Source organism: Gymnogyps californianus, chromosome 12 (assembly GCF_018139145.2).
Source record: "Gymnogyps californianus isolate 813 chromosome 12, ASM1813914v2, whole genome shotgun sequence".
Taxonomy (NCBI): domain Eukaryota; kingdom Metazoa; phylum Chordata; class Aves; order Accipitriformes; family Cathartidae; genus Gymnogyps; species Gymnogyps californianus.
Genome location: NC_059482.1, coordinates 2,273,487 through 2,497,108, shown reverse-complemented (window position 1 = coordinate 2,497,108; position 223,622 = coordinate 2,273,487). Strand labels below are relative to the sequence as shown.

At 40.1% G+C, this 223,622-nt stretch overlaps 1 protein-coding gene and 1 long non-coding RNA gene across 3 annotated transcripts; both read left to right on the top strand.

The window, feature by feature from the left end:
• Positions 1-1,578: 1,578 nt before the first annotated feature.
• Positions 1,579-155,568, top strand: BANP (BTG3 associated nuclear protein). 2 transcript variants are annotated; one of them, XM_050904135.1, is made up of 13 exons: positions 1,579-1,623; positions 16,409-16,553; positions 17,317-17,411; positions 18,736-18,935; positions 37,043-37,165; positions 37,935-38,110; positions 51,530-51,769; positions 69,807-69,974; positions 79,921-80,051; positions 84,046-84,108; positions 86,462-86,506; positions 150,175-150,318; positions 154,768-155,568. In XM_050904135.1, exons 2-13 carry the CDS (start codon positions 16,484-16,486, stop codon positions 154,837-154,839), a joined length of 1,527 nt encoding a protein of 508 aa, XP_050760092.1. In that variant the 5' UTR covers positions 1,579-1,623; positions 16,409-16,483; the 3' UTR covers positions 154,840-155,568. The 2 variants fall into 2 exon arrangements, with proteins under 2 accessions (XP_050760092.1, XP_050760093.1); XM_050904136.1 differs by lacking the exons at positions 1,579-1,623; positions 16,409-16,553; positions 17,317-17,411; positions 18,736-18,935 and adding an exon at positions 34,114-34,158.
• Positions 155,569-202,090: 46,522 nt separating this feature from the next.
• LOC127021333 (uncharacterized) lies at positions 202,091-213,487 on the top strand. The gene is made up of 3 exons (XR_007767192.1): positions 202,091-202,272; positions 210,439-210,505; positions 210,626-213,487. It is a non-coding gene; the product is annotated as an uncharacterized LOC127021333 (long non-coding RNA).
• The last annotated feature ends 10,135 nt before the right edge of the window (positions 213,488-223,622 follow it).

Below are 223,622 nucleotides of genomic sequence, written 5' to 3'. Positions count from 1 at the left end.
CACGAAACCCCGCGAGTCCTGTTCTCTGAGTCCGTAACTTCCAGACAGATGAGCTGGAGGAATTGCTGGTCCCCTGGGGTCTGAAACACTTTAGAAACTGGAGCTTTTGTGACATGCACCGTTTAATTTCATACAGCTACAGAAGTCCTGCAGCGGACACCTTGAGTTTGAACATGACAAAGCCACAGTGCCTGAGAACAGCATTTCAAACACTACGCCAACAGCCACGGCAACAGCTCCATTTAGCCATCGGTCTGTAGATGTCAGGGTAGCCAATTACAGCTGAACCAGAGTGGATTCAATTGCATGTCGTGACACTGCAGAACTGAATTAAGCATCTCATTTAAGACGTATTTTTGTGCAGAAGTCTGAAAGTCCGCTGGCTGTGCTGAAGCTGAAAAATGAAGTATGATGATGGTCTTGTTTGGGCAACACTGTGATATATAAGGATATAGTAAAATAACCTAATATTTGTTTTCTTTCAGAGCTACTTCCATACTTCCTCCGTGCTTCCTTTTTGTGCTTCTGCCTATTTTTGTCATTCCCAAAAGGTTAACAGAAGGTTTTCCACCTTCGCCCAGTCATTCTGTTCTCACACCAAATGCAGGAACGAAGCAACAGAAGAATCAGTCTGATGAGCTAATTTAGCAAATTCCCACTTGCTGCCTGTTCTTCAGCTGTGTTCTCAGCATGGTGACATTTTTCTCCTTAATACGACAGCTCACATTCAGATCATCCTATTTCAGCAATGCAAGCGCTCAGGAGCCATTTGAGCAGGGAGAAATTTAATGGAAGGACCAGAGAAGGGAGTAGGAAAAGGGAACGCGTCAGTGCGTGAATGGCTCAGTGCAGGCAGCTCTCGAGGTGCAGATATATGTTTAATCTGCTTGCTGACAACTCCGCTGACCAAATCCTGTGGCTACGTCGCCTGGCAGGTCTGGAAACGCTTAAAAAAAAAAAAAAAAGCGACGTGACACTGGAGTTTGCAGTAGCCCCGAGACGCTGTCGGAGGAGGAATCGCAGAGCTGTGGTCGCAGGCTGCGGGACACCACCGCACAAACCATATGGCGGCCTTATCCGAAATGCTGGCAGGTCCGTCACCGTCCTGAGGCGCACGGCAAGACCCTGTTGTGGCATCCCGGTCCGAGCAAGAGGGTTCTGTGGAGCCTTCGGGGTTGTGGCAGGGGTGGGTGTGCGCCTCAGGGCGAACAGGGGAGAGAGGGGGGACATGGCGTGGATGCGTGTGGGTGCAGTGCGTGTGTGTGGGGATGGCGTTGTGAGTGTGGGGGTGCCGCCTCTGGTGCGTGTGGTGCGGACTACAATTCCCGGCATGCACTGCCCCGGGCGCGTGTACTACAGGTCCCGGCCTGCTCAGCGGGGGCGGCAACGAAGAGCCGACGCGCTGCCCTCTGGGAATTGTAGTCTCCCCCGGCGGCGCGGCGGTGAAGGGCGGCCGCGAGGCCGCGCCCTCCGTGCGCCTGCGCGGGCGCTCGGGGCGGGCGGGGGCCGAGCGGGCGCAGCGCGGCGGCGCCTGCGCGCTGAGGAGAGGGAGATCTCTCGCGAGGAAGGACGCCATTATCGCAGCCGCTCGACAAACACCACGAGAATTCGGCACCGCACACGGTAACCGCGGCGCCCCGCGGCCGGACGGCTGGGGCTGAGCTCCCGGGGGGCCCGATGCCGGGCGTATAGCCCCGGCCCTCACAGCCCTCCCGCTCCTCACAGCGCCGTCCGAGCACCCGGGCCGCGAGGCGGCGGCTCCGGGGAGGGGCCGAGGCGGGGGGGGGGGCCGCGGGCCCCCGCCCCCTCACCCGGACGGAGCGGGGGGGGGGGGGCGACCGGGGGACTCGCCTCCTCCCGCCGCGGGACGCCGGAGCTAGGCCCTCCGCGGGGGGGGGGGGGGCTGCTCTTCATCGCCTCCCTCCCCGCCTGCCTTCTCCGCGTTCGGGCCTGGGGAGGGGTGTCACCCCTTGCCGGGGCTCCTCAGTGCTGGCCCCTTCTCTTGCTCCCGCTGCGGGGGGCCGCTGGTCACCCCTGCGGGGCGTGCGGCGTTTGAGGTGGAGGGTCTGGTCTGTCCCTCTCCCGGCAGCGTCCCCGAAGACAGTGCCCTCTTTCCCCCCGCCCCCCACCTCCCCGAGGCTTGTGTTTTCCCGTTTTGAAGGACGGGGCAGGTTTGAGCCTTCTCTCTCTCGGGTCGCGCACACGCTGCACTGCAGGCACGATTTTGGGAAGGGGTATCGCTGAGCGCACTCGCTCCCTCCCTCCCTGTCGTAGGAGAGTGTAAATAACTGGTGACACTGCTACTGCCTCTTCCTTTTCCCTCTGCTGCTTGCAGGTAGCGGTAATGGAAAGGGGCTGCTGCTTCTCACTAGTGGGGGGGGGAAAGCAGCCTCCCGAGGTGCTGTTTTGCGTGTGTGGTCATGTAGTCAGAGTAAGGGTTTTTTGCACCCATACTGGGGTTGGTATTTTCTAGTATCTTCATATTAGTGATCTGTTTGACAACACACTCGGTCTTCCCTTTTTCCTTATTTGCAATTCAAGTGTTGCTTTTTTTTGTTGTTTTTAAAGTCCTTCTACAGTGGGAAGTTGTGTACTTAACCAAATATAGTAATTTTATCCTGCTATGGGACATATAGTTTATGTATCAGTTTATTTTTAGAGCTCTCAAGGGAAGATTTTTTTTTTTTTTTAAAGTAAACGAGTTTGGAGGGGTATTAGCAACTGAGTGATTGCTTCAGTGGAAGCAGCTTTCAAATAGTTTTAAAATGATAGTTTGGAATGTTTTTTGCTACTTTTTTTGCCTTCTTTGTGAGGTTACCTTAGGTGTAGTACCCTGTTGATGTCAGGCTTTCAACAAGCAAACATAAAATTTGTAGAATTTTGAGTACTCAAGCAAGATCTTAAAGCAGCAAACAAAAAACCAAACAAAAAATGCCTTTGTCTTAATCATTTCATAGCAGTGCCTCTTGAAATAATGGATTTTCTCTGTTAGAAAGTATTAATATATGTTTAAAATGGATGTCTATAGAAATTGACCAGAATAACAAAAATTTGATTCTGAAACTGTATGAGCCTTATTCTGTACATTAAATGACATCTTGGCAGTAGTTCAGTTTTCAGTAATACATGAAAAGATGTTACGAAGAAAGACTAGTTAATTTATTGAAGAGAATAAAAAGATTGAGTTTGGATTTGGGAAACATTCCGTCTCCTTCAGAGGATGAAAATATTTTGTAACTTTTGTTTTGTAATTTATTATCTGTTTTACAACAACAGTAACTGGCTTTAATATCTTAATTATCCAGCCGTGTTTAAGTTGTGTGGTTACAGGACAAGATTTAAATTTTAAGGTTCTTCTAAAGGAGGAATTGATTAATTACATTCAGAGTAATTGAATAATAACATTAAGAGTATGGTAGCAATATAGTGAGCGCTAATTATCAATGTTCACAGTTGAAAGGGTTCCATCAGCACATGTTCTGCTAAACATGTTTGAAAAAGGCTTGTTTCCTGCCCGTGCTGTTTTTAACGCAGTACAACATACTTGTTCTATACTGGTTTGGACTGATGATGTGAAGAAAGATGAGCTTGTAGTCGTAGCTCCATGTAACCAGAAGTGCTACTTACGGGTTTACCTTGATTTTGCAAGGAGTAGTGCTGTGCTGTGGGATTCAGACCCACATTAATTACAGTAATATGCCTGCATTTGCAACGACTTGAGGTTGTCTCTGGTCTTTATCTTGAGCTTTTCCCTAAACTTGTAAAGCATCGTTTGTGCAGGAAGAATACATGCCTTTATTTTATCAGAACTTGAATGTCTTCATGTCTTTCACTGAAGAATGCCTTGAATTGAAATTGCTATGATGCTCCTTAGAAAGTAAGGACTCTCAGTACATTCATTTTGAAAGGAAGAGGTGGGTATTTCTCTTTGTGCACAGAAGCTCTTGTCCCAGAGATCTGCAGAAACTGTTTCTGTCAATTGAGCAGAAGAGCAAGAGCTACTTGTAGGAGGAGACAATGCAAAGCTAATGATTAGAATTAGAAAAACAAAATGTCTATGTATACTAAACTTTGCCAATAAAATTTTTTTCACAGATTTGATTTCCTTTAGTTTGAAACTTAATATTCAGTTGTTAACTACTGAAGTAATTTTACTTGTTTTCTGTTTTTTACGTACTCATTAAAAGGCTAAATCATAATCTTTTTTTCCAAGTAAAAATAAAAAGAATAAAATGTCTTTAAAGTCATGTCAAACACTTGTTTCCTTGCAGTTTGAGGTTTTTAAAGCTACTGTTAAGCGCTTAGCTTTGCCTACCACTTGTTAGACTTCATGTTAAGACGTTAAGCAAAAGTGCACGAAAGGATTAACTTCATAAAATCCTTTGCATTTGGGACTTTAAATAAAATAATTTGTAATGTTGTCTGTTGAACAAAATTATTTTATCTTGCTTCCTGTTTGTAAAACCCCGACTTAGACCACTTAAGGGAAAAATACATTAAGTTCAAATTTTCTTCTGAAAATTGGAGCACCTGTATTTTATGATGAAAAAAGAATGCATCTCTCCTATCCAGGGAGTGAGTTCATAGCAACTGTAGAGTTAAACACCCCTTCCTTCCTTGCTCCTTAGACACAAATGTGTCTGTTACATGTACCAACTTACCTCTCTTTAACATCCTATGAATATATAGTCGTGCAAGTTTAAAGCTGGAGTTACTTTTTTTGTTTTTCCTAGAGGAGGGAGGGGGAATGGCAAAACAGGATCAGACTGTACTAATGAAAGTATTTCAGAATGTGAAGAACTACTTGCTCTACGTTTTTCTACTGACATGGTGCTCTTCAGTTTATTTTCATAAGTATTTCTGCTAAGAATTTAAAAATACTAGTAGTATCCCTGTGTTTTAAAACAGTGCTAAGGTCTGTTTCACCAGCTTGAATGTTTCCTTTTTCTAGATAGCTACAGAAGGTAAATCTATTAGAAGACTTTTCAGTAAGCAGATTACTTGTGTATTTTATGTTGGCCGTCATGCTTTTTGATAGTAGAAGCCTGTGCCAACATTGGGGGTCTGTCCTTGTCCCCCCTGGAATTGCTAGATCAGAAAGTTTTTCCAGCGTATAGAAGATTAGCAGTGCACATACTAGGAAAAATATAAAATAAGAAAATATATATTATTCCCTTTTGTTGTCAGAGATTCTGCTTTAGGTAAGCTGAACACACAAGAAGAAAGCATTTTGCACAAATTTCCCTTCAGCTTGAGTCAGGTGCTTGTCATAGTGCATAGTGGTCCTGGGGTGTCTGCTGTGTTTAGATTGAACAACTTTCCAAGGCAAAGCCTCTAAGGGGTATAGCAAAGCCTCTTTCCTGCGAAGAGGCAATTAAACTGGAAGGTTACAGTATTAGAAAGTCTTAATTCTTTCTGCCAATGAAAAACGTGCACTAAGCCAGGATGTCTTACAACGCACACCGAAGGAGGTCAGGTTCAGATATATGTCTTATTCCCACACCCTGCCTCCGCATTTATTTTTTGTTTCTGTAGAAGAGCTAGTTTTAACGTGGTGAAGGAATATGATGGTCAGAGGAAAACAGATTCTGGCATAGTGTCCGTGCTCCGCTACACAGACCTGACAAATGATGTATTGTGGGAGAGCGCCCCAGGACATCCACACAGTATCTTGGAGCTGGGGAGAGTAGCAGATTTGGATGTAGAAAGTTGAGCCAGATGGAAGTGGCTTCTCAGCAGCGCTGTTTTGTTGCAAACCAGCATGGGGCAAGATGTTTTCCTCGGCAGTCTCTTCTGGTTGGGATTACGCTGATGGGGATTTTCATCACGCAGTTCTAGTCCTAGCGTAGCGTGTTGTTGGTAATGGGATGTAGTCATGACGTCGGAGCTGTGCTTGTGTTTCTCGGGGTGTGCATGGCTCAGGAGTACAGCTCCAAGATGCAGGGCTTAGTTACTGTTGCTTTCATTTTTATCCAGACAGTGACAGGTCATTTCTGCAGTGTGTCTGCTTCCAGAAACACATACAAGCAGTTTTCTGCACTAACTAAAGTTTCTAAATGATCTTTTACTTGGCTTTAAGTAGCGAACTTTCTGATTCTTTATGATTGAAAAATATGGATGTTGTTAAAACTCGGAGAGATCTGTGTCAGAGCCAGTTTTTAATTTGATCAAAGATGTACATACTTATATCTGCCTACTGCTGTGATTTCAGTTTGAAACATACTCTGAATTTAGTGGTAACTTTAACTCTTTAGAGCAAATAATAGTCTCCAACCTAAATCTGATGTTTATGAAAGTGAATAATTAGATATTTTTTATTAATTAAAAAGTCCAGTTCTATCTACCATAACTTGAAGAATTCATTTTTTTCACTTCTAATGCTTTTTTCTCAGAAAGCATGAGATTGCATTGTGTTATGTGTTTTCCCACATTTTGGATAATTTCTAATAAAACAAAGACAAAACTCATTTAACACCCACCTCCCCACCCCCCAGTTATCATACACTTATTAGCAACATACTTAAAAGTAATAATTTTCTGTTTACACTAAGTTGCAGTGTTTGGTCTGTGAAGTGAAGTAATATTTGCTTTGGCAGAGTTATTAATACAAGACGTGGTTTAGGAATTCAGTAGTTCAATCCTTCGGACAGAAGTCTTATCCAGGTTGGTTTTTTTCTATCGTTGCTAGCTTATTCTTCACTCAGCCTTTCTTCTAGGTCTCTTTATAAAGCTGGATTAAATGCTGTTGGAAGGTTTGAAGAATCATGGGCTCTTCTGGTAACGTAACTGTTGGCACGTGGTCATTGATGCCAAAATTGGTGATAAGCCTTCCTGTGGAGCCAGCGAGTCTCACGGCATGATGGTGTGCCTTTTCCCACCAAGGCAGAGCCCAGCCCCACCGAAGCTTCGTGATTGTGAGGGCTTCTGAAAGAGGGAATCTTCATGGAAAATTTAATCTACTCTAAAATTTGTTCTTTGGTAAACATTTCTTATTAAATAATTGCATTGAGCTCATGGCCTTGCCATTTCAGTGGTCGTTTAAAGTACCGTCTGTGATACTATTCATTAAGCTGTTTTCTTGAATGCAGAGAGTTATTATTTTTTTTTATGAGGGGAAAAAAATTAGTTTGTGATACTGAAATGATTGGACAACATAATGAAAAACTGGGCTTTCCGAGGTATGAGTTGAAAACTATGCTAATTTCCTTAAAATCTCTTTATTTCCCATCTTTTGATCTTGACTGTATACTTTCAGTCTTCCAAAAGGGAAAACAACCTAAAATAATATAGATTGCATAGATTTTCGCAAATATCAAATGGTTGCACAGTAAAATAGAATTAAAGCATTAAGCAGGAAGGAAACTTATGGGATAGCTACTTAATATTGAAATAGTTAATGAAGCTATGTTAGAGATGTGTGCAAATGCTTTTATCAGGTATAAATTATTATGTAGGTGGTCAGTATTCAGCAGCTGTCATTTATTCAGCAAGTTTTAGCGAGTGTTTTAATATTAAAACTTTTTTTCACCTCCTTCTCTCTCCCAGTAGCATCTGACAGTTTTTTAGAACTGTTATTTTTAGTTGCAACCCTTTTGTTATGCTATTTATTTCCCACTTTCCAAAGGGGATTCAAATATTGACTAAATAGCTGGTATCTAGATCTGTTACTCTTCTCATACATGTATTCCTTAAAAAATCCTTTTGAGTTGAACCAGTAGTTGTACAGAAAGTATCTCAAAGACTTTCTGACCAGCACGCAGTATTGTTAGCTAGAAGGCAGCTACAAATGTGTCATGTGCAGTCTTAAAGAAATTTCCAGCTTTTTGGCGTCCACTTCATATGGGAAATTTGAAATAATTTTGAGAAATTTTAACTCTATGCCATTGAGATTTCAAAATGTTTTAATATCAGTACACCCCCCCCCCCCCCCCATTTAAATAATGAAACTGAAATTTGATAGAAATTGTATTCTCCAAAGTCTTCTGTCACGTGCAAGTTTAGGGTCAAAGATCTGGTGATAAACCTTGTTTCAGTCGACACATCCTTGCTGGGGGAAAATGTGCTCCTTGATGCTTCATGGAGTGACTTTGTTTCATGAGCATAGTGCAGATCCCTCTGCTGCGAAGGAGGCTCATCTGAAAAAGACTACGTTCCGATGCCTGCAAAAGATGTTTGTGCTGCTTGTGCCCTTCCTCCAAGAGTTGGATTCCTGGGACTGGAAGAAGACTCCACAGCTTTTCTCAGTCAGCTTCTCAGCTACCTCTGCAGATCTTTTGAATAGCAGTGGTGAAGCTCGTTTGCCGTGTTACTTTGTCCTGCCGCTTGTGAAAATTACAGCGTGGTGCAAGAACTTTGGGTGATACCTGCTCTGAGTTAGTACTAAGTTGATTTCGTAGCTGATCATAGTTCAGCTACCGGTGTTTTCTGGAGTATTGGCTTTCCAATGAAAGTTCCCTTCTTCCTTCCCCCACCTCAGCTCTTAATCACTTCTTCGTAAAGGCCCTGTGAGATGTTTAAAAATCACTGTTGTTTCCTCCCTGAGTTTCCCCTGCAGGAGGAATGATACCAACTCTTTTAAAATAACACCTTTTATTCAGGAGCCAGGCAGATACTGCACCTTGGTTTTTTGGGGAGGAAGGGTTTTTTTTCTTTTTTTCTTTCCCAGATGGGAAAATTGAATCCTGAATAGTGTGTGCGGTGATCCCTTGGTGGACCAGTAGCACACATCGTACTAGACCTGTTGTTGCTGAAGTCTGTAGACTACCGTGGTTTCTTTCACATTAGAAGCAGCATAACATTTTAATGTCCTTTGAGTTTTGTGATGGAGAATAGGAAACAAAGCACTCAGAATTCAAATATTTAAGTACAATGTTTCAACTGCTATATAATCCACTTACATTGCAGTATTAAACTTCGGGCAAAGTTTTGCTCTTTCTCATATACTTAATGTTCTGATGAGAGCTTTCTGCTTGTGGACAACATGACAATGAATTGGGGTGCAGCTGTATTTTTGTTCCATTCGTTTTTCTTGTTTGTTCATGTCTCAACTAGAAATAGTGTTAGCATAGTTTTCGGTTTTGATTTTACCTGTTTAGCAGGAATGTCACTTTGCTAGGAACGTAGGAAGGTACTCCTGAATAGGAAATTTACAGGACCAAACTTTTTCTGAGGATAGTTTCTGGTGTAGAAAGGCCCAAGGGTACAACCATCTCTGTGTAAAGACATAGGTACAGTGAGTTAGGTGTGATGTTTTAAAGTATGCTTTGAATCTGACATTGTGGAGCTGCCTTCATTAATTGGAGTACCCTCTGCAAGCATTCAAGTCATGCTGATAATCTCGCCAAAGATACATCCTTTCCCGACATCTGCAGGATGTTTTGGAGTTTATTGAGGCACAAAAGAAAAATACTTTTATCAGTTTATAGTTTTGTAAAGATCTGAGATCTGCTGCAAATAATTCTGATTGTTAGGCAGTGGTCTGAAATTCCTAAAGTCGATATGAAGTATCACAGAAAAATAGAGTAAGAGGTTTTTAAAAAAAAAAAAATAGTAGTAACTTCTAACTTCAAATGAAGGTACAGTTACCCAAAGTTGAAAGGATAGCTGGACTACCTATCTCAAAGAAATTCTAATCATGGGTAGAAGTTCTTTGAGGCTGGGAGACACTTTTATATAAATAATATGAAACTAATTCTGGAAGTTGGTTCTTTGAATTTAAGTACTTGCAGGTTTTTTTGGAGCTGTTATCAATAAAGATTCTCCATCTGGTGGATGAAAACAATAAAACAACATGACTACATCTGGTTCTGCATACTGCATTTGCTGTCTGGGCAGTTCTTTTTTCGTATCTGCTGGTTTTCAGCCATACATACAAATTGTGCCTACCATTAATGACCTGTGTCCTGAAGAATTATACCATGATGCAGAAAACTGACCTCTGCCTTAAGGCACTGAATCTGCAAACACTTAACGTATATCCAGTCCATATGGGTAGTCTCATTAAGTTCAATGGCTTTATATGTCTGTAAAATTAAATTCAGACTTTTTTGCATATCTAAGCACCTGAAAGTGTAGTTGTAATAGGTGTTAACATATCCTTCGTAGCTCACTTGGGAATAATTATATCAAAGATGTGGCAGTGCGGGTGTTGGCACATGACAGCAGCAAGAGCGTTTATACAAGGTCCAGAGAATTTGTGCTTGAGTTGCTGGTGTATGTGGCCACGCACTCAACGGTGTCGTTCCTTGCACCAGAATGTGTTCAGCTGGTGTGAGTACACTGGAAAGCAGGACAGTGGTATTTCTGTTTTAGTTTGTTGTACGTTGTGTTAGAATTGTGGCCAATTAGAAGAGTTAGAAAAAGACATCCAAGCAAAACAGTGGCTTGTATCGGGTGGAATGAAAAAAAAGGGGGGGGGGGGAAATACTTCCAGAAGCAAAACAATAATAATAATAATAATGATAGTAATGTGAGCTTTCCTAGCAATATTTGAGAATTTCTGCCTCCCTGCAAGATTTTGTACTCCAAAGAAATTTCAAGTTCCCTGTATTCTTGGAGCAGCTGTTTCCTTTTTTCTGTTGCTGTCTGTATTTTAAGGACTTGTACTGGAGTCCATCAGCATAGCATCTCTGTGAGTGATATTTATTTTATATATCTATCTCCAGAATGTTATGGCTGGTGTCCGTGCTTTCAGAGATAAGGAACGTTTCTGTCACGTTTTGGGAGGATAGACTTTTTTTTCTGATCTTTGGCTGAACCAAAGATGCCTGTATCTTATTACACTAATTTTTTAAATTGTTAAACTGAAATGCTTGTGTAGTTTTACTATGAAAGTTACTTAAAACACAATGTTTTTACTTGCCTTTTAAGGTGGATTGAGAATAAGGATGAAAGCTAAACAGACGCTAAGAAAGATTAGAGTATTCTCCTTTGTAGTTTTTAGTAGTAATAAAGAAGTGTAAATTCTGATCTCTCCCCCCTCCCCCCCCATCCTCCCCCTGAAAATGATTTTCAACTTCATATTCTGATAGACTGCAGCTTCAGAGAGTTGGAGCATGAGGGAGGCTGGTAGCTCTTGCATTTGCAGTGCATTTAACCCTGCATGCTATTAAATTGTTGCTTTTTATTATGTTATTCCTCATCTGTTACAATGCATTAACATTTGCACTGATGTGGCGTGTTGGGGAATTCTTAATTAGTGTAGGAAGGCTCTGTGCCAGCTGCCAACTAAAGTGACTTTAGCTTAGGGGAAAAAGCCAGACTTTGGGATTATAACAATGTTGCAAGTCACAGAGCAAGACTAAGAGAGCATTGTCAGGTTCTGAACCTTGTGATACCTATGAATAACTTCATGTATCAAATTATGAGAACATTTCCCAGTTCTTTCCATGGGACTACTCAGAGATTGTTTCTGTGAAGACATGACAGACTTGTCAGTGCAGGAGATCTGTTGCCAGGTTAGCCGGGGTTATAACCTGAGCATGCTGGTTATTCTTCATTAAGACTACCATGTGAAAAATTTTGTTTTGTACTTGGAGTGCCTTTTTGCTGGTTTTGCATAATTTGCTTCCAGGGTGGATTTAACTGAGCTGCACAAAGGCATTCTTGGTGTGGATTATTCTTTGCCCAGAGACTTAAAGCTCAGTGGTCCTTCTGGGCTGTTTCCTGAAGGGGCAAGAACTCAGGAAAGTTGAACTGGCTTAACTAAAGCAGTGGAGTTAATGAGTATTATGTCTTTTATGGATCTTCACTTTCAGAGGGTGGATGATCTTTATACTATAATCCCTTTACAGCCTAAGGTCATTTTACTTCTGCACAAAGTTATCCTCACAGAGGGTTAATGCACTTGAATGCATGTATCAAATACGTTCTTATCATTAGGCTTGCCTTTGTAGTCTAGCTGGTTTGCTGTTTTGGAAAACTTTTGTAAGTGTCAGCAAATCACAGCTCTTTGCAAGATAAAGACCTCCCATTCATGGTAGATATTAGGCTCAGAAAAATGGGCTGATTGGCTAATAGTGGTTGTATAAAGAAGACTATATAGTTGTAACAGAAATGACATATTTGAAAATTGGCCTTAATTGATTTAAAGGAAAAGTGAAATGAAGAAGAGGAAAAACATTTGGGGCTTTTGGGTTGGGCAAAGTAAAGTGGCATCCTTCGGCTTTTTTCACACAATCAGAAGTAAATTTTTGTCATAGTGCAAGTTGAAGTATGAGAGAAGTTTTTTCCTTTATCAATAGCACGGAGAAATATTAGCCAGGGCAGTGATTAGCTGCTTAAATAAGAGAAGTTCAATTAAACACTCTAAGTAGGCTAGAGCTTTGGAAAATGTTTTTTTAAAATATAGTGTTTACCCTCGCTAATTAGTATGAGAGAAGATTTATGTTTTGTGCATGTTTTTATATGTTAACAAGGTGTTGGATGTTTTTGATTATCCACTTTGGAATGATGCCCTGTGACTTTGTAAAGCCATCAGATATTTCAGTAAATAGGTTTGTTTACAAGAGACTGCTCAGAAGAATTATTCTGAATTAATGTTTTAAAATAGATTAATTAAATTGCATTAAACTTGTGTGTGGAAAAGCTAATCTGGAATTCAGGTGAATTTAATTTAGTTGCTTACAAATATTAATTTACTTAATTAAACAAAGGCTACTTTAATTCTGTATTAAGTGTATCAATTCTGAGGAAGAGTATTGGCAGAGATATTTAGTGCACTTTATCTAATCTGCTTTAAATTTATACCTTTAGTTGTCTTTGATTAGTTTTTCTGAGTGTTCCAGTACTAGAGCCACCTCCTAGCAAGTGGTTGTAGGAATGTTCTAGGCTTTTTGCTCCCCTTTTTGGCTTTGTTTCTGAATATGAAAAGCCAAGAACAGGGAGGGGTGTTTGTCTTTACTTTCAACTCATAATACATACATAGGGAAATAAATATTTTTAAGTTTTGATGGGTGATGAAATAGACTGTATTTATTATTAGAAGATTTAATTCTTTTACTCCATATTGATGCTTGTTCTGTCTCGGAATCTTAGAACTGTTTTCTCAAATTTTGAAAAAATATTTTTACTTTGGGAGGAAAGAAGGAACTAATGCAGTATGTTTGCTATGTGTGATTATTTCCGTTGTTCACTGTGATTAAAATGTGAGACAATTTTTAGTTTGTGCTGCTTTATACAACAGGAATGGGTTTCCAGTGGGTTTATTAGGCAAGGGTTACCAAAGTAGTGTCTGGCCTGGGGTGGGGAAAGGGTGGGCAGTGAAAGAGCTGGTCTGGGAACTAGCTACATAATGCAAGAGGTGTGAAGGGTTAGAAACATTTGAGGTAACTGAGATTTGAAGGCACCCAGGGCTGAAGTAGGGATGGAGGTGGGAGGAAATCCCTCTGATACACACTGTAACCTGTTATCCAATGCAAAAACTGAAAAAGAGTTGAAGCAGTCCCTTCCAACCCCCAGAAAAGCCTTCTGCGAGAAGTGATGAGTGCAGTGTAGATGCACCTAAATAGCTTAGCTGGAGTCAGTTTTAGTTTGGCTGGCCAAGGCCTTCTGTTGTGTATGTGTTAATGAGATATTTTCCATTGTCTGGTATAAGCTGTCTTCCCATCCCCCTCCCCCAGCTAATGGCAAATTGACTATAAAATACTGCTCTGTTGATCCAACTTCCACGTGCTAGTTGGGGGAGAAAAAGTGGGCACGTTTCATGTCCCTGTGGTAGTTTATCCTCGGCTTCCTGGCTTTCTGTTGATAGTTCTTTCTTATAGCTTAATATTTGTTCCAGGTAATATTTCAGCATTGGCTTCGTAATGCCAATGTACATATACTTAATTTAGAATTAATGGGGACTAGGGTTTCAGCCAGAAGAAGGAAAGGAGAAAAAAAAAAAAAAGAAGCCTGGGAACATAGAGCAAATTTCAAGAAAAGAAGTGTTTTACTTGAGGAAATGCTGGTAAATACTTCACTGAGTAGAATATGTGGAAACTATATTGGCAAAGTTATTCTGAATTTGTTGACTGAGGCTTTTTAAAGCTGATAAACTAATCTAACTCTAATCCTGTAAAATTTTATCGGGCTTTTACCCTTGGTTCTGAAAGCAAGGTTAGACCACTGCTAAAATTTTCTATTATAAATTGAAATTCTGAATTTGGAAGAGGGGCATTTTATTCAAGTTGTGATAGCTTCTGTGGTTGCAGTATGCAATGTAGCTTACTTGGGCATTGCTTTCCTAATCCACACATCTAGCATTAATAACAAATTTATCTGTTTTCCCCTTATGTTTTGATACAGGAGCTCACTGCGTCTAGTGACAGCAGAAGTATATTTTGTTCTGCCTGTTGAGAAGGCAAAAATGTGTTCCGTCAGGATGTTGGCTAATTGCCTGTGAGCTGTGTCTGACTTACTGAAATTGTAATAAAATTTGTTTAAATGGAAATAAATGCTAATGTTATGAAGACACATTGCTGTGTATGTGTAGTAACTATTCTGCCCATCATAGTTTGGTTGTTATGCCCTTGTTTCAAGGCTCTGTGACAGAATATTTTGGTACTTCTTTTCTGATGTGGGGTTGAATACTTTCAGACTATGACCCATGAGAGGTGGAGAACAGATGTCAGAAGTGTGAAATTATTTTTTGTTTGTGTTGAAGAAAGGTTTAATTTATTTCAGTGATTTTTTTATAATGAGTTTTGGAAGGCTAAACATGCATCACGTGAAGTATTAAAGCAGATTTAAACAAAAGCATTGCAACGGAATGTTTTATAAAATATTGATGTATTTGTAGCTACAACTGGTTTAAATGCAACACGTGACGTATCAGTGAAATCCTGAATCGTGTAAATAGACAAAGTTTTAAAAGTTGGGTTTTGTTCTAGTTTGTCCTTTTTTAGTGTTTGGAGTGGCGGATGTCTTCCTTCAAGTTGAGGGCAGGGTTCTTAATATTACTAGCAGTATGTAACATTATGAAACAGTAACTGTAGCACAGCTGTTTTATTATGTTAAGCCTGGCTGGTTACCAGGATTTCTCAGAAATGGCAAATATAATTTGCCAAAATGGCATCCATATGCACTAATGTATTGCCAGTTTTTTTGGGCGTGCTGCCACAGTCTGTGCTGTCCCAACAGTTTTTCACCATGATCAGAATTTCAAATGACTCAGTATTGGCAGTGCTGGTATTTTGAGTAAACAATTCTGATATGTGGGGAGTCCTCCTTTTGAGATGGGCTTTCACAGCGCGCAGCGGTTGCTCAGGCCAGTCTCAAAATTCTTCTGTAGGTTGTGTTACTCTCTTTAAAAATTTGTACTCCACCTGTCTGGCTTAATGGCTTTCTTGTGCTCAAGTGGAAGAGGGAAAGAGGAAAATCTTTATGCATAGTTGGATTTGATTCAGTGTCAGTGTTAAGGGATGAATTACCATTTCCATTGGTAAACCTCAAATTATCTCTCTAGTGTTTTTTGCTTCAGGTTAAAAAGGAAAAAATCGACTGATCTCTTGGTATTCACTGTCCATCCCTTTGTAAACTGTGGGAAAGCACAGATATGAATGGTTCCAGTGATTTTAATTCAGTTTTGCAGGCTGAAGGTTTCTCTTAAAACACTAATAAATAACCTTGACAGAGAATTCCAGGGGAGCAGGGCTGAGAAATATTTTGGCTCTAAAATCAGGGCCATATTCTGAAAATAGCTTCATCAGAATTGAACTGTAGAAAAACCAGGCAAGTTCAATAGCCAAGAAAAAAGTCAAGTTTTGCTTCAAGTCTAGTTGTAATTAGCTGCAAGGAAGCTCCTTGTTCTCACTGAATGTTTATGAAGATTTTAGAGGCCTGTTAAGATTCATACATGTAAGGATCTTCTGTGCATATAGATCTGTATGGAATGCAGTAATTGCAAATCTAAAGCGGCTTGGGAGCTTTATATGCTTTTGCGACATCTAGACTAAATACTAAAGTCTGATCACTACAAGAGCTAAGTAATAATTTGTAAATTAAACCCCTGCAATTTAGGAATGGTCTTGTATGCTCTTAAAACTTCTAAAACAAAAAAATCAATTTAAAAGAAAACATTTTATTTTGTATTTTATACTGATGAGCTGCCAGATCTCTGAAGTGAAATGTTCTCTTTATCCATTAGGAAAATGCAGAAAGGTGGATCGGCAAGGAAAGCTTGAGCTCTTGTCTCAGTGCCAGTATAGAAAGATTCACTCATAGAGGTGCCACAGGTAGTTCAGTCCTTTGCTCTTTGACGAGGCTACCGAATAAAGTAGCTGTTGATACCACTGGATGATCACTTTGTAGGTTGGTCACTTCTGTTAGGAACTGCATCTCCTTTTATAGAGGAAGAATGAAAAAATAATGGCAGTATTGATATATCAAGCATATCTGTATTAACACTCTTCTTGCTGCTGTTTTTCAGGATTGCATGACTTGTAAAATTACTTACCTGGGGACCTGCAGTGGTGTTTGACTGGATATTGCTGCCTGGTTCTGAATGATGTCAGAACAGGATTTGGCAGATGTTGTTCAGATTGCTGTTGAAGACTTGACTCCAGATAACCCAGGTACAGTAGAGATGGTAGTAATGGCAAGAGCAAGATCATTTATAGTATTGCCCATTAAGAATGGGCAACCTTATACAGGTCTTCCTTTGCTCAGTTTGGTAAAGGAACTCGAACCTGGTCTGCTCTCAGGTGATGCTCTGACATTGAGGCTGGTCAGGGCTCTACCTCTTGATTTTACCAGCCAGGCTCTCCAGTTCTAAGTTCGGTTCTTTTTTGTTACTGTTTTCTTCAAAATGTTTTACCTTTGGATGAAAGGATATTAGAACCTATAGGTCTGCATATGTAAGTATTTATTTTGGAAAGTTTGCGGGATCTTGTTCATCTATATTGGGGAAAAATAACCCGCTACTACACTGAGCAGTGGGTGTAATTCGATTTTTGTACGGCACTTCATTAGTACTTTTTATGGTTTTGTATAAACATGGGGGCTCAGAAGCCTGTAGAATCGGTCAAAGCAGAACAGCTAATGTGGCAACTCTGCTACCTCGTGGTAGGTTCCTAATAAAAAAATCCAAGGGAATGCTTGAGTGTTACGTCCTCAGTGCAATTGAAACAAAGTCCTACATTTGGATAAATGTTTTCTGAGAAGCAGTAAAATGTTGTCATATATTTAAGAGAAAACCCAAGTAAGTGTAAAAGAATACATACGGTATGTTAATTAAATGCCTTTTACATTTTTTTGTTTTATCCATTTAATGTATTTTTAATTTGAGCCTTGTCCTCTTGCGTTATAAACTCTGGCAATGCTTATTTTTCTTTGCAGTTGTGTTGGAGAATCATGAAGTGACAGATGATGATGTAGAGCCTGCTCTGAAACGTCAGCGTATAGAAATTAACTGCCAGGATCCCTCTATTAAGGTTATGATAATGCCTTTTTCAGTTTTTATTCGTGATACCAATTAAGTTAGCTTTCTTAGGGAAATATATTAAAAGAAAAGACTGTAAAATAAACTGTTTATACATAATACTGGAATTATTCATAGCTTTCTTGTAAATGTTTGTTCATTTTTGTGCATAAATTTTAAAATCTGGATGATTGGCTAATTTTCCAGTGTAAAATCAGTAGCAAGAATTTTATATGCAATATAAAATGTCATCAGAATTGATTCCAGTGACTCAAACATCGCTATTGCTACATTTTTTGATAAAGTGAATAAAGTTGACCTAAAAGATAAACTTAAGCATGTATTTGTATTACAATTTGTAGATACTTTCAGCATGTTTTAAATTATTATTTTAAGCTAACAACATTCTCCTAATAGTTAAACCATATTTGGTTCAGGCTCAGTAGCTCAGGCTTTTCTGTACTTGCAGAACTTCCCCTGCTGTTCTCACTACTGTGCTTCAGGTGGTTTGGTTTTTTTTTGTCTTGGAGCATAAGTATATGAGCAGTATTTTACTGCCACACACATTAAATAGTGTGTAATTCTGTATTTTTGAAATGGCCATAGAAACTGAAGCTCTGTATTGAAAGAGCACCGGGGGAGCAGCACTGTAAACCAGCTGGATTAGGTGTGTAAATTGTAGTGGAGGGCCACAAGATGGCATAGTTGCTGTTTGCAAAAGAAAGTGTGCGTAACATTACCCTTTAATGGCCTGTTTTTCCCAAGAGAAACCAAGTAGAATATGCTTTCTTTTGAATAAAATTGCTTAGGAAAACAGATTTTATTTATTTGCTTTTCTTGATTTGCTGTTCAGGAGAAAACTTAAGTGAGCGGCATTAATTGTCTCTGAGGTTATTTGTGTTGATATAGTTTCCACTGTAATCGTCTGAATTTATCTGTTTGGGCAGGAATAATCTTATTTAACTTTATCCAGGAGGATGCGTTCATAGATTTATAATCCTTTTTTTTCTTACATGTATCGAATGAAAGGCTTTGGCATGTCATTTTAAATGATTTTGTGGTGTATGAAATCATACTAACAAAGTGCTTAGGTGAAAATGTGTTTGGCTCAGATGCTTTTGGCTTCTAAATAAAGATCTGGAAGAATCTGAGAATGCTAAAATGCTCCTGGATGTCATCAGTTTTGTACGTGGCTGAATTTTGTCACTAGGCACACTGCTAGTTCCTTTAGAATTGTTTTCCAGTCACATTTCTCTGGAGCTTCCTTGTGTGTATGTTGCTGAAGATAAATGCCTAAGTCTTTAAGATCAGTTTCTTTTGCATTCTCCCCTTTCTAGTCATTCCTGTATTCCATTAATCAGACAATATGCCTGCGGTTGGATAGCATTGAGGCAAAGTTGCTGGCGCTAGAGGCTACCTGTAAATCATTGGAAGAGAAGTTGGATCTTGTCATGAACAAACAGCATAGCCCCATCCAAGTCCCCATGGTGGCAGGTTCTCCTCTTGGCGCTACACAGACGTGCAATAAAGTACGATGGTAAGAAAAGAACAGATTACTCATCAATGTGCTTTTTAAAATAACGTAAATCCATTTCTTTGGCATCAAGCTCTGCAGCTTTCTGTATAGCTGTCGAGCTTGGTATGCTGTTTATGAATGTAGAATTAATTTATCTCGAAGGTAATTTTTGTACCAGTTCCGTGATGTTACTTAGAATGAGACACTGGTCCACGGACAGTTTGCAACTGTTTCCACATTTCATTTTGACTTAAACCAGACTGATTCATCCATCCTCTGGAAAAGTCTCATCAGCTGTTTTAGACAGGTTTTTTAGACTTGCTTTACTTTTATTTATGTGGCTGTTTTGAATTAATGAGTTCATCATCATTCTAATTGCTTCTCATTTTACTTTTATTCACCAGAAATACAATGGAGTTTGGTTTATGTGCTTGTTTTCTAAGGACTCTTGCTAGAATAATATCTGTGCTTATTTTGGAGTTAGAAGTTGGAGATGGAAAATCTGTTAAATAATCTAATCCACTTTGATGACAGAGCAGGTTTGACCTGCTGTACCTTTATGTATGAGTTGCCTAATACGGTTTTAAATATCTAAATCTTGATGTGCCTGTCATTTTACCGTGGAGATGATTCCAGGCAGAGAAATATGCTTATCAAAAGACTCTTTTGTCGAACAACTTTTTCCTCCTCATTCATATTTTTATAGCTAGAAAAAACTCAATACTTCTCTAAATAATTACTTTTTATTCTCCATTACAAAGGTGTATAGGCAACTTTCACATGTCATACCATTCTAGTCAAGATATACTAACTTAATTCATCTTTTGTCAGTCTGTTTTTCCATCTTCTGATCTTTTTTTCATCACTCTCTCTGAACTTTCTCAATGTCTGAAAATTATTTTGAATACATTTTTGGTATGTTATACTCAGTGCAGTGTTTCAGGTGCACTACTCTAGAGCTCTATAGAAAAAAGTAGTTCCTTGCTTTGTGTTGTGGGACTCATCCGTGTGAGGTAAGGAGGAAAAAAAAAAACAACCTACCACAAACATTACCCTTTTTCTACTAGGCCACTACTTGCTCTCTGCTGTATTTTTTTTTAATTTTTTTTTTTACTTTCAGTATTGCTATTTTTATAATAGGTATTTTAAGTTAAAAAATTTATCTCGAGGTTGTAAGCGCATTTTGTTTTGATATCTTTCAGTTCAAGCATTTATGAAACAGGATGGAGTATAACCTTACTACCGTGAGGGTTCAGAGTGGGAGATTTTTACGTAAGAGGGATACAGTCTGCTCACGTAGCTGTACCTGTTGCATAATGCAGACTGTTACCTCACAATTGTTCACTGAGGGTGATTACTTCTGATGAATGTAGTCTAATCTTTTTAAAAGATACCTTATTTGTATTTAAAAATCTAAAATGATACAGAGCCCAATGTGTTTCTTGATCTCTGTTTTAAAAGTTCAAACATCCTTTTTATTTTCAGTGTTAATTTGAGTACTCTCTGCTCCTTTTGCTGTAACAGTCACCTGTCCAGTTAGGAACAGTTGATGTCCTCAGACTTTTCCAAAACAACTTTCCTTTTTAAATGTCCAAATACAATGTTTGGGCCCCAGTTCAGGATTCCTTTATTGGTCTTTGTTCTTGTGCTGGTGATGAACATCCTGACCATTGGACATCCTCCTTTTCCCTTTTTCCATTTAATTTTTTCTTTAAAATAGGCGCTGTGTCTACATTTACCTATGCTTTTGAAGGCTTCCCAGTCATACATTGAAAAGGTGAATTATGGCTAAGTTCTATATCAAAAGAAATAAAGTACATGAAATAACTATTTGGATCATAGAGCAAGTAACTAGAATATTACACCAGTGTTTTCGCTAAATACTCTTTATCAATAAGTATTTCTCAAGGAGCCTTCTTTAAATCTGGTTTGGTTTTTTTTTTTTGTCATTATATTAGAGATCTTCAAGTTCTTGTGCATAAGCTGAACTTCTTACTGTGGTTTGTGCACAAAAGACTTCAAAAACATTTTCAGAAATACACGGCCCCTTTGGGAAACTATTAATTCATGTTCAGTGAATGCTTTCCTCTGTAAATTGTACTATTTTGAGTTTTGTCAGACCTGAGGTGCTGTGGTTGGGTTTTTTTGGTTTTTTTTTTTGTTTTTTTTTTTTTTTTTAAATCTTTGTAACCATTGGAAATCTGTCCTGTGTGTTAATGGTGAGCTTGGTGTTTAATCTTTTGTTTTGGGTGTGCAAATTTATGATGACGGCTTCTCAGGCAGTCTGAACATAATTTAGATAGGCGTTCTGAAGACTGTAAGATTCTCTGCCCCAAATATTAGTTAGTGTTGGTATGAAGTTGCACATTATCAGATGCATCTTGCCAATAAAGCACTGAGGGCGTTTTGTTCTTTTAGCAGTCTGTGGCCTATATGACTCAAAAGAAAATACTTAGGGGTGTATGTGTTTAACTTGGCATTAGTAACACTTCAATTTCACAGTGATAGAATGTTTCACTGAATTCCCTGTCTCATTCATAAAAACCTTTATCAGTTGTTGATTATTTCCAGTTAAAGCCTGCATGGACTGTTCTGTTGTATCGACTCTCTGTATCGTTCCCTCTTCCCCTTACATTGCAGATGGCAGTGGAGAGCTGCCAATAAGAGTTAGTGTTTTGGATCGTGATTTTCAGATTCTGTGTCTGAGTAAGTTTCTTCAACCTCCTCCTCCTCCTGCTGCTGCTACAATAATACTGCATTTGCCACTCTAACAGAAACATTGTAGTTAGCAAAAGCATGTCAACCAGATGGTGCTACACGGCCAGTAAAGCAGACTCTCATTCTTTTTTTGATAAATACCTTAGGGTTTGCGATCTTTTCTCTTCCACTCTATAGTGAATTTTGTTTACAGTTTTTCTGGTAATTTAGTTACTTGCATTACTTTGGTGCAGATTTAACATAATCAAAATTTGTTTTACAGCAGTGCACACAGTAAAGTGTATGAACTGTATGTTATAAAGTCACACAGTTTGATTGCTTTGTGCTATTAAAATTAATTTTGTAAGACTTGTCAGTTTGAAATATGCTTAGGTCATCATGTGATGAAAACAAGGACAACTTGGACAGAGGAGCTTTCTTCTGTGTCATCTTGCGGTGGAATTGTGCAGTTACAGCGTACCAGGTGAATTCACAGCTACGCACTATGGCCTGCATTGACTCTGATGTGGAACTTTATGCTGTGAGCAGCACCGTACACTGGCTGCTTATAAAATGGAGTGATAAAGTATAATCTGTCCATATAGCTGCATTAGGGAGGCAGGAGTCTCACTTTGTAACGGTTGTCAGATTTAGGTTCGATGATAAGTTGTTCCTTCTAGTAAACTTAACACGTTGATTTATTGAGATAACTCATACCTTTTTTGTGCCAAACTGTTGTTTCCAAGTTTTAAAAATTCTTATTAGGGAAATGAAGCAGAAGTTTTCAAGGAGACTTACAATAAATCAAGAACCACCCCATGTTGTTAGCTCCCAGGACGGAAATGCAGTGCATTTTAGAGTCTAATTGTGCTTTCTGTCTCTTTATTAAACACACGAGGAATGATATGTGTGGAAATCTTCCAACATCCTTTTCTGGATATGTGATTTTTGAAGGCTTGCTGATGTTTCTTGCAAAGCTATGAAATGTTGAATTCAGAAATTACAGTACTGTCTACTGCTCTCGATATTTTGTGTAAGTACATCTTCATGACAGCTGGATTGTGTTCTCAGTTCTTTTGTTCATATTATTTACTCTGATCTGCTGTTATGGTACTTCATTATATACTAGCTAATTGCAGTGCAGATAAGGAAGAAAATAAAGGGTATGTGGTGCTGTGTAATGAAGAATTTGTATGAACAGTTGAGATACAGAGGAACAATAGGCTAACTTAGATCTCCAAGTGCGAAGTTTAAGCTACAGTAAAAACTAACAGGAGAAAACTTCTTTTGAAAGGAAGTCACTCTGAATTTGTGAGCTGTAAACTGTTTGGGGGGAAACAGCAATAGGCCATAAACAATGTGGAAAGACTTGTAGCTGTTGTATTTCAATAAATCATCACATGAAAAGCAGAACTAAACAAGCGTAGTTTCGTATAGGTTTTTGTCCTATGTCCTCTACCTTTTCAGTGGATGAGCTTCATGTTTCCTGTATGACGCTCCCTGCTGTGGGATTTTGAAATCTTCCGTGCTATTCCCATGATAGTAGCATATGCGACTGCTGGAGCTGGCTGCTGTGTGGTAATGGATGAGACCTTTCTGACTTTCTATTAGTGGGGTGTAGCATTTGGGCTTGTCCTTACCCCAGCCTCAGATTTTAACAGGTGTTTTAATATCTCTGAGACCTCTTTCTTTTTGTCAGACTTGATCGTAAGAGTGCAAAGTATTAGTTGGGATTGGAGAAACAGCATGATGTTAAATCTCATTTTCTTTGGGGGGGGGGGGAAATAAAGAAGTTTTAGAAAGTATTTTCTCAATGTTTAGTGGCTGCTGCTTAAAAATACGTAGTTGTCAGGATTACCTACGAAGACATAGTGTTAATAGAGTTTTTTAAATTTCTTTCTTGGAAGAAAGGCTGTCAGAAGGTTTCAGAACTAGTAGAATGGATGGCAAAAATCCTTAGATTGCACAGAGTTATGTTGAACTATATGGAGCTTGAAAAGAGCTGAGAACAGTAGCAAAATAATGTAATAAATTAGTAATGGGAGTACACGTATTGTCCCGGTGTTCGGAGCTTTGTCCGGCTTTGTGCAGCGTTAGTACAGCCCTGCTTTTCCATCCAGGAAGTGATTGTCTCTCTTCCTCTGTCTGCAACGTTTCCTGGCAGTATGGCTATTAAAAACCTCTAATTTCTCTTCTTTATGAGGTACCATACTGGTCAAAAATTCCAGTAGCTGCTGAAAGTTTCTTGGATAGGAGAATTGGTGCAATGCCTGATGGCCTGTCGGTATGGCAGCCTCAAATGATAAGTTTGAAATTTAGCATGTGCCCAGGTCTTGAGATTTATAAATTGATGAACACACAGTGTGACAGCATGACTAAAATCTTTTATCCATGTTTTGATGAAAATATTTCATCTGAAAGATTTCAGTCCAGAAACAGTGTTATTTTTGTCAACGTCTTTCCATTTATCATTTTTCTGAGTGGGCAAGCTCAAGTATAAATGGTTAAGGTTGATTGCTTCAGATAACATAGGAATTTGTTTTGGTTTCACAGAACCCTCCATCATTTGTTTTTATGGATATTTTCTGCAAATACTACATTGTACAATTGTGCTCTGTTATTTCGGAAATTTTTGTTGGGTAAATAGACGTAACTGAGAGCCGTTTTTAAAATGTATTAATTTTGGAGAGGATTTAAATTTAAAATTGGTATTTTCTTCATACTTAATAATAGAAGTGTTTCTGATGAAACATGGAAATTCATAGGTAAATGGAGTTTTTCTTTTGTTCAGATATTTTCCTTGAGCCTTTGTTATGGTAAAGTTGAAATACAGACCATGTACATCTGGTTCTTTACTGTATGCATTTGTGGCTAACCGTTTAAGGATACTGATCGCTAAGTGTAGAGATAGAATTGCATATATTTTTGTCTTTAATGGGAACTGGAGAGTTAAATGGAAGTGCAGAGTTCAATGCACTCAGTTACTGTGCAAAGACCTAATACGGTATCCTTGAACAAGATGTGTTAGTGGGTTGGACTGTAACTTATTAAAGTGGAGGTGCTTCAGATAGTCTTGTCTGCAGTTAATTGTGGTGTTGGTAGGTTCAATCAGCTAGTTTTAGAAAACAGCATTTGTCTTTTTTTGTCTTAAGATACAAACCAAGGTTTTTTTACATGCAAAAGAGAAGGCTTGATGCAGTTGTGTACCAGATGGGATGCATGAACTTGCTTTATTTTTGTAGGTGTAGATCATTAATATGTTTGTTTTACCATTAAGTTTAATCAACAGGGTGTAATAAGTTTTGAAGAACAGGATTTGTCCATCCACTTGTTAGTGGTGTGCCAGTTGGCAAGCCTTTTGGCTCCAGATTTCCCAAGTTCCAGATCTGTGTTTCTGGGGTGTGATTGTTTCTTTGTTTACAAGTGGTTTTGCAGGCAAATAATGCAAAATTGAAAACTGAGCTCGTTTTAAGTGAAATTGTAAATCAGGGGGATGTGGGGTGGAAAGAATTGCAGGACAAATGTTCTTCTAGATTTAGCAAAACTATTGTTGTTCCTGCATAAAGCCTTTAGGAAAAAAACCCAAACAAACCTAAAGAAATATAATCAAGGTATTGGTATAAAAACCAAAATAGCTAGAATTCTATTTTTTAAATATATATTTTTTTTCCTGTGAGTTACGAACCCCTTGACCAACTTAATTTCATGTTATTGGGTATTGAACAGCTTTTTCATTTTTGTTGCATTTTTATCATAAGGATTTTTATAGATTATAATAAACTATCCTACTATGCTAATCCAGGCTTTTAAAAAGAATAGTAATTCTTCAGTTCTTATCGCTAAATAGTGGCTGTTGAGTCTCTGGTGTTATATATATTTTTTTATATATATGTATATAACACTATATATTATAGATATAGTTAACCTCTTTCCCACATTAGCTGCAGTTGATACTATAACTCATTAGGTGATGTAAACCACTATCCAAGTTTAATTTATGGCTATTTTTTCTTTTTTTTTTTTTTTAATTCAGTCATAAATAAATTAACATTGTAAACCTTCAGGATTGTTACTGTCTTTAACGTAAGCTAAGAGCTAACTGTCCCTTCCTGGAAATACACCCTCTTCAGGTCTGAAGACCCTCAATTTGCAGGAAGTTTGGTTTTGTTTTTTTTTTTCTTTAAGTAGCCAGTTTGAAACAAAGCATGTATTGAGGAATATAGTATCCTGAAAGATGTATGGTATATGGCTTATTTCAGGTTGCAGGTACATTACTCTGCCTGCTGTGAGCCTGATCTCATGCACTGAACTCTAGGCCTGAAAAAACATTTCCCTGGAAGCAGATTCAATCCTCAGGACAACTCAGCAGGCAGCTCAGTGAAAGATGTAAAATTAAGCAATGTTTTGGGGGGGTGAGAGGGAGCGGAGTGTTACAGATAATGTCTTGAAAATACAGTCAGCGATTTGGGGTGTTAATCAGAATGTATTATAAAGGTTTTATTTGGAGAAGCTTTGGAGTTCATCAGGTTTTCAGAAATTCTTGTCACTTTCTATAAGCAAGCCAGGTTTATTTATCCTTCGGTATATCTTGTGTTAGAGCCTCTTTCTGGGGCCTCATCCAGCAGTGTCTTTAGGGCAAACCTTTAAGTCTAGGAGTGGCTGACAAAAACACAGATGAACTTTTGTCATTGTTTTGGACTGGATCCTGTGGTATCAATAAACTAACAACCTTTCCCCGTCACTTTCTGTCATCAGTCAATGGTACTGTGTGCAAACATTTATTTTAAATTACTAGTTCAAGTGTCGTATCTGTAGCTTCAGCCAAGAAGAGTTCTGTTTAAAATTAATGGGTTTGTTTCATGAAGAATTGAGGATGATTGTGCTGCCCTCGTGTGAATAGCTCTTTCATGCAAGTCTGGTCTGTTTATGTCTGGGCATGGAAGGGCTTGAAGGAAAATGGCACAATTGTCTGTGATCTATTTTCACCGTGTTCATTTCAGACACACTCACAATTAGGGAACAAAGTCAATATTAACAAAATGTAAAGATCATAATTAAAACTTCATGACTTTAGAGGATTTTACCCCTTTTTATGAATTTAAAAATTTTCTTTAGAATCTCAAGTTTGTTAAAGAGCCCATAAATATAAGCAAAGTTTTGATAAAAGATTTCTGGTAAAGTGGAAGTTTGACTAAGGGAGTCAGAATTTTGATCAGATGTCAGCCCCTCTTTCTTTATCCAGGGCTGCATAGTGTTAGTTTCTTTGGCTGCGGTATGAAAAAAAAACTTGACATCTTTGATTCCCTGAAAAACACAACAATGCTTTCCAAAGTCTCCTAATTTGTCACAAGAACTTGTCAGCCTCAACATCTTGAGATTGATTCTGGTCCTGCATAGCAGTAAGAATACCGATTTACATATTTTTTTTACCTGCATTGAAACATGCATTTCATGTAGAAGTACCTGCTACGAATTAAGTGGACTTCTGCAATTCATTATATTTTGGATCAATACAACTTTATATTGAAAATAGTTTAAGAACTCTCATGACTGTGATTTTGTATCGTTATTTGCTGTATCCTGTAAGATCTGCAGCAGCAGTGCTGCGAACAATGGTAATTCTTGCTTTGGACATTTGTGCTGGAGACTTAGCTATTTTGAAATTAAGCTTGCCCTGTTGGTTGTCTGTCTGGACTTTTTGTTACAGACCATCAGCAAGTGAAGATTTTTTGTTACAAATCATCAGTTTGTGAAGATTTTACATTTTCTCCCTTCACTATTGGGAGTTAAAATTCACACAGGACTAAGGAGAAATGGCATCTTGGATTTAAGAAGCTTGTACAGCAGTGTTCTCATTGGAATTTCACATTCCATTATTGTTGCACGAAGATATTGAGGAGCCAAGTGTTTAGTAATTTGTTGTTGGGATTTGATAAATTCAGAAACAATGTATAACTTCCAGATAGCATTTAGGTTGAGAGTGCAAGGTCAGTTATGGAATTAAAATAACAATTTAATACGAACATTTCATCTGTGTTTTGGAGAGTTCAATAATTCATGCATGTATGGGATGGAACTTAATCTATAAAACTTTTCAAACTGACCAAAATTTGAACTGTGTTGATTCATTCTCCCAAGTCCAATTTTTCTTAAGTTAATGGTTTCTGATGAAATATCGTTTATAATAGTCCAATGATTCAAATGAGAGCCTGGCAAGTAGCAGCTGATAACTTATGTCTGAGAAATGGATGCAAAATGTGTGGCTTGGATCTTTTTAATTGTGGTGGTAGTGTTTAAAATGTGCCTGTAAGGCTTAAAACACTAGAAATAATCTTTTAGAAAGATACAATTTTGAATTCTTAAATATAATGCTAGCTAAGATTTTCAGCAATGTACACTGAAAATAAAGTCTTAAGTAATAAACTTCCTTCAGGTTTTAGACAAAGGTTTCAGTCTTGTAGATGTGTTACAAGGCTTAATATTTTACTATTTGCCAAGTAATCATATAGTAAGTTCTCCTGATTGTTACTCTTAGTCCGTGACAAATGTGGAATCCTTCAAATTAGGAGGTTTAAAGCATCGGAAGTAATTTGTGCTTGCTCTGAACCACATGTGGGTAAACAGTTTATTTATTCCCACTTAGCTAATACACAGGAACTTTGTTCTGCGTCTGAGACCTTAGTGCATCCTTTTATTTTCATTTTATAAAGAAAAACCTTATGTGAAAGTTATGGCACCAAAAACAGAAATGCAGTTGTGTGAAGTCCCTCGTGGTGCAATATATTGCTATTCACAATAGCAAGCTAAGAAACGAGAGAACTGAATGCGCGCAGAATTTGCCCCTTGTGCCAAGACATTTTGGAAATCAGCATCCTTTAATTGTAAGGGTATCTGAGAATAAAAGAGAGGCGTACATGAGGATCAAAAAGGCTTTGAGTTTTATATACAGATTAGGGAGACATTTACTAGTGTAATTAGTGTCTAAGAACATTTAAAACCAATTATAGTAGTATTAAAATGTGGGTTAACCTACCCTCTTGCCAAATCCCATAAGGTCCTATTAGATGAAATCTGGGGAAAGCAGAACATGTACTTTAATTCTATGGTTCCCTGAGCATAGCCAGCTATTGCGTTCAAGAAATAAATGTAAAGGGTGCATGACTTGAAATTTGGTTCAGGACAAATGCCTTCATATGGCTCATGCTTTTCCTTTTGCCTAAATAAACAATTGAAAAGAATTATTGTGTTTAACGGAAGTGGACAGTTTTTACCTCATGAATGTTGTAAAATGGATGAAAATTATTATTAGGATTATATTTTAGTGAAACTCTAAAAATCTTAATATATTTGAAGCAGTGCACCAGATTGTGGAAGCATATGTTACATACTATATATTTTAAGAAGTAATTTATCAAGCATATAATAAACAGAAGGGGGCAGAAAAGCCTTATATATTCACATGGATTCCAGCTTTGAGAATTTAAATATTTTTAATGTTACAGTCTCTGGAGATGCTTGGGAGTTTGAAAATCCAGCAGTAAGAGCACTCCCTGGAAACTTTTCCTGTAAGTTGGGGTACTTAATTCTGCGAGTACAACAGAACGAATGAATGAAGAGGAGGGCAGCTAATCAATTTGTGATTAAAGGGGCAAGTCTTCATCTTCCTTTGGAAATGACAGAAATTTAAGTTGTGTTTCAAAATAATTTGCATACCAGTTTACACCAGATTAAAGTACCAGTAATACTATTCTTAAAAGCTGCAAAAACAACTAGTCTTGCTACTTATGGAAAATAATACATAGTAGTATAGTTTTAAAAGAAATAACCTCCAGTGTTTTTGGAGAGTCCTAATTTTACTTTAAGCAAGGTAGAAAAGAGCTATAGATGGATTCAGAGCTTCAAAAGGATGAAACAGCCTAACATCTAGCAAGGTCTCGGCAAGGTTGGTAAGATGGCAAAGAGCCAGTCTTCCATCTGCTTTATTTGGCAGCAGATGCTATTTAACTGATACATTTCCAAACGTAAAAAACACACTGTTTGGAATCTGAATGTCTTTCCAAACAGAATTTTTCCTTTTTGTGGAACTGTACATTTTTGCATATCTTTAGCTCAATCTCTTCGTTCCGTATTGAAGGGTGGAGTATGAGACAGGAAATCTGCTCCTAATAACTTTTAAATTATATTCTTTGTAAAAAGCAAAGAGTGGTGTTTCTTCAACATCCCTTCAGGGTATATGGAAATTAAAGATTCAGCACCAGCTCTCAGAGTAGCAGCATCCTTGGCCTTCGTATAAAAATGTGTGTATGGTGGCAAGTATACATAACTGGTTGGATAATTATGAAAAGCAAGAAAAAACAGAGATACACAATGGAAATTATTTACGAACCAGCTCTATAAGAGCTGTGTGTTTGAGTTCTGTTTGCAGAAACCTAATGTATTTATTTGCAGTTTGTTATCTGGTGACCATCGAGGCTTCAGTTACTGTAACTAGTGTCTAGAAAGCCAGTTTGTAACACTGCTTCCTTCACCCCCAAACTTCTCGTGCCACATAAGTCAGACTTATGCTGATATTAGATATTAGAATTTGTAAGAAAATTTGGAAAATAAATCTAGTAGCAGCTAGTTGTATAATAAAGGATTCAAAGTCTTTACTTTTGTTTCATACAGTGTTTTCTAAACATATAGCAATTTCTATTTTAGTACTAAGGCTGCAGTAGATCATTTCATTCATAGTAACTGTGTTCAAGATCAGTCAAGCCTACATATTTTGTTACGGAAAATGACTGTACTTCCCTTATAGATCAGCCTTCCTCATGTCATGTTTAATACAATCTCCAGTAGGCTGCAGTACTACTACTTATCTAGTTCAGGAAGTTAAGGCTCAAAGAAAGGTAACAACAGTAAATTTCTTTCTGTACTGTCTGAAGAAAAGATATCTTTGCTGTTGTATTTTTATGAGTACATTTGTCTTTAAAGAGGCTTGTCTTAACCTGTTAATTATAAGTCATGACCTGTCCTTTTCTTGTCCATGCTCAAAGGTAGAAGACTAATAATTCATGCCATTTCTGTTATAGTATTTTTCAGTCCTATTTATGTCGCTTGCACATGGCCTGGATGTACTGGTTTTTGCTGCTTTTGTGTATCTGCTTAGGCCAAAAGGTTCTTTGGGGACTGTGTTTCACTGTGCATTTAACTTTTACGGAGTTTCAGTTGCGTTCAAAATAAGACAAATTGTTGTTTTTTAAAAGAAACAAACCAACCAGGGTATGTTGTTGCTTGTGTACCCATACAGGTGTTGTAAAATCCCTGGAGTAACAAGCCTGACTTTTTAAGTGGTAGGTTCTTTGGGTCACTTGTAGCGTTCCCTGGCTGTTGGTTAGTTGGTGAACTAGTTGGAAATGGGTGTTGTCATTTATGAATGCTTACACTTGATTGTGCAGGTGTGTTTAGCTTCTCAGGGTAGAATAATCCACAACAGATTTTAACAGCTTTTAAAATGGGTTGATAAAATTGGTCTTAAAGCTAGTAATTCAAGTCTTGCTGATTGTCAGCCAACTCAGAGGCTCTCTGTAGGTAAGGCTGAGTACAATAAACTCCATATAGATGTATTTTGTAACTTGGAAAATGTCTGGCTCTTACTTATTTGAGCTGAAAATTTGATGTTAAATGTTCTTAAACTGTTAACAGTATGTTTTAATAAATGCTGCATTTGCTTTATCTTTGTTATAAATTGATTACAGCTTTCTCAGTTTTCAGATCCATGAATCTCTCTCCAGTGGTGGCTGGTGTACTTTGGCTTGTCTTTTTACAGGACCTAATCATTACTGCTGTCTTTGTAATGTCTGCTCTTATGTGATGTTCCAGATGCAAAGAATCCAAAGATAATTTTTGATGACTGAACTCTTACTGAAAATGATGGATAACACTGCTGCTTTTCTGGCAATTGGCTGTGACTAGGCGAATGCACGGTTTAGGGACGTGAAAACTTTAACTGTTCAGGTGCCCATACAGCGCTCTGCCCTATAGTAGGTGTCCCACTGGTCTTCATCTTGGTGAACGGTTTGGTTGTTGGCAAGTTTGCTCTCTCCTGGGAGATGAGGAGCTGCGGTCATTTTTTGGGCATAAATCCAATGTAATTTTGTGTATGCTTTGCTGCTTTGTGGTTTTGTTCATGTATACCATAGTGTAAATTCGTAAGTCAGTTTTCCCATTCCTATTTGGATAGGGAATCTTAACTGTATGTGCAGAAGGCAAAGGAAGCAGGTGGTCATCAAGAGGAAGGAGCATTTTAACATTATCTTCCTAAATAGCGATGAAAAGATCCAAAGAGTGGCTGTTCTTACAGATGAACACAAGTGTTAGTGAAAGATAAAAAAGAAAAAAAAGTAAGGAAAACACCACACTTCTAAAATGGTATTTTTCTATATAATTTGAAAAAACATTTAGATTTTTTTCATGGTAGGGCTAATTATAATATTCCTCCAGAGCCCCCACACATGCATGAGCTGTACATTTAAGTCTTCATGTTCGTCCCCAGCAGTACACTGGAAAATACTAGAGTTGAAGGTCTCTTTCCCAGACTTGCTTTCCTTAAGGCTGTGTTTGGCTGAAGACCTTTAGTACAAGCAGTCTGCCAGCAGTAACTCCAACTCCTACCTTCCTGGTCTCCTCTCTTTCTGCATCTCCTTCTAATATGCGCACTAGAGGAAGATGAGAATGATATCCTCAGGAGCCCTGCCTTCCAGATAAGCAGCACACACTGTGTGGGCGTTGCAGTGACCACAAAGTATTATATAGGCAGGAAACAGCAGTTCACGGGAGTGTGGCTAGCTGAACGTCTCTAAGCTGAGCTCTGTACCTCTCTAAGCTGAGCTCTGTCTCCGAGCCCTTATTTACCTATTTGCAGATGTTCACATATGCAAAGGAGCCTCAGAAATGGTCTAAACAGGGGACTCTTCTTTCTTTTCTTTAACTGGTTGAGCACTGCTATAAATATTCCATTAACTGGTCTATATTAGTGTGTCTAGGAAAACAAGAAGAATAACTTCTTGTCTGAAAATTTCAGTCCAAGTTTTTCCACAAGTAATTTTCGTCCATTTGGAGAAACACTTTTGATCTTGTACCTTGTGGAAGATAGAAATATCAGTTAGTTCCTTTTGCTTTATTTTTCTCTCTTTCTAAATGAAACCTGCTCTGGGAAGAGGAGGAGATGATGGTCCTGGTATTGCCAAAAGTTCTTTTATGTCATTGACTGCATTCTGTGTGATGGACAGGTTATTGGCAGTGAAAAACCAACAGTTAAGACTAATGATCATATCTGTGACTCACATGTTTTCCATAGTGAAAATTACCTTTGGCAGCAGTTTTCTTATGCAAAATATAGAACGTCCTTTTCTATTTAAAATAAACGGCAGAGGCTAAATATGCACGCTTGAAAATCATTATCTGGTATGTTTATTTTTTTAGAAATATTTTCACCTGTAATTTAACAGATTATTTGGTAAACTGCATTTAAAAAACCTACCCAAAATATAATAATATCTGTAGGTTGCATGCATTTTAAATTTTTTACTAAGTTGTGTCCAAGAATAGGCAAATTGCAGAACCAGTCTCTCCAAGTTCTAATGCTTATGGGGAAAGGAATATGTGAACACAAATGGAAAGTACTGAAGCCTATGCAACAACACTGGGTTTCTGAAGCACTCCCCCTGACCCCTCTTAATATTTTCTTTCCATCTTCTCCATGAGTATAGTACTGGCAGCACTCATAGAAAGAATTGCTTCATTTGCGATCTGAGTGAAGATCAGAAGCTTTCTTCCTTCTTCTTCATGCTTTTTGTTTTCTGTTTTTTAGTACATAAGTAATGATTAAAGTTGATTCATCTTCAGTATGAGATGTACAGACTGAAAAAAGTAATTAGAATAATCCAGTATGAGGACGCACTAGGTTGTAATAAGTTTTAACGAGTTCCTCAATGGATTTTGTCAGGTTGACCCAATATTTTGACTTTACATAGAATTCCTTGTTTAATTTTGTGTATATTGAGCAGATTTCGTATTGTTGCCTCTTTAAAATAAATAAATCTGCAGAGAATAGAACATCTTACAGTAAAGTTAATGGGAAGCACATTCCTGTATCTGCAGGGAATCTTGTGGATATCCGTTTCTCCTGTGTACAAGTTGGAGTCTAAGACAATCCCATTAAACTCTCCTTTTTCAAGCATAATGGTGCCTTTTTGTATTGGTTCCAATTGTTATTTTCTTTTTCTTCCAGATAAGTAACTGCTCAAGTTTCACAGCGTCAGCTCTCAAAAATTTCTGCCTCGTGATGCCTCGTTGTCAGAATTTGTCAGCAAATTCTGTAGCCATCCTTGTTCCATGTAGAACATGGACCAGAGTTGTAGTTGCTTGGTTAACATTTATGACGTTTTGAATGGAAAAGTTACCTCATCCTCCTCACGCAGACTGTTTTTGAAAGCATCATTCTTCAGGAGTTAAGCATTAAACATAAGAAATTCCTTCTCCTTTAAGACTGACAAAGAATTGAGTGAGTTTTACTGGAGTCTTTGTGTTAGTAGATACAGAACACAGAAGTAATCTTTTATCTAACACTAATGATTCCTGGTAATAGACAAGAAACTTCATTCAGTTATTTTCAAACTGGATGTAGAGTTCCTACTCAGGCAGGTTAATCACAGAGAAAGGTTAATTACTGGTTGCAGATTTGTTGTGCTGTGCTGAACATTTCCAAAGGCTTATTTTAGCTGTTCTCTACCACTATGCTTTCTGTGTGCCTGTTTTTTCTCCACACTGCTTTATGGATTCTTTGAGTCCTTACAACTTGATAAAATTCATTTCCAAATGTAAAACAATTGATGGACAATTTGGTGGTAGTTGTGGCTTGTTACAGAGGTTTTCCTTGTGTATGTGGTGTCTGGTTTTGCCTTTGTGCTGTATAGCCAGGAAAATACATGTCAGTAAAATGGTATGTTTAGTTAGTGGCTCCTCCCAAAACAACTGTGAAGGTGGATTTATCCTGTCAATAATCCACTCTACTAACTGGGAGAAGTTAATTCTTAGAGAGGAGCCAGTGTTTTCATGAGTGTTTGTTTCAGGATAAATTTGAAAAAAATGTTTATGCTTTGAAGTAAGCAAGCTTGAACGTACATTGATGCATTGAAGAGGGGATAAATCTGTGCTGATGGGTTGTATAAAAGTATTTCCTTATCCTAAATTTGCTTAGATTAGCTGTATGCCATCCAGCTCGCTCTCTAGATTGTCTTCCTTAAAAATGAGTATTCCTAAAAAAAAAAAGGGGGCAACCCCCCGAACCTCTTCCTTATTTTATGCCAATTTTTAGTGCTAAGACTCTTTTTCAAATATAAACTTAATATGAGTAAAATCCTAAGGACTTTATAAATGTGATTTTATTGCATTTATCTTTACAGCTGAAATTAATTATTCAGTGTGTTCACTAAAAATAAGCTTTGGTAAGTGACATTTTAAACAGGCATTCAGAAGTGATTGCAAGAAAGATGGTGATAAAGAACAGTGTCTAAAAGGAAGTGTAGAATTCTTGAACATTTTAAACTGGTCTGTAAAAACTGCAAATGTAGCTATTTGGACAATTTGGGAAATGTAACGAGAACACGTATTGCTGCTGAACTGGGGGGACTGCCAGCATTGCCACGTATAGGTATTTTATCAAGTATTTGGTGTGGTTTTTTTAAATGTTCAATGCTGGCATTGAGAAAATAGACAGAAGTTGCCTTTTTTTTTTTTTTAATAAAAAATGTGTGTTTTTTTCCCCCTTGGTAATGGAGAAAATTTTGAAAAGGTGACTATGAAAGCATCATAAACCCCTATACTCTAGATAGCAACTAAAAAAAATGACAGAAACCCCCCATTTATTGCTTAATACAATTTGAACTTCACATACACATGAAAAACTATAGTACAGTCTGTACTTGTCTGTGATTAGACAAACATCTTCCAGAGCTTCTAAAGGTTTGCAATCCAACAGATCATTGGCAGTCCATGAGCAATCCCATTTGTTGCTAGCAACGGATGCAATTACTGTAAGAGGGAGGCAGGGCATTAGGCCCTGGGGCTTTTTGTATCCAAAAAACCCTGTGGTCAATCATTTTATCTGTGCCAAAGTTGAGATCCATTTATTGTTAGATCTTATGACAGTTTCTTATCTTTTCTTTAGGTCTTAACGATGGATATTGTAGTGCTTAAAGTCTTATGTAGACACATGAATATTCAAGCAAGCAGGCGCTCTATTACAGCTGAAATAAACAGAGAGTTGCTGTCATCAGATTTGTGTAATTTGTGTTTCAACAATTAGCCAAGGAATACAGTTAGGAAAAATAAATAACCATCAGTTACATTTGAGATGTTGGACCAGTAAAAATAATAGCAGACTATTTACTGTGGGAAGCAAAGAGAAAGAAGAAAGCCTTATCTGTCACTGAAACACAAATTTTCTTCTAAGTTGTCTCCTTAAGTTTACCGTGAGCACAGTTGAAACAGTCTTAAATATCAAAACCATGCCTTAGAATATTGAGTAATGGTGTGGGAGTAATGTTAATAATCTCTGAAACCAAATTAAATGATAAGCTGCATGCTGGAGACAATTATTTACTTCTTATTTACTTTTGTATTATCGTGTAGACTTAGTGCGTTTTTCTATGCAACACTTCTAGTTATTTCCTTCTACATTGTCATCGTAAGTGATAGAGAAGGCTTTCTGGTTTCTCACACTAAATGCTTTTCTGTTGTTTTAGATTTTTTTTTTTTAATGTGAAATGCACACAAGAAATAGTTTAGTCTTGTCATTATTTAAAGTTACAGTCTGTCCCTATTCTGCTCTGATGTCCCTAGCACCACTCTCGTCTCCCTGCCCTCCACAAGCCCCCAGCCCTGGAAGACAAGACATGCTTTTTAACTAAGCTCATCATCCAATTTTGCAATAAATACTTTTACATTTTTTTTCCTAGGAATTATCCTACTAAAAATGGTGCATTACCATGTAAGTTGGCTGTAGTATCTCTGACAATGCTCACTCAGACTTTTTAAAACAAGGATTTCGTGGCTCTTTGGAGCTGTGATTTACAGACTTCCTCCTACGTATCTTGAGTTGATGAATTCTTTATCGCTTTGCCAGGGGTCGTGGACTTTTATATAATTCCACTGAAGCCATCTGTCCTCTGAAAAAATTTGAGTACTTGAAATGGTACAGATGTCAAATTTGATGGATTACCAGCTTTAGCATTTGATACATAACCGCAATGCTGGGAGAAAGAGCAAGGCTTAGAGGCAGTCTCTGTTTTTAAGTAGACTATTTAAACCATAAGACTGTGTTAATGTATTATTTATAAGGTTTGCTCCTTTACATTCCATCTTCCTCTCTGATTTTTGTCTTATAGTGTTGTCCCTCAGACCACAGTAATACTGAACAATGACCGGCAGAATTCAATTGTAGCCAAGATGGTTGGGCAGGAAGAGCCATTGAGCAGAGCAGCGGATTCTCTGGAAAATATCCTTAGCAAGTTAGTAGCAATTACGGGAATCCTCCCCCTTCGTTCTCTCCTTTGGCAGATCAATATCAGTCTCTGCAGCAATTTGAAGTGCAAAATGAGGAATGTTCTAGGTAATATGGGGGAGGGAGGGGAACATTGAACCGGTACTTGAATATTTTTTTATCAGGCTGACCGTTCTGCCTAGGGAAACCCTGTATCAGCAGTAAAGGTACAGAGCAATGCTTCACTCTTGATGGGGAGATGGAGGATCTGGGATTAGTTCAATGTTAGTTGACATCTGACGGTTGAGAGAAAGAGTGCCCATAGCTACATATTTTTTACATGGATGCACAATCACTTGGGAACATGCCAAGATCCTGTATTTAACCAACTGAAGAAGGAATATGCAGCAGCCCAGGAAGGCTTGTTAGAATTTGTACTATCTAAAGCAACTTTTAAATTAAGTGGAACTGGAGATTCTGGGTAGAAAAAGTTCTTAAATAATATGTTTTTATAAATTATTTAAATATTTTTTTGTTTTGCACACTGGGCCTAGACTTTTCCATTGATGCAAATTTAGAAAGTGTGCATCTAAAATTTTTTATTTCTTCTGCTATTTTCCCTCCATTTTATTTTCCTGGATAGGTCTGAGTTATAAACAGGACTGGGCTTGTTTAAAGGAGTATGATTTTATAATATGGTTAATTTTGTCAAGTAGTGTTTTTAATTCCCTTATAATGATGCTATTCCTGATCAAGGATTGTGTTTTCCCAAAGTTACATACTTTTCTTTTCCATAGTGCTGTTCCTGGACGTAGGCAGAACACCATAGTGGTGAAAGTTCCAGGGCATGATGACAGTCACAATGAAGACGGAGAGAGTGGCTCTGAGGCCAGTGACTCAGTTTCCAACAGTGGACAATTAGGAAGCCAAAGTATTGGGAACAATGTCACGCTTATTACGCTGAACTCTGAAGGTATGCTGATCTAACTATAAGGCTACTTAAGCAAAGTAAATGCGGTGGTGGAATGAACTAAGATTCAACTGGAAGCTTCAGAGATCGTATCATGGGTCCAACCTTGAATTGTTAGGCAGTACAGCAAGCATCAGATAGGAGTGAACGAATCTGAAGGAATTGGTTGGTTGGTTGGTTCTGGTTTGTTTTTTTGCGGGGTTTTTTGTTTTTTTTTTTCATTTGTACTAGTTTTGCAGGCAGAACAGCTAATTAAAATTACTTGTAAAATTTAAAAAGTATGCCCCACTATAGCAGTGTAGCTTTATATTTTAAACCCTTTAAATTAACACATGCAACCTGCAGGATGTCCTGTCACCAAGTTGAAATATTGTTTCAGGAAAATAAATGCCTTCTCTGGGAAATAAAATCTACTAGTCCATCTCCTCCTGTAACTTATTATGACAGTTCACTTGTGTAATTCTTATGAATGTAAAGTAGTTATTTTAGCAACCGTAAACAATTTTTAGAAGGAAATTCATATTAAAAGCAGAGTGTCAACAGGATAGTGTGTAGTGTCAGATTTTTCTGAAAATTCTTTAGATCTTGGACACAGAAATCCAATGTAGTGAAATCTAAGAATTTTAGATTAGCCTTATAAAGATACTCTATGTGGTTGGAAATATTGAAATGAATGTTAGTTGCTATATTTTAATCACAAACAAGATGATATAAGGGACACTGAGTTTTAGGTGTAAACAACTTATGAGAAATTATGTTTTATGATTAGTTTGAAAGTATCGGTGATTTTTTTTTTAATACAGATGTAATTTGAATCCTAGACTTTAATAATTTTCCTAATTACTTTTAAAAACATGTTTATTGAATATTTATTTAAGTGTTATTCTGGATGTGGTAGTTCATATTTACATTCATGTACCAGAGAAGAATAAGTTACTTCAGGAAATTATTGCAGCAGAATGCACTTAGGAGATGACCTTTGTACTTAAGAGGTAAATGTGTTGTCTTTTTGATCTCTAACATTGAAACAGAAGGACTCTAAGTTAGGAGTGGTTCAGTTTCTTCTGCATGATCTCCAGCCATTGGTAAAAGCATGTTGGGTATGAACAGCTTAGGATACAATTAGTGGTAAGGACTAATTCAAGATAGCCTGAAACCGAGTATTTAAGAGTGCATTCAAAGATTTCAGAACTGACTAACAATTCAACAAGATGCTTTAAAACTTTGATACTTGGAAAACTTCAGAAGTCAGTCTACTGAACGTCTCATGCACCAAAGATTGTTTCTGAAAATGTTGTTCTAAGGCATCTGAACCTAGGATTCTTCGACTTTTATGGATACTCATACAACATACGCATATTATAAAGAGCCTTTAGGTTCTGTCCTGTTTGTATGTTGTGAGACAGAATTGCTTCCGAAGGGTATTTCATTTTGGGTCAATGGGGAATTAAAGCAGACTGAGACTGTCTGAGGAGTTCCTCTCAAAAAAATGATAGGATTGCAGATAGTGCTGATATTTCGATGTGAAAATACATATAAAACGTATCTTCGTGGAGGCTGTTAATATTTCATACAGCTCTGTGTCAGCTACGCCAGGAACAAAGTTTCTAACATTAGGAGGGTATTTGTTGTAAAATGCCCTTTTTGACTTGGTTTGGCACAGATTTGCACAGACAAATGTGACGTTGGCCTTTTATGCCATTGTAGTATATGTAAATTTTGAAGAAACAGCTAATCCATTAATGTCTTCAGATCTGATTTTCTTCAGACCTTTAGAACACTCATCCATTAAAAATCGCTCTGAGATTGATGAATGCTTTGAGAATCAGATTAGTAATCCCCCGCACCTACCTCTTCTTGCCCTCGCAAAGATGAGAGGACCACTTGCACAGCAGGAATGCTAAGCAAACTAGCCTGCAGGATGTCACAGAAATTAAATTATTAATAAAGGAAGTGATGAAGAATAATAGGTCTGTTGTGCAGACTCGTTTTCTTCAGCAGTAAAAGGCAAAAGTTACAGCACCCATCAGCTTTCTTTCGTCGTCTGTGAAAGAATTCTGAGTGACTTCGAGTTGCTCAGAGGAATCTCGATTGATTGTACAATACGAGAGGGTGAGAATGGCATACTTCAGCCCTTGTGGACTGAGACTAAACAACAAGTTTTCAGTATGACTCCCATCTGTCATCTTGTGTCCGGAAAGCAAAACTAAACCGTGTTTATAGTTGGGCTTTAGCTGACTTTGGAGATGGCATTGACATGTGGATATTTTCAGAATTTAGTAACAGATTTATATAAAGGCATTGTTTGCTCTCTACTGGCTGTTTTCAAAGAGCGTTTAATCATGTATGGTAGTTTAAAAAACATTAGTGTTATTGCCTTTCTGTTCCTGAAAAATAATTATACAGAAGCATGGAGCCCAGTTCCCGGTTCCAATAACGGTCTAGAATAAGGAGGTTTTTTGCTGACTGAGCACTGTGACTTTATTCAGTCTTCAGTTGTATATTACTCTTTTTGCTTGTGCAGTACGGCATGTTCTCTCTTTTGTTTGAGCAACAGTTACTTGATTCTTTCTTTTGCTTTTCAGAAAACTGAAAATGCTCATCCATTTTACAGATGCAGTTAACGGTCTGCAAAGTGTTGATTTTAAGATGTAGTATTTATGAACTGAAAGCACCTAGAGATACCGAATCTCTAATTTTTGTGAAATTTTGCGAACTTTTTCCAAATTTCACTTTGGAATAATTAGTGTCCTTTCACGTGGGGATGATAGTAGAGATATCAACACCTGATGTATTCATTGGACTGCAGTCCTAAAAGTGGTGTTCATGAAGTAATCTTGCCCAATTGCAGATAAAACCCAGCAAGAATAGAATCATTCAGTATTGAATTACCAGTGTAAAATTAAATTAAAATAGGCTAGAAGGCTTACTAGTAAGTGACTTACTGTTTTTATTAATGTCATATTTTTGGCATAGAAAATATCAAGTGTATCCTTATTCAGCCAACTAAGAAATAGTGTTTTTTCATTTAACTTGTAATTTTACCCCATAGATATTAATAACTGTCAAAAGTGATTAGTCTGTTGTTTTGAATGCATATGTTAGAGTGTGTCTTTTCTGCTCTAACTTTGTTGCAGCCCAAGTGGATCTTCTGGGGAAATTAGAGAAGAGCAGTTGGTATGGATGTATAAAGAGTAGTGTAAGTTTATAACCACGTGCTTTAGATGTAAAATTACTTTTCTACAAATGGGAGGATAATTTAATACTAAGATCAAAGCTCAGAACTCTGTTTTACCAAACTTCTCTTTTAAGAAGATATCTTCCTCCAGAAACACTGTTTGAAAGAATTGAATGCCCCTGATCCTCTCAGAGTTTAAATGGGGAAGGGACATCAACTTAAAACTGATTAACTTTGAATCTTCGGTTTCTGGAGATCTGGATTGGAGCCTTCATTTAAATCCTAAGTAAAAAAAAAAACAAACGTTTTTTTTACTATACCGAAACACGGTACTGAATGGAGAAGCCCAGGTGTGACCCACTACTGAACTCACATTTGAGTAGAAGTGAAAAAGCAGAAAGGTCTTAAAACACCAAACGTACAACCTACCAAATAAAACTGTGTCCAAGCTGCTCTATTCTGGTAGTTTAAACTGCTCAAGCGATGCTAAAATGTTAATTGTAAGCGCTGTCTCTAAGGTCTAGTTGACTTAATCATTGCCCATCTCTTTTTTTCTGATTTAGAAAAAAAAACCCTCCTTGAATTTTTAACACAATATGTTAATGATGTTTAAAAAAGTCCTCACTTTAACCAGGAGTCATTGTTTCAAACCAGAGATCTTTTTGTTGTATAATTATCTTAGTTGTAATCTTAGCCAAGAAGTTCTGATTTGGAAGAGCTTTTGGAGAGCTCCTCTGACCGTTGTGAAACTGTCCTTACCCACAGTGCACTTAACTAAATAAATCTCAAGTCTGGTTAACCTTTCTTTTCTCTTTCTCTCTCTGTCTTTTGAAACATCAGAGCTATACAGGTAACTCACATATTGTGGTAGAAATGCAGCTAAGCAGTTTACATCAGGAGGTATACCTTTGTGTTTTCATGTAGACGTCTTCTTTCTGAAGTGTGGCTTTTAGAACTTTGAAGTACCCAGCTGTTCCCATGTTTTTAGAAGTCTTCTGTGTAGTAGTTATTCTCTGAATACATGAATAGGTCTGTTTTAGCAGAAGTGTTTTCCGGAGGAAAGAAACCTCCAAACATGAGTTATAGCATGATCTGACAAACTTATAAACGAACCATTTTACTGTGCAAGTATCTAAGAATTTGGATAGAAGCTGGTTTTCTGAAAGGTTTTGGTAGATGAAAACGATGTAAATATAGTGAAAATTAATGTTTTTGCTGTGTTCTCCTGAGGCACAGTATGCTTTTTCTTTAATCTGGAGGAAACCTGTGTCTAAAAATATAGGAAACTTTAATTGTTCGTTGTCCTCTTCACCCCCACCCCCCCACCACCCTCCCCAGCATGGATTACACATCTTTCTCGTTTAATGGAATAAGAAACAAGCACTTATCACTAAGAAGTTTAAAGTAAATGTCAACAATTGATAGATGTGTTTTTCTCTTCTAAAAGTCTAGTTAATTTTGACATGAACGTGTTCGTACTGTAAGTTTTGGAGTACAGCATATTCTCAGTTTAAACAAAGTCGTGCTTTTTTAATCTTGGATTTTCTAATTAAGCTTAAAAACAATGAGCAATTGATTAATGAAGAACATTTTAAAAACATCATCATTTGGACCTGGTGTCTATGTACATGTTGTAATGAACTGTTGTAGATCTTCGGGAGCTGTTACAAAAAACTTGTTTGTCCATTTGTGTTTGTGAAGCTTTAGTTGCTATGTGTGTTAAATGGTTTATAATGCAGTGACTTTTATCTGTTCAGCAGTGATGGGAATGGGGTTGATATTTCTCTCAGGTGTATTGAAGCTCTGCAGAATTGCGCGACTTAAATGTCATGGGCACCCTCCAGCTTTGTACAGTTCACTGTATTATGCGAAGCAAAGATACCACAGGAAGAGATTTCATTAATTTCACTGATACGGTTTTGGAGTGGGAAAGCCATTAAGTTTTGTATACTAAACACGCTGAAATGTTGGGTGTTTTTTTTTTTTAATAGTTACGTGGGAGTTTGTGTGCTAAGTGATGTGATGGCACTATTCTATTTTCCTCTGCAGTTTTCAGATATTGTACTTCTTACGCTTTCAGGGTGATAATAGAAGGAAAAGTTTAGACTAGGTTATTTTGAGGAGACTGTTTTTCTGTGCTTTCCAGAATTCTTGTACATTTATAAAGGTCTGTAGACTCTGAATTGGATTTCACCAACCTAAAATGCTACAGCTGGTATTTAGTGTCCTTCACGCACAGAACTTATTTTGTGAATCGATTCTTTAGGCCTTCATATCTGTGAAGATATCATTACTAGTTGATTACGTGGTAAGTAAGGCCTCGTGTATAGTCTCTGTTCATGAAAACTTTCATCCTAACATTGTTGTGTTCTTTTGGATTTTGCCTTCTGCTGCAAAAAGTAATACTATGAAGAACATTAGATCCACGCTAGTTTTAAATTACAGAAGTTTTAAACCTATGATATTAAATACCTATATTGTTTTCTGACTTTAATGAATTCTCTAGTACTGGTATGTGGCTTTAATCCTGTCAAGGGTTGGTTTTCAATTGACTAAGCTATAACCTGGCAACTGTATGCACTTTCATGCTCACCACAAATCTGTTAAAAAAATATTCTGACATTCTCGAATATATTTGTCTAAACTTTTTAACTGAAGAGTTTTAGCATTAGACGAAGAAAAGCAAGTTGCAGTAACTATGAACAAATAAGTTTTGTGAAGAATGACAAGTAGATTTTCAAATGATCAACACTTAAAAGGAGCCTTTTATGTTCTTAATAGATAACATCTGAGATAAAAATAACTCTTGTCTAGGTTCCAGTTACCTGCCATCTTATTTACTGTAAGGACTCCTCTCTGGCCTTATATTCAGAAAGCTGTTACAAATACGATTTTCCAAACTCATCATTTTAACCCCATCATCTTCTCCTTGCATCCCTTTCCCTGCGCCATGGCACCCTCATTATGAAGGAAGACCTTGTTCTTTGCCGTATCCCAGTCACTGTAGAGTTGCTCTGACTTCGTCAGCCATAGATGACAGCTTTCCTTGCTTGTAATGTCTTCACAGATACTTCTATGCTTTCTTCTACTTCCTTGGGAGGAGATCCTCATAACTGTATATACATCACTGTCCATACATCACTGTCCATAATACTCGCTCATAAAATTGTCTTTTCTCAGGGTGTTTACATAAAACTTAGTTGAGATGCCTTTCTTTTAAGATACTTTAAGATACTCTTTCTTTTGGTGATGCCTACCATCTCAATGTGTGTTGTCACCTGCCTGCCTCTCTGTAATCTACCTATTGTCTCCTGCCTTATTCTTGGGTTGTAAAATTGCTGGGTAAGGATGTTGTATTTGTTCTGCACTTACATAGTACCTTCCGCAACACTTGATTCTGATTTAAGAGCGTTACATTCTTGGATTTATAGGAAACAGTCAAAAAGTGTGGCTGTTGCTTACTTGTGATTTCTTATTTGTTGGGTAAACTGCTTGGAATTAATGTATAAAACATCACACTTAGTTCATAAAGAACTTTCTGATAAGTCTTGAGCTTGCATTAAATCGCAGTTTCAGAATTTTACATTAAGTACTATTTTACCACGAAATGTGCAAGCAGCAGAAAGCAAAGAATAGATAATATCCAAATATATTTACTAATTTTTTTGATAAATTAGTTTTGCTGTGATCATGCAGTTTTGTGTTTCCTCTGAAGGTGTTGAATTTTATTTTCAGAAACTTTATAGAAACTTGCTCTTCAGAATTTCACAGTAGAATATTGGTAAAAACAGAATTTACTTTTTTATGCAGCTTATGTACAGGAAAAATACTTAAGCAGCTGCTTCAATTTAGCTCAACAAAGCTCAAATGTTGAATACTTACTGTTCAACTAAAGAATAAGCTATCTAAAGGCACTGTGATTGTACTTGCACATTTCTCTAGGACATATGAAAGCATTATTTTGCTAAATACTAGATATTGCTTTCAAGATACAAGGGGCTTCAAGATGTAAAGAATATTATAATAATACTGTTCTTACACATATTCAGTGTATATAGTCACATTTAAAACATTTAATCTGTGATTTACTGTATGAACAAGAGGAGCATCTGTTCCTAAAACATCAATGCACATTGTTATCCCTTTAAATCTTTCACAATAGAGTTACTGTCCTATCTTTAATATGGAAGGAAAAAAAAAAGCAGGACCTCTCATCTTTGTGGTATAAGAATGTCCCATTCAGCATTACTATGCTGTTTTAAAAGCAGATATTTTTAAAAATGTCTATGCTAAAGCCAAGACTTTGAAATTACTAAGAAAGAAGCACACTGTCCTTAGTATCTCCTAAGTATGTGAAATGCTCTTGAACAGAGCTCCATGAAAGCTATTTTTAAGTGATATAAATAAAATGGCAAGATCCATTGATTTAGAATTTGATGCAGTAACTTTACTCTTGATAACTGATGTAGGATGTTTGGCACCATAAATGATAGTTTTGTATCATATCTGCTTTCTCTGCATTCCTTTTACTGCATTTTAAGACTATCAAAAATATAGAATTAGAAATGTAAACATGCATATTTTTTGAGAAGATAAGGGAAAACTGGTCTACATAGAGTGTTAATTAAAGGATGAATAATATTTTTTCCAAAGAAAATAGTTTAGTCACATGTTGTCTCTTAAACTTTGCATCTGAAAGTCATTTTACAATAGTAGTATTAAATAGTGCTCAGAATTTGCTTTCCAAATGTGAATCGAAGCAGCTATTTGTAAGTGGCCCAGACTTATCTGTCCACAGGATTTTCCAGTTCTCTGTAAGATCAAATCTTGCATGTTATATGATCATTTGCAGCACTTTGCTGTTCCTGCCAAGCTCCTTATGACAGATACAGACAGCAAGAATGAACTTTTAAATAGCAAACTTTTTGTACCTTAAAACAATATTATATGTAGCTGATGTGAAGCCACTGATGAGACTTCAAGAGCTTCAGTGACTTGTTGAAGCCAGAGAAAACTATAGAAATTGAATAGCTTTGATTTTGTTTTGATTATTGGGAGCAAACAAATGAACAATGGTTTCTTTCAGGTATCTGTCACGGTGATGTTTGGAATTAAGTCTGGTCCACTGTGTAAAGTGAAATAGAACAGAGGCAATAAACAAGAAAGTGGGCAAAATCTAAATTAGAAATCTGATTTTTCTGACATGAAACATGTTTTCTAAGGGTTTAAAAAGCCCTATAGGTCCACAGATTTTAATTTTCTCAACTTTATCTGGATTTTTTTAGCTGATTGTTTTAAATTACAGATGATCGCATAGTCCTCATTTTCTGCTTCTGTTGAATAAATTCTCTGGCTTTCCATGAGTCATAAAGTAAGCAAATCTCTTCTTTCTCTCATGGATTTAACCATATACTAAAACTTTTTTGCTGTTTGTTGTCTGTCAGACAACTGAAGAAACCATGAACACGGGAGAGTGCAGGATATATTTTCAGAATATCTCGCATAGCGTACCGGTCCTCTAACCATAGGGGCTTAGAAGTTAACTGGAACTGTGTCTCTGTTAGCCAAATCCTTTGTGCCATACAGAAGATTATACCTGGAGCATGAGATTCTTCTGGCTATCTTTTTTTATATTTACATGGAAATTAAACCTTTTTTTCCCCACGGAATAGTCAGGCAAAAAACTCCAGTTCTGTGTCCAGGGTTTCTGATGTTCGTGGACGTGTGTGCGTTGTACGCTTCCTTTTGCCAGAACTCCCAGCGTCTTAACTGCTTTTTGTGGTGGGAGCAGGTTTTGGTGAACGTAGCGTTAAAGCTAGTTCTTTCACCTTTCTTTTAGCACAAGCTTTAAATCATATTGCTAGATTTGTAGGTTAACATATAGCCTGATTGTCACTCTGTTCCTTATATTTAATTGTTGTTAGTTAATAAAGTCAGTGCTCTGTAGTCTCTGTTGGTTAATCGCTACCCCTGTGAACTCTTGCAGGGGCAAAGGACTCGGGCTAATTGACAGAAGTTTATTTAAAAAGATGATGTTGAATCTTCTACACATCAGCCAAAATATTATTTAATTTCTCTAGAAATGGGGGTTTATTTTTGTAGGTTAGGATTTTTTTTTTTGAAGGTTAATTCACCTTTCTGCCTTTGTACTGCAGCTACCAGTCGTTTTTCTCTGCTGCAAATGCCAGATTTGCACCCAGCCTTGTTAGGAAAATAAACACAACTACTCCGAATAATGGAACATGTTAATTCAAGTGTTTATGTGGGCAGGTGTTTCCTTTTGGTTTTCCTTTTTTTTTTTTTAAAGGAGTGACTGACAGCACCTAGCGAGAGAGCAGAGCCTAGCTTTGCTTCTAGTCTTACTGCTAATGCTCACATGTCAAACCAGGGGAGTGTATCCCCATGGAAAGATGTGAGTAACAGTTAAATGTCTGTCATCTCCCCGGGCGGGAAGACACATACACACATGGAGACTGAGTCTGAAAGCCACAGCAACTCTTGTCTGCTTTTTGTTCTCTTGACATCGGTTTTCTTGATACTAACCTTAAAGCTCGCTCGTCCTGTTTCCATAGAAATGCCTGTTTGCGTAGCAGCCCTCAGCTGCCTCTCGTCTTCTCGCATGTCCGTGCTGAAACAGAGGAACGGTCAGCTGTGTTGTGAGATAAAAGAAATGGACTTAATACAGTAAAAAAGATTTGAAAACAGCGTTGAAAAGCAAACTAGTTCTGGATTCAGTAGAATGGAGATAAAAGCAAATTTTCTGATCTTAAAAAAACATTAAAGAGGAGCTAGAAATTAGTCTGTCATTGAAATGAGCTTCTGAGTACAGAGAGGAAATCAGTTAAAAATGTCAGGACTTTTAACACTGGAAGTAAAAATGATCAAGAGCCACTTCTCTGATGGTAGAATATTTGGTGTAAAGAACGCAAGGAAGTACCTTTCCACATAGCACTCAAAATGCATTCAAAATGCAGCAAGGCCATTAGGAACATTAACGAAAGAAAAGTACTTCAGGGCAAAACAAGAAAGGTGCGTGATTAACTGAGTTACAGATGAGTGTGTGCATTTATGCTTCATTATTTTTAAGAAAAGTGTGTTCTTTGACTGTATTCTTCCCAACCCTTCACACATTATTTGTGTTTTGGTAGTCTTTAAGGAATACAAGAAGCTGTGTATGGTTGTACAGTGCTTAGTGGAGTCCTGACCTGGTATCTGGTTATTACAATGTATGTACTAAATAACCTGACTCGTCTAGATTCTATCTAGATATTACGTATAATGCCTGATAATACACGTAAAGAACCATTTCAGTAAGCATAAAAGGATGTTTGAGTGCTAGGAGCTTCAAATGATGCAGCTTTAATCAATAGTATTTATGTACTTAATTGTTCAGAGAGAACTTCCATCAAAGTCAGAGTCTTTTTTTCCTCTTTCCTTATTCAGTCTGTCTTCTCCCATACCACACCACTTGTCCAGAGCAGTTCTGCCTCCCTCATAACTGGCACTGTACTTCCTCTTTTCACCAGTTTTTTTTGTGTGCCAATCTCATCGTATTTGCTCTGTGCAAAGTGCCAGATGTGTTGGCAGGCCGGTAGGAATTATTTTTATGTATGATAGGGAATAGTTTAGCTTTTGTGCCCTCAAATAGCTGCAGTGAGACAGTAGAGTCATGGTTAACTGTAGTCATGCAAGTTCCATTTAATGCAAAATGATTATAAAGCAAATTCCCTTTCTGTTGAAGCTTTTAAAGCAGGAGGAAAATGCAAGAGATAATTTAATGTGGGGCTTGTGTTCATAGGTCAGAATAACAAGATAGTGTCTTTTTTCCAGGCTGTTAGCAATAAAAGAACAGTTGCATGTCGTAAAAACAGTATGTTCTGGACTCTGTGCCAGTGAAAAAAAAAAAAAAGGGAGATTATGGAGATTATTTTGCAAAGTGAAAAAAAAATCTTTGGTTCATGTAGGTTGATAGCATTTGTTAAACAAGACTGCAGGTGAAAGGTGTTCCATAAGTAGTAAAAACTCTTATATCTAATAGTAATACTGTGAACTGGTAAGGAAGTAAGATTTTGATAGGATGTAGAATCGTTTACTCAGGCTTCCTAGAATTTCTTTGAAAAACTTACACGTTTATCCAGAGATGTTTTTGTTTTGCCAGCTTTGCCCAAATTTTTATAAAACAGTCAATTTATCTTCAGGAACAGACTGTTTTCCCTGATAACATTAACCAGACTTGTGGTGAGGCCAGACCCAGTGGCATTCAAAACAAGTCATAATTAATCTGAACTACCTTATTTTTCAAATGGCATCTGGTACTGTGAGCAGAAAACAGCTAGTGTACCCTATTATGTAGTTCAGGATAAAAAGTAACGTTCAAATAAAATATATATTAAAAAAATTGCGAGCGTATAAAAATATATTCAGAACAGAGCATTAAGTTCTGATTTCAACAGAAAAAAGTTTGAGGGACTAGCTGCTACGTATATCAGCAATAAATATTTTTCCTTACAAATTATTATAGTTGATAATCTGATGTTTATAATGATATATCAGTATTGCATAATCTAATGCTTGCTTCATACTGTCATTATTCATTGCAATAAACTTGCATCTGACATCTGGTATGACTCAACCCAAAGGTCATGTTGGAAAAGTGTTTTTTAGTGTTTGACTTGCTTTTATGTTATATTTTATTGCATTTTTTTGGCTTGTAGTCTAGTAAAATGCAGGCTGCTTAATCTATGCCAGTACTTGGAAATAAAGATGCTGCTGGCTCAGGGGTCCTGTTCAATGTGAAAAGGATACGCTCATCTGTCTGAACTCTGTCACCCGGTTTTGTGACTAGAAGGGTTATGGAAACCAGGAGTTTGTGACTTTGTCTATACCATGCAACTTTACTTTAAAGGCATTTAATGAAAGATAAATCATGTAATTGAATGACTTGTTCACATTTTTACCATTTTGAAGGTGTGTGAAACAACAATGAAATACTATAAAGCTCTAGTATAGAAGGGCTGAGTGACTCCTAAGTCAGGAAGGTTTGTTTTACTCCGCAAAGTTGAGCAAACACAGAAATCAAATCAAAGTGGTCTGTGTCAGTGAACATTGAAATAGTACTGGAATGCTGTTCTATCCAGTTCCTATTAGCATTGTCAAGATTTGTACTGGAAATTTTGTTTTTATCTGGAATGTGAGTCTCATCGTAGTGTTGCATCCTCCACTTCAGTAGGGATTGGTCATCCTTATGAGCTCTGTTCTAGTCTCTGCTTAGTCTTGAATCCACTAACTTTTGGCATTGTCTGCAAAGATTAATTTCCAGTGACGGCTTAGTATTCCTCTTAAAATGAATAGTTCTTTTTCCCGCCAAACTGAGGGACTGGGACAAAAATCAAAAAACTTCTTTATATATAAAATATGTGTGTATATACACACAAGAGCAGTTAGGTATAGTTCTGGCCGTGGGTAACATTAAAATATATTCTGCGGCTAATGCCTTTACAGTTGAATAGAAGGGAAGATGCACTTGGCAGATGACTAGCAATTGATTCATTATCTTTATGCTGGGCCTGCTTCTTGGTAAACTGTATGTTTAGGAAGTAATGTAGACTATTGGCCAGTAAATTTGAAGTAAGACCAAAATTTTGATTGGGATCTCTGGCTACATTTTGAATGATTGTCATTGCTTGAAATATGCTTTTTAAGTGATGAGTTAAGTTACTGCTCACTATTGATTATAATTTCTTAAATTTAGAATCTTGCTTAGACTCATTTTAATATAATACTTTTGGGGAAAAATGTGGTTCAAAGCTGTTACCTTCTTGAAGTTAGCTGTACTTTAACAGTATTATGGGGTTGCAGTAATCCTCATTTTTAGAGGATAACTAATTTGAATGAGAACACTGTGAATATAGGGTGCTCTTTCAGCTGTTGGCCTCTAGTATGAGACACTTCAAAAAGATACCTGAGAGCGAGTTAGGCATCTGGACTATTTGCACCAGTTCCTCGTGTAGGCCAGAACATTAATGGCAATAACTTTTGGTCACCGTTGGTGTGGATTTGAGAATAACTTTTTATCTGTAGCAAATCTTGTGAGCCTGTTAATCATGCTATATTTTAAAGAAGTTTATGGAGACTATGAATAAAACTGGAAGAGCTCATGATAACTTAAGAAAAGTTGACTGTAACTCGAACCTGACTGTTTCATTCTGTGCCACAATTAGAATTTCCACAATCTCTGTTTTTAGAGGATTACCCAAATGGGACATGGCTCGGAGATGAAAATAACCCTGAGATGCGGGTCCGTTGCCCCATCACCCCTGCTGACATGCTGCACATCAGCACGAACTGCCGCACAGCCGAGAAGATGGCACTGACGTTGCTTGATTATCTCTTCCATCGGGAAATTCAGGCCATCTCCAACCTTTCGGGTCAGGGGAAGCATGGGAAGAAGCAACTTGATCCTCTCATGATTTACGGAATTCGCTGTGAGTATAATACTGTAACTTTTGAATTTATACTGTGTAGATAAGGCAGAAACTGTCTGCTACTTGCAGTTAAACTATGTTTTGTAAGAATTGGGTATGTATTGTTGTTGCCAGACAGATGTTTTGTTAACTTTTGTTTATGAAGGAATCCTAATGGGCTGGTTTAATTTAGCCTGATGTGGGTGTTCACCAGAAATTCCTCAATCTTGAAATCTGAATTCAGATTTCTTTGCAACTACCAGCTGTGAGCGCACCAGGTGTAGCAAATATCAGGGAAATATTACTTTCTCAGGTAATGGAACAAATAATAAACCGAATTACACATATTTAAATATTGTTCAAGTGTTCAAAACAGTATGGTCTTGAATATTAGTTTTTTACTTCCCGTTTATGTGTATTATTTCAAAAGACTTGCTGACGTTGAGATGGAGGAAATTTGCAATCTGTACTAAAGGAGAGATTAAGTATCATAAAGTCTGTGGATTCGTAACAGGAATGCATATGATGCTAATGTACTTCTGTCTGCTCCAGTGTGCATGAGTCTTTTGGTTATTAAAGCTATTATGCAGTATAATGAACAGATATTACTTACATTGAAGATGCAATTTTTGGCAATTTAAAAGGAACCAAATGTATTTTGCATATAGAATATAGTAGGCATAGCCACTACTTTTAAGTGAAAAGAAGAATCTGGACATATGCACCTTGTTCATATAGAGCAAGGATATACAGAATATAGTAGGCATAGCCAGTAGTTTTGAGTGAAGAAGAATCTGGACGTATGCATCTTGCTCTGATATGGTGACTTCTAGTAGGGAATTACTCAGTGAATACATTGAGGACAGCCAAGTCTGTTCCATGTGCTATGGTGTAAATATTTTCCAGCAAAGGAGGTAGGCGAAGGCCTCTCAAACAGCCAAGCATCTGACACAAGTGTACAGCTCTTGTATGATACCTTTGCTATGCATGCAAAGAAGAAACAAATTTAAATGTTAGTGCAGAATTAAGAGAGAGTCTAAAAATGACCAACTTTACTAATTGATCTAGATTTTAATATACCAGTAGTTCTCACTGTTAAAAGATTCTTTATGGTCACGTCTTATGTAGGTCACCAATGGATTAGTAGAGTGGGAATAATTTGTTGTACTAGAGTGTTTTGTGTGCAATTGCCAATTTGAAATGCCCGTTAAGGCTTAAGAACCTAGCGCGAGAGAGCTTATTTTGAATGGTGTTTGAAGAATTTGATGTTTTGTTTTTATGCTTCTGTTAGGGCAATGTGTTCGATAGTTACATGGAAGAAAATGTGAAGAATATTTGATGATGAGACTGCTGTGCTTTCTTTACACTGAACTGAGCTGGGGAAATACAGTCCTATTGACCTGCTTTTGTTTCTAGTAATTTGCTGGCTATCTCAGGGCAATTGATAGGCAAAACTAACCCATTCAGTTTGCTGGATCACGCGAATTTTTGTCTCGTTACATACCTGAAGCAGAAGGCTTCAGGCTTCTACTGCAAATATATTAAATACGTATTTTTAAGGGAGATTATGATTCAAAGTGATTTTGATCTCCAAAACCTTCTTATCTATTGATCTCATCAAGGTAAATTACCTTGTTCCATTGTGTTTTTAAAACTTAGATTTTTGTTGACAATAGTTTTTAGACACATGAAGAAATGAATCTAGCTCCGATGTTAAAGCAAGTCACTAGCAGCCCTTTTCCCCATTGCTTAAATCTGTGAGCACAAATCAGACGAGTGAGTATATAACTATTTGTGTAAGAAGAACAGGGTTTTGAAAATGTGAGCATGGGGAAGGAATGTGCTCATGTGGCTGAATGCTCAAGCTAGAGATTATGTCATTTATATGAGGCATTCTGACCATGAAGAAATTGGATTATAGAAGTGATCCCTGCAGTTGGAAAAGGTCTGCAATGGCAGAAATGTAACAGCAGTGGATCATAAGCAGCAGCATTCTGAATGATGGGCACAGAAACCACTGTCTGTGTCTCTGATGTCATAAGCATGGTTCAGAAGGTTTGGGATCCAGGTATCTGAAACATATCTTTATTTCTTCTTCATATCGACTAGTGTGTTGCTTTCTTTTGGGAACCAGTCCATAACAAACTGGGGATTGTGTATGCCTTCTGGAAAAAATACAGCCGTGTGAATCTGACCAGAGTTTACTTTTTTGGGTACCTAAATGTTAATGGTTATTGAGATTTGCTATTAGCTATGACAAAGAATCCTGTGGCAACAAATGAAGAAAATGCATGTAAACTTGATGAAGCAGCAAATTTAATAGTAACAACATTGGTCCAGAAATGATGATTTCATGTAATAGCCTAATATGTCATCACTGCGAATAATTACGTTGAAATGAAATTTGATTTCAGTAGCCTGTTTATGAATTTGCTGTGATGTGAGTGAGCATATGGATGACTCACAACTTTCGAGGATGAGATTCTGGCCGTGTTCAGTTCAGTGGCAGAACTCCTGTTGAGTTCAGCTGCGCTACGATTTCATCCCTAATATTTGTCAGAGAGGTACTGGGAAGCGCCCTGCCATGCCACATCCACTTTGCTTTACCAGTCCACAGACCATCTGTTTTTTATTGGTGAAGTGTTGTTCCATAAAATCTACCAAAAACCGAGTGCAGCGCTAGCATGGGAACTGAATTAGGTTGTTGTCCTAACAATGTGGTTTGCTTCTGCTCTGAGCAGTAATACTTTGATGCATTATTTTAAACTTAAATGAAAAATCTAATGTCATCAGCCTCGCGTTTGCCAATTATAGCTGGGAAAGCTCAAGCCAATATAAAGGATTTTATTTTTCCCTTTGTTTCAAGTTTTTTAAAGTTTGTCAGTGGAAAGATATTCCTTCCTTTCTTTTTCTAGAAGAAGAAAACACCAACCAAATCTGTATTTAATAGAGAGAATTTTTTTGTATAATATGCAGAAACTATAGAAAATGAAGAGATGTGTATTTTTATTAAAAATTCTTGATATACTGCATAAGGTTTACCGCAAGAGAGATGAAAGTTTATCTTTGGAAGTATATATTTTCACTTGTGGTATAAATTTGCTTGTGGGGTGGCAGTGGTATTGAAGAGAGTTTTTGGGCAAGAAACCAAAGTGACTTAAACACACTGTGTGTCATTAAGTAGCTCATTACTTCAGCCCTACTAAAAATGTAGACATTTTCTGGTGAAATATGATATAAGAACATCCGCAGTTGTAATTTTCTTTGTGTAACAGAAAATACAGGTTTAGCTCTTTTGAGATTTTAGAGCAATCTCCACAAATGAGTTTGAAAAAACAGATTGCTAAATTCAGAATTTTGCATTTATAAGAAACTTTATGACACAAGGGATGATTTTACATGTTGTCTTGGAAAAAAATTGAGAGGGGATTTCTGAAGTTCATAAAAGAAAATCTATGAATAGTTCTTATTCTTTAAAATAATCTAAGTAATTAAATGAAAACAAAATAACATTAGTTATTTCCTGTGTGTGTAACTTCGTTAGTGTGCTATTTCTGTGAAAGCATCTTGCATCTGCACATGTGTTTTTGCAGACTCTCATCAATCATTTTTTAACATATTTGTCAGTTTTGGCTAATTATGACAAGAGGATAGAAGATGAGTACCTCCAAATTAAATGCAGAACGAGTGGCTGGGTGGAGGAGGGAGATACAAATTCCCTAATAGCGTTAAGGGGAACCTGTGCCCTTAGTTCAGTTGTATTATTGGACACCAGAAATCCTCTTTTGGCTCCATACCATCGTCCGTTGCTCAGGGAACTATTTAGCATATTGAAATAACTTTCACATTAGGGACATGATTGTTGTTCAAAAAAACCCCCAAAACAAGAACAAAAAAACCCCACCAAAACGCCGCAGTACCTGCAGAGGAGAGGGCACCGTGGTGAAAGATGTATGAGTACTGTTATAGCCAGCTTAGTATGATTCTGTTGAATTTTCCCATCTGCTTCCAAGACTACTTTATAGAGTGAGTTTTTGCCGATTTCCATTCATGAGTTAACATTTATTTCATCCAGAATGCATCCCTGCCATTTAAATAACATAGGAAAAAAGTGTTATCTGAAAATACCTTATAATAAAGCCTGATTTTTAATTATGTGGGAAGTGATGTATATTCTGTCTCAAGTGGCACATAACTTTACTTTTTAAGATGCGATTAAAAATGTAGAATAGAAAGGAAGTGGTAATCAATGCTTGGTGTTTCTATTGTGTCATAATACTGCTTCCAGTAAAGATGGGACTACTTTCCTACTGTACTGGTTGAAAGAGATGTTAATAGACTTTGATAGAAGAGTGAAACATAGCTATGTCCTCTTCAGAGGGCTGCTCAAATAGCACTAAGCACTATACTGCTTTACAAAATTCATTGACACAATACTGCTTGAGAAGCAGACCACCCGCATTTGTTTAATAGGAAACACATTTGACTCCTGCTTGATTGTGTAATGTAAGTCAGTTAGATCAGTGTATGTATATATGTGTGTGTATATATATATTCATGCACATAACCCAAACATAATGCAGGTTGGGCCAGTTTAAGCAACTTGTAACTTGTGTCATGTAAAATCTGCGGGTTGCAGTAAGTCACTACTGTTTCAGCTTCTCATTTGCTTTTAATGAAGATTTTGATGTAGTAGCAATGCAGGATAAACAACAAATATACCACGCTTCTGTTCTTTCTTAAGCATTATCATGCTTTTAAATACTGGAGGAAGGGTACTAAGTTGCTTCTCATAGACAAACTGTTGGCTCTAATGTTTCTCACCAGTGGATCTGTTTTATGAGGTACTGCAGACTGTTGCTATTATATAGAATGTTTTATATAAATAAACATTACAGTTACTGAAGATGTACACTATAAATACAGAACGTATGTAGTATTTTCTGTTTTTTCATTTTTCCACTTTAAAAAAAGCCTTTTTTATTGCTGTATTTTTATAAACTATACCCATTTTTCCTTTTATATCCTTTTTTCCTTCCTAATCTTTGTATACTTTTTTTGCACACTCTGTCTTCCTTTCATTTCCTGTTTATAATTCTGGGCTTCATGTGTCTCATTTCTGGATATCGTACTAGTCACTAACTGTCAGAGTGTATGGTATGTATACAATGGTTTAGAAGTGTTATACCTAGATGCAACAGAGATTGCTACAAGTCTTGGTTATCACCAGTTGTAGACATGCATCTAGACCTTGGATTCCATCAGGAGACTGTTGGAGAACTTCAAGAAAAATTCAAAATTTTTCAGATTGGCATTTTGTCCTATCTAATATTTCATCAGCACTAGAAATGGATGAATTTCTGTAACTTGGATTGTTGCGACTACATTGCTAATTGTCGTTTCAATCCATCCCCCTTGACAGACGAGCTAATTCAAGAATCGGTCATGCTCTCGAGGTTTGGGGGAAGAGGAATGGGTTAGTGGCAGTGCTCAAGCTAGTAATTTGTTGAGGATCTCTGATGTTTTCTGTTTAACCTGTGCTTCTGTTTCTTCATTATATAGGACATTAATCTTCTAAGCTATAGTAGTCTGAAAAGAAGTTGTGTGGTTTGTATCCACATGGATGAGCTAATCTTGTGGTCCCTGGAAATACTTTTTGCCAACATTTTCTTCTCCTAGTAATAAATACCATGGACTGTAGCTCTTTGGAAACAAAAATTCGCTTCAGCCTGTTCCTTTGAGGACTGGGGTGTTATCAGATGCTGTAGTGCATTTCTCCTCAACTGCCAGATCATGGCTTAGAGGTAGGACAAACTTCGTTTTACAGTTCGAAGGGTTGAGTATAAGCAGACAACAATTTGCCCGGTTCTGCAACATCATGCCTGTGGCAGATGGGGGAGTCGATGCAGATTCTCCTGAGCTGTGTGCTGTTCAAAACCTCTGCTCTGAATGTTAACAAATGGACAACCTCCATCTGACAATTTCAGAAAAGCTGCATTGTGGTTCATTCTGAAGTCCATGCGAGTGGCGACTGTTGTTAGGGGCAGAACTTGGGAAGAGAGGAGGGAGAGTTTGCAGAGGTGTTGAACTATCTCATACTCGAGAGTGAGAAGCGAAGTCTGAGATTTCAGCACATCTTTAAATGGAAAGAAGTGAAAGAAAGGGTTTCTGTTGTGCTTTTCTCATATCCAGAAAGCATTAATTTTTTTTGTACAGCACCCTCGGGAAAGGCCTTGTGATGCAGCAGTGCTGCTTTTTTCAAACATGTTGTCTTCCTCAGAGCTGCAAAAGTCTGGCTTCAGTTCCAAATAGCTGCTTCTTTGCGAATCAATTAAATGCTGCCACATGGAGGGAAGTGATAACCTCTTTTGAGGCTAGGCAAGAAGATAATATGAGAACCCATTGAGTTTATCTCAGTACCACAGTTCTCATAAATGGCATCAATGCTGGCACTTGCCTACTGACTTTATGTAAGCACTCTAATTTAATGCTGGCTGTTGTTTTCTTCTTTCCTGGGCACTTGTGATTATTTCAATTACTTTCCTGGCCAGTTACTGTTTAATAAACTGAAATAAAGGCAGCAATTTTGGGAAATAAAATTAATTGTTGGCAGTGTGTTTTCTCTTTCCTTCTCACACTTCTCTTGTTGTTCTTAATTTTCCGTTCTTGAACGTAGGCAGCTGCTTAGCCTGTCAGTTGCAACTGTGGTTGCATGTAACTTGATTGTGCATGATGTGCTGTCAAGCATTTGTGAGTTCGTAGGCTCTACAGAAAGAAGAAAACTAATGCATTAGGTCGCTTGGACGATCTCTTTCCAGCTGACCCACCGTTGTTCCATCCTGTCAATACTTTTTGGCTTTGGCCAGACTTATTTAAAGTATGTGCTGAAGTGCGCTGGTCCTCGCTTCTTGAGAGGCAGCTAAAAACATTCAGATAAGTCTGTGAGCATAAAAGCAGTTTTCTCAGTGACTTTAAATGTTGCTTCAGGAGTGTGTAATGAAAAAAGGGGCAAGTTGAGTAATTTGTAAGAAAGATGTGCTCATTGGGAAAGTTACTGCTACAAATAGGATAACTTAGTTGAATGAGTGCTGTTTTTTTTCTAATGAAATCAAGGGAGTCTTGCGTGGATTTCAGAAGTCATTACATATTCATGTATTAACAAGCCCCAAACCCTGAAGTCAGCAAGAAGTATTGGACCATTTGTAATCAACGTGTTGAGTGTGATGTCCAAGGATCATCTTTATCAATACTGAAGATCCGTCCGAGCTATGAAGTTACAAGTGAAATAGAGGACTCTCTGTATCACGGTTGTACTAATCACTGTTTTCTTTGGGCTGATTCCTCCATACATGGAACTTCTCCAGTGTTATGACTGTCTGCGGGATAGTTACTCCAGTGTGCAGTGGTGGTGTCCCTTTAGGGCCTAGTTCAGAAGGATGCGGAGCATGCTTTACTCTCGCCATCTGTAGAGGAGGCTGGTGGTTACCAAGTATCACTCAGGCTCAGTCCCTGCATAAATAAAATATCCTAAGGAACTTCAATGGACTCCAGACAAGAAATACTTTCTTTACTATCGAAGGCCTATAAATGACAAAATTGGTCTTTTATGGTGTGGTTTCAGAAGACATGAAGAGTCTAAGAAAGTATTTGATCCCTGACATTTTGAGAGGAAAAGCAGCTCAGCCACCAAACACAGATTGATCAGTGCAAAAATAATGTACGTTCATCTGGAAAACGCATTGCTGCATGCAAGGAGAGCTGTGATTTCACAAAATGTCGTAAATGGAATTCCAGAAAGTTGCATAGCTTTTCCTTTCCTGGCTTTGAACTTTCTTTTCTCCATTTCACAAGGGTTAAAAGTGAAGTGAGGAGATGCCTCAAGCTGCCTGCAAGTAAAATGTAAATAAATTCCCGCAGCGTTCAGGCTTCTGTCGTGCCAGTCCTTTCCAAACCCACAAGCTCCTTCGGAAGGGGAGAAATTTTCGTTGTTGATTCATAAGTGAGTTTTTCTTGGCGGCACGTGTGGTGGCGTTTGCCATCCAGATGGGCTCCCGAGGCACTGCGGTGAGGGCTTATGTAACGGGATGTCTCGGGAAGGGGGTGGTTAAAGCAACAACCCTCCTTTTTCCATCGGTTCTGCTGCCGGTTCTCTCAGATCGCATTGTGCTGTTGTGTAAAAGACAAGCAGCTGTTTAATCAACCTCTCTGTAAAATTGTGGCTATCAAAAATGACCTGTTGTGTGCTTATTGGCAGTGGCTCCTTAAAATCGGAGGCATTTATTTCAGTCAAGCGTCATTGCCTCAGTTTAGGTGACTCCATTTGTTTTGAGTGTCAGACTTTGATTTCAAACAGTAAGTTGATCCTTTGGCAATAAACGCATCATATACCTAGGTATGTTCCATTCCAAAACAGAATGATGTCTGATAAACCTTGTGGGATTGTTTCTCCCAGTGAGTAAAAGAAATAGCAAGATCTTTGCTCGCTGACTGCGATCATAAATGGATGCTCTGACGTTTTGAATGTGCAAAACTGAAAGGTAAATTTAACTGAAGACTTAAAAGCATGATATCCTGTAAGTGTATTTTTATTATGCAAAAAGAAGGTAATAGTTATCATGAGCGCATTAGGTATTTTATTTGGAAGGAGATTGTTAGTGGCTGGGTAAGTCAAACAAGCGTTGGAGTCTTTAGGTCCTAATCTTCATGAACAGCCATTTCAGCTGAAAGTGCTTGTGCAGTCTATATGGAATGCTGCCACTGCAATTTTTAGCTGTACAGCTATAGCTATATGAAGTATGCAATTTTGCTTTCATACTGAGACCCAAATGTCGCATGAATATATATATTTTGGGAGGAAATGAACCATAGATCTTCTTTTTCCAAGGTAATCTTGTTGTATTTGCTGTGTTTTTAGATTTTTGCAAGATGTTTTTTAGAGCAATCAATGTATTTTCTTTTAAAAATGGGGGAAAAATAGAAGCAAATGTATGTCATTTGGTCCAGTATCATTGTAGTGGAGTATGATGTGAACTGTAGCAAGTCTGTAGTAGATGACATGAAGACTTTTCTATTTTCAGATTATAAAACCTCTGACTTGGTCTAGAATTATTTTCTTGTGGGGTTGATTGATTCATTTAATGAGTTAGACACCTCATGTTTTTGATAATTATACTCTGGTTATTAAACAGTTACATTTATGCAGCTGTTGATATTCTGTCACCATCAGAGAAATGTGATCAGAAGATCCCTATGGGAATGCCTTACAGCCACTACTGTAACACGCCACGTGGAACTCACTTCAGTCAAAGTGTGCAATCAGGAGCATCAAAAATACTCTATTTCTGTAGTGATTAATTCGCTCACTTCCATTTCACAGCATATCTCTGGTTCTGCAGTTCTGCTCATGTTTTGTAGCACTTGGCACGTGCTGCAAGGGAGTCGGAGATTGAGCAAACGTACACATGCAGGGATAAAAATGCTGTCATTTCTTGCCAGAATGGTAAATTTGACGCTCCACTGGATGGCATTATTTGCATGCTTATGGTTGTCTCTTGACGAGTCAAAATAAAACAGGTTTTGCTCTTGGTAAAGTAGATAAAAATAGACTGGCTGGTTTTCCAGAAAGGTGATAAGGTGTGTCTGAATGTAGGAGCTCTTCTGCTTTAGAAGAGGGTACATTGGTGGAATTTGGAGATTCTAGATGCTAATTAGTTTTATTTTTGTTTTCGAAACTTCTGGTAGGGTCCTGTAGACCTGCATGGGTCCTTTTAATTTGTGGAACAAGGGCATTTAAAATAATTTTTAATTTCATGTTTGCTTTGGTTCTGTGATTTGTTAAAAATGAAATATTCAGGCAAATATTCTAAATAAATATTAATGAAACATTTAGAGAAATTAACTTTTAATAAAATAAAATCAGATGTTAAATATTCTGATAATTGGAAGCTAGTTATTATTTCTTTTGAGGAACAGTACATTACCAGAATGAAATCTGAGCCAGATCTGCATATAAGCATCAAGAAGGTACTTACTTTTCTGGTGTAACTTTTGGTTTCAGTATGCTTTATATCTTTTAAAATACAAGATGTTCTGTCTGTGTTTTACAGAGAGCAAGAACAGAGAAAGAGAAACCTCATGCCTTTTGGGTTGTACTGCTCTCTCATAGCTTTTTTAAAAAAACCAAAAACCCAACAAACAAACAAAAAACTATCTGGATGTTGGAGACCACATATTTTACCCGAAGCAGAAAGAATTCTAGCAATCACTTGTAAAAGGTGAATGGTCTCTTGCAGTAGGCCTTTGATGCGATATGCTTGAGACAAATGCGAAAAATACACGTGGTTACAGCCATCTGTCTGCATCCACCAAATCGTTGGATCTGCAGCTTCAGATTGACAGAGAAAGTTGTAACGATTGAAGCAGTGAATAATTCACTTTCACTTTAATCTGTTATTTGAGACACAAGCCTATATGTGCAAACACTTTTTGTGCTGTTTGGTAGATATTTAAAACAAGTTCATTTCTGAAATGTTTCTTCAATATGATGGAGTAATTTGACATTATTGATGAAAACTTTTTTTGCCTGTTCTTCCAAATGGTTGTGTTCTATTTGCATAGAATTGTAATCAGCAGATTGTCTAAACAGTGTAATGAGCGTTTCATAAATGGCTGCTGATTGTAGTTTCACACTTCTTCTGGCTTTCTTTGATGCTGGTATGTCAAAATGCACCCTTTTGATCCCAGAAAGAATTCCTACCAGACAGATACTTAATTTGAATTTGGCTTTGTTTTAGGAGCTGAGATGAGAAAACATTGTTTTAAATTGTTGGTTTTCTTGAAATAGCTAAAACATGCTGCTTTCATATATATATTAGAAAGGAGATTTTCATTCTAAAAGGGAAGCAATGAGTGATAGGATGTTACCTCAACCCATCCCGTTCTTGAACTTGGGGAATTTATAGTAGTCATAGTTTGGGACAGATGGTGTCTTGGTAATTGTAAGACCTGTGTTACTGGGATTTTGGGGAGTGGGAATGGGACACTGATAGGCTGATGTCAGTTCAGTCTGCAGAAATTTATGTCCACAGTCTCACTTCTATTCCAGTTATCTTGTAAAAGGTGTGAAAATACTATGTTTAGAGTTTGGTTCCTTAATGTGCTGATGTGTGTATTTATATAACACCCACATCATGGTGGCATCTGGAAGCCAGGAGGATTATGTAATATGAGCAATATGCTCCTGGAAAAAAACATTTTTTGGTGTCCCTAAAGTTAGTCCTTCTTCCCTAAATTGTCTAATCACATGCTCACACTGAAGACCACTGACTTCATTGACGTTTTTCACATCTGGAGTGTTTCCGCGAACATGCCTGGCTTTTTCAGTTGTGTTCTTAGTGGCATTTATGAATTTCCTTACTCTTTTGTCATGACGGGTTTAATTTTCTTACTGTAGGTAAACGATTTCTAGGTATTTGTTGTAAAGCAGTTGTAAAATTAGCAATTATGTGTTTTGCCATAAAGTTACCTAAGCTAAGACTCCTTGTGATCTCTAGTATAGAGTTGAGTTCCTGCTGTCCAAGTAGAAAGGGATTTGATTAACATGGAATTTTGAGGCTTATATATTATTATAACTTCATTGAAAAGTATAATAAAATGATCTGTTTCCTGTGGAATCTAATTTGCAGAAATCCTCTTTAACCATATCTTCTGTACCTAGGACAACAGGGCATTTCTTTTCTTTAAAAGCTGACAATTGAAAATTCCCTGAAAAAGTTCAGCTTTTGGGAACATTTTATTGTGTTTGATTTTTATATTCCACTCTCTTAAAATATTCTGGTTACTGACACAGGTTTAGCAAATCCTTCTTAAGGTGTGTGTAGTAGAATAGGATTCCAGTTGTATTTGAGGCTGTTTGTAAGTACCTCCTGAATATAGTTTGTGCTGTAACATGTGCACAGTCTAGTCTCTAGTAGTCTATAAATTTAGAGCCGTTTGAAAGGTATGACTGTAATAGTTAAACAAAGGAACTGTAGAAATAAAATGGAAAACAGAGTAATTGCTTGGTAGCTAAATTTTCCTTCCCTCCTCCCTCTCTCCAAGTTTTTAACAGCTCCCCCCATCTCTTTTTGGATGTTGTTTAGCCTGCGGATGAGAACAATGTTATGGAAAGTGATTATCTGGTGACGTGATTGACGTTCACAAGCATGTGACGTTGGAGAAGCTGCCAAGGTTCTGCCATCCCACCGACTGTAACGGGGCGAGTTTTCCTTGAATGAGGACGATGTTGCCCTCTCCTCCTGCATCCCTTTGCCCAACCCTAAACAATTCTGAATTTTGGAGGGGGGGAAACTGCCTCCCAGCTGTGGAGATCGTATCCCCCCCCAGCTGTCAAATGAGTAAACAATTACTCTTTTTAAAATTGTTTCAATATGGTCAATGCATGACCATAATTACGTTTGAAGAATTGAAGCCTGAAGCGCAAGAAGTAACTTCAGAGGTGCTTAATTTTTTCCTCCGCTGTTCCAATATTTAGTACAGCAGATTTTGTTGTCATATGCTATTCGTTTAATAAAAAGAACTCCAAATGTATGACCCTTATGTGAAAAAATGCGTTTTGTTAGCCAAACCCCCAAATAATCACCCCTCTTCATGATTCTGTGCAAGCAGAATCTGAAGCCCTTGTTTTTCATAATATCCATCGTATTCTTGTCAATTAAAAAAAGATTCTGTTCATCAGTTTAATCGTTTGAATTTTGAATATGACATCCTGTTGTTTTTTCTCTAGACTTTAAAAATTATGTTGAATTTGAAAATGGACGGAACAGTTAACCAAATCTGTTTGGATTACACATTTAATGTGAATATGTCTTTATTTTATACATGTAGCTGTTAGATTCTCTGGTGGTAACACTTTCCCTAATCTTTCAAAATGTAACAATAACAGAGGGAAAGTCTGTGCCATCTCAGTATAAAGGGCAGCAAAGGGAACTCTGCCAAGTCCATGAAAATAATTATTTACCTTTTAATTTTGTAAAGAAATCTGGTATTCATAGAGAATGGGAAGCAGCACAACCTAGCAATATCCAAATGCAAGCTATTGACATGAAGTTTGTTTTTTAGGAGGCTGATTTTGTATGTGGTATCAAGATGGAATATTTCATGTCTGGTTTTGATATTACAAATATCTTCTCTTTCTCCTCAGTTTGTTCTTAATTAGATTTCTTTAATGTTTTATGTGGATTGTTTTGTCTGCTGACTGACTTTTGACCTTTAAGAAAGAAAGGATTACTTTCTCAGGAACCTTGTTTTTGTGGGGTTTTCTTTTTTTTCTAATTAGCCCTGTTTTTAAAAAAACCAACCCTTTCTCCCCCTATTTTGTACACTAGATGCCCCAAAAGTTTGGGAGTATATAGTCATTTCAGACATCATTGCTGACCATGTTTGTGTTTGTACCAGATCACCTTCACTGCATTTCCAAGCTTTTTTTTTTTTCTTTGAACCACAGATTTATTTTGCAGTGCAGAAGAAGTATTCTAGAAGTTGTTCTGTCAGTCGTCTTTTTAGTTTTATAGGAACTTCAGCAAAGATGTGCTGTGTTTCTAATCTAGGATACGGAAGGCAAAACTTAGTGTGATGCACCTGTTGGCTTTTAAAGCTGACTTCTTTGATTTTCCTGATGCACACATGCCTTCCTCCTAAGCTTTTGCTTGATAAGATTTGAACATTGGTTCTTGCTTGCAAACCAAAGTGATTTCCTCTTTGCGCATTTCAGAATAGCCCGTGTCTCTGTGAATTCTTTGTGCAGACCTTTTTGTCTCCCAAGCTGCTGCTAGGATGTATCTGGTCTATAGAAATCACTCAGACTTGTGCAATTTATTAAATAACTGAACTATTTTAAGTCTCTGGTGTGTTTTCATAGAAAGCTTTGTTTAGGAAGTGAGGTTCCCAAGGAAAGCAAACTTTGGACCCTTAGTATTTAAAAACAAGTACATCCTTTGTTTCGAATATTACCGGCAACCATCCATTGTCCTAAATAAAAAGATTGCTAAAAACACAGTCAGCCATCCTTAGATGATCTAAATCCTTTACTTCACTCTTCTTGTATAAGTGCATCTGTCTTCCAAAATACTGTTGTCTTTTTGCCAAAGTGCTGATTTATATTGCTGAATGTATTTTTTATGTGTTTTTAGCAGGGTTGTTATGTGGCTCATAGATACTGTGCTGCTTACCAGTTACAATGCTTCATGCTGCTTTTGACTCGCAAATGTTCCGAAAAAGTCAAATCCCTTCTCACTGAAGTATTTCTGTCTTTTCTAATATGGACTTCCCCAAGTTAAATGCCTCATTTGCAGTATCTTGCTTTAGTGCTGCCTTTCTAATGTTTTTTTGGTATTTGACATACTCAGAATGAGACAGCTGAAAGCTCTCCTGCATGTAATCATTTGTGGATAGAGAACAGAAAGTCCGCATGCTTCAGTTTTCTAATATTGTTTGCACATGTTTTCGGGACATATCTCTCTACTACAGGTAAATCATATTTCTAACGTTATGGTGAACTTTTTGTCTACTTAAAAAATACTCCACTGTCATTAGCATTAAATTTTTCTTCAGTCATCAGTGGACTGTTACGAAATGTGGTTGCTAAAGACCTGTTCGTAGAATAACATTTTAAATTGTGATACCAACTGGATAGATTTATACATCTGAAATTCATTTAACCTTTATATCAACTATCTTTGTACGTAAGGGCTAATTTTTCATGCCTAATTTGCACATGCAGTTACTGTGACTAAGTATGAAGTTATCGTAAAAATCTGTGCAAACAGCAGGCGTTTCGTCTATACCAGTTTTACACCTTCAACTACTGTAACAGCTAAGTAGGAATTTCATTAATAAGGGAAAAGAAATAAGCACGCCTGGCTTTGAAAATCTGTGCCTGATGTCCGAGGTCTCTCTAGCCTAACATCTTCTTCTCTGACTCTGCCCTGTTTAGCTTGTTATCTATTTTCCATGCTTTCCTCTGTAGTCATGTTCTCTTCATGAAGGTAGTAGTCTCTCTATCCAGTATTTCATGGCCATTCCTTATCACATTGATTAAATGATAGCTTTTGTGATCAGTAAGTAGAAGAAGGTCTTTTCCTGTCTTCCCTCAGTAGAGCAATTTCTGGGACGTTTTGTGTCACAACTCTGGCACTCATCATCTTTCTCGAGCTCTTGTCCTACACGGCTTGGGTCTTCTGATATGAACAGCTCACTGCACCTGAGGCTATCTTGTCCCAAATAATTTATGTTGCTTTTGATTTCTCTTTGAATTAAGTGACATCCTGGAATATCCCATGGATTACACTGTAGTAGTTAAAATTCCTAGCTAGACTGCTTTTCTATGAGAGTTTTCTCTGACCTACAGTTGATTCAGTCACTTCTCTAAACAGAGCAGCATACAACGTGAAGGTCATTAAAATGTATTTATGAATGAAATACGGTCATTTTTCAAAGTAACCACAGAGCATATGACTACGTTTTATGTAGGACTACACAAGTACTTTTGTACGCACTGACAGCTCAAGTTGTGTAAAGAGTTAAAGCACAACTATTTTTATTGGACATTACTGCAAACATTTATAAACCCATTTCTCTGTGTAGTGCATGTTAGTAATAGATTACACTGAGAAGTGTGGTCTCAATATTTACAATACAGAATGTGCTTTCCTTTTGCTGACACCTATGGAAAGGAAACTGTTGCACAGCAGCAGATGATAATTTCAGTTGATTTTCTTCCTTTCCTACTCCCACCCCCTTTTTGGAGACACAATGTAGGGGTTGTAAAGCAATCTGTAAGTAATGTGCTTGCTGTCACTTGCCAGTGAGAAATCTTGGGGCCTTTAAAGGGCTTTTGAATTAGCTTTTTGATGCCAATGTTTTCCTCCTGTATGTTCTCTAGTCTGTTTCAAATTGCTTTTTGAACAGATCTATAAAAAAATTATTTAGAGCATCGGAAAATAAATGTGTTTAAAAAATGATGATGACTTAAGAGATATAGTACTCCACTTGACTACGTTAGATCAGTAACCTGCAAATTTCAGTTTCTGAGGACTCTGGGCTCATTTGTGATACAAAGGAAAGTACAAAGCTCTTAGTTTGTGCAAACCTGGAATTTCGCAGCTATAGGCTTCAAATCATTTGTCTTACAGGAGCAGACCATATACTGTTTGTAGGAATATACAACAGCTTAAGCAAGTACTACTTGAGTACTGCGTTCAGCTCTGGGGCCCCCAACATAAGGAGGATTTGGACCTGTTGGAGTGAGTCCAGAGGAGGGCCATGAAGATGATCAGGGGGTCGGAGCACCTCTCCTATGAGGACAGGCTGAGAGAGTTGGGGTTGTTCGGCCTGGAGAAGAGAAGGCTCCGGGGAGACCTTATAGCAGCCTTCCAGTAGCTAAAGGGGGCCTACAGGGAAGCTGGAGAGGGACTTTTTACAAGGGCGTGTAGTGATGGGACCAAGGGATAAAGGCTTTAAACTGAAAGAGGGTAGATTTAGATGAGATGTAAGGAAGAAGGTCTTTACTGTGAGGGCAGTGAGGCACTGGAACAGGTTGCTCAGAGAAGTTGTGGATGCCCCCTCCCTGGCAGCGTTCAAGGCCAGGCTGGATGGGGCTTTGAGCACCCTGGTCTAGTGGAAGGTGTCCCTGCCCATGGCAGGGGGGTTGGAACTAGATGATCTTCAAGGTCCCTTCGAACTCAAATGATTCTGTGATTCACAGGATCAGGATCCTGTTTGAGAGTAAGATTGAAAACCCAGTAGGTTGAAAGGGTTATTTTACTGTGCAAGGTATGGAAAGCAACTGATACCAAAAGGAAAACAAGAATCTTAAAGAGATCCTTGAAGCATAGTCATGTTGAGTAAAAGCATATATTACAGCTTTGGGTTGTTTTTTAACTGCAGTATTGCACATCTAAATCTGGAAAGTTTAGAAGTACTGAAGTTTGAGAGAATGTTAAATGTTCAGATCTGGTTTAATTGATGAGTTTTGAACCTTTGGGTTTACTTTTTCAAGTGTTTTTTCTGCAGCCATGAGGATTGTAAAGTTCTCTTAACATGCAGTCAAATGCTCTCAATTGTTGATGCTTTAAGCAAAATATGAACCACTCTGAAGCTTACAATGAAATGGTAAAAGTGTGTAGCAATGTGAGGAGGACCTTGAAACAGCTGACAATGCACAACATGTCTCCTTGCCATTTGTCCAGATGTTGAAACAAGTATTTCTTGTCATGCCTGAAATAGTCTTTTTGCGCCCTCTGTTTCTTGTATAACTAGGCTTCCCCTTCACGTGCAGAGGTTGCACATGATAATGAACCTGGTTTGAGTTGGCAGCAGGACTCAATCTGTATAAGCTTTGTTTCAAAATACTCAGTTCAACTCACGAGTCAATGTTGTGTTTATATAACAGTTTGGCAACTTTGCGCCAAATGCTGGAAAGTGCATAATGTGACTCTTTAAATGACTTAATACTAGTAGTAACATTTTCAGAAGATTCTAATTTTTCTATTGCATTTTCATTGGATTCTGATGAATTTTGAACTGAGCTTTAAAGGAGGTGTTTTTATAGGGAGCTTTATATGGCTTCCTACTTATCAGACTTACACATATTGTGGGGCACTATCAGTGAGAAATAAAGCTTTATCCGGTTTTGGCTTTGGAGTGCTGGATCCTTCTGTTGGTTAGTGTTGCACAGCTTGAATGTAAAAGTGCAGTTTCCATGGATAGAAGTGTAGATTAGAAAATTTCATAAGCTGCTGACATTTTTAAATACGTAACTGTGCATATGTATGATTACTTAATTTTGTGAATAGTTGTTGAAATCACATCACTGTATAGCTTTGGCGTTTTTCATAATGTGATTGTATTCCTTTAGGCAGTGTCCAGCATGAGGGAAGTTCTAAAATTTTCAGAGTTGCTTTGTTCACCTTGTGTGTGTGACTGTGTGTCATCTATACATTTTCCTGAAAGTACGGATTTATACTGATTTTCACCCCTTTATGTTTCTCTCTAATTACAGGTCACCTATTTTACAAATTTGGAATCACAGAATCTGACTGGTATCGAATCAAGCAAAGCATAGACTCCAAATGCCGAACAGCTTGGAGGCGGAAACAGCGAGGGCAGAGTCTTGCTGTGAAAAGCTTTTCAAGGCGAACACCTTCGTCATCGTCTTACAGTGGTTCAGGTAAAAAAACAAACAAACCTCCCAAAACCCACAAAACCCAAACCAACCCCAACAGAAATGGAAACTTACGGTAATAATGCCATTTGTTTTTCAATATACCTGAAAATTATTTTGATCATAAGTTATATTTACAATAGGTGCATGTAGTACCCACAAATGTGAATATTTTTGTGGAACAAAGATAAATGGAGAAACCCACATTTCTCACAATTGAATTTTTGGAGTGGATTTTATATTATTGCGTATTTTTTTTGAAGTACCGTTTATCATTGGCAAAGAGGCCTCTCTATTACAGTGTATTTATGTCTACAGTGCTCCTCAAGGAGTGTATCCGTGTACTAAGTGAAGCCAACCATTTGTAGTTAACTCATCATGGGCCTTCAGTGCAAGCCAACCACCTCCTGGTACATTTGGAGTCCTTCGCAGCCTCATGGGGCTTGTACCAAAGTAGATCACCTGGTAGGATGAGCTTCTAATCCTGTTTCATCTATAAATTGCAGTCACGCTCCTGGTTGCAGTGCATTAATGATCCTAGAAAGGAAGTGAGATATGTGTGTTTGTTCACAAAGAGAAGAGGGAGAAGGGAGTCTGTCTCTAAAACAGTAGAAAAATACAGATTTGCCAGAAATGAAAGTGTAGTATATTCTAGTGTATGAGAGAGATTGGCTTTGTTGGTTTGTATGTTTTCTGAATGCCTGGCTTCACTGAGATGCTTGAGAACATCCATCCACACGTGTTAACTGAAAAAATTCAGCACATGCAGCTTCATGCTATCATATGGGTTTTTTTACCATGTTCAATTTTTTTTGAGTAGAAGGTCAAAATGTTTCTGCAACTGATGTTCATAAGAGGAGTCAAGTGAATAAATCTTTCTCAGTGTGTTCACACCATTTAGTAGGACGTGCTAAATTTTGTTCCTGAAGTATTTTCCTCTGAAGAAATGAAATATGTTGTAGGCGATTCTATATTTCCATATAGGTATGTAGGCATGAATAATAATAACAAATGAAAAATACTGACCTAAGAAGTGTTCTCATAGGACATTTCTGGCTCATGCTTTCAATATAAAGCAGTGTTATGGGACATTTGTACATCATATATTAAAAACAGTGTTTTGGAAGTGAGCCCAAAGAAAAGGAAGTAAGTTTATTTGCCTGCATAAAATTTTTGGTTGCATGTTAACACTAACCACTGTATCTCATGCAAAGAATGCCAAAATCTGCTTTCAATGGAAAATTTTATGTGCTGGAACTGGGAATCATATCCAAAATTTTCAAATTAAAACAACTAATCAACCTAATGATAACCATAAGCCATATATGTTGATGGGATTTTTATTTTCAGTCTCTTAGCAATCAGTATTTTAGAATAGAAATGTAGTAGTAAGTGGATATTATGGGCCTGTGCTCATTAGACCGTACTCCTTGACTATTGTTGAGATTTATTATTAAAAAATATTAATCTTTAATCTCCTGGTTTGGAGACTTGAGGAGACCAATGTAGAGATGTAAAACAAAGTCTCAGGCTCAGTGAATTCTTGTCTTCAGAAGGCCATAAGATAGTAAGTGTTGGTGGGGTTTTTTTGTTGTTGTTAAGCTGAAAACTCATTTTTTCCCCCCAATTCCACTAACCTGATTTGTGAGTAAATTATTCCACGGGTACAAAGACATCTGAATTAACTCCTGGGATTTCAGCAGCGTGCTATCTGAGCAGGTGGGAGTAGCGTGGTACAGACACTCAGTTCTGCAAGAGCCACCTTGGTATTTTGGGTTGTGCACCCAGGCTAGCTCGTTTAGCCGGAGTTGAGCTGGCTGCCTTTGGTACATCCATCTCCAGGATTTCCCCAGGAGTTTTTATGCCACTTGGGTCTCCCACTGTACAGGCTATCTCATCTCCCAAGTCCTCTAGATAGCAAAGAGGTGGCTGCATGCCCTTATAAAGATGTCTTTGGTCCGGAAGATGCTGAAGGTCAGCTGAGGCATCTTGGCATGTCATTGGCAGGACTGTATAGACTGTGCAGCCAAAAGTAGAGTACCGGCAATAACATTAACAGCTGCCTTTGGTAACGGTATGTGAAAATGTTCCCATGGATTCAGAGTCTTTTGTTAATTTTCTTTAAAATATTGCTCTTACTCGGAATGTCATTGGCATCATTTTCTGGGAGGCTGTAAAGATGTTAGATGAATTCACCACTACCTTCGCACCCACTGTGAAAAAGCTCTTAGAAAAACAGACCACTTTTTAGAATTAGGTGGTCCTTTGAAAAACTAATTTGCATTTCAAAATCAAGTGGGAGTAGTATTTCACCTGAAGAAAGAAGAGGAGATATGAGGAAAAAACAGGAGAGCGAGTTGAGAGGCTGAATGAATATATTGGGAAAAGAGAAAAGATGCAAGGGAAAAATGTAGATTCCCACATTTTTAAAAAGGTAACTTTCGGATGACAGGGCTGTAATCCCGCCGTTCTGTTCAGGTAACTTCATGAACCGCTCAGACTCTGCCTTTGTGGTTTGACATCCCTGGAACCCCTGAATGGAATTACAGCATCATAATTCACAGGCATCTGTTCCTTATTATACACACTGTATAGTGGATATAGCAGAATTCCTGCTGCCAGCTAGCAGGAAAGAGAAGTAATATTTCACAGGTCTGAAGTAAAGGAGGTCTGTATCTCACAGTTATGACAACACAGCTGTCAAATACGGCTTTTTAAAGTGTTACATATGAACCTAGACAGTTTTTATGGTAGCATTTGTTTCAGGGGGCAATTTAAGGTGAGCCTTGAACGGTCTGAAATTCAGCTACTTGAGAAACTGTCTTTCCCACTGTTGTTAGTTATAGCTATTAAGATCAGCTTCTAGGTGCTTCGTGTCAGGTCTCCACCCAGCTGTGGTTGCTGCTGCCTGCAGAAGACGACCTGTGTTTGGTTTCACCGAGTAATATGTTGCTCCATGTCAGTTCACATATAACAGGCATTGGAGTTGTTTATCTATTGGGCGGAATATAGTAGCTGCTTCTCACAAAAGATATGATGAAAAAAAAGGCTCTTAAAAGATTGTGAATGGCTACTGTGTCGTGCTCACACTGTGAAGCATGCGGGGATGTGCAGCATAGTTTCTTGTATAATGTCCTCTGAGCTGTTCTGAGAAGCTCTGGCTTTGGCTCCGCTCACTCGGCATAAGACTGTATGACTTCTATTGAAAGAAGCTATAATTATCTAGTTTGATCAGGAAATTTAGTAGGGCATGGTTCTGTCAGTAGTCAGGTTAGGTCACTGAGCACCGTAAGGCAAGTGTGCCAGGTTCTCTGATAGTTCAGGTACAATAGTGGTGTCGCACACATTCGGTAAGAAGGCACTTTCATTTCACATCTTGTAAACAAGCAATTCTGATTATGCCATGTGGGAGAAAAATTTACACACACACTCACTCCTTTTACCAGGTTAAATGTGATAAACCTAAGCTGTTTGTGGAAGTACTTAAACCCACTCATGCTTGGCTAAATGATGATAGTTTCCTAGGGAAGTTTTAGGGCTTACCCTAGAAGATATTCCCATAGTCTTCAGAAAGCACTTTTTTTTAAGACACACTGTTGCCATCAACAGATGCCTTGACTAGATGCATAGTATCAGTGTCTGCCGTGCAGCTGAGCTGTTCTGAAAACATCGTTAAGAGGTTTAAATATGATTTCAGTGTCCTGAGTGTGAATGAATGAACACCACGTTCCCTGTATGAACTTTTCCAGAGTTTGGTAAGGTTTTTCCACTTCTGAACTTGTGATAGTAGTATTTCATATTAAAATTGTGACCAAGAGGTGCAACAAAAAAAAAAAAGGCTCAAATCCAAAACTGTTGTGTTGGATTGGCTTGAAGTAATATTTTTCATCAGCTGTCTCCAGGGGCTGGTAATAGCAAGATAGCTTTCTGTTATGTCGTTGTATAATCATACGTGTTTCAATCAGCAGAAATTTATTGGCACTTTCTTCAAGTGTTGCAAAGGAGCACCATTCTCTTATGTGTTACAGAATATTTTCTCAAATGCTGGTATGCTAAAAGTCTAGAATAACTTAGTATTTTCTGTTTGGCAGTGAAAATTGTTGAATATCTCTACATATGATTAAAAATAATATTTTTGTTAGCCCTGAAATAGTCTCAAATCAGCATGGTCACTGCCTTGCTGGACATCCTCCCCTATGAATTAAGGGACTTGATTTTCCAGAGCTGCTTTTTAGCAGCAATTAATTTGCCTCATTTAAAAAAAAAATATATAGCGGCCTGAAACTCACCTGCCTGTGACCTGACTTGGATTTCTCTGGCTCTGAGGAATCTTCAGGGTGGTTGAACACAGTAACAGGTTGCCCAGAGAAACTGCAGAGACACCATCCCTGGAGACAGTCAAAATCCACCTGGACGCAGTCTGAAGCAACCGCTTCTGGTTGCCCATGCTTTGAGGAAGGGCGTTGGATTAGATGATCTCCAGAGGTCACTTCCAACCTCATCTATTCTGTGATTTTGTGATTTCTATGAGTTATTGCACACATAATAAATAATACTGAATTATTTACATCTAAAGAGGATTGCTATTCTTGAGCTTCATTCTTATGTACTTGTTGGACATGTCAAAACTTTTAGGCTTTCTCTGCTTGTTGTGCATAAAAGTTTATGTAGCACGTGGCTTTGAGTTGAGTCTTGCAGTTAAAAATGATAACAGATTTCCTCTCTGCTCTGTTTATCATGTGGAAAAATTAGCTATGCAAATGACATAGAAAAGCAGGAGGCTGAGCTCATAGTCCTTACATAGCCTTAAAAGTTTTTGGCATTGCAATTCTGTGACAGTGTTCAAGTGTTAAGAGCTGAAGAGGAACTGATCTGCAGACAAAAACATGTCTAAGGCAGCTGGTAGGAAAATATGAATGAATATCTCTTCTCTGTCCTTCACCCCCAAAGATATTAATTGAGATTGTTCTACGTTTAATTGACTATGCAGCTTTACAGTAGCCACAAGATTTATGGGTTGCATGAAGTTGTTGTGGCAGACTGTTATATGTAAGCAGAAGTTGGTTTTCCGTATTTTATCTGGCTCTTCTGTTTGAATTTGTTGCCTTTTGTTGGAATTGAGGAATTAATTACAGTGGTTTGCTCTGCTCTTCTCAGAGCCAACACTTTCGTCCTTAATGTGTGTTTTTCTCTTGGTTTTTTTTCTGACAAGAGTTGTACACATGGCTGCCATGATAATTTAGCTAGATATTCTTTTTAAAAATGTTAGCAGTCTATGGAGGGGAAGGCAGTAGGAGATGAGGTTTTTGGAAGGAGGATTAATTGAAGAGTGCCTTCTCCCTTTCTTTTAATTTCTCTTAAGATTGTTAAAGCTGTTATCACAGTTTTCCATGTTGGAATTTTTAATTAGTTCTATGACTTTGGGATTTATACGTAGATTTAGGCTGAAGTGCTCAGCCTAAGCTGAGATAGCACATATAAAAATGGATGTGCAGTCAAATCTTCAAAGCTGTCCTGCAAAATTGGAGGCATTTAGCACTGGATGAGTCAGGTTGAGATAATGGTTTACAGTATACAGTTTTATTTCTGTTAATTGTTCAGTAATGGTGGTTTTCCTGCTTTTTGTTTTTGAGGACTGCTTTGCTACATCTGGCCATTAAGCTTTCCTTGCTAGGACTACACATCAAGGAAGCAAGAAAATACGTCCTAGTTTGTAAGCAGAAGTATGAGACTGGGAGGCCTATACACTAGGAAAACAATTTTGAATAACAACGTATAAGGAGACTAAGCATGAGTCCCCTCTGCTACAGAATCTGTACCTCCTACATTTCCCTCCAAAATGAGAAGCCAGATGCTCAACTGATAAATATGAAGTAGAATAAGAAAGAATTAGAAAACGCCAAAGGTTTTTGCCTTTGAACTGAGGAACTTTAAAACTGATCTTAGTTGAGAATTAAACACACATATTCTTGAAACAGTTAAAAATTATATTTGTCTGACAAATCTAATCTTGCTCAGCCATGTGTGAGGAAGATTAGCTTTGAGAAATGCGACAGAAGTAACTGCTTCAGTGGGGGAGACTTTGCCAACTCTTGAACATTCATCTGAAAAGACAGACTCAGGCTAAATTTTCTTTGACTCATAACCACATGCAGTAAACAAATGGAAAATGTAAAAGGTCCAATTTCAACTTGGGAGGAAGGAGTATTTCAGCAGTCGGGGTTTTTTCCCCCTGTATCACAAGTTAATCACCTGGGGAATGGTCAATGCAGCATCTTCCATTCTGTGGGTGGCTCCAAAGCTATTCCATCTAGCGGAGGGTGCTTTGGGAATGCCATGGATAACGTGCTCAGTAGTAGCACTACCTAAGCTGCTCGGTTCATGTCAAAGTACCACTTTGTAACTAGTGCAATGGAAAATTTCGAAGCAAGAGTTCAGCTGTATAGCTTCTCGGTGCCAGGGATTCTCTAACACATCAAAGTTGTAAATGTGAGGCTAGATAGTTTACATGATAGTGATTTATAACTGTTGACATATCCTCTATTCAAGCTGTGTGCTATTCATGTTTGTGTTTGTTTTTAATGGGGAACGTTTAAAAATGGATAAATATTACTTTTGTCTGGTCAGAGATTTAGAGGGGAAAAACAATACTTATAAAGGATGTTTTGTTTTTAGACACTGTTGAATCCTCTCTCTTCTTTCTTCCTAAGAAGAAAAAAAACCCACCAAAAGCCAACAAAAAAAGAAAGAATACCCAACTGTGGTTGTTGCATTGAAGCCAAACTGAAATCTATTTATAAGTGACCATGCGAGATGTACAGTATGATTGCATTCTGTCTCCTGTTTCCACCTCTGAAACGTGTAATAATTTCTGGCACATGTGAAGCAAAAGATGGTTTACAAATAAAGGCTTTTGGACTTTACAGTCAAAAACATATTTCAATATGTGCCTATAATATATATGTAAATATGTATTTTTATCTGCTGCAACTCTTATATTTTTGATACTCTTCTATTGCATAAGTTCACCAGAAGATAAATACTCATTATAAATGCATTTTCATGTTTTCTCAGAAGTACAGCATTGCAGTTTGTGTAAGGGTAAGTGTAAGCTACAGGAAAAGTACTGCTAGAAGGTTATTAAATCTGTGAAACACACGTCTTACCTCGCTTGTGTCCCAAGTCCAGTTTTGCTGTTTGTGTATGCGTATTTACATTTGCACTATATATGTTTGAGCGTATGAAGTTATGTATGTATGCATATGTGTGTATACACACACATCTAAATGAAGGATTATGTATTTGGACACTGTGGTTTGAATAGAAGTTGAGTTGTAACTCAATTCAGCTGTTGAATTACATAGTGGGGAACTGGGAAGCATGATGGAAAGACAAAATCACAACGGAATGGACTAGTGGTAGCCTACAAGAAGCAAGATGAATAACGGTGGCCTTTCTTAGCCATTTAGCATCCTGACAAAATGCTATTTGTAAAATAAAAAATACAGAAAATTAATTGCATAAAATATTATTAGAACTGAAGTAATGGAAATGAGAGAAAAAGTGAAAGACAGAGAAGCTTAGGTAAATGATCTTTCTAGAATATCTGTTACTTTCAGTGACCATCACAAAGCCACTGGCAATGGAAAGCATGATCTAGTATCAGAATTTGAACAAATCACGTTTTTATTTGGTTGACGGTGAAGTTTCTCATACTAGGTACAGGACTTCTCTGCCACTTGTGATTTGTTAATCCCATATGGAATTCTGTGCAGCAAACGTCCATTGTACAACAGTGCAGAAAATACTGGAATTGCACAGTAAGCAACAGGGCTATATTTAAGAAATTATAAACGTTCTGTAGTTACCTACTAGTCAAATGTAAGATATTAAAGATGTCTGTCCGATAGACAGCAAAAACATGTTATGTTTTGCTCGGTTACTGCATAAGTGTTCTGATTGTAGTTATGTATTTGCAGATTGTTAACATAATTAGAGCTGTCTAGTTGAATTGTTAAGCAACTGAACTTTTCAACAAATAAGTAAATACTAGCTTGGTGGTTTTGAGTTAGTTTCCAGTTCCCATGTTTAGACTTAAAACTCAAAATTATCTTACACAAACATTTGCAGACAGGATGAAAAAACCCCAAATGGATGATTTTGTTAAAGAACATTTCCATTAAAATATTTGTATGAGTGGATAAAGCTCATTCTTGCAAAACTAACATTCTCTTTTCAGTACAAATCTTAGAGTATTAAGTAGAGGTATTAAAATTTTACGAAACGTGGCTTCCTGCTGTGTTGATTCAAAATAACCAACCATCATTTTAAAAATCAAAATATATCAGCCATCAGTCATCTCTGAGCAGGATGAGGCCTATCTAGTGCTTATTTAAGCAATACATAAAATCTTGTAAGGAAATGATCTAAAATGGAAGCCGAGTGACACTGTTTCCTAAATATTTTCATTATAGTTTCTGGTACTTGGGCAGCTTGAAAGCCCTATAGTATTGAATGTTACTACATGCTAGATGTAGATGTGTCTTATGTTGCCTTGTAGCATAAAAGTCATTGTCAGAGCAATAAATAATTTAGAAAAATTGTAAAACACTTAATGCTTCAGAGATTTCATTCAATGTATTTTTGTGGCGTAGCAAAAGAAAAAAGTTAAAATTGTTTACAGGGATACTGTATGTAAAAAGTATTTCTTCAAATACATTATTCTAAAAGCCCTTTATGACAGTCCCGTTCTCCAAGATGTCTCAAATAAAAAAAAGGAAGAGAACTAGGACTGATGCTGATTCTTAGTATGGTACTAGTGTGATATTAGTATGATATTGGGACATTTTAAGGTTTTTCCTAGCAGTGCATACTTGAACTTGTGACATGTGCTGCAGAAGTGTCATTGATCGATAGCCGCAGGTTTTTTTTCCTGATTCCTAGAAGGATATATGGTACCTAGCGATACATTTACCTGCTAGTGGTGTCTTGATCTGTAGGAAGACCCCTACATAGGATTAGTCTCTGGTCCATTATATTCCACTTCACCCTTTCAGTACAGAATTACTGACATTATTAGTGTCTCAGTATCACTGAAACCAAATGCATAACAGAAGTCATGTTTCAAAAAAAAAAAAAAAAAGTATGTGAGTGCTTTTATGCTTAAAAAAAAAATTAGTTCTTTTTACTTGCCTTTTGCCTCTTACATTTATAAGAATCCTTTCCCTGCAGCTGGAAAACCTAGAAATGAATCTATGATATGTCTACTTCTAATGCAAGTTGTTATCCTCTTGAAATCATGCGATGGTTTTCCCGGTGGCTGTCACTGTTACCCGAAGATAACCCCCAGGTGTCTTCCTTTTTGTAGGGGCATTTTCAGAAGGCCTTACTTTGCAGTGTGAGGTAGTGTTTAAATTCATCTAAGTCAAGAAATCAGCCTGCCATTTTGAGGTTAAATAATTCCAGGCTCATGTGTGTCATTATGAATTAGAGATGATGGATCTTGAAAAACAATTGAGAGAGATCCTTTATTTATATGATAACTTCAATTTACAGGATGGGTTTTCAAATGTATCCTTGTGGTGGTGGTGGTGGCTGGCAGTAATAGTTCTTAGCTACCCAGGTGCACAAAAGAAAGTGTTGAACTGCTTAGGAAATGTATGTGGTTTTGCTGTGATATGACTTTTACAGTTGCAGAATCTTTAATCTAGATTCAGAAGATGCTTTTTAAACGTATGCTTTCTCAGAGACAAAATAGCCTTTGGAACTCCTTTGGAATTTGTAGCAAATCTACGGGTGAGAACATGCATAAGAATATTAATGTATAAATAATCTGCATCTACTTACTGACTGCATTTGTTTTCCACAGTTTTTAAGTATGCATTGTTGCATGGCCACTGGCGGGCATGAGATATACACATATAATAAAGCTGGATTTTTGTCTCTTTTTCAGAGGGTTCGCAGAGTTCAGTTTCAGCTTCTAATGAGATCCAACAGAACCAGCCACAGGCACTACACTATGCACTAGCCAATGCTCAGCAGGTTCAGATCCACCAAATAGGAGAAGATGGACAAGTCCAAGTAGTATGTACTCAACTTTTTCTAAATTATTCCATTTAAACAATCTAGATTCTTGCAAACTTTGCTTCAGTTGAAATTTAATTTTTTATTTTAAAAAAAGTGACCTATCATCACTTCTTAAGCGTGATTTTCAGAAAATAAACACTGAAGGCTTATGAAAAAATTGTTAGAGTTATTTGGCAAAAATCTTCATGCAGGATTTGCTCACACAATTGTTGCAAATAAATGCGCATTCATTACTGTATATAGAATTGACTCGTCTCTACCTGGCTGTTTGCTTGCACTTGCCTTATTAATAATAGCAGACCTACTAAGCGTATGATTTATACTTCAGAGGTAAGTTCTAGCTATGACTTTCAAAACAAGAATGCATTTATTTATTTATTTTCATTTAAAAAAACCCCTGCATTCTCAGGCATTTTTGAACATCTGTTAGCTGAATCCTTTACATATGTATTCATTTAGATACATGTATATAAGTAAAAGTTATAAATATTGACATTTTTTAAGCCTGAGACTCCTACTATAACTCAGGCCATGATTATTTTTCTATATGGTTTTAGTGTACTCTGAAAAAACTCACCTTGACTTTAGTTCCCGTGTGCCACAGTTTGACTACAAGGATTGTTTTAAATTAAGATTTTTAAAAGAAGTAGAAGGAAATAATGAAATAATGGGTTGTGTGGCATTTCTGATGTGCAGCATTCAAAAATAGTGAATTATATCTGCACACTCATTCTTTTGTGGTAGAAACCTGAGAATTTAATGTGTGAAATCTGTCTGCCATTAGTTTTCAAAAACTTCAGGCTTTGCAGTTTACAGCGTTTATGCGCGGTCATATAACACAGAAACTTTGTCACTGATGGTGTTAGTGTTTTGAAGGTACCCAGGTCTGAGTGTGGGCCAGCACTCAACTGTGCCAGGCAGTGCCCAAGCACAGAACAGAAAGAAACATGCACAGACACATAACGTACCTGTTCTGCATGATGATCACGTGAGCCCACTTTCCTTAGAAACCAGGCTAAAGAAACAGGCGGAAATGGGCAAATAAACAAGAATTCTTGAGAGATATTAGTCAACAATATAAGCCGTAGTACCCAGTGGTCTGACTGTTGCAAAGGTTTTAGTCAACGCCATTACAAAGAAGAGTCTGAAGTAGGATAATGAAGCATCTTGGTAGATATTTATACTGTTCTCTCCCCAGGTAAGAGAGGCAGTGCAGGAGAGAAGGAGCAAATGTGCCCAATTGCATAATTTACACATAAAGAATGAAAACTCTCTATCAACACAGGGTATACTCAAGTCTGGTCGTGTAGAGCTGCAAATAGTCAGTGTGGAAGTGGTGAAGTTGCTCAGAAATATGATGAAGAAAAAAGGGCTATGAAGGACTTTGGAATATAATATCTATATAGCTTTATATAGATAATATCTATATATAATATAGATAGATGATAATATCTCTATATATGTATATAGCTTTTGGAATGTTATCAAAAAAGACATGCCTGTAAGACCTGCTGAAGGTTTACTGGAGTAGCAGTAGAAGAATCAGAGAAGAAAAGTGTCATGGAAATTGGGGGGAAACGTCAAGATGTGCAGCACAGTGTTGAAGGCAACTGACAGAGCTGTAAGCATTGCTTAAAAGGAGGACTTAAATATTAGCCAGAGTATTTTTTAAGGAGTGCATGGAAGTGGAAGGGGTTTGAGATGAAAGTGATTGAGAGGAACTCCAGACAGTAACTGTAAGAGTTGTGGAGAGGAAATTGCAGTAGAGAGCACATTTTTCCAAAGTGAAAAAGGTTGCTTATAAAGTAAGAGAAAAGAAAGAGCTGGAGTGTGGGTGTAAGGGATGCTAGGAACCATTAGCTGTGAGATCCAGATAGGGTTGGAAAGTCCAGGCCACCCGTTTCGTTTTCCCAAAGGCCTTGCCCTTTCCTGTTATGTACCTGGATACCATATGACTTAAATGGAAGTCGAGGAGCTAATCCTGGAGAGTGATTGCTTAGTGGAACTAGATCCTAAATGCTTTGAATTACTACTCTCAAACTTGGAAGAGGACTAAAGAGAAGTTCAATAAATTAACTTGCAAACTTTTTTTCCCTCCTGTCAGTTGAGAGCATCCTCAGTGAAATAATGCTTTTTCTGCAGGAACTGGGTGCAAAGGTTCCATTTCCACTTCACTTTTGCCATAACTTTACAGTATTATTGTGTGAATTTCTTTGTCTCTTGGTTTCCCTATATATTTTAAAGAGCATATCTTCTTAACTGCTGCATGGAACTTTTTATGAGATTTAATTGATGACTGAAAAGTATTTTTCAAGTCTTGAAAGACAAAGTAGAAGGGAAAATTATATGAAATCCATGGATATAATAGGCAAAACGGTTATGTTTGTAGATGTAGGTGATGAAACTTTGCCTCATTAAAAGATCTGGACCTGTCAACTATCCTTTAAATTGATTGTGGAATCTGGGAAAAATCCACTACGACCCACAACCACTATCTAAATGTTGTCATAATTTGTCAAACATGTAGAGGGATCCTAGGTTGAAACAGATGAAAACGGTATTGCTTTCTCAGTTCTTGGGAATGATACATATAGATCAGGCTAAGAGGCATTAGTAAGATGATAGTTATCTATACTATATATGTTTAAAAGAAATCAGCATTGAATTGAATTTGTGAACAAACTAAAAGGACTGTCCTTGAAGGCCAGCTATGTATCTGCAAAAGATGAGTGAGCAGTTCTTTTTTGGAATGCTGCACGATAGAAAGGTGAAGAAAGTCACCTTCTCTCCCCTCCCTTTAGTCAGAAAGGATTGCTTATATTTGAAAACACTATAAATGGATCTTTTAAATGTTCAGTGCTTTTTCCTGGGAGCCCTGAGAGCTTGATGTTAAGGAGGGAAAGTGATTCTAATCTCAACATGGACTGGGCTGTGCTCTAATTTTATATACAGTCCCTATTGTCAGAGTGATACTTTCAGTATGTTTTTTCTCCCTATAAATAGACAGTTTCCTTCCAAAGGAAATGAAACTGTTTGAAATAGAGGGATCTGTGTTTCTTTGAAAATCACATGCAATTGTTCTTGTGTTATAAAATAAGAAGAGCCTTTGACAGAATTCCAAATGATTATCTTTAATCTCTGTCTCATGCAGGCATATTAAAATGAACACAAAGCCTTATAAACCTTGAAGTAGGTTATTTAGAATCCAATCTTCCTTCAGGTAAATCACAGTAGCAAAGACTTCGCTGGGCTAGTCAGGATGCACAAGGAATTCCATCCACTCTCTTATCCATGTTTTGATCAAATGGTAGGCTTGATACCCTTCTGAAGTGGTAGGTATGGTCAGCAATACAAAGTGTTAACATTATTAAAACTGTTAGGGCAGATTCTCCATTAGCATAAACCAGTGTAACTGCATTCAAATTAATGACTTCATGCCAATTTAGAGCAGCTTGACAGATAGTCTTTAGCATGGTACTGTACTTCACCATAACTATGTGAATGTACAAAGATACATGGATACTTACAGATACCTTTTAAAACCTCACTCTTAGTGAGTAGTTAGTCTTGGCATATCTGTTTTAAGAACTGAGTTTCCAAGGTCTTTAAATGGGATTAATGTTTCAGGCACAATTTTAATCTACCCAAGTAAGTTAGTCCCATGCTTTGTGTATCAGTCAAAAATGCAGATACTTTGTCTATAGAGAAATGCACTGCATAAATGTTATTTCTTATTATGCCTGTTTTCTTTCCTCTTATGTGAAAATGAACCATTCTTTCTTCAAAGTCACTCTGCTTATGCTTTGCATAAAAAGATGGGGAAATATGGATGCACTTAATTTTTTTTAAAGCTATCTTTAATGGTTTTCATTGAATAAGCGTTTTGCTTCCATACATTAAGCTGTATTGAATCCAAGGTAATAGCTTCTTCCTCTAGTTATGATTTTCTTCTGATGCTCCTTGGTGTTTTCTTTTGTTGCGGATCCCACAGGGCCATCTCCACATAGCCCAGGTTCCTCAAGGCGAGCAAGTCCAAATCACGCAGGACAGTGAGGTGAGCCAAAAGTTTGGGTGCCTGTGGAGCAGATGTTGGCCAGAACTTAGGGCCCCAATTCTAAAACCGTACCTCTGAGATCTGCTACAATACACTACAAAGACCGGAGGGGGTAGAAGGGAGAGCATGTGGTGGAGCCAGGAAGAAATGTGCTTTATGGCATTAAATGCAAGATGCTGTTTCTGTCTCTGGGTTTTTTCTGGGTTTCTGGTTGGTTGGTTGGGGGTTTTTTTGGTTTTGTTTTTTTTTTTTCCCTTGACCAGCCACAACAGCTCTGTGTGTCTGTCACACTAATGATTGTTGTATATGGCTGATGGTCTTCGCTGGAAATTTAGTACTTACAGAGTATTATAGGAAACCAGCTTAGGTGCTTGCACTGCCATTGAGAAATGAAATTATTTTAGTTAGGTTTATGAACTAAATGTGTTCACAATACTCAGTGTCTTTAATTGTGGGAACTGTTGAACAGGAGTTGGAGAAACCTTCAGATGCCATCTAGGAAAGATATAGGACAAGGCGTAATGGCTTTAAACAGAAAGAGTAGATTTAGATTAGATACAAGGAACAAGTTCTTTACTGTGAGGGCAGTGAGGCACTGGAACAGGTTGCCCAGAGAAGTTGTGGATGCCCCCTCCCTGGCAGCGTTCAAGGCCAGGCTGGATGGGGCTTTGAGCACCCTGGTCTAGTGGAAGGTGTCCCTGCCCACGGCAGGGGGGTTGGAACTAGATGATCCTTAAGGTCCCTTCCAACCCAAACCATTCTATGATTCTATGATATATTGCAGAATGAAGTGAACTTACCTTCATTAGTGATCAAGTAATCTGGCACTGCAGTATTTGCCCTTCGTAATTTTTTCCATAAAAATAGTACGGTAGAATGGAAATGGATAAATCCAGTACTCAACCCTCCAATTTTGACTTTTTTCCCCCCACTCAGGCAAAACAACACCTGAGTCAGAGTGCTGTTGTTGGTTATTTAAGAATGTATAGAGACTCCTAACTGCGAAGACTGCTGTTAGATTTCTTGTGCACTTAGTTTGTTTACATGAAGAAGCAATAGCAAAATAAGGTTAAACATGAATGCAGACTACAATTTTAATCTGTATGATTTCCCTGTAGAGTTTTTTTACTTAAGGTTAAGCATATCTGCTTGTGGGTTAGTTTAATCCATTTGCAAAGTACCCTAAATCACATCTCATAAAACCACTTTTGGTGCAGAGGAATACTGTTAACACAGGGAGCTATTGTAGAATAAATATTATCGTAAATATTATATAAATATTATAGTTAAAGGCAGCCTCCTTTGAAGAACTTGTCAGACCTAGAGAGAAATAAGAAAGGATCAAAATGTTCTGGGTCTAAAGGAATGCATAGTGTGCTAAAATAAAACGGAAGCAGTTCTTGGGTAAAGAGCCACTGAAAAAATTGTGATTCAGCAGATACTAGTTGTAATTGATCCTGAGGTTCAAGCACACCCCGGTGTCCATTGGCTTCATCTGAAGTTCCCATGTGTGAGACTTGAAGGACTACATTTGTCCGTGACAGATGAAAACATCTGGTTTTAAATTTATTACAATGTACGCAACTTCAAATACGAGGAAGTGCTGCCAGTGAGCGAAAATGCAGAAAACATGCAAATCAAAGAATTGGTATTTTTTCCTCAAAGAAATATGCTATTTCACTGCAAGTCTCTGTGTTTGGGAAGCTGTTTTTTCTTAATCTAAGTGTACTTTTGAAAAGACATCTCTGAGCATATGAATAAACTGCTTTCCTTTTTAGACTTTGTAGCTACAGTTTCCTGTAAAATACTTTACATTATTGAGAATTTTTTGTAATAGATGTAATCCCTGTAATAGAATTATGTTGGTCTTTGGTATCGAATTTTGATTAAAAAAAAAAAAACCTGTTAGCACAGGCAGTAACTTTATAACAACAAATAGTAAATAGCACTCCATACATGTAAAAGTGTTATACTACTAATTCTAGTTTAGTAAGGGTTTGACTTAAATTTGCAGTTTTATGTAAATAAGGAAAAACAAAAATCTTGCCTCAAAAGCCATACAAGCAAACTTTGCATAAACATACTGTACATTATGCAGTAACTTTCAAAAAGCAAAACATGCTGGTGCTGAAAAACCTCCTTGCTTTTTAGTCTGTTTGTCCTTGTGGTTAAAGTGCTGACCATTGAATTGTAGCTGGATTGCCAAAATAACCCTCAGCAGAATTTCCTAAATTAATACATTTCCTTAATATTGAAGTCGTTTAATAATGAGATGAGAAACAGGCCTTTTTCGGGACAGAGCAACTTGTTAAATGCCAAAGTTCTGTTTATTGTCAATGCTCTTATTTTACAGGGAAACCTGCAGATACATCAAGTTCACGTGGGTCAAGATGGGCAGGTAGGAACAGAACTGAGTTTTAAGCGGCACTTTACTTTGGTCTTTAAAATTAATGTTGCAGTTGGAGTGATCTCACATTATTAGTGGCTGTTTTAAAGAGCAAAATCTGTTCTGGTCTTTCTGTTTAAATAAACAACTTGCAAAATGATAAAACATAAGCTAAGTATTTTGTCTGTGGACTCAAAGTATTTGACCAAGCTTATTTCATTACTCCAGCAAGATACTTTATCCCTGTGTTTTATACCTGCTTGTCTTTGGCCTCCTCACTCTTACGTTCACTAACTGGATTGATTATATTGTGTACGGTATGTTCTTTTCTCTGTTATCAACTGTCACTATGGCCAGATGTGGACTGCAGTCCGTGCGAACCTGAGAGCATTTATTGCTGAGGTTTAAGTAGCTATTTTTTTCATTATGTGGCTGTCTTGGGAGAAACAGATCTTTCATATCTGCTTTTGTTCTTTTTGATAACATGGCTTTATTAGGTGCTTATGCATACGTGAGGTAAGAAAAAGAAGCTTTTACTTTGAGTGATGAGTCAATAAGTGATTAAATTAGCAGAATTTCCATGTCAGGTGTCAGCAAAATTGCTAACATTTGATCTCAGCCACACTTTACTAAATGTTGAGCTATATTAAAATATCCACAGCACAAAAATATTCCTGTAAGAATCTTTCTAGCCAGACCACTTGAATAAATGTTATGAATTTTTTTGTTCCTGTTGAATATTAGTAAGTAGTGAGACACATGGCTAGAACTTGAATACTGCCCTGAATTGAAAAGGCTCATGTCATGAAGGTTCTTGAACTCAAAGGCCTTGAGAAGCTACCAGTGCTCTGAACTTTTGACCACATACAGTATTTGTGTGGGGAAGCAATCTAACTTGTATTGAAAAAATAAAAATAAAAAAACCACTTTAAGTGTTCTTTACTGAGACTTTAATCAGAAGTACTTTTGCAGAAGTGAGACTAGGAAAGGTGATTTTTTGGAGACATGTCAGAACCTTTGTTTTAGTACTTACTGTTCTTTTTTCCTTCTTTGTGAAATACTGCTGTCCAAATTACATCTTCTTAAAAGACTAATATTGGGTGGTGGTATGTCTCTCAGACAGTGGCATGTAGATAAAGTTACTTTTTTTTAATTATAGCCTAGTACCATTATTTTTCCCCTTGAAAAATCTATTCATAAGTATTCCACAAATTGCATCTCTCTTTCTTAAATAGAACCAAAGAATGTAGTTTAAAATGTTGTTGCAAGTTCATGCTGTTTTTAAGGGAAATGCTTGAATGACCGTATTTTCCTGAAACCTCCTATGTTAGGCAGGGAAGGGTGAGTCCTTTCATACAACAGTAGCATTCAGCCGTGTCTCATGCTAAAATAGTCATGGAGTAAAAAAGTGTAAACTCTAGAGTAGTAAAAAACTTCGAAACTCCAAATGCCCAGAAGTGGAGTCTGGCTGATCATCTGAGCAGTTGCGTTAGTACATGCAGAATAAGGCTACACTGGAAGAAAGGTGTTCTAAAAGTATGTGTTTGTAAATGTGTGTATACATGTGTCTGTGCATATATATGGATATGTGATGTATGTTTGTTGAAGTGTGTGAGAGCACACACAAGGTAGGGAAGAAAAGCATGACTTGATTTTTTTTTTTTTTTGTGGTTGAAATCAACATCAGCTTATCTATATAAAGGCATCTGTACTATTACATAGTATATCATATTTGGGATAATCTTGGTTTTCCCCCAGGTGGTTGTGGCTGTACATGTGTATGTAGGAAATCAGTTTAGCATCCAATTTTGGGGTTTTTTTTAACTAACTGTACTCTGGGCCCTGCTTTTAAACTTTCCTTGAAAACAAATGGTGAAGTGCTGGGTTTTTTGTTTTTCTTCATGCACTCAGCTGCATTTTGTTGCAAAAGAGTAACTGCTGTGTCTTGAGCATCAACAGCCAGGCATTGTCACACCTCAGCTGGCATCTGTGCAAATTCACCGGAACCCTCAAGCTCCTCCAAAAGTATTTGCTGCTTAGCTGTTTTCCAGTGGACTAAAAAATAGAGGCAAGCAAATATTTAGGGGATTTTTTATCTCCATTCTGCGTTAGATAGTGAAACCTTCATCAGCAGTTCAAGCCATGTGGGCCTGTTTTGCACTGAAGTGGATGAGTAGCACTCACATGATTCCTTGCAACAGCTCCGTGTGTGTGTTATGTGAGGGGGTAGAGGGGGTCTGTGGCTCAACTGGCTTCTGCTCATCAGCTGATCTGTGTTAAGTGACCATTTTTTGAGCTATTAGCTCATAAAAATTGCAAAGTAAAATGAGTTAAACTAAACTCTGTCTGTGGTTTAAGAATGGAAGTTGAAACTAATACATTTTCCTTGGCACTTGTAGTGGGATAAGAGCACAAAAACCTGTCATATGATACGGTTCAGCGGTAATGTAAGTCATAACAATCCAGTAGCTTGCAATCATCTGTACATGACCTGTGATCAAAGAGACTTCTGTAGTTTTCCCACCTGTCCATTACTTTTCAGGAGAGTGGCTTTTTCTTCCGTGTTTTGAACTCTAATGCACGGTGCCAAGGGACACTGAAGAATATTGATAATAAGGAAAGTGAATAATGTGGCAGTTCTGTTATTGAATATTTTTAGCTGACTAATATATACTTACTAATGGTACTAGATCTTAGCTTGGCTACTAAATATTCCCTTTGAAAATTCATCTCATGCTGCTGTTTTCCACATGTTATTGTACACTTAACAGATGTTAGGTATTCTCTCTATTATCAGGTGAGGTTTAGTACTGCAACCTGATGCAGGCTTTCACTCTGAATCACAAGTAAAAGGTTTACAAGAAGCTGGAACTGCAAAGCATAAAGTTGTTAGCTTCATGTGAACTAAAGCATAAAACGGCATAAATCTACTGTGAAATTTTATCAGTAAAATTTCCAAGGTGATAGATACGTTTTAAGCTTCGTAACGCTAGTAATAAATACTAGCTTCTCTGCAGAATGCTGCCAGTTGTTGATTTTAACTTTTTTTCCCCCTCTTGAATTGTCTGTCCTGGTAGTTGCACTGAATTTAGATTTTGTTTTTCTGGCATCATTGTTCGTGGAACTAATGAAACCATGCCAAAAAGAACGCTGTCTACCTACACATGTGTTCTATTAGCTGAAAGTTTCATATTTCAGTGCACGTTTAATAAAAATACCAAACTGCAAAAATAATTAGACTTCATATTAACTAACACTTGAAGCCTTGGACCAGTGGGAATTTTTTTGGACTTCTCATTTTATACTTATAAATTACCAGAAGTTTTCTAATTTGTCTCTCTCTTTCCTCTGATTACCTGCCCTCCGTTCTCCCTAACTCCATCCTTTTCTTCCTTTGAGCTTCAGTGTTCTGCATCCCAGGAGGTGTTCAATGTGTGTCCTGCACAAGCTGACGTAGTGCCACAGTGTTCAGAAATATACATGGGGTATAAAGAGGTAGAACAGGACAATTTCAGTAGTTTGACATTCCTTGATTCTGCATTTTAGACATTCCATTTTGTACATCCTCACAGCCAGTGTTTCTCCAATTTAGAAATTAATTAAAATGACAGCAGGCAAATGGTCTTCAACTAATAGCCTTAGTTCTTAAATTAAAAAGTTAATGTACTTTAAAATCTAAAATACAATCATACATATTCCTGGAGAGCTGACAATTTGTTCTGCTCAATGAATGAAAAATGAATAACAGTAGCAGCATTTAGTTCGCTTAGTATCAGTATCTGTAGGTAAGTTAGAAGAAGCAGGAGAATCCAGAACAAACAGCCTGTATGATAGGTTTAGCAGAAAAAAGCTAGCCAGCAAGTTGCTTTTGTAGTATTGTAGTAATCAGTCTTCTTACTGTGTGCATATGAAACAAACATGCAGAATTGATTCTGCTACATTACATTTTTCAAAAAGAAACTTGACATCTTACACAGTTGTAGACACAGTCTCTTCCAGATAAGTTTGTAATCAAAGTGGTGCGCTGGGACCCATCCATAACCGTTGAGTTACATATACGTAGAGAGAGAGGAGATCGCATTAATAACACATTTTTCTGCTGCTTAGTGAGGTATTTGTATGGAGCAGTGATTGCATTATCTTTTTCTGAACTTTTACTCTGACCTTGCTGCTATGAGCTTTACGGCAGCTCTGAGGTCTAGGAGAGTTCAGATACAGGGCTGTGGAGGTAGCTCACCAAGTAAGCTTTAGAAAAGCATCCTCCTGTGTGTAAGAGAGTATACAAATCTGTGATCAGAAAAGATATTCTTGGAAAATTGCTGTAGTGATGGAGAAAATACAGCAGACTTCAGTGCTGCGAAGGAGCAGCTAGCTGCTGTTGGGCCTGAAAGGTTAGACGTGTATGAGAAATAGATCAGTGAGAGTTTGTCTTTAATGTCCTCAGGAGGAGTATGAATCTGATGTCTCGTTCAGATCTGTTTTCAATACACATAGTACACCCTGCAATACAGCTCAGAAGGAGATATGACCTCATCACCTATGTTTGAAACATCTGTCCTATTTCTGTACTCTGCTGTAATCTGAAGTGAAGGGCAAGCTGTTAAATCTTAGAGGAATGGAAAAGGGGGCGAAATGCTTCCAAATGTTCGGGGGAAAAAAACCCTAGTAATTCCATGTAATGTCCAGTGAATCTTACTTGTGACTGGATCAAACTAAAATGAGAATAGGTTGGTTTGTGGAGGAAATTATTTACAAACTTATGGGACAATCTTAAACCAACTCTTTTAACATCTAGGTTTTGTACCTCTGTGTACCTCCCTGATCATTATTGAGATATTCACACCTTGCTTTTCAGTGAGGGCACCACATTTTTTTAAGGTCCAATTTAATCTGTAACTCGAGCATGATTTTCAGTTATACAAACAAAAATGTGTTGACATATTAACTCGGCTTCTGCTCACTTTTATGCATTTTGCAGATGTAATTTTATTGGGAAAGAAACTGCTTAATATATTTTCTGAATATGCATTTTAATTGCCTTTACTAAGCCTTTGGAATAGATACTGCAGTTTCTATCAATGTTAACAACTTCAGTAATAATGTATTATCCAAAACAGAGGAAAGAACCATCTTCCACCGTTCTTAATTTTCATATAATGCATCTAATTAAAAAGTTCTAGATTTAACAATAGTAAAATTCTTTATTCAGGTTCCTCAATCAAGAATTAGTACAACGTAGAAGTTTTTTTGCTGTCCTTAGTTTTTAAGCAGTAGAGGGCAGTAGTATTAAGATGATTGTCAGTTACTTTCTCGACGAAAGCTTGAAGAAATGAGGAGGAAATTTGAAGTGCAAGAAATGTGCTGCTCCGACATCAACCTTGTAAACTGTCGTACCGTGGGGACAGAGACGCATTCACAGCGTGAGTCTTTCTGCATGCATTGCTGACATAGGGTCTGTGTGTGCACGCGTGTGTGCTTGTGTGCAAACGAGAGAAAGGAAGACGACCTTAACTTCTGCCCCAGCTGCTGTAGTAGATTGAAAAGGCTTTTTCTTGTTTCAGCATATCTGCTTTGAATAATATGCACGGAAAAACAAACTGGATTGTTAGAAGAAAAACAACAAAATTAAAAACTCAATATAGCTCAGCTGGAACTTAAAAACTGCTCATATGGTTTTGGAAAAAAATAAATTATTATTTCTATCTGATACTTCTTCAATAATAGGTTGTACTAAAGTCTTGCAGGTCTGCTTTATTTTTAGGAGCAAAAATGAAGAGAATAGTTTTGAAACAAAATGTGCTTTATGCAAATTTCACGTAGAAGCACAGTGTATTTATGGATAAAGTAAGATTACTTAAAATACTTAAGTGTGAGCATTTTAATTACAAGATTTTTCTTCTTTTTTGCTTGAAGATAGTCCTTTGTGCACATACACTCTTTAATTTGACATTCCGTAGAAGAGGTGTTCTCCAATTTGTTCCTCAAAGTAGATCATCAAAAACACTCACCATACTTTTTAGTTCTGAAAGCTTAGTTTGTTAGAGAAAGTAGTATTTTAGCAAAATTGGGAAATTGAATTTTAAAGCAGTTAAGTGTATTAAAACTCACAAATATGTATGGATAAAAAAAAAAGCTTGGGAATAAACCCTGCTACTTAGGCGATCAGTAACATGTAAAACATCTCTAGAAAAATTAATATTATAAGAAAAACAGGAACATATTTGTGTTATTAAGTATGGGTAACTAAAAAAGTAGCTGTAATAAACTAAGTTAGATGTAGTTTAACTGTGGAATTTAAAATGCGTTTGTAGAAGGTTTGCACCTACTTCGTAATTGTAAAGCAGGGTAAGACGCTGTCCAGTAGGATAGCAACTGATCTCCAGCGGTCCTTGTTGTCATCATGCTGTTTAAGATTCCTGAAACAAATCTGTGCAAGTTGTTTACTTCAGGTTATTATATTTGACGATAGAATGATGGAATTCTTCTACCCCAATATGGGGAGACAGCATGCGGGGAAAATGCAGTCCTTCAGTGGCAGTCAACAAAACGTAACAAAATAGGAGAAAAACCACAGAAGGGAACTGCTGCTTAAGAGATATTGATGGGAAAATACATCCTCTGTAGTTACAGAATGCAAAACTAGTTCTGATATTTAATTGAAAATGCCATATGTTTTTTAATACATAATTCATCCACTTTCAGGGAAAATGATGAGTGATTTAGAAGCTCGTTAAAAGTCAGCAGGCCTTGCTCTATAAATGAGTTAACATTTTTGAAAAACACCTACGTTGCAAATTCAGAGATTCTGTATTGTTTCATTAAGACTTAAATTCTAACGCAGTTGTGGTGACAGGACCATTTGTTTCCATGTCTGTGCCACTGAGTTGGGCGATCCTTCTGCCTTTCAGCTGTCTTGGAGAGCCTGAAAGTGAATGCATTGTTTTATAACAACGAGAATAGGTGCTGGTTCTTTGTGTCTCATTGTACTTCTGTCCCTGTTAAGTATATAAAATTTCAGAAATGAGTGATTAGATGACTAAGTTCACTAATCAGTACAGAAAGCTGTAGCAGATATTGAAAGCCACCATGATTGGAAACTAGCTTCAATTTTTATTCTGACGGTTTTAAATTTCAAAATGTGTAAAATATTTTGTTTTCTGTAAAGAATGGCAAACGTGCATATTTTGCTAGCACATTTTTTAATCTTTTGTTACTTAACAAGTGATTAATAGGTTTTTTTAAATTCTTTTGAGATTTAAGGTAAAGAAAAAAGGCAGGAGTCTTTTAAATTTTTTTTGTTTGTTTGTTTTGGTGGGAGTTTCACTGCATTAACCTGACCACATCCAGTAATTTTCATCATTTTTTGTACTGCTTAAAGGCATATTGTAACTCTTTTCTTAAAATAAGATTTGTTTAAAAGGGGGTGGGAGCGACAACCCTGTCAAATTTTGAGCAGCGTACAAAAAAGGATACCTAGTTGCTGCTATTTATACAAGTCTTCTCCTTCACCTTGTTGAGATTTAAGTTGTTTTTCTTTCCATTGTGCTGTCTCCATCTTCTTACTCATTTATGGTGCGTGCTGCTGGGAAGGCAGTAAAAAAATCTTTTGTACCAGAGAGTCAGCGGTATCAGATCCCTGCAGACGTTATTGGGTCATAAGTTTCATTTACAAACGGGCTGCGTTTAGTTTTCTTTGTGCACTATTTTGTGCCAGAAGATACTGCTTTATTTTATAGAGAAAACCAGCTATGTCCATGTCTGATACATCACCAAGAACAGTATCCTGAACTGGGTCAAGAGGAAAAACTCTTTTTCCAGCAGCACGGCCCATTCTCAAATGTAGTAATTGTTACACCTGACTGCCATCAGTACTTCAACATTTTCCACTCTAAGACATGTTTATTACTGCATTTTCTATTCCAAGATGTAGGAGGTATACATTGGCACTCCCTTGAAGTAGTTTAGTCCTCTTGAAATTGGACTTTATTTCATTCATCATGATGGATAAATGTTTCCCCACTTTCAGAGTGCTTAGCAGGGACTCCTAGGGCCTCTGCCTCTTTTCCATATGTTATTTAGCTTTACATGAAATCGATGGAATAACAGACAAGACAAAATGAGTCCTTGCCCTGGTGTATGCAGAAAATGTACAACTCTGCTTTTTAGGGGTTTTTGTTTGGTTGTATCGAGTAGTAGTGGCACCATTTCCCAGCCTTTTCAATACTTAACTAAAATTAGCTATCTAAATGCCATGCTGCTAAGAAAAAATAATAGCTTAGATGAAATTACTTTCTTTATGATATCTCCAGCTATTGAAAAAAATCTTTCATTGGCCTGTTGCTGATCCTGAATGCTGGGTTAACTTGGTTTCTTTTAATCAATCTTGAGTAGGGACTGATTAAAAGACTCTTTTCAAAATTAGCAAATATTTTTGCATTTTCTTCTCTCAACTTTAAAGCAGCCTTTATATGATGATGATCTAAAAGGCAACATCTTTGTGTAAGTGTGGGCTGGCGCAAGCAGTGACTATTATACATTTGTGCCCTTAATGCACAAATGAACTGATCTGACGTGTGGTGAAGTTTTCATCTAAATGTAATAGAGAGTGGAAAGAGCACTTTATGGTGCTTTTCAGATAAAGGTATCCAAATAGATTTTACATGTGGGAAAGGAAGGAAACAAGGAAGAAAGAAACAGGCTAAACCAAGTTTATCAGGAGTGGAAGAAAGGAATTGCTACTTTGGAGATGAAGCAAATATTAAGTTGTTTTAGTGTACTTAAGGTTTGGCATGTAGATATTTATATGTTGTCTATCAAAGGTATATGATATATGTTATCTATCAAAGGTCATTAATTGTTAATCTGCAGTTCAGCACCTGGTTTAAAATGTGAGTGTAGCAAATCATGGGCATGTCTGCCATCTGCTCTGTCTCCACTAACGTTCGCTAACGCTCATCAGGTGCATAGTACTGGTCTGAGACTTACAAAGCCATTTTTGTTACCATTTGGTAAAAGGACAAGCATCTTCAGTCCATAGCGCTTCTTGAAAAATGCTCAACTTTCTTTTGCATTCCTCATCAGCCACTTTGTGATTGATTGTTATTTGCTGACATTTGCTCTGCTTTTTTATGTGAAGTCCTTGATCTTGTCTTGTGGGCAGCTGTAATTGTGATGCCTTTAATTTTATTGTGATAATACTTTGTCTCATCCAGGATCTTAGTATAGTACCTAAGAGATAACATGTAAGAAAGTTTGCAGTTGCCTTTCAAGTCAACTTGTTTAAGAAGTTTTTCCTCATCTACTAATTATCATTAGTTACCATACATCAACAGCCACACAGTGTTTTGTCTTTTTTTTTTCTTTTTTTTTGTTGTCTTTTCTAATTTGGGACCCTGCCTACCTTTATATGCTGGGGAAAAAAAAATCTCTGCTGAAGGCAAAGTAAACAAAGTCTCTGGCAGCAAAATCTCATATTTATGGCATTTTTTTGGTCACTTCAGCTTTTGGCAAAGTGAGACAATGAAGAAATAGCTTCCCATTAATAACAGAGGGTTCAAATTTGACCCTGCTTTCATGCTTCATTTCAGTGACGCAGGTAAAGATTTGTTTTGGGAGCAAACAGTAGATTCCAGCAGATACTTGGCTGTAAGCACATAATATAATGTCTGTGTTTTAAACATAGAGTTTTTCCCTAGTGCTTCTCAAGATTTAGACGTTATGTCACGCAACTATTTTTGTCTTCTGTTCAGAAGTCCCAGTTCCCGATACAGTGTCTCTCCTAATGACCTGTGGAGCCTTGCACTGTTACCTTTCTCACATCACAGACTTGGTTGTTTTTCTTTGGCTTGCGGATCAAAAGTAGTAAAATGTACAGAGATATGTTAAAATCAGCCATTACTTTAATACTGATATGTATTAGGATTTTTTTTTTTCCCAAATTACTTGGTTCCATTTGTAAAAATTTTCTGACTGGTGGAAAGAATTAATAAAGGTGGTTTGCTAATCTCTTCTAGGTACTTTCTTTGATACAATCCCTGAGCGACAGAGTCCACAGAGTGATCTGTGGTGGTTGTAAAGCAAGACTGTTTAATGAAGGTTTTGGAAAAGGATAATATTTTCTGTCATCTTTTTTTATTTTTCTCCTAAGAGGGTGGGTTGTTCCATTAAAATTCCATTCAAGCAGACAGGAGCATTTATAATGCTCCAAAGAATATGTTCTCTATTTTGGAGTATATTATGTTCTTTATTCACCCAAATCTTGTTTTAATATTGCTGTAAACTTAATAAGAAGAGATGAGATATGAAGTGATAATCTTTTAAATATAAGGAAAAATAATTTTCTCCACCTTCATAGAAGGCATAGGTCTAAGCTGTCTCTTATTAGAGATTTTGGTAATAAAAATCTCTGCTTGTAGAATAGCAGTCATCACAAAGCTATCTTGCTGTGCTAATCTGGAGAAATCATTTCTTTTTTGTTTTGTTTATTTTTTTTAGTGCTCTTCATTTATGATTTTTCTCATCATGTGATATGAGCCCTGTCTTTATGCTGCAGATTTGCCCTTATCCCATCACTGTTCCACTTTGTATGCTCTAATAGTTCCGCGCTCAGTTAGTTTAAATATTAGGGATGCCTCTAGCATCGTGTGTGTGTGTGCGCGTTCAGAAATCACTGTCCCACATTCCAAATTCCAACCCAAGAAGAATTTTGGGAATGGTTGGTACAATTGGACTGTCAATGCCCATGATGGGTTGATACTGGATACATTATAATGCTAATATCCTTGGCTGGATACCAACTACTTGCTTGCTGCTGGCAGACCCTGATGATTGCTTAGCTGTTCAACGTGGAGAGATCTCGTTTCATCCTGATGAAAAACAAAATAAGTGTGTGCATGTGTATGTGTTGTCAGGTTACTAAATGGCAAGTATAGAGTTCAGGCCATTAACGTAATTAATCTTTCGACTACGTTAAGCGCAATGGTAAATCTCGATGACTTAAATCTGTTTCCAGATTTCTGTGTTGTCTGCCTAGGTTAGATGATCAATAGGATTTTGTGGTATTTCACAAATGGTGATCATGACTTCGGAAGTCTTTTGTGACCAATTTAAATATGTGGAGATGGGAAATGGCTCCCCTTTTTTGTCTCCTCTCCGTTAAAACAATTGCTTTTTGCCAAGTTTGGTCACAAAAGCTATCCCTTTTAAAAATTAAACCACAGTGGCTCGATTGCAAATGAAGAATGAGCTTATCTTTTTAGAAGAAAACTTGTGTGATTTACACAGAGTTTTCAGAGTTTTAACAAGATAATGTTAAACATAGTGAGATTTGACCAGTTGATTGACTTTTATGTCTGTTGTTCATGTATTTAATCCTTTCCATAGTTCAAATATGTTTTCAGTCCAATTTTCCAGAATCCTTAAACTATTTCAAACTAGCTGAGCGAATATCTGGTACATTGAAGGAGGATGATCAAAGAGCCTAATTTTGTGGTTTGTATGCTCATTGGAACAAACCATATAGGATGGCATTTAGTTCAGTGTATTTTTTAATAGTTAATGTGTGTTTCTATTTCAAGTGCATACATTAAAAAAACTACAAGATGACCACTTTGTTGCTTGTTTTAGACTTTGAAATACCACGTCAACAGCACAGTTTTCGTTTCTGATCTCAGATGCTCTTTTAATTAGCTGCGATATATTTACTTTGTTCAAAGTACATCTATGTATTATGGTGAGTAACATTTGGAAAGTACGTTTGGAAAATCATCCACTGTAGCTTGCCTTAGCCATTTCTTTAGTGTTCTGTGAACAAAATTCTTCTTTGTGGAATAAGAACTTTAAATTATAAACTTGCTTCATTTTATTTGATCCAGTCTGCTGGGATTAATTGTTGTATACTGGCTCCATCAATTATTCAGCTAGAGCTATCAGTTCCTGACTGGTCTGGAAGCAAAAAGCAGTACTGCTTTACACGCAGATACTCTTTTTCTTTGATAGAAACTCTGGGCTCCAACCAGGGTTGAGCTATGAATGAATCTGTTTTATAAATGGCTTCATTTTTTTACAACTATTTTTATTCCTGAAATATGTCATTCCATGCTTCTGGAACGTTGCTAAGTACTTGTGTTAAACAGCAGAAGTGTTACAGAGTTCACCAGGAGGAAGTGTTAGAATTAAGTTATTTATCATGTTAGTGTGATTTTCTAGTTAACTGTTTTGTTATAGGTGGCTTGTGATGACACTGAAAATGAGGTATCTCAGTCCTACAGTAATGACACAGAAGTAGTACCGTCTTCAAATCCAGCCCATCTTACGCTTAGTTTGTGTATGGTTTCCAAGACTCACTCTGTTTTGCTTCTAAGTTGGTACTACAGTGTTGACTCCAAAACTAAGTCAGTTCCTGGGTTTCGCTGGTGAAGATGCTGAGGGTTGCAGAAGTTGCTGTAATGCATCAAATTCAGTCAGAGGCAAAATGTCAGTGGTGCCAGTAAGTAAGTAGAGGTAGCAGCTAGCAATGAAAAAATACTGATCAGTACTTCTAAATTCCAGAACTGTGTTGTGAGATTTTTGGTTATTGAGTTTTTCTTTTAGCAGAAGGCAGGTATTACAGCATTTTGCATAAATAACAGTAGGAAGACAATAGTGTGCAGTTCAAGGATAGGACATCTGCTGTGCTCTAAGTATGAACAAAGGAGATGTCCGTGTAGAGAGGAGAAAGCTGTAAGAAAGACCAAACCAGAGACCATGCTGTGAGAAATGAATGACATCGTTTCAACAATGGCACAGGGACTTTTGTTGTTGACTTTAGTGGGATCATGTTTTCCTTCAAGGTAGGTTTGTTTTATAATAGGTCAATACATAAAAAAGGCCTTGTCAGATGGTAGAAAGGGGTTGTAAGCATATAGAGATGAGAAGGTGTCCCAGTGTTGCATACAGAGGTATGCCAAAAGTCAATAGTGAAGATAAAATTTTTGCCTATGATATTCACTCTGTGTATGTCTCGCCCAGCCATGTGCTAACGGGTTGCATTTTGGTGTGATCCCAGATTGTAAGTCTCCTAACGGAATGACTGTTCTGTCTGTGTATCTGTGCACTACCAGAGAACAGGATGCTGATCTTCAAAGGCGTATGGTAAAATACCAAATGATTTTAGGTTTTGATGTGTATTTTTCGTTGTCGATGGTTATATGTCAGAGAGACACTATCTGAAACTTGAAGAAAGGAGTGATCAATGAATCATCTGTTCTCAATTAAACGAAATATGACTTAGACTTGCATAATGGGAATGGAACTGTTCAAAACATTTGTCATTCGCCTAATTCTTTTCCAAGTGATGCTAACAGTTTTACCATTATGTGGAGTTCATTTAGTCCAACACTGAATTCTTAACAACAACAAAAAATCACTCATGAGTTTCATGATTGTATTGCATGACCATTCATGTCAGTATACATTTAAAAGCCCCAAACACGGGGAACAGATGCTCCTTCTTCCATGGAGATTTTCCAAGTTAAGATGATTCTCATTTGGGTCCGTGTACATTATCTGGAGTAGATAAGTAGTAGTTGAGGAAGTCCAGGATTCTGAATGATTGACCTAGAAATGGGTAGATGAAACTGTTCAGGGGGCACTTTCTTCTGTTCTTTTAGAAAATAGCATTATATAAGAACATTTACTAGGTACACCAGTTGTAAATGTCTTCATTAGAAATGCTCTTTTCCTTTGGAAAATTTAATTTATATCACTTGCTTTGAAGAATACAAGTCTTGGCATACCAATATCTGGGACTTTCTGGAGTTATTCTATTGAAGATACACAGATGTTTTAGTTTTCCATGTGTTGAATAGTGTCTTTTTCATTATTATAGGAAGATAGTGGAATATATTTGGAGACGGCTGTCAAACTTGATTTTTCAAAAAATCTGTCACAGACCTTTAAAAGAGCAGAATTTTGTCTCACTGATGAGGGTGTAGATCGAGACTGACTTGGATAATGAAAAAGGAATGACACCCTTACAAAGTCAGAACATCTGAAGTCGGAATTGGGCCCTCTTTTTCTGTGAACGTATCTTTTTTTAATAGTAACACAACACATTTAGCAGCTTGCAACACTGCTAGAAGCCACAGTTAAATGTCACTAAATTTTAACTGTCCTTCTCACCGTACAGTAATTCCGTATCGCTTGATTTTCTGGAAAGCTCTGATGAAAACTTGCAACAAAGCTAATGGAGTCAGAGGAATAAAAGAATTCCTAGAATGTTGCAAAATAGCTGACCGAATGGACAATATTACTGCTCTTGATGTCGTTGCCAGCAGCAGCAGCACTAGTGCATTAACATCGGTCTCTCGTTTCCTGTAGCACTTTTCAATGTGCAGTCACGCTATAGCGAACCGTTAGCGAAGTCGGTGCTTTGTTAGCTTTGGTCAAGGCTTGATGACTTCTGTGGTGTGTTGGAAGCCAGCGTCTTCCAGAGTGAAGTACCGACATTCCGTGTTTTTAACAGAGTTTTAATCTTATTTCCTGTTCCGTTACATCGGACTAAGCCAGATTGTTTCATAAGTATTTATTGTTCGTTTCATAATTTTTTCCCTGCCTGAAGTATTAAGTAGAAAAGCTTTTCCTTTCAGCCTCTAAAATCTATATAAATAGTAAAATTATGACAGTGGAATCCTACTTCTCGGACTTTGTCAATACTGACTGAGAGAGATTTTGACCTTCCTCATTGTCTCTCTCCTTAAGTAATTGACATTTCCAGACAAATCTGTATTTTTTTTTTTTTCTCATCAGAATTTCCTGTAATGAAAAACTCACATCCTTTTAACTGTGGACTAGTGCATAATTGTAAAAAAGGGAAGCATAGTTCATAAAGAAAATCGATGCTATTTAAATTATCCCCTGAAAGTGAATAGTATCTCTTTAAATCTGTTTTGCTTAGACCAAGAAAACACAACTGACAAGTTGGTGGTTTTCCCCAGCTCCAATTCTGTAATGGCACATGGCATCCAGCAGCTCTTATTCCAAGCATTTGCAAACACTACTGATCAAGAAAAGAACTTAAAAGTCACAGACTTCAGCCATTGAGGTTAATTGGTTTGTTTTTTATTAGTCAGATCTTGATGTCAGTACAAGAACTGACATTTATTTTGAATTTTTTCTGAATTCATACAAATGCCATATTAATTCCAAATGTTGAATTTGTTGAGAATTGCATTTTCCATTTCAAGTAAAACGTTTTATTAAAATGATAAATTGATTTGTCATCTGTTTGCATTTTTACTGTAATTATTATTAAAGCAGAAATTGGTGCAAAATGTTTGAATGAAATAAAAATCCTTGCTTTTTTCAACCCAACTGAGTGCAAAAATCAAAAGCTAAAAAATCCCCAGACTTCCTCTTTCCTGATTTGGAAGGTTCTTTCTGTATTTGCTTCAGTGAGAAAAACTGCAATACAATAAGCAGTAAAAGTCGGGAAATACGGGAGTAAAACCACACACACACAAAATAGTGCATTTTGCGTTATTCAAACCAAAATATGTCAAAATGAAATGTTTTTGTGAGGGGCAAAATAAAAGTAAAAATTGTTTTCAGTGTTAAAAAATAATAAAAAATCCAGTCTGCTTTAGAGTCATCTTTTTAAAGAGTATGAACTTGCACAGTAATAATAATGATAGCTGCCTCCTGTGAGGCTACGATGTATTTAGTTTTACGGTCCATTAAGTTTTATGGTTCGTAGGACACTATCTGCTTTGCTGTTGATAGCATCTTACTGGAAGGAATGATTCGTGCCAGGCTGTGTAAGCAGCAAGAGCTCGTGTTTAAAAAGAGTTGTCTGTGTTAAATTTTACTAATGTATGTGGTCCTTATTCCTGTGAAATTAAGAATAGGTGCATATGCAGGTTTTCTCAGGCGTGTAGCCCACATAGCTTCTGTTGCAGGTGCTGTGGAAGTTGAATTAAAAAACCCCAGAAGATAGCAGCAGTGACTTCTGAGTTGTGACCGTGCTCAGCACGATGCCGTGGCATTGAGTTTGTGACGTATTCTTAGAGAAAATTACTTTAAAATTACGCCTTTCCCTTCATATCTGTAATTGTTATGGACAGTGCAAAGATTTAAGTCTGTAGCTAAAAGGAGAATTGTTTTGAGAATAGCTACTTTATAAAAGGAAAAAATTTGGAGGAACGGTTCCCATATGCGCCTCTCTCAGCGAAGCCTGTTATTGAAATACTGTTGGGGAATGATGGTGTCACAGCCAGCGTAGTAGTTACAAAATACAAACAAACTTCACATTATTTTCTCTGACCAATAGATGCTGTGAGGAATTAACAGTTTAAAGGCATAATTTGATAGCTGTGGGCTTTCTCAGAAAGGCTGTATATGCTGTAAAGGAAATCTACTGTTGAACAAAAATATTTTGTTTCAGTGAACAAAGTTTTACAATCTAGTAATAAAAAAAGAGCTATAGGGCAAGGTTAACAACAGCGTGGGATTCTGGAGCATCCCGAGACGTTTGCGTTCCTCAGCAACATAGGTGATTCTGGCTGGGATATTTTTGCAAATGCATAAACCATGCTTCCTAAGCATTGTTGTGAAACCTTCACCTGAAGCGTGAATGCATCATAGGTGAGACCAGCCCTTATTACTGATCAAAGAAAATTGTGCTTCCTCCATTAGAAAATATATAGGAAATATGTAGCACTTAAATATGTATATGGGTATAAGAGAATTTGGTTATATGAATTGCACCTATGTCATCTGGATAGCAAGGATGTTTGTTGTCACGTAGGAGTTTGCAGCATTGATGGGTTTGTTTTGATGCTAAACATGGCCGGCACTTCAGTTACTGAGACTTTTCAGTGTTAATTATTTCCTTCATCTTTGTATATGTTGGTGGACACTAGGCAACATTTCTTCTAAAATCTCTGTTTTAAATTGTGGAAGAGATGTAACGTCTTTTAAGCTATAATGTTCCATTGTAGCCTCAAAAGTACGAGAGTTGAACAGAGAACTCAATGAAATGGAGGACCTAGATGCCTTTTTAAATGAGGTTGGATTAGATGCATCCCCTTAAAAAAGCACAGGCCTCATTTTTATATTTTGGAATCAGTGTTGATAGGTAACAGGGAACCTTTGTTTTTGAGAGTATGGGCTTGACAGAAGCCAGCTCTTTGGCTTGCACACTTTTTGCACAGACTGCTCTGGTACTAGAATATTGTATTCTATGTGAGCTGTAAATTTAAAGTTGCTTTAGAATTCTTTTGATTCTGGATTTTTTTTCCTGTGGAAAAACAGGCATGGATCTTCTGTTGTCAGGATTATATAGCACTATCTCAAGAATTAGCTTAAATAAAAACTTCATTTTTGTGCTGTTCTTTGAAGCGTTTTTGAGCTGCTCTTTTAGGTCAAAAAGTAGACTTTCTCTACTCTGCTACATTTTATTTACGATAGTCATCCATATGTCTAATCAGGGGCTTGTTTCTCCCTCAGGATAGTCTTTGGCATCTTTTTCTTTAGTTGCTCCAGGAAAAGTTTGGCTCCTTAAGAATCTTCTTATTTTGGCTGTGCTTTGGTTTCCCCTGGTCTCTGTTCTCATAGCCCCATCAAAGGCTGCCTTCCTGGCTCCTGGCTGTCCTGACATTCCTTCTTGGTTGTGCTTTTTGCTGAAACTTCATGAATATACTGTGCTAGTGCCTTTTGAAGTACGCTCGTGCCACTTGTGTGTGACTGGTTTCAAAGACCTAACAGCCTTTCTCAAATTCAGAGTGATTTGGGCAACTCGGTCCCTTGGGTTCCGTAGTGACTGCCAGGTAAAACTTCAGCAGCTTGATCGCTGTCAGGCTTCCAGCTCTTTTATCCCAGTGCGGGTAGGAGCACAAAGGTTCTGGCGCAACACCAGAAATATGATCTCAAATTATGACTTCATGTAAAAAATCACAACATTTGAGTGTGAGTGGTAATTGAGATCAGAAAATACAAGGGAGTGCCACTTTTTTTTTTTCCTTATTTTCTGCATGGTGGTTGATAGTCCTGTGTTAGTGTCATTTCAATTGAGTTGCTTGAGACTGCTTTCCTCACCAGTATCATATTTTTCATTATAAATCAGTCCTGTCAATGTTATGTTGTATAGTCAATCCTTCCTCCACAGCCTTTCTTGGTAGCAACGTGAGAGCTCTAAAATACTTATTGCAGGAAAAAACTTAATTGTGCCAGTTCCTCACGCTCTCACTAGCAAGGTGCAGTGTTAGGGACAGCTCCTTTAAAAGCTGAGGTTTTGAGACAAAATACACATAGAGGGTTGTGAAGGTTATGTTATTTTGCATGGCCAACTTGGAACAGGATATATAATTAAAAAAACCCAACACAAATGCGCACATACAGTCTTTCAAAAATCTCATGCGATGGCTGAATTCCATGTGGTACGAGGCATAAAAAGAAAATAGAAGATATCCTCAGTGGGAGAACAGAGGATGTAAAACATCCATCGGAGTTGAAATTTGCTAGGTGTACGGGAAAGTTTAAACAAGAATGGACTGGGCACAACAAAAAGGAGTACGGTCAGACAGTAATAGCTGGTTTTGACACACTTGAGACACTTAACGATTTTCTTTTAACTCTGAAAGAGAAAGGTAACTGTGAAATTGAATCAAAGAAATTGGTACAGTGCTGCATTCCAGTAAGATTTGAAATACAGGGGAGAAGAGATGCATTTTTACCTTCTAAGACAGAAGGTCCTAAAAGTGGTTGAAATCATAGAAAACCCTGTGACTAATCAAAGTTTCAAGAACCATTTTTTCAATTTTGAAGGATTTTTTTATTGTTTCTGTGATAAGAGATTAGATTGTGATAGCAATCTGATGGAAGAGCCTCAGAAGAAAAAATGCTTTTTAAAGCAGTAGAATTTGTCCATCAAAGCAAGCCACTTGGTTTGTGGTAAAAACTATGGATACAGCTCTGCTGTTGTGGACATGAGGAAGAATACAAAATGCTACAGGAGAAGACACCTGCAGCCACAAACCACATGGATCATAGAGCTGGAGTCCAGCAGAAATATATGTTAAATATTTTATTTTCTTTAATCCAGCAGCTCTGCCTCCTCATGAGGGCCGGAGGGTCATAACAACAGCCCATAAAAAGCATAATTATATTTTTATTTGCGTTTTAATCTTTTTGAAAGAGACAGTTTTCTCGGATTATCATTTGAGTTCAGTTCAACACCAGAGATGCTCTGTTGAAAATTACAGCATGGTTTTGATAGCGTAGAGCAGCGATGGCCAATGGACAGCCCAGGGGGACGATTTGGCCTGCCAGAAGTATTTATTGACTGGAGGCATGGTCATTGCAGCAGTCTCGTCTGTATTCATATGCTAGAAAAATATCTTTTGAGTCTCAGCAGCACTGTCACTATATTTGGATATGTACTCAGCTGGGAGGACAGGCGGTAAATAATATGCTGGAGTTAGTCTGATTTATGGTCAGCAGAGCTTGTGTGCTGGAAAGGGCCCCATGGAGCAGGCAGAAGATGGCGTGTGGCTTGAAGCTAAGATGTTCAGGTTGTGGGTCAGTTTGTGCACTGGGGGAGGATTGGGAGCAGAGGAGGAGAGGGTAACGTCTGGAGGTGGGGTGAGCCTGGGGGCAGAAGGAAGAGGGAGGGCAGGGAGGAGGCACGAAGGAGCGCTGCTCTTTTGTGGTTTCTCAGCGTGCAGCTTGTGTTGGGTTGGACAGATCCAGGGCTAGTACGTGCGGGAGGAGAGGAGCTGCATTTGGGTGTCTGGAGTAGTGGATTTCAGAAGAGGTAGTATAGCTGAGTTGAAAGTTTAAAAAAGAGAGGAGAAAGAAATCTCAATGTAGAGTGTCAAATCCATGTAATATCAGTAACACATCCGGAGGAGCACCAGAGAGTGTGCAGCGAGGTCACACTAAAAGTGTAGCTATTACTACTGTGCTGTCCTAGATAGACTAGGAAGAGATGCAGAAGAGATTCCTATGTGAGAAATTGTCTGAATCAGCAGCCTAAGAATGCTGATGGGTGAAGATAACTTATGGACTTGATTGTAAATCCACGAATTCTTCACCCCGCTCCCCTCTCCCGCCCCCTCCCCACCACAACAACCAAAATGTAGGAAGCCCCAGGACTGCAACGGTACCGAAATGACTTAAGCTTTCTGACTTTGTACACTTCTTTTACCTCTGTGTAATCAGAACCAAAGCTCAGGAACTGGTATGTGTAGTTGCTAAAAAAATAATTATGCACCGGTACAGTCAAAAAGAGGAGGAGGTTTTGGCTTTAATACAGCTATGTGAAAAGTTTACATGTTTTGTCTTCGAGAGGCCAGCTGACCATCAGCCACTAACTGGTATTGCCAAATAGAGCAAATGGGTGACATCCCACTAGAATATAAAGATTGCTCTTTTGACTGCAGATAGACGATTAGCCAATGAAATACAAAACTATTAGACATTTTGTGTTTGCAGACATTGTTTCTAGAGCTTTTGCCAAAAGCACAGTGGAACAAAGACCAGAGTTAAATTTAGTACATGTCAACCTGATCAAAACCAACTATACACAAACAAAGCCTGTCCAGATTCAGACACAATGTGGCCTGCAGTTGCCAGAGCTACCACAGAGGATGGGATCTTGCAGAAAATACTTAAAACTGTTACAGCAGGAGGCTTGAGGCAGCATATCTCCAGTGTCAGTGTGTGAATTCAGTAGGCCTGGTAATGACTAGAGGAGATTTTATTAAAGGTAGCAAACTAGGGTTTTCATTGTTTTGTTCAAAACAAGTGTTTAAAAAGATACACTGTGACTGCTCAATCTTTTTTGTTTTAATCCAAAAGTTTACAGTAGCCTCAGATCCATTAAAACCCTTGCAAACCAATCTGTGCTGGATACTGTTAAATTGCAGAATAGCAGCAATGAAGCGTTGAGTACTGTTACCTTTGGACATTTTGTCCAACGGAAGAAAGAAAACAAGAATGCCTGCCCTGCATAGAAAGTGATATCTGAAAGACTTGGACTGAAAGATCTCATGAGACTAACATATTAATAATGTTTTTGGTTTTGTCGTACGAAAATGACACTCTGTGGGTCTGCAGTGGGGAAGAACGGTTACAAGGAGCAGGGATGTCTCATGAGCTTGTCCTGTGGTTGTGTGTGAGAGTCGACCCAGATGGGCACAATATACAGTAGCGGAAGATAGATGCACAAATTCCAGGAGGAAAGAAGGTGATTTTGTCAGAAAACATTTCAAACAGGCAAGGGCTACAGGATGAGACCATGAATGCCAAGGCAAGGAACCACTGAGCAAGCCCCATTACCTTAGCAGTACCAGTACTTTGAGGGAGCCCAGAAGGTTCGAGCAGTGGCACATACAGCATTTTCCTAACTGAACAATAAATAACTTAACCACAAGCTTAACTGTAAATATTTCATGTTATGTTAATGTTGGTCTTTAAATCTTTTAATGTGTTTCTAAGTTCTGACTTGGAAGGGGGACGTGATGTTAGGGACTTTTAACAGCGGAGCTTCCCTGGCCTGGAGTCTGGGCAAGGTGTTGTGAAACACTTTCTCCCTGGACGCAGCCAGTTGGAAAGAAAGGCACAGTGAAGCCATGCTCCAGCAAGTGTTTCAGCACTGAGTGAGCACAAAACCACCACACGAGGCCAGATCGTTCCAGCTCCTTAAATTTTCCTCTTGAGCTGATCTTTTAATTTAGGAGGAATAAACTCTTCCAGCTGTGCGGAACAACCTGTGTTATCTTGTCACCTTTCCCTTTGAGTGCTGCCTGTCTGTATCTCATCAGCAGGAGACAATGATTATTGAGTCCTTGCAGCTTTCATTTCTTCCTTCTGAAGAGATAAATCTGTTGATAAATGTTTTCACTTGTTTTGTGTCAATTAATACTACGAGATTGTTCTTAGAGTAACTTCAGACAGCCTTTATCTTTTGTATCTTTAGGGTAGTGTTTGTGTATCAGTGTTTACAGGGAATTGTCTTCACAACAGTCTGTGTATTATCTCTAAAGCAGATTTTATTCATTAAGCCTTTTTCAACCACAGAACTGATCAGAATATGAAGTATTTCACAACAGAGTAAACAAAGGCAAGTTTGCGGTCACAAGTATCCGACACGTTCTCCCAGAGAGGCTGGGAAGCATTGGTTTCACGTTCTTGTCATTGCTGTGGCTTTTAATTCCCATTGCTTGCAGGCTTATTGGAGCAGGCAGGGTGAGGATGGAAGATACCATAAATTTCTCAGCATTTAAACTTGGGGAGTGTGAATCATTTCTTTCTTGGAATAACTTTAATAGAAAACTAGAATCCAACCTGATGAGAAAAACGTGCAAAACCTTTTCTTCCTTTTTTTCCTGTTTAAATGTTTTTTTCCAGACTTTTTTTATCAGGAATGCATAAGCAGTTTGAGAAACCTAAGCAACTTTCAGTTGTAACACTTACAGAATTAGAGCACTGTAAAGTATTTTGTTAGGAGGGGTTTTTTTTAAGGAGCAGTAGAGTTCCAGCCAATTAGAAGAGAAAATTATTTGTGTCTGGGATAGTTTGCATTAGATTTTAAACAATTTCTGCAGCTTATGGAAGGTTAGAAATTGGTTGGATTTCCTTCTGAAGAGATGTAACATAATTTCTAATATATTTTACAGCAACATCAAATGTCAAGAGCATAAGAGAGCTTGTATCTTACAGAGGCAATGCCAAAAGTGTAGCGATGTGTTCAGTAATTCCCTGGTTTTACAAGAAGCAGTGGATTATATTCACTTGAATCTTACTCAGTTACTATGTCATTCTTTGGACGTTTTATCTTGATGATTTCAAAATACTGAACAAGTGAAAAACACAACCAGCTCAGTGAAGATCAGTTTAGTGACTCCCATTCCTAAAAGAAATATTGACATACTTTGTTGTTTTAGGACTTGAATTTATGGTTCTTGGGGATGTAGTCCATTCCTTAATGTCATATAATCTATTGAGTACTGAACAGAAAGCCAAAGCTACTACTTCTCAAATCCTGTGCCTGCCATTGCTAAGTGTAACTTTAGAAAAAGTACCTTCACTATTGGTGTGAAGGAGTACAGCCACTAATAGAGGTTACAAAAAATGTGAGGCTATTCCTGCATTATGAAGCTTCTTAATATGTAGTATTTTATTGTCATAAGACCTGAGCCAGCCCAAAAAGTTTACATACAAAATGTGAAATCGTACAACGTGCGGTCTGTCCCAGCACAGAGTGAGGGTTCACATTAACCTGTGCTCTGTGCATAGCTGGCGACTGAAAGTGTCCCTTCCTGTTCCCCCTCCGTTGTGGGTCAAAAGGAGATAACAAAGAGGTACCACCGATCTGGCTTAATGATTCTGAAATTGTAGTCTTATAAATGATTACTGTGTTCTTAATAGAACTTGAATTCATTTTGCCAGGTGGGATTCATTCTAACGAGTTGAAGGAATTGGGGGCAAACCCGTTCATTTCTAAAAACTTGAAATGATAACATTTCTAACTCAGTGTAAACGACAATGATGCTGCTCTGCCTCAAATCTCTGGGCTTCCTTGGTACTTCTAACTTTGGCGAATTGACAGATCGACAGTTAATAGTCAGGAAATTATTCATCTGAATGCCACTTCTTTTTGAGTGCGTTTTTTAGCATCTCTCTGATTGTCCAGCACCACTTTTTAACTCCACAGGATTATCCCGTGGTTTTGATGCAGTAGTGAAAAGGTAGCTCGAGATTATCCAGTGCCAGCTTAGTCTGCACCAAGGAGGCGCAACTGTGATTATGGTCACTCATGCTGTTATTGTGGGCATGACCCGTGGTACGTAGCTCTCACATTTACTGTAATTTTGTTTGGCATCTCAAGTTGCCCAATGCCGAAACCACTGTTACAATGCAACTTGGCAGAAGCAAACCTTAAATGTGTCTTCCCTGCACTATTCCATTTTTGGGGCACCGTGGGCTGAGTAGAAAAGGTTGGAAAATGTTTTATGTAGGAATTAATGAAGACCAAAGAAAATGGGAGCAAAAATTCTGTTTGGTTTACAGATTTACAATGCGTTTCCACACGATCTTTTACTCCTCAGTGACAGACACTTGAGACAAAATCTCATCTTCGCTGATGAGACTTGGATAAATGTCAGTTGGAAAACTTTTGTATTTATCCATTGAGGAAGTAGCTTTTAAAAACTTCCGTGAAGGAATTTATTTTTAGATAAGTATTTTCTTTAAAGTAAATTAATATGTTTACAGGGCCAAGCTCTAGTTGTTATAATGTCTTTGACTTCTGTAGGTGCTCTGCTTGTTATTTAAGCTCCTGTTAGATCTTTAGCAATTAGGCTGTACTGATAAAGCTATGTGTTCTTATCTTGTCTCTTCTCTTAGCTTAGAGGAAATAATTTGTGCATTATATCAGGGATAAGAGCCAGAAAGTGTGAAATCTGATCCCGGTTCTGCCACTTGGTGACCCATAGGAAATTGGTTCACTACATCGTTTCAGTTTTCTTGTCTGTGTGATAGGTAAATGCTAGTCTCATCTGTCTTCCAAGGTATTCTGCAGCTCTTTAAGTATTTAAAAACAATGCCAAACCTTTTAATAAGCTCCTCTATGTGTCATTTTTATTGAAGTAGAATAAAAATTAGGTTATCTCGAGCTTACAATAACTGTGAATTTCAGATTAACTGTGAAATCTTTCTGCTTGAAATCAGTGTATCCCACTTGCTTGCAAAGATTTTCGATTCCATTATTCGTTACAGGGGCCTTAAAATTATACTCCAGTGACAAAGCCTCTATTTATTTTTAGACAATTGGCATCCACTTCTGGCTGACCTAGAATGTTTCTTTGATGACAATGTCTGTGATCCAGCTGGGTTTGCTGAATGGTTGAATAAACAAAGACAGATAGTAAAATGTGGGAAAGAAAAGGCTATTTTTATTATATTAGAGAATCTGTCCAGCCAACTCCAGGCCTGATTCAAAATGTCATATCTGTAACAGTACACTTCAGTTAAGTGCCCTTGTGGTCTCCATAATATCTCTGGAATTTTATCATTATTGGATTTCAAGGTTATGAGAAGGCTAAGATCAGAAAGTTCAGAATGGAGGTGATTCACAAAAAAAGGCAACCAATTTGTTATCCGGCCTCTTCCTTCCTGAAGTATGTAGGTTAAATACATGGAAGTAAGAGGATGAGTCTAAGCTTGTTGTTTCCTCCCTTACCATTTTTTCATTGTTGTTTCGTTTGCTGACCATCTATGTTTTGTTGCAACAGCTTCAAAGCCAACTGAACTTTTGGATGATAATGCTGCCTGTAGGCAACGAACTCCAGGTAGCAGAATAAACAGAAGTCTCTTGTTTTGACTAAAACCAAAAGGGTATTTCACTACACAGCATCATGATCTGAATTTCTCTCTCTTGTTCAAAAAGAAGAGCCTAAAACAGTTATTGGTTACCATGCAGGAAGGTGTCAGAGGGCAAAATTTGGCCGTGATTCAAATTTCACTGTGAATTTAGGGGAAGTTTATCTGTTATGTGAGAGTTAAGACCGAGTGGCAGATAACTTTCTTGCATATATTTAAATTTAGTTTCTACATTACAAATAATCGATAGTAGTGAAAAGAACATCCTGATATTCTAGTTCCGACATCTCAATTGTCAGTTATAGCCTTTGCACTAAATGCAGCTCACAGCAACTTCAGATTCTCACTTGGAGCTGCCGGCAGAGGAGGAGACCCAGCAAGCCCCATCATTCTGCGGGGTGTAGTAGCAGCTTGGGCCAATAAAAACCATTACTTCCACTGTAAAAAGCAATGGCACAGCTCAAGAGTTCCAGCATGAATATTGTCAAAATATTTTAACAGGAAAAATAGTTGGTTTCACAATTTTTTTTTTTGTGGTTGTTGCATGTCTGAACAAGAAGCCATTTTTAGTATGTGTAAAATAACCAGATGTGCTCTAGCTTTTAACTACGGCTGCTGTCCTATCAGTAGAGAGGTTATTTTTACCGCATGAAACAATTAAAGTACCCGACAAACACTCTGCAGGAGCATTCTACAATCATAATCATCATGTTTGTCTTGGATTAGGAGCTTTAAAGGATTTATTTAGAAGCCTTTCTGTTTATCTGTTTCCAGAATGTAAAAAATGGCTTTTCACATATAATATGCTAAGCTTGATGGCTTCGGTGTAATTTTCCATGGTTCATACTTTCTGCAGTAATAAACAAAATTTAATAAGAATAAAATATAAATATTTATAAGACTATTTTTGTCTTTTATTAGGTTCTTATGATTTAGAATTTAATATCCCAGCCAAAGCTTCAGTCAGAGCTCTTCTCTTTAACATCAAAATGACTGCTCAGAATTTTACAGTTGAAGACTGATCTAGTTGACTGCAAAAAACCTCACCTGTATCAATGCCAAGGAAAGCATCCGGTGAGATAGACCAAACAAAGTCAGCAAACCTTAGACATCCAGATTGGGGTTAGGAAGTTCATATGACACAGGCGCATTCCAGCTCCCATCCTTGTGCCCCTGTCTCTCGATTAGTCACTCCTACGGACTTGGTTGCATGCCAGGTGTACCAGATACGGTTTTTGAAAGATATTAAAAGGGGGAAAAAAAAAAAAAGAAAAACAAATTCTTTGGGTTCTAGAAGAGTTGCTTTTTATACGTGAGTAACTTTCTATGCTTAAATTCGTATCACAAATAATTCTAGACGATTTCCTTTAACAAATATTTTCTGAATGCTTTTCTTGTAAAATTTGGACTTAATTTATATGGAAAAGAATGTGGTTGATGGTGCTAGAAAAGAAATAAACACAGTCTTCTTTTAGTTTCTGAAAAATTTTTAGTCCCTCTTATTTTGTGCCCAGACTTGAAACTGAAATATCATTAATTTGGCTTATGCTGATGTTTAACAGTTTTGCTTTTCATTTCCTTTGTAAAACATGTTGTTCTCGATGTCATGAAAATCCATCCATATGTACGTTCCTCTGTGGTCATTCATATACCTCATACTCCCAAACCGGGAGTTGTATTTTGTATCAGTTCTGTCATTTCATGTGCCTCACACTGAGGGCTTAAAGGGCAATGTCTGCTTCTTTTCACCCCTCATAGGAAGGTATAGCATACTGAGATTTTTCTGCAGTTTGCATCACTTTTTGATCTAAGTACTTCTATATATCAGGGCAATGAAATTAGGTTTTTCAATTGTCACTGACCACCTCTAAGATTCTTTTAAAGCCGGGAAAAAAAATTTCTTATGCCCACAACGGCTTCCCTGTTGTCTTATGGATTCAGCTTACCGCTTTGAACATGAAAAAGCCAAGCAATAGACAAAAGGCTGTGAGTACCTTTATTCATCTGGCGAGAGCCTTGTATCCCAGGAAGGCCTGTATCTGCAGATAGTTCACTTGACAAACCTGCAGCAACAAGATGGCAGCCTAGAAAATCTCTTTCTCGAACAAGTTGATGATGCTAACTTCAAACCCAGATACTAGGAAGAAAATTAACTCTGTCCTAGCTGAAACCGGGACACAAGGACATCCTGAGAAACCCAAGAACTCTTAGGTGGCTTTCGTTCATGCAGTTCTTCAGCGTTAAACAAGGAAACACTGTTCAGTGAGATAAAGGACTAAGCATGCTCAAGGGGTAGCTTTGCTTTTCCTTCTACCCACATAGTCCTCTTTCTCTTATTAAATATTGGCAGGGTTGCAGTAAGATAGCAGCAAAACGTTGAGTCAGGAAACTGATGTGTCGAAGACTGCCAAACCCATCTGCTTTCTCCCATGCTTTTATCCATCCCTTGCCAGTTCAAGAGCACCAGTGGTATTCTACTCTAATGGGTCATCCTTGACCATATAGTGATGGTAGGGCAGAGTAAAGCAACAAAGAATTTGCAACAGGCTTACAGAAGCTACGGGTTTATACTGTACGAACCTGGTTGGCCATGGTTGCTGAAAGCCCTGAAATCTCAACATCTTTGGAAAAGTTTCCCAATCAATCCTGCTGTCAGCATCTACCGATGGTTGTAATGTGTTTGCTGTTACTTGCCTGTTCATCGGTGAATGTCTTCTGATAGTGTTTAGAACACTGCATGGGTCCTTGGGTTTCTTCTCAGTTGTTTTTTTTTCAAGGCAAAAACAGTTTCACCCCAAGGAGACACTTGGATACAAGCCACACTTTTTCCGTGTGTTCTGCCACTTGGGATTGTGTTGGCCTTGGATCTTAGTAACAGTTGTAACAACGAAGCTGGATTGTAAAACATGAGAGCAATTCAGTGACAGCGTCTGTTCCAAGACTGCTAGCAGCCCTCAGCAGCTTGTGCTTGGTGACTGTCCCAGTACAAGCCTAAGATTCAGAATATGCAGCTGTACAGATAAAGAAATATTCAGATATTTTTACCTTCTCTCTTCTTTTCCCCAACGAGTTGGAGGAAGCAGGAGCTGCTCTGCACATCCCAGAGCTGTCAGAGTTCCAAGATATTCTGCAGGAGCAAAGTACGGATAGTTCACATTTGTCCTCTTGACTTTAATTGAAGGACTCAGTCCTTGCAGCTCTTCTCTTGAACAAGTTGATTACACCAACTTCAAACCCAGAAGACTGGATTAATTAGGTAATAAGCATATGATTTTTGTGCCAGTGGTTTAAGGTCAATAATGGCCAAGCCCTTTGTTAAGATGTGTAGCAGACTTGCAAGCAGCTCATTTTCTTTATAGGCAAATTATTCCCTGATGATGGGGAGGAGCTGTTTTGCTGCTGTTGTTAGGTCGGTTTGCACATTGGCCTATGTGTGTTCACTGTGGCGGTCACATCGCGGTCAGTCTGGCTGCTTGCGTCAAGCTTTTCCAGCAAAAAAGAAGCGCTGTGAACCTCCTGGCTGAGGTGTCCAGCTCTGGAGCTGCCCCGCTGTGGTTTGTGACCTAGGCGGCCTTTAGGTGACTTGTTGGCAAGGCTGTTTGTGAAGGTCTGGTGAAGTCGTTTAGTGACTTTCTAAAGTAATCTCTTAATTAACAATGGGCTTTTCTGTCAGCTCAAAGCATCTGCATTGCTGAAAAGCTCATCCAACTCAACACGTGTAAGGCTGTATTCAGTAAATTAGAGCTAGAATTGATTTTTTTTTTTTAAAATTCCAAGAACTGAAGTCCAAATGTCACTAATGTTGACAGCGCTTGCACCATTACTGCTGAGAAAGAACTAACTTGCAATAATTAGGCTAATTTGGGATACATTGCCGGTGTGCATATTCCGTAGCCTGTGCTCTTCACAAGCTGGCCTGCTTGGAGATTTGGGGGACGATGAAGCTCTGCCCCGATCAGCGCGCTCTGCCTCTCCCCAGCGGCGTGGTGCACGCGGGGCGGTAAACCCTGCACGTAGCTCGCAGGGTGCATGTGCGGTGTTAGTCAGATGTGCATAAGGTGCAATACATTGAAGATCCCCTATTGCAGGGAAGAGTCTTGTGTTTCAGAAGTATCCTGGCAAAAGGTATCACTGGCGTTTAGTACATAATTAAATACAAAATCTAAGAAAAAGTTTATTTTTGCATGTTAGCTATCTATCATGTTGGGAAAAAAATATCCTACAGCCGAAGTGGAAAAAGCGAACACTTGGTAGTACCTTTATTAAAGCTGATTTTTGCAAAGCTTTAACACGTTCCTGCCAAAGAATAGAACAGGTTGGATGCTTCTATTTTTGTTAAGAAATGGTAGAATAACAAATGGTTTTCTGATCCCTTAAGTAATTTATTCCCTGGGCAACATTCTTCATTGTTAACAGACGTCTCTTTATTTTGAACAACGATCCAAAAACTGGCCAGAAGGTAATGGATTAAAGGAAATATTGCAAAATACCCTACTGAATATATGCTTTCTGTTAGTATTTTACAATTTATTAATATCCTGTATAAAAATTTTTAAACCCATATGGGTGGAGGTAGGATTTTAGCGTATTGGTAAAATACAAGGGCTTACATAAAAATATTCTCTAATTTACTACCACTGTTTTTACTGCTATGTCTAGGCTGAAGGATTTTAAAAAAGTAATTTTATTTTCTTGACGTCAAACAGATGTGTAAAAAAAAAAATTGTTTATTATTTTCTGTAGATTTTACTGATAAAGGGGGAATTTTTTTTTCATGGACTGCCCCGGTGATTTTATCTGATCTTGATGTTTGTAGAATATGCAGGTTATGGGGTTTTGAAAAAGTCTTATTTGGATGTTTGTGTAAAAATCCATAGTATATAGAAAGAAAGAGATAAGGGTATTTTTTATTAAACTTAAAGATGAAAGTTTTCTAAACTTTTTCTATTTTAGAGAGTGATTAGAAAACAACATTTTCTCCTATACCTGTTTGGCAAGGAGCCCCGTTAACTTAATAAGAACTTTGCATGCTGAAAGTTTGAGTATATAATGTCTTTGTTTTCTTTGAGCTGCATTTCCAGCTGTGTCTGCTTTATTTCAGTTGACAATGTTTAACTCTGTTCAGCAAAGTAGTAAGAAATATGTAGTTGGAGTGAACATCCTGAAAATTTTAGCTAGCAGATAGTGAATTGCCGTAAAGAGGGTGCTCACGTTTCAGGAGGAATGTTAAAGATGAGGCATTTTAGAGGGAGGAATTCTTCCTGACACTTAGTTTAGATTCTGCATCACAGCCTGAGATAGTGAAGAGCATGAAATTGGTAAGACCTTACATACTTTTCTAATATCTAATAATTGTATTTTAGTCTCTTAGTTTCCCTAATTGTTTTTTGTTGAGGGTGCAGTAAATTCATCTGGCAGGCTGTGGAGTCTGTGTTAGCAGTTTTTAATAAAGTTTCAGTATTGACCAAAATTAATAAATATTGTTGTTAGTCACTTCAGCTGTCATCATACATCTGTTTGCTAAAGATATGCGATGCTCTGTAGTATCAGTTTCAGTAGTTTTGTCACATATAAATATAACTTTAAGTTACAGCACTTAGATGTGGTTTTCAATTCTATGATTAAGTCTTTCATTTAAAAAAAAAAAATCTTCCTGTTGCTCAAACTCAGTTTGGAATTTTTCTTAATTTGCAACAGCAATGAAGAAAATAAGTTGACTGTTTTGGAAGTCTTTTCTATTCATTTCAAATATGGCTTCATTTAAAGAATATTCCACTCTTTTTATCCAAACAACTTTTTTCCCCTTAGCACTCTTGTCCTCTTTATCCTCAGCTCACCCTGCTGTGCTTAGCTGTTACAGCAGCGGTTTCTAATGCTGTTTGCGTAGCGAGAGGACTTCAGCAACATGTCAGCGTAGTAGCATGAGCTAAAGAGCACGAGACGTGCTCAAGTACCCATCGTGCGTCTCGGCGTGGTTGAAGTTAATCTTTGATAACTGGAACTGATGTTATTGGATACATAAAATGTGTGCCACACGAGCTGAAATAACTGTCAGTTTGCATTTGGAAACTACTTAAAATGCTGCAAAAAAGCAAAGCTGAGGAGCGTCTCATGATGCTGAACTAAACCAGTACAGTGTAAGGAGGTATTTTTATTCAGTGCCACAGTGCAGCAAAAGCAGCCCTATTGTGCCTGTTTGTCTTAGTAATCTTTACATTTTCCAACCCCTCTTCCACATGAAAGAACTTCTAGGTTTCCAATATATTTTACTGCTTTTCTCTGGGCCACTTTCTCTATTTTCTTTCTGGTTTGTTTCTAAGATTGAGAAGCTGAAATTGAACGCGTACTTAAAGGCATAGCGCTAAATACTATTTTACAAAATGACATAACATTTTTAATTTCCTTGTTTCCTGTGCCTTTCACAGCTGTTTAGCTTGACATTACAACCTCTGTTTAACTGCGTTTCTTTTTCGTGAATGTACGTCGTTACTTTGTAAGCCTGTGTGGCATTAACTTGCACTTGTTGGGGATGAATTTCACCTGCTGCTGTGCTGCTTTTACGTCTTGCTAAATTGGTTGGGATTCTCTTGCAGAAGTTTCTGCTATATGTTATCCTGTTGTCCTCAGAGTGGTTCAGTATCTCCCAGGACGTGCATGTTGCTCTGACATCCGCTTTTCTGAATGTTAAGGTTAAAAAAAAAATTCTGACAATTTAAAAATCCCGTAGGGTTTCTCCCAATATTAGGAAATTGATACAGAGTTCTTGGCTAAAGATTTACCCTTTCACAGGTAAGCTGACTAGCTACCATTCTCAACAGAAGTTGTATTTATACTGTTACTAAGGTATATTTAAGAAGAAAAGCGCTCTGTAAGCAGTATATTGTGAGTAAAAGTATTGTAAACTACTTTAACATATTCTTTTTTTCACTAGTAAATATGACTACAGCTGAAATGAGGACTGTTTTCCCCCTTTTAAGTTGTTTACAGATACGGTCTGTTACTGCTAAGTTGTATGTAAGTTCTAGATTTCTGGCATTTCTCTTTTTTTGGTGGGGAAAGTCATTCAAAACACTCATGAGGAATTAAATTCATTTTGTAAAAATCACTTGAGGGGAATTAGATACATCTGCTTAGATAGTTCAGCCTTTCTAAATTGTATTAAACACTCAACATCCAGCTGCCTCAGGCAGGACGCGGAAGGTAAAGCTGTGTGTTTTTAAGCAGACACCCAAGGTCTCTGTAGATTTGGGTAGTAACGTTTTGTGCCGCAACTTAATTTACCAATAGCACATAGCAGCTTTGTGCTCAGATCTTCACTTTATGCTAAATATGTTATTGCAGACCTCAGGCAGACAATAATGAGCCTGTGAGCATAGCCTGTGGATAGCCAAACTTGCATTTACAACCTGGGGGTAGATTTTGACCGAAAGAGAGCTCAGACTGTAAACCTCCCTCCTCCTATATTCACATACACAAGAAAAGAAAAAGAAGTCATTGTTTTAAATGAGGAGATGCTTGTTCTGCATGTTGTTGTGTATTTTCGTAGCACTAGCTGTGAGGTTTTGGAGGAAGGAAGAGAATTGTTTTTGTAAGTGTCATTTATCTCTCTGCAGATAGAAATAGGTTATCAACACGTTTTCATTTATGTGTGGATAGTAATGCGTGCAATTATGTACAGATGATGTACAAGCTAATAACTGAAGACACAGAATTCAAAGTAAGGAGACCTAAGTTCTGCTTGTGTCTGTCATTATTCGTGTACTCTTACTAAAACAGGAATAAAAAATATAGACACTATTTGCCTAATCCAGTTTTATGTAAACATAGAGTTGAAGCAAAATTCAGTTTCTTCAGCCACAGCTGAACCCAAAGGGTTTGTCGATACAGAACTAGGACTGAATCCCTTCAAAATAGTTTGTATTGCTAGTTCAAAATAATGAGCCTGCTGAAGAAATAATATATGTATCACTAGCCTTTTCAGGTGCAGGACTGTTTTCACCTGGTGGGTCTGCAGAGCCCTAGCATGCTGTTGCTTCTCCCTCCCTTTGTCCCCGTGAGCCCTTGCTTCTGCACTGTGACGCTGTACATACTGCAAATGCTAGTAGGGTTGGTTTTTTTTTTTTTCCCCTAACACAAGAATTTGATGGGCGATTACCGTGGGCTCTAACTAGACTGCTCTGAGGGAGGGATTCTTGTCTCGAACGCGGGCAGTACTCCCCGGGCTTTCCCCTAGCAATCCCGCTTCTAAATCTTGCTGCCTGTGCATTTCTGAGCACCTGGCCTGTGTGCACGAGTTTGCCTCTGTGCTGTATGTGCATGGTCTTGGATGGATTTACAGGTGGGAGAAGAGAATACCAAGAGGGTTCAGACCATATCTTTAACCCATCCTTGTTTCCGTAAGAACACCACTTGGGTCATTTCTCTACTTGCTAAACCCCTCAAGCTGTGCTTGAGCTCTGACAAGAGGGTAGGATTTGGGGAGTTAAAGGTTCCCTTTGGCTGAAGCCCCATCCTGTGAGTCTTTCCCTTTTAAAATTTTGCATTTTCAACACAAGACAATTTCAACTGAAATGAAGTTACTTACCAATTAAATCACTCTTTGCCTGAAACATACGTGCAGAAATGCAGTGAATACTGATCCAAAAATGCAGTGGTTTCGTGTCCAAATTTTAAGGCCTAATTAACTAATGTCTGCAGGGGTTTTAAGATTCTTTGATTGCAGCTGGATTTAGAAGGGCAAAATAACAGTAGCAGGGTGCTAAAGAACTGCTAAAGAATTTTTTTGGCATTGTGTGTCTGCTCTACTGAATTGACAGTTCAAAACTTGGCATTAAATGAAAAGATGAGCTTTGGACTATATCCAGAGTCACCAAAGTCACTGGGTTCAGACTTTGAAGAAGCTTGAATCCAAGTTATCTCCTCAAAGGTACTTGTTAAAAAGGGCTACATGGGAGCTAAGGGGACTTCAATTTATCTGTGGCAGAATTTTTTTTAATTTTCTGTTTTCAAAATTGTTGAGTATTTTTTTTCTACGTATAGACTTGTATACTGTCATCTCTGTTTTCAGTTTGTGTCTTTTTATGGAAAAAATCACATATGTAAAGCTTTTTCCTGTGAAAACACTTGCCAAGCAAATCTTTATTAGAGTTATCCAAACGAAAGGCCATTTTTACAGAGAGACTTCTCCATATATATTTTCAGACAACTCACAAACAGCCAGCCAACAATAGCAGTGGCATCTTTCAACTTTAACCTTGTGTTCTTTAAAACTTGTTTAACTAAAAAAGAAATTCTGAGAACTTCCATCTTTTCCATGAAGTGATTCTTTTGAAAACTCGGATAACAAAGGACTAGGAGAAATGTGAATGTTCAACTTTTTTATTTTGTATGCATGAAAAAAATCCTATAGCAAAAACATTTTGTGTAGCAACTTCCAGAAGTATTTGACTATCAGTAATAGTTTGCCATACAAAGCAGAATAATAGCAGGTCAATATACAGGGTAATTTGTTATTTCTCTGTAATGACAGTGTTCCTTTCAGGCAAAAATGTTCTTGTCTTGCATACTAAAACAGAAACAGAAATCTTGGAGAGCCTAGGTAGCACAGGGAATTAATCCCTTATGGGAAACCCATCCCTACCAGAATTAGTGGAAAACAAAATTTAAGCCATAATGAGTCAAGAAAATGGATTTGGTGTTTACTAGTTCCAAGAAACACCCTAGTAAAGTCTCAAAAACAACTGTACATCAATCGCGAGTCTGGCAAAGGTGAAGCACGGCCAAAAGAGGCCCAGGACAGCAAGAGCAGGACAAATATCCTCTTTCAGAACGATCTCAGCAGGCGATTATGCTTTGTCTGTCCTGCCTTTTTCCGAGTACTGGACGTGGAATTTTTCTCATCGCTTTTGCACTCATAATCCTTCGCTATTTAAAATTATGTTAATATCTCTCCCATAAAAACTATTAGTGGCTACATTGAAAGTTTCGTTTAAAAGGAGAAAGTTAACTCCAATTTTGAGATTGTGCATGGAAAGGCAAATGACCTTGTCACAGCTACAGTGCAAGTGCTCACGAGAGAGAAAGATAAACAAGAGAGCCTTGGCTCTCAGTCCAGTGCTTCGAGGGGTTTGGCTTTACCTTTGTGTAAATTGAATGAAAAGCACTGAGACACGGCTATCAAAGTAAGCACAGATATCGGCAATATATAACTTGCTCCTGTTTTTTTACCCATATGATGCTAGTTGCTGTGTATTTGTGTAGACTGATGCATTAAAATTGTAGCAGGTTTTGTTCCAATGTCTGTGTTAACAGAGTGTATTGAAATGAAGCCGTAATGTATTTGAATGAAGCTTTTTCATGGAGTTATTTCTTGCTGCCACTAGCTACAAGTATTTGAAACTAGAAACAGAGCCCAGCAATCTCCTAGAAAATAATTCTTTGTCAGGGACAGGCATCAATTTCCTCAGAAAAAAGGAAACCTTAAACATTTAATGACTCAATGAAATTTTCAGCAATTTCTCAGACTGTTGAAAATGTGTAGATGTGCTTGATGGATATGTTAGGATATTCACTGCAGGAGGCTTCTAGGTAAGTGAGGTGTTTTAGATTTTGCTTTGGCAGCATTTCAAAAGGGATTGTACGTAGATACATGGAAAATGCGAGTAGCGTTCACAAAATGCGCATATAGGTTACGCTCATACACGAGATGTAGGTGCTCTTGGCTTTCTTTGCTTTTAACACATGAAAAGCTGTATTGTGCTTTAGATGGTAGTAATTAAGTAGTAGATTTGCGATCCGTGTGCTAATATTGTATTACTGTATATTGTCATGCAAGTAAGAATTTGTGCACTCCTGCCATATAATGATTTATAGAGCAGCGGGCTGTTTATTTGTGGCTTAGTAACGATGCAGGACGTGGCCAAACTCTGCAGTAATTAAAGGGTATCATCAAGATTGTAAGTTATCATTTGAATGTTAATCTTTCCAGAATGCCTGAGGACTTTCCCTTCTCTCTTGTATTGAACCTCGCATGTTGGAGGTGTGAAAGATGGAGGGAGAAAGCAGTATGTCCCCTGCAGGTTCTGGGCGTCATACACCTGCAGTAGGATCTCAGGAGCATTTTCAATCTATTTCTTATAAAGCAGAGGGTGCTGGTTCTCACTCCAGACCTGGACTTGTTTTTGGCATCGGTTCCCACATTCCAGGAACATTTGCCTCCCAGAGCAAGGGGAATACCCAAAGAGATTTGTTTGGATGGAGGTAATATTCAGTCCTAATAGAGTTAGAGCTGGAACTGGCTGGCCTCCAAAATATCAAAGCATAACACAGTCCAGGCATTATTACAAAAGGCTGGTGATGGGAGGGAGTCCTTTTCTATGGCAATCTCGGAGGGGGACAGAGTGAAAGTAGAGGATTATAGTCAATGGACATGGGTTACTATATCCAGTAAATAAAGCTTTCTAATAAAAAGGGAAATACATTTGCATTAGAGAGAAAAATGTCTGTTGTGGGCATTGATTATAGTAATCTTTAAGATGATGTTCTAGAAGGTCAGATTTATTACAAAAATAAAGTGCATTTCCTGGGTAATTTTTACGAACGTTGGTACTCCTTTGCTGACTTGGAAGACTAAACAATAACGGGGCAAGTGTGAGATTCCTTGCATTCAATGAAGACTGCTTGGATGGATGTTACATCCAGGAGTGCCTGTAACAAACATTTAATAAACATTGCCAGCAGTGAGCACAAAGCCATAGCAGGTGATTGTTGTGTGCACCAATCTGCATTAAAAATGTGAACAGTTTTATATTTATATTATGGTTTAAAAGCATAATCCAAAAATTGTAGATTCGTGTATGAGAATACCTTTGATAATTTACTGAACTCATCCTTTAGAGAGAACCTGTATTCTTTTGGGCTTCTCTGTACAAGAGTACTTCAAAAAGCTTATCTAAATTAACTGAAGATATACATTCAGTGGATTATTTTAAACCATAATAAACCCCTGTGTGAACACTATTTTACAGAACTTAAGTGGATTTAAGTCATATATCTTAATTCACTTTTAAGTCTAATTAGATTGAATTTAATGAAAGTGACTTGAATTATGAATGAGAGTGCTGAGGGATTTAATGTAGTTTCGCTTATCCACTTAAAACTTTTTTTTCTATGTCCTGTTATAGATAGGCACTCTTAAATGTTTATTTTTACATGTAACAGGACAGTCTACTCTGAGTGGTAAGAATAGGCTTTTTTGAGCCATGACGGTACGATTCCGACTGATCAGAAGTACCACGCAATTTTTTTAGTCTGCTTAGTCAATATAAGAGCAACAAAATATTCAATATATACTCACTATTTGCAGGACGTGTCACACTGCGGTTGAAAAAGGAAAGATCCAAGATTTTGTGTGTGCGTGCGTGTGCTTGTATATGTATTTTATCTTAACTCATCTGTGGCTATAGCTTTCCTAATAATGTTATCTAAAGACGGGGAATCGGGAGGCAGAGTGGAGGTATTAAAGGAGAAGTATATAGTTACGCACTTGCAATAAAAGCTATTCTGACCTTGGGCAGGATACGACCTTCTGTGTTTACCTTAATTCTAGAGGTTACGTCATGCTACCGCAACTTTTGGGGAGGGTATCTTGGGTTTCCCCAGCTTATCTCAAGTGTCCCAGCTCATGTGTCTGCTACTTATATTCTCAGCTGAATTGTTTTTTCTGAGTGAATATCAGTTATTTATACTCTTCATGCTTTTGTTTCGTGCTATTCCCTTTCAAGCTATTGGGAATTTTGCCATTGATTTGACAGGACCTGGATCAGACCTTGAAGTTTTCAGCTCCAGCTCCAGAAGAATCATTATTTTAGTTTCTTGGTATTTTCTGCTTTGTAGGCTCAGGAGTCGTTAAGAGTTGAATCCAGCATTTGGTTATTGCTTGTCATTGTGTGATATGTCAGCTCAGGCTTGCATTTTACTAAGATACATATTACTATGTTGTGTTTCACTGAAACTTTTGTACTGCACTTGGAGCAACAGAAATCTCATTTAGATGAGATTAGAAGTGGATTACCTTTTTCTGTATTCCGCTGCAGTTGACAAAATCCTGCAGTCACACTCCTGGCTGTGTTCTTTCTGCCTTATCAGTTCAAAGTTTAAGCATTCCCAAATATTCTGTGAAAATCCTTTTACAGTCCCTTGTACGTCCTCTCAGGATTCAGAGTCCAGGAATGAAATATGTGTGAAGTGCCCCCTGGGTTTTGGGAGGAGGTAGAAATTGGTTCAAATTGGCAACATATACACGTCTGACAACATGAGGACTTAAATTTTTTTATTTTTTTAATTTTTTTTTAGAGAGAAATTAAGAGCATATTGAACCACTTTCCCTAATTGGCCAAGCTAGTGAAATATGTATGTGTGTGTGTATATATATATGCCATATAAAAAACCTGAGTATTGGAAATATTTTCACTCTATGACAAATGTAACCATTTGTTACTAATTTTTGATAGGTTAGAGCTATGCTAAACAGTGCTCCTGAGGCTGGGAGAGTCAAGGGGCAGGGGAGAGGAGTGGGTTTTCTTGTCACGAAAAGATCGTCTCTAACTGGATTTTTGCCCTTCTATTTGCTATTCTTGCAAGTCACCTATGAAAAGGAAAATAATATCCATGAGATAAATCAAGCAGAAGATAAAACTCTTTTCTTACAAGTTAGGTTTTTTTTGTTTACGCATAATGCTGTAGTACACATAAGAACGGGGTGTTGGCTAGAATAAATGCTTTATAAACCTTGGTACATTTGCTCTCAGAGAGATGTTGTGGAAAAAAGTTCTGAAGACTAACTGTGGGAAAATGATAGAAAAGGTTAAAAAAAAAATAAAGATGATGAGAAGAGGAATTCGTACAGACCAGGTGTTGTGAACAGAGCAGTGAGGATAAGTTAAGTTTTAGACCAGAAGATACGCTAAATTAAGCAAAGATTCCACAAAAAAACCTTGATCTTTTGACTTCAAAAACATGGATTCTTTCTGTGGACTTAATTACATTAAGGTAAAAGTTACATGCTTTTTTAGACACTTTCTGGAAGTAATATTTCAAAAATACCACTGCATGCATACACTGATGTACCACATCATATTCAACAAATATAACGAATATAAGAAAGAGCATCTGAAACAGTAGAACTTCTGGTTTATGTATATATGCATGTGTGTCAGCTTTTTGTTGTTCAGTCTGCACTGATTTTGTGTTGGTTTGTTTTTTTCATTACAGTTGTGAATTAAATGCTGTCCAAATAATCATAATTAGCACATTAGAATTTGCCTGCCTTCAGCTGAATAGAGCATTTACTTTCCATGGTACTCGCAAAATTTTCCTATTTACTAGGATAACAAGTAATGTTTGAGATACAGTGTAAGGAATATAATATTGCCAATTTTAAAGCACAACTATTTTTGCTTGATGATGCATGATTTAAAATCCATAAATTCGCAATTAGACAGTAATTGCAGTGTATCCCATTAATGATATTTTGTGTTACTCCACCTTTTGTATTTTAGCAGACCTCAGGAAGAATCTCGAGGGATTGATCACAGATATTCTGCATTTTTACAAGGTCCTAGTGTTGTTGTAATTTCCGAAGTGCATCCATTAATGAGGACGTTGTCTTTGAATTAAAGTTCCTTCCACATGCGGTTCTTTGACTGTCTCTTTAATGGCAATCATAGTTACTGTACAAAAAGATAGCCAAATGTGTGTGCACCTACTATTTAGTAGTAAAGTTTTGACTACAGAAGTACCAGTTATCTGCATGGTTAATAGCAAACAAAAATCCCAGATGGTGGTTGTATGAATATTTCCAACAATGGAAAAGCATATAGCCACAGATAGATTTCAACTGAAGCTCAGATTCATAGGATCCTGTAAAAATTGAGAGAAGCAAAGGGCTGAGGAAATTCGGGACGTAAAAACTCATCCCATATAAAATTTCATATTCTAATTGGTTCCCTACTTCCAGAGGGGGATAGCGATTTATTTCCCATTTTAAATCTGCTTTTAAGTGCAGCTCTGACAGTGGAGTCGCTGCCAGATATCTGTAGCTGCTAGAAGCAGCTCATACCCTTGTTTTTCATCTTTCAAGCCTTTATGTCTGTCAGTTCTCCAAGTGTCCCTGTAAGGGAGTAGTAACAACCTCATTGTACAGGTGAAGAGGTGGAAGCAGTGACTTGCCCAAGATCACTTAAGTTGGTAGGGAACTAAAAGAAGAAATTACGGATTCTGGATTTCTTATTTTTGAGCATTTTCTCTGATTCATAATAGATTTTATCCTGCTTTTGCCCAGGAAGAAGCCAAAGATGCTTTCTCGCTTTTGAAGGAAAATGGCTTGATTCCTTTCTGCTTTGTTTGAGATCACATCTCAGCCCTTCTTCCTTGCTGAGGAGCTTATGACTAATAACGGAAAACTCTTCCGATTTTTCTTCTGTGAATTAGCAGAATGTGGTTTGCCATGCACAGAATTACATAGGAAAACTCTTTTGAAGTCCACAGTCGCCTGACCCTGTCAGATTTGAACCGGTTATGAAAAAACCATTGGATTTTCACATTCGCCTGTGTTTTCAGAGCTCTCCGATACGTGGTGCAGGTTGCAGTGCAGTTCTCCGAGTTAACAACCGTGTTCAAATGCTTTGTGATTCTTAGTGGGCAGAGGACCCTGATGTATTTGTGCGAAGTTTTTCCCCAAAATCTTTGGGATGGATTTGATTTCCTTGTTACATTTCAGATAAATGAATTCTCCTTTGTTACGTTGCAAATGCGATCGTTTCTGGAAACTTTTAATTTAGTTGACAAAGTGAAGGACTTGTTTATTCTAAATTCTGCGCGCACACACACATATCTAAGAAACAAAAATAAGAAACAAGGATTGAAAGGTTAGGAAGTGCCAATTTCATACTTCTCTCTGTTAATACAGAGTTGCCCTGGCAGGCTGCATACCAGCTGCGGGCTGTAGGATCAGCGTGGCTGAGGAGCAGGACTGCAGACCGTTCATCCCACGGAGCCCCTGTCTCATTCATTTAATAGAATAACCATCCACGAGGGCAGGATTTCACTTTGCAGGAGTGATGGTAAATTTGGCACCCTCCGACTTCTGTGTGTTTGATTTACAATCCAAATAATCTGCTGGTTATGTCATTGTGTACCATTTATTATACGGGTTTTTGATATTGGTTTTTGATGTGCATATTCCTTAAAAAAAAGATTCTAGCTAAGGTCCATATGCCTGTACAGCAAATTCGAGTCTCCTTGAGAAAAACTTGTTCGTAATCGACTGAAGTCCAAAGACTTTAGAAGTACTTCATAGATTCTTTGCATCCCTTCTGAAGTATTAACCAAATTTTAGCAGAAATAGCCTGTGGTCAGCTATTGGTGTCTTTTAATGAGTTTGGTTTTAATCTTACTATCTGAACTAGAAATACTTGTTTCTTGTTAGGTAGCTGCAGAATGTTTCATTCATCTAGCAGTTGCCTACAGCTGCATATAAAAGAAGTAAAAGAACTTAGAGGCATTTGTTTTCAGCTAAAATAAATACTTGCTTTCAAAATGTTTTTATTAAAAAATATCCATGACAGCTTTGGAATATCGTCATCCTTGTTTTTTATTCACTCTTCCACATCATTAATTTACAAGCTAATGAAAAGGCTATGATCACAGTAAATCGACATGGAGCAATAAATTACTAAGTCTGTAAAAATACTTGGCAGTATTTAGTTAGACACTAGGTGAGATAACATTGTATTCCGTTTTGAAAAAAGAGTGTAAGAACAGGGGACCCTCCTGGAGTTTAAACTTCAGGTCCCCAAAGGTCTGTGTTAAGCTAGTCTCTGCCCAGCTTAAATAAACTCAGATTGCTAGATCTGGGTGACACAGAGCTTGTTGCTGCTTGACAGTAAAGTGCACCTCAGTGCTTTGCAAGTGGAAGACACAGCTTAGTGAAGTGTTAGATTTCCTGCTAAAGCAAGGAATATTTTTTTTTTTCTTCAGTTGTAAAGATAAATACTGGCAAAACCCGTTACTGTAGCTGGGGATGTAGTGTAAAACAGAAGCGTTTAATACATAATTTTAATTTTGAAGATTTTCCCTGTTTATAGAGGCAAAAGTGACTTGTTCTCTCTTCACTTTTGCCTTTAAGCAATACTGGGAATGGGGTTCAGTGGTCTGTCCTTCAGAATATCTGGTCAAGGCTTTTGTACTGACCTCTCATTTTATTTGCTTAGCATTTTTCATTATTGTTGTGGCTGTAATGCTTTCCCAGGTTACCACAAAATTCTTTACTTTGACGGAAGCACTGTATAGAAGAAAAGATGGTAACACCATTTAGGTATCTCTTTAAATTTAAAATGCAATGTGTTTTACATAGAAAAACTCAGGTGGATTATATAATAAATCTTTCATAGCCTTTGAACATTCCTTCAGTTCAGCCTGTCCCATAGGAGTCCTTCCACAAGTCCTTTCTCTGCATCGTGTTTCCAAAAACACGCGGCTCATCTTGAGCCAGTTTCCACAATCTTGGACACTTTGCTGAGAACATTCTGTATCTGGGCAGTTCCTATTTACCTGGGATACCAGTGACTTAAGTCATCAAGTTGCTCGACAATTATTTGCTCATTAGCCAGATATTTCAAAATCCTTAAGTTTTTCAAAGAAATTTTTGGTCGTAGTACCGCCCCGCAAATCAAAAAAGTAACAACATAGAAGTTAAATAAACCCCCCTAAATATTCTTCATTTGAAATTCTTGACTTTTTATAAAAATAGACAATAATGCTGTTAAAGAAATTGAAAGCAGAACTTTCAAAGTCAGGAAAATTTGTCTAATCCCCCAAAATTGTTAATCTGATACTTTTAGCAGTGTTAGTCATAGGTGACCAATAGAAACTATACCCTATTAAAGAAATTTTGGGACCGTTCACTTCTGTAACCATTGAGTGAGTAAAAACTTGGAAATGTGTAGGAGATTAGCAGCTTATTACTCATTTTTGTTTGTGCTTTTGAGGTCTACAGTAGATTTTATCTAATTAAATTTTGAAGCAAAATCATCCTCCCTTTTATTTTCTTTTTAAATATACTCAATCATCATGATATTAAAACAGGTTTAGCTTTCCAAGTTGCCTGACATTTTTAGTAAATCAACTTTATGAAGGTTTTATTGCTTTTTTTTTTTTTTTTTTTTAAGAAACAGCGCACACTTTTCTTTTTCTTGGTCTTCTCTGTCCCGGTCTGTGTGGCAGGTGTGCTAAGTATTTGAAAAACTTGTGCGTTATCCCAGGGATGAAGGTAGTTTACAACTTTAGGTGCTTGTCTAAAAGTGAACTGCTGACGAGAGATGGGGTGTGTGTGTCACGAGTGGAAGGGGGACGACAGAGGACCTGGAGCACTGCATCCACGCTACATTTCTGGGCCTGGCTAGACTAGCTCGGTGGCCAAAATCTGCTAGTACTTCAGTATGAAGCAGCTGCACCCAGAGAAAAATCGAGGCCAGAAACATTTAGAATATTGGATAAGCGTGAGAAATTTTTGGTCTGTAAAGCTCAGAGCTGTCTCTTTATTAGCACATAATTTAACGTGATTTGTATCCTTAATATCACACAGACTGAATCCTCTCTCACCCTTTGGTTTGTTAGGTCGGGTTCATTACTTTATTTTCTTTGGATGGAAACCTTCCCCAGTTATCAACCAGTGAACAAACATATTTAGACATAAGACTGAGTATTGTTTGTCCTTTCCTTTCAATCTGAAATCTAATTTCCAGCCACAGTAAAAACAATAAAACTGATGTTTGCTTTTCCCCTTTTTTTTCTCCAGTGATAAATATGATGTATTTTGAATTTTATCTGTATATCTAAAATATTCCTTTGGAAGCTTTTGAAAGATAGTGTTGCTTTTACTGCACAACTGGCTCCTGCTCAAGTGGTTTAAGCTGTATGCATGAATAGAAACTTTTGTTGCTAATAGTAAGTACATCCGTTGCTGAAGTACTTTGTAATTTACGTTTAGAACTAAGTGTAATTTCTCAGATTTTAACTATTTCAAATTGTTTCTCAATACAGAACTTTTTCCCCTCTAAGTTTTTTAATGAATCTGGCACAACAAAAACTAATTGCAGTTCTACCTACTGCTAAATTATCTTAGAATCTAATATTTCATCAACACAATGTCTACAGATTTTCTCAGCTATTTCTCAAGATATAAATCCTCTCCACTGTGCCCTATGTTTATCTTAACATACAGCAATACATTTTTACCCTGTGTTTTGTGTAACTACCATAACAGCAGTGCTTGGCAGCGGGGTGTTTTGTTTTGTTTTGTTTTGTTTTGTTTTTTCCTTGAGTGCTATCAATATTCCACCATAATTTTTATCCTGAAGGTAGTCTGTTGAGAGTCAAATAGATGGGGGTGCTTTCAACTTTCGATTTTCTCTCTTAATCCGTTTCGTGGATTTCTGTTTCTCCTTGCATCCTTACTCTCAGATTCTTTAGATAGATATTTAACATGTGTATGAGCACTAAGATACACTTTTCATGCATGATATGCATAAACGTTTTCAGATTCATTCTTGTGCCATTATTACAATTTTGTCTACATTGAGTATTTTCACGTGCACCTTTATCCCCTTCAGTACAGAGCCGTTTTGTTGTTTGCATGGCCAAGTACTTAGAAACTTTCCTTGTTAGTAACACGTTAGGGAATTTCAGACAGATTTTTCCAATATCGACTGATTTTTTTAGATTTAATCTTTGCCTTCGTGAAGATCAGCACCTATTACTTGCCTGAAGAAGTCATGTTTATCAGTAGTAATGTTAATAAGCTCTCCAATATATAGTTTTGCTCATTATTGAAAAATGCAAAGGGGTGTACAGCCTCAGGTGTGGATTTGTTCCTTCGTGTACAACACAGCATCGTGTACTGCACAAGCAGAGTGACAGTGCTGCTCTGTTTCTGTAGGTAGCGGCTATGTTCTGGTCTCTTGCTCATTAGAGACCCTGAAAAGTCCAAAGGGAACTGTATAACGTAACCATTTCCCTGTGCCCTAATGCATTAGAAATTCATTTATGAATGTCAGCAACTGCAGCTATGTTTTATGGAATGAGATCTGTAATGGTTTAAAGACATGCATCAATCTATATGGAGCTGGCTCGTACTCTCAAAGGGGCTCTTTGTAAATAAAGCTGTAATAGGTTTAGGAGTGGCCTGTGTGGGTCTCTGAAAAGACCGCAGTAAATGTCACCAGTAGTTTGGTTCAAAATGACAGTACATTTTTACAGTGGTAGAAACTAGCACTGTAACAAATTTTGAACCAAGTGAAGAAATATCAAAGGTTGTCAAAGGTTCAAATTACAATATTTCAATTGTAAATGTTACTTATGACTAACCTTATCTCACCAAAAAAAGTTGAGTTTTTTTCCTTGAGTTGCCTCTTGACATTTTGGATCATGTTAATACAATACTCAGCAAAAAATCTGGTGTGAACCCAGCAATCCAGCAGGTCATTAGCCAGAACAATGCTGGTATTTGCCACTGCTGTTCAGAAGTCGCACAGGATTTCAGAAGGGAAGAACAGTTGAAAAATCGGCAAATCAGATGCAGCTTGAAGGGGCAAACCAGGAGTGCGTTTGTTTTGAAGTGACAAACACTACAGCTGGATTCACCGTTCAGTTCAGGTCTGCTCCCCAGTAGCGTGGCGAAGCAAAGCGTTGGATTGCTGAGCCCTAATAATAAAAATACAGGGATTGCAGGCAGAAGAGGATCGTCCCTGGACAATGCAAAAGTTTGCTTCTCTAAAACTAGTGGCGAGACGGACTTGAGCCTGATCTGCACACGGCAAATGTGCAGGCACAAGCTGCTGCCGTTCGCCGTACATAGATCTCACACTCAAGGAGGGTGGGACAAGATTTCATGGTCTTTTTCATCTCATTATTTCCATCTGTCTATCTGGACACTCAGGCAATTAAATTAACCCCCGATCAGTCACATATAGGATGTTGTTATTCTTATGAAAACGGCTAGAAATTTTCATTTCCATGTATTTTGAAGATTAAATTTTTCACAAAACATAGACTCTCAAGCCTATTAGAAAAGCTTACCTGTTCACTGCTTGCCTGCTAGATTCTGTCTACCATCATTGAAACTTTAAAATCTAATAAATAACTATTATTGCTTTTTTTTATAACACTGGCTAATCATGCTCTGTGATGTACAGTAGTTTATTATTTATCTCAAATGCTAGGATGGATAATTACTGAAGATTTTTTAATCTGACTGTGGTTAAAAGGGAAAGAAATTTTTAAATTAATCTTTTCCAGTGCCATTTCGTTACTTGTTTCCTCTGTGGCTTATTTACTATACAATGGGTTTCTTTGTGCTTTGTGTGATCCAATTTCTAAGTCATATATGTGGGAAAAAGCGTGCACATCGGTAGGTAAATAAAAGCAAAGTATCAGAGGGAATACTTGGTAAGCTATAAATCTGCACCCTTGGGGAGTCTTTTTTATCTCTTTCTTCTTTCCTGTGCTTTTATCTTCTTGCTATGGCAAATGCTTAAGTACCGCTTATTACCACCTTCTCCTTAAATCCCATTTCCCCTCTTCTCCCCAAAAAGCATCCTTAAGTATGAAACTTGGATTTCATGGAGGTCGTGAAATAACTTTTGCAGTGTGCAGTTTGGAGTCCTTGCACTTTGACTGTTGTGATTACAGCAAGATACAACCAAAGATTTTTCTGGAGGAATATGTTGGTACCAGGAGGAGAATAGGTTTCTAAGAACACCTTGGGGTTCGGAAAGAAACGATAAATGTAAGAGGAAATATTTCCAGAATTCCCTTATTAACGGTGAATTCAGGGCCCAAGTCTGCCAGTGTTACTCAGCTGGAGTAATTTAGTAAGTGTAAGTAGTCTCGCTGTGGTACACTGCAGCAAGGTCATTCAGGGTGCCTGTCTTAATGATCTTGTTTTGCTTAAGTCTAACATGTTGAATTTTTCAGAAAAAAAAGTAGCATGTTCTGTATTATGAAAAAAATGCTTTTTATGAGCACATGCTATATGGAATCTTTATATTAATAGCATCTTGGCATTTTACATTCCCAAGGCAGTCTCAGAAACCATGCGAGGGCTGCAAATCTGTTTTATAAGTGCTGTAATTTGTATCAGGACCAGATTTGATCAAGTCCAAATGTTTGGGGTTTTTTTCTAAAACGCTGAATCCATTTTAAGCCTTTATGCATCTCTATAAGAACGGCCAGCCATATAGAGTTAGACTCAGCCTGTAGGATGTCAAGTTATTGTGTGAACAAAAATGTAAGTCAAAATAATTCATGCATTAATGGGCTGGAAGAAGGAATAACTTTTACTGACACTTCTTTAAACTCCTTTAGTAACATTTTAGGAATTGCTTTCAAACTGAGCTCACTGTGGTCCTTGCTTCATGCTTACCTCTTAGCAGCCTTCAGGATAACATTATCAGGTCGTCACTTTTATTGCTGCACGACTTTTGATTTATGTTTTGGCCATCAAAGTTGCCAAAAGATGATGATTTACATACAAGAATATTCTGTAGATTCAGCTTTCTTTGTTCAGCAATTTCCTCTATGCACTCCAATAGCCTTAGTTTCCTAAGAATTAAAAATTTTGTTACCAGACATTCGTACTTCCCACGGACTAGAAAGAGGAAAGTTTCGGGTTGGTCAGGGAAAAGATTGTCAGCAGCCCGGGGAACATTCCTGCAACACACTAGTGTTAGACGCTTTGATAATTCCTTTCTGATGTTGTGAGGAAACCACATTTTAAATGTCTTTGCTTTAAAAACTTGTGTTTTGATTGTAAAAGTAAGTAATTTCAACCTTCTAAAAGCAAGATTTTATGCCGCTCTGGTGAGCTTTAGTTCTACTTTCCAATTGTGTGGCCACACACATGCACGGTGCCTGGTTCGGGGTGTGATTTTTTTTTTTTTTCTTTTTTTCTTCCCCCTCCTCTTCCCCCTTCATTGAGACAAACTTTTCAGTATGTGGGTAGAACGTTAGTCAAGTTGAACTTAATGCATACAAGTATTACTGAACAAAAATATGTGCTTCTAGCATTTATTTTAGGTTATATGCTAGTTTTACATTATCCCAGCTGGGTATTAAACTGAGTTACAGAACTGGCAGTATTTTGGGGAAAACCAGATGTGTACTCTAAGAAAACAATAGTTTTGGGTCCAGAGCTTTCATTGAAGTCTGCTTCAAATTCATGCTCCATATTCCTCTCCCTTTTCTCACAAAAAAAATTGAGAGTTGTTCAAAAATGCATTTTAAAAAATCCAAATGATGATCGGAAAGTTTAACATGTATGCAAATGCTATCTGGATATGGCTTCAGAAAGTAAAGACCTTTGGCTGGCCTGGAGGCTCAGCTGGTAGCAGAATGTATTGCCGTATGGGAGACCCTGATTTAAGTTCAACCACAGGCCATTAATGTCTGGAAGCTCCACATAGGTGAAACTTTCAGCTCTACAGCAAACTAGTAGAGGATTTGGAGACTGTGTTACTGATGGATGGTTCCTGTAATTACATCCCAAAGTAATCGTCTGCCATGGATTTCACTGAAGTGGAAAATGAACACAAATGGTAAACGACTGGGCGAATAAATGACAGCGCACACAGATAAGTGCACAAAACCTTGGAGAACCACTGAGACTGGTGCTCTTGAAGGGTAAAATTGCCCTGACAGTAGACATATGGTTGAGGTTTAATTCACAGGGGAGAACAGGCACTTAACTACTGTGCCAATTGTTGTCCACCCCCAAAGCAAACAGATTTTAATGATTTATAGCAGAACAGGGTGTATGTGTTACCTAATGTGTTTAGAATGACCTGATACAGTTTTCTAAGCAATGCAGGAAGTGAAGCGGATAAACAATCACTTCTTACTCTTCTTTGTTCAGAATTTAAACAGCAGAGTCTTGGTTATCTTCTGTAATATTAGTTTCTCTGAAAATGCTTTCCCATGCAGAGCTTCATGCCGTAGGCTAATACATGCAAGCAAAAAAAAAATTTTTTTGAAAATCATTACCAGAAAAATGATTTTACTTGTGTTCTCAATGTGGAATGTAACTGGCAACTCACATTTTTAAGAATTTGTATAATTCGTAAATGTCAGGTTACTGACCCAACTTGAGAAAAATAAATAAAGGAGGAAATTAATTCAGTAACCAGGAATTCATTTGCAAAATTGGGGAAGTATCATCTGCAGTACTACGTAACATGTAGTACACGACTTAGTCAAACAAACTGACACTCTGTTAGGATTCATTTTCATTTTATGACTTTAAATTAGAAAAAGCATGTTTGCATCATTGCAAAGGCTGGTGTGAAAGAAGCACCAATTCCCAAGCTCTTCTCCAGGGTATTAGAAACATTTGTCCACTTAGTGCGTTGACTAAAGGGAAAGCACATGTGAAGTTACATTACTGAGCAGGCTTCTGGTGGAGAAGCTAAGTAGAAACGATACAGCTTCACGTGGAGAGAAGTATATATAACTGATGTCTTATCTGTGAACTTTGATGGAAATCAGCGGATGGTGATTTGTGTTAGTCTAACGTTATTAAATTTGTCAAATAGATGATAGGTTTAAAAATGACAGTGGATATATGTAAGAACATCCACTTTAACGAAAGAAATCAATTATTTTTCCCAATTCCTTTTGTTTGAGAACTATTGTCTGAAAATGTTTTTGACATGAAACATAAGATTTTCTGAGGTGGAACATGATACATAGCTTATAATATACATTACATCTGCTTTTAGTTTCAGTCATCATTGGAACACACTGAGCAGTTTACAGCAGCACTAACTTTTTCAGTGCAAATAATTTAAGTGAAGTAGATAAAGCTTCTATTATTTTGGATTCTTTTTACATGAACTTTACTAGTAGATAAAAGCCAAGATTAGAGATATAGTTGGGTATTTTAATTCTCTTCCTACTGATATCCTGTAACCTTTTGTACGGCTATTTTGAGAAGTCCAGGTGTTCTTGTCATGTGTTTTTCATTCTAAAAACCAGCCATTTCATATATTTATTTCTAGCCTAAATTCTGGAGTACATGTTCCCCTTACAAATGTGTATACCCTACTATAATATGAATAGAACCCCTTATGTTTGTGTATCTTACAGCTATCTGTCATTCCTGTTTATCTTGAGATTTGGGTGGAAAAGCAAAACTAAAGCAGACAGACACTTTCAAGTTCTGGATTCCTTTCCCGTCTATGCAAATCAGAGAGCATCTTCCCTTAGGTCGTGGGTTTGTTAAAGGGCAGAAACCCTGAGTGTTTGAATCTGCTCTTCAACTTCTGTCAAGTTTACACTTTTTCTTGTCCTTCCTGGGATTTTTTCTTGAATTATGTCTACAATGTTATTTTTTGTGCAAGTTTCTGTAAGAAACTTATTAGTGTAATTCAGGTAATTCTCAGGAGTAGTGCTTTCTTATTTAAGTGTTCTTTAATTGACAAGTACTGGCTTATAACTTTCTCCAACTTCTGATTTATAGTTCAGGCCCAGTTACAGTTAACTCCTCACTGTGGTTGTTCCTACCATTCTTCTTCTGCTTTTCTTTTGAAGCCATTATGTACTTCTGATACTGATTGATATAAATTGAGCCGATGACATCATTTCATAATTGAAGTGCAGGAGGTAGTATATTCATTTTCTTTTCCTTAGGACTTTTCCTCAACATTGCAATACTAGAACTTTTCTGTTCTTCTGTGTATAAAAGGCTCATGCCGTCGTCGCCTGTGCTTTTTTTTTTCCCATCCATATTTCTCCAACTTAATAGGATCCTGCAGTGTACGGTAAGAGCAGTGTTTTGTTGCCCTAGCAACAAGAGCCAAACTTTCAGATGTTATTTTGCTAGTATTTAAAAAAAAATCACTGCCAGTTATGATGTAAACATTTGCAGTTCCCCCCAAATGTCTTTTCTTTCTGGAATCAAAGTAAAATCACCGTTCTGAGGGGAAACTGATAAATTGTTTTAGACTTTTTTAAGCAAAATAACAGATGTGTGTGATTCTGGTAGATCCTCAGTGATCTGGTCTTACTGTTTTTAAGTGGCATATTTACTGCTAGCCTCATCGGAGGAGATGTACCCTCTCATCAGCACTCAGAGTCCAAATTCTAGTTTTAAGTTATTTATGAAAGGATTGAATGCTATTTCTGCTGAAATTGCCTGAAGACTTTAGCAGAATTTCATAGTAAATGCTGAAAGTACTTCAGCATTTATCTCGACCTTTTGTTTTAAGCATAACTAATCCCATCAGGAATTTGAGACGGGAGAATGGGACCAGGAGGGTGACATTTAAAGCCGTGTTTACATTTATCAGACTAGCAGGGACTTGTCACATAAAAATGTAAAGGAAGACAGTCCTTTAGGACTGAGTTATCCTCTCCCTCTTGGCTAGGTTATGTCACAACAAAAAATTTCCCACCGGCCAGATGCTGTGTGAGTCACCATTTATTATTCACTTGAATAACCTTTATCAGTGCTGGTCAGTCGGAGGGAGTCTGGGTCACTCGTGTATGACTTGTTTCTTGAGCTTTTGCACTCGGCAGCTACAGCTTAGTAAGATTTCTTTGACACTGTAGTATTTTTTCTCTGAACTGCCCAGCCATTTCTTAATAGCACTCAGTTGTATGTTGAATAAAACCCAAAAATAACATTCTGTTGGAAAAAAAACCGTTTAAGCCAAAGGCTTCTTTAGTATTGCTCAAAATAGTGAATTATCGTGGAGAGATTTAATTGTCCACTCTTGAAAAATCTTTCTTTGGGAAGTAGTTCCATCAATTTTACCGTACTTACTGCTAACAGTAAGACATTTCATCATAAAATGTTGCAATTGCATAGATCTGAATAATATTTACTGTTCTTAGATTGAATTAAAAGATTTTGCAAGCTGTAACAGAACGTCGAAGGCTGAGCTGAGCTGAAATGCTTAATTATATATTTCTGTCTTTTTTTCTTTCTTGCCAGAAGGTGATTGGGATATATGAAATAATTTTTGGTGGGTTGATTACTTGGCAGTCACATCTCCGTAGGCGTGCATGTAGCTCGTATGATGTAAAACATGGGTTCACCAGAAAAGAGATACAGAAAAGAGAATGATTAACCAGAGCCTTGCCTTCGGAGAAGGTGGGCACGAAATACCAAACCTACCGAATTTAGGGAACTCTGGCAGGTGCAGGTACATCAAACTACCTTTTGTGTAACAGCTGAAATTAAACTGTAGGTTACGGTTTGGGAAGTGCAACATCTGAAAAGAGCTGTCAGTTAACCACCGAGTTCTTTTGAGAAGTTTCCCTTGGTGGGTGATTTATTAAGAGTATCTTCATACAAAAGCTGAGTCAGATGTACGATACAGATTTCCTTACAAGCCTCATACTTCCAAATAACCTCTTTAATTTGATACAGTGAATTTAGATGAGGTAACTCTTCTTTCCATAACCAAGTAATTTTTACTGAAATTACAGCTGCAGTTGAACTGCCAATTAGTTATAATGAAGTTCTGCACGTGTGCTAGTTTAAAGTGTATTTTCGATGGAAGTCTGTGTTTTGTTTTGATGTATTTTACATCATTTCATAGGGCCTGAGCCCATCTCTACTTGGAGTCAAAGGAAGGACCCCACTTGGCTTCCGTGGGATGTGACCCCAAAGCATCTTGAGACAATACCTCTTCCTTTGCTTTGTTACCCGTTGATGCTGGTAGACACATTACTGTCTGTCTACTTGTGATATTGAGCTAAGATAAAATACTGCTGATGTAAATGTGGACTACTTACATATAGGATTTCATGTAGTCTCGTTAGTAATTAACTTCGCATCCCTTTCAGCCAGCGTAATAGTTTTAATTACACTGATTACCCTTTTGTGTTCAATACCAACCACTTCTCAAAGGAGCTGTTAGTCTGTTGAGGGACCCCCAGCTTGCCATGTGAGAGTACGTGTGTTGACCCAGGGAAAGTGTGAGATACTTTTAACAACTGCACCTTTGTCTTTAGGTGTTCATGTAAATTTAGGCAGGATGCATTTAACGTGGGAGAGAGATCGTGAGCCTCATGGGTTTTTCATACGTTATGTGTTTTCAAGTACTGTATGCGGGGGAAAAAATGGGTCAGATTGCTTATTTTAGTTGGACTGTGCTTAGGAAAGGGTCAGGGAGACAGTGATGGTGAGAGCAGGTGCTTTTTTAAAAAAAGACAACATGAGCTGTATTAATTTGGTCTTTTTCTGCGCCTTATGTTTCTCCAGCTTATTTACTAAGTTAGATGTGAACACTTTCCAAAGACCCCAGAATATTTATTTGTAAATTTATTTATTTTTACTAAAAAAAACCCCAAAACCAAAAACAGCTTGTACAGTGAATGTTAATAACGATCATGCACCTCTGTCACGCTTTCCCTTTTAAAACGTCATGCAGTTCTGTGCATCTCATTTTTCTCTGCTCAGGGCCTATTACAGCATTTCACTGATGGCTGCTACTCTCCGTAAAACCATAGTGCTGGAAAGTATTGATGGCTTTACTGAATAGAGTTAGTCTTCAGAGGCAGAGGCTTGCTCCTGGGGCTTGCTGAGCCTTGCTCTCCCTGGGAATCACTGAAACGGAGATCTTAGGAAGCAAGGTGGTGTGTTGTGAAAGGGCTTTTGAAGATGCAGATGGTTTCAATACACTAAGCCACAATTTGCCATCACTTATCTGGCTCAATCCAACCGCAGTAGCCAGAAAGATGGACGTTTTTGTGAAGTTTGTTTAAGTAACCACAATAGCTGCAGTTTGTGTTCATACATTTCTCCAGGTTTTGTACAGGCGCATTAGGGGAATCTCAAAGTAGACATTACTGAGTAGATCTGTGCTGCGCTATATACTCGAAGTAAAAGCAGATGAGATGGTTTATTATTCGTTATGCAAGGGAATAATACTGCTGATAAAAACGTACTCTGGAATTATTCTTTTCATTTTTCCACACTTGGTAGAGCTGAAATCAGTTTCACTTTTCATGCCTTTTAGTTTGGGGAATTTAAAGGAGGTGCTCTCAGTTATATGACTCTGTAGGGGTGTTAGTTAATGAAGTTTTGACAGATTTAAGGTCACATTTTGCATGGTTCAATTCAGCACACTTAGAAATACACAGCAGGGAGAGTTCCTCTCTCTGTGAACTGCTATACATTAGACTTTTATATATGCTGAATTTATTTTTGTATTGGCACATTTTATGTAGGAAATAAATAGCAAATTTAGGTACAGGTTGTTGTTGGAGTAAAGAATGACTCTAAGTAAAGCTTTATCAACTAGATCATTAACTTCAGAACGATAACCTAATCTTTAAGAGCAGTGGATCCTTTTTATATTGTTTCCAGTTACCTTAGATCAAACATACTTTTATTTTAAAAGAAACATATTGGGACGTTAATGGGAATATAGTACCTTAACGTTACCAAAGCTCTTGCAGTGTAATTTTCTGCAAAACCCTTATCATACAACACTGCAATATTTGAGGACAGGTGAGTGGAGCAATTCGATTTTGGGTGGTGGAAACTGCCAACAGGATACATGATTTGGGGACTCCGACTTTGGTAGTCGCTTCATTACCACTGGGTCTCTCAGAACCCCCCCCCCCTTTTTTTTTTCCCCCCTTCTCTTTTCTTCTCTGTGTAGCCCAGTCCATACCTGGTATCTTGCTCAAGTGGAAAGGGGACATCATAGCCGAATCTTTTCTTTGGCATCAGTTGTCTGGGCACAGACGTTATGAGGAGTGCATTTTTAATTCAATAAAGATGCCCAGTTTAGAGGAAGTGTTTAGAAGGTAATTAGTAAAGAATTAAAACATGTTAGCGTAGTTAATGTGAATCAGCATTATTTTATTAAAAATGGGCTTGTTTATGTGAGCTTGATTGACAGTATACTTATTTGCTTTATATTTCCAACATGCTGTTCCAATCACTTGAAAATGTAGCCCTATAGCAAATGATTGAAGCCAGTGTTAAATTTATTCAAAAGAATTTAGCTGATATATTGCAAAAAGTAATTTTAAGCCTTCCAATTTGTCTTTTCTGGTGTTTTCCCACAAATATCTTTGACTAATGCTATTCAGTATTTTAATCAACGATATGAAAGAAAATGAATAATTAGTGATATGTAAATGGCAGTGTAATTAAATGCTAAGTAATGAAAGTAACAGGTCATTTTTACACTCTGACCTAGATTACTAGATATGATTGACTCAACCTGCCTTTTAATAAAGCTAGATGCAAAGTAATGTATTTTTCTAAGAACAAATATTCCAGAACTATTTTTTTATACTGGTGAATGTTTGGTGGCCTGCCTGATAGGATAAAATATTGTCTTTCACTTCCCAAACCTTTTCCTGCAGGGAGTAATGAGAAGACACAGAAGATGGGGGAGTATGTTAGATGCTCCATGCTATTCTGTCACTTGAAGTATTTAAAATAAAGATGGGGTGGCCTCTAAAAGAGATGTTATACTTCAAAAAGCAGCTATGGTTTTCATGGAAATTGCTTTGTGTAAGGGTCTTTAATTTATGCCATCTAAGACAAAATAGACGGTGATCAACCCTTTGTAACAGTAAAACAGAAAAACCTGTGAATTTCTGGAAACTCTCTGGTGGCTGGATATGAAACACATTATTGGAGTACACATTACAGCCTAGAGGCTTTTTTCTCTTGTGGTGGTGCTGGTAATAATGAAATGATAATCAGAACAAGTTCAGCTTGAAAAATAGGAAATTAATATATGTAATTATTTTGGAAAAAATGTGAGTGGTATATATATTTTGGCTTTTTCCTTTACTTTAGTGTGATCTTAGTAGTTTGAAGTTGGACATCCAGCAGCCATAAAAATGCACCTTAAAAAGAAGAGTGGCCTCATATTTTGGAGGCTTCTGCTTAAAAAGGGATTGCCAATAAGTGATCTAAAGGACGGGTTACATCTTCCATGTGCTTGCTCGCACCTCTGGATGCTTCTCATCACTAGTTACTGAGAGAGAAAAGCTGCAGATATTCTCTGCAACACTGTGAGCCATCTGTCTTCCTTATCTTTTTGGAAGAGGAACTTCCAGTCTTTTATTGCTGTTATAGTTTGAAAAGTTTGGAAGATAAAACTTAGTCCTTAAAACTGTCTTGTAATTCTATCAAAATACTTATTGCTTAATTTTAAATACAATGTAGAAAGTATGCAGCAATATGTAGTGATCTTTGGTCCATATTGTCAGCTGTGTATTTGTTCTGAAGAATTACAGGTTGAATGTGAATTTATTTCTCTGGAAAGATAACACATCATCAGGCTATATGCATTCTTACTTTATGTACATATGGGATAGATAAATGTAGCGTAAGGGTTACAGTGGTTTTCAATGAATACTGCTTAATCTTAGCATGAAGAGGACTGCTTCTTCGAGAACAGCTAGGTCAGTCTGGCCTTTGCTGCCACTCCTTTTTGTCACATTAATACTTTAATTTTATTGGAACTGGGCTGTAAAATCACCAAAATAACTTTCTATCAGCCACATCCGATACGAGGTTTTCAATACACTTGACCTTGGTTAAATTGAACCGATGGCTTAAAGAGGAAGGAGTGTAAAGTGGATCATGTTACCGATTTTCCTTTATACTTCAGTGTCCTCCATACTGGACTTGTCTCCTAGTGTTGGGTCTTGCTCTGCTTCATCAAGTGAAATTAAGAACTACAAAAGGCAATCTTATGGAAGAAAATCGTGATTTTGTTCAGAGCTCCATTCATTTGGCATTCAGCATTGCCTGTTCCAGATACCTTAGTAAATGCCAAGGTGACGGAGACCTTGATTAGTCTAAGCCTCTGATGTTTTCAAGGAACTCATTAATTTCTGATACTAAAAAGTTTTGAGTTCTGCACCTAAATATAGAGTCTAGTTGCCCCAGGTAAACTCATCTATAAGCCTGTAAATTCACTAAATAAATGTTTTGTTGGCACTAAATACAGTGAATGTTTTTAGTCTTAAGGCTCCATGAAGAAAACGTAAAGACTGAAAAGAATCAGCTAGAGACAGTTATCTTTTTTAAGTGAACATGCTTATCAGCAGAGCTTCTTATCATTTGAAGGAGCTGTGTTTGCTCTTTGAATGTATTCATGTAGTTTTGCCATCAATGATGAATGGCAGTGTAGGAGGATGATAGGCAGGTATTTTCTTAATTTTTTGTTTTCCAGGAATCATCTAAACTCACAACAATCCTTACACTTTTGGGCCCAAACTGTCCTTTTTGTCAGTGTTTTAGCCAGAGCACGTCACTGAAATCTTTCCTTTTTGCTATGCACAACTCATTTTTGTGCAACATTTGCTGAAATGGTACTTGCTGGCTGTGTGTGTTACAGGATTTTCAGATGTGAACCTTCTATAAACAACCACTCTTTCAGTGATTCAAAACCTCATTTTTTTAAAGAAATGTCATCTTTTATTGCATTCCTGCAGTAGAAATGGGAAGAAACGATGGAAAAAAGACACTAAAATCCCAATGTGTCTTGGTTTTGAGCTTTTTATAGGTAGGCAAACATATGTGCTTGCCTAGATTAATAAAAAAAAGCTCACAACAACAGTAGCAAGAAGGTGTTTTAGAAGGCTCAATCTGGCAAGGACCAGACTGAGGAATGGGCCTTTTTGGTAAACAAACTTCAGCTGTCCCAGAACAGTTACCTATTTTTTTGGAGGTTGGAGTCTAGAGAAAAGTTTTAAGTTATGGGCTTCTAGAAGAATAATTCTCAGTGATAAGTAAAATCAGCAGAGGATGTGATATGAATTGAACCACGGTTGGAAACTGTGCTTGAATAATTTTGGAAGAAACAGAAGGAATGAGCAACAAGCTTTATTACATTTTAATCTTTTTTTTTTTTATTATTTCCTACCCTGACAGTTGAATGTTAAATGGGAACTATTAGTTATGGACTAAAATGGTCTTTAAATGGAAAGGAAGGGAGCAGAGAAAGTAGCTGGTTTTCATTATTGATACTAATTTTATTATTACATTTTATATGGCAAGCATCTCACTGCAGAAGGGACGAAAAATAGAAATCCAGGACCTTCAGGCTTAATAGCTTGCATGTCCCAAATCCTCAAGACTTTGAAGAGAGAATGCTAGAGGAAAAAAGGTGGAGAGGGGAGGAAAAAAAAACGGTGGTGGGATACCACTGCAAGGGTCTGTGCTGCTGCTACAATTCTGATCAGGGAGCTTGCATTTGTGTCAATGTTGCTGTAAGGAGGGACAGAGAACGAACGTATGGGCACAGTATGCTTTGAGTGGGTAGGAGGGAGCTGTCTGTCCCGTAGCTCATTTCGTCAAATCTGTCAGCTCTTGTATCTCTCATTGAAAGCTTGTAGAGCTTTAAGGAAAATAAATGTTTGGTCACAGAGACTGTGGTTCTGTATTCACGAACAATGCCAAGAGTTCACACTTCATTTTAAACATCCGAACAAAATACTTTTCCTTCTGGTATTTCTAGAACCATTTAAAATAAAAACTAATAGAAATGCATTTATATTTCTGTCTGAAGGTGTTAGAGAACATTTTCTTATTCTGAAAGGTGACGGGAACAGTGAGAGAAGGGGCTCTTTCATGCTTGCTTTTTAATTTAGCCAAGTTGTCTTCACCACAGTCACCATGCAATGTGGTAATCTTTGAGGCAACAAGGTTTGGGACATGAAGGCTTGCAAAGATCGGGCCAGGTCACAAAATGTGCTTGAGAGCATTGGTAGCTTCGAAGCATTCTCAAAGACATACATCTCAAAGATATTCTCAAATATCTTATAGACATTTCCTAAAGTATTCTGATTTTTCTTGATAAACATTTTTCACTAGGTTTTCTATTTGGGGAAAAGCATGTATTTGTGGTTGTAACTGCAAGCTGAAAGAACAGAGGAATTTAGCAAGCTGCTCTGTTCCAGCTGTGCAATTGCTTATGCTTGCAGTGGAAATAATTGTGCAATGTAAAGAGTGGGCTCCAGCTCCGTGAGAGCTAAAGGTCTTGTCACTGTCAAGACAACTTTTTACCGCTGACAGCAAGCAATAATAGATGACCAAATGTACTTTTTCTGAATACTCCACTGAATTATTTTAAAAAAAACATTTTTTGGTCTGCTTCTTAATTTTAAAGGCACTCTTTTTTAGGATTGTTTTCAGCCTTGACTTGCACTCTCACTAGCCTGAGTTAGCTTGAGTGACATTCCATGTCAGATACTTCTGTGCTTTTGTGCCTAAGTGAAAGGGAAGGGTGACTTCAAGCTTCTTGTTCTGTGTGTGTGTCTGTGTCTGTGTGTGTAGAGCATGAATTAATCCATTTTGTTAGAGGTGAAATTTATTATTTTTGAGTTTAACCATATTCTGTTACCTGTTTTGGACCAGTAAGGCAGGATGTTAGAGAAGCCCAGTGGAATTAGGAAGAGAAGTTGATTTTCAGGGTGGATTGTTTATTTTTCTGGTACAATTCCTCTATTTTAAGGTCAAGTGCAGATAAGAATTACAAAGTTAAAGTGTTGGTTTGGAAGTCAAGCGAGCAGCCAAAGAAAAGCCATATACTTGCACCTGCCCCATTTGCGAAAGGCTCTGCTACCCAGCTTCTCCACGAATCCCGTGTTACGTAAAGCCGTTGATCCCTTTATGTCTTTAATTTTTGCAGCCTCACTATAGTTTCATATAAAACTTGGGACACTTACAAACAGAACAAAACTATTAGGTGAGGCGGATTGAAATTATAGGGCTGAAGTTAAATCCTGTTTTTATCTGGGGAAGCATGGTCATACTGATTAGAGAGTCTGTTCAATGCACTTGCATCCACTCTCCGGACTCTGTCCTTTGTTATGTTTGTTTGTGTCTGTCTGTCTTTCTGTCAACATGTATTTTGAGATAATTTCTTCCCCTGGGACCTTTCTCCTCTCTGTTAAAGGAAATGGGGATATCTGTTTTTATAAGGCACTATGAATACTGTGGAAGAAAAAGGTTTTGCAAATGCAAGCAGAATCCAAGGACCATAACCAAACTTGCCACTCTATTTGCCCAAGTTGGGCTTTTTCTGAACAAAATATTTATCAGTTCTGCTGTATGTGAGAAGTAGAAAGGGAGACATCAGTCATAGTTCTTCAGCGTAACAAACTTCTAGCATATATTTAAGGTAAGACAGAAATATGATAAATTTATCATAATCTCCAGTAAAATGGAGAAAATTACATTTTCTCCGCCTAGAGAAAATGTAATTTATTGCTGTTTTTAATGTCAGTTCAGTTGGATTTTCCTATCTGGATACACCTGAGATCATGATAAATCATGTTGTTTTAGGAATACAGTGTGATTAGTTAAGTAGTATCTTTAGTAAGCTGCAGGTCACCATCGTGTCACATTTGACAGAGGTGTTCAGACATACGAAGTGGGATCAAATGTTCCAGGCTGAGCCTAAGATTGGGTTGATCGTCTCTTTGGCTCAGCAGATTAAACACAAGGTTCTATGCCATTGAGACTACAGAAACAGCTTTATTTCCAAATCCCTTTTTAAAAAAAAAAAAAAAGAGGTAAAGATGACAATTCTCCCCTTCTACTCTCATCCATTTGTATCTTAATTTCAGAAGCTGTACAGTAACTCAAATAGAAACTGCAAAATAATAATTTTGTTCAGAGGGCTGTATATAAACTCTGCAGATATTAAGAAGAGCTTGTTGCTCGTTCCTTCATTTAAAGTTCAGTCAGATGGTTTAATTTAAGACTGGGATCTTTTCCCTGTTCTTGCTTTTATTCTCGTTTGTTCAGTGACTGATTATATAGCCAGTTATGCCACAATAACAAGCTAGGCAGTATTTAATGAAATCTAAGACAGCTATTAATGTTAGCATGTAATAAGTGGAAAACATTAAGAAGTCTTTTCAGCATTAGATTGTTCTTCTTTTTGTTTTCAAAGTCCAGGCAGATTCTTTTTTTTTTTTTTTTTTTTTAAGTGATTTTAAACACATCCTAAGTAGACTGTGCATGATGGACAAATGGATAAAGAGAAGCCTGAAGAAGCGAAATCGTTCTTAGTTTTGAAAAATGGCCTTTTCCTGGCTTCCAAGCATCCTAGCATGTTTTCTAGCTATAGGGAAAAATACAAAGACGGCAATTGGTAGTGCATAAACGTATCAGTGCGACATTCAATTTAGAGCCAATCACCTGGTTTGCAAAACCCACAGAGTTTGGCATAACGCTAGTGGAGATGAATCTGCCTTGCTTGGCCACTCGCCTTCCATTATTGAATACTGAAGCCTGGAGTCCTTGGCGTCTGCACAAACAGGACATGACAAAGAAGGAAAACCTATACTAATTGCGATTTTTATAATGTTTGAGGTCTTATCTCTCCAGTTTAGCAATCTGATTTTTTCAAACTATACAACTGGAAACCAAGCACAGTGTGTACGTAGCTATCGCTGCTATAGTCTTGAATTGGGATTGGAGCACGTTTAAGCTTAACTGAGTTGGTTTTAACCTGGCTAGTTGGGGGGAATGGAGCAGCAGCAATCAATCTATGGCCTTGTCAATGGAAACTCAAATACCTGGGTTTGTCAACCCCTGCTGATGTTGGCATGTTGTCCATTTTACCTCTCTGAAAACTAGCTCAACTTCATCATTGCATCCTATAAAAATGCTTCCCATTTCTTTGTGAATGAAAGCTTAATTAAAAATAGTTTATCCAGCAGGAAGACATAGGAGAAGCACGTAACCATTTGCATGAAACCAACAGGGAAGTGTAATTTGGCAGCAAAAAGTATTTTATGCAAGTATTGCTGGGGTTGTTTTTTTTGTAGGGAGGATGGTAAAGGTAGATCACTAGGAATCTAATAGGTTTGGTAGAAGATAACGTATAACAGAGTTATTTGGTCTTCTCCAGAGTGTGTGCTATAAAAGAGAGTTCTTATGAAGTGCACTGGAAGGTGTGCAGTTGAGAACATACAATAAAACAGAGAAGCTGGTACTGTTACAAGTTTTAGGCTTCTTTGTGGTAAAACAGTTTGTATGTGAGAGTGATGGGCTTGTTCCGTCGCTCACAGTCGTTCTGAAGTTTGTAGTTCAGAAATAAATGAGAAAAATACATTTAAGACCTGCAGATAATCAATAGGACAGACTGTGATGTGGTTCCGACAGTATGTATCATATAGTTCCAAAACAAATACCGTAGGATGAGAGAATTTTGCTTACTCTTGTAAAAACAAAATGTAGCATCCTTTTGCAGATTGATGCTGACTGTATCTCAGAACACCCAAGATCCCTGGAAAATCCTGACAACACCCCTAAAGGTCATTTATGGAGGTGACCCCTTTTTGCCTCCCACACTCCCTAGAGAAATTCTGGTCTACCCACTCCTTCATGGCCACCCACCCGCAGATCAGCTGAGAAATCATACTTTGTTAAGAAAAACCTTCGTTAAGAATGTTATTGTTGTTCTTTGTTCTCTTTCCTTCATTTGAAAGATGTCTTTTGTTCGCTGCGGTTCAAACACCAGAGTTTAAAAATACATCATTCGCGGCATATAGAAATTAAAACTGAATATGTATATTTTAGCTGAAATTAAAAAATTAGATTGGGGACTTGTCATTGTTTACATACATGTATTTTATTCTGACTTGTGTTTCAAGAAGTAAATTAAAATTAGTCCAATCATAAAAACATTTTTAAGCAAGCACTTTCAGATGGATCAGCTGTTCTTTGGTTTTGTTTTTGGTTTCACTTATAGTCTTCACCAGTCAAATGCAGATGTGTTGAGATTAAGTATTAATTAGCAGTGATTCTTAAATCTACACCTTCATATATGATAGGAATATAAACATTAGTGTAATAAATGGTCAAAAGTTGAATGCCTTTGGCTGTGAGGAGGAGTATCTTGGATCTGTGTCTGTTTATGTAACAGTAAAAGCATTACTCAGTGATATTGTTGTGTGCTGTTGACATTATCACACTCTTAGTGTAACCTGCGCAGTCTATCCCACTTAGTGTTTGCAATAATCGTTAACAGAGCTGTGAATCTCGTAAGGCAAAATGCGGCGAGCATCTAGTATGGGAATCTTTCCATATGCGTACCACGTCCTCTCGGAAACCCACATGATTTAAAGCAACTGTTACTGATAGACAAGTTTTGTTGTGTTTCTTTTCAGTCGTCTCTGGTTTTGCATCTGTTTTAAGTTAGGTGGTTCATTATGCATTTCTGATGGTGGTTGTTTACAAGCTGCTTTCTCCATTGCTTTCCCTGCAGGTGTTGCAGGGCGCTCAGCTGATAGCTGTTGCTTCTGCTGAGCCTGCCTCGGGGGGTGTTGATGGATCCCCGCTCCAAGGGAGTGATATCCAAGTCCAATATGTGCAGCTGACACCAGTGACAGACCACTCTGCAACTAATCAAGTATGTATATATATCTTTTTACCATTTGAATGTACTTAACTTGATTGAAACATCTGTCAGATGAACTATATATCTATCCACAAATACTGCAGTCCCAGTGAGTTTATGATCCTGTTTCCAAACGGTTAAAAAAAAAAAATCATCTATAATAAGAAACATCATTTCGTTGAAGGTATAAATGGTCTTTGACTGTTCCTGCTTCTATGTTCTTGCTCAATGCCTCTAGAGAATAGTTATTTTGGTCATCATTGTTTTTCTGCATCCTTGAAGGCTGAGAGCCGTGTTAGAGGACAGGGCAAAAAACTTGCTTGGAATCTATCCAAAAAGTATTTTTCAGACTGAGGTTTCTCTTAAAAATGTTATTCCCTTTCTGACAGCAGTTTTCCAGTTATTTTGATCAACAGCCTGGATTTCCCACAGGAGTTGCAATATTAGCAATTGTAAGTGAACACTTGATCCTCTCAGTTACGGTGGAGGAATTACCTTTTTTTTTTTTTTCTCTTTTTAAATCAGTTTGAACAGTCATGTACCTGAGTCTAGAAAAAGTTTCTCATCAGCTTGAAGCTGTGACTGGTGACAACACAAGAATGTTGACTTGAAACATTTGTCAGAAGTTTTTCTGCAGATGGTTACACATTCTTCCATGAACCCCACTGTAGTGGGCTTCTTTTCTAGAGAATGCCAAGGGATTGTGAAAAATAAGCTGTTGCTTGCTAGCCAAAATGTAATGGTATCCTTAGCAGCCAATATTAGAGTGGAATTTTGTCCGATACATACCCAGTTTTGTAGAGAATTCTGATCTGGTTACAAACATTTGGATATTGAGTCTCTTGAGGCGGGGGGGAAGATTGCATAAGAAATCAAGGGAATCATGTCCCAACTTTGTGTGCATGAAACTCAAGTGCTTAGTGCTTCTTCCATGGCCAAGGCGATCTGCAGATCAGTTCGACATACAAAGTTAGAGCACATTAGTTACCCCAGCGGCAAAGAGGGCCTCAAACAAAAGATGGAGCTGTGTCGCATATTGCCATAGTGCCGTCTGCGCTGGCTGCTGCTGGTAGGGAGGCCAGAGCTCTAAACTCTCTTAGTTGCCCCGGTCCACGCTGGCTCCCCACCTGGATGCTACAGAGTGCTTTTCAGAAAAATTATGCTCCCTGTCAAGAAGGATCGGACTGCCTGGCGTGCGAGTGTGCTGTGCTGTAGGATTACATTTTAGTTTTCTGTATGCTGACCTTCCTGTGTAGGTGAGCCCTTAATAGTTGTTTTTCCCTCTTTTCTAGATTTGTCTCTGCACCAACCTTCTCAATATTTTATTCATAGTCACTTGTAATAGTACGCTGGACAATAAGAGTGTTGCTACAGGGATTGTGCCTTATTTCTTATAAATCCTCAAGTATTGCTGGTCCCATGCAATTAATAAAGCGTATAGGCATCAGGTAGTGAGAGGTGTTTCTCGTGCTGCTGTCCTCACTCCAGGCCTGGGAAATTCTCAAATTTGCCTCCTACGGAATTTCTCCTGGGTCTGTTCCTCGTGCCTGTCCTCCCTTCTCAGCTAGCACCTCCGATGGGCAGGAGGTTCCGGAGTTCAGTTGTAAACATCGGCATCCATCTCCCACACGACTGGCAGCCACCAGAGGAGTTACTTTTCTCTTCAGGGACACTTTGCACCGTGTTAGGTTTTAATATTGTGGTTAACCACAGAGATTTATATAAAGCTGAAGAGAAGCAGAAAAGGAATGTGAAATAAGATCAAAGGAAAAACAGACAAGACTAAAAATAAGTTTGCCATAAATATTTCCTCAGTTTACACAAACTAAAAGCCAAGGATCTGTTAATGAATTGGAGAAACCAACTTGGTATTTGCATTACTGAGTTATGGATAGTTCAGTAGCTTTTTTTTGGCTAAAATTATGGAATAGTCCTGCATGATCTTAGAAAGATCTCTTATCTGAAGAGAGAAGTCTTATCTGAAGGGAAAACCCGCTCAGTGAGGCTGTAGTGACACTTTCATCTGTCTTCATATGGTTCTTTGTCAAGGTACTGAGATGTTCTCAATGGTTTTGTATCTGTTTATCAATCAAAGCTTATAAAAGTGGAGTTTATCATCCATCTGGGTTGGATGCTATGCCCTACACAAATTCCGTGTTTGAAACACCACAAGTGTGAATCTATTTAATGTCTGAAAACAAGATACCGGTTTTCTGACCTTTTTTCTTGAAAGCCACGGCTTTGGAAGCAATCGCACATGCAAAGCTGAAGGTAGGAGTGAGGCTGTGTGAAATGAATCCCTTCTGAAGCAGACAGCAGTATGCACTTCAACTTAGTATTTTCAATGTATTCATGCATGATTTTGTATTTGCAAATTAACTGTAGACAGAAGTATTAATAGCTAGGATTCTGACAGTTTCCTAGTGACCCTAAACCACATATGTAAACGCAAACTATTAATATATGAACAGTGTTTTACTGGCATAAAATTGCAAAGGCATGTATGGAGGGAGGTATGGTTTGAAATCAGATGCATTTGGGGGATTTAGGTTTGTTGGCTTGTTTTCATGTCTTGTAGCATTCTTACTTATAGCAGCTTGTAGAGTTTAGAAATACAGGATGTGATGATGACAAAGAATATTTGGATTAATTCTGTGCTCAAATTCATATGTTGGTGGTAAATTTTGTTAGATTTGAAAAAAAACATAATTCAAAATCTCAAGTGTGCTTCTAATCCCTTTGGGCAGTCTTCTACTTCTGGTCTGAATGTTGGATAAATATTCAGTATTGCTGTTGTCGCTATTATTTGATAATTATATTACTTCAATACAGGTTTCCTCTATTGGGAAAGAAAACTGTGATGGTCACTTGAAAACTTACCTTCTATCAAATTTAGCTATCTGATAGAATTATTCACCACTTTGGCACTAATTTATCGAACATTTAAGTAAACACCAAATTACCTATAAAGTTGAACAGGAAAAAAAATCTTGTAGCTGTGTGCAATTACTGGCAACAAGGCAGAGAGGTGAAGAGAAATAATTTGACAACAAAACCTTAATTTAGGAGCAATGCTTTATAATTTTGAACCTCCAGTATTTTCATTTGAATAAATACAGTTGTGACTGTATGGTAGAACTTAAAGGATGGGAAATCTAGTTGAGTTTCCACCCTTGTGTCTTTGTGGATCGTCTTGCAGACACTAGGCTGAGAGCATAAAGCAGGGCTTCAAGTAAGACTTTTTCGTAACAGAAGTACTGCCACAGAAATAATTCGGTATCCAGGGTGTTACATAAAGCATCTATTAGATTTATTTATGGAGGGAAATCAATCAAGGGCAGATCTCTGGAATCTGTGGGGAGTGTACAGGAAAATATCATTAAGTGCTTGCCCTTTTCTTGTAGTTTATCTATGCTTGTGATACTGGCTGCTATCAGGGGAAGGCTTATTGGGTGCGATGGACTTTATCCAAGCCAATACAGCTGTTCTTAAATGCTATTCATCTTATAGCTCTAAAGACAGAGATTGTTTCATAATCTAGTTTTCCTTACTCCAACTAACTTGGCTAAAAAGACAGTTTGCTACGGGATTATCCTTTCACAGCATTGTCAGACTACTGGTAGGCAGTGATTTAATTTTTAAGGAGGCTTCCTTTGAAGGCTTAAGTCAGTTGTGTTTACTTTAAATTCTTTCACAGAGGACTGGTTTTGCTCGGAAAGTGAGTAGAATCAGGCCTGTAGGAAGACTTTTGAGAAAAAAGTTCACTATAGTAGCGCTATTCTCATTTTACACAAAACAGAGGAAGACTGCAGTGGGTAAAGTCAGCAGTTTTAGACCATATCCTGCACTAGCTGGGGATATGCCAGGCACAGGGCCAACGGGTAATTTTGCTCTCCTTACCTACAACAGTTGTGTCGCTCCAGGACTTCCTACTGTCTTTTCTGTGATCGCCCTTGGTGGACTTCCCTTCCATAGCATTGTTCAGCTCTGCCGTGTATACCCCGGAGCTGTCAGTACGTGCAGCGTGCTGGGGCAGGTCCTTCCACAGCTTCGGCACATGTTGTGCCAGACGCGGGTTTTGTTTTGTTTCTTTTTAGAGCTGGTTCTTTTTTGGGGAAGAGAGAAGGAATAATTGTTTTCTCTTTGCTGTCTTCTTGCCACTCGTGATTTTATAGATTCTTATCATGATTTCATTATTTTAGCCTTCTCTTTCCAGCCTGAAGGGCATTAGTCTACTTAGTCTTCATGTGAACTCTTTATGTTATTTTTGGTGCCTTTGTAAACGTATTCCCGTTTCAACTCTCTCCTCGGGCTGATATCCATGCAGATTTTGCACTGGTATATACAAGAACTTTCTATTAGTAGAATATATTCACATTCCCTTGGTGTGCTACCCCACAGTGCTACACCAATGGAAAACACTTTTGTATTGATTTACTGATTTCATGTTTCCTTTTGCAGGGCACTGATACCCTTCAATCAGCAATCCAGCCAGAAATGCAGATAGAACACGGAGCAATCCAAATTCAATAAGAGAATTGTGAAAAGCTGTGTCAACCAAGATGTCAGTGAACCGCAGTCAGAAGTTAAGTGCCGTAGTCTTCGTGCAACACCAGGAGAATGGAAATGCCTGTTAGGCTAATGGTCACACCTCGAACATCTCCTGCAAATAGCAGAGTTCTGATGATCTGGTTGTCCTCACCTGGAATAAGTCAGACCCATGGACTTAAATTGCAGCTACATCCCTCCATCAGTTGAGGATCTGGCCTTCAGAAAAAATAAATGGCCTGCCCTTAGGTACACTTAAAGAGGAAAAAAAATCTTTTGGAAAGAGGGAAAGAAATCTAATGAATCAAAACCATGAGACTAAATTTAATGTTTCATCCTGTTCATTTCTTCTGTGAAATACGCCATTTGAATGTCTGCAGATATCTTAGGAAGTGTATTGCTGCTTTGCAATACTTGCTTTACCACATATAGAAGATCAAGAGCTCAAATATTTTTCACTGTTTAAACAGCTTTTTTTATTTGCTATGGTGTTTATAACAAAAATGGAAAATATTTAAAAAAAGAAAAATCCCATAACTGCAAGTATTAGCCTTTTGCTGGTGTTTTCTGTTCAGTGTAATGAAAACTGTATTTGCAGAAGACTAACAATTTTGTTTGTACTGTTGCTTAACTACTTTTCTAGGGGAAAATGCTTTTAAATGCTGTAATTATGCATTTCTAATGAAAAATAAATGTGTATTTATGAATAGTGCAGCTCTAAGTTGCTCTCTGCCTTAGGAATGAATACGGTTTGGCTGAACTGTGCTGTAGTTCTGGAGTATTTGAAGACAGATGCTATCTGGCAAGCTCTGCTGTCAAACTGAGAAGTAAGATTAAGTCTATAAGGAAGATATCAATCTTAGATCATATTATTATCTAAATTTCCGGTGCAAGAAAAATGTGATAGTTAAGCTTTTGAGTCTGCAAATCCTATTTTATAGAATGAATTTATGAAATCTTTTTTTTTTTTTTTTTTTTTTAATGTGAACAATTCTTCTGAGCTCTCTCCCTTTTTGTTCCTCCTACCTCCTTTGTCCAGCCGTTTGTGGCAATACCTCAGTTTGGGATTCATCCATAAAAAGCTGGGCTGCAGGAGTCTGATACCTATCTTGTTATCCAACCTGCAACAGCAAGGTGAAATCCTCTCTCTGCTGAAACTTATGGGAAATTTGATACCAATTTCAAGAAAGCTACAATTTCATATTTGCTAAGCTTGAGTGGAAGGGATACATGTTTCCTATAACCTGATTATCTTAATGGTGCATTTTTTAGAAAAATAGAGAGTTTACTGGGGGAGGTGTTGCTTTGTATTTGTTTTTCAGCTGACTTGCTATATGATTATTGTCAATATATGGCTCATAATGCATTTAGTGTATTAATGAATGGGGCATAGCCACAAATTCTACATGGTTGAATTCAGGATAACTTTTTTTTTTTTTTTTTTTTTAAATGGAAGGAAGGGCTAAGCACACCCAATTTCTGGGAATGATGTCCCTGGTAAGTATTACACTTTATGTAAATTCCTACTTCTCTTTAGGATATTTCTTGGCGCACAAGTACAATGCGAACTGAACCACAGCTTATTGAATACAATGTTTGCAACAGGCCAAGAATTTGGCTACTCTTCAGTTTCTTTTTTTAATAGTGTCTCTCAGACTGGGTGATGTTTGAAGAGCTTGGCATCCAAATAGAAGCCTAAAAATAAAGCAAGGCTTGTACATTTTAGCATGGCTGTTTAATAATAATTTATCACTTGGAAATGACAGTGAGAAAGCTGGGATGGCAAAGCCGTTGCGTGCTGCCGCATACCACTCTTTTGCTATATTCGTATTGGCCACAGCGGCTTTCTTGTCTTCAGAAAGTTTTACTCTTACCCAGCTTTCCTTCTGCATCCTGGGTATCTTCTGCTTTCGAGGGGAACACACATGCATTTAAACTGTAGGGTATCTGTCTTTGGTTTATGGTGCAATTAAGAATTCTGTTCTCTTTGCATTTTTCAGCTCAGGTACAAGATGAAATTGAGTTCAGGAGAGGTTTCCTTTAGTCACTAGACTGCTGCATGCTGAAGTCTCTTCTGCTAAAAGTGATTGTAAAGGTGTATCGAGCAGTGAAGTAGCATTCGCTAGATTTCAAGAGAATGAAATCTACCTCACCAGTGTGGAACGGAGAGTGTACAAATCAATTGAAATAGGTAAGGAGAGCAGCTTAGTAAGATCCTCCACTGCATTCAGATGTTAAGACTGCGTGTTCCTCAAGATGTGAATTTTTCTCAGTGTTATGTCAATGCTTTCATTAGTCCAAGCTGTGTCACACTATGTTTATACTTCAAAGAAAAGAGACTTCAACATTGAGCCAGGTATTCCTATAAGTAGTCCCTATCCCTGTGCCCTTTCTTTAGATTTTCTGTCCTTGGAAGATTTATGTCCCTGTCCAGGGAGGAAACGTCTTCTCTTCAGGAATGTTTTATGTGTTTTCTAGACATCACAGGGTGTGTCACGTACAAACACGTACAGTCATTCCCTAGAAGAGTAATTCAGGAATGAATTCCCTTCTAGGAAGTGCTTGTGACTGTGAAGAGTCTGTGAGGTTCTGTGCAAGTGTGAAGAATATGGTCATACAGAGGTTATCGTAACAATAACATATCAACATAACAGTAAGAAATCCTAACAGTATTATAAGATAACTCCAGGAATGAAAATCTTGCAGGGGTACTGAGGGTTTTGCGTGGCTCTCTGTTCAGGTAGGCTGGTGGTGTTTCACCATGGATGTAGTTCTGCCCTTGAAGACTGTTTGACCGTTTTCAGTAGGTCAGCCAGAAGTGCATTCTCATTATGTCTCCTTCTGTTATTTACAGCCTCTGCCTTTTTAATAATAAGGTTCTTTTCCCTCAGCAAACCTTCTAACATCCTTGTTTTTAACTGTTCTTTTTCTCCTCATGCTGCTTTTGTCCAAGAGGCAGAGATTGAGAACATATGACCGAGAGTCTTCAGGGGGACGTTTCTTGTAAGGTTAGACTAGGATCAGCTGCATATTTTATTTGTAATTCATCTTGTGACCTGCAGAATACTGTTTTCATGGATTTGATTTTGTTTTGTGTAACAATGCGTAGGCATGCAGGCTTCAGAGAAGGAGAGCCTCTGGTTACCCTACTTGGCCCCATTGGTGATTTTCAGTATTAAGTTCACTGTAGCCAGGACCTCACCATTTATCTTGATGTTGTACTAAATTCTTGACATGTAGTTACGGCTGCACAGGCAGTATGGTACCATTATAATGACCTTTCAGATCATTTAAGCTTGAATCCCACCTGAAAGAGCATCCATCTCATGAATTCTTAAGGGCTTCTGTGGTCCTGATGTAAAAAATAATCAAAATGTTATGGTTTGATGGATTGTACAACTAGAAATTGGTTTTAAAAAAGTGAAGGATGTGGGTTATTTCTTTTCTGTTTTTCTTTTTCTTTCATTCCTTGTTAGTTTTACATATTTTGTCTTGCAAAACAAAACTATAAAAACGAGCACCCTTCTGTGACCCAAATAAACTGGAATGCCTTCATTAGCTGCATTTTTAGGCATTTCAGTATTGACAGTTTGCCTATAAAGCAAGGAATGCTGGCCAAAATGTTGCTCTAGTGTTTGTCTCCTTCGTGGAGATCCTGGCACGCGTACGGGTGTGCTCTGGTGGCCCTGTACTTTATTATCCGCTTCACAGAAATGCTATGGAGTTTCATGTTAGAAAATACAGTGAGAAAACCAGTATCTAAAAAAAACCCCCCAAATCACTGTAGGATCTCACTCCGCACAAACTTCTGTTGGCAGTCAGTATTCCTTCTGAATTCCTAATTATCTAAGTACTGAAAATTTAGAGCCATAACTATAATTCAACAAAAACTGTTTCCCATTATCAGAAATAAGAATGTTCCTTTCATTCACTGCAATCCCAAAGCACTTCTATAAGCTCTGCTGATTTAGATGAGTACTCAACAGTCAAACCTCATTTCCTTGAATGAAGCCGGGAATAAGAAAGTCATTCAGTTAGAGTGGTGTTTGGGATAAACGGGGATTGCTTTTTTAATGCGCTGGTACGAATGGACATACTTGATTTTTCTGCTAAACAAGGTTTGACATATTTAGGGGTTGGTTTATACTTCACAAAAATAGGAGTAACTAACTGTGCAGCAAGTGGAGGCAAGAGGAGTCGTGCAGAGCTGAAGTTAGAGCTGAAGTGCGTGGGCCGCGATTGCCCATGTGCAGTTCGGCCAGGGCAAGGGGTTAACACTCCTCCTCTTTCAAAAGGTGCCAGGGGATTTTCAACCGAGTCTCGTTCTTTAGCGTGATAAATTGGATGGAACTGGATGAAAACCTATTTTTCCTCATCTACAACTTCACATGCAAAGTTAATTCCAGAGCAAATTTCTCCTTTGTTTGGCTTTTTTGCCTTTTTTTTAAACTTATGTGAATTCTACTTGTGAAAGCTTTCTCATGTTTGTTTCCTATTCAATTTTTCTAAATTTACATTTTGCAAAGGAAAAATGTCCTTTAATGATTTTTAATAAAATTTTATATTGGGGGGGGGGGCAGAAAATTATATTTTAAGGTTTTTTATTCATCAGTATGGATATTTTTAATTAACCAGTAGGCTGGGAAAAGTTCTGTACTTCTTCTGGTCCCTCAGGTTAATCTGTGGTTTTGAATGTTTAAGTAAACTGTCCAGTTTCGTCTCTGTCCATCAGCTTGGGTTGAGCATAGTATTATATGTTATATAATCTTCCAGTAAATATTTTATTTCAGAGTTTTCATACTAGTTAAAGGAAGGTTAATCTGGTTGTGAAACAGATCAGCAAAAGCCTGGATGGAAAGCTGAGTTTAGCCTGACATCTCTCCATGCTACGCTGTGATGCCAGCTGTAAGGACAGACTGTTCATTGTCCCTTGCTGTGCCACGATGTGGACATCTATGGTATTTAATTTGAAAATAATAAATATCCCTGTTTTCCACACTGATTCCCTCCTTTTCTTAAGGAATCTTTGGGATTTCTGTTTTCAAGATGCACTGGCGTTTGCTTGCCAAGCTGTTGAGTGTGTCATATCAGGATCCAAGAATTGAAGCAAGTACACTGAAATCAAAGGGACTTTACTCTTTTGTTATTACCACAGGGAAAACGAATATCCTGTATGCATATTTAAAATAATTCAATCTTTAATTGATGAACTATATATTAAATTTACCATTGGCTTTCTGGGTAAAACAGAAAAAAAATTGGGAGCTGGCCAGTACCATTTGACTAGCTGAAAGGTGCACTTCAGCTTGCTTGATTGTGTGTGTATATATATTTATATATGGCTATCTTGCTGCTTGAGTTTGCATGGGGTTGGCTCACCTCCTGCTACTATGGTCCTGGAAGTCACCTCTCCTCTCTTCTCACTTCCTTTTGATACATTTTTTTACTCTCCCATTTCTATAGCGTTTATTTTTAATCTTATGAAAAACCTAGATCCATTTTGCTGCTTTGATCTTACCAGAAGAGCTTGGCTGGCCACCTCTAATTAAAAAGAAATAAATCAGAAACCCTTGGTCTGCTGGATTCTGAATTGCATTTAACAGAAAAAAACCCCAGTTATAGACATTACCTCGTACAGAGGGAAGTTGCTCTCTTACTTGGCTTATTTAACAGTTACAAAAATTGCCACAGTTGGAAATTATGTGTCTGCCATTAACTAGCAAGATTTTCAGTTTAGTAACCAGATTTTCCCCTGCTGTTCCCATGTGGTAGCAAAATTAAACCTTCTTTTGCAAGCACCCAGAATACACGAGTAGGTGGTACTGTGAATTGCACTGAGAATTCTGCTAACTTCCAGCCTAGGTTAAACAGCAGCTAAACTTGTCATTTGATGCCTTTCCTCCCCAAAATGCCTGCTTCCATCTCCCTGGTGTCATAACCTTCTTAGGGCGGCCCTTCTCTAATAATCACAAATCGGTATGATTTAATCAGACACAAACGATGTGCTCTTTCTAAAGCAGAGCAGGCTCAGTTCTGCTTCCCATCCTGGCGTGTGTGAAACGCTGTGCTCTCTCGTTGGGGCCATCTGCCTTGCATAATTGCTGTTACTTAACAGCAATTTTATTACTCAATCCTACTTCAACTCTCTTAATCCCCCTGCTCTAATGGGCTCCCTGCTCTCTTCAGCAAAACCAGAGGAGAAATAAAAAACCCAAAATGTTCATAAAAGAGGAGGCATGAGGAATCAAGGAAAAGATGAGAAACAGTTTGTTGATTTGTTTTGAATCCCTTCCTCCCTTTTCATTCATTCAGGTTGCCTTCCGCTCCTTTCTGCAGTTAAACGTGCAGCCCAGGGAGGTGGTTCACATTGAGAAGTTCTTCGTTTTTTGAAATACAATAGTGACAAAAATATCCTACTTTTATCCAAGGAACAGCAGCTTTGGAGGTAGGCAGGGGCAAGGTGGAGGGCAGAGGTTTGGGGTTTTCTTTTGATTTTTTTTTTTTTTAATTTTGTTTATACCTTACTATGTTTTTAAATAGTTTGTAAGCATTGGGGAGGGTTACATCTGTTTTGGGTTCTGCCTGAAATTCCTTTGAGTTCTGTTAAATTGACCATTATAATGAAACTAGGCGCTTCTCTGGCGTGTTCTGTCTCAGAATTTAAAAAAAAAAAAAAAAGTACATCTCCATGCTTTCCACCTCTGACATTTTCCTACGTTTTCACGGAAATTTTCTTGTGTAGCAAAACGCTGTGTTAGTGAAAATATTTTTTTCCTTTTGTTTTACTTTTTGTAAAAGGTAGAAGGTATTAATCTTTTCTGCCAGAAAATCAACTTTTGTAGGAATATTCCATAAGAAGCTTTGACCTCTGTGAATGTCTTTGCATGGATTGACATAGTTTTCCACGCTGATTCCTTTCTTTGAGCAACTGCAACACACTTGGCACTCAGAAAGCTTCATAGATAGTAAGTGGTTGAGTATTTTGAGGAAGGTTTTGTGTGTGTGGTTTTGCTTTTATTTTGTTTTTACCTGCGTTATTTCACTGATCCGATTCACGGTATGGAGCTCTCTGTGCTGTACAGAAATAAGCCTGACAGAGAAGCGTGTGCTTGGATTTAAGCTCCCTCCAGCCTGTTGGCTCTGAGCCCCTCTAAATGTTTGCTGCTTTAATCAGTGTGCAGATTTGGGCAAATAGAGGGTAAGATTTAAAAGCCCTTGATTAGAGTGTTGCTCTTGGGAAGAAAACACTGGCTAGTGAAGAGCTCTTCAATTTGGGCAGGGAGGGAATTGCAAGAACCATAAGCCAGTCAAATTCAGGTGGGAAATGAGGCAGAGTGTTTGACAATGTGTGTGAAGGAAGATTAATGACTGAACAAACTGTCAAGAGAGGTGGATTGCTCATCTTTAGGTACCTTCTGCTCTTGATTGGCTGCCACTGGCAAGACTGTCACCAAACGCAGCCCCACAATTTGTGACGGTAACGGGAGTGTGCCTTGATCTACGGCAGGCTGGCACTCTGTGATAAGTGTGCAAGGGTTGTCCTGTGGGATGCCCGTGGTTCCCACAGTCTGCGGCTTCACCAGTCTCACAACAACACATCCACACAGTAAAGCCCATAGTCATTAAATCCATTCCCTGGACTCTCAGAGGACGTTGCCTCTATCCTCTCCCGACACAGTGCCTGCCGTAAAGTACGACCCAATAATGTATGAAATATCCTAAATTCAAAAGCCATAAAATTAAAATGTACAAGTAAAAAGTATAAAAGATTGAGGGCTTTGCTGATATCCTGGTCTCCTGCAGTGGCAGTCTCCCGCGACATCAGAAATTCTTTTTGAGCCTTTCAGGCAACCAGCAGGACCCTGAGCCTTGAGATTCATGTGGTACTGATGGGGCACAACAAACAGTCGGCAAATGGTGAGCAGTTTCTCCTTCAGTCTTTGTTCAGTGCCAAGTAGCTGAGCAGACCAAACCCTCCTGACAGCAGCAGAGGTTGGCATTTTTGTTATGTCATGCAGTCCGTAATTCATGAAGGTATCGATTTCTGCCTTGAAACAATTTTTGTCACGGCCATCGCTGGCCTGCTTGAACGCTCATTCTTCTCTGATGAGAATTTTCTCTTTTTCTCTGTTGTTAGCAATGTTCTGGTGTAGGTCTTGGGTGCTTATTTCTGTAGTTTATGGGTCTTTTCCAGTCCCGTTCTCTATGATTTCAGCTTTAATCAACTGAAAATCTTAGAAAGAGTTTCTGTTCTATATCTCGAGCACTTTTCCTGCTTCGAGATTGCAGCTATGTGAAAGTGAGATTGGCACTAAAGTGCCCAGAAACACAAACCCCATTACTAGTTTGTTACCCTTGATCTGGATTTACTAAAAAAGGCTCAGCTGCCAATAGAATAAATTCCTAAATAAAGTTTGTCAACATGCTGAAAAAAGCCCAGAGCAACCTCATGTCAAACTGACAAACAACTGACTGCATTGGGGGCAGAGATAAAACGCAAGCAACAACTCAGTGATGTATGTAGTGTAATTTCTGTCTGCACATCTGCACTACCATAGGTAGCCCCAGCAGGCACAACGGAGAACCCCTAGGGAAACAGGTTGGCCAGGGAGTGCCTGCTGGCACTCAAGGATGTTCCTTCACCCTAGGTATTTGAAATCCCTAATTAATTCAAAATTAATTTGAATTAGTACTTGGAAGCAGCGCTGAAAGCGATACCTACATGGAAATACCAAATGTACATAGCAATGCACGCGAATGACTGGCACCGTTGTCTATCACTTGCTTAGATGTTGTGAGGAAGGATGAGAAGGAAACTTCATGTTGCCTAGGTTAATATTTATTCTATCTAGGGTAATCCGTCTTCCTTATCTTAATAGCTGCATACCAGAGTTTTCATGTGTCTGAGAGACACAAGGCAGGTATCTTCACAATTACCGATGGGGAAATTCTGGAGTAGTTCATAGCCTGGAGATGGCAATAGCTCCCACCGCGCCGGTGCAGCCCGAAGTGACCGCATGTGCTGACTCCAGCAGCACCCGCCGGCTGCCTTTCTGTGGCTGCTGGGTCTAAGTTACCAACAGTCCACATTTCATCACAGGCATGGTATATAGCTTTTTAGTTTCCATTCTCAGTTTGCGTCCTTTACGTTGTCCAGAGAAATACCCGATAGCAGTGGAGTCTGTGATGCATCCGAGATGCTGGCTCTGGTGAGTAAATGGAAGCTCTAGTGTCCAAGTTCTTACTGTAATGGCTGTGCTGATCTACGTGCACCAGGTTTACTCAAAACCTTCAGAGCAGTCTGAGCTCTGCTGTAGGGTGCTGTTTCTCTTTCTGTTGGTCTGCACAGATCTGAGCAAGACGATGGAGAATGGGTAGTGGCAGGCGTGCCTGGCTGTGTGACAGGACTGTCCCATAGGAAGCCTTCGGCTCAGAAATCAGGTGACAGTGGCAGCTATTTCATCCTGCGCAACTGCCCACGGAGGGGGGAGCACAAGTTCTTGTCTGCTTTGCAGTTCTCAATGTATGAGGGTTGAATTGCTCTAGAAGTGCATTTTACTGAGTTGCGACCAGTGAAACAGAAAAGCGATAGGTTCTTGTGCACAGATGCTTGTTTGTAGCCGACAGCAAAAGTCTTACTAATGAACAATGCTTCTGTCCGTAGGTGGTCTGGGAACCGAGGGAGGAGGGGTGGGTTGATAAAGATCATAAGAAAAAGAACTCAAGACAAACACACTTAAAAAGGAAAGACAGACACTTGAAATCCCTAATCCTTTGGGACTGGTTTCTAAGGGTCCATAGTTAAAAATATCATAATTAAAAAGAGCTTTCTTATAGCACAGAGTTAATAAGGAGGGAGCATCTAAGAAAATACTTCTTTTTTCTCTTAAAATGCTGCCTTCCCACTTCCTGCTTCTCTGCAGTCTTTTGTACCTAAGAGTTTTTTGTGGATGTTTTCTAGACGCTTCCAGCAGAAGGAGGGTTAAGTACATGAGAAGGGGGTGGAGAGGGAATCCCAGCTTGGAACTTGAGACTTTCCAGCTGAGAAGGAAAGATTCAGAGATGCAGACGTAATCATACAGCACTGCAATCAACTCCTGTGTCAAAAGAAGTCAGGAAAAGCACATAAATAACTCCACAGCCACACTTAATGTAGTGCAGGACATATATCAATAATGCCACCACTTCCTCCAGGGTGAGTATAGAAAAGCTTCCTGTCTAAACGCTTGCAAAATGGTTTAAATACTTTGAAATGGCTTGGTGTAAACAGAAATTGAGGTAGCTTTGAGTTCAAATTACTTGGTACCAGATCAAATAGATACTCTTTTATCTTATGGCAAGTTTCAAGTTTCCTTGCAAATAGTCTCAAGAAATAAACTGTGGTTGTCTGAAGCATAATCTATATTGTTTCCTGCCGTAAATTCAAAACTCCAAATGAGCTGCCAAGGACTGAAAAGCACACTCATTTAGCGGGAATGCAAATTTGTCTGTATTCTCTAATATACAAATTTGAACGTTTCTATTTTAATGCTTTAACTCCTTCCAGCTAATTGTTTGAGTTGCTCTAGTTATCTGCCTGCTTCAGTGTAATGAGCCGAACGTTTTCAGGTAATCCACGTGTTTAGGATGGGCTTTCCTGAAGCTGTCACTTCGAAGCAGCTTTGAAGCGTCCTCAGTAAATCTGTCGTAGCTCTGCATTTTATTTGCTGCCTGTGTAATGTACAACAGCTTCCGTAAGGACCGTGGGGTGTTTGTGGTCAGTCTGCTGGTCTGGAGGATCCAGAGTCTTTTGATTGATACAGACAGAATGAAGGACGGAAGAGGAAAGAGATGCTGCTGCCTTGCTTCTCAACGGGGAGCTTTCTCCCCTGCTAGGTGGATGGTGATGTGATGTTACAGATGGGCTGTGATTTATTGCATTATTAATATTATTATTACCAGTCTTTATGGAATGGTTCTTGGTTAATGCACTCGAGTTCATAAACTGTTTCATGCTGGGCTTTGTGTGTATGTGTTTATAAAGTGCCTGCTTTCCATTACAAAACAGGGAGATAAACGAAGATGATGGTCACATTTTCCTAACATAAATTTTTCCCTTTCTCAGTCCTCCTTGGAAACCATAAATTTCAGCAGCGTGTCTGTGTGCTCCAGACATCAAAAAGCCACATTCAGGCAGGCGGATTTACAAGCCCTCTGTTTTCCTTGGTCAAGTCCTTTGCAGAAGAACAGACAGACATCCAAATGATAACAGAAAGCTGGGAAGGGAAGCAGAGTTAGAGGAGGAAGCTGTACAATGTGGGAGGGGAAGGAAAGTCTCCTGGGAGGACTTGTCTCAGCTGATACAATTCAGGTGGTGGATAGAGATTTTCCTTCTATTTCTGGCCAATAAACATCTTGTTTTCCTGTTCCTGTACTAAGTGTTTTCAGCCATAAGTATTCAACCTTTTCTTCCTCACAGCTAAAACTCTTGTCCAAGTTGTTATCTCATCACGTCTCGATTAACGCAACATCCTTTTCTCTTGGCCTTGATGAACACTGACTTTTGCCTAAATCATATCCATTCAGAAACTTCCTCTCGTTTGGCTTTTTCTTCTCTATCACATCAAATACTTGTCTGTACGTTTGCGGTCCTTCTTGGCCTGTCCTCATCTTATATCCTGTTTCTCATTTAAGATCTGTTCCATCCCCGTGCTGCCCCTTGCACTTGACAGGAACAAAATTTCGCATGCAAACAACCTTTACTTCTTGCCCTTTAGTCCCTTCCTGTGGTGTGTTGTTTTCTGTGCCTATCATGAAAATCTTGACAGTTTCAGTTGCTGGCATGCTAAGACTACTTCCTAGTAGGCCTAAATATTATGTTAATATTATTCCTAAATATTACATTATTTTCCTGCCCTGTATTCCCTGTCTTTATGCGTCTTCTGTCTCTTTGAGGCTTGGACCATCCTTTCTTCCTTGTGCAGCACCTAGCACCTATTTGTAGGATACCAATAGTAATTCATACATGAGTTTCGCTTGTCACCAGTTCAGCGGCTTTGGTCATTAATGCATAAGCAGTGTTATTTGTCTTTTTCTATTATTATTATAATTATGCTAAGATTAAGCATAATTAGCTTGGAGTTAGCACACATTAATAAAACCAAGACTCAAGGTTGCAGATTAGAAACCTTGTTCTGGTTTTCAGTCTGCTTTAAAAACTTTACCATGCCCTGCAGAGCAGATCAAACTCGCTGATCTGTTGAAATAAAACCTTTCTTGCAACTTCAGTCTGCTGAGTCCTTATCAACAAAATATTTGGGAGGCCGCACAGGCCACAGATCCATCACCATAATTACCTCCCTGGACAGCAGGGTCTCTGCAGATTTCCTAGCATGGGTGTGTCAGGGAGGAAAGGAGATATCAGCTCTGCTCTCCCTCCCTGTGTTTTGGGACTTCTGGCCAGGTGATAGCTGGATCCAAGTAGACTTTCAGACCTCTTCTGAGTGCTTTGGACTTGCACGTGCTTTTTTTCACATGCAGACCGTGTGCCTGTAGGTTGGCTGCATCCTTGACGTGACAGACTTGCTGTGCCCATTCTGCGTAGGACGTGTGCTTGTCATTTCATCTGGGATTTCCCCGGCAGGGATGTAGGAGCTGGGTGTGCATGCTTTCATGTCACGCCGTCCGGCTGTGCCCATGACACTCCCCACCAACACACACACATTGGCATCGGGCTGAATCTTCCAAAATTTCTCTTCCTATCAGGTCGTTCCCAGGGATGACGTTTTCTAGCCTCTGACTTTAAGAGGCTCTGGCAGAATCAGGAGCTGAGCTGTTCAGTAATGACTTCGAGCCACGGCTTTTAGCAGAGACCTGTTTTGTTCAGGGCTTCATTCTGCGTTGTTGTAACATGAGTGTCTGGGCAGCACCGCAGCCACATCCAACTGCTTCTTGAAAGTGCCTCTGAAAGGTGTCCCTGCTCGCATTCTCCTTCACTCGCCAAGCATAACAATAGTAGTAACAAAATATAAACATTTAAATGAGAGTCTGACTCTGTAGCTTTTTTTAGTAGGTCCTTCACTGTTTTGGCCTTTTACACCAACCCGTTGCACTGGTGATAATAGGAGCAAGTCAGAAAGGAAACTCCAGATCCTGAGTTTACTACAGATGACTAAGCCCATCAACAAGGACTATTATTTCAGGTGCCATATTTAGCAAAAATCAGCTCGATCTTGTTAGCTGCCATATCTTCTAGCAAGCTGTATCATGGAAAGAGATTTAATAATCCAGATCACCCAGTGTTTTCTTAATGAAAATATACCTGCATTGCTCTGGTGAAAAGTTTTTTAGACCACTGATTTTTGTCCTCCTGTTTGACTGGTTTTGCTGTATGTGACAATCCTGAGCTACTGCTTCCATGCGATTGTTTATTTCAGCTAGCATAAGACACTCCTCTCTGTTATCCTAGTGCGTTTAAACAAAGTCCTATCACCAAACCAAAAGATCCTATCGAGATTAAAGATGTGTTAGGAGTGTACCAGCTTGATCCAGTGCCTACCTGTGAGATCTTGTCTTCTACAACAGATCTGGCATTTGCAGTCTGTGGTTTTTTCCAAGAATATATACAGACTGGTTTGTGGTGTTCTGTAAATATTTAGGCTATGAGGCTTATCCTGTTTATTTTGACAAATTTTCTAGAGCAGGAGATCCCCGAATGTGGTAGGTCTGTTTCTGGTAATGTGGGTGCTGGGTGGGCAGGTTCTTCTGGGGATGAGCTGGGACAGGGTGTTGCTCTGGGGTCCTACCTGGGGCAGGAGGAGATAGCAATCCATCTCTTCAATCAGCAGGTCTCTGAGCGCAGGGCGTGGTGGTAGTGCTGCTAACACAATACGCAAAGCTGTTGTTGGCATCACCAGAGCAATCAATGAGGGAGTGTAGAGTGTGTCTCTGCAACCACCAGACGTTTTTATCTGCTTTGCAAATCATGTCTCCATAACTGAAACAGAACCGTGTTCTCAAGGTGTGCCTTGTCAGCGTCTTTTTGGCAGCAGTGATGGTCATGTTCATGGATCCCGGTCATGTTCATGGATCCCGGTCATGTTCATGGATCCTGGTCATGTTCATGGTTTGTGGTTGATCGCAGATAATTCCTGTCTTCCTCAAGGAGGGACTTCTGCTTTTAAACACATAACCACCAACTGCGGCCAAAATCTCCATCCCTTTTGGGCGTACTAGTTCTATGAACACCAAGGTATGCATGGCACAGGTCTTGATTTTGACCATGCTGGTGACGGAGACTGTGCCGATATCCTCTCTAGATGTATGTCACAGCGTCTAAGGACTGATCCCATGTGTACTCTGTTAAGATCAGCGTCCTTTGTTCCCCTGCGACAGCTTTTTGTACAGTAGCGCTCTCGGGTTGCTAATTTGAGCAGCTGAAGTAGGGCGGCTTTGTTAGCACATCATCATTCCAGGAAATCCTTGAATCTCCCCGTCTGTTGTGGCAGCCGGGTACATCTTGCCAAAATCGTCTCTGCCTGATATCTTTCCTTTATTTCCAGTATGTGGAATTCAGCTTTAGCTTAGCAGCTCTAGCTCTTTCCAAAGTGAGTTGGAGCTTTCTGTCATGCCTTTTCTGCAGATTTTCCCCAGATGTAAGCATCAGCTCTGTAGACTTTGGAACCCTCCTGGATACACCAACAAAAATATGTTGTATTTTCCAGTGAAACACCTCTGGTGCTGAACTCAACCCAAGTGACAGGCTGAGGAAAGTGTCTCTCAAAGAGAGTGTTGAATGCCCACAAACATGCACTTTATTTTTCTAAGGGCACCTGCCAGAACACTGCTGATGCATCAAGCACAGAAATATATTTGGCGTTAGACAACTCTCCAAAAATGTGTCTCTCTGTAGGTAATGGAAAATGTTTCTTTTTAACGTATTCTTATAATTATTTTGTCTGTACAGAATTTTTTCTTGCAGTAACCTGTGAGTGTAACAAATCTGTTGATTCTTTTCCTTGCTCTGTGGTTCATAATAATTGCGTCTTTTCCAGCTCTAGGTGCCATTAGTAAGACCAAGCTTTCTGCACCAAACCCTGAGTTTTACCTCGTTACTTGATGCTCAGTGCTCCTGTTGCTGGCTCCATACTGCTTTGTGCACCTCTGCTTTAAAACCTGCTTCCATTGCAGCACCGTCTCTTGTTTCTATGAAACCTTCCCTGAACTAATGTTATTGTCCTCTATTTTTGTCAGCTTTGCATTTGATTCATTTCTAGTGGATTTCAGCTCTGGTGGGGCTTTTTGCTACTCGATTTTCCTCAGGATAGCCTTTTACTCATGGCAAAGTAGTTTCTCAGAGCCAAGAAACTAAAAAAAATAAATCCCAGAACCAAAGGTGGATCAAAGCTACCAAGGCCATGAGGCACTGTCTTGTATTTGCAGCACTTGTGGTTAGTGCTCCTATAAATCTGCTTCCAGCTCTTCGGAGTTGTTTAGCATAAGGCCTCCTCCTAGCACACCAACTTGTTCCAAATAGTCCGTGCATGACCTTCTTAAAGCATGGCTTATGCAGGGAGCAGCTGTAGACAGCTGCTGGTCTTTGCTTGGGATCACAGACACCCCAGGAATCTCATGTATTTTTGTAGGGAAAGCCCAGAGCTCCTTTAGCTGCATTTTACGAAGTTTAGTTTTATGGATAATGAGTCCCTTTGCAAACGGGCTGTAGCTGAGGGGTTCCTTGCAAGTTCAGGAAGTATCTCCATGCCTGGCTCGTTTCTGGTGTGCAATAGCAGCTGTCTTTTCTTTCTGTCACTGATGTTTTCTTGGATCCAGGGAGGAGTTAATCCTCTAGGTAAGTCAGCCATAGTCCCACATGGACTAAAGGAACCTGGAAGTAGCAGACTGTCGCTGTATTGATTGTGGAAGGGATGCAAGTCTTGGGATAAAAGGCAATGAGAGACGTCAGTGCCCAAGAAAGCTTGCATGGGAGAAGCCTAGACTCAGACTAGTGTGATCGCCGTCACTGGGCAACAAGTCAACCTGTCCTGGCTTTCATCCTTGCCTGGGTTATTAATTCTGTTGGGCTCTACATCAAGCAGAGTCTGCCCCTGTGACAGATGAACTCTCAATTTATACAGCTACGTGATTCCTGGGAGGGGGAACAGGCAATCTTCAGTAACCAGCACCCCATTGTAGTGTATGGAATAAAGAATCCTGTAGTATGTAAACATGCCTGGCTTTTCCTTTTCTTCCATTATTTTAGTTCTTAACATTTGCCATAAATAAGGTCAGTTTCTAAGTAATAATAATAATAATAAAACCTGATGGTAGTTTTACATTGTGGGGTGATGTCTGTCCAGTTAGTCTGAGCTCTTGTCCTCATGTGTCTGGAAAATTTCTATTTATGTACAACATACAGAGGCTTTTTCCACTTTCAAGGTGGGCATTTGCTGAAGGCTAATCTGGGTTGTAATGAAAACTGCTGGGATAGACTGACTCATTCTCCTGCTATAAATGGCTAATGTACGTAAACTTTCTATTTCTTTTGCACTTGTTGCTACCTCTGTTTATCCTGTGTCTTAAATTCACTTGTTTTTATGGCAGGGAGATGAAGCCAAGACCAACTATACTCATTCAACTCCTCCCCATATTTTAAGCCTAGTCCTTTAGCTACTTGAAGCAATATCTCACCATGTACACTCTTCAGCAGGACAAAGGACTAAATGCAGGCCTCCTAATTCACTGTCCAGCAGCTTCATTATATGATTATTGTGTCTCTTCTCATTACTAATAGATCATCTAAGCCCTTCTAGGTCTAATCTAGTCCATTCTCTTATTAGTATAGAGTTGCTTCCTGCAATCCACTTTCAATTTTTTTTTTTTGTTTGGTTTAGTTTCATGTGTTCCCAGAAATGAGTCTTCCACTTCAAGCTGTGAAAGCTTCCACTCAATTAATAAGCTAGCTGAATTCAGCTGAGTTCCCTTTCTATCTTCATTCCATGATCCTGCTTTATTCATTAATAAAATAGAAAGTACTTCAGATATATATTGTTGTAATTCATCAACACCACAGTTTGGATTTGAACTACTGTTGAAGATCCTTTTCCATTGTGAGGGCCAACACGCCTTTGGCAGCACATCAAACACATGCAGCTGTCCCGTGGAGACATGTCCTTCCAGAGCTCGCAACGCTAATGGCTGCGGTCATCACCTTCACGAAGCACGGAATTCCCCCCTGCCCTGCCCCGTCGCAGGCGGCAGTGCGAGGACCCCCGAAAGCGTTGTCCCTTCCACAGGCAATGTGGTTCCCAGAACCTCTGTCTTCTTTCTCCTCTCCAGCGTGCGTGGTGTACCCAGTAAGGCACTTGGCCGTGTGAAGGTGTGACATTGACACATGAACATTGGCATCATCAGGTGTAAGTCTTCTGTCATCGTTTCCAGTTCAGGCTTGGCTGTCATCCTAAAAGAGACAGTGATCGAGGGACTAAATTTGGGATCTCCTTTCCGCTGCTGGGATAGCTCTTACCTTGGCTGATAGGTAGGAGAACTGAATCACAGATGTGGATAGCTAAGATCCTGAACTGCTGTGCAGACCCAGACCCTGAATCTTGGAGATGTAATAGATCCCTTTCCTGTCCTCTGCAGACTGGGCACAGACCAGAGTCCGGTGTCACACTGCTCTGTCACAGTAGGACTTTTCAGTGCAGGGTTTTTGAAACGAGCTTTCTTTCCACACACACACACACACACACACACCCCCCCAGAAAAGCTGAAATTCAGACAAGCCGAAGGGGGCTGCGCCAAGGTTCTCTCATTCACAGACCTTAAAGGACCCGTGGCAGTGTGGGAGTTTGGGAATAAACTGCAGGACACAATGGTGAGGACCTCGGATGTGTAGGCAACTGCCACTTCATCACAGAGAGCTTGGAAGGAGCTGGATCTGCCAGTGACAGCTTTTTCTTTTCCTAGAAGAAACCTAACTGCTGCTGCAGGATTCATGCCAGGCTGAGACCAAAGCAGAAAGCCCGGGCCAGGGGGAGCTGGTTTCTTTTAGTTTTTGGAACTTTCTTTGGGAGCCCTGGAGAGAGGGGGAAGTACTTTTGGGTAAAAGTAACCTTCAGCAGAGAAGCAGGGTGGCCTGGCAGCCTGGCGTGACCATCTGCTTCCATTTTAGGGACCAGGTTGGAGGTGTGCTTCACCCATTCCACTGCAGCTGACTGGAAACAAACCTGTACTGGTCTAGCAAGTGCTCACTCTGTGCAACAGGGAAAGGGGCTCAGGCTGTGCGACGTGACACTGATTGCAAGTCATATACTGTGACACAAGTTTTTAACTATTAAGTAACTGTTTGGCGCTAGTGAATTGCTAGAGATAAAACCAACTTCTGCCATAAAAAAAAAAAATAAAATCACTGATCCACAGCTGGCTAAGCATATGGTACTGCCTTTCTTCCTCCAAGCCAGAGTCCTCCCCCTTTCCTCCCCTGGTGTTGCTTTATGGTGTATTTACCTTCGGAAACTACTAAAGCAATTCTGAGCCAGGGGATTTGCTGCCGCCACTGCTGTAGCTGGGCTTTAACTGATGGGTAGTTCCTGCATGAACACTGGCTTTCACCCGTAGCCCGACTTCCCTGAAATCACAGAGATTATGGAGGTCACCAGATCTGTCCAACAGCAACAGAGAGCAGCTTTCTGCATTGTCTGTGTTACAATTTCAGATCTGTTGGTCCACAGATTTGGCTGCTGGACTCACACTCCCTTGCTTACAAGCCCACACGTGCACGGTGTGGGCAGGCATCTCAAAAGGAGAAGCCATCTGGTAGGGCTTCTAGGGGAGGCTGTCACCTGCAGAATATAGCAAAGAACAACAGAAGAAAATACACGTTTCTTTCTGTATTGCACAGTGTTTGGGATGCACATGGGAGAGCTGCTGAGTCTCTTACAACTGCACCATAGGCGTGCCTGGCAGAAATTCGATGTTGTTACATGTGAGTGAATTACTAGGCAAGGTAAACAGCAGGTCTTAAATGCTTTTAGCCACCTGAGAAGCTGCAGGTTCACACCACAGCGGGCCCTTTGTACAAAGGTATACAGTCTTACTGGCCGCCAAACATCCTGTAGCGTGGCTCCTTCCAGGTCAAACTGAAATTTAGTGTTTGCACCCACGATGTTTGCCAGATGGTTCTGAAGTACGCCCTGTCTCATAGTGTATCTGGTAAAGATCATGGGGTATAAAAGCATTAACTCTGAATTCCCTCTTTCCTATCCTGCTCTCTTACTAACTGCAGTGCGTTGTCCTGGTGGTCAGTTGATCGCTGTCCTCTGCCACTGTGGTGGCTGTATTGCATAGCTGCGGCGTTGTATGGAAAATGGTTGTGATCCATTTGGGGATAAAACACACTGGAAACTATAAAGGACACCAGCAATGATGGCTGAACCTCACCTTCCACGGAAAGACCTGGGGCAGGTTATTCTTAGTTCAGAAACTTCTTTCTTGCCTATAAGCTATTTTATTTGGTTTCCTCTCTAAAACTCTGTGAAACGGCTGAGGTCCTCTTCACCCTCGCAGCACAGATGCTTTGATGACTTGCTTCCGCACAGAAGCCAGATATAAAATCCACTCTTTTTCTCAGTTACCTTTTTTTCTTTTTTATTTATTCATCGATGTGCACCTTCCCTTGTTGCTCTGCATCTGATACCCATATGGGAGAGATGTCTGCTCTGTTGCACTCAGACTATGACTCAGGGTTCCCATGTCTTGTTTACGCTGTGGTGCTCAGTGGTGATCTTACCGAGGCTGGATTGTGACCTCGCTTAAGGAACTGTCTGGTTTTTCTGTCTGCCAAGTACTGCAGAGCAACTCTTGCTGCAGAAGGCATATGTATTGTGGTAGCGTCTGACCTTTGCAGTTTGCTGTTGAGAAGAGGGAGACAAAAAGGCAAGAAATAAAGCAAAGCAAACAAAACAAGGAACAGCTCTCAAAGTGCCAGAAGCAAAAGTCATTTGAGATAGCAATTCTTTTTCTTCTATTTTTAATCCACTAACTTTCATTTTTCTCTGGAACTCATGGAAAGAACAAGCTTCTGGATAAGGAAAAGAGACTGAACTTGTGCTTAGACATAAATAATCTTGTTAATCAGCAATGCAAGGAAAGGAGACAGAAAACTATGTGACAATTGAGCTGAAGTTTGGTCAAATCCCTCTTCGTTTGAGACATTTTGCCTGATTTTGCAGAGAGCTGTCTCCAAACCAGTATCCAATATAAGTTCAGTGTTATTAAAATAATTCATCTTTTAAACCTCAGCAGAATTTGTTTGGATTGTTAATTTCCTCAAGGCCTCAGGCCCCTGTATATGTTGAAGTAGATAAAATTCATGGGTTTGCACACAAGGTATCCAATTGCACGGTCTCTTGGGGGTAGGAAATCACTTTATAAGCATGCCTAATAGTCCTAGTGTGTAGAAATTATTATTGGTGATTACACAGTAAAAAAAATAAATGATCAAAGCCGATACCACACAGTGATGTGGGTGCTGAAAAAAAAGGAAAATGGATGGGAGAGTCAGGAGATACAGGCTCCACGCCAGTTTTGCCATTTTATTCCCCCAGTTTGTCCCTGGATTTAGTCACATCAGTGGCTAAATAACATTTCTTTCAGCAAAGGTTGTTACGAGTAACTGCTTGCAATTACCAGAATGGAGGAGTCATATGTGCCTTTTATCCAGTTCTGGGGCCCTTGGTAAGATGGAAACCAGTTCATTTTTAACTCGCACTGGTGTGCTTCGGACTGAGCCCTTGGGTCTCGACCTTGACTTCTTGAACAAAAGGGGCTATGGAAGTGGCAGTTACTGTCCTTTCTGTCTGTACCCTCCAAACACTGGATGTGGTGACGCTGCTTGTCATCCGACCCTGAGGTCATGGCAAGGGGGCTTCAGCAGGCCATACTTCATGCAAGAAGGGGTGTGTGTGTGTGTGTCTGTGTGTGTCTGTGTGTGTCTGTGTGTGTGTGTGTTAATACGCGTGAATCTACAGCAAGAGCAAGAAGCGATCTGGGTTAACTCTCTGACATCCACAGCCTTCTGCAGACTCTGTTTTTCATAATCGTTTTAAGCATAGAAAAGAAAGGAAAATACGTCTTTGGCTACTAAATAATGCTTATTTTTTGTCCTAGCGCTCCGCTCCCCTGCAGTTCCAGCCCTGGCTTTTCCTGGCTGCTTTCTCAGTGCCCCCCAGCAGAGCTTTCTGTTTTCCCAAAGTGCACCTTAATCGCACTGTATGTTTTGCTTCGTATAGCTTTTGTTGTGGAGGCTGCCTTTGGCAGCAGATCCTCCCCCACGTCAGCCGCCAGCTCCCCGGGTTGCAGTGCTGTGACAAGCTGAGGTGTTTGCCCTCTGGCTGGGGGGCCTCCGCTGCTGCCCTCGAGACCCAGCTCCCCTCCGAGATGGGCTGCAGGCTGGGCTTCTCGCCTTTTCCCTCTCTCTTACCTTACCAAAGTCATAATCATCCTGGTAAATAAACACCTTAGTCCTTTCCAGCTGCTTCGGTGGCCTCAGGCCAGAAAGCAAAGCTGAGAGAGTCACTCCGTTTTAGCATTTCGGGCTGTCACTGTGGTCTGTCTCGGGACCCCATGAAGTTTGCTCCCCGCAATGCCCCTGCCTCAAAAGGCGTGCAAGTGAGAAAGGCGAGTGGCACGTGAGAGGAGGGAGGAGGAGAGTGGGGTGGTGAGCTTGGGGGAATTCATCATTTCCTCCCTAGGAAATTTTGTTAATCATTATTTCCAGTATATCTTATACTTAGCTGTTGGCTGGACACAAAGCAAATCCTTCCTTTTATTTCCTACAGAAAAAGAGGAAAGCCACACAGCATCCTTTTCCAGACAGCAACAAAGTGCCTGCGGTCATTTTTGCTCAACTGAGAGGGTGACTAGATTTTATAAATAAAATAGAAGGTGCGAGGCTGCGAGTAACCCCTGTGTCAAAGCGTTTGTGGAGGAACGTGTTTCCTGGTACAACCTGGGGGATTGGAATGGTCCCAGAGTCTTGGCTCAAGAGGGGCAATCAAGGAAAATCACACATCTAAAGCAGAATACTACCCCTGAAGAATTGTTGGGGACTCCTGGGACAGTTCCTGTATTCTGGTCTGTCCCCATCAACTTGGGGACATTTTGCCCTAGTCCTAACAACACCCGCGTGCTTCCTCTGACATGGATATACAAGTTGAAACAGACAGTGAGCAAGGAATCCCGTCTCTGTTATTCTCCCTGTGCTCCAGTTATGCTTCTCACAGAGTTAAAATTACCCATTAGTTTAAGGGTTTTTTTCATGACAGACTTGGACACAGAGAGAAGCAGCTGACTTTTACCCCTTTTTATATAGGCTTCCTTTGCAGGCTTAGCTAGAAACATCTATAAAGTGTTAGTGCAAACAGAGCTGATAAGTGCTGCAATAAATGTCTGTCTGGATGGTTTCCATGGGCTGTCTTTAAAACACCCCCAAAATTGTTTCAGCTTGAACATAAAAGCTGACAGAAGTGACTTAAACCTGTTTTTGTTAGCCACCCTGCCTGTTCTAGGTGGTTCAGCACCTTTTCCTCGTCTGTTAACTGGCTTTTACTAATCTCTTCTTTTTGAGGCCAGTAAAAGCCATGTTTGAATTGTTTCCTTTCCCTGCCCGTCCCCTGCCTTTCTGTGACTGCCCCAGCTGGATGGTTGGATGTGACGAATTTGTTTCCAAGCGTGGCTGACTGCGGTACGTCAGGCTGAAGGTTTCCTATTGCTGGCATATTCTTTTGCAGCCATTTTCCTAACCCGGAGTGCTCCTACATTTATGCCCCAAAGTACCTAGGATAGAAAGTGGCTCTTCACTCAGATGAGACATCAGCGGTAGATCAGAAAAAGGACTGTATGGAAAATATTTTTCTTTTCTTTTTCTTTTTTTTTACAAATATGGCTTCTGCTTTAGAGTATAGATTTATTTCTACCAGGTTCTATGGTTTTCTATAGGGTTTTAGGCAAACTGAACGTAAGCCCAAAATCACCAGTTATAGCATCTTAGTCCGCAAATATTCCAAGACAGGAAAACTCAGGGGCAGAAAGGGCTATAACTTTCTGCCTTATATAGAGTGATTTTCCTTAAGAATTTAACTTGAGGTTGCAGAGAAATGCTGAATACCTGCATAGAGACGTGCAGAGTCCTCCCCGTCACTCCCCTGGGTGACCCAGAGGCTGCTTAGACACATCCACGAGAGCATGAAGTTTGCATCCTCTCATGCTCTGTATCCTGGGGAGACCTGATGCTCACGTAGGTTTTCTGTACAGAGCTGTAGATCCGCCTGCCAGCAGCGGAGTTTCATGTGTTCATGGGTTACTGTCACGGGGTCTGTGAAAGTGACTGAGAAAAGCAACCTCTCGTGCTCTACAGCAATCCACAGATGTGACATTTCTAAAAGGAATGACATCTTCCCTGGAAAACCATCTTGTTTTGACACATGCAAAAAGATGGAAAATAATCGTGTGTAGATGATAGAGAGTTTGCACGTGTCATTTATTAAAGGAGTTTTGTGTCGTCACCAAGCTCGGGGCACCTGCGTGTCCGATCTCATAAGATGGGACACATCTTGAAAACAACGGCAGAGGAAAAATCCTGTAGAATTTAATAGAAATGAACTGTTTCCAATTGTTTCTTAACCCCCTCTGTTTATTTTATTTTCATGTCTGAGGTGGAGCTATGTCCCAGAAAAAGCACGTTAACACATAAACTGATTCTGATCCTTCTCACCAGGCAGTTTTGTTCTTCCACTGGAAAAAAAGGTTTCCTTCATGAATGAGAGATCTGCAGAGTGACCTGTGCTCTCAGCCCACAGTAGTTCAAGGTTAGTTGATTACATTGGAATTACATACTTTTAAAAAACATTGGAACTGCAACAGCATATGAAATTACCTGTTGGAGAATAAATATCACCTGCAAGTAAGTGTTCGCAGGGATATGCAGAGGTGGTTCAAAAAAAGCAAGGTAAGCAGATTAATCTCTTTCTTCCTTATTTGCTATTTCTCCACCGTTCTGGATGGAAGATGAGCATTTGTTTGTTTGCATCTTGCAAGATAAGTAGTCGGTGCTTTACAAATGAGTGTTGTAATTTGCATGAGCTGGCCATATCATAAAGGAAAGGGTGAAACAGAAACACCAGTGAAAGCATGCAAGGAGCTGGGTGTTAATTATTCTCCTGCTAAAGTTTGGCATTAGGCTTCTTATGTTTAATGATGCTGTATCTAAAAGTGACAGGTTTCTGCTCTAACAGGAATGAGTTAATTGGCTGAGTCTCTTCACAGTGCTCGGTTTTCCTTATGCTCAAGGGCTATATTCAGATAACAAGAGCTTGGATTTTCTCTTCTTTTCTATTTTACGGAAATTATTTTAGAAGATGCAATGCAAAAAAAAAATGTTGTAATTCATGCAAATGCAAATTAGGAGGCGAGGAGGAAAAAATCCAAACCCTTTTGCTGTGGCTCTGGGAACCCCGCTGTTTCCCTCCCCAGCGTGTGCGGACAAGAAAGTGAAAACAAGCAGAAATGGAAAATGCGAGTCAGTTGGCAGTGGCAGGGAAGCCACTTGAAGGCATGTTCCCCACCTTGTGTGGAGACCCCTTCCCATCGTATGCCCCGTCCATCCCTCCAGTCTTTTGCGACATCTCACACTCCAGGATAGGAAAAGCATAAGAGGTCAGGCAATGGTGAGAACAGAATTAGATTTTAATTTGCTTTCACCGTTTTTTAATAATCCCTGATGCTGTTAATAATACAGGAGTTATATTCCTCTGAAGAATAGAACTAATAAACTTCTTTTTTTTTTTAAAGTAATGCTTGTTCAGAGTGTTAAACCTTCTCCCAGGTGCTATTCCAAAAAATAGCAGTGATTTAAACTCCAATAATTTTAGTCTGCAGGACAAAAAAAGACTTATTTGAAGCTTGTATAGGTCTGTTTTTTCAGTGTATACAACCTCCCTCCCTGCCTAAAATAACACTGTAGCCATTTTGAAGGAAACGTTGGGCCAGGTTTTACAACTAACCACATGCAAAAATGCTTATGCAATTGCCGTGTTAAAAATGAACTCAAATTTCATGCAAAAATGATGGTTTCGTGACGCATGTAGTGAGTGGATGAGGTTATCGGACTGGTCTCGTGATGTGGTGGATGCCGGAGCTGGCACGTTTATGGCCTTCACGCCTCGGACTCCGTGGTTCATGATGGTGGCAAGAGGGAGCAGCAGCCCCTGTTGCGGATGCCCCCCCTCCCTTACCGAGTTAGGGGAAGCTCTCCTGCGGTTTTGGCAAAGTAACATCAAATTGGTGGCAAAGTTGGTCTGATGCTGTTCGCCAGAGGACGGTGATGCGAATGTGTGCTCACTAGCTGGCTCCTGTGTAGTGAATGTCAGAAGAGAAGAGGGGTCTTGGCTTATTATGTCGCCCTTTGCAGTTTCCTTATGGAGGTTTTAAATCCTAGGCGCATTGTAGCATCCCTGAGTCTGTCATCAGCTGGACAGATTACGGCTTCGGAGAGGCAAATCTCTGGTTCGTTTGGTTTGGGGATTTTTTTTGTTGTTTTGCTTGCAACTGCAGGCTCTGTCCTGGGGTATAGGCGTGAAGATTTGGGATTTACCCCTGGTGATGTCCCTGCGGTAGTGTTTTCTCTATCTCTGTGAATGTTGTTTAAGTTTGGGCAGAAGGAAACGTAAGGAGATGAGCTGCCCCTCCTAGAATTACTGTCTGCAGGTTAAAACAACGCCATAAAAAAAAAAAAAATAAAAAAAATTAAAGCCCTCTCTTCCAGCTGGTTACGTCTGTGTGGTCTGCTCCGCTGGGGAATTACTGCTTTGGAAGATCTCCATGGCTCTCAAAGGGCTGAGGAAGATGTGTTGGAGGGGTTAATCACCAGCTTCTCTCTTCTGGAGACCTTTGTTAAAATTTGGCCTGAGCCACAGAGGTCTTGGTGGCCTCATGGCTTTTTGATGTGTCTTTGCCCATGTGGCTGGGCAGCCCGGGACCCCAGGCCAGGGGGCAGGGTGAGCCGGGCCGGCTCCGCAGTGCTTTGCGGGGCCAGATTTGGAGGATCTGGATGGGTACGTTGGGTGTCTGGCCTGAGCACGGGGATTGCCGTGCTACGCTGCAGTAGATGCGCGTGTTCCGTGGGGCAGAGGTCCCCCTGGCGAGGGACCGTCGGGGACCGTCACCGATTGCAACACCTTCTCCGTGGTGCCACAGAGGAGGAGCCCGTGCCACGCTGCAGTGGTGGAGAGCTGGCTTGTCTGCTCGGGAGGGCTGGGGAGGCTCACATTCGGTGCTGCAGAGAGTCACCGCGTTCACCCGTTTACTGAAAAACAAACAAAGAACCAACGCAAAAAGTAAAAGCAGAGGACTAGAGTTGAAGTTTTGGCTTTGACCCAGCCTAATGGATATTCAGCTCTGGCCCAGAGACTCTGAGATTAGCAGATATTTGTTTTCCTCAGGGATTGAGGAAATCTCCAGATTGGCTTTTGCAAAGGCTGGTTTTTCCCCTGTCTTGTGACAGGGGTTCATCCTGTGGACACACGTTAGCAAGAAGCAGATGATAAATTAATCGCCTCCTGAGATTTTTCCTTTTTTTTCCCTTTTTTTTTTTTTCCCCCCCCTTTCACACAATGGCACCAAGGCCTTCCAAAGGGAGTTTATAGTTGGCTGTGGGCTTCCAAACGAAAACGACTCCGGGATGCGGAGTTAATCAGAGACAGCTGTTACCCACAGCACTGCTGGCCTCACCTCTTTAGCATCAGATTAAAAATCATTAATAACAATCAGCGAGAAGCCATGGAGGCCGCTGGCGAGCTCCTGCCTTGCGGTAACCACGCTCACCGAGAGCCGTGATGGCCCGGGGTGGGCACGAGTTCTCCGTGATGGCCGGGGCAGGCGAGCAGCAGCCAGGGGTGAGTCAGGATGACTCCGATGGGTGGGTGTGAGCACACACGGATCTTGCGACTTTCAGGGCACTGTTAACTCAAGAGCGTGAAGCGAGCGATCTTTTGGAAAAATGCAAATGAGGATGTGAGTGCGGAGCTCCGCGCAGGGATGGTCTTGGCTTTGGATTTTGTTTTCTTACCGAGAGTGAGCTGGATTTGAACAACACAACTGGCAGGCAAGTGAGCCTTCTCCCTCTGTTTCAATTCTCTGTGCTTTTTATATCAACCTCTCTCAGCTGGGTCCAAGCAGAACAAAAGGGGTTTTATTAATTTTGTTTTTCCCCTTTTTAAGTCGCTTGCTCTCGGTTGCACAGACTTGGAGGTCCCTCTGTAGTTGCCCCTGTTCACGTACGAAAGCCCTCGCCAGTTGGCAGACCAGGGGGTTACATGAACAAGTCAAGGGAAGCACGCAGCTCCTTCGCTGCATCCAGCTAGCGTTTCTTTCTCCCTCTTTGGTGCTGTCTGGAAAACCGTTTGCTCAGTGTGAGTGGAAATGTGGGTAAGATATATTTGATAAAATGGGGTGCGCTGGGACACGTGACAGATGGATTCAGTTTGCGAAACAGCCTCGTGTTTTGCACATGCTCCTATTCTGTGTAAGGCAGAACAGTTGCCTGGGAAAGGACTGGAGCTCAGAAGACAAGGGGTCGAATCGAGGCTCTGATGTAAACCTCATTTAGGTGAGTCATTGAGGCCAGTTTCTTAAAAGTATCCACGTGCTGACCTCTCACAGCAGTCTTTCCGCTCCCTGCTGCCAGCGCTGGGTCATGCCCATGATGTGCATGGCTCTGTTCCTCCTGGTGCACGCACTGCACTGCTTGACTGCCGGCCCTGCACTGAGGATGGCATCTCATTCCCCGTCCTTACAGTGACAGCACAGTGGGGCTTGGGCACAACATTGAGGCATTGGTGGTATGGAAAACCCATTCCATTTCTGCCCTGGACTTCTCGATATCCAGAGACGGACCCTCTGGGGACGTTGCAGCACTCAGTGTGAGCTGGGGAAAGACTGCTGAGCAGACACCTATGCAATGCTGACATAATCAGTAAGGCTCAGCAAGCTTTCTCCAACTGCTGAGGCTCGGTGCTTGGATTTAATTAGCTCCAGAGATCCAGCAGCACCCCGTTGTATATCCTGAGCTCCCAGAGGCATGGAGAATGAAGGGTTTCTTTCAACACCCCAGAAAAACCACGAACAACGGTCTCAAAACATCTAGAGCCCACCCTGGCTTCCACCCACCATTACTGCCTCTAAGTGTTTGCCAACGCTCTGCCAGGAACCTCCTGGAGGAAGAAGAACCCAGCGCTGCTGAGCAGGCTTTGCATGAGTTTGGGGTGGATGAATCATTCATCTCTTTGGCTCCTTCAGGGGCTGCAGGTTCAGAGACGAGCCTGGCCACAGCGGTGACAGCTGCCAGTCATATCATACCTTATCATAGCCCCCCCTGCTCTCCGAACAGAGCGTTAACCATGAATTGCCTTGATGCTGATCAGTCTGCTTGATATATGGGCTGTGTCATGGCAGTAGTGTTGAGTACAGGGAGGGCTGGGACACGAGGGGGCTCAGGCTGCTCTGCAGCCCTGTGGTTTTTGCCTTGGGCTGCAGGGAGGTGCCTTAGCTTTGTCTCCTTCCCACTTTTGAGGCAAAGCGCCGCTTCACTGCTGCGTTGCTGTGGGTTCTACCTTTGTCCTATTAATTCCTAGCAAAATGAAACCCAACCAGCTCCAAAAAGAGCTAGATAGCAGGTGACAGCATGTGCCAGCGTTTCTTCTTTGTTGGTCCTGCCATCTGGAGCAGCATCTGCCTTTATCTCCCTATCTCCTTCCGGCAGCTGAAAGCATGCCTGTTCTTCTTTGCCCGCACCTCTTAATTTCTTTCTGCTTCTACTACTATTTATGACTTAACTCTGTTCCTGTAATAACTCTGGTATACCCAGATGCCCTATTTCTACAGAAATGGTGGCTAAAATGAAGCCAGATTAGTATTCCCTCATTGAAATGTGCATGGAGAGTCCCTCCAACTCTGTGGCGGCGTTGCTAAGGCTTTTATGTGCTTTCACTATTTTTAGTATGTTATTGTTTTTGAGATGTACTGCTTTCACCCGTGTTGCCCAGAACCCGTAAACGTGTTGATGGATCGAATTGTGCAAGTGGTTCATTGATTGTACACTAAGGCACAGAGAGCTGATGCAACCTCCTCCATCCCCTCTTCCTCCGCCCTTGCAGTAGTGGCACTGGAGATGCTAAGGGAGAGTTTCAGACCTGCCAGCATCCTCCCCAGCCCCTTCCAGCAGTGAACGCCTCCCAGGGATTTGCTCCCAATGGATTATATTCCAGTATTTTGCCTGATTTTAAAACAGTAAAATACCCCAGAGTCACTCAATCTCAGACGCCCCAAATCTGAGGTTATTGAACCCATAGTTCCTGTATTAGTGCCATATCTAGCATCTCTCCTGAGCAAATAGTGAGTCAAAGTCATTGCTGTCTTACACAGCTGTGTAAAGCACAGAGGTGACAACCGTAAGTAGTGCTCGCGTTGGTGGGAAGGACAGTTTTCAATGCGTAAAGGCTGTGCGCTAAAGCCTGAACCTTTTCCTCTCGCTCTGTTGGGAACACTTCATTCACAGTGGATGAATGATTTGTTTGTAGTCAAATTAAGGACCAAGCTGGTCCTTTGGCTTTGCCTGTCCATTCAGCAGAGTTTTGCTTGTGTCTGGCCAGAAAGTGACTCAGTCTAACCATGACTGAGAGGCATGAACGTTTCTAAAGCAAGGCAGTGAGAGAAATTAATCCTTCAACAAATAGTTAGAAGCTGATATCTTGATTCAGTACCAAGCTTATGAAACAGAGGAAACCACAGGCAGTGAGATTTGAATCAAGAGGCGATCCATGGGGAGAAAATGGTTACAAAAGGACAGGCTGTGCTGATACAACACCCAGGATAAGGACTTGACTAGGGTCCAGTACTCCTTTGAGAGCTCTGTGAGCTACCAGATAGTTTTTCAGCTGGGTAGGATCCAGATGGAGAAGCCAATGGAAGCCAAACTAGTGCGTGGGTTGCTGAGGATGTCTTTCCGTTCCTATGACCCCATCTTGAATCACAGTAATAGTTTTTGTATTGTAGTAAAACGAATGAATTCTTCAGTTTCACAGTAGCACTGGTCTAGCGTTGAGTCATTTTGGGGGTCTATAACAAACCTGAGGCAGTTTAGGGACTGGTAATCCATGATGCGAAAGCATCCCCAGCCGGGTGGCAATGGGGTAAGTTGGCCGGTGTGGGAGGGACGGATGCTGCGTGTCTGCGTGGGAGAGCAGGCTCCCCGCTGCAAGCCTTTTGGAGTAAAAGAAGCAGGAAAATGGGGGCAGCATCTGCGCTGAGCAGAGACTTCTGCAGGGTCCCCTGGAGGACCCCAGCGCTGTGACTCAAAACTTAGAGGGCCTTGTAGGAAATCTGCTGTACTCAGCTGTCCGTAGCAACAGCTTCCAAGAACCCCCACCCTTTCTCCCACTCGTAATAGCTTGGGGTGCATAAAACAATTTCTCATTAACTATAAAACACCCAAACCTCAGCAGAATTACAAACAGATGGATAAACAAACCAAAATTTCAAACAACATGAGAAAAGCCCTTAAAAAGCAAAAGCGAGGCAGCGTCCTGCCCAGTCCTCGGGGAGGCAGTCCCCACTCCTCACCCTTGGCATCCCTTTGTCAGAGCCCAGGTGGTGGAAAGTTTTGTGCACACACCTCGGTTGTCTTTGTATAAGGGCTAACTATACCTCTAAGAGGCTGGAAATGGTTCGTTGCAGGATTAGGCTTGGTCTGAGCTGGTAATTCAAGTGCTGGGTGCAACGGGGTATCGGTGACCACGCTGACCCAAAGAGAAGGCATGGTTTTATTCTTTTGCTCCGGGCGTTAAGTTGTTGGGGCAAGGAGGGGGGCAATGTGTCTTCTGTTCCTCCTTGGGGCCCGCCAAGCAGTTGGGAAGTGGCTGCCGAGAGCACACACAGGAGGGAGGAAGGCTGAGACCTGCTGCAGCGAAGCCCTAAATGTGGGCACTGCCAGGGCAGCAGCGCTGGAGCTGCCACCCTCTGATGAATCCAGGCCTGAGCACTGGGGAGGGTGTAGGTAAGCCCTGGCAAGCAGCCGCAGTGGGATGGGGAGACACAAGGAGTAGCGTGGAAATGGATTGAAGTTGCTGATGATGCTCTTGAGGTCGGTGATCGGACTTCGAATAGGGGTTAATTTTTTTAAGATAAAGATTTTGGGGGTCATTTTTACGCAAAGTGATACTTGGTTTAGTTCACTTCAGTAGGGCAGACTCAGATTGTGCTTGCTTTGGCGATCATACATTTGCAGAAATCTTTGTAAGAAATAGGAAAAGGTCTGAAGTGTCACTTCACTTTTTTACCTCCAGCACACCTGAAAAAATGCTAGAGAACAGTGGGTGGGAAGCGCTGCGTGTTCCCCACCTGCAGAGAAGCTGTATCCCTCTTGGCTTTGCCGTTCCTGAGCAATATCATAGTCCCAACCCACACCCCTACGTCTCTTTTCCAACCCTGTGATGATTATTCTCTCTAGTCTTCCCTGGCCCTTGATGTAAAGAGGGCCTCTGTTCCTTAGAAACGTGCATCGTCATTTCCTGCTGCTCTAATGGATGGAGATTTTGCCATGAAAGGATGTGGGTTTTGTTCCCATCATCAGTGGGAATTTCTGAAAAATAGCATTAAAATTGAAGGCAGCTCCACATTAAGCACAGCAGGGCTGCTCTTCCCAGGAGCATTCAAGAAATCTATAGCCTGCAGCCGGCTGGGCCCGCAAGTTACGATCACAGCTCCTTACTCGGAGCCACTGCGCATCCTGGCAGACCTTCTCCGTCAGCTTTCCCCGCTAACGCTGGGCAAACGCCTGCCAGGGATGCGGCTGGCATCAGGGAATAACTCCAATATCCCCCCCGTTTTCTATCTGATGGGAAATAGCGGTGCCTGCCCACGTAACTTTGTAATCACCCCGGCTCTTTGCAAGATCAGGGGAGGGGACCACTGGTTCTTTGGGGGGGTCCCTGCCCCCCAGCCACAAGCCCCATCCTCTGTGTAGCTGCAGTCACCATCAATCATTTTCTGCCTGAGATAGTTCCTTCTTTTAATTAGGCTTCTGCAATAGTGGATGACAATGGCAGCCTTTTGTGTAGGGTTGTTTTGTCTTGTTCAGCTTTTATTTCAGGGAAGCAGCTAATTTCTTCCCTCTGTGCATATCTGCCCATGGAAGCCCCTACAGAAGTCAAACTGCTGGCTGGCTGGAAGGAATTTTCATGGGGTTGAAGTCAGGGGCTGGAACATGACCCATCGCTGTGAAAGTTGTTTGAGTTTCATGAGCAAGTGGGGTGGGAAGTGCGTGGACTGAACACAAGTGAGCTGAGCTTGTCGGTGCTGGTGGAGCCTTTGGCTTCTTGCTACAATGGTGCGTAAGGGACCAACCATGAGAAAAAGACTGTGGGATCAGGGAGAGGAACAGAAACCAGAAAAGCTGGAGTCTAGTCTTGGCTCTGTGATGGACTCAGTGTGTTGCACTGAGCGTGTCATTTAAGGTCACCTCCTTAAAGGAAACAGCTTCTAATTTGGGGAGTTAAGTCAGGCTCTAACGGTGTGATTTTTCAGAGGTGGTGAGTTCCCACTGCGTGGAGTTGTCTGCTTGGAAATGTTTTAAAGGGCAGTCGCTCAAGCTGTGGCTTCAACTGCCCCTACCCTAGAAGCTGCTCGTGGACAATCTCAGCTTCAAGATGAAAAACGTGGCTAGTGATGGTTGCCTTCAAAGGATGGCAGAGAATGAACCCATATTCCTGATTGCTTGAAGTTCTCTACAGAGGTTGGACTCTTTGGACCATTACTAGACTTGAGCTCGGCAGGAGGTGCGCGGTAACTCACGACAGGGAGGAAGAGCGTCTCCCAGCAATCTCTTACTAAGGACAGCTGGGATTTTCCATGGAGCTTGAGTTGTTTGTGCGCTTAACTCCCACCGCAATTTATGAGCGTTTGGTGCCTGCTCGTTTTCAGGTCTTTGGAAAACTGCTGCCAAAATCCACCATCTGAATTTTCTGTGAGCAAAACGCGTGTGCCGCTCGAAATGCAGCCAGTGTACCATGATGATGAGCATGTTAAGAAAAACCCCGTGGAGTGAACTGATCTCTTGGATCAGTTCTGCACATGTTCATTTAATTGCAGAGAAAAAGGAAAAGTTTCTCCGTTAGGCGGGGAGCAGCTCTCTCGCTGGAAGGCCCCATGGATGACTGGATTTGGAGGCTGAACTCAGCCGAAGGCAGGAGGACGTCGGTGCTGCTGGGCTACACGTGCCGAATCTCCAGGTGCCTCTCCAGGCTCCATGCAGGCAGATCTGGCTGGTGGGGCGTGCGGTCCGTGTTGCTGCACCTGCAGTTGGGATAAACCCAGCCCCAGGCTCCTCCACTGCTCAGCTGGCTTTGTTCAACGTGAAATAATGTGCTTGGAAACTTCTGAGGGGCTTTTTACAACCAGAGCAGCCTTCTCGGTTGTTTCCTTGTGAATTGGTTTCACCACCTCCTAGGACCTGTTTTGCACAGCGCTGGCCGGGCTGCTCTGTGTCTTGGCCTCTGCAGAGTCTGTCTGGCCATTGGATCTCGGTACGGTGGGACACTTCTGAAGCATAATCCGTGATGAGTATGTCAGCTCAAGGGAGCCGTAAAGAAAGAACTAAGAGTTCAAGCAAACAAAACCTGGAAGCTCTGATAGAGTAAGGTCAGTGGAGACAGCCTCTCCATGGCAGGACACTGTGTTTTTTGAGACTGGCCTGCTTTGCCTGGCTGGGGATCTCTGGCACATCACAGAGTTTGCAATGGACTCCTTCGTTGAGCTGGGTGTTGAGTCTGTTCACGCTGCAGGAAGCAGGTTAGACTCTGGGTAAACCAAGAAGAGGTATTTGATGCAAACACAGTTATTAACCAACGTGCAGTGCACGGGGAGCATGTCAGATATCTCTTATCTTTATGGACCAAATACTTCCTCCCTCTCTGCTCAGAATCCAGCCTGTGCAGGGCGCGGGAGGACAGAGTGTTTCCTAGAGAAATGGGCCTAGTCTGAAAAACCAGAGTCTCCATCTCGGGCAGGGAATTTGCTTTGACTCATTTGCTGTCCCTGGAGGAGCTGCCACACTTATTCCACAAATGAGGAGATTTCAGCTCGCTCTGAATCCTGACTTGTGTTGCATTGTCCCAGCTGATAGACGTATCTGGACCTTACGAAGCCCAGCATGGAATTTGTTTGCTTCCCTCATTGCACAGCAGGCCTGAGGCTTTAGGGACCTGTTCCACCATGCCGGTGGCATTTCCCCATCTTGAGCAGGGCATTGTACGGCAGAGGATCCTATCCAGAACAGCCTGGTTTACCAGGTCAAAATGGACTGCGAACCATTTCTCCACCCATGAAGCCGGGCAAATGGCCTTTCATCTCCTTCCTAAAACCCTGCGAGACCTGCCGGCGTGCAACGCTACTGCGAGCGAACCCCTGCTGTTAACTTTTAGCGTGTCCAAATATTATTTCATCCCTGTACTGCAGCCCAGCCGGCACGGGAGCCAACAGAAACGTGGCTACAGGACAGCCACAGCGGCGCGGGGAGGGCGGGGGGCTGCCGGGATGGGGCAGGCTTGCGGCCCCCGTCACACGAATGTCACGTTTGCAGCCCCCGAGGTCTGCGCTCCGTGTGTATGGCTTGGCCCTGCTTAGTCTCCTGCAAGCACCGACGTGTTGGACGGTCTCGGTGCACCACGTGCAAAGGGACAAACTGGAAACAAATGCTAATCTCGGAGACTTCACCCCCCAAATGCGCCAGCTCAAACAATCCAAGCCCTCCTGGGTCTTGTGGCCTTTTAATCTGTCTTCTTGCTCGCAAACCAAGTTGATTCCTGTCAGAGAAGATAAATGTTGTCTACAAAGCTCAGATAAGAATGATGAAATCTGTCCTTTTCCGAGGGCTTTGCAGAGGTTTTGGGGGATGCAGATGGAAAGTCGGGACTAGACTTGCCAAGAACACGGAGACTGATCAAGTACACATTGAAGGGAGTTGTATTGGTTGGGGAAAATGGATGTGAAACCCTTTATTTCTAGGTCATTTGCTTGTTTCCATCTCAGTTTGATTGCGGTTGAGCAGTGTTTCTGTGTAGTCGGTTAAATGCAGACTGTGCTGATATACTCTGGTGATACAAGTCTTTGAAATGCAAGGGCAGATCCTGCAAAGGTCTTTCCCTGGCTAGCGGGAAGGTAAATGTGCTGGCCTCCATCCAGTTCAGACAGGGCTAGCGTCCATCTCGTGAAACCCCACCAAAACCATCAGCGCTAACACACACCCTTGCCAAAAGCCTCAGCAAAGAGGCCAAGGTATGTCCGAGCGATGGAGTCTGACCCGAGCCCTTACCAGCAGTGGGATTTTCCCCAGAAACACGGTTTAGGGTAGGGATGGACAGATGGACGTATGCAGAGTCAACACTGGGATTTTGCTGCAAGTAGAGGAACGTGTCTTGCTTTCGCCAGTGCTGTACCTTGTCTGAAGATGTGGACCCTTGATCTCCTGAGCCGTTAGGATGCAGGAGGAGAAGTGCCACGCTGCCCTGCGGGGTTGTTGCTCCCCTCTTAGCTGTCCCGCGTCAGGAACATGCTCAGTGTCAAGTAGGGTGGAGGCTGTGGGAGCTCTGCACCCCAATCGTGGCTGCATCTAGCCTGGATGCTCCCTGTTTGCCAGCAATAAATGTGCTTGAAACTCTTAGGGAGCCCTTCTTAGAGAGCGTAGGTGGTGCGAAGTACGAAATTTCCCCAAAAAAGCTGCAAAATGCTGTGTGGCAGCCCCAGTTCCCCTGGTCTCTTTAAAAGCACGGCTCTTTATTTATCTGCTGGAAAGTTTCTGAAAGATGCTGTTTGAAGTCTCTGCCTTTTTATGTATTATGCAGGAATTTGGCTACAGGAAGTCTTAGTTCTTTCACGTATTTTGTATCAAAATCCCTTTATAGACCAAATAATTACTTTTCCGTGGTAGAGAGACTGTGACCCATACACAGCAAGACAGATTGCTCCAACCTGTTCATGCTGCTGAAAGGAACTGAAGAGACAAGTCTGTAGCTTTCCTGTTAAATTCTTGGGCTTCTACTGTTTTTCAGGGACATTTTTCAGAGGAGAGAAGACAGCTCTTAGCAAAGCTTTCTGCTTGCTGCCTAGCACGCTGGCTTCGTCCATCCCAGAGCATCACCGAGGTGTTCAGCGGTCAGAGCACTGAGTTGATGGCCCTGTAGTCACCTTCACTGGCACTTAAGGAAAAGACTTGCAAAAAGTTCCTGTGGTTTCTGAGCTCTCAGCCTCTCAGGGAGTTTTCCACCTGCAGCGAGTCTGTTTGCTCCACGCTTAAAAGCAGACCTCACATCAGCAGTGGTTAATTCCACCCTTCAGAGCCAGCAGCTGCTGATGTTCCTATCCTGCCCAAGACAGGCTGATAACCAGCTCGGTGAGTGTGTTATCATCACACCCACTGACATCGAAGCGATGGCGATGAATGCTCAGGCTGCTGGAGGGAGCGAGTGAAAGGGGGAGAGAGCCTCTTGTCCTCTGCGTGGTACACATGGGCTTGATTAGGGATGTGCTCGCTTGGGTGTTGCAGCTTGGTGAGCGTGACGTGCCCCGTGCCGACAACCACAAGCTGCAGACGCTGCCCTCCCTGCGGCAGCTAAGGTGCCAAAAGGAGCGAGGGCAAAGGCAATTAGTTGCAGGGAGATGGGATGACAAGGAGGTGGGAGAAAACAATACGTTTTTAATTTCAACATCACATTAAACGGAAGGAGAAATGTTCCCGTCCCGGCAGCTTGTTCGCGGTTCTGCGTCGTGCCGTTGCCGTCAGGTTCTGCAGAGGCCAGCAGGGACCCAGATGTCTCTGGGAGTGAAGTCCCAGAGCAGCTCTGCCTCTTTGAGGGACTGCAGATCCCAGCTGGCTTTGTCTCCTGGGCCTGCACGGTCGTTTACGCTGGGTGGAAAGGGTGGCAAGTCACAATGTGTCTTTGCAAGGCTGGAAAATCAGGAGAAGGGAAGTTCCTGACTGCCTGTTACAGGGACAGCTTGGCTCTTTCAACGTCGGACTTTGGGAGGCTGTGAGTTTGCTGGCCCACGGGCTCCGGTATGAGAGTAGGAAGTTGCTGTTTCAACGGGAGTAGACAGAAATAAAACACGCTGTGATGACATTTAGTTAAGTGGCAAGGAATGCACCACAGACATCTCCCTGCATCAGCGTTGCTCTGGGTTTCCCACGGGGGTGGCTGTTACGAAAGTCTCCTTGCCTGTGTCCCTCGGGAGACAGACAGCTCGTGGAGTGGGGGAACAGTATTTCCAGATTGCCAGGCTGGAGTGAGCTGGTCATCCCTGGATCTTGTAGCCTCTGCTCAGCCACGGTCACTGCAAGGCTTTGCAAGTGAAAGCGTTACATCCATTTTATCCTTTGCCCGTTTCCACAGCGGCACCTGACCAATAGTGTGGTTAAGCGCGTAACCTCAGATGCCGAAGAGGAAAATCCCTCTAAGGCCAGCCTTTGGTGTGCCAGGTCTGGTTTGCAGAATTAAGCATCTGTCTCTTCTGCTGCAGACAGCTTGCAGCTTTTCAAATCAGAGCCCTGGCTACGAGGATTTTGAACGTGCACCTGGAAAAACTGCAGAAGCATTATCCCGTACCAAAAGAAGTCACTGCGTCTCTCTGAATCTGGCAATTACTTTTTCCACCCTTCAAATCTATCACGCTTGATAGCTGATTGCGAGCAATCGAGGCGCTACAGGCTAGCCAGTTACTGCCTGTCAGCTGGGTTGTAGACCACTTGCGTGCTGCTGCACGGTGCTTCTTTCCACTTACGGTGGCTCAGGAGGATGTGTCCAGCCCGTTACCGCAGCTCAGCTGATGGATGAGAACTGATGAAATCATAGTCCCAGGACACTGGCAATCCGTGCATCTCCTGAGACGGATTTCAGAAACTGCTGGACAGACTTGCCACCCTGTTTCCATTAGAGACGAAAGGCTTTAGACTCCATAAGGACTCAATTTCTTGTTTTGCAAACAGTACAAGATTTATCCCCTTGACCAGTATTTGTAATTACCAAGACCTGATGCAGGGAGCCAGGTTCAGTTTTGCTTGAACTGTCAGTGCTCTTGGAAAGCCAGGGCTTTCAGTGTGCGCCTCTATCTGCTGACCTTCATCGTGCGCTAACATGTGCTGAGCAGATCCGTAGCCTCACCCGCACAAAGTGCATCGTGACCTCAGTTAAGAAAACACTTGCTGTAATCGCCTCCAGATCTGCCGCTGTCTTTGATCAGTTTAAATATCGGTTTATCTTATGATATAAATATGTAAAACTTCCATTTGTTTTCGTGCAGGATGCAAATAAATCATTGCGTAAGTTTATGCATGAGCTAGGAAGTGTGTGTGGGGGGTGCAGCGATGGGTTCATAACTCATAAGTCTCCACCTCTTTGAAGGTCATTACTTCACGACCATGCCGTTTCTCTTTTCAGCAAGCCCCCTCTTTTGCATTATTCAAATGGTCCGTGTCATCCACGGACAGCTCTGCCGTGCCAGAGGAGCGGGTTTCCAGCGGAGTGGTGACGCCCGCGTGTGCATGGTGCCACTGCCCTCTCGTGGGTGCAGCGCCCGGCCGCTCGCCCCGCTCCCACCCGGCTCTCCCCAGCGCTTCAAAAAAAAAAAAAGAAAAAAAAAGAAAAAAAAAGCTTCACACTCCTCCTGAGACCACGTGTAGAGACTCAGCAGATCTGGTGGTCATCTCCCAGCCCTGCCACAGGCCCGCTGGCTCACCCGTGGCCACGTTCGGCTCATTCCCACCCCTTTGCTCGTGTCCGCGTGTGTGCGCCAGGAATAATTAATTAGACTGCAGCCTCAGCGCTGCAAAGGATTTTTATTATTCTCTTAATCCTATGGCTCTTTTCCAGTGTTTCCCTGCAACGTATGCCCATCCCAGACCCTAATGTCCATCTCTCGTGTGCTGTGATCCTGGCGGGGTGTAGTCCTCCGTCAGCACGGCTCCGCTGGAACTCACAGCCACTGCTCGTGGGCTTCGCACGGAGGTGACCCCGCAGCGTGGATCCGCTTCCCCGGGGACGGGCACATGCGATGCTGCTCTTCAGCTGGAGGATACAGTTAAGCCCCTCTGAAAGCAACAATTCCCACATGTTGTAAGATCAGCTTTCCAGCGGGGAAGTTGTTTAAAGCATGGTTAGCAGGATGGTGTTGCAGAGATTAAGCTGAGTCCAGAGCTCAGCGTCTCCTCCTTCGTTTCAGGCTTTGTGTAACACTAAGCTGGCGTCAGCTGGGCTTCTGCTGCTGGATCAAGCCCTGCTGCTGATGGTCATTTGATGGGAAATAGGAATTTGGGCTTTCCCCTGCTGAGACTCCTAAAAATCAGCTTTATCTGCTTGTTCCCAACCCAGGCGTAAACACACCCGTATTTAACATGTCGGAGAACGGACTCTCTTGCCAAGAGATTCAGTAAAAACTATAAAAGCACATAATAATTGATGATTGGGGAATCTTGTCTGCCGAGCCATAAAATATGCAAATGAACATTCACATTTCTTCCGTATCTAATGAAGAAGCAGGGTCTCACACCAGTTGTGTTCTCCAAAGGTCTGTTAGCGCTTTCCTAAAAGAGAAGGGATTTTGTGTAGTTCCTCTGTCTTAATTCCTACTTGTGCCCTTATGTTCCACCTTCCTTAAGGCCTTATATCTTTCCTCGTTGTTAGAGGATTTTCCATTTCTTATCCTAAATGCTCTGCTGGTGGGCAGATCCCACCCAGGAGGTGGCTGCGTTTTGGGGCAAAGTAATGCCTGTGTTCACATCTTCCTAAGTAATAAAGCAATTTCACTGAAGAACATCAGTATATAATAATATTAATCAATATTTTACTGCTGTCACTTCTGCTCACAGATGTCCTGTAAAAGAGAGTATAGGGAGCAATCCGAAGATAAGATATGGTGCATAAAATAGTGCAGCATGATTAATGAACCTTTTGTCCTGGTGAGCAAGATAAAATATCTAGTGCTACTGCCCCATGCTAACAGCATTTATATCACATTTTAAATATTTTTTCTTATTTCAGAGGTATTTCACTATCTGTCTTTGTTCAAGGGCAGATGAGAAACGGATGATGCAAACACTGAAATGTGAAATCTTCCCCAGCTTAATTTTATTCTTAGATCACAGAGATCCTTTCTTTGCTGCTTGTTTGTTTGTTCCGTTTTCTCACCTTTGCAGACTCCAGAGTTGGAAGAAATCCACATCAATTACTGACCCCCCCCCTTCTCCACCTCGCCAAACCTCCCGCATCTCAAGCAATGCAGCTTATCTCCTGGCTGCCGCTGCTGACAGGTCTGGCGGCTGTCCCTGAGGCCACAGGCAGCATCGCTCTGTCGGGCGATCGGGAGGGAGAGGTGGACCCATGCCAGAGTTTTGTGATGCCACAAAGCGAATTTCAGCTGGAAAGCAGAGGGGAATGCGGCAGAGCAGCCAGGGCATTTCCCGGGCCGTTTAAACTGGTGATGGGGTGGGGGAGTGGGAGAAGATGCTGGGCTGTAGATGGGCAGAGCTTTGGTGCAGGCACAGGCGTGAGCTTGTGAAACTCCCCTGGGCTGGTGACTGAAAAAAGCTTTTCTCCTCCTCCTCCAAGCTCGACTTTCTCTTCTCGTTGTTGCCTTTCAATTTTACCACAGCTCATCCAAGGGAAACCCTTGCAAGTATGCGGGACACGTCAGGCCAGTGCTGGGATTGCTTCTTCTGGGACAAGAAATCCCCAGGGGAGACAGCGGATAGAGGGCTGGGAGGCTTAGGGCACTGCTTAAAAGTTACGAGAGCCCCGAAGTTGCTGACCGTGGGAGCTGAGAACTGCCTGGGCTTTGGTGGGGGGTCCCTGTGGCTGAGGGTCCCCTGAAGCAAGCGTGGTGACGAGGACAGATAGGACGGAGGTGCGCGATGGTTAGTGGGCAGCATCATCTCCTGGGAGTAGCATCCCCACCTCCAGTGGCCCTATGACAGATGAAGCTTTCTGGGAGACGCTTTCCCATCTTTTAATGTACAGAGGCTTGTATTTATGGAGAAATTTGGGTTACGCTGATGCTTTCTGGAAGGTCTGCCTGTGTTGCGTGAACCACGCTGAGCAGCCTCACCACGCAGCAGTTGCCTGCGCAGGGGCTTGGACCGACCTGATTTCCACTGCCAGTTGCAAAACTGTGGTGTAAGAAAAATCTGATGACACCAGCATTATGTTCCTCCCGTAAAGACTGGCTTGCACCGTGTCCAAAATGAAATGAAATACAGTGCTGCAGTGGCACTGTTTGACCTTTCCCATTTTCTGGGTATTGAGTTTTATTTGAATTTCGACCTTTTCCCTGCCGTTTCTTGGCTCTCTTCTCAGCGAGCTGACAGATATTTGCTCTGCATGGAAATCCACCCGACCTCAGGTGCTCGCTGCTGCCGTTGAACTGAACAGGAGCTGCTGCCTTCGCTTCACATCTGTTCCTGATACCACTGCAGATGAGGGTCTTGCGGAGGACGGCATCCCGCCCAGTCGGGCGAGTTTTGGATGCTGCAAACCTCCCTGCTATTGGCTTTTTCACATGGAATTCGCATTGAATTCTTGTCACGCGATTAGCGCAAATCCATGGCACTCTTCCTGCAAGATGAAGCTGTTCGCCTATCACAGACAAAAATGTTATATTTCCTGTGTCTGAAGCATTTTCTCCAAACTGTGCTGTTGTAGAGCAAGTTGTATTTTTTAACTGTGTCCACCAATTTTCCTAGTAGATGATCAGACCTAGCTGGTTGACTGCAAATACGGTTTCCTTCTAGTTTTGGCAGATTTTACCAAGTCAAATCAGCCTCCAAGCACATAAGTGATGAGCTTAGCTTCTTCTCTGTAACGTTAAGACTGAAACTGGGACAATTTATAGCAACGTTTCCTGCTGGGGAGAGTGGCGGTACTTTCACACCCATTCAATACTTCTTGGACTTCAGGGAGTTTACTCTCAATTTATACCATGCTATGTGAGGTCGGAGTCAGGCCACTAACGGAAGATAAATATCTTTAAAAATATTTGCTGCCTGCTTTGATGAAAGGAATGTAATGGCTAAAAATAAATCTAAAGTGGAAAAAATAAGACTATTTTTGGAGAGGTGGGAAGGACACAACAAAGCCAAGGACAAAGTCTTTGTCTGCCAGCGAAGGAAAGCAAGGTGCAGAGACAGTGATGTCTGTGGTGAAAAAAATGGTGATCTGAGAGACGAAAAGCAGGAATTTGCGGTTGCCCATGGTTTGTGGAGTAGGTACATTCGCAGATTCCCAGGGTTTCTGGCTGAAAGTTGCCCATTGCTGATCTTTGCCAGGGGCTGACTTCTCCTAATAGTCTCCAGTGTGCTGTGCCGGGGGATTTGCCTGGCATGCATGTAGCTGGTTTTGGAACCAGCCATCCATCCATCATCTCACTTTAGGGTAACTACAATCAGCATCCTGCAGCCTTCTGGCCCTGGCCGCTCTCCTGTTAAAGTTTTCCATCAAGTGGATGGCAGATCTTTATTTTAGGTGGCTAATTAAAATGCACTGATTTGTAGCCGGTGCTGCTGACGTGCAAACCTAGACAGGGAAAATATTCTTAGCCGGTGCTTGCCAGGCTGGCTGGAGTCTCCAACTCGTGGGTGACCTGATGTGCAGCTCAGGAACACACGGCAGCCCCGCATTCTCAACAGGCTTCCTACAATTGCAGCTCAGCTGCATTGCTGCCGTGGTATTCTGGGACACTATAGCTGTCCCTGCTCAGTGTCCACTCTCCCATGAAATATATATTTGTATTTAGTGATGGTTTTAGCACTCACCAAGTGGTGGCCTGCTGCTCCTGAGTCGGGAGCATTTGGGGATAGCTGGGTTCATCTTGCCAGTGCTGCTTTTATCACCTCGGGGGAGTCCATAGCCTGTCTCTGCCTCCTTCTCCCCAAACTATGTGGCTATTAACAGTGCAAAAATACTGCCTACGTGGGCAAAAGTAGAACGGAGAAGGAAATCCTCTCCAATAGTTAAAATGTTGGGTTGGATGTTAGCACTGAAGTTTACCCTCACAAAAGGCACAGTCTTCAAAAACACGTGGAAAAGAAGTGCGGTATGAAAGATCCCCCTCTCCACGGGAGAGGCATAATGGATTTCTTAGGCTCAGGTGGCATTAAGTGTAGGCTAGTAATTCATGTCATAGTGAGTAGAAGATATCACTGCATTACCAACTTTCCTGTATGAATGCAAAACCCTCATCTTTTTCACAAGAAAAATGGCTGGGGACCCTGTTTGCTATCTCTGAGCGGACAAAAAGGAAGACAAAATGCCGTGCTGATTCCCAAAACTGTCATTTTAAAGTGTCTAAAGGGTGAAGAACGTGGATTCTACCAACCTGCAGGAATTTGTGCTCCCAGGTCCCCTGAGGGGGTTTGAAAATCTGCTCTCCACAACGACTGAGCCTGAAATGGTTGGGAAATTCAATTAATACTTGCACAGATAGCTGTTCCTAAGTATTTACACAGTACACCTATCTCGGTGGTATGCAAACACTCTGCAGGGTTTAGCAGCATGATTACAGTTGACCTGCCAAGGGCAGTCATTCCCTTTACTATTTTCCTATAGGTTGAGTCCAGGCTATTGAATCTGAGCCCATTTTCTACGAGATTTCATTTGAAATTCAGAGTACGGTCCTGCTCTGCATGACCAGATAGGTGTGGGACAAAATTTCAGGAGTAGAACCTGTGGAAATGTGACCCAAAAAACAATATTTTTTTTTTAGAATATATGTTTTTAAATTTACTATTGGGCAATGTTTTGTGCTGAGAATTAATTTTTATTATAGCTGATTTATAACCCCATGAAAATGGGCTTCAGTCTCGGAAAAAAATGCATACACTGCAAATACCAGAGGTGTGCTATCCAGTTTCCATACAGCCCTCCAGCATTCATATACAGCATATTTGTAGGGGTGTCACAGCTGGCTTTCTCTTGGCCATATTTTGCTGGGGAACTAGGAATCTTGGCAATTCTGAATTTTGTTGCTCTTCCAAAAGCAGAGTCGACACCATTACTGTGTGGTGAAAGATTTCTCCATAGGAACTACATCTCTAAGTTAGTCTGCAAATGCAAGGCTGGAGAAGAGCTGTCGTTCTCTGCCTTCCAGAAATAGCATTTCCCTGTGTGATTGCTCAGGGTCCTGCTTCTGTGTTTGCCGCACGTCCACAAAGTCCTTGAGGTCAGCACAGCATGGGAGGTTCAGGAAGAGCATGGTCCAACGGAGGTGGCCAGGAGAGCAGGCTGGTCGCATGGTTGCAGTGAAGCTTTGCAAGAAGACTTCTTGCAAGGGAATGAAGTGTTAAAGCCAAGCTGAGGCATCTCTCAGAGTCCTGCGGCTGTGTAAATACCTCCTTAAACATAAATATATGGACTGGATCACCTCTGGGTCACAGGAAAGTTCATTTCAAAAGTAATAGACCCAGCTATAGTGGCCGCATGTCTTTTAAGCCTGCGATTCCTGTAAGGCATCCTGGCACTGATGCAATTCAGTGACTTGATGAGTAATTGTAGTGGCTTGGGAGCAGCAAGAACGGGTCCTTGGTGGCACTGAGGCAGGAGCAGGGGGTACCCCAAACTCCGTAGCTGCCTCCACCCTGCAGTTTTTCCATGAGCTCACAGGAGATGGTTGTCCAGGCACCTCTTGGATTTCAGTTTGCTAGGGAGTAAAGAGAGGCTTTGAGAAGCAACCCAGGCTCCAAGGCTGTGTTGGGACAAGATGAAGGCAACTGGGTTTGATAACTTCCACCCTCTGCTGTCAGGGCCTGAGCTTCAGTGCTGCAGCGTGCTCGGTTAGCGATGCTCACCCGTTTGCACAGGCAGCGCTCACCTCTCTGGGACACGGAATACAGGCAGCTGTTTTTACACTTATCCCGAGAGAAGATGAAGAAGCATAGGTGGAAGAAGGTAGAGGAGAAATGTGCCTATTCCCCGTGCAGTAGTTTGGCAGAGAAAGGACACGCTTCGGCCGCAGAGGCGGTGCAGTCAGCTGCTGATCGTAAAGGATTTTACAACTGATAAGCGGTGAAATTGCTCGTTGCCCGTGGAGCAGAGCGGAGCGTGTTTGCACTGAGGCACGGGCTGGATACGCATGGTTACAGCTGCAGAAGGAGCTGCAGAAGGCGGCTTTATAGTGTGAGGCTGCGCTCCATCTGCGGGATAAACCCAGGCAATTTCACAGGTTACCAGTTCAGGAGGTGGGTAACGGTGCTTGTCCTTTCACGGCAGAAAAGCAGTGGCTGAGCTCCTCCAGCACCAACCCATTGCTCATAGGAAATGCTTCAGATACAACTCTCTTGTCACTCACAACTGATCAGTCCCCTTCTTTCCCCCTTTTGGAGAAAAAAACCCCAAAACAAAACCAGAAAACTGGAAGATTTCAGTTTGCAGAGGCCACAGCCTGGCTCCGTGGGAGATGCTGTTTGCAAGCCTGATCTCCTGTGCAGGCTGGGCTCAGCGCTGAAGCAGGACCAGCACGTCCCTTGAGCAAGGCTTTAACCAGCACCCGTGCTTGGTTAAAAAAAAAAAAAAAGTGCCTTATTTGGGCTGCAAGCAGATGGAGCTTTTGACCGTTGGAAGTCTTTTAGCCTCGCCTCCACGGTCTCTGCGTGCAGATGGGAGTATGCGTCTGGCCTCACCTTTAGCATAAAATCTAAATAAATAAGAAACTGAAAGATGTAACACAACCACATCCAGTAGCTCAGTACATTTCACATTCTGTGCTGTGTGTTGTTTGCTCGCACTCACAGTATTGCTGGCCCTTGCTTTTAATAAGTTGTGACCTGGCTTCCAACCTTACAAGGCTGGTTTCAAAATTATGAGGTCTCATATGTCTAATAAATTTGGGGTTCTTTTCCTCTACCTCCTCCTGTTTTTTTTTTTAGTTTAAGAAGTACTTTGCTGTCATTTTGAAGTTCTCTCTGCAACCCTATACATTAAAAAGTTCAGTCCTGGATTTTAAGCAGTAATTACTAGAGGTTAATTATTGTGTATTCCCGTGATTCAAAGCACTTGGACTTGGGGAGAAGTGCTGATAGCACAGGATACGCAGTAATGCAGCGAGAGCTGCCAGCGCTGCCTTTCTATACATTCCGGTGTCTGAGCTTTCCTCTCCCTTTTCCAGTGGAAACTTAACCTTCAGCTTCTCAACTCCGCAGACTTTTTTGTTGTTGAGACACTGCCACGTTCTTGAAAGTCTGTGCTCTCCTTCCCCCCTCCATCCCCCAAATCAGCCTCCGGTTTGATGGCACATTAACACGAGCGGTGGTGGTGAAGGTGGGATTAGGATCAGATTTTTCTTTCTCTGTTGGGCAACTTCTTGCACTGTCCCAAGGCACTGATGCTTGCTGTAATTTGGGCGGGAGTCAAAGGTGCTGTCTCTGTCTCGCTTTCCTTTAGCCCACAACTGAAAAGCCAAGCATAGCTCTGTACTTTTTGCATCCTGGTCTGTTGTTCGGGTCAGTATATGAATGCACGCGCTCCCACGGCATGCTCTGGAAGGACTGTCGTAGCTTTTAGCAGCACGTGTGATGAAGACACCCACCCCTCTTAGCCAGGGTTTGCAGAAGTGTTTGTAAGAGCCCCTCGCACCTTGCTTGCTCAGTGTGCAAGGGGCTCTAGGAGTTGCTCTGATGTCGCTTAGGCTCCCAGAGCAAAGCAGATATGATGGGGGGAAGGAAATCATCCATATGAAGAACAGAGAGGGAGCACTGCTGAAACACAAGTCGTGACACGACTCTTAGGAGTGGGTGCCCACAGGCACGAGAGCAGCCAGGCTCAGCGGTGCTCTGCAGGAGGTACCAGCCCTCGCTCGGGTGCTGCTTTTGCTTTCCTCCCCGCTGAGAGCTCTGCTGCTGCCCCGGCCGCAGGGTGGCCTGGAGCTCCCCAGCTGGGGCAATCGGTGGCTGTGGGCAGCTGAGAGAGATTAAGAGGGTGGGAGAGCCCAGTCAGCCCAGTCAGCCCAGCCTCCCCACCTGGCAGCGGGCTTAAAACTACCCCGAAGTACGGGTTCCCCTCTCTGGAGCTGGGGTGAGTTTCTGGGGAAGGTGCTGCTTGGAGCTGGGGTTTTAGTTCTCATTTAATAGCTTGCTAGGGACAGTAAGGGAGTTGGAGGAGAGGTGGTGAACCTCCCCTTCCTGGGGGGCTGCACAGATCTTCCTGACCTCCTGGATTTTGGGTTGCAAGGTGCTATGCTTGGGCTGATGCTGACCTTGGAAATTTTGCCACCACCTCTTCTGGGACCTGGCCAGAGCCCCGGGCATCTTCCAGTGTTGTCCTTTCCTTCCTGAGCAGCAGCCTCTGAGCTCAGCAGGTTGGTGTGGTGTCTCTCTCCTCTGTGTCCCTGAGTTGCCTTTATTTGATTTTAATGGTTTGCAATTTACTGGTGGGTGTGTGTGGGTGGGAGGCTGAGCTGTGGTTTGGTTTAGCTCCCTCTTGGTTCAGTTAAGCTACTGTGCTGCCTGCTCTGAGTTAGGAGAGATTATAGCTGTCTCGGATGCAAAGCTTGTCTTGTTCCTTCCCCATCTTGTTTTGAGCAATATTTGGTGCCAGTCTTTCAGCCCTGGGGCTGTGAAGTCTCAGAATATAGAAACTCTTCCGGTTGCAGAGGGATATTCCCTAGCAGCAAAATAGCTCTCAGTTTTCCTCTCCGTTTCTCCCAAAGCCTCATCCTTCTTGGTCCTGTGCTCTTCAGTGTCATCAAAAGGTATGCCTGGATGTTATTTCTTACAAGCCCCTTTTTTATAGCTTTCAGATGTTGGCAGGTGGATGTACCAAGTGTCTTGCTTTTATTGTGCTAGATGTTGCTATTATCCTCTTCTGTTCCTCTCCTTGTGAACCTGTAAGCTTGACTGAGGGCAATATGCCCCCCTGCAATCTTAAATAATTATGTGAGGTCTTTGGTATGCACCATGTTACCTTCCGCTTCTCTGCTCGTGCTTGGAGAGCACCAGCTTTCTTCCACTAAAAAAATTGTCTTTTGTGTGTTGTGATAAGAAAACAAGTGCAAACCCTTACTGCTCTTTGTGAAAAGGATGAGTTTTGTTTGATGTTTCCCCTCTGCACTGCCGTGTTTTTTTGTGGGGTGCTGGAGTGACCCCGTCCCAGGCTCTGCCACTGTGACCTGCTCTGCATCAGCTTTCTCTGTTCCTCGGTCTCCACATCTGGAAAATGGGAACAAAAAGGCTTTTTGTTCTCTCTCTAGTAAAGTCATTGTGAACTGTGGATGAAAAGCAGCTTCAGGATCTGATCCAAAATCTTTGGAAGCTGTCTGAAAGACTTCCATGGATTTAATGGTCTTTGGAGTAGATGCTATGATGTTTGCCTCGTTTTTGTTTGAAAGTCTCTCTTGCCTTCCCTACCCAGCTGAATGTCTTCTCGTTGCAGCTGCAATCATTTGAGAGCATCACCACCAAACACCTCATAGACAATTGAGTAATAAACTCCCTTGGGCTGTGTGCTAAACAGATGCCTTCACCTTTTTGGTCTAATTAAAGAAAAAAGTGCCATATGCCTTTTCAGATGGGATTGTTATCAGAATGTCCTGAATCTTGACTTTCTGTTCCAAAGTGAATCTTTCCAGCACTTCATAAAAAGAAGAGAAAAAGGAAGTGGGGGAGGGCGGGTGGGAACGAAACCACCAAACCACGCTTGTCTATGAGTTTATATATGTCTGTGTTTAGTCCTTGGCAAGAGGGCGTGGGGCTCTGCACTTGTGTGAAACCCAGGTCCTGATTCACCGGGTATCTCCTGTAAAGTATTGATCATTATGACTTGATTAAGTCTGGAAATAGGTATTGAGTTGCGGAGTTCTCTCAAGTAAAATTCATCCTGCCTGACTGGAAGCAGAATACTGGATACCTGGAAATCTTTATAGTTGCTTTAAGTGTCCATAGGGCCTAAATGTTTCTAGGATTAGATAGCAGCTGAGCTGTGATTTTTTTTGAGAGCCTCTCTGGTGATGTAGTTGTAGGGCTTGCCTTCACCTGTTAGGTATTTGAAGAGCTTTGAAAGCATGATTTAGGGTTCTTGGCATTTATGGTTGCACTCTTGAACCTCTGCGGTAAGTGCTTATATCCGTAGTTGGGTATATTTTTCTAGAAAAAAAGCTATTTCCTCAGGAGTTACTTTCCATGAAGCACCGAGCAGCTGCAGAAGCTGTTTGCTGTTCCTGCAGGGGCTGCTTCCGAGAGCAGGAGGCCGGCGGGCCCTGGCTGTGGGGGCTCGCGGTTGGGCAATGCTGAAACTGCGGAGGTCTGTAATGGGGAGTTACTGGCTTTCATGGGAGCCACGGGAAGGGGAAACACGAACGCTGCTGCAACCCACGTGTGTGTTTGAGTTCTCTATGGTATGGTTGTCCTCTGAAAGTGCTTTTTGAAGACAGGAATGACTAGTTTGGTTTTGTTGTGGTTTTTTTTAACTGGAAAATTTTGCTGAACCTGTCCTACTTTATCTACAGGGTATGTGTTTCCTTCACAACAGTACTAGCTAAAAATACAACAGTCTTTCAGGTGGGGGGGAAAAAAAAAATCCCATCTTTGGTCAAGGATGTTGCTGCCTGCACTGGAGAGTGGATAGGCTTGGCTAGCGAGCGTGGCTGGATGCAGAAACATCTTGGTACCAGTCCTGTCTCTGAGGGAAAGGTAGGACTCATGGTAATGTCACTGGTGCCAATTTCATCACTTGATCCAGTGTTATGGAGTGAAACATTACTGTAGTCCAGGCTTATAATGTTATCCTTGTCTGTGAAGTGGGTGTGATGGTACATACATCATGCATTGGCACCCGAGAACTTCGTTTAGTAACACTTGAAGTGCTTGGAGATCTTTGAGTGAAAAACAGAAGTGCAGTATTAACAGCTGGGAAAGAAAATAGGATGAACCAGGGGACCAGGCTGTAGCAGCATGTCTGATCCTCTGTGGTGCAAAGTCCTGGCAGCCTCTAAAAATGGATGTTGAGATCCATTTCTCCATGCTGAGATCAAGTTGCCTGCAGGATGTGCAGGAGCATTCACCAAAAAGCCTAGGCTGTCCTTTGGGGCAGATGGGGGAGCGTGGGTGCTCGCCAGGCTTCCCACCGAAGGGATGCGGGAGCAGCGTGCGTCTGCGGCGCCTCTGCCGTCTCAGCATCTTGCACTCATGGGGGGGCTTGGTTTAAGCTATTGGGGTGGAGGAAATGTGCAGTCTACTTCTGAATTAGATTGCAGCACAGTCCTAGTAAATTAGCATTCCATTTTGCATAAATAGAGGAACAGAATCTCGACGGGAGATGGAGATATCAGTCTATCTCTTTAATGGACTTGTACTGAGAAATACTATGATTCTGTTGAAATGTGATTTTAATAGTTTCTCCATTTTCCCTGATTCTCCCTGCAAAGCCTTTTCAGCTGCGAAGGATGCAGTGGATAGTTTGAATACTGATTCTTTGTGGGCAGCCTAGTGAAAATATAATTATACTGTTTATCATTCAGTAAAAGCCTGTCTCTGAGAGGAGTCCTTTTAGGAAAGGAGAGGGTTTTTTTCTTCTATTTGTTAGAGAGCAAAAATGAAATGGAACATTTGATACCATAAGCAGCGCTCTATTCACCCGTCTTCTGCCATGCTAACAAAAAAAGAAAAGAAAAACGGAAGACTTGATGCTTCCTCTAATGCCAAGAACTACAAAGAAGGTCATTTTAAGTTTTACTGGCTTGTTAATTCAAGCTGTTAACTTGAAGTGCATCTTTCCCATGCAATGGCACAGCCTAAAAATGTTCTTTATTTGGATTTGGAGATAAATAGCTCTTACAGTGAGATTGCAGCCCCTGGAGAAAATAGTGGGTTAGAAGAATGAAGGAGATATAGGTAATAAAACCAGCAACATGGATGTAAAACCGATGCAAAGGGAAAAACCAAACCCTTCGCTGAACACAGGATGGGAAGTCGGATGCAACCACTTCATCATTGCTTTTGGTGGGCAGAGAGCGGCTGGCTGGGGGATGTTACCCCTTCAGGGCTTTTTTCTTGTTCATATATAAGGTAGCAGCCCATAAGTGGTTGTGCCCCTCCACATGCTGTGTCTCCTGAGGCTGACGGCGCAGCTGCCTGAAGCAGCACCTGTATCCTTCAGTAGGAACCTGAGCAATGTCAGGCATCTGTGGAGGCAGCGCGACCAATTTTATAATAAGACTTTGTTATTTTATTTTCTTAAATGACTGTAATCGGAAGTGCATAATTGAGCTGGTGCTGTTTGCAATTCTTTCCTTGTTTCTCTCTGGTGAGCACTCCCATCTCAGTGCTGTGCAGATAAGCAACACGCCGGGAGTGTTTCTTTCTGAAACAGGAGCTGGGGTTTAACAGAGCCCCAGTGGCTCCCGTCTGTTCGGTCTGGGCATTGGTGTGCGCTGAAGGAAACGTATTTTAGCTGCTTCTTGGCATGTGACAAAGCAAGCGTTGACCAAGGAAGCCCCTGGAAGTTGTTGGCATTGCCTAAGCAGAATCAAAATGCGGATGTGAAGGGCACGTGCCACCACCGGGCAGCGTGGGAGGATGGCCCCATCCAGGCCTGGGAAGGCAGAATTGGCACTGAAATCTGCACACCTAGCTGCTGTAAAATTGCTAAAATTGGGTAATAATGTCATTCTTTCCCCCGCCTCATCCCCATTTGCTTGCCTTTCTCTGACCCAGGTCTTGCAGCTGCTGTGCTGTGGTACGTGCGGGAGCTGGGGCCAATAGCTGTGTTTTGCAGGGCCAAAAGGTTTTGGGGCTGGATTTGGGGGAGAGGGAGGAGGGTGGAAAGCTCAGATGGGACGGAGCTGGATCCTGGTTTTGTGAGGTGAGGCTGCGGGGAGAGAGGAAAGGTTAGCCTTCAATTTTTTTTCTCTTTATAGAGGCCAAAAAAAATTTGGGAGTTGTCTTTATCGTCAGAGCTTTTTACGTCCTTGTGGAAATAAGGTAACTCATCCCTTTGGCTGGAGGGCCAGGGAGGAAAAGCCTTCCTGGCTCCAGGCTTCCAGGGTGCTGGGGACTCCCCTCGGTGTCCTGTCCTGCGGTGTCACCTGCGCTTCAGCAGTGGGAGCTGATGCCAGAGTAAAAGTTATAAATGACCAGAAAACAAAAATCTGCTCTGTACAAACATAGAGGTTTATAATGTGGTTGAGTTCCACAAAAGAATGAAAACAAGACCTTTTAGTACGAGGGGTTTTTCTTTTTTTTTTTCCCCTTCTTCTGAATGGAATGGAGACAAAGCATTTGGTTTTGGATAGAAAAGGCTCCCCCTCCCACCAGTTTGCCTCCCTTCATCTCTCTGGAGGCAGCAAATAGCTCACACTGGACCTTGGATTCTTTTCCACCAAATATTGTCAGAACTAATACATGTCTCTGTGGACTGTTTGAGCAGAAAATGTTAAGTTCCTTCGATGCAGCCAAGAGGATCCATGTCCTGAGTCCTAGTCCCAAAGAACTGGGATGAGAAACTTCATTTCTAGCCAACAAAGATGGTCCTGCTTAAATCAAGTGCCACAGAAAACTTCCTGTGACTGGTTCCCATTTTAAATAGTTACGGCGCAAACTTAGGACACCTGCAGCTTATGGTGGAGGTGGGAGTCCCGCTCCTGGGGCTGCGCTCCTGGGGCTGCAGGTACTTACTGTGGGACCTTCAGCAAATGGATTGCCATCACCTGCGAGGAGAGGCCGCCTCTCTGGTTGGAAGTGCTGGGTAGGAGGTGCTGTGTTGGAGCTGCTGTGACCAACGCATAGCATAATCTTTTCTTTCTTTTTTCTTTTTTTTTTTCCTCTTTGAATAAGGGCAAAGCCAGCCTTGTTTTTTCCAACCAGCTTAAAAGCACTTTTCAAGTGTAACTTTTGGCTCTTTGAGCCTTTGAGAGAGTATTGAGTTGCAGAAGGTGGTGGCTGCCAGTTCCTATATAAAAACACTGCATTAGTCAAAAACCCCTTTGGAAGCGCCACTGATTAATATATCAGTTCCTATGAGAGCACGCTGACCTAGATTTTGCTTTAGCTGTTTAGGTGGAGACTTGACTACAATGTGGCTTTTATCTGTTTGCAGAATGGATTTAGAGGATGTGGAGTCTACAGAGAGCTTTTATTTCCTTTTAAAACCATTGTGTTCAAACGTGCTACCATATGTCTTGGGTTTTTTTTTTTTTAATCTCGCTCGCTGATCGTTTTGGGGGTTTAGAAGGTCAGCGGTGCTCAGCTTATCAGCCACCTAAGAATGGTTGGGGAATCCATTAATTTGCACGTGCTTCATGGCATAACTTGCTTATCAGACACCTGAAAGACACTGGAGGTAGGGGCTGTAGCAAATATTTGCTGGGATGAGCAGTTTTTCTCTTTGATCTCTTTGAAGTTCAGATGTGTTAAAAGTATGATCATAACACTCGTAGGCAGGCATTTCTTATCTGGCTTATTTTTGCTGGGGGAATATAATGCAATGTGAAAGGCGTTTGTATGGAATTTCTGGAATAGCATTTTACAGGGTGGGAAAAACAGGATGTCTGCGAAAGAGTCCAGCCTGTGAATTCACAGCAAGGGCTCACTGGAAAGGAGCTGAGACTTGGTGCTGCTTCGCAGTTGTAACTCTTGCGCTGCAGAATCTCAGAGCGCTTTCAGGGCATGAGAGGGGTTAGCTTCCTAATGCTGCTGGCCTCCCCATCCTTAAACTGAGATTAAAAATCAGGCGTGGAAGCTATTGCGATCGTGTGGATTTGAACCATCCCAGGGTCAAGAGGGGGATCCCTGATTGCTGAATGCGGGAGGATTTCCTCGGCTCGACTCGTGTAATCTCTGTGGTGGTCATCTCACCTTCCTGAAAGGGCTCTCCTCCACGTCTGCATCTCGGGCAGCCTCCGAACCAGGGGAAATGGAGTTGAAATGAATGCTCTGCTCGTTGGGATTAGCCACAGTTTGGGTGTTCATCTGCGTGTGTGCGCTGATGGCAACAGCACACCTTGTTGCTGCTGGCCAGGCCGTGTTAAGGAGAAGGAAATGGTTAGCATAGTTGGTTTAGTATTTCTCACTGCAGCTCAATTAAAAGATTCCACTATCAGCCTTTGATGTACCACGTGTACTCTCTCTGCCATTGAGACAATGTATAAATCGCTTCTTTGACTAGCAATATTTACGATGAAGTCTTACTCATTTTGGGTAAAGGGCAGTCCAAGCACATTTCTTAAGTCTTGATTTCATTAGCGCAGCGCTGCAGTTCATCAAACCCCATAAATATTTATCTTTTCAGCATTCTTTGTATGATTTCAAAACACTGGCCGTATTTTAACGGGACACTTCGTGTTGTTTATTGTGCAATAGCTTTGCCATAGATACGCTGACAAAGAAATCTCTGATGGCCATAATGAACGGGGAGGCACGTTCTCTTCCAGACGTGTTTATGAACGTGTTTATAAAAGCCGCCTTTGCATCAGCACTCCCCGAGTGGGTGGGGAACGAAGGCCAGTTGGGGATTCCCCCGCGAACGCTATGAGTCAAAAGGATTTGCAGCTCTGCCAACCCTGCACGCTTAGAAATCATGAGTCGGTTGCTAAAAATCATGAGGTTTGTAATAAATAAATGTAGGGGTATTTCAGGTTGCTTTCTGACAGCTGTGGTTCTGGGTAAAATCGATACTTGTGTTCTGGATTTCTCTGCAACCCCAGTGGTTTGGGATTTATTCTTTAATTCTAATGGCATAGCGGAAATTTTTGCTGACACGTGAGCCTTTGGGTGTTGAGACTTTTAAAAGATGCATCAAGTGTTTGGAGACTTTTGTGGATAAAACAATACAAGCTGGCAGCACGGGCTTCAGGGAGAAGCGATGGGGTAAGCATGCCGTGTCCTGGTGGTGACGAGCTCTTCCCCAAGGACTGGAGAACTCTCTCTCGTGTCTGCTCACTTTAGAGGCAAGAAAAGACAGTCTCATCGCAAATGGATAAGGACCTTTTTTTTTTTAGTCCTTCAGTTTGTTGAAATGTTTGAATTTTTTTTTTTAAATGCTGAGATTATTAAAACAAAATAAAAAGTGGTCTTTCCTGAAGTTTTTTTGCAGAGTTCTGTGAAGTGAATGGGATGCATGCTTGTTGCTGACGTTTGTACTACCAAGAAATTGCCTGATAGACTTCGTACTGACATGAAGGAACCAGCTGCTGAAGAAGCCTGTTCATGAAACTTTCGCATTATAGGATTTTTTAAAGCCTATTGCAGATTTTTCTTCCAAACATTTTATTTGTTTGAACAAAATATTTTTGGAGAATAAAAGAAGGCTGAATAATCTTTATTATAAACCTTACTAACTGTTCCTTTATAGGACAGAAAAAAGTTCATGGTGTAAAGAAAAAACAAACCCAAGGTCTCTACTTCTTAATGAATAAGTGTGCTTAATAAGCGTTGAAAGTTTTAACAAGTTAGTCTTTATTTTGTTCAGTTATGGAAGATCTTTATTTTAAATTTTGAAAAAGTATTAATTACTTTTTCCTCTCTCTTTCCAGGCAGGATTATTGATTCAACACGCTGATTGTGTCCTGTGTGAATTCATCTCCTGAACACCTGCACCAGGTACTTCTTTCCTTTCATTGCGTGTTTGTGCTGTCTGTGCTATCTTTGCATTTAGTGCCACTTCAGAAAGGTCTTTGTGCTCTAATAGGTACTGTGTCTGCATTTTAATCTTGCTTTCAGGAGACTGGGCTCCATGTTTTTGCCCCCCTCCCACTGGCGTCCCGAATTTTTTTTGAATTGCAAGAAGATGCTTCTGCTCATGGAAACTTGGCGGGTGATGGGGCCCTTGGAAATAGGGACCGGATTTTGTTGTTGTTCAGAGTGAATCGAATGGCATGTGGAGGCCTTGCAAAAACCAGAATCTTTATTTCCCGTTGCTCGAGGAGCACGTGATTAGGGCTGGATAAAGGACCTCGGTGTCCCTGCTGATTTCGGTTGTGCTCTCACAACTGTGAGTGCCGTGCCTGTGAAAAGCAATCGACTTCCCAGCTGTTTCTTATCACAGATGTAGCATGTCAGGAGGAAAAGCCCCATGTGTGACCTGAGACATCCCACATTTCTGAAGTGTCTGAGATACTTAATGCTTTTGTCGAACTGATCCCCAATCTCTTTTCATCACGTTGAAGTTATGGCATGCTCTGATGACCACAGAGCCCATGGCAATGCTGAGTTCTGGCTGTACGATTAAACTGTGTGAAGTGCTTCACCCATTTACGTGACAGTTATCATATGTTTTCTTATTGGTATTTACTACTATGTTACCTCTATTTCTGCTCATAAATGAGCATGTGGCTGCAAAAGTAGAGAGGGGAGAAGAGAGTGAGTCAAATTTGTCCTCTTGCCCTACACAGGGAAAAAGATGTAGTGCATAGGCACCGAGCCATTCCTTGTCACACGGTCGGGATCATCCTCCGTGAATAGTTTTCCATCTAGAATTTGCTGATCTGCTTTGCTGGTATTTTTTTGACCACACTTCTTTGTTTATTCCCCAACCACTTCAGATGAGCAAAAATTGCGCTGGCAAGAACATTTGTGGGAAAGCAGCATCACGTTGCATACTTGTGCGAATAAATATTCACAAGAGAATCCACGTTGAGAGCGCTTGCACGGCCGCTTGCGAATTCTCTTCCGATTACTCACCAAAGAGACTTGTTGAATGTTTATAGTTGTTTGGTGGGCAACTGGCAAACAAGTTGGGAAGACTTGTAATTTGTCTAAGCCTTTGATGGTCAAGTCTTGGATAGAAGTGAAAGCATCTGGCCTGGGTTGACTAATTGAGTGGCACTGGTAGCCCGGACTCCTAGCAACTCATTTCTGTCTGTAGCAACTCCAGTTTGTGTGTTCAGGCTATTCATCAGAGCTAAAGGCTGGAGAAATATGTGGAAGAATTGCAGTCTGTTTATAGATTGTTATGACTTAAATTAAGAGCTGGATTTGCTGGATAAATGAACAGAGCATTATGTGGCCAACATTAGGGAAACGTGAAGACTTTACCTTTCAGTTTTGAGTGTTCTTGAAGCAATTACCAGTTAATGCCTGTGCCTCTGGAGAGCTGTTACTGAATGATGATTATCTCTTGGGAGTCCCAAATTCTCTGCTCTGAGTGCCCTGCACTGATGGATACTTTTATCTGGTTTTCTGCTTCTCTGCTTGCAAAGTACTGGGAAAAGCAGGTGTTGCCTTTGATACTTGGATAGATTGGGCTTCACAACTGAGTAAATTATCACTACTTGATTGCTTGCTCTGTTTTCCTGTAGTGAAGAAGAAAGCACTAATAAACTGTTCCAGCTGCGGTTCTGTAGGCAAACATGGGTTTTGGTGGATGCTTTTTAAATGGAGGTCAACTGTCAAACAAAAGTTTTCTCATTCTTTAAGGATTTGGTTGACAAAGGTAGCTGAAATAAAGTTGGATGTTTTCCTGAAGTGCTGGATGTGTATCTGGAGAAAGCAATTAGCATTTTACAGGATGAAGCGCACACACCAAATGGATTAAGAATTGGCTGATACATCTGAAAGAGTAGTCATCGTCGGGGAGCCCTCGTGAAATGAGAGGTTGCTTGTTGGGCTTCGTGGAGCTTGGCGCACTGTTATTCCATCATCTCATCGGCGACCTAAAGTCATGATAAAATTACTGCTGATGAAGCTTTTGTACAGCTCACGCTTTGGCTGGCAAGTGCATAGTGGTGACTAAAGAAGTAATGCCGTGTAGTCTGGAAGGCTTGGTAAGCTCAGCCCGCGGAAATGAAACGTGCTTTGATGCAGATGTAGCTCTACATCTGGGAGCAAGGCAGGCAAGCGGTACCGATGGCACTGCTGGCTGCGCCGCAGAAATAAATGCCTTTGTGAACGGCAGAATGAGCTCCCAGTGTACCAGGCTGGCAAAAAAAGGCCAGCGTGATGCTGGGATCTGTATGCAGGAGAGCCTTGTGTTCCCCCTCCAAACCCTGTGCGTTTGGTCTTTTTTTTTTTTTCCCCTTCAAAAGGATGTCAATAAACAGAAGTCAATGTGGAAGAGGGCTAGAAAAATTATTTGAGAGCTGGGGAAAGCAAGATATTGAAAAGCTCTTAATCGACGGAATTTATATATATATAAAAAAAATGAAGTGACTTGATATTTATGCACTGATCGTTTTGAGAGAGAAGATTTTGGAAACAAAAGGAAAAGATATAGTGAGAATCCTAGCTGGAGGCTAAAACCCAACACATTCAAACTTGGATGCAAAGCACGTGTTTCTGAGTATGAATGCCGCAGAGGATTTACTGTCTCTTGGTGCTTGTCAAATCAAGCTTGCGTGCATGGGGGACGGGTGCTTTTGCCAGGACCCAAATGAAGCTTTAATTGAAGGGCTTTAGTTCTTGGCCTTTATAGAGCCAGGTGAGTGGGTGAAATGTAATGGTTGGGGTGATGCAGGAGGTCAGAACAGATGATATCATGGTCCTTTCAGGACTCAAAGCTTTAGGAATAAATGCATTTGAAAATCGTGTTGTATTCTAGTGGAAAGGACTGGCGTTCCTTGAGATTAAAAGGAGAGATTGACTTGCAACCACGATAATGTCCTTGCTGGCTGGAGCATTGCAACAGGCAGTGCTGGCTCAGCCCGCCTTGTCTCCTGTCTCCCTAGTACCTTCATCAAAGGAGCTGAAGCACGTGGGGCTACTGCTCATTACCGGCTGTATAGCTTTGGAGTTTTCTCTCGTTAGAGAACACAGAAAATAATATTTAGATGAAAGACTGGTCAAGTAAAACAGTTGGTTATTAGATATCTTTAGGTGTCTTTACAGAAAGAATTTTTGAAATCGAGGGTGGTTTTATGCCTTGCTCCAGGAGCTCTGAAGCGCAGGCAAACTGGTTTTGTCAAGGCAAGGGGAACTCGGTATATTCTCTCTGCCTTTCATATCTGTCTGATTCTTAAGACATCTCCATAGGTACCATCCTGTTTGTCATGTTTCCAGTGTTCCATCAGAAGAGACAGCGCTGATGAGGCAGAGTGATAAGTCCCCCACCCACCAAATCTGTTTATTCACTTACCAAAAGAAATACTTCATTTTGGGAAAGCAAATATTTTAGGCTTTGAGTAGTAAAAACAGGAAAAAAATATTTTCCGGTTAGGTATGTGACTTGTGATGATTTCTTGTTCTAACCCAATGCTACACTATATTGTGATGAAGCTGGGGGATTGATCCCAGTGATGCTCTGCTCCCCAGAGTCCCTGAAAATAGCAGAGCATTTTCTTTTGCAGGCTGCAACGTGCCCATCTTGCCTTTCAGTCAAATTCCATTTTGCTTCTATTATCATAGAATTGAGTAAACAAGTTTAATTTTCTCTATTGTGCTAAATGGTTTCCAGATCGGAGGTCAGTGCCTCTAAGCAATAGGTCAAATGATGTTATCCATCTGCATCCCTTTGGAATATGGATGAAGGATGCTGTGTATTTCTTGCTGCGATGTTATTACCTCTGTAGCTCATGTGTCCCGGAGACAGTGGGCTCAGAGTCCATGACTTGTGATTAGGGGTTTTGGTGGTGTTCTCTCTTTTTGTTGTTGTTGTTTGGCTGCAGCCGGAGAGGAAATACCTTAGTGTTGTCAGCTGAAATGTAAACAGAATGTCCATCATCAATCAGGAGCCATTGAGGTTCATCTGCTCTTGCATTCTCTCATAACCACAGGAGAAGCAGATTAACGTGAAAAATACTGGTGCGTGCGTGTGGTTTTGTGCATTTAAAGCTAACCAGATGTTTGAAAGTTCTTTCTGAAATACAAATGATGATATAATGACTCCATAGTAATACAGAGCATTGGCAAGGGAGACATGAATATCCCTCAGTGTGGCATGTAGAGATGAACTCCTGATTCGTAGGCTTGGATGAGTTCAGGAAGTTCACAGGCTACCTAAGGACAAAAGATTTTTTGTTCCAGGCGTGCACTCTGTCCTTGGTAATGCACAGCGCTGCTGGACTGAGAACATCTTCAGGTTACTTAATTTAAGAAAAGCCTCCACTTGACGATCAACTTGGCACTTGCAGGATGCCTCTCATCCAGAGGCTTCACACAACGCTTGTTGTGCTGTGAAGTCCCTTTTGGTGGTAAGTGGGTCCGAGGGATGTGCTGAGGTGGCTGCGGTCACCGGGACGGCAGCGGCAGGCTGTGCCCCCCGCCACGGCGGGCAGTGGTGGGCTTGGGACGCCTGACTCCATACCAACAGCAGCGCGCTCGATGTGGCGCTTGCTTGATCCTCTAGCACAGAAAGAGGAGAAAGCACACGAAAACCAGACACGATGACTAGACTGATATGTTTTTTGGCCACTTACCTATAAGATTTTTAAAAGCTAAAAGGCGAATGGGAGGGAAATAAAATGCTCTGGGGTGCAAGTAATCTGATATGGAGGCATCGGTCCCGGTTCCTCAGTAGGAACACTATAGTCTTCAGAGAAGCTGTGCATACGTTTCTTTTTATACCAAACGAACAGATAGCAATTTCCTGCCTTGCTTATGTTTCAAGGCCATAGTCTGCCTCTGTCTTTCCCCCGCTGCAGAAATTCACGGCAGTGTGAGGAATGCGGCATCTGTCAACACGTGCTGCAAGAGAAATACAGAAGCCTAAAACCCGGACTTGACAGGAGGCGGGTGACTATGATTTAAATAATAAAATACCCTTTCCTGTTAATTTTGTTTGGGTGAGTTACAGGAGGAGGGGAGGAAGGCTATAATGAATGCCATGCTTTTGTGCTCGGAGGGCAGAGAACGTGTCGGAAGTGCAGCAGGTAACGAAAGGGTGTCAGTCTGGGGACGAAAGCAAAACACAGCCCATGTGGTCCATGGCAAGGTAAATCTGGAATGATTTTGCGAAAATGAACAAACTTTCAGTAGCATTTAGTCTGGAGCAACTACAGCTCTGGGTGCTTTCTAACCTTCGTTCCACCTGCTTGCTGGTTTGCTTTTTTGGCTAGAACCCTCCTTCTGTCCCTTCTTTCTTCTGCATCCACTTATTAGTAGGCCAAGATATGTGAAGTGTTGGTGCCTGTTTTCTGCCTGATGTACAAGTTGGAGGCACTAATAGTGTCGCTTCCATTTCTAACCAGTTACTTTACCATTGGATTTAATCAGAGTTTTTGGATCCATTTGTTTAAACCTTAAATACTCAGCTAAATCTGAATGGCTTATCCAACCTGGGTTGGACCTGCGAGTCTTCTGAAGGTCTTTACGCTGTGTGTAGTCTCCGTCACCCCTGGTTTCTGCGGTACAGATACCCACAGAAAAAAGCTGTTGTCCTGTGTGGAGTCAGCTCCAGTCTTGTAACATCTGAAAAACGATAACGTTGATAATTGTGGTAAGATAAATGGCTTGATTTTCTGCATTTTCTGCCAAAAAATGGATAACGCTGGTCACTGAAGTGAAGGATCACCTAAGCTGATTTAATTGGCAGGTTTGCTTCTAGCTACACAGTTAATTCTCCAGAGAAGGTCTAATTGCTTGGCGCTAGCACAACAATTTTCATCTGCAGCACATGATTAATTTGTGCTGCTTTATCCCCTGAGCCTACAGAACAGTGCCCTCTCGTGTGCAGCGCGGAGATGAGCTGGAAATGATAAACCCTCTCAGTAAGAAATTAAGACTGACCTGTCACCACATGTGGCTTTGCTCTTTTTTCCTCCTGGTGTTCTATGTGGCATGATGGCTGTAGAGCCATCATACGTAAATGAATGAGCGCTTTTTTTATACTTCATAGTTCAATACACTGAATTAATTTCTTTATTCTAGTAGGGGGAAAGAAGCCTAAAGGTTTTGCCTGTTTTCCTGACTTTCATGCTGTAGCTAGCACGGATTCCGGTGATTTGCATGCAGATGGCAGCAACTGTGCTCATGTGCCAGAAACTGGAGATTAAGGTGTAGAACACAATTTCAGAATAGTCCCAAAAGAAAAGATTCAACATTAATATGTGTATTACACACTGCTGGGTGTTTTGGTTTTTTTTTTTTGCACCGTCGCTTGTCACTGTGGCGGGACAGTTTCAAATGTGTTGGAGTCACTGGTTTGCCATAGACTCTACAAATGAGAGAAACCTGTGTGCTCTCTCCCGTGCCACTCTTCTAGCATGATCTTCCTTCCAGTCCTGGCCTGTTGCTATGCAGAAACCCAATTGTTTTGCTCGTTGGGCTCTGTATAATAAATTGCAGTCTCCGTATGGTGGCAATGGTCCTTGTGTTCTTCTGTCTCCATCTATTGTTGTGTTTTACCCTTAGCTACTCTTCCAATTAGCTAATAGTTTTTCTCTTTACTCAGACAAGTCCCTGTAGGAAGTTATCCAGCCCAAAGCTCTCATGTGCTTTATATAGAGATTTATTTTTATATATGGCTAGATACGAACAAATAAACTTAAATACAGACCAGTATGTATAATGCTGGCATGTGGATTAGAAATGCTGTAGTGCTTTTTTGAGCAGTGCTATAATAAAGGCACCTACCAATTAACGCCCTTGGGACATGACGAATCGGAGGTGACTGCGTGTGGCATGTACTTTGGTTTCATCATGCTGCCATGGGCAGAGTGCTGTTGTAGAAGAACCTGTGCTGGGAATCAGCTTGGGCTGGGGGAGTGCTTGCTTTCAGAACGTATTTGGAAAGAATTAATCTAGGGGTTAGACTTAAACCTTTTATGAGGCTTATAACCCTGCCTCTCCAAACTTTGTTGCTGCAGCAGGAGAGAGTAGAGTCTGTCTTTTTTTTTTTTTACTGTGTTATGGGAGTATTTGTCTAGCTAGATGTGTTTAATCTCTTATGAGGTGGAGGAATGCATGTTAAATAAACATTAAGTTTGGGCACTTTCTAGAATTGGGTGTGTTTGCCTGATTTTTTTTTTTTTTTAGGAAGGGCGATGTGTTTGGATGAAGGATTTATATTTTGCGGTCGGGTTCCCTTTGCGCTTACTCCAATGGCTGAGATTTGATATTCAGATCCAGGATGCTGTGTTCAGCCAAGGGAAGTCATAAGGGGAGTGGAATTGCATAAGCCAGAGATGTTGTCCACGTGGGTGAGCCTCTGGAGTGCAGGGTCCCGTTGAGCAGGGCTGTGTGTGAGGTGCAACATCTGCCCTTTAGGATCTCGCTGTCGAGCTGCGAGTTGCAATGGATGGCATTTCCCCACGCTTGGTCCCATTTTTGCTTCTGGTAGACTTCTTGCATCAGTCACTGCTTATGAGGATGGAGCTTCCAGAGTGGACCTCTTGGTCGGCAGTTGGTAGCTCTTCCACTTGCAGCACCAGCTTAGTGGGAGAAACAATCAAACCTTTTTTTGGCCAAGATAACTGGAACAATAGAAAGCACCACTCAAAGCACTGGCCTCGCAGAAGACCTGAATCTGAATGAACTCGGGGTAATTTGAAGGGTTTTCCCGGAGTGCGGCTATGAGTACAGGGCTGGAATCCCGACTGGCTTGTGGGTGTGCGAGTCTGTATGTGTCAGAAGTGGCAAATGGGCCAGGAAAGATGCACAGAAGCGGTGGTGCTGTGCCCCAAGATGACGCCAAGAGAATGAGAGGTTTCTCAGGCAGAGTGTTGGCTATGAAGGTAGGCTTGGAAATGTCTGCGAGGAAATTCTCCTTCTGTTCCTACTTGAGTCAGGGGAAAATGACTTTGCATGCACATTTTTCAGTTAAACAGGAAGCTACTGGACTCTTTTTCTTGGAAACCAGGCAAGAAGATCCTGGGTATTAGCTAACCACGCAGGTTGAAAGGGCCAATACTGCACCTCTGATTCTTCTGCCTGTTACTTGACTACCAGAGCCTTTGCTCTGAGCTTGCCATTGAATCCAAAGCAGAAGGGTGGCACTAATCCCAGTGTTCAGACCAAGGGTCTGTGTACATTGAAGTGGTGCAGGGATCTTCAGATGGAAGCAGTGTAGTTGAGTGATGCCCCGGTGTCCTTGCTGGGAGGCCAGGCTTACGCCACTGAGTGCAGGACTGGTCCATGGTGGTATGTTGTGGTCCGTGGTGGTCGGGGCTGGTCCAGCAGCGTGCAGGTGGCTGCTGAGGTCTCGGAGCTCTAAATTTCCTGCCTGTTATGGATGTAACACCAAAATTATCTCCCTTAACATTGTGTTTGCACGCAAAGGCTGTAACAGCAATTCCATGTTCTTATAATCCTTCTGCTCGGATAAAAATCAGATCTTAACAAATGTGAGCTCATGAGGACTAAAGACTTTTATTACAATATCTTTTTAATTATCAAGGTGGGGAATCACATTTTACAAACTACAATAAATTGAATTTTATTATGGTTTGTGTGAGGACTTATTTAATAGTAGATTACACTAGACGCTAACAAAATTCTTTTTCTTTAAGGTTTATTTGTCGCTTGTTGAACTCTAGAAAAATGAGCTGTGAATTGAACCAGAGGGTTACAGATATAATCCAAATGATGGTTCGTATTTATGGTTTAGATTAGCCTAGTTTAATTCCAGATTGCAAACACTTTTAACATCTGTGAAATCCAAACCAGGCAGTTATGCTTTATTAAGATCTAGCTTCTACTATTTTCAATAGGTAATTTGTGAAGTCTCAAATACTGAATTATGGCTGTTTGTTTTGGAAGGAGCTTCCCTTATTTTTCTCTTGTCTGTACTCGTTGGTAATCCTGGTGTTATGACAACTCAGGGCTTCTGTGGAGCCTGCTACCATAGGCAGATATGGAGAGAGAGGACGGCTTTAGTAATGAGGAGCATCCACCCTAAACTAGTAACCGCTGGGTTATTGCACCTCCTGTTCGGGGCTTGGCTTATTGCTGGTTCTTGTCATGTTCTCCTGATGAGCAGCAACTCCGTTCTCTTCCCCCTTTTCTCTTTTATGCTTTGTCCTTTGTTGTGGAGATCATGGGTCCATTGAGTGACCCATAAAAAGCCTATTTTCAAGTTCATAGGTTTTTTCCTGCTCTTTTGATGTTTATTTTTGTATGTGGAAGCCCCTGAAGAACTTCCGAGGTCTCTCTTTCCCGGTGTGAAAGATGCCTTGCACTAGTGTGCTTGGGCTGAGATGTGGCAGTGTTGCATAACTGAGAAGTTAGAGAGGACCCATCTTCTCTGGTGAAAGGAGTGGGAGACTACCTGATGCTTAACAGAAGATGACAATTTCTTATGTAGACCTCTCATGGGACCTTGGCATGGCCTAAAAGAAAAGACTATCTCTTAAAAGACAGTCTCTTAAACAAAGTGGGGACAGAACCAAGTAGAAGTTTGGGACGTGGGTTAAAGGAGATGCTCAGAGGTTGTATTTGCATAAACAAATGCATCGGAAGTGTTTGAATAGATTTAGGGAACTTAGCATATTTTTCTTGTTAAATAAATGTGTTGAGTACGCCCCTCAGTGCCTGAATTAGGAGAAAACTCCTGAAAATGGAAGGGTCTCTGTTTAGCCAATATCAGTGTAGTAAAAGCTAATGCGTTGGTGATGGAGACTGGGACTGTAGTTGACCACAGCTGGAACTTGACTTGCTACTGGTGAAAGAGTATAGGTTCAGGCTATGGCAAGGCTGGGTAACTGGACCAGAACAGCTCCTTCATGTGAAGCAGCCACAGGACTTTGCGTTCTTTTTAAATAACACTGAGGTTTGTGAAAGCTTTTAACAATTTATTCAGCTCTCGGTGATGAAAAGTTCCCCTCTCAGACTTTGATGTGGTGGTGTCTTGCAAATAACTGATTTATTCCCTGATTCTTAACAGTTTACAGTCACCATGACGGTCAGGCCATACAAAAAAGATGCTTGCAATTCTGGATGCTACCGTTGCAGACAAAATTTGCAAGCAAGTGTATGCTGGATCTCCGTTTGTGCCTGTTGAGAAGATGCTGGTATTGGGGAGGGGGTCAATGTGCAATTCCCCCAGCTTGCTCTGTGTGTTTTGAAATGCAGCAGATGACAAAACTGAGTCCTGTGCTAAATAGATGGGAAGGCGTAGGTTAAACAACCTTGCAGATACAGTGGGGTGCCAGTACGATCAAGTTTATACTTCCATTTTAATTCAATTCCCTAAGGAAAACTTTGGAAAAGAAATCCAATAAAACTATAAAGAATGGCAGACGTTTTCTGGCCCAACGGCTGCAGCAAGCATATGCATTTAAGAGATTATTTTCACATGCATGTAGTCATCTTAGAATTCTGGAAGGGAACAGTTTGTGATTTATAATAAATTATTCATCCTTTTTTATTACCATAATAATCGCTTTTTATGGTTACCCAAGTGAATGCTATTATGAAAGCACAGAAAAATCTATTAATTATTTTCCAGGATTTTATAGTATTTAGTTTTTTTCCTAGAGTTTTCCCATTCTGTAGATTTTTTTTTTGATGGTATCAAAGCAAAGCATTTATTCTTTTCTAAGATAAAAGTCTCAAAGCACACTTATTTTGCGTATTGTGCAACAGCATTGCTATTTGCAGCATGAGAACAACTTAGCTAGGGAAAGTGCCAGTCTCCGCAGCGCTCGCTGGATGCCTCTTCCCTGCCTTTTGGTCCCAGCAGCAGTATGGATTCTGGGTGTGTTTCCATTAGCCTCGTGTAGGTACGTAATTGATTTAGATAAATATCTCAAACAAGGGTTGGGTTCTTAAAAATAAAAAACACTGAGTCGTGCCAGGAACACATGGAAGTAGACTGGAATGGAGGATTTTTCCCCTTCAATAGGGGGAGGTTCTAGTGGCGTTTAGTAGGAGTCCCCAGGGCCCAAACTTGTGCAAATTTTAATGCGGAGGCTGTGTTAAACTTATAAAACCCTGTTTGCAACCTGGTTATCTGGGGTACTGAAGGACTGGACCCATCGCCGAACCTGTATCTTGTTTGTTTGGTGTTTTTCAAAATAAGTAATTATTTAGTAGATCAGCAGCTCCTAGTGCCATTTATTGCCATATCTTCGGGAAGTTACTCTGCCTTCACAGCATGGAGAGCGTGGTCTAGGTTATTGCACTGGGGTATGTAATAGTTCTGCATTTGGAGGTAAAAGCCTTATGAAATGTCATTGGACTGGCATATAGCTGCTGGTGTTAGAGGCTAAGTGAGTATGAAAAGGATGCTTAAATCTTTCTTCTTGACTCTATGTCTTGTTTTTGATGGGTTGGATCTCATTTAATGCAATCTTCACTGTTGCATGTGATGCTAATTTGGTCTATATCTAATGTTCAGTCTATGGAGCGCTGACTTTTGCAATGAAGTGGGACTGAACGCAGGGGAAATCTCTGCATAATCAAGTCATAACAACCTTGGACCTCTTTAATGCCTACAAGTCGGATTGAATAAATCTTCCGGAGCTGGCTGCTTCTATTCTATGCAAAAACAGTGCTTAATAAAATTGGTTCCTTGTTTTGCATATTTGGGTCTCCTTAAAGCGAGCCCGCTGGATGTATGCATGCAGTTCTTGTATGACACCATACAGTGATGAGATGTTAGAGTGTAAAATGATAATAAACGCCCAGCACAGCTGGGAGGTTGGATCTCGGTTCATCCTGTATCTCTCTGATTCACTGGTCTCCCCTGCTGCAAGCACGGGTTTTGACCCAATGTAAATCCAAGAGGTCACAGTTCAGCAGTGTAGCTAAGCACATTCCTAGGTTAAGGCATGGGACTAACCTTGTTGTGTCCGGTGAGACTAGTCTCACGCTGAAATAACATGCTGAACTGCAGCCTAAATACCTAAGCAAAAATATCCTCAGAGAAACCTTTCCTTCAGAGCTTGTTTTATACTGTACATCTATTTGGCCTCTAAGTGCCGTAAGGGTTGGGAACGTGTCATCTTCTGGGGGTTGTGCAGAGCCAGATCGCTGCTTAACACAGCCATAATCCTGTCATCTCTAGTTTAGATCATGAGCATTTCAGAGAGGGAGCTCCTCTTTCTTTTCTATATTAGCAGAGCACCAAGAGCCCTGTCAATGCTCAGTAAATCCAACAGCCTCTTGGGAGTTGGCCTTTCTAGTAAAGTGTTTTTCTGCTTTAAGAATGATGGAAGAACTGCAGTTTATAGTAAAAAGGAGACGTGTGCAAGAACAATAAGGTATCTTTTTATGTTACGTAGCATGTGGCACAAGGAAATAGCACAGAAGAGCAATAAAAAAGGCTTTGCTTGGGTGAGGTTTGAAAGAGACTTTCTGGCAAGCTGTGAAGACATGTGACTAACCAGTCAGGTGAAGAAACCTAAAATTCCTTTTGATTTGGAGGAGGTGTAGAGGGGGAAGCTCTTTTGCCGGGAGAGAGGATTGCGACGGGGGGGCAGAAATAAGGGAGAACTATAGGCTGGATGTAGGGCAAAAAGAGGGAAGGATGGCCAAGAAAGTAATGATGGAACATGTCCAGAGAGACTTGAAGAGAAATAATCCAAGAATGAGGTAGGAAACACGACCCTCCTACCCACGTTTCTCAGCTGCAAGAGGCAGTATTTCCACTTGTGATTGGCACATGGTGGGGCAGAAAGTAGCATCCTGGCACGAAGGCGACACGTCGTTTAGTAGAAGCTCTGGGAGTTTTGCGAACTGCCAGCGAGTGACATGTTGAAATCTTGACACACAGAGTGCTTGTGATCGAGGCTAATGATTGGCTTCATGCCAGCCTGTATGTGTGTCCTTCCAAGAAATAGTGTCATTCACGTTGGCACCAAAATGAGAGCTGCAGCCCTTAATAGGCTTTCGAGAGAAAAACACAAGG

Excerpts from the sequence above, each read along its gene's own strand:
- BANP (XM_050904135.1), top strand. The coding sequence starts at position 16,484 with ATGATGTCAGAACAGGATTTGGCAGATGTTGTTCAGATTGCTGTTGAA. Across the intron at positions 69,975-79,920 it reads ATCGTCTTACAGTGGTTCAG|AGGGTTCGCAGAGTTCAGTT; the intron begins GTAAAAAAACAA and ends TCTCTTTTTCAG. Across the intron at positions 150,319-154,767 it reads ACCACTCTGCAACTAATCAA|GGCACTGATACCCTTCAATC; the intron begins GTATGTATATAT and ends TTCCTTTTGCAG.